Below are 288,358 nucleotides of genomic sequence, written 5' to 3'. Positions count from 1 at the left end.
TAAAGGAAAGCCACGTGGATACATGTCCAGTAATGCTCTGAGGAGAAGAACTATCCTTAATGCATTTTTCCCCGCCCCCTAATTATACAGTTGCTGGGAAACCATCCCCTGGCCCACATGACCAGGCCAGAATTGTTTGTAGTCTTGGTGCCTAAAGTGGAACAATAATTTCAAATGTCAATTTCTCTTACCCAATCATGTAATGCCAAAGCATGTAAATCACTGCTTTCATTTTTTCCCTTTAAAAACTCTGTACCCCTAGACCTCGGGCCACATTCCTCTCCTGTTTTCACAGGAGGTTAGCATCCTGTGTTTGAACGCATATACAATTAAAAAACCTCATGTATTTACAGTGGAGTCTATTTATTCCTGGTCTTTTGGGGTCTATGAACTGGGCATAAGAGATGCTTCATCTTCAAAGTCTCACTTTGTTTATTGTAAAGTAAAAGGATTTAATAGCTACTTGTAAGACTGTTATGAAGATCACATATCACAAGACCAGCAATGCATTTATATTCATATTCCTTACTTTTTATCTACTTTTTAGCTAGTGTTAGTGAATTGGCTAATTTATACATTTTTTTATGTACACATGTGTGACTAAGATAAGTGTGTATTGAGTAAGGCCAATGGCGCAGTGGAAACAGCACTACTCCACAGGGCACGCTTGGGAAATTCACAGAAGTTCATTTGGTTGTACCAATGATTTGTTGTGTCTACCCACACTAAGGAAGGGTGCCAGGGACACATCATAACATACTGAATAATACTGTACAATGAAAGATTCACTCTCACTCCTCGCTGCCTCCCAGTGTCTCACTGGATATTTATGTAGTTAAATATCTTTATAATTTTTTCCGCCTATTTACATTTACTTTAAATGAAAGGCAAATTAGTTTTGCATAATTCTCATCTACGTACCTTTCAGGACTGGAGCACAAAAGCTTTCACACACACTTCTTTATATCTCTTTTTGTAGAGGAATTTTAATGCATCAATGTTGCTGCTCTGATTACATCCAAAGGCCTTTTGGGTCTGTGTAATCTGGCTGGAATGCAGAAATGCTCTTAGTACATACTTTCACTCTCTATGGCTGGAATCCTTTAGTATGTACCTTTAATCCCAAACAATGATTTGTAGTTGAAGGGCAGACAAAGTGATGAATTAGAGAAAAAATTAACAGAATGAGTTAGAGATAGGATACACTCAACCCTCAGGAAAAAAGCTATTTAAGAGCGGTGCAGGGAGAAAGAGTCAGTTCTGTTCAGTCAGCTGAGTTCAGTGCAGTGGAGCTGAGTCAGTCAGTTGGGAGTCAGTGCAGTGAGTGCAGTGCAGTACAGTTGAATTTGTTAATGGATTCATGAAATTCAGTGCAGGTCAGCAGAGGCAGTTGAAGCCAGAGTATACGGATGAACAAGGATGAGAAAGAACCAGAAGATTAGAACAGAGTGCGAGAGTTAGTTTGAGGCCAAGCAGTGCACTTCAGAATCAGTCAGTTTGGAGCAGAGTTTGGAGCAGAGTTTGAGCCAGAGCAGCTGAGTTGAACCAGACAGACAGAGTTCAGAAAGAACAGGAAGTGGTGAGTGTAGTCAGTCGTAAACTTCCAGAACAACAATTATACTAGTGTATAAAGACTACATTTACATCTTTCCCTTTCACACATGTTACTTATTTACATAGTCCAATCAGAGGAACAGAAACAAACTTCTGTTGTGTTGAATCCATTAAATAACATTGGGTCTATTTTAGCAACTAAGATGTTCTAATAATTAAAACTTATTTGTGAATTTCACTTTAAACTAATAAAAAGAACATTAAAATATTAGCTAATAAAAAGATCATAGTTCTTATAGAGTTATGGATTGCTGATCTAAACTATGGAAGATCCCTTAAGAACTGTAAAGAAGAGTAACACATAGTTTGTATTTCATTGAGTTTATAGTTCAGTGAATACAACACACATATGTGCAGAGTTAATTATTAATCCAAGGAAATACATGATAAGGAACAATCCACAATGTGGAGTACTAACCACCATACAGTCACAGCCAGAAATAACCCAGTTTTCAGAGAACTCCATACATTTTTTTTTTTGCTTTGTAAACTCATTGATGATAAGAACTTTTTGAGTAACACTACGTGTATGTATATAATATATATTACATATAATGGAATTCAAGACAATATCAATGATCACTAGTGATGTTACACACCATAAAGAAAGAAAAATAGCATTGCTAATTAAGTCATACCATAGGCTTTCTTTAGGCATCACTTGTAAAATATTGTTCAATATGAGAAATATTAAAATGAGATAACACCATGTGCTTTAGAACTAATAAAAATGGTCATATATTTTTAAATTGCTATATTTTATATGTTTAGAATCTTATACATTCAAAATGGAAGTTTTAAAGGGTTGATAATTTGTAAGCAAATATTCTAATACATTGGATCCCAGAGGACTGCCAATCCACATTAAAGACCAGTGGCATAGGCTCTAGAGAACAAGGTTATTTCTGTTAGCTGTGCCTTTGTGGTTTTGGATAAGTTGAAGAACATTTCAGATTAGAACAGTTGCCAAAGCATGTAAACAGAGAGAATTGTTTCAGGGGTGTTGACAGATAATAAATAAGCCTTGGGCCTAACAAGTAACTGAACTTCTAAGCCTCACACTTAGGGCTATGAGAGAAGATTAAGGTTGGCCAGAGGAGGAAGCTTCTCTGGGGAAAAGATAAATAACATAACAGAAACAGAAGCCATCCAAATGGAGCTGACTAGCCTAGAGCAAGCAAATGACAGCTGCGAGTTGTATTTAATGTCAGCATGAACAAAAAACAAGAAAAGGGGATTTTCGTAGGTTCCACTTCAGGCCAACTTTATAAACCAAGTGAGATAAGATCTTTGAGAGAGAGAGAAAGAGAGAGAGAGGCTGGGTCAGGTTCTCTCAGTCCAAAGTAGTAGGTTGCCTGAAATTTCTCTTTTGAAAATTAATCCCTCACAGGTAAGAGACAGACCCCCCAATCAAGATGCAATAACCCTGCAACAGAGAGGACTAGTGAGATGAAAACACTGCAGAAATATTGTAATGAGAGCTTGGTGTGGTGCCCTGCCCCTGTAATCCCAGGAGTGAAGATAGGAATAAAGGCAGAGATATGAGAAGCTCAAGGTCATGCCGAGGAATACATGAAGTTTAAAGCCAGGCTGGGAAACATAAGACCCTGCCTTTCAAACACGAATATATATTAGCAAGGCTAGAGGTAAGGATGGATTCAAGAGGAGAATCATTGCACCGACAGGAAGTTACTACGGTCTACCTAAGTGGCTCCTTCATTCAGAGCACCAGAGAGGCTCCAATTTTACTTTTCATTGAATGCTTCCCTCCTGCTACTTTTTCATCTGTGTCTCTCTGGCTTTACTCATAAGGTGGTTTCTAGAAAGAGAAAAATAAGATCATTCAGAAATAAACATTTTTAAAAATGTTTTTCCCTTTTTCCTTTGGAGACAGGGTCATGTTACATAGTGAGCTCAGATCCAGGTTGGCCAGAATTCACTCTGTAGCCTAGATTAGCCATGATTTCATGCTTCCACTCGGAGTGCTGATTACATGCATCACCAGGCCAGGCTCCATTACACTACTTTGAAAGTTTAAAAACAAAAGAAGAAATTGTAAGAGGAAAAAAAATCAATAGAATTGAATATATATTCCCCTTGAGACACATTCTAACACTCCACATGGGTACCTGACACCATGGGTAGTAAAGTACAATACTTGTAAATACTATATTTTTTCCTAAGGTGAAGTTTAATTTCTAAATAAGATACAATAAAAGAGTAACAACAATAACTAACAATAAAAGAGAACGATTATAGCATATACTATACACAACAGATTTTATTTTTTTACTTATGAATGGTTTACTTCCACTACTTTCCATTTAATATATTCAGACCACAGTTGACCAAAAGCAACTAAAATCACAGAAAATGAAACTATCAATAAAAGGAGAATACTGTAGGTAACAGGCTAGTCTGTAATATGAAGTTGAGGCTGGTTTGAACTAAAAATGATCCTCCTCTCGAGTGTTGGGATTACTGGCATGCACTGCCACATCCAGCTAAATAATTTTAAAATTCTGTAAGAAAGAGAAAGCATCTACAAAACAAGTATTCAAAGGAAAACTCAAGATTCAGCCCTTTCATTTAATCCTAATGTAAATAAAGTAAAGCTGCTATCTTTGCTGTAGAGAAAACCCAAGGGACTCAGAAAGAGAAAAGTGCAAAGACCTGTGCAAACACAAAAATGCACTATGAGAGCTTCTCATGAGGGGACAATGTCTGTGGGTTCACTAGATTGGCCCTAACTACTGAGTCAGGGCCTGAGTCCACTTTGCTTTAAATATTTGTAGTGTGATTGATTAAACTCATTAATTCATATGAAGAGAAGACAATGTTGAGGTACTCAAAAAAATAAAAATTAAATACATAAAAATTACTTACACTTTTATCTAGTTATTTTATTGCAGGCTGGAAGAGGCTCACTGTTGTCATTGTCCATGTGGAGGCCATGGGTGTAGGCTCTCTCATCCCACCATGGAGGTCTTGAGGATTGAACTCAGGTTGTCAAGCTTGGTGGCCAGCACTTTTGCTTACTGAGCCACTTTGCTTAATACTAATCAAATGTTTTTATCCAACACTTTAACAATGGTTTTAAAGAGATGAGTTTTTTAAGTATAGAGAATGGACTTCAATTGAAGCCTGAGTTGGTGTGACTCAACAGGAAAGCAACTGGTTGACAACATTAACCTTGATGTGATGGAGAATTTTGTGTTGGCTTCCCTCTTATACCTTCCTTACTTAAAGGCAGATGGGACTAGGTAAGAATGGCTGTGTTAGAGAGAGAACCAACCCAACAATTAATTTCTGCCTGATAAAGAAACATACCTCTGTTTTATAAAGCACTGACATATTATCATCACTAACATAGTAAGTTAGCACTCTAGGCCATTCTGATTAATTAACTTATTTAATTATTTTAGTCAATATCCATTGAACCAACCATCTATTACAAAATAGGCTCAGAAATTCTGTTTGCAAGGAGGAAAAAACAGTCTGAACTATGGAAAAAGATATTATAGACGAACTGTTTGTAGTAAGGTTAAATCAGCACTCCCATAAGCAGCAGTCAGCTGCAAAAAAGCATGCCATCTGCACTTCACATATATTTAAAATAGAGATGTAATAACATGGGGAAATATTTGTGACTGTAATCATTAATAGGAGATAATAAATTAATAGAAAACACTAATACCAGTTGTGTTGGTTATTTTTTCCTGTTTACTTTTTCCATCTTGGATTTTTCTAAATACTTAAAATAAATTGGTATTAATTTTCATAGTGAAAAATAATACTTTTCTCTCAACAATTCAACCTTTAAAGCCTTCTAAAAGACAATTTCATTATATCATTGGTTCTTAATCCTAGACAGAAATATTTCTTAATTTGCTCTACAATTTAGGTGGTAGATGATACTTATATTTTAATTTTCCCTGCTTTTATGGGCATGAGTATGGAGAGAATACATCTTTTAAAAAAGATTTCAATCTGTTAATCTCTATAAAAGACATTGTAGACAATGCAGGTTTGCTTAAATGGAGGAACAAGGTCCTTCTTTCTCTCCATGCTTCTAATGTCATCAGACTTCCAAGTGGGACCATCCCCTAGTTTATGTGTGAAAAGAATAAGATAACACTTTTATATCAGACATGTCATTCAACACATCGGGAAACAATCACCTCATTTGTCTTTGTGAGTGGGCATCTATGGAAATAGCTTCCTCAAGGAAGGTAATCCTTTATAGACCTACTTCTGCACAAACTTCACAGAGCTAAGTCCTGTCAGGACAGTTTCTGGGCCATGTAAAAAAAGACATGCATTTATACTACCCTTATAGTAGTCAGGTAAAATCATCCTGACACAGAGACACACAGAAAGAGGGGAGACCAGCTTGAGAACATTCCATGAGGACCATGATTGGTTATATGCCCACCATGCCCAGCGAGGAAAGATGTGACGAAAGGCTATGTCTATTAACACATAGCCCTGTTGCCATGAAGATTTGAATTAAATGGCACAAAAAGTAGAAAGAAGGGTCTGGGCAGAGAAAGGAAAGGGCTGCCATATTAGTTTTCTGTTGCTATGTAGGAAGCTACAACAAACTTGACATAAGTTTTGCTTGTCTATTTGTTAATATTTGTTAATAGTGCTGTGAGTGGCCAGACTCTGTTCAAGATTACACAAGGTAATGGCAGGGCTATATCCTCACTGGGGCTTGGGAATTACCTGTCAAGTTGATGGGGTTGTGACAGCATCCAATTCATTTTGGCATAGAATTGAATCCCCATTTCATTGCTAACTGTTAGCATGAGGTACTCTCAGCTTCCAAACTATCTCACATTCTTTATCACACTGCCTCAAAAAGCTGTCTGCAGAGACCCTTCTACTGCCCTATTGTCAAATCTATCACACATTTGAATCTCTTACCAGCAAGAATCCAATCCCTTCTGAGATCCACCTGAATAAATTAGCACCTACCCAACCCCAAGCCCATTGTTTGTAAGGTCTCTTATTGATTTGAGACTTTAATTATATTTGTAAACAAAACAAAACAAAACAAAACAAAACACACCCTCATGTCAGGAATAGTTAGCTTTGTGTTTGACTATGTGGGAGATCATGTTCACTCGGAAAGTCACTACTGAGGATATTGGAGGAAACTTTAGAGTCCCCTTCCATGGTTCTTATATGAGCTTAAGAAATTTAAGTCCATGGTTAAGTCCATGGGCTGAAGGTGTAGCTCAATCAGTAAAGTGCTTTCTAGCATGTGAAAAACCCTGTTTGATCCCTAGTACTGCCTAAAACTGGGTGTAGTGGTACAACCTGTAATTCCAGCCTACAGAGTTGGAGGCAGAAAGATCATAAATTTAAGTCATCTCAACTACATAGAGAATTTTAGCCTGGGCTATTTAAGACCCCATCTCAAAAAAAAAAAAAAGTTTTTGTCCTGTTTAAAAGAACCTGAGCATGCTATCTTATACCTATTAGCCTAGCACTGGAGAAGTTGAGATGGGAGTATCACCATAAATTTGAGGACAGCCTAAGCTTCTAAATGAGATCCTAACTTAAAAACCAAACCAAACCAAAACAAACAAACACAAATATTAAAAGAAGTAAATAAAAAATGTAGATAGTAGAAAAAATTAATAATAAGGGAAAAAGTTTAAATCAGTCTTAAAATGTACTTCAAAGGGTTATTTAAATGTGCTAGATATTCCTATTCCTAATTCCAGCACTCTGAAGGCTGAAGGAAGTTTAAGAATTGAAGGCCAAGACAGGCTGTTGGGATCTGTAAACAGGCATCTCTATGGACAACATGAGGGACAACAGTGACACCAGGCATCTGTGAGGCCACCTACAGACCACCTGTGGACCACCTGAATCCACCTGCCCATGCTCTGGGTCACTTTATAAGAGAACTCCTGCCACCTACTCTCTCTTTCTTTCTCTCTCCTATCCTATCCAGAGACAGTCTCTGTAACCCTCTTCCCCTTCCCTCAATAAAACCTCCCACGTGGAACCAGTCATGTGGTGTAATTTATGAGCCAGCGATATATCTCTGCTGCCCAATCCTAACATTGGTTCCTTGGCTGGGAATAAAACCCGAGTCAACTGCTTGGAAGGCAGCTATGCTCACCACTATACGACCAACGCCTTCCAATTGGCCCAGGGACAATCCCTTAACATCTACACAGACTCTAAATATGCCTTTCATATTCTCTCCCATGCTGCCATCTTTACTTACAGCTAAGGGAGGATCTGTAACCAATGCAGGCCAGAGTATGGCCATGCTAGAAGCCTCCTACCTTCCCACAGCCATTGGAATAGTCCACTGCTGGTCCCAGCAGTCCCACTGGACTGACGATTCCATCATTTCCAGTGGAAATAACCTAGCTGACAAGGCAGCTAAGGCTGCGACCCTTAAAAGTCTAGACTCGTCTCATCCACCAATGACATCCTTACACTACAACTCACATCTCCCCTGTCATCTCCTGATACTCATCATATTCTGTCCTATTTACACCAGCTTTTTCATCCTAACAGTCGAGACTTGTCAAACTTTTTCAAGATCCACCTACAGCTCACCCCTGAGGACCTGCATTTCCTAAAGACTATTAATGCTGCTTGTAAAATCTGCCAGACTTCAGATCCTAACTCAGGATATCATAGCCCCCCTTTCCCTACACACCAGGCTAGAGGATCTCTCACCAGGACTGACTGGCAACTTGATTTTACTCACATGCTGCAGTCAAACGTGTCCAGTACCTCCTGGTATTGGTGTACATGTTCTTGGGATGGGTGGAGGCATTCCCCACTACTAACAAAAGAGCTCAGTTTCTGTTCTCCTTCTCCATGAGATTATCCCACGTTTTAGAATCCCCATCTCCTTCCAGTCAGACAATGGTCCTGAGTTCACTTCTCAGGTTTCCCAGACCTTATCTAATGCCCTTAATATTCCTTGGTATTTTCCTATCCCATGTCAAACCCAGTCCTCAGGAAAGATAGAATGAACTAACCAATCCTTAAAAAATACTCTTGTTAAACTATCACAAAAGCTTCACCTTGTTTGGTAAAACTCCTCCCCCGACCCTTTTCAGGCAATGAGCTTTCTCCCCCAAAAACCTCTGATCATCTTGCCCTTTGAACTCATGTATGGAAGACCATTCCTAAGACCTGGTCTTTGAACTAAATCCTCGCCTCTCCCTGACCACCTACTTACTCCCTTACTCTGTCATATCCATTTTCTTCTATGGAACTTTACTGACCACTGTTTACCATGGTCACACACTAACCCCTGTCCATCTCCTATTAATGCCAGGGACCAGGTCCTTCTCTTCCCTCCAGATCAAAGCCCCTCATCTCTTTCTCTTAAATGGCAGAGCCCTTTCAAGGTGATTCTGGTGACCCTACAGCTGCTAAGCTTGAGGGCTTCCTTCACTGGATTCATCTATCTCACCTCAAGCCTTTTACCCTCCCTTCAAGATAATGCCCCCTCCTACATATCAACTCCAACATGACCCTGCTCCCTCAAGTTCCAGAAGATGCCAAGATCAATCACCTTGCCTCCTGTTCCAGAGAAATGAGACCTCCCTACAGCAGCTGTGTTCAGCCCTACTAGATTGGATATGTATTTTCTTCCTCTCCCTCATGCCTGTTTCTGTCCAAGGTAATCCCTACATATGGAGATTCAAGGTTCAAGAAACCATCATTTGTAATAAACAGTCTCTCCAAATAGAGTCAGGAAATTTCTCTATGGGAGGCTGTCAGGAGCCAATTGAAATACCCATCACCCCCACATCTATCTCTCCTCTCTTATTTGATAGAATTTTTCTTTGCTTATTCTTTGATCAAACTAAAGATAATTGCAAAAAATGGCCAAACAGATATGGAGCCTGCTCATATTGGTCTTGCCAAATCCACGCACCAGCATAGAAGAAGATCCTTCACCTGTATAAAAAGACTCTCTACTTATACATCTGAGACCCTTGGGATCCCAGACGGGAAATAGGTGTCAGAAAACTGTACCACTGCTACATACCCAGTTTACTGATAAGTACTATCTATTTCCAGAGAAAATATGTCCCAATTACCCAATCCGTGAGGATGTAAGAAGTAGAGAAGGTAATTAAACACTCCTCTAAGGTTATTAGCTCTCTAACATCCCCTCTCCTAAATAATACAAACCTGTCATTTGATATCCTACTTCAGACTCTGACCTCAGCCTACAAGCTCCTTAATGTGAGCCAGCTGGGCCATTTTAAAATTTTCTGGTTGTGTGTCCCACCTGGGACCAACTCAGACCTACCACTGACAGCTTCTTCGTTGACTCTGTCAAGTAACCTTACTTCACCATTCACTAACTGCCCTGACTCTGATGTTGCCACATTCCCCTACCTTTTTCATATTGCCATCTTTAGAGTGGCAAGCTGTTTCAAGGCATCCAGGACTCACTCTGTAGGCATGCTAAGTTCCTTAGACTATAATAAAACTATAATTCCTGATACTTCATCTCAACCCCAATACCCTACTGTAAATAATACCTAGATTCTTTGTGGTACTCAGGTCTACCATCATGTACCTGCTGGTTGGTCAGAAGTTTGCACAATGGTACTCCTCTTCCCCGAACTGGGAGTAATAAATGAAGAGGAGCCTCTACCAAACCCGGTCGTGGACTCAATAGCTACCCAGCAGGATAGCTGGGTATCAAATCTTGCCCCTTTTGGCTGTTGAAGGAATCATGGCAGCTGTTGGGACCAGGACAGCAGGACAAGCCACTTCACTAACCTTGTATTATCAGCTTTCTTCCCAGTTCATCCAGGACTTCCAGCAAGTGGCTCAGACAATACTAACTCTTCATAGACAGATCAACTTGCTGGCAACAGTAGTACTTCAAAACTGACTAGGATTGGATGTTCTCACAGCTAAAGAAGGTGGCCTTTGCATCTTCCTCCAGGAGGAATGCCGTTTTTATGTCAACCAGTTGGGTATAGTAAAAGACAAAATCCAACAACTCTAGACACATCTACAAAAGCGAGGGGAACAGCTCAAGGCCTCTAGCTCTTGGGCCTTCAAGAATCCCATATGGAAATGGATTCTGCCCTTTCTCACACCTCTTCCGCTAATCTTTCTGCTTTTTCTTTTTTTCACTCTGCTTTATTAACTTCTCTACATTCCTTCAACAACAAATGCAAAAATTCTCTAACCAAACCTGTAATCAGTTACTCTTACAGGATTATCAACCTCTGCCCACAGAACCAGATGACAGTGATCTTCCAGTTAACCCTGATGGTGGGGACCAGCTATACCTTGAGAATGACAATGCCCCTAATCAGGAGGAAGTAGCTTGAAGAGCAAGATAGCCCCTATGTCCTTCCCACCATCACCCTCTTCCAAGGAAAGAATTGCAGGCTCTGTAAGCAGGCATCTCTGTGGCCAACCCCAAGGGACCTGACAAACAGGACATCAGGCATCTGTGAGGCCACCTATGACCACCTGTGGACCACCTGAAATCACCTGCACATGCTCTGGGTTACCTTATAAGAGAATTCATACTACTTCCTCTCTCTCCTTCTCTCTCTCTCTCTGTTTCTCTCTCTTTCTTTTTCTCCTACCCTGCCCAGAGATGGTCTTTGTGACCTCCCTCCCCTTCCCTTAATAAAACCTCCTACTTAGAACCAGTTGTGTGCTGTGATTTATGAATCCATTCTATAACTCTGCTGCACAATGCTAACACAGGCTACAAGGAGAAAACACAAGACAGGGGCCATCATTGATAAACCAGTAAGAGGGCCCTCACCCAAAACTGGATGTACCAGCATCTTCATCTTAGGCTTAGAAATAAGTATTGCTTAAGGTACTGCTCAGTGGCATTTTTATTGCAGCCCAAACAGATAGACATATGTATCAAACAAACACCAAAAATCCATGCAGATAAACACTCAGACGCAGTTATTCGTCTAAAGACTACATCTACCTAGATATGGGGGATTAATTCATTTATCAAATTAGTTGCCTAAGTGGATATAATCTGATTGAAGAGACTTTACTACTTTTCTGATTTTCTTAGTTTTAGGAAGACCAACTTAAAACACACATTGCCTAATCAAAAGTGTGTATTAGGCACATTATGCCTATTCTTCCCAGATCAGATAGTGTTTGATGTCAAAAACATTAAGGTCCCCTTGATGTGAGCACTCACATAACTCTATTTTTTCCACTTTGACCTTTTATGTTACCCTTTCTTTTTCTCTTGTTTTTTAAACTTCTTTTGGACAAGGTCTCACTATGCAGATAACATTCTACTTTATTACTTATTCATCATCATTTCTATGGGACTGTATAGTGATAACTTCAATTCTATGTTTCCATTTGATTCATTGTCTACAAGTCCTGGCACAGAGCCTGGCACATACAAGGCATATTTGTACAGTTAACAACATAACAAAGTTTGCAGAACACAGTGAGCTAAGGGTCCCCCTATGAAGATTGGCTTGGGGCATACCCATGGGTGTTTATCTGGTTGAGTTACCTGCCAAGTGACTGGCTGTCCTTTCACTTGCCCACTTCAGCTCTCTGCACATATGAAAGGTTTGTAATCTCTATGTTAAGCAAATGTAGTCTCTCTCAGGCTAGTTCCCAGGTGCTGACAGGGCAGAAGTCAACTGTAACTCAAACATCTTAAGACCAACACAGAAAAGATGTTTTCTACCATGTCTGGGTGGGTGACACCATTGATATACTAAATATTTCACTGGCCATGGAGATCTAACATTAGAAGATGGATCAGGGGTCAAACAAGGCAGAAAAGAGGTGTATAAAGTGTATAAAAATGCTGGCAAAAAATGTACAAACTTGGCTGGAGAAACAACTCAGTGATAGAGCACTACCCTGTATTCAGTCCCCAGAACCTTGGCCCAAGGATGGAGTCGGGTTGGATTTCCATTGTTTCAGAAGGAAATTTGGAGATAACCTTACAAGGCAATTATTTTATGTTGCATTGCTGTTCCTCTCAGTTCCTCCTCAATCTTCTCTGCCCCCCTCCACCCCCATGACCTTACACAATTAACTGATGAATGGCAGTCTGGTGGTGATCACATGCATGTCCTCCAGTGTTTGTGGTGTAACATGTCTTTCCACTGTTCTGAGCTCCAGTGAATTAGCACTCATAGGAGGGACCTACTCATGGGCACTGCATCAAATTAGAGACCCATAGGAAGAATGCATTTCTTCCAGTCTATGCAAGGTCCCTTGATCACTATGTTGTAACGGAGTGGATGTTTTCCCTCTCTAAAAATGCATATGTGTAAGCCTGGCTCCCAATATGATGGTACCAACTAGGAATTAGATCTAATTGCTGTCCTGAGGGCAGGTGTCTCATGACAGGCTTAATGACTTTAGAAAATGAATACAGATCACTCCTTTTCCTCGAGCAAGGAAAGGTCAAGTAGAGATTCAAGACAGTGGCCATGACTGGTAAAGATCAAACATCCCTCACCAGGAACTGGGTATATCAGCACCTTCATCTTGGGCTTAGAAGTAAGTATCTATTGCTTAAGCTATTGGTCTATGGCATTAAAAAAATTGTCAGCCCAAACAGACTGACACATGTGTCATTTAATTTTTTGTATGATGACAGTCCCTCACTTAGACTATAATTCTGCAGGATCCTCTCTTTCAGTCTTGCCCCCGACAATCTAACCACAGGAGTTTGGACTTCATCATTAATACAATGGAAGTCACTGTGCCTAACTTTGAACATAATATCTAGAGCTCAGGCTGACCTTGAATTCCCAACAATTCCTTCCCCAGCCTTCTGAGTTCTGGGATTATAACTACATGCCAATGCTTATATTTTAGAAGGACTTGTTCCAGTAAAGGGAATCTGATTACAGAACGACAAAAGATGGGCAACTATTTGACCCATAGATCCATCCCTGAAGAAATCTAAGCTTTCCTGCAGCTCTCTGGCACTCCTTGCTGAGACATATCATCTGTTAAAAGATTAAAACAGTCCAAAAAAGTCTAAAAGACTAAAAATGTCTAAGCACTGACTTTTCCCATTTATTCAAGCTGCACTCATCCTGTGACTGAGTCATTCATTCAAAGCAGAGAAAATGATCAAATGTGCAGGGCATTTGAAGTCCTTCATTATGGGGAATATGCTGCATTATGACTTTCAACTTTTCTTCTACAAGATTCCTTCCTAAGTAGTTAAGTGTGTGTTTGCTGTCCAAGAACTACTGAGAGGGAACAACCCTTGACATGTAACTTGCCCAATAACAAGGATGTAGCTCTGAAAGATATCCACCCACTCACACGCACACACACATACAATACACTGACATACCACATTCACACACACATATACTAATGCATACACACGTGTACACACACACACACACACACACTTGTTACTGCCACTTCATCCAAGGGATGGCTTAGCTTAGAACATCACAGTACACTAGACACTTTTTAAATGTATCTCAGCTATATAATAATTTACATATATGGAAATGTGACTAAGGGCAGAGAGAAAAATATGATAGTGACTGCTGGTTATGAATTGTGGATAATTCCCTGAGAGGGGGAAAAACAGGAAGGGGAGATAACAAACCTGTGGACTAAAGGAAATGCTTGGTTTGCATAATGGAGAACACATTCATGAGCAGAAATGCACAGGCTGGCAGGCACCAGCTTCTAGCAAATGATGACTTCCTTGCTGTCCTTTCAGATGCCCTAGAGTTTCTGCATAGACTTTTGAAAGGGACAATGGCTCTTCTGTCCAAGAAGCCAGAGCATTTTGGACTTCCTCTCTCTAAGGGTTAGCTCTATGTCCTTTTCAAGCTTCAACCTTGAAAATTGGTTCAACATCATGAATTTCCCTTCATGATTCTTTCTATTCAGAAGCCAGTTCAGCATGTTCCATTTGGGAACAATGGTAATAAAGAAACTTAAATGCTGAAGTAAAAGAGAATTATAACTTGCCTTGACTTTTAAGTTTATATAAATGTATGCCCCGTCTGCCATATGTGTATATATGCAACAAAATTAAAGCTATTTAATCTTTAACATTGTACTGATCTTTCTAGTCTAAAAATATTTCAGTAGGCTAGAATTCAAGGTTCACTGAACAAATATCAAGTAGAAGAGATAGAATGTAATATCCATAGCTTACATTTAAAAATCCCACCACACACTGCATTCAAGGGTTATCTACATAACTGGCTCTTGTTTATTTTCATTGTGTCATCTGTATCTACTACCCTCTGCCTCTCAGCCTCCTAGAGACATGTGAGTCAGTTATTTTTCTATCACTGCTATGAAAATATTTGACAGAAACAACATATGGGAAGAAAGCCTTGTTTAAGCTCCTGATTTTGAGGCAGATAAGCATAGAAGACAGTTTATTACCCTGAAATCCCCCACCTTGGTTTTGGTTGTGCATTCTCTTATCTTGTTATTCACAGGGAAGGCTAGTTCCATCACACTATGTACACATACTTGACTCCAAACATTGTACCTCACGACCTCTGAACCCTCTTGACCCCACATGCATAAGACAACATGTACCCCCATCTCTGAACAATACTGTAAACATTTCCTATCTCTGGTTATGCAAATTTAGTTTCTGTTCAAGTATATTCTAACACATTGTGTGTAAGGAATAGAACAGCAGATCTGGCCTGAACTGGTTTTGAATACATATGCAGTAAAACAAAGCCATGTTCTCTTAGAAACTTTTTGTGGATAACACCTATTTACCATAAATATATATGTATGACTGAGCATGCATATCATTAATCATGCAGTATGGGAATAAACACATGCAATAGAAAAAATGATTATGTGATCTAATCTGTCAAATTAGAGCACCTCCTAAACCCTGCCTTTTTTTCTAAACTTTTTATTTTATTAATTACACTTTATTCATTTTGTATCCCCCCATAAGCCCCTCCCTCCTCCCTTCCCGATCCCACCCTCCCTCCCCTTTCTGCATGCAAGCCACTTCCCAAGTCCACTAATAGGGAAGGTTCTCCTCTCCTTTCTGATCTTAGTCTATCAGTTCACATCAAAAATGGCTGCATTGTCCTCTAGTGTGGCCTGGTAAGGCTGCTCCCCACTCAGGGGGAGGTGATCAAAGAGCAGGCCAATCAGATTATGTCAGAGGCAGTCCCTCTTCACATTACTATGTAACCCACTTAGATACTGAACTGCCATGAGCTACATCTGTACAGGGGTTCTAGGTTATCTCCATGAATAGTCCTTGGTTGGAGTATGAGTCTCTGGGAAGTTCCCTGTGTTCAAATTTTCTGGTTCTGTTGCTCTCCTTGTGGAGACCCTGTTCTCTCCAGCTCTTGCTATTTCCCACTTCTTACATAAAATTCCATTCACTCTGCTCAACAGTTGACCATCAGGCTCAGCATCTACTTTGATAGTCTGTAGGGCAGAGGCTTTCAGAGGCCCTCTGTGGTAGGTTCCTAGTTTGTTTCCTGTTTTCTTCTTCTGGCTTTCAGAAGCCCTCTGTAAAGTTCCTAGGTTGTTTCCTGTTTTCTTCTTCTGATGTCCATCCCCTTTGCCTTTCAGGATGGGGATTGAGCATTTTAGTTAGGGTCCTCTCTCTTGCTTAGTTTCTTTAGATGTACAGATTTAGTGGGTTTGTCCTATGTTGTATGTCTATATGAGTGAGTATATACCGTGTGTGTCTTTTTGCTTCTGGGACAACTCACTCAGGATGATCCTTCCAGGTCCCACCATTTACCTGCAAATTTCATGATTTCCTTATTTTTCATTGCTGAGTAATACTCCATTGTATAGATGTACCACAGTTTCTGCATCCATTCTTCAGTTGAGGGGCATCTGGGTTGTTTCCAGCTTCTGGCTATTACAAATAAAGCTGCTACAAACATGGTTGAGCAAATGTCCTTTTTGTGTACTTGAGCCTCTTTTGGATATATGCCCAGGAGTGGTATGGCTGGATCTTGGGGAAGCGCTATTCCTAGTTGTCTGAGAAAGCGCCAGATTGATTTCCAGAATGGTTGTACAAGTTTACATTCCCACCAGCAGTGGAGAAGGGTTCCCCTTTCTCCACAACCTCTCCAGCATGCTAAACCCTGCCTTTTATCAACCTCTAAAACCCTATAAAAGTCCTGAACATGCTCACCTTTGAACCTTCCACTCAAATGCCTGCTGTCAATCTTGACAGTGTCTTTTCAGTAATCTGCATTGTCATTTTGTCCAAAATAAAGTTACCTCTCTGCCTTTGAAAACCTGTATGAGTCCCAATTTTCTAGTCTTTCAGAAAAAGGCAAGAACCTTGGTCCAAATCCCAACCATTTGCAACAGTTTCAGAAAGTTCTATTCACTGTGACAAAGGCAGTAAGAGCATGTGGTGGAGGCTCCTTACATTGTGAAAAACCAGAAAGCTGAGAGAGAGAGAAAGAGAGAGAGATCACATACTAAAACCAGAAGTCAGGTTAAAATATTCAGTAGCTTTCCCCCAACAGCCTGTTTATGACAGCGAAGCCCCACAAGCTCCACAAGGCTGCAGAGTCCCCCTAACCAGTGTTGTCAGCTCAACCATGGAACAGGTATGTGACTTTGGGGAACATTTCAACTTTACGCCATAACAGTACAATGGGATCAGGCAGTCTACCTGCCTCACAACCCAGCCCATCTTTTATCCAAGTGTGTTTTTGGTTAGACAATCTACTTACTTTTACTAGGCCTGATGTTAGGATTACAGGAAACATTTCCCAAAGACAGGTGAAGACCAGATGATATGACAGGTGTGAAACACTTGCCATAGTGCCTTATGAAAGCATTAAACAAAATCCTGTTGTCATTAGGGATATTCTTTTGTATCTGGGTTCTGTTTTAGAGGACTGGGCTCAATTTAGTTTGATATAACCAAAATCTGTAAGGATGATCACAACAAAAGCAAAAAGCCAGGAAGGGTTTCTTTAGAACAGCTTAAGATACTCACCCAGAAGAGCTTTGGAGCCAAACACAGACTCTGAGTAGTTGATAATATGATGATGAATCTTGGTTGTCAACTTGACAGAATCTGGGATTAAATAAAGAGTCTACCTGTGAGTGTGTCTAAGGTGTAACTCAAGGGAGAAGTGTCTTCTACTGAGTGGCAGCCCCTTCCAATTCACTGTTGAGATATGAGTTCAGAGGGAAAAGCAGTGCTGCCTCCTTAAATTCGCCAATTGTACAAGCAGTTCTCGGCTGCCATCAAACTACAGCTTCCTTGGACTTCCAGTGTGATTCCCAGACCTCCAGAGGTTTTCCTGGTGTTAAGCACCAGACCAGGACTACTGAAGTATCATTAAACTTCATGGGCTATGAAGATACTGAGATCTAAGCCTCTCCTGTGTACAAATGGCTACTGCTGAATTGCCCAGTCCTTGTTGTATAAGCCAGTCCCTTTTTATTGTATAACACATACACCTTCCATTGTTTCTATTCCTCTGTTCCTCTAGAGAACTCTACCTAATACAGATGGTATATATTTACCATTTCAGTTCTCTTGAAGCTCTTGATTAGGTGTGAACTCCCTTACCCCACCAATCCTGGCCACCTCATTAAAACAGGATGCTTTATGGCTTTGGTCTTTTGTTTGTTTGGTGCTGGTGACACAATGTTCATACTAATAGTTCTGTGGGCTTTCTTCTTCAAAGTCTCTGACTGAGTTGAAACTTCTGTTACTCAAATATATAGCCTCTGAATACCGCAGTTTCTCCAAATGTAGAACAAGAGAAAAAAAACAAAAAACAAAAAACAAAACAAAAAAAAAACCAGTTCCTTCCAGCATTGGAGAGAGGATTATTTACGTTATTCTTGAGGTCATTTTGTAGTCAAAAGAACAAGCTGAGAGCTGATCTGGCATCAAGTCTTTTGTATATCCTTTTCCTAGCCTTGTAGACAGACATGTATATATGTCTGTATATATATCTGTCTATCTGTACGTATGTATTACGTCTCTTGTTTTTCCATTTTTCACACAGAGAGCCAACCTCTGTGTTGTTTACCTCATATCTATTTCCTCTGTTGGCATACCAATAACATCTTGATTCTGTTTGGAGCTGAAATATACTGAGATAAATAAAAAATTACTTTTAGACTCTTATTTGATGAAGTTTGTTCAATGAAATACAAGTAGAAAGTATGAAGTACAGCAAATCAGAGTGTTCCTTCAAACAATAGCTTGGGCTGGTGTGAACTTCTTTCTTGTCTTTTCTTCTTCCTTCTAGAACTTGGATGTATTAACACATGGGGTAGCAGTCATACCATCATCATGAGATGGGAAGCATGCATACCACGGCCTAGGAATGACAGAGCAGAAAGATGGACAGATTCTGGTCTCTTCTGGGGCTTCTGGAAAGCCCTAAATTAACTTCTGATTGGCCACAAAGCATATCTTGATTTTTAAAGCCTTCCTTAGAAACGCAGGAGAATCCAGGAAACATGATAGCTTTTTGCAGGTGCCTTGGGCCTGGGATGGCCTAGTTAAGTCCCAACTCTATGTGTGTGCGTGTGTGTGTGTGTGTGTGTTTTCATTCTGCAGGTCCAGCTAGAAAGAACATATCTTGGGCTTCTCAGTAGCTATTTAGTGAACTATTAAAGACTTACTTAGTAAGTCCTGAAGATTACCTAGAAAAACTAATCTCAAACTCTCTATCTAAGTTACCATTGATGGCATAAGGTTGTGTGAAATGGGTCTCCTGACATTGAGATAATCTGAAATCCAGCTTTACCATTGTCTCCCTCATGAACTTTATGGAAAGTCCAGAGCAGACTATGTGGAAGGAGCAAGAGCTACCTTAGTCCAAATCCAGAAGCAGTATACTATCTACCTAGAATTGCTAAGACCCAAGGCACTAGTTTATATAAAGTTATTTTATTTCAACTGAGTTAGCATCACACATATTTGACATCTCCTTGAAGAAGGCTATACATAAAATGGAGCTGAGCTCCAAGTAACAGTAATGTTGACTGTGCTTGAAGTTATTATATCTAGAATGCATGATAAAATGTTATAATCCTACTAGCAGAGAAGAGAAAGCACACAAAATCTGCTAATGTGAAGACAGCATGTTGGAAAATGAACCAAGGGGAAGTTTCTTATTGCCTCTACCCAGCTTTAAGTTCCAATGAAGAGGATCAGCTCTTTTAGGACACTTACTGAATAACTACCTAAGATTTAATCAAATATCTTGATTTCTAGTTAGCAAGCACCTGTGACAGTAAAAGAAAAAAAAATGATTGCAAAAAAATATCTGAAATATTCCTACCTTGGACTTAATAAATGTTCCTTTTTAAATTCAAGTTTAAAAAAAAGTATTCTGAGATGGAGACAAGAGAGCTAGCTTTCTCATTTTGTATTTTTAACTTTCTTAGAGAATACAGTTATTTTATTGATGTCTCCTGAGATTCCCTTTCAAACTGCAATGCATTGGAACTCATTTTTGAAGTAATATTGGAGAGAAAGCATTCCTTTTCCTTAATTAAATTTTTCCATTATTAAAAGTCAGCTGAAACTTTTCCCATCATTTTTCCCTCCCACATCCTACCCCAACTTTAACTTTTGGTTCAAACTTGTCAAATTCCAAGCAAAAAAATAATCTGTCTTCTCAAACTATAAGAAAATTTGAAAAATGAAATCAAGCTTCCTGACTTGGGCAATGAGGGCAAGGATAAAACTCACTTGTATATTTTGAGTATTATTTATTATAACATCCACAAAATTTTGTGTTTATGAGCAATTTTCTATAAATCATAGGAGATAGGTGAGGGTCTTTGGGGGAAGAGGTGGAATTAAATATGTATTATTTCCCAAACTCTCCAGAGAGGTTTCTGATGGCTTAGCAGAGTCCATAAGCTAAATTGCCTCAAGAAAAGCTGCAGATAATCATGGTGATAGAAAAGCCCCTAATCCTCTGTCAGATAAAGGGTTAGTGAAGATTCTTTCCCAATCTGTAGGCAGTCGTTTTGTTTTGATGACGGTGTCCTTTGCTTTACAGAAACTTTTCAGTTTCATGAGGTCCCATTTATTGATTGTTGCTCTTAGAGCCTGTGCTGTTGGTGTTCTGTTCAGGAAGTTGTCTCCTGTGCCAATGAGTTCTAGGCTGTTCCCCACTTTTTTTTCCAATTGATTTAGGGTATCTGGTTTTATGTTGAGGTCCTTGATCCACTTTGACTTTAGTTTTGTGCAGGGTGATAAATATGGATCTATTTGCATTTTTCTGCATGTAGACATCCAGTTGGTCCAGCACCATTTGTTGAAGATGCTGTTTTTTTTCCATTGAATGGATTTGGCTTCTTTGTCAAATATCGAGTATTCATAGGTGTGTGGGTTTATTTGTGGGTCTTCTATGCAGTTCTATTGATCCTCCTTTCTGTTTCTATGCCAATACCATGCAGTTTTTATTACTGTTGCCCTGTAGTACAGCTTGAGATCGGGGATGGAGATACCTCCAGATGATTTGTTGTTGTACAGGATTGTTTTGGAGATTCTGGGTTTTTTATTTCTCCATATGAAGCTGAGAATCTTTTTTTCAAGGTCTGTGAAGAACTGAGTTGGTATTTTGATGGGAATTGCATTGAATCTGTAGATTGCTTTTGGCAGTATGGCCATTTTCACAATGTTAATCCTACCAATCCATGAGCACGGGAGATCTTTCCATCTTCTGATATCTTCTTCGATTTCTTTCTTCAGAGACTTGAAGTTTTTCTCAAACAGGTCTTTCACTTGCTTGGTTAGAGTTACACCAAGGTACTTTATGTTATTAGTGGCTATTGTGAAGGGTGTTGTTTCCCTAATTTCTTTCTCAGCCTTTTTGTCTTTGGTATATAGGAGGGCTTCTGATTTTTTGAGTTGAATTTGTATCCTGCCAATTTGCTGAAGGTGTTTATCAGCTGAAGGAGTTCTCTGGTTGAATTTTTGGTGTCGCTCATGTATACTATCATATCATCTGCAAATAGTGACACTTTGACCTCTTCCTTTCTGATTTGTATCCCCTTAATCTCCTTTAGTTGTCTTATTGCTCTGGCTAGGACTTCAAGTACTAAGTTGAAGAGATATGGGGACAATGGACAGCCTTGTCTTGTCCCTGATTTCAGTGGGATTGATTTAAGTTTCTCTCCATTGAGTTTGATGTTAGCTATAGGCTTGCTGTATATTGCCTTTACTATCTTTAGGTATGTGCCTTGTATCCCTGATCTCTCCAAGACTTTAAACATGAATGGGTGTTGGACTTTGTCAAATGCTTTTTCAGCATCTAAGGAGATGATCATGTGGTTTTTCTCCTTCAATTTGTTTATGTAGTGGATTACATTGATGGATTTCCGTATGTTGAACCACCCTTGCATGCCTGGGACGAAGCCTACTTGGTCATGGTGGATGATATCTTTGATATGTTCTTGGATTCGGTTTGCAAGTATTTTATTGAGTATTTTTGTGTCAATGTTCATAAGAGAGATAGGCCTGAAATTCTCTTTTTTTGTTGGGTCTTTGTGTGGTTTAGGTATTAAGGTGACTGTGGCTTCATAGAATGAGTTTGGTAGTGTTCCTTCTGTTTCTATTTTGTGGAATAGCTTGAGGAGAATTGGAGTTAGCACTTCTTTGAAGGTCTTGTAGAATTCTGCGCTGAAGCCATCTGGTCCAGGGAAGAACTAAAGAAGCTGAAAAGCAGCAAACCAAGTAATCCAATTAAAAAATGGGGAACAGAACTAAACAGAGAATTCTCGACAGAAGAATATCGAATGGCAGAAAAACACTTAAAGAAATGCTCATCCTCATTAGCCATCAGGGAAATGCAAATCAAAACGACCCTGAGATTTCACCTTACACCCATCAGAATGGTCAAGATGAAAAACTCAAGCGATAACACATGGTGGAGAGGTTGTGGAGAAAGGGGAGCCCTCCTCCACTGCTGGTGGGAATGTAAACTGGTACAACCACTCTGGAAAACTATCTGGCGCTTTCTAAGACAATTAGGAATAGTGCTTCCTCAAGACCCAGCTATACCACTGCTAGGTATATACCCAAAGTTCGTTCAAGTACACAAAAGGGATACTTGCTCAACCATGTTTGTAGCAGCTTTATTTGTAATAGCCAGAACCTGGAAACAACCCAGATGTCCATCAATGGAGGAATGGGTACAGAAATTGTGGTATTTTTACACAATGGACTACTACTCAGCAATCAAAAAGGAGGAAATCATGAAATTTGCAGGTAAATTGTGGGACCTAGAAAAGATCATTATGAGTGAAATATCCCAGAAGGAGAAAGACAAACATGGGATATACTCACTTATATAGACCTATAAGATATGATAAACATAATGAAATCTATACACCTAAAAAAGATAATCAAGAGAGCTGACATAGGGTAAGATGATCAATCCTCATTTAGAAAGACAGGTGGGATGTGCATTGAACGTATGACAGGAGTCTACTGAGTGCATCTGAAAGACTCTAATTAGCAGAGTTTTCAAAGCAAAGACTCATGACCAAACCCTTGGCAGAGTACAGGGAATCATAAGAAAGAAGGGGAGTTAGTCTGTTGGGAAAAGGATAGGAGCTCCACAAGGACCAAATATATCTGGGCACAGGGTCTTTTCTGAGACTGACATTCAACCAAGGACCATGTATGGATATAACCTAGAACCTCCACTCAGATGTAGCCTGTGGTAGCTCAGTAACCAATTGGTTTCCCAAAGTGAGGGGAACAAGGACTATTTCTAACAGGAACTCAATGACTGGCTCTTTGGTCTCCCCACTCCCGAAGGGAGGAGTAGTCCTGTTAGGCCACAGAGGAGGGCTTTGCAGCCAATCCTGAAGATACCTGATAAAACAGGATCAGATGAATGGGGAGGAGGTCCCCCCCTATCAGTGGACTTGGAAAGGGGCACGGTGGAGATGAGGGAGGGAGGGAGGGGCTGGGAGGGAATGAGGGATCGGGACACGGCTGGGATACAGAATTAATAAAATGTAAGTGATAAAAAAATAATAATAATAAAATAAAAAAAGAAAAGCCCCTAATCAAGCTCTGAAGAGCTTGATGTGGGAAGATGGAGAGTTTGGGATCATCTTGGGCTATACAATCAGATTCCAATAGAAATAACTAGATACAGTAGATAAGAAATACAGCAGAAAGCCAGACATGGTGGCACATGCCATTTAATCCCAGCACTCAGGAAGCAGATGCAGGTGGATCTCTTTGAGTTCACAAGTGAGTTCCAGGATATCCAGGGCTATTACACAGAGAAAACCTTTCTTGAAAAACCAGAGAGAGAGATAGAGATAGAGATAGAGATAGAGATAGAGATAGAGATAGAGATAGATAGATAGATAGAGAGAGAGAGAGAGAGAGAGAGAGAGGAGTAACTGGGCACAATAGATAGATAACCCAGGAGGAATAACTAGGTAGGATACATAGGAGATCTTAAAGCCTGTGGTCAGTTTCACATTACAATCCAGCCACTGTTGGTGAGGCAACCTCCAGAGACATGGGGTGGCTGGAATCTACACCCACTGAAGTATTCTTAAGGAAGGTGACTATCTATGGTTTTAGAGATGTCTGAAGTTCCATAGGAATAATCAGTATGGTGAGTTTAGTGGCTGAAAGTGGCTCACAGAGTGAAGGAACATGCACAAAAGCTGAGTTCACATGAAAAACACTTTAGTGATTTGGATGTGAATAGCCCACTTAGGCTTACATATTTGAATACTTGGTCCCCAGTTCATGGAACTGTTTGGGAAAGATTAGAAGGTGTGGCCTTGTTGGAAAAGATGTAGCATTGCTGTAGGAGTTGTGTAATTGGGGGTGGGATTTGTGGTTCAAAAGCCCATGCCATTCTAGTTCTTTCTCTCTTCCCCTCTATCTTTTTGCTTCATGCTTATGGATCAGATGAGAGCTCTAAGCCATGCCTGCATACTGCCATGTTCCACAACACAATATTTATAAACTGAAGCCCTCTTGAACCATGGGCCTCCAAATTAAGTATTTTTTAATACATTACCTTGGTCATGCTGTCTCTTACAGCAATAGAAAAGTAGCTAAGACACACACACTACTCTGGAAAATTTCCCCAGAGAAGCCAACTGTTTCCCTGTGAGAAGGTAATTGAGGAGTTAACAACTTCACTTTGAAAATGGTGAGACACTTTATCTGGATCATTCAGTTTAGTTGTTACCTTGTTTTACTGTTGAGAAGCTGAAATTTTGAGTGATTCTTTCGTTTCTAACAATCATAGGATCATGGAGTTTAGAGTTAGAAGCTGAAAGAATCAGTCCTCCAAATAAAGAAGGCCAGTGGTGGAGTTAGATGGTAGTGATGCCTCAATATCCCCATGTTGGGCTCATACCTTACATCCATTATTCTCTCAGCTAGTTGCTCTAGCTAGGAGTTTTCATATACTGTCTAGAGCACCAGAAATCATCCCTTCTTTCTTTTTCTCTTTTATTCCACAAAAGTACAGCACAGAAATTGAGAGTTACATTGTCTAGGTTTGAATCTCAGGTTTGTGTGTCCTTAGTAGTGTGAACTTGAATGCATTTCTTACCTATTGGGGATGACAATAGTAGGTCTCCTCTGAGAAAATCCAGTGAGATGACATTTTAACATTTCTTGGTGTATGCAAAAAGATTATTGAATTATTAAGCTCTGTCTTACTTCTATTATACCATGGTCCTGCATGCAGCTGTAGCTCACTGGGAACCAGGCTGTCTTTTTAATTAGTCTTTCTACATCTATTTGTAACATACTCAATTTACTTTCAGTACTAGAGATGAGTAGCTTCTAAAATGCAAGTCTGATCATTTCACTCAGTATAGGGCTTAAAGCGTTTACCAGCTTCTATTGATTTTAGGATAAAAGAAAACCTTTAACAAGACCTACTGCACCATATATGGTCTAGCTCAGGACACTAGGATTTCCCGTCTTGTCTCAGAGAAAATATACATGTCTAGAGTACAACTTCTCTCTGCTGTACCTACAGCTAGCTAGAATCTGTCACTGAATGAGTAGATGCCCAAGAGTATATGTTGAGTAAGTAAACAAACTTGTAGCAGACAATTTCACACTATGCTTCTATATCATAAATTTACTCAATGTCTTTACTTTATCTGGAATCAGATAATCTAATGCTTCCTTTAAAAATCTTTTCCTTCTCCCCTCTGGGCATCTCAATACTTAGATGATCCTTAAATAACCAGAGAGCTATAGAAATAAGCTGAGCTATGCAAATTTTCACATTGTAATCATCCTTATAATTATACTTATAAGGCAACTTGAGCAAATTAATGGACATTGTATTTTTTCATTGTAAGAAGTACTGGAAGCATATAAACCAAATTCTAGGAGAGAGCTGAGATAGGAAGATCTCAAGTTTGAGACTAGACTAGGCAATATGATAGTGAGACAGACTAAAAAAATAACAAAATATATTCCTTTGGGCATTGGGTTTGTGGTATAGACCCAGGGTTCCCTTGGTTCTTCAATACATCCTTCTTCAGCTATTCCTTCTAAATATTCTCATTACTTAGTGACACTACACTGACCTGCATAACTGCTTTCTTCTAGAGACCCCTATAGTCACCTAATTTGGTTGAGACCTAGGTAGGCTTCCTATGCCCTCCTTTGCTTCCTCTAGTTTAAATTCTCCAAAGTACTGTTAAACTTTGTCTAAGTTATTGTTCCATTGCTGTGAAAAGACAACAAGCTCAATGCAACTTATAAAAGGAAGCATTTAATTGGGGGGGGAGCTTGCATACATTTTTAGAGAGTTAGTCCATGATCATCATCAGCAAGCATGGCAGCAGGCAGACAAGCATGGTGCTAGAGTAGTAGCTGAGTGCTTCCATTTGATACATAAGATGGAGCCAAGGACACCAAGATTTAGCCTGCCCTGTGTTTTGAACCCCTAAATCCCACCTCCAATAACACACTTCCTCCAATAATGCCACAGCCTCTTCTGACAAGGCCATACTTCCTAATCCTTCCTAAACAGTCCACTAATTGAGAAGCAAACCTTCAAAACATGAGCCTATGGTGGCCATTCCTATTCCAGCCACCGCAGACCTGTCATCACCCATCTACCCAAGCTCATCATCCTGGCCCACCTCTACTCCATTCATACTTGCTGCTATATGTTGACAGAATGAGGATGCTCCCAGGTCTGTCTCTCCCACCCATTGTGGAACTGGACCCCAAGCCCTGCTTAAGAGTACCCTAGAGTGAGTCTCCTTCTTCTAACTGCTTAAATATCACTCACACCATACACTATACCTTCTGGAACTTCTTGGAGTTTGAATCCAGAGCTCTAACCAAATTTCAGATATAGGACTAATTAGAGTCTGAACAATAAAACCCAGAGTGACCCCAAGACTCACACTCTACAATTTGTCACACTAGGGCAATAGTAACCACAGAACTGAATACCCACACACCAAAGACAAGATCAGATTCCACAAGAAATAACACCAAAACCCTCATAACTCTAGAGGCCTATATTCCAGTACAAGGACACAAACATGAAAATCAAATTCAATGTGTCTCCTCCAAAATCCAGAAATCCTGTATTTATATGCTCTGGGAAAACCAATTTAACTAAATCATAAGTCATAAACTTCAAAATAGCAATTATGAAGATGTTTAAGGACTTATAAAAAGATATAAATAAATGGCTCAGTAAAGACTAAAGATGGAAACAATTGGATGAATTAAGAAAAACAATTCAAGTTACAAAAATAGAATTTAACAAAGAAATCGAATTACCAAAGAAAAGGCAAAATGAAATAAAGATCAAATGAAAAACTAAGGAAATCAAACAACATTTCAAAGGTAAGATTTGCCAAAAGCAAAGAAGAAAGAATTTAAGGTATTGAATATAAGGTAGAAGAAATGAATAGCCCAGTCAAAGAAAACCTTATATATAGAAATAAGTGTACAACTTCCAGAAAGTATGGGACATGATGAAAAGATGACATCTACAAATAATGACTGTAGGAGAAATAGTAGGAAGGAGAAAAAACCTGGCCAGAGGCACATAAAATATTTTTAAACAAAATTATAAAGAAAAATTTTCCAAATCTAATGAAAAAGATGCCTCCTAAGATGCAAGAGGCATACAGAGCATCAAATAGAGAGGACTAGAAAAGAAACTCACCATGACACATAATAATAAAAACACTAAATGTACAGAAAAAAAATCAAACTATACTGAAAGCTGCACGGCAAAAATAAGATGCTGCATAAAGGCAAGCCCATTAGAATAACACCTGACTTTTTAACAGAGACTCTGAAAGCCCCCAGGGCTGAACGTCCTACAGACTTTGAGAGGATAAAGACACTACACCCAGCAAAATTATCAATCACAATTGATGGAGAAAAGAAAATATCTCAGGATTAAAACAATTTAAACAGTCTTTGTCTTCCTATGTTGCTCCACAGAAAGCACTAGAAAGAAAATTTCAGTCTCAAGAGAGATCTAAGTACACTCAGAAGGATGCAAGGAATAAACAATCTCAAAACAGTTCATTAAAAGAAGAAAGGGGAAAAAAACCAACTATAACAAAAAAATCAGGAATTAATAAAAATTGTTGTCTAGTAACTCTTGATATTAATGGTCTCAATTCCCTCAATAAAAAGACAAAGAGTTGCAGATTAGATTTTAAAATAAGCTCATGGCAGTGACCAGCATACACATCTGAGGGGCAATGATCTGAAACTCCGAAATCGGTGAGTGGAGGGGCTGCTGAACCCAGAACAATGATATCAAGGCTTCCAGGGACAAAAGGGACTAACTGTGAACTGAGACCATTTAAACTCAGGTCACCTGCAGACTCCAGCATGGCCTTGCCCTGGGGCTCAATACCCAGGCACTTCCCCATATCAACTTCCCTACTCCTTCCTTGGTGGAGGCAGCAGAGGTGGCCTGCAGATTCTGCCACAGAGCAAATGTCCACCCCCTCAAACCCACACCCCGGCAGCTCCAGCTTGGGATGGGGTAAAGACAATACTCAGTCACTAAGTGCCCCCCACCCCACCCCGGGCATGGGCCACCATAACCCTTCCCTGTTGGAGATGAAGGATACTGAGGTGGCCTGCAGAGGCCACAACACAGCAAAGTCCCCAGGCCCCAGCACAGGGCACAATGTCAGTACACACCAAGACCTGTGCTACAGCACCACTGAGAGGACTGTTAGCCCACACCTGCATGTGCCCCAGCGGGATTAAATTGGAGAGTAGAGAACAAGGGGAACCCCTGTGTTTTACGACTGGTCCTGTTAAAGAGTGAATGATCCTTCAAGTGAGTGCTTGCAGAGCCCCAGATTTAGTGCCCATCTACACAAGCAACCAGACAACAGACCCCTACCACCCAAACCCCTATTATGGGTAACATAGGGATTCTTGGGACAGAGTTCTCAACACTGAAGACCCTGCTCTGCTGGTCTACCAGTGAATTCCAGGCAAACAATTCCTGGAGCCCAGACAGATCTGCATACCAGGGGCCTGTGGCCACTGAGGTAGTCAGGGAATCTGTGCCTGTGCACTGCACTCATTAACAGCATCTGTGAATACCACCAGCATCATATTCCTCACTTAGCTACAGATGAAATGCCAACACACACTCTCAAACCAGTGGACTTCTCTCATCTTCCTTAAAAACAACCCAGAAACCAGAAAAAGAAAGATCCAGTCTGAAGTTCAGACTCCAGGAACAAACAGTGAGAGTTACAGATAAGCAGATGGCCAGAGGCCAGCATAAAAACACACCAAACAAAAATCAGTACATCAAGGCTTCACCTGCTACCCCAAGAATCAATGGACATTTCAGTTCATCAGAAACACAAGAAAATGATTTTAAAACTATGCTTATCCAGTTATTAGAGGCTCATAAGGAAGAAATGAACAAATCTCTCAGAGAAATAGCCACACAAATAGAGGCATTATAAAAAGGAAATGAACAACTCTCTCAAAGAAATAGTCACACAAGTAGAGACACAATTAGGGGCATATAGAGAGGAAACGAACAAAAAAATAGAAGCCATCATAGAAAAGCAGGACTCCACATTCAAACAGATGAAGAAAATGGTGAAAGACAGGAAAACAGAATTAGAATCAATAAAGAACTCATTGGTACAGGGGAAAACTTCCTGAACAGAACTCCAACAACACAGGCTCTAAGAGCAACAATCAATAAATGGGACCTCATGAAACTGAAAAGCTTCTGCAAAGCAAAGGACACCATCATCAAAACAAAGCGACCACCTACAGATTGGGAAAGAATCTTCACCAACCCTTTATCTGACAGAGGACTCATATCCAGTATATATAAAGAACTAAAGAAGCTGAAAAGCAGCAAACCAAGTAATCCACTTAAAAAAATGGGGAACAGAGCTAAACAGAGAATTCTCTGTAGAGGAATATCGAATGGCAGAGAAGCACTTAAAAAAATGCTCAACCTCATTAGCCATTAGGGAAATGCGAATCAAAACAACCCTGAGATTTCACCTTACACCCATGAGAATGGCCAAGATCAAAAACTCAAGTGACAACACATGCTGGAGAGGTTGTGGACAAAGGGAAACACTTCTCCACTGCTGGTGGGAATATAAACTTGTACAACCACTCTGGAAATCAATCTAGTGCTTTCTTAAACAACTAGGAATAGCGCTTCCCCAAGATCCAGCCATACCACTCCTAGGCATATAGCCAAAAGAGGCTCAAGTACACAAAAAGGACATTTGTTCAACCATGTTTGTAGCAGCTTTATTTGTAATAGCCAGAAGCTGGAAACAACCCAGATGCCCCTCAACTGAAGAATGGATGCAGAAATTGTGGTACATCTATACAATGAAATATTACTCAGCAATGAAAAATAAGGAAATCATGAAATTTGCAGGTAAATGGTGGGACCTGGAAAGGATCATCCTGAGTGAGCTGTCCCAGAAGTAAAAAGACACACACGGTATATACTCACTCATATAGACATACAACATAGGACAAACCCACTAAAACCTGTGCATCTAAAGAAACTAAGCAAGAGAGAGGACCCTACCTAAAATGGTCAATCCCCATCCTGAAAGGCAAAGAGGATGGACATCAGAAGAAGAAGAAAACAGGAAACAACCTAGGAACCTTCTACAGAGGGCTTCTGAAAGCCAGAAGAAGAAAACAGGAAACAAACTAGGAACCTACCACAGAGGGCCTCAAAGCAGATGCTGAGACTTATGGCCAACTATTGGGCAGAGTGAATGGAATTTTATGTAAGAAGTGGGAAATAGTAAGAGCTGGAGAGGACAGGGTCTCCACAAGGAGAGCAACAGAACAAGAAAATTTGAACACAGGGAACTTCCCAGAGACTCATACTCCAACCAAGGAGTATTCATAGAGATAACATAGAACCCCTGCACAAATGTAGCCCATGGCAGTTCAGTGTCCAAGTGGGTTACATAGTAATAGGAAGAGAGACTGCCTCTGACATAATCTGATTGGCCTGCTTTTTGATCACCTTCCCCTGAGGGGGGAGCAGCCTTACCAGGCCACACTAGAGGACAATGCAGCCATTTTTGATGAGAACTGATAGACTAAGATCAGAAAGGAGAGGAGAACCTACCCTCTCAGTGGACTTGAGGAGGGGCATGCATGCAGAAAGGGGAGGGAGGGTGGGATCGGGAGGGGAGAAGGGAGGGGCTTATGGGGGGATACAAAGTGAATAAAGTGTAATTAATAAAAAATTAAAAAAAAAGAAAGACAAATGGGATGGACATTGGACATAGGAGAAAACAAACAATAGGACAGAGGTCTACCTCAGAGGGCTTCTGAAAGACTCTACCTAGCAGTGTATCAAAGCAGATACTAAGACTCATAACTAAACCTTTGGCAGAGTGCAGGGAATCATAAGAAAGAAGGGGGGTTAATATGATCTTGAGAGGACAGGAGCTTCACAAGGACCAAATATATCTGAGCACAGGGATCTTTTATGAGACTGTTTCTTCAACCAAGGACCATGTATGGATATAACCTGGTACCTCTGCTCGGATGTAGCCCGTGATACCTCAATATCCAAGTGGGTTCTCTAGTAAGGGGAACAGGGGCTATTACTGACATAAACTCAATGGCGGGCTCTTTAAGATTCCCCCATCTGAGGGAGAAGCAGCCGTTTTAGGCCACAGAGGAGGACTTTGCAGCCAATCCTGAAGATACCTGATAAACCAGTGTCAAATGAAAGGGAAGAGGTCCTCCCCTATCAGTGGATTTGGAAAGGGGTAGGGAGGAGATGAGGGAAGGAGGGAAGGAGATTTGGAGGGAATGGGGGAACAGGATACAGCTGGGAAAAAATTAATATACTGTAACTAATAATAAAAAAAATTGGGGTACAGAGCTTAACAGAGAATTCTCTGTAGAGGAATATAGAATGGCAGAGAAACAATTAAAGAAGTGCTCAGCATCCTTAGCCATAGGGGAAATGCAAATCAAAACAAATCTGAGATATTACCTTATACCCATTGGAATGGCTAAGATCAAAAACTCAAGTGACAACACATGCTGGAAAGGTTGTAGGGCAAGGGGAACCCTTCTCCTTTGCTGGTGGGAATGTAAACTTGTACAACTACTTGGAAATCAATCTGGCACTTTTTCAGACAATTAAGAATAGCAATTCCTCAAGATCCAGGTATACCACTCCTAGGCATATATCCAAAAGATGCTCAAGTACACAACAAGGACATTTGCTCAAGCATGTTTGTAGCAGCTTTATTCGTGATAGCCAGAACCTAGAAACAACCCAGATGTCCTTCAATGGAGGAATGGATATAGAAATTGTGGTACTTTTACACAATGGAACACTACTCAGCAATTAAAAACAAGGAAAACATGTAATTTTCAGACAAATTGTGTGATCTAGAAAAGATCATCCTGAGTGAGCTATCCCAAAAACAGAAAGACACACAAGGTATATACTCACTTATAAGTGGATATTAGGATAATCATACTAAAATCTGTACAACTAAAGAAACTAAACAAGGAGAATCCTGGATACGATGATCAGTCCTCACTTAGAACGACAAACAGGATGGACATTGGAAGGAGGAGAAAACAATAGGTCAGGAGCCTATCACAAAGGTCCTCTGAAAGACTCTCCCCAGCAGTGTATGAAAGTAGATGTTGAGACTCATAACCAAACTTTGGGCAGAGCATAGGGAATCATATGAAAGAAGGGGAAGTTAGTAAGACCTGGAGGGGACAGGAGATCCAGAAGGAGAGCAACAGAACCAAAATATCTGAGCAGAGTGTTCTTTTCTGAGACTGATACTCCAACCAAGGACCAATGTCCATTCTTGGATATAACCTGGAATCTCTGCTCAGATGTAGCCCATCACAGCTCAGTATCCAAGTGAGTTTCCTTAGTAAGGGGAACAGGGATTGTCTCTGACATGAACTCAGTGGCTGACTCTTTGACATACCCCCCCCACCCTGGGGGAGCAGCAGTCTTGCCAGGCCACAGAAGAGGACATTACAGCCAGTCCTGATGAACCCTGATAAGCTAGGGTCAGATGGAAGGGGAGGAGGACCTCCCTTATCAGTGGACTTGGAGAGGGGCATGGGAGGATATGAGGAAGGGTGGGGTTGGGAGGGAATGAGGGAGGGGGTAACAGCTGGTATACAAAGTGAATAAAATGTAATTAATGTAAAAAATAAAAATTTAATAAGAAAAGGAATAGATGCCAAAGCTGGTTCAGTAGCTGTATTAGTAAAAACTATTTGCCTTGCTTCTGTGACAAAAGCAAACTATGGAAAGAAAGTTCATTTTGGAATACAGTTGTGGGGCACAGGGCATCATAGCATGGAAGGCTTGGCAGCAGGTGTCGAGTCACATAGCTTCTGCTTTCAGAAATCAGGAAGTATGCTGAAGCACAGGTCACATTCTTTTTATTTTAGTCTGGGGATCATCTCCACATTTAAAGTGAGTCTTTCCACCTATATTAACATAATCCAGGAACTCTCACAGATGTACTCTTAGATTTTTTCTTGGGTGATTTAAGATCCATCAAGTTGAGAATGTTAGCCATTTTGCATCTAACTGCAGAGGGAAGCAAACAGATGTAGTATGAGAATGGAACAAAGGAGCCTTCAGCCTTTTAAGCAATATGCTGCTCTTTGTTAATAAATTAATTAATATATTTACTTATTTGCCACATGGATACTAATCCAGGGTCTAGGCAAGCAGTATTTCCCTTAGCTATAATTCCAGTGATAGCTTTTTTTTTTAAATAGGCTGTTTTCCCCCAATGAACAAAATGATGATTCATGTATTTTTCTAAACTTCTTTTCCTAATTGTAATAATTTCTTAATTGAAAGCATTTTTTCTCTTATACAATACACCCTGATCATAGCTTCCCCTCCTTCCACTCCTTCAAGCTCCCTGACACAAACCTCCCCTCTACCATGGATCTGATGCCCCATCCTTCTCCCATTAGGAAAAAAAAGCAGGCCTCCAAGAATCAACAACCAAACATGACAAAATAAAATACAAGAAAAAATAAAATCCCTCACACTGAAGCTGAACAAGGCAAACCAACAGAAAGAAAAGAGTCCTAAGAGCAGGCAAAAGATTCAGAGACACACCCACTCTCAGAGTTTGGAGTCCCACAGAAACACCTATTTAATAACCACAACACAAATGCAGAGGACCTGGTGTAGACCTGTGTAGGCCCTATACTTTCAGCTTTAGTCTCTGTGTGCCTATACACACTGTTTAGTTGATTCAGTGCACCGTGTTCTCCTGGTCTCCTCCATCTTTTCTCATTCCTGCAATCTTTTTGCCCCCTTTTTATGCTAGATTCCCCAAGCTGCAAGGGGAGAGACTTGAAGGAAACCTCCAATTTAGACTTTCTCTGCATAAACTCTGGCTGTGGGTTTCTGAATTCTCTCCCACTTGCTGTTGGAGGAAGCCTCTGTGACAATGACTGGACAAGGCACAAATCTATGAGTATAGCAGAATATCATTAAGAGTCATTACATTGACTTTTTTTTTTTTAGACCAGTTTTGATTGGTTCTACACTGGGTTTCTGGACTATCCAGTCTCTGGTTGCTGGCCATCCAAACAGCATCAAGTATGAACTTCCTCTCTTGAAGTGGGCCTCAAGTTATATCCAACATTGGTTGGCTACTCCCACAAGTTCTGTAAACCATTGCCCCATCACATCCTGCAGGCATGATTGCCAAAGGCTTTGTAGCTGCGCTGGTGTCTACATGTTTTTTAGCAGCCTGCATGGTATCTTCCTTTTGTAAAAAAATAATTTTTATTTTTTTATATTAATCATAGGTTATTTACTTTGTATCCCAACTGTAACCCCATCCCTCATTCCCTCCCAATCCCACCATTTCTCCCTCATCTCCTCCCTGCTCCTTTCCAAGTCCACTGATAAGGGAGGTCCTCCTCCCCTTCCATCTGACCCTAGCTTATCAGGTCTCTTCGGGACTGGCTGCAATGTCTTCTTCGATGGCCGAGCAAGGATGTTCCTCCCTTGGAGTGGGTGGAGTCGAAGAGCCAGCCATTGAGTTCATGTCAGAAATAGTCCCTGTTCCCCTTACTAGAGAACCCACTTGGATATTGAGCTACCATGGGCTATATCCTAACAGGAGTTCTGGGTTATATCCATATATGGTCCTTGGTTGGAGAAACAGTCTCATAAAAGACCCCTGTGCCCTGATATATTTGGTCCTTGAGATGCTCCTGTCCTCTCCAGGTCATATTAACTCCCCTTTTTTTTCATATGATTCCCTGCACTCTGCTGAAGGTTTGGTTATGAGTCTTAATATCTGCTTTGATACACTGCTAGATAGAGTCTTTCAGAGGCCCTCTGTGAACCCTCATCCATTGCTGGTGGGAATGCAAACTTGTACAAGCATTTTGGAAATCAATCTGATGCTTTCTCAGACAATTAGGAATAGTGCTTCCTCAAGATCCAGCAATACCACTCCTAAAGCCAGATTATGACAACGGTCTGCTCTTAAGGCAGCGTTTTCATATCAAAACAAAACAAAACAAACAAACAAAACCAACTACAACAAAACCATAACCAGGTAGCAAACAGGCAAAAGAAGCTCAACACAACAAGGACATTTGCTCAACCATGTTTGTAGCAGCTTTATTCGTAATAGCCAGAACCTGAAAACAACCCAGATGTCCCTCAGTTGAGGAATGGACACAGAAATGAGCTACTTTTACACAATGGAATACTACTCAGCAATTAAAAATGAGGAAATCATGAAATTTGCAAGCAAATGGTGGGACCTGGAAAAGATTCTCCTGAGTGAGGTATCCCAAAATCAGAAAGACACACATGGAATATACTCACTTATATAGACCTATAAGATAGGACAAACATACTGAAATTTATACACTTAAAGAAGATAAACAAGAAAGAGGACCCAGGGTAAGATGATCAATCCTCACTTAGAAAGACAAATGGGATGGACATTGGATGTGAGAGAAAACAAATAACAGCACAGTATCTTCCTACATCAAAGGGTTTAGAATATAGGGTAAAGGCTCTATGCAGGCACCAGCTTGGTTTCTCCATGTTCAGTGAGGTGTGTGGATAATATTCTAACCAATGGGACCGTGCTCTCAGTTTTCAGAGTGTGACACTCTGTCCTAAAATCAGACTGAGTTGTTTGGGGATCTGCATGAGACCTTCTTGGCCAATAACTCAACCAAATTCAAGCCAGTCCCACCATTGGAAGCCTTGCCTGACTACAAGAAATGACTAGTTAAGACAATGTATCCCCCATTACTACAAGGTAGTCCTAGGATCACCTGCCTAGATTCCTAATTTTTCACCCCACTCCCAAACCCTGCCCCCCATTCCAGCTTTCTGTCCCTGAAGTCTCTTCCTCCATCCTATCTCTCCCACCTGATTATGTTGTAACCTGTTTAAACTCTATAGCTCCTCTGTTGAGACCTACTTTAGTTCTTAGCATAACTATGGCTCCTCTGTTAACACCTGCTGAAGCCTTTAGTATATTAGAAACCATTTTGCCTCCAAGTCTCCATTTTGATTATGTTTTTATGGTTTCACTTCTCAAACTTTGTATACTTTGTTACCTGGACTCTCTATGAAGTCATCCATCTGCAGAGCAAATCAAATTAAAGGTCAGTTAGAAACTTTGTCTAGCTAGTCAAAGTGATGCCTACACCTGGATACTTGGTTGTGTTTTTTGTTACCTGGTTATTACCTAGTTGTAGTTTGTTTCCTACACTTGGTTTTGGTTTTGCTGCCTGTTTGCTACCTGGTTATGGTTTTGTAGTTGCTGGTTTTATTTGTTTGTTTGTTTTGTTTTGTTTTGATATGAAAATGCTGCCTTAAGAGCAGACCATTGTCATAATCTGGCTTCTGAATCCAGATTATGACCCTGACTGGTCAGTTTCTGTTTAGCGTTCAATAAACCTCTGTTGAATCTGGTGGGTCTGAGTAGTCACTGAGCAGCTATTCTTGAACCCATAACAATCACTCTTGTTTCCATCCCCACCCATGCCCAGTGCAAATGTAAAATCTCTTTTATTTCCCCTTCCCAGTGATATCATGTCTCCTCCCAGAGCGCCTCCTCTTTACCTAATTTCTTTGGGACAGATTGTAGCCTGGTTATCATTTACTTAACAGCTAATATCCACTTATTAGTGAATACTTCCCAAGTTTGTCTTTCTGGATTTGGGTTACCTTGCTCAGGATGATTTATTTTTAGTTCCATCTATTTGCCTGCAAATTTCATGATGTCGTTTTTTTTTTTTTTTGACAGCTGAATAATACTCTACAAATGGTTGGTTTAGGTTGTTTGGTTCCAGTTTCTCGCTATTATGAATAAATCCATGATGAACATAGTTGAGCAATTGTCCTTGTGGTAGTATGGAGTGTCATTTGGGATATATACCCAAGAGTGGTATAGCTAGGTATTGAGGAAAATTGGTCCCCATTGTCTGAAGAACTGCCATAGATACATATAGTAGCCATACAAGTTTGCACTCGAAGCAGCAATGGAGGAATGTTCTTGCTCTACATCCTTGTCTGCATGAGCTGTCACTTGTTCTTGTGATCTTAGCCATTCCAAGGTGTATAAGATGGAATATCAGTTGTTTTGACTTGCATTTCCCCTATGGCTAAGAAGTTTGAACATTTCTTTGTTTCTTGGCCATTCAAGATTCCTCTATTGAGAATTCTCAGTTTAGATCTGTAGCTCATTTTTTGAATTTGTTTGGATTTTGATATCTAGTTTCTTGTGTTCTTTACATATTTGGGATATTATCCTCTTTTGGGTGTGGAATTGGTAATATTTTCCCCATTCTGTAGGCTTTCCTTAGTCCAAATGACAGTGTCTTCTGTTTTATAGTAGATTTTCTATTTCATGGGGTCCCATTTATTGTCAGTCTTACTGCCTGTGCTATCAGTGTTTTGTTCAGAAAGTCCTCTTCTGTGTCAATGTGTTCCAGACTATTCCCTACTTTTTCTTCTCTCAGGTTCAGTGTATCTGTTTTTATGTTGCACTCTTTCACTTGTACTTCAGTTTTGTGATGGGTGGTAAATATGGATCTATTTGCAGTGTTCTACCTGCAAATACTCAGTTAGAATATCATTATTTATTGAAGATGCTCTCTCTTTTTTTCAGTGTGTATTTCTGGCTTCTTCATCAAAACTCAGGTGGCCATAAGTATGTGATTTCTGTCTGGGTAGTGAAGTCAATCTTATTAATCAGTGTGTCTATTTTATTTCAAAACCATGAGGTTATTATTATTATTATTACTATAGCTCTGTGACACAAATTTAAATTAGAGATAGTGATACCTCCTTTTATTGTTTTACATATTCTATTTTTTAAATTGTGATATTAAGTTGAGGATTGCCCCATCAAGATTTATAAAGAATTGTGTTGGGATTTTGATGGGTATTGCATTGACTATGTAGATTGCTTTTGGTAGGATGATCATTTTTACTACATCAATCCTACAGATCCATGAATGTGAGAGATCTTTGCATTTTCTAATATCATCTTCAATTTCTTTTCTCAAAGACTTAAAGTCTTTATCATACAGGTCTTTCACTTGCTTGCTTACAGTTACAACAAGATTCTTTATATTAATTGAAGCTATTGTGAAAGGTGTTGTTTCCATGATTTCTTTCTCAGTCCCTTTCTCATTTGTATGTAGGAGGGCTAACTAATTTTGTGTTTTAGTTAATCTTTTCTCTAGCCACTCCAATGAAAATGTTTGTCAGATGTCCAGTTCACTGGAATTTTTTTTTGGAATTATATCATATTATCTGAGAATAAAGATACTTTGATTTCTTCTTTGCAAATTTGTATCCAATCTACCTTCTTCAGTTTTTTTTACTCCTCTAGCTAAGACTTTATGTCCTATATAAATGTATATGGAGAAAGTGGAAAACCTTGTCTTGTTCCTGATTCTAGTGAAATTGCTTTAACTTTCTTTATTTAATTTGATGTTGGCTATAGGCTTGTTGTAAATTGCCTTTATTATGTTTAGGTATGTCCCTTGTATTCCTAATATCCCCAGGACTTTCAGCATGAAAGAGGAGTTGGATTTTGTAAAATGCCTTTTCTGCATCTAATGACATGATCATGTGGAGTTTTCTTCCATTTAAGTTTCTTTCTATGATGAATTGCATTTATTGATTTTCATATATTGAACCATGTTTGCATTTCTGCGATGAAGCCTACTTGATCATGCTGTATGATCTTTTTGATGTGTTCTTGAAATTGGTTTGCAACTATTTTATTGAGATTTTTTTTCTTTTCTCATCTGTAAGGGAAATTGATCTGTCGTTCTTTTTTTTCCTTGAGTGGTTATGTGCTTTGAGAATCAGGGTAATTATGTCCTCATAAAATCAATTTGGCAATGTTCCTGTTGTTTGTATTTTGTGCAATAATTTGTGAAGTATAAACATTATGCCCTAGGCACTTTTTTTTGGCTGCAAGATTTTTAATGATGACTTCTCTTTTTTAGGTGCTTTAGGTCTATTTTAATTGTTTATCTATTCTTCATTTAGCTTGGTGTGTGGTACCTGTCTAGAAAATCATACATTTCTCTTTGTTTTTTTTTTTTTTTTTTGTTTTGTTTTGTTTTGTTTTTAGTTTGGTGTAGTATAGATTTTTAAATTATGATTCTCTAGATTTTCTCAGTGTCTGTTGTTATGCTCCTCTTTTGGCTTCTGATTTTGTTAATTTGGATGTTCTCTCTCAACTTTTTAGTTAGGTTTAATACAGATTTTTTTATCTTGTTGATTTTTCTCAAAGACCCAACACTATTTCATTGATTCTTTGTCTTGTTCTCTTTGTTTCTATTTTATTGATTTCAGCCCTCATTTTATTGATTTCAGCTTTTATTATTTTTTGCCTTCTATTTATTTTGTGTATTCTTTTTTAATTTTAATTTTTATTAATTACACTTTATTCACTTTGTATCCCCCCATAAGCCCCTCCCTCCTCCCCTCCCAATCCCACCCTCCCTCTCCTTTCTGCATGCATGCCCCTCCCTAAGTCCACTGATAGGGGAGGTCCTCCTCTCCTTCCTTCTGATCTTAGTCTATCAGATCTCATCAGAAGTGGCTGCATTATCATTTTCTGTGGCCTGGTAAGGCTGCTCCCCCCTCAGGGGGGAGGTGATCAAAGAGCAGGCCAATCAGATTATGTCAGAGGCAGTCCCTCTTCCCATTACTATGTAACCCACTTGGACACTAAACTGCCATGGACTACATCTTGCAGGGGTTCTAGGTTATCTCCATGCATGGTCCTTGCTTCAAGTATCAGTCTCTGGGAAGACTCCTGTGTTCAAATTTTCTGATTCTGTTGCTCTCCTTGTGGAGTTCCTGTCCCCTCCAGATCTTACTATTTCCCACTTTTTACATAAGATTCCATTCACACTGCCCAACAGTTGGCCATAAGTCTCAGCATCTGCTTTGACAGTCTGCAGGATAGAGCCTTTCAGAGGCTCTCTGTGGCAGGTTTCTAGTTTGTTTCTTGTTTTCTTCTTCTTCTGATGTCCTTCCTCTTTGCCTTTCAGGATGCGGATTGAGCATTTTAGTCAGGGTCCTATTTCTTGATTAGTTTCTTTAGATGTACAGATTTTAGTAGGTTTTTCCTATATTACATGTCTATATGAGTGAGTATATACCGTGTGTGTCTTTCTGCTTCTGGGACAGCTCACTCAGGATGATCCTTTCCAGCTCCCACCATTTATCTGCAAATTTCATGATTTCCTTATTTTTCATTGCTGAGTAATACTCCATTGTGTAGATGTACCACAATTTCTGCATCCATTCTTCAGTTGAGGGGCATCTGGGATGTTTCCAGCTTCTGGCTATTACAGATAAAACTGCCAGACACAAAATTAACTCAAAAAAATCAGAAGCCCTCCTGTATACAAAAGACAAAAGGGCTGAGAAAGAAATTAGGGAAACAACATCCTTCACTATAGCCATAAATGACATAAAGTACCTTGTTGTAACCCTAACCAAGCAAGTCAAAGACTTGTATGAAAAAAATTTCAAGTTTCTGAAGAAAGAATTCAAAGAAGATATCAGATGATGGAAAGATCTCTCATGCTCATGGCTTGGCAGGATTAACATAGTAAAAATGGCCATCTTACTAAAAGCAATCTACAGATTCAATGCAATTCCTATCAAATTACCAATACAATTCTTTACAGACCTGGAAAGAAAAATTCTCAACTTCATATGGAATAACAAGAAACCCAGAATTGCTAAAACAATCTTCTAAAATAAAAGATCTTCTGGAGGTATCTCCATCCCCTGTCTTAATCTGTACTATAGGGCAACAATAATAAAAACTGCATGGTACTGGCATAGAAACAGAATGGTGGATAAATGGACCAGAACAGAAGACCCAGAGATTTCACCTTTCACCCATCAGAATGGCCAAGATGAAAAACTTGAGTGACTAAACATGCTGGAGAGGTTGTGGAGAAAGGGGAACCCTCCTCCACTGCTGGTGGGAATGTAAACTTGTACAACCACTCTGGAAATCAATCTGGTGCTTTCTCAGACAGCTAGGAATAGCGGTTCCTCAAGATCCAGCCATACCACTCCTAGGCATATATCCAAAAGAGGCTCAAGTACACAATAAGGACATTTGCTCTTTTGTATTCTTACTTTGTTTTGTTCTTAGAGCTTTTTTTTTAATATTGGAATTATTTATTTTTCAGTAATTTTACATGAAGGAAGGACATTTATAGTATTTATACAATCAAAGACACAGTCAGATTTTTTAATTATAATTTAGAGCACAAATACTCTAGAAATACGATAGCCAATGTAAGAACAGAAATGGATATGTAAACTAAGGTAAACAGAATTAAAATCAAATTAATTTCCATCTCCCACTTGGAAATGCTGGCTCAAGGTGCACACGCTTCCACCCCTTCCCCTTAGGAAACTTCTTCTTTTTTTTTTTTTTTTAGTGTTTTTTAAATTTAATTTTATTTATATATTTATTTATTGCAATTTATTCACTTTGTATCACCACTGCAGCCTCCTCCCTTGTCTCCTCATTTTAGCACCCTCCCTCCCTCTTCTTCCCCTTTGCCTTTTCTTTTTTCTTTTTCAATGCAGTTGGTGTGCTGTTAAGGTGCTACTATGAGATTCTTCCAGTTTTTAAATGTGAGCACTAAAGGCTATGACTTTCCTGCCTAGCACAGCTTTCATTATGTCCCATAAGTTTGTATATTCTGTGTATTCATTTTCATTGAATTCTAGGAAGTCTTTAGTTTCCTTATTTCTGTCTTGACATTTTTCATTCAGTAGAGAGTTGTTCAGTTTCCATGAGTTTGTAGGCTTTCTGTTGTTTTTGTTGTTGTTGTTAACCCACTTTAATCCATGGTGGTTTGAGAGGATGTAGGTAATCATCTTCACTTTTCTTATACCTTTTGAGACTTGCTTTGTGTCTGACTATGTTGCCAATACTGGGGAAAGTTCTACAATGTGCTAACATGAAGGTATATTCTTATATGTGTAAATGTACTGTAAGTATCTCTTATTTCCATTTGTTTTATATTGTGTGTTAGCACCAGTATTTCTGTTTAGTTTTTGTCTCAATGACATATTAGTGAGTGCAGGGTATTGAAGTCTCCTGTCATCAGTGTATGAAGGTCACTATGTGATTTAAATTGTAGTAGTGTTTTTTTATATCTATCTATCTATCTATCTATCTATCTATCTATCTATCTATCTATCTATCTATCTATCTGTCACAAACTTTGGTGCCCTTATGTGTGGAGCATAGATGTTAAGAACTGAAACGTTACCTTGGTAGAATTTCATTTGATAAGCATGTAGTGTCCTTTCTCATCTCTTTTGATTAGTTTTGTTCTGAAGTCTGCTTTTTTAGATATTAAAATCACTATGCCAGCTTCTTTCTTAGGTTCATTTTGCTTGGAATATCTTTTCTGGATCTTTTACTCTGAGGTAATATCTACCCTTGAGGTGGAAGTGTGTTTCTTGGATGATTCAGAATGATGGATCCTAGCTTTTCATCCATTCTGTCAGTCTGTGTTTTCTTTATTGGAGAATTAAGGTCACTTGTATTGAGAGATATCAAAGACCAATGATTGTTGATGCCTATTATTTTCATGGTAATGATGGTAGTGTGTGTGTGTGTGTGTGTGTGCGTGTGTGTATTTCCCTTTTCTTTGGTTTTACTTGTGTGACATTATTTGCTGTATTTTCCTGATTGTAGTTAACCTCCTTAGGTTGGAGTTTTCCTTCTGGCACCTTCTGTAGGGCTGGGTTTGTAGAAAAATATTGCTTAAATTTTATTTTATCCTGGAATGTCTTATTTTATCCACCTGTGGTGATTGAAAGTTTTTCTGTGTATACTTATTTAGCCTGGCATCTGTGGTCTCTTAAGAGTCTGCAGCACACCAGTCCAGGTCCTTTTGGCTTTTAAAGTCTCCATTGAGAAGTCAGATGTAATTCTAATAGGTCTGCCTTTATATGTTACATAGCCCTTTTCCCTTGCAGTTTTTAATATTCCCTTTTTGTTCTGCATTTTTAGTGTTTCAGTTATTTTGTGGTGAGGGGACTTTGTTTTCTGATCCCATCTATTTGATGTTCTGTCTACTTCTTGTACCTTTCTATAAACCTTTCTTTAGGTTAGAAAAATTTTCTTCATGATTTTGTCAAAAATATTTTCTGGGCCTTTGAGCTGGTATTCTTTTCTTTCCTTTAGTCCTGTTATTATTAGTTTTGGCCTTTTCATAGTGTCCCAGATTTCATGGATATTTTGTGATTGAAATTTTTAGATTTAACATTTTCTTGGCTGATGTATCCATTTCTTTTATGGTATTATGAATGCCTGAGATTCTTTCTTCTATCTCTTGTATTCTACTGGTGAAATTTGCCTCTGCAGTTACTGTTTGAATTCCTAAATTTCTTTCTTTCTTTCTTCCTTTTTTTTTTTTTTTTTTTAAGCAGGTTGTCCTGAACTCACTTTGTAGACCAGGCTTGCCTTGAACTCACAGAGATTCCCCCTGCCTTTGCTTCCCCAAGTTCTAGAATTATAGGTGTGCCACCATGTGGCTGAATTCCTAATGTGTTTTTTTTTTTTTTTTAATTTCAATATTCCCTCATTTTGTGTGTTCTTTATGGCTTCTATTTCAATTTTTAGATCTTGAACAGTTTTATTCATTTTCTTCAACTGCTTCTTTCTTTTTTTCTTTACTTTAAGTTCTTTTAAAAATTTCCTTCAAATGTGTTTTTCTGGATTTCTTTAAAGTGATTTATCCATTCCTCCTTAAGGAACTTTATCATCTTTCTATTGGTTTTAAAGTCTTTTCCCTCGATTCAGCTATGTTGTAATGTTCATGGCCTCCTCCAGGTAGGAGAGCTGAACTCTATTAGAGACACACTGTTCTGGCTGCTTTGGTTGTGTTTTCTTTTTTATTTTATTCTATTTTTATTAATTATAGTTTATTCACTTTGCATCCCACATCTGGCTCTCTTCGTAATCCCCTCCCTCTTTTCTACCCATGCCCCTCTCCCAGTTCACTGATAGGGGAGGTTCTTCCCTTCCTTCTGATCCTAGTCTATCAGGTCTCATCAGGAGTGATTGCACTGTCTTCCTCTGTGGCCTTTTAAGGCTGCTCCCCCCTCAGGGGGAGGTGATCAGAGAGCATGCCAACCAATTTATATCAGAGACAGTCCCTGTTACTAGGGAACCCACTTGGCCGCTGATCTGCTATGGGCTACATCTGTGCAGGAGTTCTAGGTTATCTGCATGAATGGTCCTTGGTTGGAGTATCAGTTTTAGAAAAGACCCCTGTGTCCAGATTTTTGGATTCTGTTGTTCTCCTTGTGGAGCTCCTGGTCCATCCAGGTATTTCTATCTCGCGCTTCTTTCATAAGATTCCCTGCACTCTGCCCAAAGTTTGGCTATGAGTCTCAGCATCTGCTTTTACACTCTGCAGGGAAGAATCTTTCAGAGGCCCTCTGTGGTAGTCTCCTGTCCTGTTCCCTGTTTTCCCCCTCTTCTGATGTCCATCCTCTTTGCCGTTCTGAATGAGGATTGAGTGTCTCACCCAGAGTCCTGTATCTTGATTAGCTTCTTTAGGTGTACAGATTTTAATGTTTGTCCTATATCATATATCTAATACCCACTTATGAGTGAGTATATACCCTGTGTGTCTTTCTGCTTCGGGGATACCTCACTCAGGATGATCTTTTTTAGTTCCCACCATTTGCCTGCAAATGTTATGATTTCCTTGATTTTAATTGGTAAGTAGTATTCCATTGTGTAAATGTACCACAGTTTCTGTATCCATTCCTCCATTGAGAGACATCTGTTTCCAGCTTCTGGCTATTGCAAATAATGCTGCACAAACATGGTTGAGACAATGTTCTTGTATACTTGAGCCTCTTTTGGATATATGCCTAGGAATAGTATAGCTGGATCTTGGGAAGCACTATTCCTAATTGTCTGAGAAAGCGCCAGATTGATTTCCAAAGTAGTTGTACAAGTTTACATTCCCACCAGCAATGGAGTAGAGTTCCCCTTGTTCCACAACCTTTCCAGTATGCATTGTCACTTGAGTTTTTTTTTTTACTTAGTATTTATTTATTTTTTTTAAATTTTTCATCAATTACACTTTATTCATTCTGCATCCCCCCATAAGCCCCTCCCTCCTCCCCTCCCAATCCCACCCTCCCTCCTCCCTCTGCATGTATGCCACTCCCCAAGTCCACTGATAGGGGAGGTTCTCCTCTCCTTTCTGATCTTAGTCTATCAGTTCACATCAAAAGTGGTTGCATTGTCCTCTACTATGGCCTGGTAAGGCTGCTCCCCCCACCCAGGGGGAGGTGATCAAAGAGCAGGCCAATCAGATTATGTCAGAGGCAGTCCCTCTTCACATTACTATGTAACCCAATTGGACTCTGAACTGCCCTGGGCTACATCTGTGCAGGGGTTCTGGGTTATCTCCATGAATAGTCCTTGGTTGGAGTATGAGTCTCTGGGAAGTTCCCTGTGTTCAAATTTTCCTGTTCTGTTGCTCTCCTTGTGGAGGCCCTGTCCTCTCCGCTCTTACTATTTCCCAGTTCTTACATAAAATTCCCTTCACTCTGCCCAACAGTTGCCCATCAGGCTCAGCATCTGCATTGATAGTCTGTAGGGCAGAGGCTTTCAGAGGCCCTCTGTGTAGGTTCCTAGGTTGTTTCCTGTTTTCTTCTTCTTCTTCTGATGTCCATCCTCTTTGCCTTTCAGGATGGGGATTGGACATTTTAGTTAGGGTCCTCTCTCTTGCTTAGTTTCTTTAGATGCACAGGTTTTAGTGGGTTTGTCCTATGTTGTATGTCTATATGAGTGAGTATGTACCATGTGTGTCTTTTTGCTTCTGGGACAACTCACTCAGGATGATCCTTTCCAGATCCCACCATTTACCTGCAAATTTCATGATTTCATTATTTTTCATTGCTGAGTAATACTCCATTGTGTAGATGTACCACAATTTCTGCATCCATTCTTCAGTTGAGGGGCATCTGGGTTGTTTCCAGCTTCTGGCTATTACAAATAAAGCTGCTACAAACATGGTTGAGCAAATGTCCTTTTTGTGTACTTGAGCCTCTTTTGGATATATGCCCAGGAGTGGTATGGCTGGATCTTGAGGAAGCACTATTCCTAGTTGTCTGAGAAAGCGCCAGATTGATTTCCAGAGTGGTTGTACAAGTTTACATTCCCACCAGCAGTGGAGAAGTGTTCCCCTTTCTCCACAACCTCTCCAGCATGTGTTGTCACTTGAGTTTTTGATCTTGGCCATTCTCATGGGTGTAAGGTGAAATCTCAGGGTTGTTTTGATTTGCATTTCCCTAATGGCTAGTGAGGTTGAGCATTTCTTTAAGTGCTTCTCTGCCATTCAGTATTCCTCTACAAAGAATTCTCTGTTTAGCTCTGTTCCCCATTTTTTTAAGTGGATTACTTGGTTTGCTGCTTTTCAGCTTCTTTAGTTCTTTATATATACTAGATATGAGTCCTCTGTCAGATAAAGGGTTGGTGAAGATTCTTTTCCAATCTGTAGGTGGTCGCTTTGTTTTGATGACGGTTTTCTTTGCTTTGCAGAAGCTTTTCAGTTTCATGAGGTCCTATTTATTGATTGTTGCTCTTAGAGCCTGTGCTGTTGGTGTTCTGTTCAAGAAGTTTTCTCCTGTACCAATGAGTTCTAGGGTATTCCCCACTTTTTTTTCAAGCTGATTTAATGTGTCTGGTTTTATGTTGAGGTCTTTGATCCACTTGGACTTCAGTTTTGGGCAGGGTGATAAGTATGGATCTATTTGCATTTTTCTACATGTAGACATCCAGTTGGAACAGCACCATTTGTTGAAGATGCTATCTTTTTTCCATTGTATGGTTTTGGCATCTTTGTCAAAGATCAGGTGTCCATAAGTGTGTGGGTTTATTTCTGGGTCCTCTGTTCTGTTCCATTGATCCACCATTCTGTTTCTATGCCAGTACCATGCAGTTTTTAAAACTGTTGCTCTATAGTACAACTTAAGATCAGGGATGGAGATACACCCAAACACAAAAGAATTTACCTTCTTCTCAGCACCTCATGGAGCCTTCTCCAAAATAGACCATATAGTGGGTCACAAAGCAAGCCTCAACAGATACAAGAAGATTGAAATAATCCCTTGTATCCTGTCTGATCACCATGGAATAAAGCTGGACCTCAAGAACAACAGAAATAGCAAAAAGCCTACACACACATGGAAACTGAACAACTTGTTACTAGATGACAGCTGGGTCAGGGAAGAAATAAAGAAAGAAATTAAAGTCTTTCTAGAACTCAATGAAAATGAAGACACAACATACCCAAACTTGTGGGACACAATGAAAGCAGTGCTAAGAGGAAAGTTCATAGCACTAAGTGCCTTCAAGAAGAAATTCGAGACAGCACATTCAAGCACCTTAATGGCTCACTTAAAAACCCTAGAAAAAGAAGAAGCAGACTCACCAAGAAGGAGGCTGAAAATAATCAAACTCAGGGCTGAAATCAATCAATTGGAAACAAATAAAACAATTCAAAGAATCAATGAAACCAAGAGCTGGTTCTTTGAGAAAATCAACAAGATCGACAAACTCTTAGCCAAGCTAACTAAAAGGCAGAGAGACATCACCCAAATCAACAAAATCAGAAATGAAAAGGGGGATATAACTACAGACACTGAGGAAATCCAAACAATCATTAGGACTTATTTCAAAAGTCTATATGCCACAAAATTTGAAAATCTAGATGAAATGGACAATTTTCTTGATCGATTTGACTTACCAAAGCTGAATCAGGACCAGGTAAATCAACTAAATAGACCTATATCCCCCAAAGAAATAGAAGCAGTCATCAAAAGTCACTTGAGTTTTTGATCTTAGTAATTCTGATGGGTTTAAGGTGAAATCTCAGGGTCATTTGGATTTGCATTTCCCTGGTGACAAGGATGTTGAACATTTCTTTAAGTGTTTCTCTGCCATTTTATATTCCTCTACAGAGAATTCTCTGTTAAGCTCTGTACCCAATTTTTAAACTGGATTACTTGATTTGTTGCTTTTTAACTTCCTTAGTTCTTCATATATTCTGGATATTATACCTTTGTCAGATATAAGGTTGGTGAAGATCCTTTCCCAATATGTAGGTAGTAGTTTTGTTCTGATGATAGTGTCCTTTGCTTTGCAGAAGCTTTTCAGTTTCATGAGTTCCCATTTATTGATTGTTGCTCATAGAGCCTTTGCTATTGGTGTTCTGTTCAGGAAGTTGTCTCTTGTGCCAATGAGTTCAAGGCTCTTCCACACTTTTTCCTCTAACAGGTGGTTTAGTGTGTCTAGTTTTATAGTGAGGTCTTTGATCCATTTGGAGTTTAGTTTTATGCATGGTGATAAGTGTGGATCTATTTGCATTTTTCTACATGTAGACATCCATTTAGACCAGCACCATTTGTTCAAGATGCTATCTTTTCCCCATTCTATGGCTTTGGCATCTTTGTCAAAAATCAGGTGTCCATAAGTGTGTGGGTTTTTTTCAAGGTCTTCTATTCGATTGCATTGATCCACCAGTTGGTTTCTGTGCCAGTACCATGCAGTTTTTATTACTGTTGCTCTATAGTATAGCTTGAGATCAGGGATGGAGATACCTTTTGTTGTAGAAAATTGTTTTAGAGATTAAGTTGAGAATTTTTCTTTCAAGATCCATAAAGAATTGTGTTGGTAATTTGATGGGAATTGCATTGAATCTGTAGATTGCTTTTGGTAAGATGGCCATTTTTACTATGTTAATCCTGTCAAGCCATGTTCGTGGGAGATCTGATAACTTCTTACATTTCTTTCTTCAGAGACCAGAAATTTTTTCATGCAAGTCTTTGACTTGCTTGATTAGTCACACCAAGGTACTTTATGTCCTTTGTAGCTCTTGTGGAGCATGTTATTTCCCTAATTTCTTTCTTACCCCTTTTGTCTTTTGTATGCAGGAGGGTTACTGATCTTTTTTGAGTTAATTTTGTATCCAACAACTTTGCTGAAGGTGTTTATCAGCTGTATGAGTTCCTTGGTAGAATTTTGGGGGGTCACTCATGTGTACTATCATATCATATCATATCATATCATATCATATCATATCATCAAAATAGTGTTTCTTTGACTTCTACCTTTCCAATTTGTATCCCTTTGTCTCATTTAATTGTCTTATTGATCTAGCAAGGACTTTAAGAACTATTTTGAAGAGATATGGAGAGAGTAGGCACCCTTGCCTTGTCCCTGATTTTAGTCGAACTGATTTAAGTTTTTCTCTATTTATGGCTATAGGCTTGCTGTATATTGCCTTTACTATGTTTAGGTATGTATCTCTAATCTCTCCAAGACTTTAAATCTGACTTGGTGTTGGATTTTATCAAATGCCTTTTCAGCATCTAAGGAGATTATCATGTTGCTTTTTTTTAATTTCAGTTTGTTTATATGGTGGATTACATTGATGGGTTTCTGTATATTGAACCACCCCTCCATATCTGGGATGAAGCCTACCTGGTCATAGTGGATGATATCTTTTATGTGTTTTGTATTCAGTTTGCAAGTATTTTGTTGAGAATCATCAGTGTTCATAAGGGAGATTGGCATGAATTTCTCTTTCTTTGTTGGGTCTTTGTGAGGTTTAGTTACTAAGGTGACTGTGACTTCATAGAATGAGTTTGGTAGTGTTCCTTCTGTTTCTATTTTGTGGAATAGTTTGAAGAGTATTGGTGTTAGCTCTTCTTTGAAGGTCTGGTAGAATTCTGTGCTGAAACCATCTGGCCCTGTGCTTTTTTTTGGATGGGAGACTTTTGATGACACCTTGTATTTCCTTAGGGATATAAGACTATTTAATTGATTTACCTGGTCTTGATTCAGCTTTGGTAAGTGGAATCAATGAAGAAAATTGTCCATTTCAAAGTTTGAGGTCTATAAGCTTTTGAAGTAAGACCTAGTGATAGTTTGGATTTCCTCAGTGTGTGTCATTATGACCCCTTTTCATTTCGGATTTTGTTGATTTGGATAGTGTTTCTCTGCCTTTTAGTTAGTTTGGCTAAGGGTTTGTCTACGTTGTTGATTTTATCAAAGATCTAGCTCTTGGTTTCATTGATTCTTTGAATTGTTTTGTTTCTAATTTATTGATTTCAGCCCTGAGTTTGATTATTTCCAGTTTGATTATCTCCTCTTTAGTCTGTCTGCTTCTTTTTTTCCTAGGGTTTTTAGGTGAGTTATTACCTTGCTTGAATGAGATGTTTCGAATTTCTTCTTGAAGGCACTTAGTGCTATAAACTTTCCTATGAGCACTGCTTTCATTGTATCCAATAAGTTTGGGCATGTTGTGCATTCATTTTGAATGAATTATAGGAAGAATTTAATTTCTTTCTTTATTTCTTCCCTAACACAGCTATCATTGAGTAGCGAGTTTTTCAGTTTCCATGTGTGTGTAGGCTTTTGCTATTTCTGTTGTGGTTGAGATCCAGCTTTAGTCCATGATGATCAGATAGGATACAAGGTATTATTTAAATCTTCTTGTATCTGTTGAGACTTGCTTTGTGTCCAAGTATATGGTCTATTTTGAAGAAGGTTCCATGAGGTGCTGAGAAGAAGGTAAATTCTTTTGTGTTTGGGTGAAAGTTTCTGATTAGGTCTATTAGTTCCATTTGATTCATGACCTCAGAGTCATTGTTTCTTTGTTTAATTTCTGTCTTTTGACCTGTCCTTTGTCTATTCTGTTAATCTGTGTCTTTTTTATTGGAGAATTGAGACCATTGATGTTGAGAAAGTTTAATGACCAGTGGCTGTTAGATCCTTTGATTTTTGATGTTGGCTGTGATAGTGTGTTTGTGTGCTTGTCTACTTTTATTTTAGTTGTAGTGAGGTTATTTATTTTCAATGTTTTCCTGAAAGTAGTTAGTTTTCTTGGGTTGTATTTTTCCTTCTAGTATCTTCTATAATTCAGGACTTATGGGTTGGTATTGTTGACATTTGTTTCTGTCATTGAATATCTTGTTTTCTCCATCTATGAGGACTGATATTTTTTCTGGGTATAGTAGCCTGGGCTGATATCTCTGTTCTTTTAGGGTCTGCATGATATCCGGCCAGGCCCTTCTGGCTTTCATAATCTCTGTTGAGTAGTCAGGTGTGATTTTGATGGGTTTGCCATTATATGTTACTTGGCCCTTTTATCTTGCTTGTAGTATTTTTTTTTCTTTTTTCTGTATACTTATGTTTTGATTATTATGTGGCAGGAGGATTTTCTTTTCTAGTCTAATTTATTAGGTGTTCTGTAGGCCTCTTGTATGCTTATAGGCCTCTCCTTTAAGTTGGGGAATTTTTCTTCTACGATTTTGTTGAAAACATTTTCTGGGCCTTGGAGATGGGAATCTTCTTTTTCCTCTATTCCTATTATTCTTAGGTTTTGTCTTTTCATGTTGTTTTGGATTTCTTGGTTGGTTCCTGTCAGGAAGTTTTTAGATTTAACATTTTCTTTGATGAATACATGGATTTCTTCCACTGAATCTTCCACACCTGAGATTCTTTCTTCTATCTCTTGCAGTCTATTGGTTATGCTTACCTCTGTAGTTCCTGTTTTCTTTCCTAAGTTCTTCCTCTATGTGATTTCCTCTGTTTGCATTTTCTTTCATTTTTCCAATTCTATCTTTAGATCTTGAACTGTTTTATTGATTTCCTTCACCTGTCTGACTGTATTTTCCTTCAATTCCTTCAGCTGTTTGTTTGAACATTCCTGTTTCTTTTATTTCTTTCAGTGATTTAATCATTTCCTCTCTGAATGCCAGAAACTGTTTGGCTGCATCTTCCTGTATTTCTTTACAGATGGTCATAATGTGTTTGAATTTATCTTCCTCTATTGCTTTACACATTTTATTTGTTTCCTCCATTATCCTCTTCATAAGCATAGATGTAAGGATATGACCTTACTTATGTTAGGGTGTCCAGGGCTACTTGCCCCTGGATAACTGGGTTCTGGGGATGCCATATTGTTTTGCCCTTTGTTGGTTGTGCTTTTTCACTGACCTCTTACCATCTGGCTGTCTCAGGTGTTGGATGTTAATTTCTGGTGCCTGCTGGAATCCTGGGGTGGGGAGAATCCCCTTAGCAGGGTTCTGAAGGAGGCCTTCTCAGCTTTTTGGGTATGGTCATCTGAATGACGTAATTCTCAGAAATTGCCACAGTTCACCTCAGGCATATGAACCTGTGCAGTAACTGTCATTGTTGGTAGTCAGGAAGGCTCTCCTCTCACCAGGAGAAGTCCTGGAGACACTACCCTGCCGCTGGGTTTCATGCTCTGAATTTAGTGAGCTGTTGCTGCTGTTCTTACATTGTGTTTGCTGGCTGCAGCCCTCTTGAAGAACCAGGGAGCCCTGCAGTTTTGGTCATTTATGCCAGAGATAACTGGTTGCACCTTGGAGCAGTATCTGGAGGCTGATCCAGTGGCTCTCAGGCTTCTGTAGGTCTGAGGCTGTTGCTTTGTGCCCCAGCACCTTAGCCATAACCAGTGGCAGGTGAGCACATTGCTCATGAGTGCAGCCAGATGGTAGAGCCTGGACCTGTGGGAACCCAGAAAATTTTCTGGAGCTGAGTGTCCTAAGGTTGGACCTGAAGTATCCCCCAATGTGGAGTTTCCTCCCAACAGGAAGACCCAGTCTGTGTTGTTTTGGCATCCACAGTTCCGTCTGGGATGGCGAGTAGAGCACACAGGTAGAGTGACTCTACCTTGATAGCGACTGGGCGTCCAGGCACCTGCGGGAATCCAGGAACTTATCCAGAGAACTTTTTTTTTTGAAGGGGGTGTCAGCTGAGTGACCTGAGATCAGACCTGCTGTTTCCCTCATTGTGAGGTTTCCTCCCAACAGAGGAACCCAGTCTCTGGTGCCCTGGGGTCCACAGTTCTGTTGGGATGATGAGTCGGGTGTACAAGCAGGTCTCTGGGCTGCTGGCTGAGCACCTGCTAGACCCCGGGACCTTTCCCAGGGATTTTCTGTGTAACCTGAGGTTGTTCCCGATTGCTTTCTTCACTGAGGGGTTTTCTCTAGACTGGAAATCCCAGTTCCTGGTATTGTGGGGCCCACAGTTCAGTTTGGGATGGTGATAAGAAAACACAGGTGTATGACCCTAGGCTGGTGACCGAGTACTGGCTGGGACCCAGGAACTCTCCCAGGTTTTAGCTGGGTGACCTGAATCTGATTGATTCCCACCACGTGGGGTTTCCTCTCACCTGGGAAACACATTCTCTGATGTTTAGGGCCCAGAGTTCTGTCTGTTGGTCGTTGTGCTGTCCCTACTGTGCTGCTGGTCAGAATCAATGCCCTCCCAGCGCTGCCATCTTGGATCCACCCCGACAGAGTTTTCTTATGCTGGTGTCTAGGCATATGTGTTTGGGGTGATTATGGGTCTAGGTGCTGATTTCTGGATTTGTCTTTGTTGGGTGGGAGTTTTATTTCTTGGTTTCTTTTTCTTTTCGAGATTTTCAGAGAGTGTAATGGCTGTGTGTTGCCTGTTTTACTGGCTTGCTTATCTGGTATCTTCACAGGGAATACCTGCTGCTATTAGAGGTGAGGATGCAGCTAGCAGTGGCAGTGGGAAGGGTGAGAGGGGGTGGTTTGTGAGTACCGCAGGAGATATGGACAAAGAAGTACTAAGGGTGCATCTCGTCCTCTGTTGCAGCAGTAAAGATGAGCCTAGAGGATTTGATCTAGGGGAACAGAAAGTGTAGAGAAGGCCTATAACTAGTTTTCTGGCAGGTGTTAACTGTTATTGAACAGGGGGAATCTGACTGAGTTGGGGGATCAAGTATTGCAATGAGTGGGGTTTAGAGGCCAGGAAGAGATGGCCCGTGAGATTCACAGGAGATGTGGATACAGGGGTGGGGGTGAGTGAGGATGTAGGTGGTGTTCTGTAGCTGTGCTGGGAATAAGCCTGAGGGACTGAACATAGGGGATCAGGGAGTGGAGAAAGTCTTTGGTAGGCTACCTGGTTTTCTGGTATGCATGGCCTCAAAATAGGATGTTTTTAAATTATTATCCATCACAACAATCTCTGTGGTTCTTATATCTGAGCCATTTAAAATAATTAGAGAGATTAAAATATATTTAGAATAAATTTAAAACCACTAGGGCAACAATAGAGGTTTTTCTTGGCTTGAAACTGAGTTACTATTCCTCTCTTTTGTGCTCATATGTAAATCCATGCTCTTTTGCTATGCCTCCCATTTCATCATGTCCCTTGCTATTCTCAGTACATCCTAAAAAGTACTTGGGTCATTATTTTTTGTAATGAGTAGTTAAAATTTTTCTTTTTATTATTGTTATTATTATTATTATTTTATAATTTATTGACTTTGTATCCCAGTTGTAGCCCACTCCCTTATCTCTTCCCCGTCCCACACTCCCTCCTTTCTCCTCTCCTATCCCTCTCCCCTAGTCCAATGATAGGGTAAGTCCTCCTCCCCTACTGTCTGACCCTAACCTGTCAGGTCCCATCAGGACTATCTGGATCCACTTTCTGTGTGGGCTGGCTAGGTTGCCCACCAGGGAGAAGTGATCAAGGAGCAGTTAACCAAGTTCATGTCCGAGACTGTCTCTTCTCCCCTTATTACATGAGATCTGAGCTGTCTATGGCCTACATCTGGGTGGGTGGGGGGCTATGTCTTCTTTATGCATGATCTTACATGGGCCAAAATTTTTTATAGGAGGTCTTTTGCCTTTGGTCTTGGACACGTTGGCTAAGAAGTATTATCCTACAGGTGTGAGCAGAAGGGGATGATTCCATACTGGGTAAAATGAATGCCAAGTTTAGCTCAAGGCTAGCATTACTGCAGACTAACCTTTATTATTCTAACTGGCAGGAATTCAGAGTTGTGGGCCTTTAACCAGGCTATTTACATAAAATCTATTTACCTCTATCCAGAAAGCAGCTTAGAAAGCTGCAATGCCTTAGGTTCCTTCACCTTATTTAGGCCACTTGCAAGGCAGAGGCTTTCAGCAGTTGCTAGAGGTAAGGAGGTCACCAAAGAAATGTGAGGCATATTATTTATGTCATGATGAGAGCTGTTTAATAAGATGTTAATAGTGTTTGCTCCTGAAATGTCCTGTCCCCTTACCACTATTCCACACATTTCTAATTTTTATTCTGATTGAAGATTTGAAGACTAAACCCAGGGGAGAGTAACCCAGCCCAGAGGGAGTGTGAGTAAAGGGAAGTCTCTAAACTGTGATTTCCAGAGAATAACATATACCTCATAAACTTGAATAATTTTCAATATTTGAAGATTTCCTTGTCCTCCTGGCTTTAATATAAGGTTCAAATCCCTAATATTTTGACCAAGCAGACTGGATAATGAACTCAAGTCATGATTAGAAGACATGGCACACGGGGTAGAAACCACAGGAGCCCTTTTCTGGGAGTGAAGAGACTCCTGTCATGGCCTATAGGCCTCTCAGGCTTCTTGGGGTATATCTCCTAGGATGTTTTCTACCCAGAGGTGATCCCAGTTGGTAAGGATATTATCCCACGAAAGTTGCTGTCAGATCTGAAAAAAGCCTTTTCTTCCCACTTTGTGTTTGTTGGCTATTCACACTGACTCAAGTGGCGGGGAAAGTGTTCCCTGCCATAGATACTTTGTTAAGTTTGTATATATTGTAAACTTTGTATCCTTTGTAGGAAAATGTCCAGGCCCCGCCTGAAGATCTACAGCAGCCAGGCCAGGCTGCCTCAGATTTTGCCTCTGAGCTTCCCCACATCTTTCCCTGGGTGCTCTGTCTTCAGCTCTTTAGCAAGCCTGGGTGCCACTCTCTGTGTTCCTTGAAAGGGGGCTTTGATCTTAAGGCTGTGCTGCTGGCCTCTCTACAACTCCAGAGAACACCACCTCGGGATTCCATGGAGGGCAGCTTTGGCTAAATCTCCAAGGACCCGAGATAAAATGCAAACTGAAGCCACAGAGAAAATAACAGACCTGGGGCCTCAATTACAGCTGCTGCTGACAGGGAACTCAGGAGGATGGAGGCATGTCTAACTAGAACTATTCTGTGAGCTCCTTTGCCACCTCTGTGACAACATTGTATAAAGTAGCCATTCCCCCAAAGCAGGGAACTTGGTATGGTTTGGCACTATCAGTCAAGGACTAGGACTAGGAATTTGATCCCTTAGTATAAGTTCATAGTTTAGTTAAAAAAAGTTGTTTTGTTTAGCTTAGAATTCAAGTTGGTGTAAACCTCTTGAGGCATGAGTTAATAGGCCTCTCCCCTACATCTCTTTAACTGTCATAATGGTGGTTCTAACCTCTGACTGTTACAAAAAGCCATCTCCAGCCTCCCAAGGAGACCCTTCCCAGATTATGCTAATTTTAGGTGAAAAGTCTGAAAAAGAACAACCAATCCCTAAGATCCCCCAATCCTCACTCTGAAAAGTCTCTGCCTTGGAAAGTTCTGCTCCCTAAAGAATCTGTATAAAGGCTGTTTCTGTAGGCCTGCTTCCACAGTGGAGAGAGCCGGCAACCCTCAGCCAGCCCACTGTGGCAGAGATAGATCCCCAAGCCATGGCGGATGTCCCAGCATACCGACCCACTCCCAAGCCATGACAAGCCATTCTAACCCACCTGACGTCAAGTGGGTCTGTTACCCCAAGCTGTTCTGACACCCCCGGAGCTGTGGTGACTCACTGCCCCCCCAAACCCTGCAGCCCACTGGCCCTCTGCTGTGGCAGCCCACTGCTTCTCCCCCCTCTCCCCCCACAGTAAGAGCAGCAGCTTGCTAAAACTTCAAGTGGTGAGCTGTCAGCCCCATCCTTCCTGCTTTGGAGAGACAAAATACTGGCTCTTGTCAGCACCTCAGTGTCCAAATAGTCACTGTCCGAAGTAACTATTTCTGCCTCAGGTTACTGCTATGAGAGCTGACACTTTTCCTGCCTCAGAATGTCTACTGCCATCATGCGAGCTATCCATGATGATAACAATGTTTCCTGCTCCAGCTTACTTCCTTCACAGTGGGCTCTGTAAATTTTAGATTCTTTGTATAATTTATAATCCCTCAAGGCAGAAAAGTGGTAAGACCCCTGCCTGAGCAAGCTCCAGCAGCCCAGCTCCTCCCCCAGACCTCTGTAACTGTCATCTTCAGCCCTTCAGTATCATTTATCCCAGATTATGCTAATTTGTGGTGAAATTTCTGAGCAGGAGAAATGACCAATCCCTGAACAAGAAAACTCACCAATCCCTGAGCTCCCAAGCTCAGGACTTGAAATCCCATCAATCCTCTCTCCAGAAATCCCTACCCTAGAAAGCTCCACCCAATAAATCATATGTAAAGGTTGAGTCTGTGCCCAGATATAGTTGGTCCTTGTGGAGCTCCTGTCCTCTCCAGGTGATATTAACTCCCCCTTATTTCTTATGATTACCTGCACTCTGCCGAAGGTTTGATTATGAGTCTTAGTATCTGCTTTGATACACTGCTAGGTAGAGTTTTTCAGAGGCCCTCTGTGGTAGGCTTCTGTCCTGTTACTTGATTTCTCCTACATCCAATGTCCATCGCATTTGTCTTTTTAAATGAGGATTGATCATCTTACCCCAGGTCCTCTTTCTTGTTTATCTTCTTTGGGTGTATAGATTTCAGTATCTTTATTCTATCTTACAGGTCTATATAAGTGAGTATATACCATGGGCACAGGGGTCTTCTATGAGACTGTTTCTCCAACCAAGGAAAATGTATGGATATAACCTAGAACCTCTGCTCAGATGTAGCCCTTGGTAGTTCAGTATACAAGTGGGTACCCCAGTAAGGGGAACAGGGACTATTTCTGACATGAACTCAGTGGCAGGCTTTTTTATATATCCCCCTCCCCCCGAGGGAGGAGCCCTGATAGGCCACAGAGGAGAACTTTGTAGCCAGTCCTGAAAAATACCTGATAAACCATGGTCAGATGAAAGGGGAGGATGTCCTCCCCTATCAGTGGACTTGGAAAGGGGCAGAGAGGAGATGAGGGAGGGAGGGTAGGGCTGGGAGGGAATGAGGGAGGGGGCTACAGCTGGGATACAAAGTTAATAAACTGTAACTAATATTAAAAAAAGAAAAGAAAAAATGGTTGAGTCTGCCCAGTTCCCTGATGTCTTCTCCCTGGAACAGAGGCAGTCACTTTTGGATTAATCACTCCTCTACTGTTTTCGTCCCTCCAATAAATCTCTTTTAAGAGATTTACTGCCTGGTCTGACTACCTCATTGGAAGAAGCCAAGAAGAAGAGAAAAAAGAAGAACTGAAGGAGTAAAGCTTAGGCTCCTAAGCTCATCAGCTCATCAAGGGTTGGGGTTAGACAACTTTGTATCCCCCCATAAACCCCCTCCTCCCTTTCTTATCCCACCTTTCCTCCCCCTTCTTCATGCATGCCCCTCCCTAAGTCCACTGATAAAGGAGGTCACCCTCTCCTTCCTTCTGATCTTAGTCTATCAGAACTCATCAGGAGTGGCTGCATTGTCATCTTCTGTGGCCTGGTAAGGCTGCTCCCCCTTCAGGGGGAGGTGATCAAAGAGCAGGCCAATCAGTTTATGTCAGAGGGAGGACTCTGACTAAAATGCTCAATCCCCATCCCAAAAGGCAAAGAGGATGGATATTAGAAGAAGAAAACAGGAAACAAGTTAGGAACCTGTCACAGAGGGCCCCTGAAAGGCTCTGTCCTGCAGACTATCAAAGCAGATGCTGAGACTTATGGCCAACTGTTGTGCAGAGTGCATGGAATCTTATGAAAGAAGTAGGAAATAGTAAGATCTGGAGAGGACAGGAACTCCACAAGGAGAGCAACAGAACCAGAAAATTTGAACACAGGGGTCTTTCCAGAGACCAAGTACCAATCTTGGAGATAACCTAGAACCCCTGCACAGATGTAGCCCATGGCAGTTTAGTGTCCAAGTAGGTTCCATAGTAATGGGAACAGAAACTGCCTCTGACAAAGCTGAGTCTCTTAAGCTCCTCAGCTCAGCTGGAGTTAGGGAAACCCTCCCTGGAGAGTTGCAACACCTCTGCTGAGGCCTCCTCTCAGAGCAGTGTTGTTCCAGGGTTTCTGTGTCTCAGGTTTCTCTTCTCTTGGGACACTGTCCCACTTCAGAGCTGTGTGGTTGCCAGGCTTCAGAGCTGTGGGTTTATTGGACACCTTCCCATTCAAGCAAGAAGGCCCAAAAGTGTCACATAGCCCATGACAAAAGTAGAGTACACATGGAATAAAACAAAAGCAAAAACAAACCAGGGAGGAATCAAAGAAATTGGGGTGGAAAGCTCAGGAAGCCTAGGATATCAGAGATATCCTTCTCTCTCTCCTTTCCATTCCTTCTCCTCCTCCTTCCTCCTGCCTCCATTTCTCCTCTCCTACCCTTCTCATCCCTCTGCCCTTTTCTCCATCTCTTCTCTGCTTTCTCCTCTTCTGTCTTTCTACTTCTTCATCCCTCCTTTGAGAGCCTCCATTTCCTCTTCTCTAGCAGTACCAAGGAATAGGATGAGGAAGTTTTAGTCAAACAAATACAAAGGAAATTAAACATGATGATATCACAGCTTTGTCAGTCAAATTGAGAGGTATCCCACTCCTCATTCTGCCTCAGTTTCTATCAAGTTAAACTCTGAAAAAGTAGTACCTTCTAGGTCTCTATCCACATGTCCCCAAAGCAGGAGTGGGCCAGGATATTGCCCATCTTTGCCTTTCCTCAAGGCTAGGAACAGATGTCATCATGGAGGGAGGTTGCTATGTGGTTCAGATACCCTGGCTTCAGTTACCAAGTTCTTATGTGTCTTTCTCATGCTCCCTTGACTATGGTCATATAAACCTACTCTCTCTTATTTCCCAATAACTGTGTTTGGAGTAGGACACTTGGATCTGTTTTCTTCTTTCTAACTGATGTAAGATTGTAGAAAGGAGTGCATTAGCCAGGCACATGCCTATCATCCTAGTTCTCAGAAAAGTAAGACAAAAAGATGGGAGTTTGAGGACAGCCTAGGCTACCTAGTGAGAACTTGGACAGAGAAAGAGAGAGAGAAAACAAACAAACAAACAAACAAACAAACAAAACATGGCACATAATTTGCGTCTCTCTGTCCATGGTTGTGATCAGAGCACTTTCTCATCTCACCAGAAATGTTTCTTAAGAGAGATTGATACAAAGCTAGCCCTGCACTTAACACTTTATATCTGTTCTAAACCTGCTCAAAACCCCATGAGGTAATGCTAATACTCATTTTCCACAGGAAGGCAAAAATGGATTAGGGAGCGTAAGTAACAAAGCTCCATCTTACCTACCTTACACCCTAAGTATTGGGCCAGGATGTGCCTGGATCCACTCTGCCTTAATTGTTTTGTTGGCCCTTCTGGCCAGGGCATGAAGCTGTGGAGGGCAAAGGCAGTTTTCTGCTTTCTGCTTTCTCCTATTTATCCTGGTGTTCGGACTGCACACAAGTGCTTTCTCCGGCTCTGAGTACATCACACATTTTTAAGGCCTTGTTAGCTGTTGTTACTACATGGTATTGTTGACTCCACTCTGCCAGTCCCTGGAGTTGGGCAAAGATTGGGACACAGTGTGCTTAAGTTCCAGGCCAAACAAGACGGAAGAAAGACACTCACCCCCTGATTGAATTGCCTCCAGTAAGTGCTGGGACAGAACAATAGGGCTGAGATCACTGAGGCTTCTGGAGAAGGAGTGCGGGGTAGAAGTTTCAGACATGGAGACAGAGCTGGCCTAGTGCAGGGGACAGTGCAGGGCTAGGTATGACAAGTACGACAGAGAAGTCATTCTCCCCAAGGGACTTCAATTTTCAGAACCACAGTGAGACAGCTGAAGTGGAAAGGGCTCCATGGGACAGAAAATTCTGGGGTGATCAGTGTTGTCATTCTGTGTGAGGTCCAGGGAGGCTCAGGAGCTGATGGCCTATATTTCTGTGCCACAGAGCAGAGCTTTGAAATTTGTTTACTTGGATTTCAAGGGATGTATGTATTGGCTGTATTTCATCATGTAGATATATCAGAGTTATTTTACCATTAATTTTATTGGACTTTTAGTTTGTTTCTTGAGGATTTTAATATTATGAACAATATATTGAGACAGAATGGCAGTGTATATGGACTTGCCTATTGGAGAGGTTGAGGTTTGAATTCTTCCTGTCATGACTGGAAAGTTTTCAACTCTTCTAATTTTCAATGTCATTATCTATAAGTCAAAGACAGTCTTCTTAATACAGCTGACTTCACATGGTGGGGAGTTTTAAGTCTCTGTGGCATGCCTTTGAAGCAGATTTGGGATCCTGTTCTCTTCCTCTTTATTTTTTAATTTTGTCTTTTCTGATTATAGCTGTATAATGAATGACTTTGCTTTCTTGTTATGTTTCTATTGTGTTCAGATACTAGAGGCTCCCATACAACTGGACCAATGGAACTCAGACAGAAGTCTTTATAGTGTGATTATCTCAAGTATCTGTTGCAACGATGAAAACAGTATTTGACTAACAGTGTTTGACTGCTTATTATGCATTTATAACATGACATATTATGTGTACACTTAGACTCTGTCATCCTTATACCTACCTTAGTAAGAAAATTATATTACTGGCATCCTCATGTGTCAAATAGGGAAGATCTCCAGGAAGAGCCTAAGGCACATAGCCAGAACAAGGAACCCCCCCAGGGGGGAATGGGTGTCCAATTCCAGAGATACATGGTTCACTTTCCTTCTGCACATTTTCTGAGTGCTTGTTGTCACTGCCATCATTATTACTATGCAGTTCTTTTTCAGTCTCAGTAAGGTTCAAAGCCACATCTGGGCATTGAAATTCTCTCTTTTTAAAAAATGTAGTGATCTTTAATTATCAATATAAAACAAGTACACACTAAAACAATACTTAGACGGTATTTCTGTGACAGCCTGTCAGGAGGCTCCTGCCACCCTCATTTTGATCCCGTGATTTCTCTGGCATCCTCTCAGTCAGAGACTAAGATGAGAAGTGAGAAGCACAGCCGGGTTCTGGTAAGGAGCTTGTCATTTTTTCCCCAACACTGATTTAGGGGGTAAAGCATAAATATGGTCAATGGAGACTTAGCATTTTTGAAAATAAATACAATTGTCACACTGTCACAGTGTAAGTATTAACATTCCACAATACTAGGAATACTGCTTTCTTTTTGTTCATAGAGTTGACTATTAGTTTAGATTCCAAGAAAACTCTGTTTTTTGAACAGGTACTATTACTTGCTAGTATTGATTCAAAAGCTGACAGAGGTATCCCCTGCCTCTTTCTACGTGAAGATGTAGCATAGAACTCAGTAATTACATAGACAAATCCAGTGTACAAAGCCCCATGCCTAGGCTAGCCCAACATCAGTGGCACTGGCAGTGGCAACTACATGCACCACAGCCAACAAGAGCCAGTTCTTTAACAGTTTTCTGGCAAAGGACAGGCTCAGTGCTTCCCAGGCATCATCTTTAGGCAGCTGCCCTCTGAAGTCTGTTATTCAACTGCAACTTCATAGATGAGGAAATAGAAATTCAAAGATCAGGTGTGTCAGATACTGAGTCTCTTGGCTCCTAGTTGGGAATCTGGTCCCACTGAAATAACCCCAATGGAAGTAATGCTTATTGACCCATTATGATAGATTTTGTCTTTTGTAAAATGTAAAAACTGGACTAGGTTATTATGCAGGCTCCATCAAATTTTTAACTTCCTATCTTCTAAAGTAGTATACATTCCATATAAGGTAGAAATTTATTCTTCAAATTATAATTTCACATGGGCTTTTATTTTTCAAAATTTTTATTGAAAAATTTAACAGGTATTGAGAAAATATATCTTGATGAATGAACAAAAAAAGAGCACTCACTATGAACAGCACAGTGCTTTTTTATGTTTGATTTTTGTATTTCATTGAAGATGTTTTTCACTAAGTAATTCACCCATTTAATTAATATTCATTGAGTGTCTACATTTGGAAAAAATTATACAGAGTTGAGAGAATAAAGACAAATCATAGACTATAGAACATATTTGCAAAAAGACATTTCTGATAAAGGATTATACAAAGGACTCTTAAAATCCAAAATAAGACAGTGAATAATATGATTCAAACTGAACAAAAGATGTGAACAGGTATCTCAGTGAAGAAGACACACAAGCATCAACAAAGCATATAAAAGGATGTTAAACCGTATGTGTCATTATGTGTTTGTACTTGCCAACACCATGCACAAGCACAGTACTTCTATTAGAGTGGCAAAATCAGGCTGGTGAGATGCTTCAACAGGTAATAATAGTTCTTCCTACTAGGCCCAAACACCTACATTTGATAACTGTAACTCAGATGGTGGAAGGAAAGGACCATCCTCCAATCTCTGTCCTCCATATATACGTGTCACACATGTACACATAACCTCCCAAGTAAATAAATTAATTAGTATAACAATTGTGAATTGAACAAGAATAGCTCCTATAGTCTCATAGATTTGAATGCTAGGTCATCAGGGAATGGTGCAATTAGGAGGTGTAGCCTTGTTGGAGGAAGCATGTCACAGCGGTGGGCTTCAAGATGCTCAAACCAGCCCCAGTGTCTCTTTCGCTCCTCCTGCTCCCTGCTGATACAAACTTAGAACTCTCAGCTACCTCTCCAATCCTATGTGTGCCTGCATGCCACCCTGCTTCTTGTTTTTTTTTTTATTTTTTATTTTTTTTATCAGTTACATTTTATTAACTCTGTATCCCAGCCGTGTCCCCATCCCTCATTCCCTCCCAGTCCCTCCCTCCCTCCCTCCCTTATCTCCACCGTGCCCCTTTCCAAGTCCACTGATAGGGGGGGACCTCCTCCCCATTCATCTGATCCTGTTTTATCAGGTATCTTCAGGACTGGCTGCAAAGCCCTCCTCTGTGGCCTAACAGGACTGCTCCTCCCTTCAGGGGTGGGGAAGCCAAAGAGCCAGTCATTGAGTTCCTGTTAGAAATAGTCCTTGTTCCCCTCACTTTGGGAAACCAATTGGTTACTGAGCTACCACAGGCTACATCTGAGCAGAGGTTCTAGGTTACATCCATACATGGTCCTTGGTTGAATGTCAGTCTCAGAAAAGACCATGGGCCCAGATATATTTGGTCCTTGTGGAGCTCCTATCCTTTCCCCATCAGACTAACTCCCCTTCTTTCTTATGATTCCCTGTACTCTGCCAAAGGTTTGGTCATGAGTCTTTGCTTTGACAACACTGCTAGTTAGAGTCTTTCAGATGCGCTCAGTAGACTCCTGTCATACGTTCAATGCACATCCCATCTGTCTTTCTAAACGAGGATTGATCATCTTGCCCCATGTCCGCTCAATTGATTATCTTTTTTAGGTGTATAGATTTCATTATGTTTATCATATCTTATAGGTCTATATAAGTGAGTATATCCCATGTTTGTCTTTCTCCTTCTGGGATATTTCACTCAGAATGATTTTTTCTAGATCCCACCATTTGCCTGCAAATTTCATGATTTCCTCCTTTTTGATTGCTGAGTAGTATTCCATTGTGTAAAAATACCACAATTTCTGTACCCATTCCTCCGTTGATGGACATCTGGGTTGTTTCCAGGTTCTGGCTGTTACAAATAAAGCTGCTATAAACATGGTTGAGCAAGTATCCCTTTTGTGTACTTAAACGAACTTTGGGTATATACCTAGCAGTGGTATAGCTGGGTCTTGAGGAAGCACTATTCCTAATTGTCTTATAAAGCGACAGATAGCTTTCCAGAGTGGTTGTACCAGTTTACATTCCCACCAGCAGTGGAGGAGGGTTCCCCTTTCTCCACAACCTCGCCAGCATGTGTTGTCGCTTGAGTTTTTCATCTTGGCCATTCTGATGGGTGTAAGGTGATATCTCAGGGTCGTTTTGATTTGCATTTCCCTGATGGCTAATGAGGATGAGCATTTCTTTAAGTGTTTTTCTGCCATTTGATATTCCTCTGTCGAGAATTCTCTGTTTAGCTCTGTTCCCCATTTTTTAATTGGATTACTTGGTTTGCTGCTTTTCAGCTTCTTTAGTTCTTTGTATATACTGGATATTAGTCCTCTGTCAGATAAAGGGCTAGTGAAGATTCTTTCCCAATCTGTAGGCAGTCGTTTTGTTTTGATGATGGTGTCCTTTGCTTTACAGAAACTTTTCAGTTTCATGAGGTCCCATTTATTGATTGTTGCTCTTAGAGCCTGTGCTGTTGGTGTTCTGTTCAGGAAGTTGTCTCCTGTGCCAATGAGTTCTAGGCTGTTCCCCACTTTTTTTTCCAATTGATTTAGGGTATCTGGTTTTATGTTGAGGTCCTTGATCCACTTTGACTTTAGTTTTGTGCAGGGTGATAAATATGGATCTATTTTCATTTTTCTGCATGTAGACACCCAGTTGGTCCAGCACCATTTGTTGAAGATGCTGTCTTTTTTCCATTGAATGGATTTGGCTTCTTTGTCAAATATCGAGTATTCATAGGTGTGTGGGTTTATTTCTGGGTCTTCTATGCAGTTCCATTGATCCTCCTTTCTGTTTCTATGCTAATACCATGCAGTTTTTATTACTGTTACCCTGTAGTACAGCTTGAGATCAGGGATGGAGATACCTCCAGATGATCTGTTGTTGTACAGGATTGTTTTGGAGATTCTAGGTTTTTTGTTTCTGCATATGAAGCTGAGAATCTTTTTTTCAAGGTCTGAAAAGAATTGAGTTGGTATTTTGATGGGAATTGCATTGAATCTGTAGATTGCTTTTGGCAGTATGGCCATTTTCACAATGTTAATCCTACCAATCCATGAGCACGGGAGATCTTTCCATCTTCTATCTTCTTCACCCTGCTTCTTGTAAGGGTGATAATGAACTAAACCTCTGAATCTGTAAGGAAGTCTCAAGTAAATTCTTTCTTTTATGAGAGTTGCCATGGTCATGGTGTTTCTTCACAGCAATAGAGAACAATTTACAGCATCAAAATCAGTAACACTGAGAGAATCAAATGCCAGCAAGTGTTTAAAAAATATTCTCACTGCTGGGGAGAATGAATGATGATACAGCAACTGGGGAGGTAGTCTCGAAGTTTCTTAGAAAAATTTCACTACATAGCACAGCAATCACACTCCTTGATACTTTCCTGAAGACAGTGGAAGCATCTCTTCACAAAATCCCCCTCATGATGTTTGTAGGAGTTTTGTCATAATCATCCAAACCTAGAAGAAAAAATTATGTCCTTCTGAGGGTGAATGGATACAACAACTGTGATTTCTTGGATTATAATATACTATTCAGCAGTGAAAGGAAACAAGCTATTGAGCTATAGAAAGACTCAGAGGAGAGTTAAATGTGTATTACCAAGTGAAAGAAGCCAATCTGAAAAGGCACCACACTGTACATTTCCAACTATATGAAAATGCAAAGTATGGAGGCAGCTAAAGCACTAGTGTTTGCCAGGAGCAGGAGAAGGGCGGGGTGAAGAGGTAGAGTAGAGGGGATTTGTTAAGAGCAGTAAAGCTCCTCTGCATGGCACTTGTGACAGTAGACATGCATCCAAGCCTAAGGACTGTATAATGCATCAGGGAACGCTAATGTAATCTAGGGACACTAGGTCACTGATTGATCCATGTAGGTTCACTGACCATGTGAATGAACCACTCCCTGGCAGATGTTGCCAGTGGGAGAGTACGGTGGTTTAAAGAACAATGTCACCCTCCTCAACAAGCTCATATATTTGGATGTTTAGTCACTAGGGAGTGAAACTGTCTGAAAGACTATAAGGATTAGGAGGTGTAGCATTGTTGGAGGAAGTGTGGCACTGGAGGTGAGCGCTGAGGTTTCAAAAGCCCATGCCAGGCCCAGTAGGCCTCTCTGTTTTTGCTGCCTGCAGACCAAAATGTAATTTCAGCTCCTTCTCCAGCACCATGCCTACCTGCTTGCCACCACACTCTCTGCAATGATGACAATGGCCTAAACCTTTAAACTGTAGGCAAGACTTCAATTAAATGTTTGGTCATGGTCCTTCTTCACAGCAATAGAACATGTACTAAGAGGGAAATGCCATGAATTCCTGAAGGCAGAAGATCAATGGGGCCTCTGAATGCCTGCTCAATTTTTATGGGAACTAAAACTACTCTAAAAAATAATGTCTAGTTGCTAAAAATGATAACAAAGTGAAAATTGGCCATAGGAAATGTTAATTCTCACCTCATGACTAAGAGCTCGGACATGTTATTCATTCCTTTCTGAAAACTGATCAGAATCCCCACTTTAATTTCAGATACTGGAAGATAAAAATTGTATTCAAAAACTTAAATTATTCCACATAGCATTTTGTCTTTACTCAACTGAATGCTCTTTATTTTTAATTTTTCCTTGTGACAATGATAAGAAAAGGTAATCAGTTTATAATCACATTAAAAAAATCTTTCTAGAATTTTTCTCCCAGCCTTCTTGCCTTGCTGAGAGCTCTCTGTTTGATGAATTTCTGAATGTAATCCTTAAAGTCTGGGCAGAGAATAATCTAGTAGGTTTGGCCCAACACAGAACTCCAACCATTGTACAATGAAAAATAGAAGCTACCTCCATCAGAGTCAGACAAAACCCAGTGCCTACAGAGGCAAAACAGGAATCACCCCACACATCAATAGACTTTGGGAGGCAGGCATCCTTGTTAACTGCCAGTCAGCCTGGAACACTACCCTCCTGCCCATGAAGAAACCCCTTTCAAATGACTATCAACTGGTGCAGGATCTCAGGGAAGTCAACAAACAGGTAGAGGGCATACATCCTACCGTGCCAATCTCCTATACCTTGCTGAATAGCTTGCCCCACAGGTGGACAGTCTACACTGTCCTGGATCTGAGAGATGCTTTCTTCAGTCTGCCCCTGGCATCTGTCAGCCAACCGCTCTTCATCTTTGGATGGCACGATACAGAGAGAGGTTTCAACTCACACAACTCACTTGGACCCATCTCCCACAAGGATTCAAGAACTCACCAATCATCTTCAACAAAGCTATGCACGAAGACCTGGCTGAGTACAGACACAACCACCTCCAGGTAAACCTCCTTCAATATGCAGTTGATCTTTTCAAAATGGCTCCAACTCTGGAGACCACCCAAAGTCTGCTGCAAAGACTCAGAAATGTGTGTTGTCCCCTGCCCAAAGAGACTATTTTGAGCACCTGGGCCCACCTTCCATAGACAGATGAGGGAAATTCTGGGATCAGCAGGATTTTGCAGGCTCTGGGTACCTGGATTTACTGAAATTGCCAAGTCCCTATATGAGGCCACTAGAGGCCAAGAAAATGATTTGCACTGGACTCCTGAAATGGACAATGCTTTCCAAAGACTTGAATAGGCCCTGTTAGAAGCACCAATCTTGGCACTACCTGACATTTAAAAACCATCCCATTTATATGTGGACTAGAACAAGGGCAAAGGTAAGGGGTCCTAACCCAGCCCTTAGGCCCATGGAAGAGACCTATGGCCTACCTACCAAAGAAACTGGACCTGGTGTCTCAGGGCTGGCCCCCTTGTCACCGTACTGTGGCCGCTGCCACCCTATTGGTTAAAGGTGCAGATAAGGTTACCATGGGTCAAGAGTTTATAATCACTACTCTGTATATTGGATACTAGGCTGGCACATTATCAGTCCATACTCCTCAACCCGCCCTGCTTTCGGTATGGCTTCGCATCAGCTCTTAACCGTGCAACCCTCCTGCTAGACCCTGGCTTATTCAACAGTCTGAGCACAAATATCATATACTGTTGCAACATGTTCAGAGCTTGAGGCCAGATCTGACAGACATCTCCTGGCCAGATGCAGAGTCGATACTCTTTACCGTCAAAGGCAGATTCATTTGAGATGACACCAGGTATTCAGGGGCAGCAGTAATGGACTTTATGGAGACAATCTGGGCTCAAACCTTGGCCCCGTGCACCTCAGCCAAGTGGGCAAAATGAATAGCTCTCAATAAAGCCCTACATTTGGCAAAACGGGACACTGTCACATTTACACCAATAGCAGATATGCCTTTGCTACTGCACAAGTGCACTGGGCTATCTATAAAGAAAAGGGCCTACTGACAGCAGAAAAACAGTCAAAAATAAAGAAGAAATCCTGGCACTAAAGGAGGCCCCATGGTTTCCCCTGTAGCTGGCCATCATCCATTACCTGGCCACCAAAAAGGAGGCAGAAGGAAACAGGAAGGCAGATGCAGCCACTAGAAGAGCTACACTACAGGGGTCTTTAGCTGTAGTTGTTATGGTGCCTTCCCAATTGCCCACTGAACCTCAATACAATGAAGATGACAAACAAGACATGGCAAAATGCCAGGGAATATACAAGAAGGATGAGTGCATACACACGGCCAAGGGCAGTATCATCCTTACCCAGAATGTGCAAGACAGCTGATTCACTGAATCCATCAGAGCATCCACCTTGGAATAAGAAAGATAAAGGAACTGCTCAGTGGGGCTCACTTCAAAATCTTTTACATGGGGAAGGTAATTGAGAATTCTCTCCCATTGCCCCAACTGCCAAGCTGTTAATATATCAAACATAGCTACGCCATTGCTGATAAAAGGGTCCATGGTCAATGCCGGGCACAAACTGGGAAATAGATTATACAGAGATTAAGCCTGGTAACTATGGTAATAAATACTTGCTGGTTTTTATAGATACCGTTTCAGAATGGGTAGAAGCTTACCCTACATAAAAAGGAGATGGCTACCATGCAGTCAGACAGTCAGACAGCTTTTAGCTTTCAGGTAACCCAGGAATATTAACCCAGTTAATATTTTGGGGGTCAATTGGAAACTTCATTGTGCATATCATCCCCAGAGTTCAGGACAGGCAGAAAGGATGTATTGGACACTAAAGGAGGCTTTAACCAAATTATCCCTGAAAACCGGCAGAGACTGGTGAGCCTGTTGCCTTATATCTTATACAAGATTAGAAATAACCATTGCACTTGTGGAGTCACTCCTTTTAAATTCTATATGGGAGGCCCTCACCTCTTTTGCCTAACTTACAGTTTGATCTGCTTGCTGAACTAGATAATCAGCATTTCCTAGAATCCTTACAGGCTTTACACAGGATGCAGAAAAGTCTCTGGCCATTTATATATATAACATATTAACATATATGTATATATATGCATATATATATATTATATATTTCACCCCCTCTAACCTACATTATTTTGAACCAGTGATGAAATCTGGGCAAAATGCCACAGCTACAAGATCCTAAAACTTCGCTGGAAACAACCTCACACTGTGATCCCAACCACCTGGACAGCTGTCAAGGTAGGTGGAATCCAGACCTGGATACATCACTCATACATCAAGCCAGCAGGACCAGAGACCTCCAGGGAACTGAGACTGAGACATAGAAGGATTCCATCCAAAGACCAAAAATGATGGAAAATTACACCTCATCCCTCCAACCCACTGAAGCTACAACTTCAACATTCTTGATTCTGCTTGCCTGCCTCCTAGAACCCACTTCTATGACTCCATACCAGCTCCTAAACCTCACCTGGATAGTGACCTTTGTTGAGACAGGTGATGTCATTTCTCAAATCTCAACCCTCACACCCAACGACCTATGTCCTGATCTACAGGTAAATTTGGATGACCTTTTTGATCCCACCGAATGGAAGCTGACCTGGGATCATAATCCCTTTGGAGGTTCTATTTCTTCCCAGGGCATGGTGTAGATAAGACCCACAGACAGAAATACGGGGGGAAGGGTCTGAATATTTCTGTGCATCCCAGGACTTTGTCTCTACTGGGCACATATTGTGGAAACCCCCTGCCACAACAGACCTCATCACAACGTCTGTAGACTCCCATAGACATGACAAACATCAGCACTCCTTTGCTATTATCAAATTTAACTAAAGAAAGGAAGAGGGAAATAGGTAAAACATGGAGGCTGTGATTCTATGATGCTATGATGGCTATAAAGTCCAACCTCATGATTCACTACTTCTATTTAATGTTCAGCTGAGTAGCTAGACCCTGGGGCCCATGGGATCAAAACACTACCCGGGCTCTAACAAGTGAATATTTAGCCCAGCTCAGAACAAACCAAAAATCAAACCCAGGCCTGCCCCAAAAGTTAACTGTTCCCAAGTTCAGTGCCTCAGACAAGCCCCACCCTACCTCCAAGCTTAGCTCCCAGTTCAGGACCTCTAGAACTCTTGGAGGCCACTTATCAGGTCTTAAATGCTTCCAGGCTAGACTTTACTGAGGTGTGACGGTTATGCTTAAACATTAAGCCTCCCTGTTATAAAGGTATTGTTATCTTAGGTAACTATTCTACATCCACTGATACTGTGTCCTGCAGATGACAACAAGCAGGAAGGGCAAAATGGAATCTATGGCTGGTGATAGGTAATGGGCTTTGTATTGGACACAAACCTCCCCCAGTACCAGCTCCAGATATTGTTAAACCTAGTAAGATGGATAAGGTGATGGCTATAATGGTTTCTCTTTTAATTCAAGAATTAATGTTGTTGTTTTTTTCTAGCTGACAGTAGAGATCCTCCTCTGGGTAGTTGATCATCTTAGGTATTAATTGTACCAACTCACAGAAATCTTTAGTATAGATCAAGACCTGGGTATGTGTACATGGAGTCAGGCCAGTAGTGCATGTCCATCAAGCATCTTCCGGGGACAGGGTATCAAGTAACCAGATTCTATAGGTATTTGGGTTTTGTTATAGAGGTGGACATGTCTGTATTCCATCTAGATCACACACACACACACACACACACACACACACACAGGAGCAGAGCAACCAAATTGCTGGATTAAAATTCTTCTACACTTGGCTTTGCTGTTCGGAGCAGGAAGAATTTGGGGGAAGAGACCTCATTTTACTTCATTTCCTGTTGTTATGCAAACCTTTCATTCTCTGTTGCTCATCACTTCTCCATTTGACACAGACAGGGAATTTGTTCACAGTGTATAGCAGGCATGCAAATTCAGGTTTTCCCATGAAGCCCATTCAATATCACTTCAGGACCTTGGGAGGATATTCTTTCTCCCTGGACCCTGAGTAAGAGATCAATACCAATCTTCCCTACTCAGATTAGCTCTGTTAGGAATCAACTTCTGACATCCAATATCTATGGCTGAAGAGTACCTCTTATACTAGGTAACCATGGGTGATGTGGGGGTGTGGAAAATGGCAGGAAATAATATGCCATATTATATTCTGCAGGACCCAGTGGGCTTCAAATTCCTGCCAACCAACTCATGGTAGAAGGAATGCCTTCACCAATGTCCCTTGTCTTTTTCTGTACCCTAGAAGTACTTACTAACTATACAATTGACCCAAAGACTTAGACAATTTCTGATGACAGACTATGTCAGTTCCTAGATTAGAAGAAAAAAGCCACATACTTCTGACTTCATACTTCCAACAAAGATGTGAGTTGAATACATAGAACGCTCCCTTTGCTTCCAGTCCACCTGGAGAAGATGAGGTTGTGGATTTTGGAGTTGGAACTTCTCAGAAACTTCAATCAGAGCTTACTTGTGTCGTTACTTGCGAACATCAGAATTCTTGGAACTATGAGAAATGAGTGCTCAACATCACTAGTTCTTAGATGAGGGCTCCAGTTTCCATTCATAACACTTGTGTGTGCCTCCCTCACAGTTCACCCTTAAAAGTTCACATTTACTGAAAATTTCCATGTTGAGTTCTGCATGGCTCTTTCCTATGTTTTCTCCTTTAATCCTCTAAACAGAGCAGAAAGATATTAGTAACTTCTTCATCCTTCAATTAAATAAGTTTTGACTAAGATAGTAAAATAACTTTTGAGGTCATATAGCTAATAAGAAGTAAGAACTCAAATTTGACTCCAAAGACCATTGTAATTTACCATACTTATAATTTATGAGCTAATCCCATCTTAGTGTCTGGCTCACCCAGCAAACATGAATTTTACTTCCTGATAACCCTGAAACTGGACATTTATTATTAAGTACAACTTTTCAGTGTTCACTACAAGTTAGTTGGAATCAATTTAAAGTTTTGATTCATCAACCCTGTATATGAACATGTTGACTAATTTACTCTTATAAAATTCTAATATGTACAGGCACTGAGCTGGTATTAGAGACTAAAAATGTGTTTGTATTTTGATATCAAATTAGCACAAATTAAGTGGTTTAAGCTGGCAGGAACTTAAAATTACTCAAAGTTGTGGTGTCAGGATCAACCTTTTCGTGAAGACCAAAGAGGACTACTCATGTGTGCCTCTTCTAGCTTTTGATAGATTCAGGCACTTTCTGCATGTGGCTGCAGCCCAACCGGCTCTAATTCCATCTTCAAATGTCTTTCTCCTGGTTTATTCTTCTTTTCTAACTCTTTTTTTTTTTTTTTTTTGGTCTCATTAGATAGCGCTCCACTCAAATAAGTACAGATCATATTTATATCTACAAAGATATATGTAACAGTACACTTTGTGTTGTTATAATGAAATATTACAGATCGAGTGATTGTGTAAAGATAAAAGCTTTATTAACTCACAGATCTAGAGTTTCCAGGGCCTGAAACTGCTGATACAATTTTCAATAGCAGAGCCACATAGCTGTATAAAGCAATAAACCACAAGATAAACAGAATGTGTTTGTATGCCTAGCCTGGTTTCATTCCATTTAAAAAAGTCTATAAAGTTTATTATAAAAACCTGCAAATAAAGAAAAAATACAATTTTTCCCAATTTTCTGAGGAAGTGCCAGACTGATTTCCAAAGTGATTGTACAAGTTTACATTCCCACCAACAATGGAGGAAGGTTCCCCTTCTCCACATCCTCTTCATCATGTGTTGTCACTTGAGTTTTTATAGCCATTCTTATAGGTATAATGTGAAATATCAGGGTTGTTTTGATTTGCATTTCCCTGATGACTAAGGATGTTAAACATTTCTTTAAGTGTTTCTCTGCCGTTCAATACTCAATCCTCATTCAGAAGGACAAATGAGGTAGGCATTGGAAACAGGGGATGACAGGGAATAGGACAGGTGCCTCGGAAAGACTTTACTGATCGAGGTATCAAAGCAGAGGTTGAGACTCATAGCCAAACTTCGGGCAGAGTACAGGGAATTATGAAAGAAGAGGGAGATAGAAAGACCTAGAGGGAACAGGAGCTCCAAAAGGAGACCAACAGAGCCCAAACAAACAAACAAACAAAAATCCCCAAAAAACAAAAAACAAAAACTGAGCCCTGGGAGCCCTGCAGAGAATGATAAGCCAACCAAGAACAATACATGGAGAGGACCTAAAAACCCCCGCTCAGTTGTAGCCATAGACTCAGTTTCCAAGTGGGTCCCTAGTAAGGGGATCAGGGACTTTCTCTGGCAAGAACTCACTGGCAGGCTCTTTGATCACCACCCCCTGGGGGTTGGGTGCAACCTTGTCAGGCCACAGAGGAAGACAATGCAACCAGTCCTGAAGCCTAATAGGCTAGAATCAAATAGAAGGGGAGGAAGACCTCACCTATCAGTGGACTAGGGGAGGGGCAGAGGGGAAGAAGAGGGAGGAAGGGTAGGATTGGGAGTAGACGAGGGGGCCAGAGCTGGGATACAAACTGAATAAATTGTAATAAATGATAATAATAATAAAATTAAAAATAAAAGAAAAAATGCCACACACCAAAATCAAGCAGACCCAAGTTTATGCAACTCAATAAACTGTTGTTGGTTATAATATTTACTATTGATATATCTTTTAGTTAAGCAGTGGTTATTCCTAAACAGCTGTATAACCACACAGAGATAAGAATTTATTTAATTAACCTAGAGCAAAATGCTGGGCAATAGTTACTCCATCCTAGACCTCCAAGCCTGCATAGTTTCCTACCATTCAGATTTCACCCATTATACTTGCTTTTTATGACATCTAGGGCCAGTTCATTTCTCCACATGGTTCCAAGACCTTTCCTCCAGATTCTCCTCCCCTCTCTTCCTCCTTTCTCTTACTCCCACTCTGGACCAGGATATTCTACCCTAATCCTCTCCACTGCCCAACATTGGCTGGTTATTTTTATTGAAAATATAGAGAACAAATGGTGGCATGTTTATACAAACTTGAGACAGGTGATGCTTAGAATAAGCATCACAATGCAATGTTCAGATTGAAACCAGATAGTGGAGGAGAGAAATCAGCATTTGAATGGACAAGGGTAAATTGTATACATTCCAAAAGAACATTATACCAACAATGAACAAACATTAAGAGAAAAGGAATGTTTGCATGGCCTACCCTTGTTTTTTTCTGTTATGATAAAACTACTAACGTTCAAACACAGGGTCCCATCATGATGACTTTAACTAATAGTAATTATCCTCCAAAGCCTTGGTTCATAGCACTGGTCAGATTAAGTTCCTACTTTTTAGTACCTCATAATAATGATTAAATTTCAATACATGAACCCTTGGTGATGGTGGGCGAACACATTCAAACCATATCCACAAGCATTGCAGAACTGTTTCCCAAATAAAGTAACTTCCATAGATTATAAGCATTGTAACAGTAAGAATCATTATAATCAGTAACTCAAGGCATCATTAACTCAGTACAAAATTATAGTATGATGTGTTGAAAGACATATGTCTGACTCTGTCTCTCTCTCTGCCCATTTAGGGATATGTGTGTGTGTGTGTGTGTGTGTGTGTGTGTGTATGTATTGTGGATGTGCATGTATGCACATGAAGGCCGGAAATTGACTTGCATTTTTTATTTATCACTGTACAGCCCCTCCCCCTTCTCCTACAAGTCCTACTCTCCAGACCCCAAACTCCTGTTCTCCCTCTTTTATTTCATAGAAGGAGGGCCCCCTAAGGGGTACCAACCCACCCTGGCATCTCAAGTCACAGGAGGACTAAGCCTCCAGCTGAGGCCAGACAAGGCAGCCCAACTAGGGAAAGGGATCTAATGGCAGGGGACAGAGTCAGAGACAGCCCCCAATCCCATTATTAGGAACCCACATGATGACCATGCTGCATATCGGTTACATATGTGTAGCAAGTCTAGATTCAGCCCATGCAGCAAGTTCATTGTTTGGTGGTTCAGTCTCTGTGAGCCCCCATGGGCCCAGGTTAGTTTATTCTGTAGGTCTTTTTCTGGTGTTCTTGACCCCTCCAGATCTCTCAGTCCCTTCTCCCACTCTTCCACAAAACTCCCTGAGCTCAGCCTATTATTTGGCTGTGGTCTCTGAATCTGTTTCCATCAGCTGCTGGATGAAGCTTCTCAGAAGACAGTTATGCTAGGCTCTTTTCTGTGAGAATAGCTGAGTGCCATGAATAGTATCAGTGGTTGGTTCCCTCCTGTGGCGTGGGTCTCATATTGAGCCAGTCATTGGTTTTCTATTCCCTCAATGCTTGCTCCATCTTTATCCCTATATTTCTTGCAGGCAGGACAGAGTTTGGGTCAAAGGTTTTATGAGTGGGTTGGTGTCTCCCTCCCTCCACTGAAAGTCTGGCCTGGCTACAGGAGGTGGCAACTTCAGGCTGCATATCCCCCATTGTTAAGAGTCTCAGCTAGGGTCACACCCATAAACTCACAGAACCTCTCTTATCCCAGAGGTGCCCTCCCAACTCTTTCCATTCTCTCTCTTGGTCCTCTCCTACCTTCCCCCCTCCCCTGTTTCCTCCACACCTGATCCCCACCCATGTTACCCTAACTATCTCTTCTCTCACACAACTCCCTCCCTCCATCTACTTCATATGTCTATTTTATTTTTTCTTTTGAGTGAGGTTTAGGGATCCTCTCTTTGGCCTTGCTTGGCTTCTTTAGATCTATGGATTAGCCTATTGAGCTAGGAATTGGTTGGGCATTCCCTCCATCTCTGCTATATCTGCTCTATCTTTATCTCTGCACATCTTGTAGGCAGGGTAAATTTTGGGTCCAAGTTTTTGTGGGTCGGTTGCTGCTAGGAGACAAGTCTAATTAGTGGGTGTCCTCTTCAGTTTATATGACTTCTGCTACTTGAAGTCTCTGCTTGAGTGCCTATCATGTCCTCCCAGGATCCTACCATGACTTAGTTCTCCTGCTTGTCACAGAGATACACCCACTCTCAGTTTCCTTTTTCTCTACAGTCCTTCTGTCTTCTCACCCTGTTCTTTCCAAGTTCTGTTCTCTATTCTTTTAACTCTCTGCCTCTCCTTTCCTAACCCGTTTCTTCTCTTTAGCCACTACCTCTGTCTATTCTATCTTCCTTTTTGAGGGAGATTTATGCATCCTCCCTTGGATCCTCTATGTTACTTACCTTCTTTGGGTCTGTGCCTTGTAGTATGCTTATCCTGTACCATAGGGCTAAAATCCACTTATAAGTAAGTACATACCATTTGTCTTTCTGGGTCTGGGTTACGTCACTCAGGTTGATCTTTTCTAATTCCCTTCATTTGCTTGCAATTTTCACAATTTCTTTTTAATAGCTGAGTATTAATAGTTTTTAATAGCTGAGTAGTATTCCGTTGTGTAAATGTGCCACAGTTTCTTTATCCACTTTTCCATTGAGGGATATCTAGATTGTTTCCAGATTCTGGCCATTGTGAATAAAGCTGCTTTGAACATAGTTGAGCAAGTGTCCTTGTTGTGTGGTGGAGCAACTTTTGAGTATATGCTCAGGAGAGGTATAGCTGTATCTTGAGATAAAGCTATTCCCAATTTTCTGAGAAAGCATCAGATTGATTTCTCAAATGGATCTATAAGTATACACTCCCACCGCCAAAGGAAGAGTTTTCCCCTTTCTCTACACCTTCACCAACATGTGCTATCATTTAAGATTTTGATCTCAGTCATTCTGACTTGTGTGAGAAGGAATCTCAGAGTTGTTTTGATTTGCATTTCCTGGATGACTAAGGAAGTTGAGCATTTTAAAAGTGCTTCTTGGCTATTTGATATTCCTCTGTTGTCAACTCTGTTTAGTTCTGTGCCCCATTCTTTTCAGTTTCACAAAGTCCCATTTATTAATTGTTGATCTTAGAGCCTGAGCTGTTGGTGTTTTGTTCAGAAAGTTGTCTCCTGTGCCAATGAGTTCAAGGCTTTTGCCCACTTTCTCTTCTAATCGATCTAGTGTATCTGGTATTATATTGAAGTCTTTGATCCACTTGGATCTGAGTTTTGTGCAGAGAGATACATACGGCTCTATTTACATTTTCTACATGTAGACAAGAGCACCATTTGTTGGAGATGCTGTCTTTTTTCCATTGTATGATTTTGGTTCCTTTGTCAAAGACCAAGTGACTATAGGTCTGCGGATTTGTTTTTAGATCTTCAATTCAATTCCATTGATCAACCAGTCTGTTTCTATGCCAGTACTGTTTTGTTTTTATTACTATGGCTCTGTAGTATAGCTTGAAGTCAGGGATGAAGATAACTCCAGTTGTTCTTTTACTTTATAAGATTTTTTTTTAGCTATTCTGTATTTTTTGTTTTTCCACATGAAGTTAAGAATTGTTATTTCAAGGTCTGTAAAGAATTGTGTTGGTATTTTGATGGGAATTGCATTGAATCTGTAGATTGCTTTTAGTAAGGCAACCATTTTTTACTATAGTGATCCTACCATTCCATGAGCACGGGAGATCTTTCCATCTTCTGATATCTTCTTCAATTTCTTTCTTCAGAGACTTGAAGGTTTTCTTCATACAAGCCTTTCATTTCTTTGGTTAGGGTTATACCAGAATACTTTATGTTTTTTGTTTGTTTTTGTTTTGTAGGTATTGTGAAGGGTATTGTTTCCTTAATTTTTCTCAACTTATTTCTCTTTTGTATATAGGAGGGCTGCTGACTTTTTTGAGTTACTTTTGTATCCAGCCACTTTGCTGAAGGTGTTTATCAGCTGTAGAAGTTCCCTAGCAGAATTTTTGGGGTCATTTATATAAAGTATACTATCATCTGTGAATAGTGATACTTTGAAATCTTCCTTTCTGATTTGTATCCCTTTGATATCCTTTAGTTGTCTTATTGCTCTAGCTAGGACTTCTTGTGCTATATCAAAGAGATATGAAAAGAGTGGGCAGCCTTGTCTTGTCCTCAATTTTAGTGGACATGATTTAAGTTACTCTCTGTTTAGTTTGATGTAGGCTAAGGCTTGATATATATCGCCTTACTATGGTTAGGTATAGGCATGACTTTAAACATGAATGAGTGTTGGATTTTGTCAAATGCTTTTCTGGCGTCTAAGGAGATGATCATGTGGGTTTTTATCTTTCAGCTTGTTTATATGGTGGATTAAATTGATGGATTTTTGTATATTGAACTACCCTGGAATGCCTAGGATGAAGTTACTTGGAGGATGATATCTTTGATGTGTTCTTGAATTCTGTTTGCAAGTATTTTATTGAGTACTTTTCTGTCAATGTGCATAAGAGAAACTGGTCTGAAATTCTCTTTCTTTGTTGGGTATTTGTGTGGATTAGTTGTCAAGAGGACTGTGGCCTCATAGAATGAGTTTGGTAACGTTTCATTTCAATTTTGTTGAACAGTTTGAAGAGTATTGGTATTAGCTCTTCTTTAAAATTCTGGTAGAATTCTTAACTGAACCCATCTTGCATTGTGCTTTTTTTGACTGGGAGACTTTTGGTGACTGCTTCTATTTCCTTCTACATATAGGACTATTTATTTTGTTTAACTGATCTTGATTCAGCTTTGGTAAATGGAATCTATAAAAGATTGTCCATTTCATTTAGATTTTCAAATTTTGTGACATTTAGGCTAATTATTCTTTGGATTTTCTCAGTGTCTGTTGTTTTGTCTGCCTTTTCATTGTGTCTGCCTTTTAGTTACTTTGGTTAAAGGTTTGTCTACCTTGTTGATTTTCCAAAAGAACCAGCTCTTGGTTTCGCTGATACTTTGTTTCTAATATATTGATTTCAGCCTTTTAGTCCTTAATTTCCTTTGTTTGTTTGTTTGTTTCCTCCCTGACCCAATTGTCATTGAGTAAGAATTTGTTCAATTTCCATGTGTGTGTAGGCTTTTTGTTGTTTCTGTTGTTATTTCTGTTGTTTCAAGTTGTACCAAGTTGAGGTACAACTTGGCCTGATAGGATACAAGGTATCATTTCAGTTTTCTTGTGTCTGTTAAGGCTTGTTTTGTGACTGACTACATAGTCAATTTTGGAAAAGGTTCTGTGAGGTACTGAGAAGAAGGAATACTCTTTTGTGTTTGGGTGAAAAGGTCTGTATTTGTCTGTTAGGTCCATTTGATTCATGATATCTGTTAGTGTTATTTCTCAGCTTAGCTTCTGTTTCATTCATTTGTCCTTTAATAATAATAATGGGGTGTTGAAATCTCCTGGTATTAATGTGTGGGGATAGATGTGTAGTTTAAGCTATTATTATTATTATTATTATTATTACAAATGTGCATGCCCTCGTATTTGTGGCATAGATGTTCAGAATTGAGATGTCATTTTGGTGGAATTTTCCTTTGATGAGTATGAAGTGCTCTTCCTCATCTCTTTTGATTAATTTTGATTGAAAGTCTATTTTATTACATATTATAATACCTACTCCAGCTAGTTTCTTGTTTCTGTTTGCTTGGAAAACCTTCTTCTAGTCCTTTACTCTTAAGTAACATCTATCTTTGTGGCTAAATTGTATTTCCTGTATGCAGCAGAATGTTGGGTCCTGTTTATGCATCCATACTGTTAGTCTGTGTCTTTTTATTGGAGAGTTGAGTCCATTCATGTTGAGAGAGATTAATGAGACCAGTGACTGTTAGATCATTTATTTTGATGTTAGTTGTGGTAATCTGTTTGTATGCTTGTCCACTTTTAGTACTTTTAGTTTTGCTGTAGTGAAGTTATTTATTTACTGTGTTTTCCTGGATGTAGTTAGTCTTCCTGGGTTGGATTTTTCCTTAAGTATCCTTTGGGCTGGATTTGTGGATAGTTGCTGTTTACATTTGGTTTTCTTGTGGAATATCTTGTTTTCTCCATCTCTGACAATTGAGAGTTTTGCTGGGTATAGTAGTCTGGGCTGACATCTGTGTTCTCTGAGGGTTTGCTTGACATTGGTCCAAGCCCTTTTGGCTTTCATAGTATCTTTTGAGAAATCAGGTATAATTCTGATGGGTTTGCCATTAAATGTTACTTGGCTTTTTTTCCCTTGCAGCTTTTAATATTTTTTTTCTTTGTTTTGTATACTTACTGTTTTGATTATTATGTGGCAGGAGGATTTTCTCTTCTGTTCTAATTTATTAGGTGTTCTGTAGACATCTTGGATGCTTATAGGTATCTTTTTTAAGTTGGGAAAATTTTTTTCTATGATATTGTTGAAAATATTTTCTGGGCTATGGATACTGTAATCTTCTTTTTCCTCTATTTCTATTCTTAGGTTTCATCTTTTCATGGTGCCATTGATTTCTTGGATGTTTTGTGACAGGAATATTTTAGATTTAACATTTTCTTTGATGGATGCATCAATTTCTTCCATTGCATCTTCTACACCTGAGATTCTTTCCTTCATCTCTTGTATTTTCTTGGCAATGCTTAACTCTTTAGTTCCTGTTTTCTTCTCTAAGTTCATGCTCTCTCTAGGATTTTCTCAGTTTTTGTTTTCTTTATTGTTTCCATTTCCATCTTCAGACCTTGTACCGTTTTATTCTTTTCCTTCCTCTGATCGTTTGTGTTTTCCTGTATTTCTTTGAGTAATTTTTTCCTTTCCTATCTACAGGCCTCTCTAATGGCCTCAATCTTTTTGTCTGTATCTTCCTGTATTTCTTTATGGCTTTTATTAATTTTCTTTGTCATCATCTTCATAAACATAGATTTAAGGTCTTTTTCTTGTGTTTCAGTTGTGATAGTGTATTAAGGGCTGCTTTTCTTGGGATAACTGGGTTATTGAGATGTTATATTGCTTTGGCTTTTGTTGATTGTTTCCATATCCTGGCCTTTAGCTATCTGTCTCTGGCATTTTGGCTGGTGGTTTCTGGAGTCCTGGGAGGGCAGGAGGAGACATTCTGGGCAGGAAGCTATATGGTTCCAAAGGAGCCCTCCTCAGATTGGAAAGTATGGTCTCCAACTGATGGGTGGTTTTCAGGGAATTGCTGAGGCTGTCCTCAGTTGTATGATGCTGTGGACCAACTGGACTCCTCAGGAGCCCAGAGGCTCTTCTCTCACCAGAAGTCCTAGAGACAACTGACCAGCCACTGGCTTTCTTGCTCTGAGGTTAATGAGCTGTGGCTGCCCAGACACTATGCTCAGATACTGTGTTTGCTGAGTGTAGCCATCTTGAAGAACAAGGAAGCTGAGAGGCTTGTTTGGTCTCCTTAGGGAGCCCGGTTGAGCACTGAGTGGCATCTGGGGCTGTTCCTGTGGCTCCTAGGCATCAGGAGCCCTGAGGTTGGAGCTCTGTGCCCTGGTACCCAGAAGGTATTCACTGGCCAGTATTTACAACACACAGGCGTATGGCTAGATACTCTCTAATGGCTCTGTCTCCTGGCCACCAACTTCTTTCTTAGGACTATGTACTGCTCATGTGGCCAGGAACAACAATGACTATTTTCCCCAGCCTGTATTTGTTTTGTTAAACTTCCATTTCAACTTAGGAGCTCACCAGGTTGGGCATAAAAAGGCCCTCCTCTCCACAAGGAGAGCAACAGAACAAGAAAATTTGAACACAGGGAACTTCCCAGAGACTCATACTCCAACCAAGGACTATTCATAGAGATAACCCAGAACCCCTGCACAGATGTAGCCCAGGGCAGTTCAGAGTCCAATTGGGTTACATAGTAATGTGAAGAGGGACTGCCTCTGACATAATCTGATTGGCCTGCTCTTTGATCACCTCCCCCTGGCAGGGAGCAGCCTTACCAGGCCATAGTAGAGGACAATGCAGCCACTTTTGATGTGAACTGATGGACTAAGATCAGAAAGGAGAGGAAAACCTCCCCTATCAGTGGACTTGGGGAGTGGCATGCATGCAGAGGGAGGAGGGAGGGTGGGATTGGGAGGGGAGGAGGGAGGGGCTTATGGGGGGATGCAGAATGAATAAAGTGTAATTGAGGAAAAATTTGAAAAAAAAAAAAAGATAATTTAAGAACCTTAAATGACTTTGAAAAGTGGAGGAAAACATGGAGTTAGTCAATTTACATGGAGCACGTCTCGCCCCTGGGGGCAATGGTCTCCTGAACCTACTCAGACCTCGGACACCACCACTGCTAGTTCTAGAACTGATGCAGGATGTTCCAACGAGGGGGTTAAGGCTTCTCATAATATTTCCTATACGCCCACACCTGTTTGTTTATATCCCCCATTTCTATTCATTATTAGCCAGATAGAGCCAAGTAATTGTGGTGATGATACTTGCTTTTTTGCCCAATGCTGGAATGCTAGTAAATTTACTAGCTGGTTACTCGCATGCCTTGCTGGGTGCCTGTGCCCGTTGATGCCCCTCACGCTATGACTGTCTTCAGACAGAAAAGGGATCTTGGAATTACAGCCACCATTGTTACTGCCATCTCATTGGCGGCTGTTGGAGCTACCACCAGGGCATTAGCCATGAGTCATACTGGGCAGACTGCTCAGACCCTGAATAACCTTTTAGCCAATGTAGCTCATGCCTTAGATGTACAAAAAGGAATTAATGCTCAACTAAAAGGAGGCTTGATGGTGTTCAATCAGAGGATTGACCTCGTGCAGAAGCAAATTGATACCCTATGGCAAATCGCTCAACTTGGCTGTCAATGAAAGTATGCTGGACTTTGAGTCACTAGCATACAACATGAGAATTTTCCCTGTGCTGCAAATCTGTCTAAACAATTGTCTAGCTATATTTTAGGTAATTGGACTGGAGAATTCGATACTACGATGGAGCAGCTGAGAGTGGCCATTGTCATGGTAAATTCTACCAGAGTGGACGCAGGACTAGCCACAGGATTATCATCATGGATTGCTGCAGCCATGAATCATCTGAAGGAATGGGCGGGCATGGGAGCGTTAGCAGGCCTTCTGGTGTTGGTCTCCTTGGTTTGCCTGTGGTATATATGCAAGATTAGAGTCTCACAACAGCGTAATGCAGCCATGACCATTCAGGCCTTTACAGCCATTGAAGCAGGACAGTCTCCCCAAGCATGGTTGGCTACCATAAAATGCTAAAATGTTATGCTCAGGATGCGAGGCTAAGCACTGCATTCAGGATCAGCTGCTTTCGACCCAGAGAAGAGCATGTCTGATTGCATGCGGGTTGATGCCCCAGGTCCCGCCTCTGAGAAAAAGGTATCGGACGGGTCTGATGCTCTTTGGGTGGATGACACCTAAATGAACATCGGTACAAAGTCCCAATTTATTTCTAATATCAGAGATCAGACCTCTACTCTTGCCTGATGCATCTAAAACAAAAAGGGGGAACTGTAGAGAGCTGCGGAATGCTATGCCTTAAAGATGGAGCTGGTTTCTGCCTTCCACCTTCCCGATGGTGAGTGCTCTTTGTCACGAACGAATCCACATTTGGCTAAGACTGAGGATCTGGCTTGCTTCCATGTATGTGGACCTATCTGCATTGCCCACGTGGCATGCTGGGATTGGCTACCCAGAGGCTATTTAAGCTGTGGGCTGGCTTTCCCCAGGGTCAGATGATTGTTCAAGGTTCCTGAATAAACTGCATTGAAAAAAAAAAAAAGAAATAAATCAAATTTGTACACTGAAAAAAAAAAAAAAGGCCCTCCTCCTTAGCATCCTTATCTTGCACTTGACTGCACTTCTCTTGTAGGATAACAAATATGTAATTGTCTTCCCTCTAAACTGCAATCTGTGGGAGGCCAGGGAGGGATCTTGCTCCATTGTATCTACACTCAGTGCAGAATTCAACAACATTTTTTTTTTTTTTTTAGAATGCATCTTATACTCCAAGACTGCACTGGGGATGGGATAGAGACTTGCTACCTATGTTTACAGAATTTACCTGCAAGCCTGGAAGACAGATGAAAATTAGTCCTGTGTGTGATGTACAAATGTTTCCAGACATTTACTATTGTACCAAGCTCTATTTCAAATGCTTGGAATACAAGAGTGGACTCCTCTCCTCTAAGTATGCTTCTTAGTACACTGTGATTAGCATCTAATAGATAGGCATGCAATGCCACAGAGCCATGGCAGGGACTTGAAATTGTCTGGATAATGCACTGAGATGGCTATTTCAAACTAAAAAACAAAAGATGCAGCCTGGGATCAGGAGTGTATAAGTGTGTGGTGGTGGGGGGTAGGGGAGAAGGGAATTCTACATCTTGATCCAGCTAAAAAGCTAGATATAGAAACAAATGTAGACATGGGCACATACAAAGGCATATTTCCTATGTTCGGAAGTCATGGAAGTCGCTAGGCAAGGAGGAGGGAGGCAGCTTGTTGGAAGTTCTGATGCAAGCCAGTGATGGAGAATAGTGTGCTGGATAGAGGCCCCACCCTGATTGGCTGTGAGAGCAATGGGACATGGAAAGAACATGGGATAAAAGTTTTCTCAGAAGGCACCAGCTTGAACCTTGTAAGGAGGGTAGCTTTTTGGGTAGCTGCTGCACCAGGTAGTGATGGCTTCTTCTTCAAGCAGCCACTCATTTGCCTGTCTTAGCATCTGCTCTCCCTCCCCAATTTGTTATTTGCTGTCTTACTCTGGTTTGGGGGTCACTCTCATGCCCTAACCCTTATGTCTTTTAGATAGTTTATCTGTGTAGTTCTTCTCTTACCCAGTATGTGCTACATCCGGAATCCTTTTGCCACATACTCTGTAACACGGTGACATCAGGAAGTCATGATCTATTATAAAAATATGCAGAGCAATGAATCCACATCCTTAGGCAGTTAAAAAGCTGAACCCCTTTCTAATTTTGTAAGTGAAACATGATATCTTCAAGGCAGGGCATGGTGGTATATGCCTGGAACTCCAGCACTCAGGAAACTGAGGGTAGAGGGTTATGAGCCCAAGTCCAACCTATATGCAAAGAGAGACCATATATCAAAACAAAACAAAGTAAAATAAATCAAACATCACATATTTTCTCTCATGTGTAGAAAAAAATGTGTGTGTTTAAGTTATGAAAATAAAAAGAGGACCATGAAAAAAGAGGAAGAGATTTTAAGTTAAAGAGAGGCATTAACAAAATACATATGACATGAGGGCATAAAGTGAAACTTTTTAGAAGGAAGGAGATGAGTAAGAAGAAAGTAAGAAGAAGAGTAAGATGGTTGAATAAGAAGTTTAATGACACATATGTATGAAAAGGCCATAATAAAACCCACAAGTTATGTGTTAACTTTAAGAATTAAGTTACAATTGGATTCTCAAGGCCAGCATGAAAGTGTACCTATAATCCCAGCACTTTGGAGACTGAGGCAGGAGGACCACCATGGATTTGAGGCTAGTCAGTGCTATATAATGAGACCACTCCTTAACATCCTAGCTTAAGGGTCTCTCTTTTCTCCTCACTCAGAGCTGAGAAACTTTTTTGGATGATTGAATGAATTTTCCCACACCAGAGATCTAGACTTTTTTGAAGTCTTATTTCATAGATGAAGTTGGTCTGGATGCTGCAGTAGGCTCCAGTTACCTTTTCTGTTTTTTGTTTTGTTTTGTTTGAAAAGCTTGATAGGCTTCTGGTAGATAGAGTAGGTCATATCGGACTAGAGATATGATACTCTCTCCTTGCCTATTATGACGCCCACGTCAACAGTGAGAGAGGAGACAGCAACACTTTTGCAAAAACATAAGGAGACTCGGACAAGAGATCAAAAGTTACGTGTCAACATACCCAGCAATCAGAAGAAATAGGCAGAAATGCATAAATATGAGCTAGTACTTTGAGAAAAACAGAAAGCATGTTTGTATGGAAGATGGACCACCTGTGGGGGACATTAATCAAGTGAGAGTTGGACAGAGGTGAGAAGGCTTTAACCTCAGATGAGTTTGAGAGCAGAGTCAGGAAAATAACAGGTATTGGAAATCAAGGAATGAAGACATTGATTGATGATAGGAGAGAGTGTGACTTACACAAGTTAGGGACAGTTCTTAGCAGTTGGCCACCTATAGATTTCCTGTGAGGTGTCTTCAGTCCTCGTGAAGATATTTGGTAATTAGCTAGCAGGCTAAAATAGAAAAACTGAATATGCTGACATCTTCCTTTAAAAAATACCTACTTTCTGGTCACAAAGTAGAACCCAGAGATGGAAGTATAAAAAGATTGTTAAGTCACACTACCATAAAAAAAGGCTTCTTAGAGGATGGATGTGTTCATTCTTAGGTTCATCTGTGAATACACAAGCACCCTCAACCTTTGCCCCATATAGGAAATCATCTGACGTATATCATGTTATAACTGTCTCATAAAAACATAGTGATGATAATATGTAACTCGTATTCAATGACTCATATCCTTTAATAATGCAGATTCAGATTTATTTACTTAATCTCCTATAGATTAAAATTTTGTGTTTTTTTTTTTTTCATTTGAAATCTTTATAAACAATAAGCCATTGCCAATAAGACCAGGTACCTAACCATGATGATTACCTTAAGATAAATACCCAGAACAAACAGCATGCATGCTTTTAAGGAGTTTGAATAGGATTCAAGCTCCCTTTATAAAGGTCGTGCCAATTTATATTCCTGTATCATGCTGACTGCATAGAAGCCTTTCCAGTGTGTCAATAAAGTACACTTTTAAAGATATTAATTCAGAGGAACACTGGTCATGCTAATCAGACATATTTGAGAATGTCAAATTTTTGCCATTCTAGTTTCCTTCAGTATTTAGCTTTTCTCACACTGTTCTCTCCTCTGCCCTTGTTTTCTCTTTAGCATTATTTGCGTGACCATTCTGCATGGAATTCTTAGCTATTTTGGGGAGTAAGAAATATGTTTTATTTAATTTATAGTTCCTTTACACACTAAAGACTAGCACAGATTTTTTTAAGTGTGTGTGTAGTAGATTCGTTAAATATTTACTAACATAAATTAAATGAATTCAAGTATTTAATTTTGAACCAAAGTAACACAAGTGATAGAAAGTGACCCAGTGCAAAAACACAAAACAAAAAAAACTGCAACAAACTATAACAAGAGGAGGAGCCCAAAATTAAGTTTCCAAGAATCCCTGCCTAGAACTAGAGATGTGGCTCAGTGTCTAAGAATGTGAGCTGTTCTCCACCATTGTTACTGCCATCTCATTGACGGCTGTTGGAGCTACCACCGCGGCATTAGCTATGAGTCATACTGTGCAGACTGCTCAGACCCTGAATAATCATTTAGCCAATGTAGCTCATGCCTTAGTTGTACATAAAGGAATTAATGCTCAACTAAAAGGAAGCTTGATGGTGTTCAATCAGAGGATTGACCTCTTGCAGGAGCAAATTGATACCCTATGGCAAATCGCTCAACCTGGCTGTCAATGAAAGTATGCTGGACTTTGTGTCACTAGCATACAACATGAGAATTTTCCCTGTGCTGCAAATTTGTCTAAACAATTGTCTAGCTATATTTTAGGTAATTGGACTGGAGAATTCGATACTACGATGGAGCAGCTGAGAGTGGCCATTGTCACAGTAAATTCTACTGGAGTGGACGCAGGACTAGCCACAGGATTATCAACATGGATTGCTGCAGCCATGAATCATCTGAAGGAATGGGCGGGCATGGGAGTGTTAGCAGGCCTTCTGGTGTTGGTCTCCTTGGTTTGCCTGTGGTATATATGCAAGATTAGAGTCTCACAACAGTGTGATGCAGCCATGATCATTCAGGCCTTTACAGCCATTGAAGCAGGACATTCTCCCCAAGCATGGTTGGATACCATAAAATGCTAAAATGTTATGCTCAGGATGCGAGGCTAAGCACTGCACTCAGGGTCAGCCGCTTTGGACCCAGAGAAGAGCATGTCTGATTGCATGCGGGTTGATGCCCCAGGTCCCGCCTCTGAGAAAAAGGTATCAGACGGGTCTGATGCTCTTTGGGTGGATAACACCTAAATGAACATCGGTACAAAGTCCCAATTTATTTCTAATATCAGAGATCAGACCTCTACTCTTGCCTGATGCGTCTAAAACAAAAAGGGGAACTGTAGAGAGCTGCGGAATGCTATGCCTTAAAGATGGAGCTGGTTTCCGCCTTCCACCTTCCCGATGGTGAGTGCTCTCTGTCACGAATAACTCCACATTTGGCTAAGGCCGAGGATCTGGCTTGCTTCCATGTATGTGGACCTATCTGCATTGCCCCCGTGGCACGCCTGGTTGGCTACCCAGAGGCTATTTAAGCTGTGGGCTGGCTTTCCCCGGGGTCCGAGGATTGTTCAATGTTCCTGAATAAACTGCATTGAAAAAAAATCAGGAAAAAAAAAAAAAAGAATGTGAGCTGTTCTTACAGATGACCTGAGTGGTTCCCAGCACCCACACTGAGTGTAACTGAAGGTTCAGGAGCTCTGACATTCTTTTTGTCATCAGTGGTTACTTACAGTCATGTGCGAATACTACTTACCAACACAAATATACACAAAATTTAAAAATAAAATAATCCTATATTATATGTCTATATGAGTGAGCATATACTGTGTATGTCATTCTGCTTCTGGGATATCTCACTCAGGATGATCTTTTCCAGATCCCACCACTTACCTGCAAATTTCATGATTTCCTTGTTTTTTTATTGCTGAGTAATATTCCATTGTGTAGATGTACCACAATTTCTGTGTCCATTCCTCTGCTGTGGGACATCTGGATTGTTTCCAGGTTCTGGCTATTTCAAATAAAGCTGCTACAAACATGGATGAGCAAATGTCCTTATTGTGTACTTGAGCCTCTTTTGGATATATGCCTAGGAGTGGTATAGCTGGATCTTGAGGAAGCACTATTCCTAGTTGTCTGAGGAAGCACCAGGTTGATTTCCTGAGTGGTTGTACAAGTTTACATTCCCACCAGCAGTGGAGGAGGGTTTTTCTTTCTCCACAACCTCTCCAGCATGTGTTGTCACTCAAGTTTTTGATCTTAGCCATTCTGATCGGTGTAAGGTGAAATCTTAGGGTTGTTTTGAATTGCATTTCCCTGATGACTATATACTCACTCATATAGACATATAATATAGGATATACCTACTAAAGAAACTAATCTGTACACCTAAAGAAACTAATCAAGAAGGAGGACTCTTGCTAAAATGCTCAATCCTTATCCAGAAAGGCAAAGAGGATGGACATAATAAGAAGGAGAAAAGAGGGAACAAGTCAGGAGCCTGACACAGAGGATCTCTGAAAGGCTCTGCCCTGCAGACTATCAAAGCAGATCCTGAGACTTATGACCAACCTTTGGGCAGAGTGCAGGGAATCTTATGAAAGACGTGGAAAATAGTAAGATCTGGAGTGGACAGAAGCTCCACAAGAGAGCAACAGAACCAAAAAATCTGGGCACAGGTCTTTCCTGAGACTGATACTCGAACTAAGGACCATGCATGGAGATAATCCAGGACCCCTGCACAGATGTAGCCCATGGCAGTTCAATGTCCAAGTGGGTTTCATAGTAATAAGAACAGGGACTGTGTCTGACATGAACTGATTGGCCTGCTCTTTAATCACCTCCCCTGAGGAGTGAGCAGCCTTACCAGGCCACAGAAGAAGACAATGCAGCCACTCCTGATGAGACCTAAAAGACTAGGATCAGAAGGAAGGAAAAGAAGACCTCCCCTATCTGTGGACTTTCGGAGGGGAATGCGTGCAGAAGGGGGAGGAAGGGAGGTATTGGGACGGGAGGAGGGAGGGAACCACAGGGGGGATACAAAGTGAATAAAGTGTAATTAAAAAAGAATTAAATAAAATAAAATAACTTAAAAACAAACACAACATAACCCTGTCTTTTGGTTTCTAACAAAGTCTTATTGCTATTGCCCACGATACATTGTCAACATAGTCACTGAGCCTTCTTTCTTGTCGTTTTTCTTCCCTTCCTTCTAGTCTTCCTTTCTTTGCTCTTTCCTTCCGACTTAAATTAGGAAGCCTAGTGTGCACTGAGTACATCAGTAAAATAACCCAGGTGCCACAGTAAAGTACTCATGACAAATAAGGTCCAAGGCCTACAAAATTCACTTACACCCAGTCTTTGATTTCTGCGAGCTTATAGCCCCATGTAGAAGAGACACCACAGAGAAATAATTCCGCCAGCATAAAGCTCATGCTGTGCATTCCACAGTGTTATACCAGCAAGTGACCACTAGGTTGTGTGTGTGTGTTGAGAGAGGTAGGTTTCAAGATCAGACAGGCTTTAATCTATGGTTCTTTCTAGTTATATGACCCTGAGCCACCTTGCATTTCTTTATATCAAAATAATGTACAGGGCGAATGAGCTACAGTTCACAAAGGAAACTTTTCTAATTTTCCAGAGAATACCAGTTGCTCCTAGGAGACAGGAGCGGATTCACTGAAGAGGAGGACGTGGAAAGAGGGTGTGATATTACTGGACAAAGAAAATGTGAGAAAAGGAATTCCATACCTGAGGAACCGCACTTATAACCTGGAAGCATCACAGATACTTGTCCTATTTGAAAAATTATAGGCATTTTGTACTGTGGTGCCATGAAATTGTGAAAAGAAGCAAGGAATGAAAAGCAAGAAGTGGGCAAAGACAATGAGGGGGTCTTGTAAACCCTAACAGAGACCATGTTATTACCCATTACTGTTGATCAGTATACAACTATCAGCTGATGTGGTGTCATAGGCACCACAATTTGTGTGATGTGCAACCACAAACACTGGTGGCTGTCACATTGTACCAAGCAGACACAAAACATTTCTATCACCATAAAGAATTCTATTAGGCAATACAGCCCAGGAGACTCTTTGTGTCCGTGTCTGTGTATGTGTGTGTATATGTGTATACATATACATGTATGTACGTGTATACATGTATATACTCACTCTGACATTGGGGCTAGTGTTGTGATAAACTTTTTCTGGAGAGATGCAACATGTAAGATAAGAAGTCCATGACAGGCCAAAGTACAAATACCATTGAAGTACAACTTGGTGAACCAATGTGTTTTATTGAGGTTACTTACAAAATTGTAGGTAAGGAACAGACATGACTCAGAGACAGCTGCATACAAACATGGTGACATCTCATAAACCTGGGGTCCTAGAGCATACTGCACAACCACCTGTAGGCAGCTCAACAGATTGGCGTGTTCTTTCCAGTTAACTCTGGTCTAAACCTCTCCCAGACAGCTGGGCTTGTTACTGTTTTTCCCACACAACTGGTGTGGTCTCGGGGTCTTTCTTGCTGTTGTTTGTCTGAAAGTGACTTTTACCAGCTTTACTGTTTACTCTTCTGAAGGAGGCCTAATGAATCTGCTCAGTTTCAGGGACATCCTGAAGCTATTTTGAATTGTTTATCTTCCTGCTTAAGGAGCTGCCTAGCAGGGTGAAATGTTTCAATCTCAGAGGAAACTGTTACACAACAACTAGTTAGACCAGCAAAATCTCAGGCCTGCCTCAAACCCTGCAGTTACTGTCTTCATTGCAATAAATTGCCCTTCTCCTCATTGGGAGGAATCATGTAAATGCAGATGCTTGAGAAATGAGTGGGAAGCCATGGAGTGGGTTTAGCAGAAGTCACATGGTCAAACTCATATTTCAGAAGTTTGTTCTAGTAAGAGAATGAGTAGGAAGGCCAGACCAGAGGAAGAGAGACCAGCCAGTAAATGATATGTATTTGAAGAGCTGGTGTTCTAGAATGTGTCTGTTAGCCCAGCATTTGGGAGGCTAAGGGTAGTATCTTGACTATGAATCCACCATGGGATATGAGAGAAAGAGAGGGAGAGAGAGAAACGTTCAATCAAACAAAATAGAATACACACCTCTTCTGGGTATCAACAGCCAAACTGAGCAGCGAGGCTGGATTTAGGTCCTCCACTTGTATTAGGCAGCTTCACTGCAAGAACAGAGATTATAGGATGAATGTATATATGCATAATGTACATAAAATGTATTAGAATGGCTTACGGGCTGTGGTTCAGCTAGTCCAGTAATGGCTATCCTCCAAAGGAAGCTCCATAGAATCTAGTAGTTGTTCACTCCAAGAGGCTGGTCTTCAATATTTGCTAGAATCCCAAAGAAGTAAGCTCTAATGCAGAGCAGTGGTGGCTGACACACGCCATTAATCTTAACACTCAGGTACAGAGAAATTTTTAATTCAGAACATGGCTGCTCTGGCAAGAGATCACATTCAAAGACTTCCTAGGTCTGTGTGATCTGGGCTGGAATACAAACATGACTTTAATAGAGAAGACAAAGGGAAGCAGATTTGAGCTGTTTGAGTGACAGAAAAAGTAGCAAATCAGAGAAGATTTGCTCAACTCTCATGAGAAGAGAGAGGAAAGATAAGCTACTTAAAGGGCAGTGAGGAAGAGAGAAAGGCAGTTTTACCAGGAGATTTTACAGAGAAAAGTTAAATAAGAGAACATGCTAGACACAGGTGAAGACAAAAAGATCTAGAGAATAAGAAGGGTCATAAGATTAGAAAAAATTGCTGGAGTTAGTTTGAGGCCAAGCAGAGCAATTCAGAGGCTGAGAGAAAAGCCAGATTGAGTAAGTCAGCTGGGAGATAGAAAGTTTGAACCAGAACAGTAATGTTGAACAAGCCATCTATGAGCTCAGAAAAAAAAAAAAAAAAAAAAAAAAAAAAAAACAGAAAACAAAACCAAAAACTAGAAAGGGTGAGCTTATTAAGCAATAAGTCTCAGAGGCAGAAAACATTCTAGGACTAGGTTACATTATGTGGAGGTTAAAAGCTTTCAGAACTAAGCCTAGGTTAGAATATAGATGCGTAAAACCTCCCAGACAATATTGAAACAGGAGAACAAAAGTTTTTTTTTACACTAGGGAGGGAAAAGCAGGTGATCTCTGTGAGTTCAAGGCTATCCTGGTCTATAGAATGAGTTCCCGAATAGCCAGCTCTACACAGAAAAACCCTATCTTGAAACAAAACAAAACAGAAAAGAAAGAAAGAAAAGATTAAAAGAACTATTCTCTAATGCCAGTGAAGGAATGGATGTGCCAGAAAAAAATGAGATCAAGCAGGCAAAGAGCAAAAGTTTCCTTCTTCCGTGTCCTTTATATAGGCTGCTATCAGAAGGAATGGACCAGATTGAAGATGTATTTTCCAGCTGCAAAAAAAATCTGGATTAAAGGTAGCTCTTCCCACCTCAAAAGATCCTGATTAAAAGAGTCCTTCCACTTCAAATGATTTAATTAAGGAAAATTCCTTCACAGGTGCACTGGGCCACTTCAGTTTCAGTCAATTCCAGATGTAGTCAAATTGGTAGGAAGAATAGCCACAAGTCTACCCTTGTCAGGGAAGACAGTGGGAGGACAAGACTGGGAGGAAAGGAGGGAGGAGGCCTCAATAGAGATGTAAAGTAAATAAATAAAGATAAAAATAAAAAAATATCTACTCCTTGTCAACTTGATACACAATCATATTTTCTTATGATGACATAAAAAAAGAAAATAAGTAGAGGACAATGCAGCCACTTTTGATGTGAACTGATAGACTAAGATCAGAAAGGAGAGGAGAACCTCCCCTATCAGTGGACTTGGGGAGTGGCATGCATGCAGAAAGGGGAGGGAGGGTGAGATTGGGAGGGGAGGAGGGAGGGGCCTATGGTGGGATACAAAATGAATAAAGTGTAATTAATAAAAAAAAGAAAAGAAAATAATAACCAGGTCATAATGATGCATAATATGATATAATTATCTCACATATAATTAAAAAGATATTACATATTTAGCCAGGTCAAAAGTATACCTCAGTATCCCTCATATGATTACAAATGCATTATAAATATTAGAGTAGGTAGCAATGTCCCTTGAGGGATTTTTTTTGTTGTCTCAAAACTTAAATATGATAACCACTGATACTTTTATGATCACCACTAATACTTTTTTAGTTGATGTTATATTACATGATAAAGAAATTAAGAGAAGAAAACACAATATTTGTACAAATATTTCCTCAACAAAATATGACAGACACACTCAGATCAATTATAACCCTTGTCTCTATAACTGGACATGGGGCCTTAGCTCTACTACCCATTATGTATTTCTTTTACCCACAGCAAGCAATTCATCGGGTCTTGGTTTGTTATCTGGAGGAAAGACGTCTGTGGCTCTGGAGGAGCCACATCTCTGCCTCCTGGCCCAGGGACCTACAAAAAACAAATAACATGCTTGAGTCTACAAGGTAGCGTGGTAGCATTGCCAGAGTGAGTGATGTGGAAGGCTTGCACTACACAGCTTAAGGAGACCAGTTCAAGGCATTAAGTCACCACTAGAGGAGGTGTTGTTTGCAAAATACCACATGCTTTAAAGGAGAAGGGAGAAAGTGACTGGCACAAGAGAGTGAGGCCCTCCCTGGTAAGAGCCTCAGATGGAACACTGGCCTCACATGTGCTAACGGGAAGCCCTTTACTCTGTGGAGTCCTTGCTTCATTTCCCATCAGGAAAGTCATTAAACTAATTGCTTCAACCAGGACTGTATGTCATCTGTATAATACCCATAATTTGGGGTTTGAATAGAATTGCAGTAAATTATACTAATCACAGGAAAACTTCATTAAATCAATATAGGTTTATTCAAAGAGTAATTTAGGGAATCAGTATTCCCTAAATGAAATGATGCTTTTTCATTTTTAAAATAAAAGATACTGGATACTTCAAAACTCAGCTAATTGGTGCCTCCCACACACCCCCAAATCATGGAAGTTTTTAAGTAAAATTTTTCCATTTATTTATTTATTCATTCACTTTACATGCTGATAGCAGATCCCTCCTTCCTCTCCTCCCATTCATACCCTCATTCTCCCTCCTCCCACTTTTCTCTCCCCTTCTCCATGGAGAAGGGAAGGCCCCCCATGGGTACCAACTTACCCTGGCACATCAAGTAGAAAGCAGCATCCTCTCCCACTGAGACCAGACAAGACAGCCAAGTTAGGGGGAAGGGATCCAAAGGCAGACAACAGAGTCAGAGACAGCCCCCACTCTAATTGTTAGGGAACCCACATGATAATCAAGCTGCACATTTGCAACATATGTGTAGGGGGGCTAAGTCAAGCCCACACATGCTCTTTGGTTGTTGGTTCAGTCTCTGTGAGTCCCCATGGGTTAGTTTACTCTGTAGGTCTTCTTGTGAAATTTTATCCATTTAGAGATATAGTCATCTTTCAAACCATGATTATAAATTCTAAAACAGAAAAAAAAAACCCACCACCAACAAAACATGAAAGCAACCTTAAAAAGAAAGTCCTCAAATTTCATTCTCTCTATTCTGGGTACTTCTGTGCTGGGGATAGGGGTGAGGCAAGGCAAACATTATGCACTCCAAGTTGCTCAAAATAGCTTGGACTAAGGCAGAAAAAAATACTTACTATTTGCTGTACAAAGTTGTATATACACAGAGACAAGGGCAAGGGCAGCGGGAAAGACAGATATCAATCTACTGTGTTGGTGGGAATAGATGATCTCAGTAGGGTGATTGAGGATAGTTTAATAAAAGAGTCATGGGTCATGGGTAGGCATCTCAGCTGAGGTCAAGCAAAATCAGCTAAGATAAGCATGTCAAGCCCTAGTAGGTATTCCATGTTTATTGAATAAACAAATAGAGGAAGATCTTCTAGAAGTTGTTTTCCTTTGAAGAAAGGACAGAAAAAAAAACCCAAACAACAACAACAACAACAAGAAACATAGACTCTATTCCAAAGAGGAGGGGGAAAAAAAAAAGGAAGAGCTTTGAGAAGTCACAGAGGTAGTGAGTATATACCATGCCTGTCTTTCTATTTCTGGGTTACCTCAATCAGAGTGAGCTTTTCTAGTTCCATTCATTTGCCTGCAAATTTCTTGATTTTCTTGTTTTTAATAGCTGAGCATGGAGAGGACCTAGACCCCCTGCTCAGATGTACTGATTGGCAGCTTAATCTCCATGTTGTTCCCAAGTAAGGGGAGCAGGGGCTGCCTCTGTCATAAACTCGGATGACTGCCCTTTGATCACCTGACCTTGGCAATGCCATCTTGCCAGGCCACAGATGAAGAGGATCCAAGAAGTACTAATGAGCAAAGGACAGATGGCAGAGGAGGAGAACTCCCCCTTTCAGTGGGACTAGGGGAAGGGGATAGGAAGGAAGAGGGAGGGAGAGTGGGACTGGAGAGATTTGAGGGAGGGGGCTTCAATCCAGTTATATAATAAGTAAATTGTGAAAAAATAAAAATTAAACTTAAAAAAGAAAAAGCAACCAGACAAACACAACAAAGAGTTGTGAAACATGAACAATGTACAGTGGTGTAACAATCTCCCTAGTAGTCAATATTTAAACATTCAATGTGATTTCATGACAAGAAGCAGGCAAGGGATTCCCTAGAATGAACTTAAACACAGCAGATGACTCATATACATAGCCTGGGTATTTGAGAAAATAGCTGACTCTGAGGATCAAATTGGCCAGATCAATTTCCCCCTTCAATCTGAATGTAGAAATGCTAACCCTTCAGCACAATATTCCTTTCTTTCTCCAAGATATGGCCAATTCTAACTAGTAAACTCTGCCAATAAAGCAAAAATGAGTTTTCAAAGAAACTTGAGCAAGAAATTTCACAGCTTTTACTAACCTGTTAATAGTAGATGGAAAGTCCAGTTCTTTTTCTGCCATTCTTAGCTGTATACTTGTACGTCTCTCTTATCTGTATGATGAGGGGCGTTTGATCTTATTAGCCCCTAGCAATCCCAACTTTCTCTATGACTCTGGTCTCTGCCTGCCAACATCTCAAATTTCCACTGGCAAATGGTCTTGCTCAAAGGCCATCAGAATGGAGACATATAATATTTACTCTTTTATGAAACAGTGTGGCATTTGACCTCTTCAACAAACAGTAGTTGCAGAAGACAATATTTTGTATTGGGGATGCAGGGAAGCCAGATTTATTGACTAACATGTTTTCAGTGGGTTTTAATGATATGGAGAAGTGAATTCTGACCTCTTGTTGGCAATGCAGTTTTCCCTAGAGAGCTAACTGACTGGCACTGAGCCATCCCCATTCTCCCACCTGGTCTCCTTGGTAACCACAAGCTTAGATCTGTGCTGGACATCTGGAAAGATTAAGGTTCAGCCTATAGCTATCAGAGATCAAGTCTATAGCGTTAGCTTTGAAGATCCCAGCAATTAAAGAGTGAGCTGCCACAGGCAGGAATATAGAATGACCTACCACTGCTGGTAGTCCAGTGGGCAGAGTGGTTCACTGCATCAAAATCAGACCACTTGGAACTGTGGTTCTAAACACTGGCTTGTCCCTTGCTAATGGTGGGATGTGGGGCAATTTAATGGTCCTCTCTGGGCCACAATTTTTTTCATTTGCAAAATGATTGTAAATGAAATACCTTTCTTGTGCAAACAAAAGGCACATAGAGTCATACATTGCAGCGGGGGGGGGGGGTTCCAAATCTCCCAGAAGTGCCAGCAACATTATGACCACATGACATCAATGACAAGACAATCTTGTGCTCTCATGTCGAATATGCAAGGTTACACCATCTGGGCACAGCACAATTAAGATAATAAGTTTTAGATGTAGATGGGCTGAGCTTGGTTATCTTATCTCTGCAGAGCACTAGCTGTGTAAACCTACGTTAATGTAAGTCAAGTGGGATAAAATCAGAACTTACCTCAGAAGGTTGTGTGAATGACTAGATGGATAATGCATGAACAGACTCTATATTCTGTTGGACTTAGCAAGAAGTCAGTAAATATTAATGATTTTTTTTTTACTGTATTCAATCATGCTCCATGTGATCCCAGGTTTCTCCTATGTCTCTATGTTCATGAATATGTTTTACAGTTCATGTTTGCAGTTGGTATCTTTTATCAAACAGGTTACCAAGGGGCTCCTAAGTAAAGAAGATAAAAATTTCATGCTTCTAAACATCCCGGAGTAGCCAAGAGGTGAGTAACAGAGACACCAAGGAATACAGACACTGAAGTGAGGCACAGCCTGAATGTCATGTACAAGTGCAATGATGGCTATGTAGGATCCTGGTCAAGACATTTGTGCAGGTGTTCTTGATTGCCAAGTAGTATGGCCTTACCTTGATTGGGCACAGACTGTAGACTAAATCCACAGTACCAGCTTTACCACCATGGTCTCATGTGACTCTAAGTCCTTGTATCACCCATGCCTCAGTTTCCTCAACTGCAACATGATGGGATGGTTATACTACAGCATGAAGTGAGTTAAAGCATAGGAAGTACTTAATGGCAGCCAGCTTGGAAGCAAAAGTTGTTTATGTCATAGATAAGAAAAAGAATATCCATAAAGTTAAGTTCTCGGGAATCCAGGCAGTTTTGAGTTCATGACTGTTCTGTCTCCACCTCCTGAGTGCTGGGATTACAAAAATGTGAGCTATCATTACTGGGTTTTCCTCCTAAATTAGATATACCCCTGTATCCTCAGCACTGTTCCCTCCAAAGACTGGCACAAATGTTTATCTTCCTTTCAGAACCTTGTAGTACTGCACCTCAGTGTTGCATGGGCATCAAGAAGCTCCTTCTCCCTTTTCTCCAAACTTCCCACTTTTTCCACCATCAGGGTCCAACCTATGCCTGTCACTGCCTTGGAGTAGAGATGATGTCCGTGCTAGGTGCTGCTTATGAGTCCTCAATGGCGTCCTACTTCTGGTTCAAATTCGGCAAATGCCTCTGCTACACAAGCCAGGTATCCCATCATATGAACATGACTTTTTCATGTTGAATGAATAATTCCCCAAAGAGTAATCTGTAGATATTTTATGTTAAAACCACTCTCCCCAATAACAGAGAATAGAGGAGATAATGGAGGTGAATTTCACTGAATTTACAGAAAATATATGAAGAAATTTTCTACTGAGTTCTCCACAATGAGGTCTGATATAGAACAGTCTGTAGCTTTCACCCCTTGCCAAGATAAAACTTCTAAGATCTCATTTAGAGGGTTAAGAATTTAACAGAAAATCCATGTTACCTACCAGTATCTGGACAGAAGCACCATTCTCCATTGACCATCTGTCCTTGATATCATAGAAGGAAGCCTTAGGAACTGAGTTGTTTTTATGTGTATATCACTCAAGTTGGAACATCTTAACTTGAGAAGTCAAATGGGTAAAGAGCAGAAATTTAGAAGGATGTGTCAACAAGCAGCATTCCGGAACAATTACTTAGTACTTAATAGGGCTAAACAAGATAAATAAAGAGATAAACAAGACAAATATCTGAGCAAAGAAGGGCAGAGAGAAGAGAAGAATGGTGATCAAAGTAAAGCTGGAAAAGACCTTAGGAGAGAAGATTTATGGGAGCTACAAATAGCCAAAAAAGCTGAAGTTTAGTTGGAAAAAAAGAGAAAGAGGGAAAAAAAGAGTATAGAGGCCATGGAGATGGCGTAGTGAGTAACAGTGCTTGCTGTACAAGCATGAAGAGTACCTGGGCTTAAATCTCAAATGCTCACATAGAAGCCTGGCATGACTGCACATATAAACGCAGTACTGCAGTTACAGACAGGCAGATTTTGGGAGTTGGCCAGGCAGCCTTAGCCAAATGGTGAGCTTTTGGTTCAGTGAGAGACCCTGTCACAAAGGCAATAAGGCAGAGAGTGATAGACGACAGCTTATGTTGATGTCTTCCTCTAGCCTCTGCACATGCACACACAGGAGAGAATGCACCCACAGACATGTATTCATAGACCACACACACACACACACACACACACACACACACACAAGTACTTCTGGCTCAACACTTACTAAGCCTGTTTTGATTCATTCTCTCACTATAGCCACACATCTAAAAGCCAGGGTTTGAATCTAAGCTTTGATTTCACTGCCTTTCAATTCCATACCAATGCATTGGAAACAAGAATGGATAGGGTAGCTTCTCAGGCCAGGGTCTAGCCTGTCTTGGAGATAAAGAGCAACAGCACACTTAAAGCTAAACAAAAGGAGTAAGTGCAGAAATTCTCACTCAGGTCTGTGGCAGGAAAAGTATACTGCTGCTGAGCCAGGATGTTGCCTTAAAACCCAACTCAACTCAGAACTGCAGGATTGCCATGCATCCAAGGGAAAGTCACATTATCAAATGTAATAACTGGGAAGGCCTGAAAGAGCCTCTGGGATTCTTGAGGAACATCAGAGAGGTTCTGGAAGTATGGTTACTGTGAAACTCTCATTTGCATTGTTGAGGTGATTAATTGCTAAAGTAGCTTCAAAATGTTGAAGCTAATGCTTATCCACAGATCCTTACCTGAGTTAAAGGTCAGGATGTATTTTCTTTGGTATTACAGTCTTGCAGGATGTACCAGTGAAGGATTAGACCTTACAAAACTGTAGATGGTGATTAATTGGCCACTGCCTCTTGCCTGATTATTAAGAAACCATTCCAGGTTCTGGCTATTACAAATAGAGCTGCTATAAACATGGTTGAGCAAGTGTCCTTTTTGTGTACTTGAACAAACTTTGGGTATATACCTAGCAGTGGTATAGCTGGGTCTGGAGGAAGCACTATTCCTATTTGTCTTAGAAAGCGCCAGATAGCTTTCCAGAGTGGTTGTACCAGTTTACATTCCCACCAGCAGTGGAGCAGGGTTCCCCTTTCTCCACAACCTCTCCAGCATGTGTTATCGCTTGAGTTTTTCATCTTGGCCATTCTGATGGGTGTAAGGTGATATCTCAGGGTTGTTTTGATTTGCATTTCCCTGATGGCTAATGAGGATGAGCATTTCTTTAAGTGTTTTTCTGCCATTCGATATTCCTCTGTCGAGAATTCTCTGTTTAGCTCTGTTCCCCATTTTTTAATTGGATTACTTGGATTGCTGCTTTTCAGCTTCTTTAGTTCTTTATATATACTGGATATTAGTCCTCTGTCAGATAAAGGGTTAGTGAAGATTCTTTCCCAATCTGTAGGCAGTCGTTAAACAACCCAGATGTCCATCAACGGTGGAATGGGTACAGAAATTGTGGTATTTTTATACAATGGAATACTACTCAGCAATCAAAAAGGAGGAAATCATGAAATTTGCAGGCAAATGGTGGGATCTAGAAAAGATCATTCTGAGTGAAATATCCCAGAAGGAGAAAGACAAACATGGGATATACTCACTTATATAGACCTATAAGATATGATAAACATAATGAAATCTATACACCTAAAAAAGATAATCAATTGAGCGGACATGGGGTAAGATGATCAATCCTCATTTAGAAAGACAGATGGGATGTGCATTGAACGTATGACAGGAGTCTACTGAGCGCATCTGAAAGACTCTAACTAGCAGTGTTTTCAAAGCAAAGACTCATGACCAAACCTTTGGCAGAGTACAGGGAATCATAAGAAAGAAGGGGAGTTAGTCTGATGGGGAAAGGATAGGAGCTCCACAAGGACCAAATATATCTGGGCACAGGGTCTTTTCTGAGACTGACATTCAACCAAGGACCATGTATGGATATAACCTAGAACCTCCACTCAGATGTAGCCTGTGGTAGCTCAGTAACCAATTGGTTTCCCAAAGTGAGGGGAACAGGGACTATTTCTAACAGGAACTCGATGACTGGCTCTTTGGTCTCCCCACCCCCGAAGGGAGGAGCAGTCCTGTTAGGCCACAGAGGAGGGCTTTGCAGCCAGTCCTGAAGATACCTGATAAAACAGGATCAGATGAATGGGGAGGAGGTCCCCCCCATCAGTGGACTTGGAAAGGGGCACGGTGGAGATGAGGGAGGGAGGGAGGGAGGGACTGGGAGGGAATGAGGGATCGGGACACGGCTGGGATACAGAGTTAATAAAATGTAACTGATAAAAAAAAATAAAAAAAAAAGAAAACAATAAAGCAAAAAAAAAAAAAAAAAAAAAAAAGGAAAAAAAAAAAAAAAAGAAACCATTCCAGACCATGATTGCTGGGGTAGGTTTCACAGAAAAAAATCTACAGGCCATTATTCTTAAAACTTTGTTCTTTTAGGTCTGGAGAGATATATCAACAGTTACAAGTACTTATTACTATTGCAGAAAGGATCTGTGTTTGGTTCCCAGGACCCCCATGTTGTTTCTCAATCTTTTATTTATATGTAACTCCAGTTCTAGCATTCTAGAGAGAGGATAAATGCAGAGCTCAGAGAGTAGAGAAGGGAGCAAGGACAAGGCTGCTCTTGCTTCCCCTTGCTGCTCCTAGTTGCTGTTGTGAAACAAGAAGTTGAAGTTCTCCTGAAACAAGGATCAGACTGGCTCCGACAACCCTGATCAGATGGAAGCAGCTAAGAAAGAACTGTGCCTCCTCTCCCACTAATCCTTTCTCTCTCCTGCTTGGTGCCCGGGTGTTGAAAGGAATTGGGGTGGAGAAAGGAGAAAAAGATATAAGAAACATAAATAAAACTTTTTTAAAAGTACACCTGCAATACTACTCAGCAATTAAAAACAAGGCAATCATGAAATTTGCAGGCAAATGATGGGATCTAGAAAAGATGATCCTGAGTGACATATCCCAGGATCAGAAAGACACACATGGTATATATTCACTTATATCGACCTAAAAGATAGTATAAACATACTAAAATATGGGCATCTAAAGAAGATAAACAAGAAAGAGGACCCAGAGTAAGCTGATCAATCCTCACTTAGAAAAACAAATGAGATGGACAGGGGAAGTAGGAGAAAACAAATAACAGGACAGGAGCCTACCACAGAGGGCCTCTGAAAGACTCTACCTAGCAGTGTATAAAAGCAGATGGTGAGACTCATAACCAAACCTTTGGCAGAGTGCAGGGAATCATATGAAAGAAGAGGGAGTTAGTATGACCTAGAGAGGACAAGAGATTCACAAGGACAAAATATATCAGGGCACAGGAGCCCTCTATGAAACTGTTTCTCAATGACTGGCTTCTTTATACACCCCCCTCCTCCCCCCCCCGAGGGAGGAGCATCCTTGCTAGGCCATCGAAGAAGACATTGCAGCCAGTCCTGAAGAGACCTGATAAGCTAGGGTCAGATGAAAGGAGAGGAGGACCTCACCTAGCAGTGGACTTGGAAAGGGGCAGGGAAGAAATGAGGGAGGGAGGGTAAGATTGGGAGGGAATGAGGGAGGGAACTATGGCTGGGATACAAAGTAAATAACCTGTGATTAATATAAAAAATAAACATTAATAAAAATGTAAATGAGAAAAAATAAATATTCAATCCGTGAAAAGAAAAAGTACACCTACAGTTTTTGTTTTGGTTTTTTGAGATAGGGTTTCTCTGTGTAGCCATGGGTGTTCTGGATTTTGATTTGTAGACCTGGCTGGCCTCAAACTCACAGATAATCTGCCTGCCTCTGCCTTCCACATGCTGTTATTAAAGCCATAAGCCACCACCACCCTGCTGTCTGCTTGGTTTTACTTCTTCAGAAATTAGTAGAGAATGGATTTCAACCCTAAATTATAATGTCCATATCAATGTAAATGTTTAATGTTTAATTTTTGAAATTATTGAGTATTGTAATGTTGTGCAAACCAAGCAATCAAAGTCACTGACCAGTGAATCCCACCAGAACATAACATTTTATGGCCTGGACCAGTGACAGGCTTTCTCCAGAGATGTGTTCCCTCCCAGCTTTCTAGCATCTTTTTTTCCCATTCTCTGTGCACCTTTCTTCTTGGTAGTAGAACTGGACACACTGGTTACACTGGGTACAATTTTCTGCTTTACTCTGCATTCCTGTAGCTTCTCTCAAACACTACCAATGTGGCCTACTCTGCCCGGTTCCTGCCTGTTTCACACCTCCTCTCAGGAAGCGTTGCTGCTGCAGAAGACTTGGCCTGCTGTTAACTTTGTTCCAAGTTGCCTACATTGTCTTTGAGTGTATAACCAAGGTTTATGGTTTTATGTTTTCTTAATTCTGAAGTAAAAATTTGAACGAGAGGCAAACTGTTTCTATACTGTCCCATACTCTTTGGGGCAGCTGGAGTCCTTTGCCTCATTATTCTGTAGGAAGCAGATTTGAAAGATTAGAGCAAACGGGTGTTAGTTTTTTCTGAGGACTCAGAAAAGCCTAAGGAGTGTTTTGGAAAAAAGTTCTCTACTGCAGCAGGTGGTGGCATGCTAGAGCAGAAAGGACTTAGGAAGGACAGTAACTGTGCTCAGAAGTTTCTGGAAGAATGCCAAGGCATTGCCTGGGCGCAGTCTAAGAGAGAAACAGAATTGATTTTTAAGAGGCCCATTGAGGGAGACAGTCTTGTTACCTATCAAACTCTTGATCAGAAGTAAAATCTCGTTTTATGTTGAGGTCCTTGATCCACTTTGACTTTAGTTTTGTGCAGGGTGATAAATATGGATCTATTTTCATTTTTCTGCATGTAGACATCCAGTTGGTCCAGCACCATTTGTTGAAGATGCTGTCTTTTTTCCATTGAATGGAATTGGCTTCTTTGTCGAATATCGAGTATTCATAGGTGTGTGGATTTATTTCTGGGTCTTCTATGCGGTTCCATTGATCCTCCTTTCTGTTTCTATGCCAGTACCATGCAGTTTTTATTACTGTTGCCCTGTAGTACAGCTTGAGATCAGGAATGGAGATACCTCCAGATGATCTGTTGTTGTACAGGATCGTTTTGGAGATTCTGGGTTTTTTGTTTCTCCATATGAAGCGGACATGGGATAAGATGATCAATCCTCATTTAGAAAGACAGATGGGATGTGCATTGAACGTATGACAGGAGTCTACTGAGCGCATCTGAAAGACTCTAACTAGCAGTGTTTTCAAAGCAAAGACTCATGACCAAACCTTTGGCAGAGTACAGGGAATCATAAGAAAGAAGGGGAGTTAGTCTGATGGGGAAAGGATAGGAGCTCCACAAGGACCAAATATATCTGGGCACAGGGTCTTTTCTGAGACTGACATTCAACCAAGGACCATGTATGGATATAACCTAGAACCTCCACTCAGATGTAGCCTGTGGTAGCTCAGTAACCAATTGGTTTCCCAAAGTGAGGGGAACAGGGACTATTTCTAACAGGAACTCGATGACTGGCTCTTTGGTCTCCCCACCCCCGAAGGGAGGAGCAGTCCTGTTAGGCCACAGAGGAGGGCTTTGCAGCCAGTCCTGAAGATACCTGATAAAACAGGATCAGATGAATGGGGAGGAGGTCCCCCCCATCAGTGGACTTGGAAAGGGGCACGGTGGAGATGAGGGAGGGAGGGAGGGACTGGGAGGGAATGAGGGATCGGGACACGGCTGGGATACAGAGTTAATAAAATGTAACTGATAAAAAAAAATAAAATAAAAAAAGAAAATAAAAAAAAGAAGTAAAATCTCTAAAATACATTGGCATTCTTTCTGTCTCTGTCTTCTCTCTCTCTCTTTCCCTCTCTTTTTCCCTTCTCCTTCTCCCCCCTTTCTCTCTCTGTGTATGTGTGCATGCACATGTGTGTCGCCTTAAAATTCTTTATGTCTCAGGACAGTTTTTGTGAAGTAAGGAGTCTCACCTAGCAGTGGGGCAGCCAGTGTCATGGCTTTATTATAACAGGATATTACATCTATCCTTTTGGGTGCTGCCCTGCTCAAATGAACAAGCACTTACAATTAGCTGATTCTAAGTGAAAACAAAATAGCATGTCAACCTGATTCTTTCCCAAATAAGAACAAGTGCTGCTCCCAAAAACCCTAGATGAGGCCATTGAGGTAGCTCACTGGGTAGAAGCACCTGCTGTCAAACCTGATGACCTGAGTTTGATTTTCAGGATCCACATGGTGGAAACAAATCTTGAAAGTTGTCCTCTGACCTCTACATGTGGCATCATAGTATGTGCAACCTCCACACAACACAAATTTACCTGAAAGAGTTTTTAAACGGAGCCTGTGAGAAACACATGCACATTCTCCCTGTTTGTCTAAATGTTGAGACTGTAGGCAATAACTATGCTTGTTTCTAATTTTTTTGGTGCTTAATATATTTTTATGTGTAACACACATAGCTTTTGACTGTTGTAATAGAACAGTAAGTGTTATAAAATAGTAGTAAGCAAACAATAGTGAATGAAGCATGAGACTGTATTCCAGAGTAAGAACACAGGTAAGGTCATTTCTTATGCCTTGCTAATTCAGTAAATTAAAGATGATCATGTTGTTTATTTTCTATTCATTTGAAATAAGCAATGGCATTGAAGAGGTAGGACCACCATGATATCCTTTGTATACCTCAAACTCATACTGTTGATCTTAGTGAACTTTTTTGACCCATTTGTTTGAACTAGGACCACATATGACCATTAGATTGGAACTATCCATCGGAGCCTGTTTGGTTCACCAGTTCATATACAACTAAGTCATGAATCTAGCAGGGATGTACTGGTAGGGATGAAGAGATTTGATAGGAGTGGGAAGAAATAAAAGAAAAAGAAGCACATGAAAGTAAATATACCATATACATGTATAAAATTGTCAAATAACAAAATGAACTAATAACAAGTGTTTTAAAACTGGAGATGGACTTGAAATGAATGCATGAATAAATGCCATCCATGAAATTATCCATCCAACAAAAATAACAACAAAACCCCATAAGCTTTATATGGAAACACCAAATTTAAAACAGTGCTTAAGTTAGAATGTGAGGAGGGCAGGTTTGGGGAAAAGCAGTTACAATGTAAATGGAGGGAGGGCAGGAGCTGATGATTGGAGCATTGAACTGGTGCCCCAGGTATCACTGCACCAGCTCCTTGTTTCTGCCACTCAGCTAGAGCAAGGGTCTGCCATCTGATGGGTGTGTGTTGAATAGGATCCCTCTGTTTGTAGGAACAGATCTAAGTACTGGTGAAGAGCTCTGGCTTGATTAGAAAACAGCAAGGAAGGTCCTCCTCCCCTTCCATCTGGCCTCCCCTAGCAGTGGACTAAGGGAGGGGTATAGGGGGAGAAGAGGGAGGGAGGGGGCTACAGCTGGGATACAAAGCAAATAAATTGTAATAAATAAAAAATAAATTAAAAAAAGAAAACAGCAAAAGGAAAAAGAGTTGAACCAAACATCTTTTCCCCCCCTACCCCTTCCCTCTTATCATGCACAATCAGTGAGAGTGTTTCCAGGAGGTGAAAATCATCCTTCATCCTAGAATGTTGCATGGATGTGTCACTTTGGATGTCCCCCAGGAAGTCCTCATGATGTTCTGAGCCACGGTTTTCTGACTTTCATGCTAACAAGGGGATTACTGTTAATATCTGTTAGGCTCATCTTACACAGATGAGCTATTGAGAAAGTGCTTCAGTTTCAGAGCACTGTTACCATAATCAGCACCACCAGCATTAGCGCCATCATTTCTAACTCCAAGTAAATTGACTGAAATCTTCATAGCACTTTATAGTTGCCTTTTCCTGAACCAATTTTCTGAGTAGTATCTTACGAGGTTTACTATAGGAGTGAATGGGGTTTTAGTTGTTTATTACAAAGAAGGATTGGTCTGAGCTTGGTGAGGGGAATATAGTGGGGTGTGTGGCTAAAGTGAATACTGGGAGTACATTTAATAATTAGATTAAAATAATTGATAACTATGATCTACACAATACAGAATGAGGTCACTATACCAGTGACTCATTTTTAAGCTTTATTTTAAAATTATTTTATATGACAACTCTTTCCAATGCATAATGGTATGATTTTTTTGTATTGCTTTGTTTTTTTCTGACACTGTGCTGTTATATAGCCCAGGCCAATACTGAACTCATACTCTTAACCTTTGCCACTTGAGTGCTGAGATTGCAGGTATGTACCAACATAGCCAGCCAGAAATTTTAATATATGTGTGGATTCATGTAATCAAAACATATTGAGAACACAGAATGACCCTATGACACCATGTAACTCCTTTACAGCCACACTAACCTTATCTTTATCCGTAGTCACTGTCATCTTTTTCACTGTATCTTTGTTGTCTACAGAATGTCATCAGAACTTTTAAAGGCTGACTTTCTTCACTCAGCATGTCTTGAGATCCAGCAGGTTTTAAAAAATTATCTATTCAATACTTTGGCCAATTTTTAAAGAAATCTTTATGATGTATAAATATTTTGAGATTTTTCCCTTAATATATTTTAATTTTCTAGTCAGCATACCAACTAATAGGTTCCAGGGTGACACCTTCATGTGTATAACATTATACTTTGTATGTATTTGCTTAAATTTCATATGAAGTATAAACTTAATTTAATTTCTTTTTGCCAAAGAAATCTAATTTCCCAATATTAATTTCTTTCTCTGAATACTCCAGCTTTTGCTTTTGTACCATAAAATATCTATACACATTCACCATAATACATACATACATACATACATACATACATGCATTCATCCCTCAACTTAAATCTGGATTCCATATATGACTTTTTGAGGGTTGCTTATTTTGTTTAAAATGATGATCTCTATCTACTTCCATTCATTTTCTTTTAAGTGGTCATTCTTAAATTACATTCTTCTTAATGGTTGAATAAAATTCCATTTTATAATATGCTATATTTAAAACAAATCTATTAATCTTTTGGTGAGCATAGATACTGTTCTTACATCTTGGTTAGTGTATGAATGTGAAAGATTTCTGTAGTAGGCTGACTTAGATTCCTGCAGGCATATAGGGATTATATGGCAGTTTTATATTTCTAAGGTTTATTTTTTAAATAATTAATTTTATTAGCTCTTTGTGAATTTTATACATCAAATTTTGATCATATTCCACCCCTCCCCCAACTCTTCTTCATTTCACTCTCTCACCCTTACCCACCGACCTTTGTGTCATAAGAAAAAAAAAAATCCTTGGAGAGCAATTTGTGCTGCCCAAACCTTCTTGGGTGTGTGGTCTTATCCTGGAGACTAGTTAACTTACTGTGGGGCACGTGAACGGTGCCACCGGGGAAACACACACGGAACTAAAGTGAGGTGGACCGTGTCCAAACCCTGCAAATCTCATTCTTGAAACCGACAGGAGTAAGGACCGCTTACTCTCTGTTCTGTGCCTGCATGCCTTGACACACTTAGTCTCAACCCTCTACCTCCGCAATTCTCGAGGTAGGTACATAGCCTAACACCTGGAACAGCTCTGCATGTAAATAAAGATTCCCACCCTCACAGCCCCAGTCAATCACGCACCCATCCTGAAAGTCCCTTCCCACTCCTCAAGGTTCGTAGAGCCCTTATTCACGCTGAATAAAGAGCACAAGCTGTATCAGCATGTCACTGCAAGAGCTCCAAACTAAAAGGCTGTGACACCTGAAGGGTTGTTTCACGGGCGGCTTTCTCTCTGCAGGCATTCATTGCTGGACTAGGACCCTCGCACCCGCCTGCCTGGCTAGGCTTCATTCCTTCAATCAGTGGTCCAGTGTCTGGACATTCCGAAGGGAAGAAGATGACCCCAGGCTGCTCTTGTCCAAAACAGCTGTAACACTAAAAACTTCGGAGAAGTCTCCCCACCCCCTACCCACATGTCTTGGCTCCACTTTATCCTACCCAGCGTGGTGTGCAGTGGAGTAAGTGGACGCAGAACCACAACTTAACAGGGGCTACTTTCTTAGATAAAATTTCCTTCCAGGAACTAACATTTCTCCATAGCTCCATGGCTCTTGGGTGGGATTTATGTTCCCAGTACCTCTTTCCTCACTGGTATTTGGTCTGGCTTGGGTTTGCACATGTTTTGTACATGCTGATACAGTCGCTGTGGGTTCATATGTGCAGCTGCCTTGAAATGTCCTGAAAATATTTCCATGTAGCTATCTACTACCTCAGGCCCTTACAGTCTTTCTGTCGTCTCTTCCACAATGACTCCCAAGTCTTACAATGGAGGTTGCAATATATTTGTTCCCTTTAAGGCTCAGTATTCTACAATCTGTTATTATCTGTATCTTGGACATCTTTGAGTCACTGTGTGGTAGCCCTGGCTATCCTTGAACTCACTGTCTAGGCCAGGTTGTCCTCAAACTCACAGAAATACACCTGGCTCTGCTTCCTAAGTGCTGGAATTAAAGGATGCACCACCATCACCCGGCTTATTTTCAGTTTTGTAAGAGTCCTCCATACGGATTACTACCAGGCTTTATCAGTTTACATTTCTACTAATGGTGTAAGTGGGGTTCTCTTTTCCTACATCTTGTTCATCATTTTTTGTTGTTTTATTTGTGATAGCTCTGTCTAAAGTAAGATGGTATCTCTACATAATTTTAGCTTGCATTTTCTTGATGTCTAAGGATACTAAACCTCGTTTCAAATATTAATTGGCTACTTATACTTCCCTGGCAATGTATCTATTCATTTGGTTTACTTACTGTGTGAAAGTCTTGTGATTCTAGACATTACTTCAGGTATTTAGTTAGCAATTTCCCCCCATCCTGTAGCTATCTCTTCACTTTCACAGTTGTTTCTTCTGTTGTATAGAAGCTTTTTAGTATCGTGTAATCCCATTAGTCAGTTCATGTAGTTATTTTCTGTGTGGCTGGAAACCTTTCATGAAGCCCTTGCCTATACTTAAATCTTGAATCATTTTATGTGTTTCCTTCAGCACTTTTGGAATTTCAAGGCTTACATTAGTCTTTGACCCATCAAAGTTTATGTTTTGTACAGAGTAAACATCATATGTCTAGCTTTATTCTTCTATTTGTTGATATCCAGTTTTCTCAGCTCTGTTAAATGGAAAAGCTTCTCCAATTTACATCTTTGAGAACTTTTTCAAAAATCAGGTGGCTAAGACTATGGGTTTCTGTCTGGGTCCTTTATTCTGTTCCTATTCTACTCTACTGGTCTGGATATCTGCTTTTGTGTCATTACTTTTTTTTTTTAACCCATCTTTGGTCTTTTTAGTTTTGTACTGTAGACTTTTGACTATTATAAATTCTGAATCTGCCATTTGTTTTTGGATTCTTTAATTTACATTATATTCTTTTTGGCTGTAGCCTAAGCTTTCATTGTCTTTTCAGAGGCATAAAAATTTTTATTTATATTTGTTTGTATTACTTATTTATTTAATGTATAGAAGTGAATGCATGCTGGAGCATGCATGTAAAAGTCAGAGGACAATTTCTGTGAGTTTGTTTTCTCTTTTTACCCTCTGCATCCCAGAGATAAAACTCCCAGGTCATCGGGCTTTTCAGCAAGCACCTTTATCGATGGAGCCATCTCAACAAATCCAATGAAAACTTTTAATCAAGTCTTGCTTTCATGGATTTTGCTTTTGTGTCATGTTGAAGAACCTCAGATTACAAATATTTTTTCCTGTGATAAACTTTAAAACCTTTATAGCTTACGATTATGTATAGACATATGATACAAGTTTTCTATAAAATTTAAGACTAGGTCTCATTTATATTCTTTCTCCTAAAGATGTCTAATTACTCTAATACCACTTGTTAAAAATAAAATCAGCAGAATACACAAACCAATTTGCTCTATTTTTGAAACAGAATGTTCTGTTCCACTGATCTATGTGGGTCTATAACAGTTCACCAACAGCCACATTGCCTTGATCCTAGTACCTTTATAAGTTTTAAAAGCACACAGTTGTGATTCCTGCAACTCTACTCTTCTTCCTCAAAAATTTGACCATAAATTTTCTGTGATTAATCGAAGGGCATGCCAAACATGTTGCATAAATGAACTCATTTAAGCTTCAGAATAGTCTTAAGGTGGCACACCAGACAGGGTCCTCCAGTAAACAGAGGCCATGAGTGTTCAAGAAAGCACAGGAAGAATGATGATGAAGGAAGCTTGAGCAGAAGACCTAGAGTATGCTACAATTCAAAGAGTGCTGAAGCCAAGGCTATGGGGAATGCACAAAACAGCAGCAGTGGAGGAAGAGTCTCACACTGAGCAAGACTCACAAGGTTTCCTCATCCTCGGATGTGTTCAGTTCTTGGTTGACTGTAGAATGCAGATAGCCTTGATAGGACTACTGCAGGACTATTTTTCTAATTCTGACAACACATGCTAGAGAGGATGTGGAAAAAGGGTAGCCTTTCTGCATTGCTGGTGGGAATGTAAATTTGTACAACTGCTTTGGCAATCAATCTGGTGCTTTCTCAGAAAATTAGGAATAGGATTACCTCAAGATCTAGCTATACTACTCCTAGGCATATATCCAAAATATGCTCAACTACACAACAAGGACATTTACTCAACTGTTTGTAGCAGCAGCTCTATTTGAAATAGCCAAAAGCTGGAAACAACCTAGATGTTCCTCAGCAGAGGAATGGATACAGAAATTGTACATTTACACAATGGAATACTATTCAGCTATTAAAAACAAGAAAATCATGAAATTTGCAGGCAAATGGTGAGAACTAGAAAATATTCTGGGTGAGGTAACCAGAAGCAGAAAGACACACATGGTATGTACTCACTCATAAGTGGATATTAGCCATATAATATAGGATACACATACTAAAATATATACTCCTAAAGAAGCTAAACAAGGAAGGCCCTAGGGAAGATTCTCAATCCTCATTCAGAAGGACAAATGCGATAGACATTGGAAGCAGGAGATGACAGGGAACAGGACAGGAGCCTATTACACATGGCCTCTGAAAGACTCTACTGATCAAGGTATCAAAGCAGAGGCTGAGACTCATAGCCAAACTTTGGGCAGAGTACAGGGAATCTTATGAGAGACGGGGGAGATAGAAAGACCTAGAGGGCATAGGAGCTCCAAAAGGAGACCAACAGAGCCAAAAAAACTGAGCCCGGGGGTCCCTGCTGAGAATGATAAGCCAACCAAGGACAATGCATGGAGAGAACCTAAAACCCTTGCTCAGATGTAGCCCATAGACTCAGTCTCCAAGTAGGGTCTCTAGTAAGGGGTGGAAGGGGCTTTCTCTGGCAAGAACTCACTGGCAGGCTCTGATCACTGCCCCCTGGGGGTGCAGCATTGTTAGGCCACAGAAAAAGACAATGCAACCAGTCCTGATGAGACCTGAGAGGCTAGGGTCAGAGAGAAGGGGAGGAGGACCTCCCTTATCAGTGGACTAGGGGAGGGACATAGGGGGAGAAGAGGGAGGAAGAGTGGAATGGGGGGCAGATGAGGGAGGGAGCCACAGCCAGGATACAAATTGAATAAATTGTAATAAATGATAATAATAAAAAATAAAAAAGGAGTAAGCCAGAGGCAGCAAGCCAGTAAGTAACTTGCTCCTTCTTGGCCCTGCTTTATTTCCTGCTTTAGCTTTCTTCAATGGTTCACTTTAATTGATTTTTGTCATGATGTTTATTACTGCAACAGAAAGCAAAATAGGATAGCCAGTCTTGAAGGATGGCTGTTGTTGTTATAGCTTTATTGTTATGAGTGAACATAAGAGAACAATGGAGAAAAGGTGTTCTCCTTTTTAGGAGCTTGGCAGTCAATGGGCAATTGTGTCAAACACAAGAGGGTTGGGGATTTGAGGACATCTGTACCTGCCTCTTGTGTGTATATGTAGTTAATCAGTAGTAGTTAAAGCAAGGAAATTGAAAAGTGCCTCAAACCGAAGTGATATGGAGGTATGCACCATATAGCTAGGGTAACCATTCACAACACACATAAGGCTAACTAGGTAAGATTATTTCCTGTCAAGAATAGTCCCCATTTGTTAAATTAAGTCAACTTTCTTGCGTCTACATACTGTCTCTTGATTTACATGGCCTGTCATGGCACAAGAAGCCAGATTGCAATTCTGGTAACATTATCTCATGGTTATACTTAATTATAATATTAAAACATGTAAAATAAATAGCATCTGCTTCTGCTCAAAATACAGCATATTGGTAGAGTAGCACATATTTTCTTGCTTTCTACCATAGTAAGACCCACATGTGGCTGCAACTGAATATAGGGTTTCTATCCTGGCCTTCTGAGCCATCTTCCTGCCCAAACAGGGAGCTGGGCTTGGAATCACCATCTTGGCCTTGCTTCTTGTTAACTTCTATTTCTTGCCTTATTACTGCTGTTTTCTCTGCTTCTTCCTTTCTTACCCCTTCCATAAATTTGTTGCAACATCAAAGTCCATACCCACTCTATCCTCCAGTGTGATTAACAAAGGCCAGCTGCTGTCTCTTCCATTAGAGCACCAAATTCCGGATATCTTTAATTGATGTTCCCAAGTGGCATTTGTAATAAAATGCTGCGTTACTGCACAGATGAGGCCTCTGAATGCTTATGAGAATTTCCATAAACACTGGCCCCTTTTGTGAATCAACAAGGAACATCTCAGTTTGTAACAATGTTTTTCAGGCATTCTAACCGTATGTACTTGCAAACATGTCAGGCCTAGGCCTTCTTTGTCACTGACCTTCATAAGTCTTTTGATCTTTTAAGAAATTTGTCAAATTTAAAGATATTCTTTCAGTAGCTATAATGTCAAGTTAAAAGTACAGATTTCTCTTTTCTTATGGAATGTGTTTCCTTCTTTTAGACCTGAAATGGGTCAGAGAGACAGGAAGGACCAGTGTCATCACCTTTACTTCATAAATGACAGAATGTGAAAAGAAATTCAGGGAGACATCTATGTTGAAAGCCTAAGTTTTATGACTTGAGTTACATGTTCTCCTCCCTATATGTGAGAGGCTATATACAGTAGGGCAGTGTGTAAACACAGAAGATATACAAGACCTCACAAAGGGAAGTGGCTGATGAGAAGGTTTCAGTGTTTGTGGACATGAGATATGCTAGACACACACATATGTATATCCACTCTAGTGAGAGTGACATGCAGTTGGTCACTCTCTGGATGAATAAATTAGGGCCTCCACCATATCTGGTGCTCACAGAGTAGTCATGGGGTCTAGTTGTTTCACAGGATCTCTTCCTGTACTGTATATCCCCACATTCTGTAGTCATTTGCCCTAAAGTTCTGGAAGCAACACTCTAACAGTCATATAATGGAAACTACACGCTGAATACTTGGGATGGATTTTCTAGCATTCTGACAAGATAGAATAGAATAAAGGTGATATGAATGATGATATCACCAGTTAACATTTACAAGCACTTATTATTCATCAGGAACCCTGCTGAATCTTTACACATATAAGTCATACTTAATTGTAAAACCAACTTTTAGAAGGATTTTGTGTGTGTGTATGTACGTATGGTCTGTACGTGAGGGTGGTTTCATTCATATGTGAATGCGTGGAGACCAGAGCTGGGTGTAAAGTATTTTCTTCTACCATTCTCTATCTCAGTTTGTCTCTAACTATTTATTGATTCTTTGTGAATTTCACACCATGCACCCCAATCCCACTCATCTCCCTGTCCCCCTGTATCTGCCCCCACCCTTGAAACCTCCCCCCCACACCAAAAAAAAAAAGAAGATAGAAAAAACTTTGTCATGGAAGCTGTAGTGTGTCACAGAGCATATCCTTTTGTTTACAAATCTTTACTTAAAAATATTGATTCCAATGAGTCATTGGTCTGTTTTGAGACCTCTGGCATCTGTTACACTATCTATACTGGATCCTCATGGAGACTCATCTCAGATATCCTGTTGCTGCCCTGTGTCATGAAGATCCTACAATTTTTGATCTGCAGGACCAGCCCTTTCACACACTCTGGTTGATCATAGATGACCCCATCTATGATGTTGGGGCGTGCCAACTCAAAGCCCTGGATCTGGAACTGGAAATAGCTCTCCTGAACCTGTACCACAAGGGCAAGCTCTTCAGCACTGACTTGGCTAGCTCTCCCAATGCCATAGTCAGCAAGGGAAGAGCCTACTGCTTCCATGTCTTCAGGGTAGCTCACCCAAGCCTTTGCCACCAGTGCTACCTCTACTGTGTTGCCCAGGCAGGGTGCAGGACCCACTCTTCAGAGTGCTACAGCAAGTGAGGGTTAGGGAGACCTCTCCCACTCTCACAACTTCAGGTTCAGGGGGAGTGCATCTCTCCCCTGCCCAAGCTACCCCTCAACAGACTAGGGGTGGGGTCAGCTCTATTCTGCTGTCCAAGCAGGAGCCAGTGCCAGCTTTCCTGAGTGTAGTGACCTGAGAGGATGAGGCCAGTGCCTCAGGTAGCAGTCCAGACCAGGGGCAGCTACATGGCCTTTGGTGGTAACATGGGTGTGGACCATCTGCACAGACACCTGCTACCATAGGGCAATAAACCAGCAGTAGCCTTGGCCTAGATGTCCCCTATTGCCTCAAGTGGTAAGGCAGGCCACTCAGATCAGCATGTCCTGCCTTGGCAGCAGGGCCCTCAGATATCCATGTGGTCTCTGGTGGCAGCACAAGCCATGGACATCAGCTTGGCGTTTGGTGGTAACTCAGGCCACAGACATTCACACAGACCCCAGCTACAGTAGGACCATGGACCCAGATGTTGTCCTTGCCAGCAGGCCAGGCCAGAACCTCACCGTGGACTCCTCGTATCTTCCTGTTCTTCACTGCCATTTAGTTTCCACTTCTACTTTTCTCCACAGTGTATGAACTCCTCGGCTTCACTTTCTCTTCTATCTTTCCACTGCCTACTCCACCTCTCCCATTCTCCATTACCCATTTCTCTATTATGGTGGCACCTGTGGCAGGTACTTGGGTGTTTTTCTTCTGGCTGACTCAGGTAGGTATGGCCAGAGGAGATACTTGACTGTCTTTTGTCCAGCCTCCTCAGGCCAGCAGAGCTAGGGTAGGCACTTGGTTCTCACTGGCTTATTTTCTTTGAGGCAGGGTCTTTCACTGAACCTGGAACTTACTGTTTCAGTGGACTGGCTAGGTAGTGAGCCCATAGTGTCTACTTTTTCCAAATTGCTAGAGATATAAAATGCACCACACTTGACTTTTACATGGTTCTAGAGATCTGAACTCTAATTTTCGTGCTTGCACAGCAAGCATTTTACCCACTAAGCCATCTCCTCAACTTCCCTATAAAATTTTTAGTAAATAAACTCTCTCTGTCTTAATTGCTGTGTTACTCTGATATCCTGGGTTCCTGGTGCAAACCACAGTCTTTCCAAGAGGACTAAAAATGAATCAAGTCACCTTAGCTGTGGGCAATGACATTAACTATAAGACTGAATGCACTTAAATAAGAAGTTCTACTTTTGAGTCTATCATTTGTTAATTAATATTACCTTGTATGGTCAAAAAGAAAAAAGAAAAAAAAAAAGAAGAGGAATGGGTGCCTTGTTCAAGTAACCCAAAACCCACTGTTTTGACAACTGCTCATTTGTCTAGACAGCTATAGCTTCACAACTTTCTGACTATACTCAATGCGCCTAAAATATGCTAAGTGCTTTATAGCAATTATCCTAATCTTTCCAATGGCCCTTCTAAAAAGTATGGCATATACTGTTCTCAGTTTAAAACTAGGAAATTGAGGGAAATGGAAATTTTTCTGAGATCACTGATTAAAAAACAAAAATGAGTAGTGTACTTGGTTTCTAGGCAAGGTCACAAGATTGCAGAACCAGGATATGACACCTCATCTTCCCTGAACTATGAACTACAAGCTGTGGCAGAGATCTGACAATCCTTCTGTAAGAGAGAGTGTTTCTAAAACATTGGCGTGGTGAAGGGAGAAGAATGAGAAAGGATAGCCTGGTCTTTTCTGTCCAGGAATTTGGATAGAAGGTTATTGAAGATTATAGACATTTTACGTTCTATCTAGAGATGGTAGGTGAATATTCTGACCACATCCTAAGACAATGGGCTGTAGTGCCTATAGCCTAGGACACCCAAAGTCTGAAGAGAAGCAAGACTGAGGAATAAGTTAGTGAATGTGAATAAATACCTACTATTCATTAAAAACAAAAACAAACAAACAAACAAAACAAAGCATGGCTAGCCCTGTTTAGAGGAATGGAAGAATTCTAACTTAGACAGGCATTCCATCATGTTGTGAGAAGATTAGTCAATGATAGCATTTGGAGCATTTAGTATATATGTCCTGTGTAAGCTTATAGCAGTATAGAATTGCTGTCTTGCCACTCATTGTCTAGTAACCAATGTAGGTTTAATAGCTTCTCATGAATATACATTTAAAGCTGTTTAAAGGTGAGGGCAGAGTGTTAGTGGATGGTGTACTAAGAATTAAACTGCCATTCCCCTACATCTTTATTCACAGAAGTGATGAGTCATTCGTTCAAGAGACAACTAAAAAACAAACTGTGAACTTTAATTGTTGAGTTGATGGAAACAAGTCTAAATCTCTGATCTAAATTGACTTTTGAAACATCAATTTTCTGTTTTAATATGAAGTTGAAAAGCATCTGTTTTTTTTTAAAGGATAGGAACTCTAAATTATGGGGCTTCTTTTTGAGATAAAGGCCAAAATGTTATGTGCAATCATAACACAACCATAAAATTCCATTCTCTTCCTTGGCATGAAGCAAATAAAATTTTTAATAATTTGGGTTGTTTTGATGTCATCTTCAAGCTTTATATCTTGCAATAATGGCTTTCATTACTCTTATTTGCAATTGATTTTTTTTTAACAAGTCGAGTTTGTAAGTAGCCTAAAACATGGAGAAATGCACTAGTAAGTTCTCAAGTAGTTTTTGAATCATATTCTGCATCTGGCTACACACTGAATCATTTACTCTCAAAACACCCAAAAGTGCCATTGCAAACTCAAATACAAGCAGCAGGGGAGTGGATAAGAAGTGGAAAAGTAAAGGGTTGAAGGGGAACGTCACCTTTGGGCCTGGCATTATAGAGAAGTTTCCTCAATTCTGAAAGAAGGCGAATATCCCCCAAAGGAGCAGATAAAATGCTGCCTGTACATATGAAAGAACAGTGTTCAACGTTAAACAGGAAGGGAATTCTGATGCTGCAAATGGAGATGAATCTTAGCAATATCCTGATAAGTAAAAAAGCCAGTCAGATACAGGAAAAAATACTTTGTTTTCATTTATCCAGATTTCCTCATTAGATAATAAAAATGGAGAGCAAAGTAGGGCTTTAGGGATGAAAGGAGGGAGAGTGAGAATTTGTCTTATTTTTTTAGCCTTTACTTATTTAATGTGTGTGTGCATGTGTGTGCCTCCGTGTGTGTATATGTGTTTGTATTTGTATTCACTTTTGTTCTCATTGTAGCAAGGATGTTGAAGTCAACCCTTTTACAGACTACTTGTAGAAGTTGGTTCTTTGCTTCCTGCACATGGATCTGAGGGATTGAACACTCAAGTTATCACAGTGGAAAACAAGCACCTTTACCTGGTGAGCCACATCACTGGCATAGGACATTGGCTTTTAATGGGGACAATCTCTCAAAAAAAAAAAAAATTAAAGGTCCAGAGACATGGAGGAAGGCACTCAACATTACTATATTACATTATACATTACACTATACACATATCCATACGTATACACTCTACACATGCGTTATATACACTGTACACATGCATATATGCACTCACATGCGCACACATACAAACAAACGCACATGAATATGCCATACACATACACACAATACATCTTTAAAAATTGAATTCTTAAGTTTAGTTGTATTAGTTGGAGTGGGCTGTCTTGCTTACTAGCAATCTGTTTTCCAAATGGCTCAATGAAAGTAGATGACTTTTCTGTCATGTAACTATCCATGAAATACATTAAAAACTATTTGTTAAATGAATGAATAAACAAACAATTAAATGCACGTGCCTTGAAATGGAATGGAACCTGCTAAAACCTGACTGCCACACTCTAATATAATAAATTTCGCTGTTTTAAGCTACAAAGTGTGTGGTACTTGTAGAAAACAGCCACAAGAAACTATATACCCCATCTACAATTTTCTAGGAGTGGTTGCTAAATAGGGCAGCATGAGGCTCTAGGGAGAACACTGACTATGGAAAGCCAAAGCAGGCCACCTGGGTTCAATACTTGGCTCAGTCAGGTGCTTTATGTGCAACTGTAGTGAGACCAGCAACCTTTGGGTTAATAGCTCAGAATGAAAACAGTACCTACCTCATCAGGTTACTCTGATGATTAAACCTAAGGGCTCACATTAGTGTTTGGAATACAGATAGCACTACTTTGCAGAAGCATTTTTTGTTACTTATTCCTTTTGTTGTTGTTATTACTTATTCTTAGTATTATTTTCTCAGCCTATGCTGGGAGCAGTTCATGCTGCTTTGTTCCCCAGTTTAATACACACTTTCTTTCATGGAGAGTTCTGCCAGGTCACCTCATCTCACCCTCAGTCTGGGTGTCAGTTCATTCTACTCAGAATGTTCTTCCCCTTCTGGAAACACGATGATGACTCCCATGTCAACCTGACATAGATGTGGGGGTTCCCTGGCCCCTAAATACCTGGTCAGCCATTTACCTATCATTGATGTGCTTATCTCTTCAGCTTATAAAGAGGCTGTGATGAAGGCTGAACCTTGTCACTTTGGCCAGGGAGAACCAGCACTCTGTTAGATCTCCTCATCCAGTCTTGAGGGATGCTATGTCAGTCCTGCATAGTGTCATAGGGCAGAAAGGCTTTATTACTATAGAAACTAAAAAGATCTGGCTCAAGTCATGCCATTCTGTGTTCTTCTCCCACTTTATTCCATCAAAAGTATCCCCAATGACTGTATGTATGAAATTCTCCTTGGTCCTGTTTCCAGGCAACACAAAGTGAAATATTATCTAAGGTCTTAAGACACTTAGTGAGGTTGTTTAAGGCTCACAATATGAGGCCAAGGACTAATACAGAAATGTGGAACTGTAGGAAGGATATTGGGCCTGGAGGTACAGAAAGGCCTAGTTTGACTCAACATGGGATCTGCATACACTTAATTGGAAAGCCCATTAAACATGGTTCCCTAGTCACCTTCATGTATCATTGGGTTTTATTCACATAGAAAGTGATTTTCATATATACTGGATATTATCCCTCTGTCAGATAAAGGGTTGGTGAAGATCCTTTCCCAATCTGTAGTCAGTCGTTTTGTTTTGATGATGGTGTCTTTTGCTTTACAGAAGCCTTTCAGTTTCATGAGGTCCCATTTATTGATTGTTGCTCTTAGAGCCTGTGCTGTTGGTGTTCTGTTCAGGAAGTTGTCTCCTGTACCAATGTGTTCTAGGGTTTTCCCCACTTTTTCTTCTAACTGATTTAATATGTCTGCTTTTATGTTGAGGTCTTTGATCCACATAGACTTTAGTTTTGTGCAGGGAGACAAGTATGGATCTATTTCCATTTTTCTACATGTAGATATCCAGTTGGCTGAAAAGCAGCAAACCAAGTAATCCGATTTAAAAAATGGGGAACAGAGAACTCTCTGTAGAGGAATATTGAATGGCAGAGAAACACTTAAAGAAATGCTCAACGTCATTAGCCATTAGGGAAATGCAAATCAAAATGACCCTGAGATTTTACCTTACACTCATCAGAATGGCCAAGATGAAAAACTCAAGTGACAACACATGCTGGAGAGGTTGTGGAGAAAGGGGAACCCTTCTCCACTGCTGGTGGGAATGTAAACTGGTAAAACCACTCTGGAAATCAATCTGGTGCTTTCTCAGACAACTAGTAATAATGCTTCCTCAAGATCCAGCCATACCACTCCTGGGCATATATCCAAAAGAGGCTCAAGTACACAATAAGGACATTTGCTCAACCATGTTTGTAGCAGCTTTATTTGTAATAGCCAGAAGCTGGAAACAACCCAGATGCCCCTCAACTGAAGAATGGATGCAGAAATTGTGGTACATCTACACAGTGGAATATTACTCAGCAATGAAAACTAAGGAAATAATGAAATTTGCAGGTAAATGGTGGGAGCTGGAAAGGATCATCTTGAGTGAGCTGTCCCAGAAGCAGAAAGACATACATGGTATATAGTTAGTCACATAGACATGTAATATAGGAAAAACCTACTAAAATCTGTTCATCTAAAGAAACTAATCAAGAGAGAGGACCCTGACTAAAACGCTCAATCCCCATCCTGAAAGGCAAAGAGGATGGACATCAGAAGAAGAAGAAAACAGGAAACAAGTTAGGAACCTGCCACAGAGGGCCTCTGAAAGCCTCTGCCCTGCAGACTATCAAAGCAGATGCTGAGACTTATGACCAACTGTTTGGCAGAGTGCATGGAATAGTAAGATCTGGAGAGGACAGGAACTCTACAAGGAGAGCAATAGAACCAGAAATTTGAATACAGGGGTCTTCCCAGAGACTCATACTCCAACCAAGTACCAGGCATGGAGATAATCTAGAACCCCTGCACAGATGTAGCCCATGGCAGTTTAGTGTCCAAATGGGTTACATAGTAATGGGAAGAGGGATTGCCTCTGACATAATCTGATTGGCCTGCTCTTTGATTACCTATCCCTGACGGGGGAGCAGCCTTACCAGGCCACAGAAGATGACAATGCAGCCACTCCTGATGTGATCTGATAGATTAAGATCACAAGGAAGGAGAGGAGGACCTCCCCTATCAGTGGACTTGGGGAGGGGCATGGGTGAAGAAGGGGGAGGGAAGGTGGGACTGGGAGGGGAGGAGGGAGGAGCTTATGAGGTGATACAAAGTGAATAAAGTGTAATTAATAAAATAAAATGAAATGAAATGAAAAGAAAGTGATTTTCAAGCCAACCTTAGTTATCACCACACCTACTAGGAAGGCAGGATGGAAAGAAGGAAGGAAGGAAGGAAGGAAGGAAGGAAGGAAGGAAGGAAGGAAGGAAGGAAGGAAAACAGTAACACTTCTTTCTCTTAAGGACTCCTTGAGTTACAGATCTTAAGACAAAACTTAAGTGCTCTGTTTTTTCATGTATAAAGAAAAGGAATAAGACTAGTAAAGTTGTACTTATATAGTTTTTCTTAAAGAGATCAAACACAAAGAGATGAAATAAACCATTATATTTTGAGATACTTCAGCAATTTATACCACTGTCCTTTTGTTTTCTATCAGGTTACACAATGTTAAATATGTAAACGTTTATTGCCACAGCATCTTGACATTTTATGATTTATCTTTAATACAATTTTTGGAGTTTGCATGTTTGCATTTTCTCCTGACTTCCCTAAGATCTGAGACATGGTCTGACTTTTCTTTTCTCATTGTCCTGCAAATGGACTGCCCCCACACCCCAGTAATACGTTTAAAACATGAAGACAGTCTGGTCATTGGAAAGCAACTTGAGAGCCATAAGATCATTACTTCTAATTTCATTGGGAAATGAAGAGTCCTTGAAAAGACACTGTATGTATGTTTGTGGTGGTCCAGATAATAAATCTGATAAACATTGCCTCCCTGGGTCACATATTTACATAATTAAGATAAAACAAATCTTTAAAAAGTTATATATATAATAATATATGTGGAACTTTATTTGCTGAAGTTTTTTCTGAAATTATTTGCTTTATCTATTTTAAATCTAAACAAGGAATGGTGAAAAACCAGACCCAAGTGCCTTACAATTACTTCAAAGAGAAACAAGGGCACATGCTAGCAAATACATCACACAATGTTTAATCACACTAAACTATTTTAGTTTGTAATAAAGTCTTGTAAAATATGGGGTATTTCATATTTAAAGTATTAAAAAGCAGTTGAAACAGAACAATTTGCCCAAAACTCACCACACTTTAAAACAGGAACTCTTTGATCTGAACCCCAAAGAGCTTGGACAGCTTCCAATTCCATGGGGGGGAAAAAGGTGCTAGCATACATCTTTAAACATAAAACAAAAAAAAAAAAAATAAAGAAATAAAGTCTACTCTATTGGCTAATTCTCAAAGAATATAGTCTCCAGTTTTAGAGGTTTTGTCAATTTCAACATTTTGGGGAGTATTAAAAAAAAAAGTGTCTCCTGCAATCCAGAATGGCCTCATACTTGTTTATCCAAGAATGACACTGGGTCCCTTTTTCTCTTTCCTTCACCTCCCACGCCTGCTTTCACTAGAAGTTCAGTTTTCAATATTGATAGGCATTCAGCCCCAACTTTAGCTAAATCTTTTGTGTAGACTGTAGTAATAGCAACATTACTATTGCATAGATTTTTCTAAGCAACAAGAAGTAAGATCATATCTATTCTTTCCACTATCCCTACCTCCTGTTTGGGTATTACCATTTCCTTTTATTCATAAATACAACCAAACCATCAACAATAGCTTCCACCTACACTGTTATATGCTTTTATGGCTTACCTCTTAAATATCTACCTTGAGACCACTAAAGTTTGGAACTATAACTCAAGTCCAAGTCTTTAAGAAATTTTTTTCTGTCCTATACCAAAGGATCTGTGGAGAGAATGTTGAAAGAAAGCAACATTCTAAGAGGTATCCAGAACTTTTACCAGGAAAGAATTTCAGAATTTATGGTCTTTCTTAAAAGTATAAAGTTTGGATAGCTGAAGAGATGGCTCAGAAAGTAAGTGTTTTCTACCCAAAGCATTAGGACTGGAGTTCAAATCCCCAGCACCTATGTAAATGTCAGGTGAGCATAGTGCCCTGTCTGTAATCCCAGAGTAGAGCAAGCAGAGTCATGGGATTCCTCAGAGTAAACTGGCTAACTCGACCACCCACGAATGACTAAGCTACAGGCTAAAATGAGAGACCCTGCCTCAAAACATAAGGTGGAGAGCCATCAAGGAAGAAACCTCAACCTCCATATACACCTGCACAGAAACATGTACCCTGTGCACATGAGAGCACGCATACAACACAGATCCAATTACCATACTCATACACATGTATAAAATTTTTCATGAACAGCCAGTGCACTTAACCTCTGAGCCATCTCAAACTCAAGAGACAACGCATGCTGGAGAGGCTGTGGAGAAAGGGGAACCCTCCTCCATTGCTGGTAGGAATGTAAACTGGTACAACCACTATGGAAATCAATCTGGCGCTTTCTCAGACAATTAGGAATAGTGCTACCTCAAGATCCAGCTATACCACTCCTAGGCACATATCCAAAAGATGTACAAGTACATAACAAGGACATTTGCTCAACCATGTTTGTAGCAGTTTTATTCGTAATAGCCAGAACCTGGAAACAACCCAGATGTCCATCAACTGAGGAATAGATACAGAAATTGTGATACTTTTACACAATGGAATACTATTCAGCAATTAAAAACAAGGAAATCATGAATTTTGCAGGCAAATGGTAGGATCTAGAAAAAAATCATCCTGAGTGAGATATCCCAGGAGCAGAAAGAGACACATGGTATATACTCACTTATAAGTGGATATTAGACCTATAAGATAGGATAAACATATTAAAATATGTACACCTAAAGAAGATAAACAAGAAAGAGGTCCAGGGGTAGACAAAGGGGATGGACAATGAAAATAGGAGAAAACAAGTAACAGGACAGTAGCCTACCACAGAAGGCACCTGAAAGACTCTACCTAGCAGTGTATCAAAGCAGATGCTGAGACCCATAACCAAGCCTTCAGCAGAGTGTAGGGACTCATATGAAGGAAAGAGGAATTAGTATGTCCTAGAGGAGACAGGGAGCCAGCCCCACAAGGTCCAAATATATCTGAGCACAGGGGTCTTGTCTGCGAATGTTTATCCAACCAAGGACCATGTATGGATATAACCTACAACCCCTGCTCAGACATAGCCCACAGTAGCTCAGTATCCAAGTGGGTTCCCTAGTAAGGGGGACAGGAATTGTTTCTGACATGAACTCAATGTTTGGCTCATTGAGCTTCCCCTCCCCCCTGAGGGAGGAGCAGCCTTGCTAGGCCACAGATAAGGACATTGCAACCATCCTGAAGATACCTGATAAGCTAGGGCCAGATGGAAGGAGAGGAGGTCCCCCTGTCTCAGTGGACTCGGAAGGGGGCAGGAGGAGATGAGGGAGGGAGGGAAGGATTGGAAGAGAAAGAGGAAGAGGGCTACAGCTGGGATACAAGTGAATGTATAAAATTATTTAAAAATAAAAAATATTAAATTTTTTTTTCATGAACCTTGGGTAGGTTTCTTCACTTACGTTAATAAAAACTTTATGGCTAAAAATACACATTACTTATTGTGACCGATTAAATTTCTGTGTGATCTTGTACTTTAGTTGTAACCAGATAGTCTAGTTCTGTTTTCTTGAATGATTGGCTAAATGATACCTCTATCCATTTATTTATTTTTGCTTCTTGCTTTTCTGTTGTTTAAAACCCTGATAATTAAATTTATAATTTATAGTTTTTTTTATCTTTCCTGTTGTTTTGCTGAAAACAATTACTGTTTCCAATTGTATGAGCATATTTATTTTCTCCAGTAGGTTCATTAGGACTAAAATAAACTTAGCTAAGCTCAACTAAAATTATAATTAATGTGATTTTATCAGTTTTATTTATAAACTGCCAGTGTTCACTATGCTATTGATGACCGCACATCCATGATATGACATGGAACAAAAGAGGCAAGTATCTTATAAGCCAGTAAAAGTTCAAAACCTTTATCTCCAAAGCTAATTTAAACTAATTTAGGCTTATGATCTTTAGGGAGATTTATGATACACACACAAATTGTTATTACAATACAGTAAGTTGTTTTCTTATGGGGATCAAAGTAAAAGGGGTGAGTATGATTCTATGACTAGGGGAAAGTTTTTTACAAAGAGAGTCAGGGTTAGAATGAAAAACTTACCTCAGAAATAAATGAAATGAAATGAAATTAAAAGAGCCAGATAGTGCTCTTTCCAGGGAGATTCAGCTGACGTTGTGCTGGAAACTAGTTGCTGTGTTTGATAGCTAAAGACTCTCCCACTCCTATAATCTGATGACCAATCTTTGGGCAGTACTATAGATTTGTATCCTCAACAATGAGTGAAATGATCTTCTCCACCTTGACTCTAAAAAGCAAAGTAACTTTCTGCTTAGACTCTCACTCTTCCTATCTAAAGGCAAAGAGGACCAACATAATTATTATGGAGAGAACTTGGCTGGTTCATAAAAAGCCTTCTTTGCTTGGTGTCATCACGTTGCAGAAGGGATAGGATCCTTCATGAACTAATCATTTCTCAAAAGGCTTCACCAACAAATGTCATCGCATTGGAGATTAGGCTTAAATATATCAGTCAGGTGCAGTATACCAATATTCAGTCTCCAGCACTATTCCAAATATTGAAATTAATGTTTGAAAAATACATACCTGACATGTGATTTTTAAACATATTTTAAAACTTTAAACATATTGGGAACTCACGCTGAGCGGTAGTGGTGCACTCCTTTAATCCTAGCACCAGAAGGCAGAGGTAGGTGCATCTCTGTGAGTTCAAGTCCAGCCTGGTCTAGAGAGCAAGTTCTAGGATAGCCAGTGCTACATGGAGAAACTCTGTCTCAAAAAACAAAACAAAACAACAAAACACAAAAAAAAGCAACCAAACAAAACCAAACAAACAAACAAAAACTCCTAATACTTTACAATGAGAAAATAAATAGCCAGGATAAAAAGGGGAGCCAAAAACCTTACAAAGGAAGATATAAATGTGGCATAGAAAGCATGTGAAGATGTTCTTCATCACATACCATTAGTGAGATGCAAACAAACACAGCTGTACAGTGCCACTATACTCCTACTATAAAGATAAAAATATGGACACCACCAAATGCTGGTGAGGGTGATAGACATTGCAGCTCTCAAACCTGGCTGGTATGAATGCAAAAACAATACAGTTATAGTGGACTATTTCTTAATATCTAAAAGCATCCTTATTATATGATTTAAGACTCATTGCTCAAAGACTTAAAAACCTACTTACACATAAACACCTACACACAAATGCATATAACAGCTTTATATATGCCCACACTGTGGAACAATAAAGATGTTCTTCAATGAGCAACTGGATAAGCAGACATACTATTCTACTCAGCCATCAACAACATTTCACTTTCTTGTACTTGGCTAGCCAGAAGGAAAAGATTGTTGGGAAAAAAGAAACCCTTCACCCAAAAAAGTAGATGTGCTAGAAGAGAAAGATGACATTTAAGTTTTTTTGAGTATATATAATCATTTAAATAGATTAAATGTGTCCTCCAAATAATGATCACAATGACAATAAGTTAGTAAAAACACACACACACACACAAAGAAATAAAAGCATCATGTCCCAATAAAAGGTTCAGAAGCTAAACTAAAGTATGGAATGGTCACTGCTGCTAAGACTTTCTTTTCCCCCAAATTTTCTTTCTATCTTTTTAAAAGTATTTTTACCTTTTACAATTTATTCATTTTATATCCCGATCTTAACTCCTGCCCTCATCTCCTTCTGCTCCCATCCTACCTCCCTGTTTCCCTTTATCCCTTTCTCCTAGTCCATTGAAGGGGGAGTTCTCCTCCCCTGCCATCTGATCCCAGCTTATCAAGTCTCATCAGGAATTCCTGGATCCTCTTCCTCTGTGGCTTCTCAAGGCGGTATTGCCAGGCAGAAGTAATCAAAGAGAGAAGGCATCTGAGTCCATAACAGAGGCAGCCCCTGCTCCCCATACTTGGTAAAGTATAAAAACACTTTACAAACAAAACCGCTCAAGAAAGAAAACATATATTAAAAAAAGAAAAATACTTTAAAAATTAATTCAGATACTTTTTATCTGAAGAGAAAGATTTAAACGTGCAAGCTGGAAGGTCCATCACAAAGTCCACATGCATGTTATATCTCCACATTCTAAGGATAATTGGGAAATTTATATAAGATCATAAGCATAGAAGACAGATTGCCTAAAGAATATATTCTCTCCAATGCTCTCTTTCTGTGTGTATGTGTAGGTATGTGTAAAAAGACAGAAATAATAGAACTTAAATTTCACTTAATAAATCTTATGATTAACTTAAATAATAAACAGGAATTAACAAGATAAAATAGTAGAGGGAAGTAAATGTAAGGCATATTTTAAAATGTTAGTAATATTAGTTTTAAAAAATCCCTCAGTATTCTGATGAGAACCAAAGAAATGAAAGCCAGATGCAAGGGAGGTTGGCAAGAGACTGCTTATCTCTAGAAGCAAAGCCATGAAAAGAAATATTAAAATCTGTCACAGAACAGTAATTTTGTGGCAAAATACAAATGTCAAAAATTGACCCCAAAGAAATACTGAACTTGAATAGACCAATTTTGACAGAAGAACTAGAAGGGTTATCATTGAACAGATACTAGGTCCAAATGGGTTTGCAGAGTATAGAAGTATCCTTTTGATGCAACTCAAATTAGCCCAGGACAGAAAGGAAGCACTCTCCAGTTAATTTTACACAGCCAATGTAACTTAAGGGCATGGCATGTTCTAGCAGAGAATGTTACAGAAGAGACATTAAAAGTTCTTGGGAAAAAAAAAGACTCTGAGAACAAGTAAATTTTATTCAAGGAACATGGGAGCTATTAAAAAAAATCTTCTGGGAACATGAATACATTCTGTTACATCAAACTGAAGAGTAAAATCTACAAGATAATGTCAACAGACCCTGAAGAGACATCAGTGAAAACATCTAGTCTTCTCTAATAAAAACTCAACATATACAAATGTTTTGATAAACAGGTGACTCTTAACAAACATCATTCTAAAATTATGAACTATGATTCATTAAAATCAGAAATTTATTATACAAACTTTAATTATTAAGCACCTGGCCCAGAACTCCAAGTCCTCTGCATATATACTGTAGCTTTCGGTTTATGTAAATCAGAGTGGGTCTCTGATTATTGTGATTCCTCTTGGGGCTCTTTTATTTTCTATTGATTTATCTTGTCTAACTTCAATATGATAGTTTGTTTATCTTATTATATTTTATTTTATTATGTTTTATTGTCTCCATGAAACCTATTCTTTTCTAATGAGAGACAGAAAGGAAATGGATCCAGACGGGAAAGGAGGTGGGGAGAAACTGGGAGAAGTGGAGAGAGGGGAAACTGTATTCAGATTATATTGTATGAGAAAAGAATCTATGTTTCATAAAAGGGGGAAAATAATTGATGCAGATATCAGCAGAGGTTCAAACCCCATTTTTAGCTGATGATATAATTTTATATCTAGAACTCCATGAGACTTTATCATAAAATGATGGGGGCAGCAGTAAAGAATTAAATAAGATGCTGTTATGCAAAATAAATACCTAAAAATGTATGGTTTTTCTTTCTTCTTCGGTTGTTCAATGAAAATAGATGTACTTGCATAATATTGAAGTAGTAAGTAATAGAGGTTTAACAAACATTTCAAATAACCTACAGGAAAACAAATCTTTTCAAATGGGGCTGAGGATGTAGCTTACCTCACCACACATGAGGCTCTGGTTCTGATTCCTAGCACGACATAAAACCCAAGCACAGCAGTATACACCTGTAATGTTAGTAATCAGAAGACAGAGGCAAGAAGACCGGAAACTCATGATCATAATCAGCTAATGCCTGCTTGAGTAACATGAAATTGTATCTAAATCAATAAGGACATAATTAAGTAATCAAATTAATAATTTAAAGGCCTGAACTGTGTACAACATTTTCTAGTTTTATCTCTACAACATTTCTAGAGATGAATTAAAATGTTTATTTTTTCAAAACCAATGTATGCATTTAGCACACTTCCAAATGGGATTTATTTGGATATTTTAACTGTCTGAAGAATCCTTAGAGCCCATTTTCCCCCATCCCAAGGAGGACTATGTGGAGCTGGACCAGCATTCAACTTGGAGATCTTTCCTCCTGCTCCCCATCTGCCTGGCCCACTTGGGTCACAGAGACCAAGCCCAGCAGAGACAGCGAACTCAGTGGAGGTGAGCTGGGTGGGGGACTGAAGCCCCACTATTCCCCATCTGAGGAGGGCTGTGTGGCACTGGATAGCTTTCTTTCTACTTGGAGATCTTTCTGCTCACTCTCCATCTATCTGGCCCACCTGTGTCATAGACAGAGCCCAGCTGAGGTGAACTGGACATGAGATCCAAGCCCCATCCCAAGGAAGCATGGGTGGCACCAAACTATCTTCAGCTTGGAGATCTTTCCACTTGCTCCCTATCTGCCTGGCCCACCTGGGTCACAGACACTTAACCCAGCAGAGATAGAGAACTCAGTGAAGGTGAGTTAGGCACTGGACTCAAGCCCCACTGCCCCCTATCCTGAGAAGGCCTGTGTGATACCAGACCAGTTTTTGGCTTGGTGATTTTTCTTCCTGCTCCTCTTCTGACTGGAGCACCTGGAACACAGACCGTGAACCCAGAAGAGGAGTACCAGGACAGTGAACACCAGAGTCAACCAGTGTAAGAACACTAACAACAAAATTCAGGGCCATGAGACACTACAGAAACCAGTGCTCCTAACAAAGCAAGCCCTGGAGATGCTATCATACCCACAGCACAAGAAAAAGAGCTTACAGCTGAGGTTGTGAAAATGATAGAGGCCTTAAAGGAGAAATGTCAAACTCTCAAAGTAGCACAGGAAAAATTCAATCAAACAGGTGAAAAAAATTGGACAAATTCCTTAAAGAAATTAAAGAAATACAGACAACTAAAATCAAACACAAGAAGGAAATAAAAAAAGAAAACAGTTCAGAACTTAAAAATGGAACTAGCAGCAATAAAGAAAACACAATCTGATACAATCCTGGAAATGGAAAACTAGGGATGAGGACAGGAACAACAGACTCAAGCATCACAAATAGAATACAAGAGATAAAAGAGAAAATCTCAGGGGTAGAAGATACAATTAAAAAATCAATACATCAGTCAAAGAAAATGTTAAATGAAAAAGCTCTTAATATAGAATATCTAAGAAATCTTGGACACCATGAAAAGACCAGACCTAAGAATAATAGAAATAGAAGAAGGAAAAGACTCCCAACTTCAAGGCCCAGAAAATATTTTTGACAAAATCATAGAAGAAAAGTTCTACAAACAACAACAGCAACAACAACAACAAAAAGAGGCCTATAAACATACAAGAAGCCTACAGAACAGCAGATTGGACCAGAAAAGAAAATCACCTTGCCACATAATAATCAAAACCTTAAATGTACAGAACGAAGAGAGAATATTAAAAGCTGTAAAAGAAAAAGGCCAAGTGACATATAAAGGCAAACCTGTCAGTATTACATCTGACTTCTCATCAGAAACTCTAAAAGCCAGAATAGCCTGGACACACATCATATAGACACTAAGAGAGTACAGATTCAGCCACAACTACTATACCCACCAGAACTTTTAATCACCATAGAGCGAGAAAACAAGATGAATTTAAACACTATCTACAAATCCATCCCTACAGAAGATATTAGAAGGAAAACTCCAAGGAGGCCAACTACATCCACAAAAACAAGGGTAATAAATAATTCCACCTCAGCAAAACAAAAAAAGGGGAATCACACACACAAATACACTCTACCACCATCAACATCAAAAGAACAGTAAGAAACAATGACTGGTCTTTAATATTTCTCAAAATCAATGGAATCAACTCCCCAATACAAAGACACAGGTTAACAGAATAGATATGAGGACAGGACCCATCTTTCTGAAGCACAAGAAATATACCTCAGCAATAAAAATAGACATTACCTCAAAGTAAAGGGATGGAAAAAAGGTTTTCCAAGCAAACAGACCCAAGAAGCAAGCTAGAGTAGCCATCAGAGTATCTAACAAAATAGACTTTCAACCAAAATTAATCAAAAGAGAGGGAGAAGGGCACTGCAAACTCATCAAATCTAAGATGACATTTCAATTCTGAACATCCATGCCTGAAATGCAAGAGAACCCTCTTTCATAAAAGAAACATTACTGAAGCTTAAGTCACACAATGAACCCCACACATTAATAGTCTGAGACTTCACCCCACTCTCTCCATTGGACAGATCATCAAGACAGAAACTAAATGGGGAAATAAAGAAAATAATAGACATCATGAATCAAATGGACCTAACAGATATCTAAAGTACATTTTACCAAAACAGAAAGCACATCTTCTGTTCAGCACATCAAGGAACCTTCTGCAAAACATGATCACATAGCAAACTTCAGCAGCTATAAGAAGATTGAAATAACTCCATGCATCTTATCAGACCACATGGATTAAACCTGGACCTCAACAATAGGAATAATAGAAAGCCTACACCCTATTCAATGACCACTGGGTAATGGCCATAATAAAGAATTAAAGACTTTCTAGTATTCAATGAAAATGAAGGCACAACATACCCAACCTTATGGCATACAATGAAAGCAGTGATTAGAGGAAAGTTCATAGCACCAAGTGCCCTCATAAAGAAATTGGAGAGATCCCATACTAGTAACTTACCAGCATACCTGAAAGCTCTAGAACAAAAGAAAGCAAACAAACCCAAGAGGAATAGACAACAAAACTAATCAAACTCAGGGCTGAAATCAATAAATTGGAAACAAAGAGAAAGATACAAAGAATCAATGAAACCAAAAGCTGGTTCTTTAAAAAAATGAACAAGGTAGATAAACTCTTAGCCAAAATACCTGAGAGGCAGAGGAAGTGTATCCAAATTAACAAAACCAGAAATGAAAAGGGAACATAACAACAGACAATGAGGAAATTTAAAAAATCATCAGGTCTTAATTAAAAAGCCTGTATTCCACAAAATTGGAAAAATCTAAAAGAAATGGATAATTTTCTTGACAAATTTCACCTACCAAAGCTAAATCAAGATCAGGTATTACTTTAAAAACCTGTATTCCACAAAATGGATATTCTAAAAGAAATGGATGATTTTCTGGATAGGTTTCTCTTTCCAAAGTTAAATCAAGATTAAATAAACAGTTTAAACAGTCCTATAACCTCTAAGGAAATAGAAGCAGTCATCAAAAGTCTCCCAACCAAAAAAAAACAAAAATAAAAACAAAGAAAAAGCCCAGGACCAAATAGTTTTAGTGAAGAATTCTACCAGACATTCAAAGAAGAGCTAATACCAATACTCATAAAACTGTTCCACAAAATAGAAAGTGAAGGAACATTGCCAAACTTATTTTATGAATCCACAGTCACCTGGATAACTAAACCAGACAAAGACTCAACAAAGAAAGAGAATTTCAGACCAATTTCACTCATGAACATTGATGTAAAAAAATACTTAACAAAATACTCATAAACCAAATCCAAGCACAAGCACACATCAAATACATTATCTACTATGATTAAGCAGGTTTCATCCCAGGCATGCAGAGATGGTTCAATACACAAAAATCCATCAACATAATCTACCATATAAACAATATAAAAAAATTGCATAATCATCTCATTAGATGCAGAAAAAAGCCTTTGGCAAAATCCAACACCCTTTATTATGAAAAACTTGGAGAGAATCGGGATACAGTGCATATATCTAAACATAATACAGCAAGCTGATTGCCCACATCAAATTAAATGGAGGAAACTCAAAGCAACTCCACTAAAGTCAAGGTCACACAAGGCTGGCCACTTTCTTCATACCTCTTCAATATAGAACTTGAAGTTTTAACTAGAACAATAACACATTTAAAGGAGATCAAAGAGCTACAAATCGGGAAGAAGTCAAAATATCACTACGTGCAGATTATATGATAGTGTTTGTAACTGACCCCAAAAAATTCCATCAGAGAACTCCTATAGCTGATAAGTAGCTTTATCAAAGTAGCTGGATACAAAATTAAGTTAAAAACAATTAGTAGCCCCTCTGTACGCAAATGACAAATGGGCTGAGAAAGAAATTAGGGAAACTACACCCTTCACAATAGCCACAAAGGACATAAAGTACCAGCACTCAGGGAAGCAGAAGCAGGCAGATCTCTGTGACTTCAAGGTCAGCCTGGTATACAAAGTGAATTGAGGACAGCCAAGGCTACACAGAGAAACCTGTCTCAAGAAAAAAGAAAAAAAGAAAAGAAAACAGAGAAGATATCAGAAGATGGAAAGATCTTCCATGCTTATGGATAGGTCATCCTACATAACAAAACTCAAAACCAAGTGAATCAAAAACCTCAACATAAAAGCAGATACACTAAATCTGATGGATGAGAAAGTGGGAACCAGCATTGAATGCATTTTCACTGGGTACAACTTCCTGAACGGAACACCAATAGCACAGGTACTAAAGTTGACAATTGATAAATGGGACCTCAAGAAACTGACAAGCTTCTTTAAGGTAAAGGACACCATCAAAATGACAAAATGGCAGCTGAAAGAATGGAAAAAGATCCCTACCAACCCCACATCTTACAGAAGACTCATATCTATTATATATAAAGAACTCAAGAAACTAGACATCAAAAAACCAAATAATCCATTTTTTAAAATTGGATTAAAACAGAGAATTCTCAACAAAGGTATCTCATATGATTGAGAAGAACTTATAGAAATGTTCAAGATCCTGAGCCATCAGGAAAATGCAAATAAAATGGCTCTGCGATTCCATCTTACACCTGTCAGAACGGCTAAGATCAAAAACACAAGTGTCAGTATATGCTGGAGAAGATGTGGAGCAAGGAGAACATTCCTCCATGGCTGGTGGGAGCACAAACTTGTACAGCTACTAAGGAAATCAACATGGTGGGTTCTCAGAAAATTGGGAATAGATCTACCTCAATATCCAGCTATACCATTCCTGGGCATATACCTAAAAGATGTTCCACCATATCACAAGGACACTTGTTCAACTGTGTTCATAGTAGCTTCATTCATAAGACTGAGAAACTGGAAACAACCTAGATATCCCTCTGTCAATGAATGGATATAGAAAATGTGGTGCACTTACACAATGGAGTATTACTCTGTTGTTAAAAAACAATGACATCATGAAATTTTCTGGCAAATAAATAGAATTATAATAGTTCATCCTGATTGAAGTAACCCAGACCTATAAAGACAAACATGGCATGTGTTAGGATTTAGACAAAGAATCTAAATGATGCAATCCAAGAAGTCACACTGAAGGCAGGCCTCATATGAGAGGTTTATTAGAGAGAATATAGAAGCTGCTTCTGGGGGAAAGTGGCAGGAAGGGGGTGGGGGCAAAGAGAATGGGTCCTTTTATAAGGTGACTCTGTACATGTGCAGGAGGTTGATATGTGCTTTAGGCTGTAGTAAAGATGTCACAACTCAGCACATGTTTGGGCATGCACACATAGTTTCTGGCAGTCAGAAAGGGATTGTGCTGGTGATGATGAGTTTTGATACTGCCAGATTCCTGGGGCTGACAGTGGAGCTGCCTTGTTACTAAGAGTACGTACTCACTTATAAGTGAATATTAGCTGTAAAGAATAACCACGCTACAATTCATAGACAGAAACTAGTTAACAAGAAGACCTCAGTGGGGGGCATGAATTTCACTGTGAAGAGGAAATAGAATAAATACCATGGGTGGACCGGGACAAGAGGAGTCTGGATGGGAGGGTGGGGATGGGAACAGGAAGAATCAGGTTGAGGGAGGATGGAGCAAGGAAAAACGTACTGGGAGAGATAACTGGAATTTAGGGCACTTCTGGGACCACCTACAAACCTAATGCAATGGAAACTCCCAGGAATCTTTGAGGGTGACCCTAGGTAAGACTCCTAGCAGTGAGGGATACTGAGCCTGAACCAGCCATCTCCTGTAATCAGGCAAGACTTATTTCGGTAGAGGGAATGGGTCACCAACCCAACCCAATTCCTTCACCCTATAATTTGTCCTGCCTACAAGATATGCTGGGGTAAATGTGGCATAGTTATTGTGGGAGTTGCCAATAAATGACTATTACAACTTGAACCCCATACCATATAAGGGAGTTCAACCCTGACATTGCCTTGATGACCAGGAAGTAGAGGCTGGATAGCCCAGGGGCCTAGGATAGAACAAAACACAACTGAAAAAAGTAAAAAAAGAAAAATTTAAATGTCAATGAAATTATTCCTAATGCTATTCTGCTATAATCATATATTGGTGCTTAGGCAAATTTTCTTCAGAGAGGCTTCAACTAGAAAGTGATGGAAACAGATGCAGAAACTCACCCCTACATGAGAATGACCTTGGCTCTTTGTACATATGTTACAGTTGTGCAGCTTGGTTTCCTTGTGGGATTCCTAACAATGGGAGACGTGGTTGTCTCTGATTCTGTTGATTGCCTTTGGAACCCTTACCTCCTATCAGGTTGCCTCTTTTGCAGGACTTTTATTACCTTGTGGGTTCTTATTTCTTCCATCCTTCTCCACTGTTTTTCCATATTTAAACCCCCTAACACTAGAAATGAGAGGGAAAAAAAAGAGAGAAAAGGGGATGATGTTATCTTTAGACTACTTCCTGATGATTAGGAGTGTTGAGCTCCTGGTAGCATGTAATGAAAGTTTTGGTTTCTTTAAAAACTCAATTATGGGAGTATCCAAGATGCTGGCGACCAATATGCCCCGTATCTAAAAGGCACAGGATCTGAAACTCCTAAATTGGTGAGTAGAGGGACAGCTGAAACCAGAACATGGACATTGAGGCTTCCTGGGTAAGAGGGGACAGCATGTGAACTGAGACCATTTAGATCCAGGTCACCCGCAGACTTCCCTGGGGACTGAGAGTGGCAAACATTCAATCCCCACCCCCTGCACTTCTGGCCTCTCTCCTTGGAGAAGAAGGTGGCCCATAGTGCATGAGGCTCATAGCACACAACTCCCTGCTCAGTGACTGAGACAGCAGAGGTGGGCCTCCTGGTCCAGGAGCAGCTGTATGGGTCCCACAGGCCCCCCCAGCCAGCGACTGTACTGGCCACCCAGTTCCTCAGTGGTGGATAGCTGGCTGTATGGGCCACCAAGGTCAGCTGGGTCACCCAGGTCCATGGACCACTGTAGGGGCTCCCTAGGGAGGCATCTGTACCAGCCTCCCAGTTATGCTGCTGTGGCTGGACTCTCAATGGACCACTATATCAGCCTCCAAGTTCTGTGACTGCAGCACCACTGAGATGATGGAGCTCCTACACCCCCATTTGCCCCAACAGGCCCAAATCTGAGAGTAGAGAACAGGGAGAACCCCTGTGCTTTCTGATTAAACCTGCTAGAGAGTGAGTGTGCCTTCAAGTGAGTGCATGCAGAGCCCCAGATCCAGGGTCCCTCTACACTAGCAGCAAGACATTGGATCCCTCCCCCCAACACTCACTGAGGGCAACATAGGGATTCTTGGGACAGCATTCTCAACATTGAAGCCCCTGTTCTGCTGGTCTTCTAGAGGAGTCCAGGCAAACAACACCTGGAGCCCAGACAGAGCAGAATACCAGTGGCCTGTTATTCAGGAAATCTGAATATGCGCATTGCACATATTCAGTGCATATTCAGAACACCTCCAGTGCTGGCAATCCCTTCTGCACCAATACCTCCTGTCCCCCGTTTCAGACATCTATACTCTCTACCACCCTGTCCTTCAAAGCACACTTCCACATACACGCACACACTTGCTGGCCTGCACTTGTGCTTCTGCACCTGTGGATCTTCTTCCTTTAGGTATAGCTGAAACACCAACACACACTCTCAAACCACTGGACCTCTGTCATTTTCCTGAAGAATACTCCAGACACCAGAGAAAGACAGACACAGTCTGAAACACCAACTCTAGGAACAAACATTGAAGGTTACCTATAAGCAGATGGCCAGAGGTCAGCTTAAGAACACATCCAACAAAAATGAGGACATCATGGCTTCACCAACAACCCCCAAAATCAATGGATATTCCTATTCATTGGAAACAAAGAAAAATGATTTTAAAGCTATGTTTATCCAGTTCTTAGAGGCACATAAAGAGAAAACAAACAAATCTCTCAAAGAAATAACCACAAAAATGGAGGCAACTAAAGAGAAAATGAACAAAGCTCTCAAAGAAATACATGCAAATACAGGCAAACAAATAGAGGTGCAAGTAGAGGCACAATTAGTGGCATATAAAAAGGAAATGAACAAAGAAATAGAGATCATCATTGAAAGACAGGAATCCACATTCAAACATATGAAGGAAATGGTGCAAGGCAGGAAAACAGAATTAGGATCAATAAAGAAAACACAAAAAGATAAATCCCTGGAGCTGGAGAAATTATAGAAATGAACAGGAACAACAAAGGTAAGCATCACCAATGGAATACAAGGGATGGAAGAGACAATCTCTGGTGCTGAAGATACACTTGCTGAAATTGATACTTCTCTCAAAGAAAAAGTAAAATCAGAAACACAAAACATCCAAGAAATCAAAGGATACTATGAAAATGCGAAATCTAAGAATAATAGGAATTGATGAAAACAAAGATTCTAGGCTCCAAGCTCCAGAAAACACTTTCAATAAACCTTAAAATTTCCCAATTGAAAGAAAGAGATGTCCATAAATATACAAGAAGCCTAGAGAACATCAAATAGACTAGATCAGAAGAGAAACTCTTCATGTCACATCACAGTGAAAACACGAAATCTACAGAGCAAAGAAAATATATTAAAAGCATCAAGGGAAAAAGGCCAAGTAACACATGAAGGTAGACCTATCAGAATCACACCAGAATTCTCAACAGAAACAACGAAATCCAGAAGGGCCTGGGCAGATGTCATGGAGATGCTAAGGGGCCACACATGCCAACCCAGACTACTATACCCAGCAAAATCAACATAGATGGAGAAAACAAAATATTCCAGGACAATACTAAATTTAAACAATATCTACACAGGAACCCCACCCTACAGAAGATACTAGAAGGAAAACTCCAACCCAACGGAAACAACTACGCCCAAGAAAACATAGGACACAGATAAATACACAACAAAAAAGTCAAAGGAAACAAGCAACGAATAACAATAACACCACCAACGTCACAATCAAAGTAACTAACATTCATTGGTCCCTGCTATCTATCAACATCAATGGACTCAACTCTCCAATAAAAAGACACAGACTAGCAGAATGGTTGCAGAAACAGGATCCAACATTCTGCTGCAACCAAGAAACACACCTCTGCACCAAAGATAAATACTACCTCAGAGTAAAGGGATGGAAAAATATTTTTCAAGGAAATGAACACAGAAAGCAAGCTGGGGTAGCTATCCTAATATCTAAAAAATAGACTTTCAACCAAAATTAATCAGAAAAGATGAGGAGGGACACTTCATTCTCATCAAAGAAAAAAATCCACCAGGAAGACATGACAATTTTGAACATCTATGTCCCAAATACAAGACCACCTACATTTGTAAATGAAACGTTATTAAAGCTGAAATCACACATCAATCCCAACACCTTAATAGTGGGAGACATCAACATTCCACTCTCACCAAGGGACAGATCAACTAGACAGAAACTAAATAGGGAAATACGGCACTCACAGAGGTCCTAAATCAAATGGACCTAATAGATGTCCACAGAACTTTTCACCCAAATTCAAAAAGAGTATCCCTTTCTTTTCAACACCTCATGGAACCTTCTCCAAAATAGACCATATAGTTGATCACAAAGCAAACCTCAACAGATAAAAGAAGATTGAAATAATCCCTTGTATCCTATATGACCACCATGGATGAAAGCTGGATCTCCTCTGCAACAGAAATAGGAAAAGGCCTACACACACATAGAAACTGAACAACTCCTTACTCATTGACAGCTGGGTTAGGGAAGAAATAAAGAAACTAAAGACTTCCTAGAATTCCATGAAAATGAAGGCACAACATACCCAAACTTATATGACACGATAAAAGCAGTGCTAAGAGGAGAGTTCATTGAACTAAGTGCCTTCAGGAAGAAATTTGTAACATCTCATACAAGCAACTTTAATTGCCCAACTGAAAGCACTAGGGGGAAAAAAAGAAGCAGATACACCCAAGAGGAGCAGATGGCTGGAAATAATCAAAGTTAGGCCTCAAATAAATAAATTAGAATCAAATAAAATTACTCAAAGGATCGATGAAACCATTGCTGGTAGGAATGTAAACTTGTACAACCACTCAGGAAACCAATCTGGTGCTTTCTCAGAAAATTAAGAATAGTGCTTCCTCAAGATCCAGCTATACCACTCGTAGGCATATATCCAAAAGATGCTCAAGTACACAACAAGGACATTTGCTCCACCGTGTTTGTAGCAGCTTTATTCATAATAGCCAGAACCTGGAAACAATCCAGATGTCCCTCAATGGTGGAATGGATACAGAAATTGTGGTACATTTATGCAATGGAATACTACTCAGCAATTAAAAACAAGGGAACCATGAAATTTGCAGGCAAATGGTGGGACCGAGAAAAGATCATCCTTAGTGAAGTATCCCAGAAGCAGAAAGAAACACATGGTATATACTCACCTATAAGTGGATAATAGACTTATAAGATAGGATAAACATACTAAAATCTATATACCTAAAGAAAGTAAGCAAAAAGGAGGACCCTGGGTAAGATGATCAATCCTCACTTAGAAAGACAAATGGGATGGACATTGGAAGTAGGAGAAAATGAAAAAAAGGACAGGAGCCTACCACAGAGGGCCTCTGAAAGACTGTACCTAGCAGTATATCAAAGCAGATGTTGAGACACATAATCAAACCTTGGGAAGAGTTCAGGGAATCATATGAAAGAAGGGGGAGTTGGTAAGACTTGGAGAGGACATGGACCAAATATATCTGGGCACAGGGATTTTTTCTGAGACTGTTTCTCCAACCAAGGACCATGCATGGATATAACCTAGAACCCCTGCTCGGATATAGCCCATCGAAGCTCAGTATCCAAGTGGGTTTACCCTATTAAGGGGAACAGGGACTCTGTCTGACATGAAATCAGTGGCTGGCTCTTTGACCTCCCCCACCTCAGGGGAGGAGCAGCCTTGCTAGGCCACAGAGGAGCACATTGCAGCCAGTCCTGAAGAGACTTGAGGGTCAGATGGAAGGGGAGTAGGTCCCCCCATCAGTGGACTTAGAGAGGGGCAGGAAGGAGATGAGGGAGGGAGAGTGGGAGTAGAAGGCAACGAGGGAGGGGCTACAGTTGGGATACAAAATGAATAAACTATAATTAATATAAAAATAAAAATTTAATTTGAAAAATTCAGTTATGTTATGTAAATATGTTTTTGTTTAAGCCCCAGGGTGACATTTTAGTTTGCTCACAGCTGCTAACTGCCTTCTGAGGGGTATGATCTTTGACAGCTGGTAACTTTGATAGCTGGTTATGGCCTGCCTCATGAGGCATGGTTACAGGCATGGTCTAGAGTTTTGAGGACATAAATATGAGAATCCAAAAAGAGAAAGTGTGGCATGCGGTGGTGTTGTGTGGCAAGTGGCAGTTTGGTGAGACCAGAGACATATGGTGTGGCAGCTTAGAGACAGTTAGAGAGAAATGTTTCAGTGCTGCAGTTTGGAGGAGAATGCTTGTAGTGTCTTCTGTTGACAGAGATTGGTACAGCCCTAACAAAATAGAGTTTTAATATGAGCACTGTAGGTAGCACTCAACATGGTTGGTAAGAAACCAGTTAAAATAGATAAAAAGGGCTAATAAGTGACACCCTGACATGTCTTAGGAATAACAAGGAACTTGATATCTAATACTGTACATGAAAGTTCCAAAGGAATGAATGTACTGTTTCAATATGTCATCAAAAAATTTTTATCAGTGATTGCTGATAAGTTCTCTTACTCATTGTTCCCAGAGAAGATTTTTTTATTTTTGCTTTGTCTTCTTCCTATATTCTGTTTTTAAAAACATTGGAAGAATGAGTGATGAGATATGATAACTAGAAGTGTCACTAAATTCTCATGTTTTGGAGAGGATTGCAGAGTTAGTGGTACAATTAGAGAGTTTATATGTAGAGATAGAAGCCCTTGGGAAGGAAATAACACTCTCAATAAAGAGGAAAAAATGTGTTCAGATCTAGCAACTAAAAGTGGCAGATTCCCCCGGTCTTGCCAAAAGGGCTCTGGAGCCAGGTATGTCACTGAAAGAATTGTCTAGGGCTACGCAGACACAGTTTTTCCAGTCTTTGTGCAATATATGGCTGGTAATGATGGTGATGAACCTTATGATGAGAAAACATGGTGTCCAATAGAAATGCTAGATCAAAAGCTGTTTAAGAGTCTATTGTACAGTATGGATTTCATTTATATTTCACTAAACAAATGTTAGATAACTGGGCTGTGAAAAATAGACTCATTCCCCCAAGACTGTAAGGGATTTCTGTCAGTTGTGCTAGGAGCTGGCCAACAGTTCCAGTGGTTATCATGGTGGAGATATGAAGGCATGAAAATAGAACAACAACTATAGTAAGAAGGATAAATGTTGTTAAACATCAATTGCTTGGTGAATGGCATTATGCTGACTTACGAGAATAAATCTGATCTGCCGATTTTTTAATTGAACAATTTCGTGTTGCACCTTTAAGAGCTTGGGACATGGTCGAGGAGCCCAGCATAACAACCACCTCAATTACTAAGGTGATTCAAGGTTCTGGAGCAAAAAATACAAGCTGTCTTCCTTTGGAGAGCCAGGAGGTGACAAGGAGGCAGGAAGATCAAAACTAAATATTGTTGATCTCACACATGCTACAGAAGGCAGCTTTGCTTTGGATGTGGCCACATCTTTTACTCTATTCCCAAAAGTTAAATGTTACAAATTAACCACTGGTTTTTATGGTCCTTTACCTTTAGGGACAGTAGGGATGAGCTTGAAAAGAAGTGGATTATCTTTTCAAGGATTTATTGTGCATACAAGTATTGTAGATGGGGATTGCAAGGAAGAAATTAAAATTATGGCATATAGAAAAGAGGAGATGCAAATTAGTGCAGAAGATAGAATTGCTCAGGAGTTACTGTTTCCCTACCTCAAGGACAAAGCCACTCTGGTAGAAAGAGCAGGGGCATTTGGGAGTACTAGAAAACGTGTCTTCTGGCAAACAGTGGTGTTCACCTAGATTATTTTTTTTAACAAACTACTTTATTTAGAGTTCTTGAATGCTTCCAATCCCCCAACACCAGGTAGGAGGGACAGAAGGTTAGTGGAGACTGGAGTCTGAGTTCTCTTTCCTACTTCCCAGTGGGTATGGTTGTAGGATTCTTTTGGAGGTAACACCAATATCAGTTGTTCAGAAATCCAGAAGTCCGGGTAACCAGTAGATCAGCAAACAGAGAATGCAGCAGCAAGACAAGTCAGAAGCAATCAGTCCTCCTCTAAGCCACTGTACCTTCTTCCTCTGGGACTGTTATATTTATACCCTTCAAAGTCCTCAGAATTCAGCTAATTCCACCTGGCAAAGATGATGCTCCACAGGAGACACTTAACAGGTGTGGACAAACTAAAATCCCCAACTTGGAATTTTAACAAAAACCTGTTTACATATCATAAACAAAAATGTCCACAAGATAGTAGTTAATGATTAATAACTCAAATTAATTAAAAACCCAAATTAATAAATGGTGTTGAAATAAATGGTTTGCTCTGTACAGGAACTGACATCATTATTCTATCTGCAATGTCTTGAAAACAAGAATGGCCACTTCAGAAGGTTCATGCACAGTTTACAGGAATTGGTAAATTATCTCAAATAACACAAAGTGTACAGTGGATTAAATGCATGGGACCAGAAGGACAAACAGGGAAGTTGAGACCTTATGTGGCTGACATACTCTTAAATTTATGGGGAAGAGATCTTTCACAACAATGGGGTACTCAAATTAATATTCTGGCATTCCAGAGACTGTAAATGATGAAACTAGGAGTAAAATGGTATTCTCCTATGAAGTTTCTGATATGCATAATCAAGAACAACCACAAGCTATGCCCACTGTCCAAACATATGACATCACAGGGATCAAATTTCCAAATGTGTAAGAGGGGCCACTGATGAAATACTAACAGCCTTGTTCCTAAAATGGCTATCAAGTAGATCTGTGTGGCAAGAGTAGTGGCCCATAAGAAAAGAAAAATTTCAGGCACTTAATCAACTGGTTCAAGAACAGCTGGAGGCTCAACATATTGAGGAGTATGCCAGTCCATGGAATTCCCCTGTACTAAAAAAACAAACAAACAAAAAACAACGAGCAGTGAATAGAGTAATTCAACCAATATGTCCTTTACAGACTAAAATCCCTTTACTGTCTCTGTTACCTATGTAATGGCTTATAATAGCAATTGATTTAAATATTGCTTTTCCACAATACCCTTGTATGAACAGGATAAAGAAAGGTTTGCTTAGTACCTACTTTTAACAATAGTGGTCCAATGAAGAGATAACGCTGGAGGGCTGAAGGGTGCTTCCAGAGAGAACATTAGATAGTCTAACTTTATGTCAATATTTTGTGCAACAACCACTAGAAATACTTCATAGTCAGTTTATTCAATCTATTATTTATCAGGACATGGGTGCTATTTTGTTGGCTGATTCTGATGAAGACACTTTAGAGAAAGTGTTTAAAGAAACACAAAGTTTTGCCATGCTGGGGATTACAGATTGCTCCAGAAAAAAATACAGAGAGGGGATTATATTAGCTATCTGGGTTACAAAATTCGGTCACAAAAGGTATAGATCCATAAAGATCAACTGCAAACACTTAGTGATTTTCAAAAATTAATGGGAGACATTAACTGCCTGAGGAATACAATTGGATTATTTATGAGTTATTTGTTTCAAACATTACAAGGAAATTCATATTTAAGCAGTCCAAGATGTCTAACAGCTGAAGCAGAAAAAAAAAGAGTGGTAGAACAAAGTCTGTAAGATGCATATGTGGATTGAATTAAGCCTAAATTTGATTATATATTGGTCAATTTGCCTACAATTGGGATCATTATGCAAAAGCAATATAGTACCATGGAATGGATTTTCTTAACACCCAAACAAAGTAAAAAATTGAAGACATAATAGAAAAGATTTCTGAATTAAATATAAAATGTAAAATAAGACTATGTCAACTCTAAAGAACAGGTTCAGTCGAAACTGTAGTGCCTCTTACTGATACTGAGATTATGTTATTGTGGATAATCAGTGAAGATTGTTAAAGGGCTCAAAGTAACTACTTGGGAGAAATTAATAACAAATATCCTAAAGGCAAATATATACCATTTATGAAAACAAACTAATTGGATTCTTCCACATTGTATAAAGAGAACACCAGGGCATGGGGAAAAAAAAAAGAACACCAATGCCAGAGACACCAACATTCTATACTGATGCAAATGAGATGCAAACAGCAGGTTATAAATCAGAAAAAAATAAGCAAGTTTATCTAAAGCCAATATTCTTCAGTCAAAAATCAGAATTGTGTGTAATCCTTATGGCATTGTTAGATTTTAACATAATTACTGACTCAATATGCAGAAAGAGTTAAAGTTTTGCATATGGAAATTGCTAAATTTATTTCTGATAGCTCAGAATTAACTTTGTTATTTATGCAATTTCAACAAGCCATTAGAAGTGGAAACTATATATTATATATTACCCGTAATCGGATACAGATAATTTCCCAACAAAAATTAAAAGAAAAAAAAGCAACAAATTAAAGTAAGACCACCAACTCCTCAATAAAATGAACTAACAGTCATTGGTCACTATTATCTATCAACATCAATGGACTCACCTCTCCAATAAAAAGACACAGACTAACAGAATGGTTGTAGAAACAGGATCCAATATTCTGCTGCATCCAAGAAACACACCTCTGCAACAAAGATAAACACTACCTCAGAGTAAAGGACTGGAAAAATGTTTTTCAAGCAAATGGACCCAGAAAACAAGCTGGGGTATTGATCCTAATATCTAACAAAATAGATTTCAACCAAAATTAATAAAAAAAGATGAGGAGGGACACTTTCTTCTCATCAAAGGAAAATCCCAATTGTAGGACATCACAATTTTGAACATCTATGCCCCAAAATACAAGACCACCTACATTTGTAAATGAAACATTATTAAAGCTGAAATCACACATTGATCTCAACACCTGAATAGTGGGAGACTTCAACACTATATTCTCACCAAGGGACAGGTCATCTGGTCAGAAGCAAAACAGGGAAATAAGGGCACTTAAAGAGGCATAAGTCAAACGCACCTAATAAATGTCTACAAACTTTTCACCAAACTTAAAAGAGTATACCTTCTTTCCAGCACCTCATGTAACCTTCTCCAAAATAGACCATGTAGTTGGTCACAAAGCAAGCTTCAGCAGATTCAAGAAGATTGGAATAATCCCTTGTATCCTATCTGACCATTACAGTCTAAAGCTGGACCTCAACAACAACAGAAACAGCAAAAGCCTGCACATACATGGAAACTAAACAACTTGCTACTCAATGACAGCTTGGTTAAGGAAGAAATAAGAAAGAAATTAAAGACTTCCTAGAATTCAATGAAAATGAAGGCACAACATACCCAAACGTATGGGACACAAAGAAGGCAGTGCTAAGAGGAAAGCTCATAGCACTAAGGGCCTTCAAGAAGAAATTTAAAATATCTCATACAAGCAACTTAATGGCCCAAGTGAAAGCCCTAGAAAAAAAAAAAAAAGAAGCAGATACACCCAAGAGGAGGAGACAGCTGGAAATAATCAAACTCAGTGCTGAAATCAATCAATTAGAAACAAATAAAACTATTGAAAGAATCAATGAAAGCAAGAGCTGGTTCTTTGAGAAAATCAAGCCAAACTGACAAAAAGACAGAGAGAAACTATCCAAATCAGCAAAATCAGAAAGGAAAAGGGGGACATAACTACAGACACTGAGAAAATCCAAACAATTATTAGGTCTTACTACAAAAGTCTTACTACAAAATACCACAAAATTTGAAAATCTAAAGGAAATGGACAATTTTCTTGATAGATTCCATCTACCTAAATTAAGACAAGATCAGGTAGAAAGATTGAATAGTCCCATATCCCCCAAGGAAATAGAAGCAGTCGTCAAAAGTCTGCCTTCTCAAAAAAGCCCAGGATCAGATTGTTTCAGCACAGAATTCTACCAGACCATCAGAGAAGAGTTAATTCCAATTCTCTTCAAACTATTCCACAAAATAGAAACAGAAAGGAACATTACCAAACTCATTCTTTGAAGCCACAGTCACCTTGATACTTAAACCACACAAAGACCCAACAAAGAAAGAGAACTTCAGACCTATCTGTCTTATGAACATTGATGCAAAAATACTCAATAAAATACTTGCAAACCGAATCCAAGAACACATAAAAGATATCATCCACATTTACCAAGTAGGCTTCGTCCCAGGCACGCAAGAGTGATTCAAAATATGGAAATCCATCAATTTAATCCAGCATATAAATAAACTGAAGGAGAAAACCCACATGATCATCTCCTTAGGTGCCGAAAAAGCATTTGGCAAAATCTAACACCCATTCGTGTTTAAAGTCTTGGAGAGATCAGGGATATAAGGCACATACCTAAACATAGTAAAGGCAATATACAGCAAGCCTATAGCCAACATCAAATTCAATGGAGAGAAACTTATATTAATCCCACTGAAATCAGGGACAAGACAAGGCTGCCCATTCTCTCCATATCTCTTCAACATAGTACTTGAAGTCCTAGCTACAGCAATAAGACAACTAAAGGAGATCAAGGGGATACAAATCGGAAACGGAGAAGTCAAAGTATCACTATTTGCAGATGACATGATAGTATACCATCAGCAACCCCCCAAAATTCAGCCAGAGTACTCCTTCAGCTGATAAATGCCTTCAGCAAAGTGGCTGAATACAGAATCAACTAAAAAAAAAAAAAAAATAAGAAGCCCTCCTGTATACCAAAGACAAAAGGGCCGAGAAAGAAATTAGGGAAACAACACCCTTCATAATAGCTACTAATAACATAAAGTACCTTGGTGTAACTCTAACCAAGCAAGTGAAAGACCTGTTTGAGAAAAACTTCAAGTCTCTGAAGAAAAAAATTGGAGAGATATCAGAAGATGGAAAGATCTCCCGTGGTCGTGGATTGGTAGGATTAACATAGTGAAAATGAACATTTTGCCAAAAGCAATCTACAGATTCAGTGCAATTCCCATCAAAATACCAACACAATTCTTACAGACCTTGAAAAAAAATTTTCAACTTCATATGGAGAAACAAAAAAGCCAGATTTCCAAATCGATCCTATACAACAACAGATCGTCTGGAGGTATCTCCATCTCTGATCTCAAGCTATACTACAGAGCAATAGTAATAAAAACTGCATGGTATTGGCATAGAAACAGAATAGTGGATCAATGGAACCAAATAGAAGACCCAGAAACAAACCCACACAACTATGGAAACTTGATTTTTGACAAAGAAGCCAAAACCACTTAATGGAAAAAAGACAGCATCTTCAACAAATGGTGCTGGTCCAACTAGATGTCTACATGCAGAAAAATGAAAATAGATCCATATTTATCACCTTGCACCAAACTAAAGTCCAAATTGATCAAAGACCTCAACATAAAACCAGAGACATTAAAGCGGTTAGAAGAAAATTGGGGAAGAGCCTATAACTCATTGGTACAGGAGACAACTTCCTGAACAGAACACCAATAACACAGAAACTAAGATCAACAATAAGTAAATGGGACCTCATGAAGCTGAAAAGCTTCTATAAAGCAAAAGACACTGTCATCAAAAACAAACGACAGCCTACAGACTGGGAAAGGATCTTCACCAACACTACATCTGACAGAGGGCTAATATCCAGTATATATAAAGAACTCTAAAAGTTAAAAAGCATCAAATCAAGTAATCCAATTAAAAAATGGGCTACAGAGCTAAACAGAGAACTCTCTATAGAGGACTATAGAATGGTAGAAAAACACTTAAAAAATGCTCAATGTCCTTAGCCATCAGGGAGATGCAAATCAAAACAACCCTGAGATTTCACCTGACACCCATCAGAATGGCAAGATCAAAAACTCAAGTGACATCATATGCTGGAGAGGTTGTGGATAAAGGGGACCCCTCCTCCATCCCTGGTTGGAATGTAAACTTGTACCACCACTTTGGAAATCAATCTGGCACTATATCACACAATTAGGAATAGTGCTTCCTCAAGATTCAGCAATACCACTCCTAGGCATATATCCAAAAGATGCTCAAGTACACATCAAGGACATTTGTTCAACCATGTTTGTAGTAGCTTCATTCATCATAGCCAGAACCTGGAAACAACCCAGATTTCCCTCAACAGAGGAATGGATACAGAAATTGTGGTACATTTACAGAATGGAATACTACTCAGCAATTATAAACAAGGAAATCATGAAATTTGCAAGCAAATGGTGGGACCTAGAAAAGATCATACTGAGTGAAGTATCCCAGAAGCAGAAAGACACATGTGGTATATACTCACTTATAAATTAATAATAGACCTATAAGTAAGACAGCATAAACATAATAAAATCTGTACACCTAAAGAAGCTAAACAAGAGGGAGGACCCAGGGTAAGAAGATCAATGTTTACCTAGAAAGACAAAAAGGATGGACACTGGAAGTAGGAGAAAATGAGAATCAGGATAAGAGCCTACCATAGAGGGCCTCTGAAAGACTCTACATAGCAGTGTATCAAAGCAGATTCAGAGACTCAAAATCAAACTTTGGGCAGAGTGCATGGAATTATATGAAAGAAGAGAGAACTAGTAAGACCTGGAGAGAACAGGAGCTCCAAAAGGACCAAATATTTCTGGGCACATGGGCTTGTCTGAGACTGATTCTCTAACCAGGGACCATGCATGGTCATAACCTAGAACCCCTGCTTGGATGTAGCCCATGGCAGCTCAGTATCCAAGTGGGTTTTCCGTAGTAATGGGAACGGGACTGTCTCTGGCATGAACTCTATGGCTGGCTCTTTGACCTCCCCAGCCCCTCGTGGGAGGAGCAGCCTAGCTAGGGTACAGAGAAGGACATTGCTGCCAGTCCTGGTGAGACCTGATAGGCTAGGGTCAGATGGAAGGGGAGGAGGACCTCCCCTATAAGTGGATTTAGAGAGGAGCAAGGAGGATATGAGGGAGGGAGGATGGGATTGGGAGGGAATGAGGGAGGGGCTACAGCTGGGGCACAAAGTAAATAAACTGTAATGAAACATACAAAAATTAAAAAAAATTATAATAAAAAAATAATTATTTTTAAGAATATGACACTCCCATTTCCAAGAGGTAGGGTGGGTGTTTTTGGTCATTTGGTGTGTTATGGCCTGGTTATGGTAAGGGAGGAAACAAAGTAAAGGTTGGAATCAGGCATCTCTATCTTTCTTTTTCTCTTATCTTACTCTCTTAGCTGGTGTTAGTGGAGGAGGAAAAAAGAAACGATAAATGAAAAATGAGGGATATAGGATGATAGGTTGAAAGGTTGATTATTGAATCTATTAGTGTCAAATATTATGTATTGGTATGGATTATTGCATATTCATAGAAATTTAAGATTATTTTGTTCAACTTTTGCTTAATGTATCATACATATGCAACTTACTTGAAAATGTAAAGTTCTAATCTTATGAAAGCCAACTATTGCAAACTGTTCAAGATGATTAGAGTTACAAATTAGTAGTTTATCACATAAATAATCCTGTAGTCCTGTTAGATATTAGTTTAGTCAACTACAGAAATAAGCATTATTTAGTCTCTTGTATACAATTTTAAGGTTAATCAGATAGAATGTGGGTAGAAACAAGCAACGTTGCTCAAAAGGTAGGTAGGGAGAGGAGAGAGAGACAGAGAGAGGATTATACAGTATACAATTATAGATAAATAGGTGGTCTTCAAACACTTCAGAGATCTACAGAATATGGCATTTAAAGATATTTTAATATTAAAAGGCTTTTCTGACAGAGAGACACATCTGCTCCTGGCAGCACCTTCAATCTTCTTCAAAGAGCATGATGGGCATCAAAGAAACATATGTGGCAAAATAGCCACCTGAGAGAAAAACCAAATAAAACAAAGCTGTCTTCTAACTGCTGATCGCAGTCTGAGCAAACTGAGTAAGCGGGACCCTGGAAAATTCACTGTCCAACTTTGCAGAGACTATGTAGTCAGTCCTTCAAAATTGCTACTTCACAGAAAAGCCTGTCAGATATTCTGGGTCTGAAGTTTGGATGCCCCAACAACACCAAGAAACCTTCATTCTGGAAGCTGCTAGCTTTATGCTTCTTATGTACTTAGTTAATAATATTTCCTTTTAAAGTCTCTGATGGGGTTGAAGACTCGTCTTACTACAATTAGGCTTAGTTGCTTAGAAGCTAAACTAAAAACATATTGTCTAAATAGATGTTTTTAGTTTGCTAGATACAAAATACTATAAGAAAGTGATTTAGATATAGAACTTAGAACTCACTAGGATTGGATAGATAATAGAATATTTTTTTACAAGAATGCCAAATAAGAATGGACAGCACATTGTAAATGTAATACTCACCATAAATATTCCCATAAATATTCATACTGTATACAATTTATTAATGTTAAAAAGGCAATTTATTTAAAACAAAAATGGGATATATAATGGAAGTTTGGTTTTTTTTTTAAACTCAGTTTTCTTGCTGTATATTGCCTTTTCTATGTTTAGGTATATGCCTTGTATCATTGATCTCTCCAAGACTTTAAACATGAATGGGTGTTGGATTTTGTCAAATGCCTTTTTGTCATCTAAGGAAATAATCATATTTTTTCCTTCAAAGTGTTTATATGGTAGATTACATTGATGTATTTCTGTATATTGAACCACCCCTGAATGCCTGGAGTGAAGCCTGCTTTGTCATGGTGGATGATATATTCTGCTTTTTATTTTTTTTATTTTTGTTACAACAGAAAATTTATTGATTTATAAATTTTAAAATGGATTACTTAAAAGTGGGACTATTATATTAACCTTATTACTTCTAAACTAATCTTTCAAAGTGTACTTTATTTTTAAAATGACAGACATTACCCATGGAACAACCCTTTTTAACACAGACATTTAAGTGTTAAAGATGGTATATTCAATGGTATATCAAACTATCTGAAAAGCAGAGCAGAGTCCAAAGCTTGGACAATGGATTTTACGTAGAAGTCTGAAGAGGTGCAGAAACACTTAAGTTGTAAGCTTTGCAACAGTGGCCTTTACTGTATGTATTAGAAAACTACATAAAAAAACCCAACTATGTGAAAACCACAGCTTATTACCAGTAAAATAAGTGGGATACATTAAAACAAAAGTAAAACTTAATTGTGGACTATGTTATAAAACTATTTGATACAGCCTGCATTTCAGTTGGCTCAACATCATCATGTAAGAAAAAGTCAGAATGAAAAAATCAGACTAAAGAATTTTTCAACGTCCATATGCAAAGATCACAGTTTAACGATTTATGCAGTTTTTAGATTTAATTCTTGTTCAATAGGTTTCCAAGTGCAAGTGCAGTTTTTCAAGTCCAGGTTTTCAAGTGCTACCTTCAGGAACTCTACTAAGGTACTATCATTTTCTTCATAGCATGTCTTCCTATATTGAAAAATTCATCAGAAGTATGCCTGTGAGGGACTTTACGAAAAGCTTAAGAAATGATAATAGTTCTGCATGCTAAAATAGAACACAAAGTCAAATAAAACCAAACTCATGCCAACCAGGTCAGTTTCCAAAGTAAAATCTATTGAAAAATTGTAATATACATGGATAAGAAATGATCAGTGTGGTTAGTCACAGATGCAAGAGCTCTGAGGATACAAGGCATGAGTTATTGTCAACACAGTAATTAAGAGCAAAGTCATATGCTCCTTTAAATAGTGTGCATAATTTTGATAAGCTTGTCAAGTACTACTGGAATATATACTGTGTTTAGTAACTCTAAAATTTATATTATTTCTTTTCTCCTCCTTTAGCATTTTAGTTATATACCAGTGAGAACAGCAATTTGTCTTATGCATTAACAGAAAATAACAGAATTTTTGTGTTGTAGCTTGTAAAAGTTAATATTTAATAAAATAAAACATCAACTTACTAACAAAAAAACAACACATTATATAATTATTCTACAGTCTCTTAGCTCATCTGAAGTCACAGAAGGCATTTAAGAAAGAATGTTAGATGAAAGCAAAGACCAAACCATTTGAGGTATACTGTTTACAAATCTTACTTGCAAGGAAACAAAGTTGCCTGGCCTAATTTTAAGGCTAATTAAAAAATCCATTTTTTCTTTTTTTTAAATTTAATTTTATTTATATATTTATTTATTACAATTTATTCATTTTGTATCCCCACTGCAGTCCCCTCCCTTGCCTCCTCCAAGGCCCATCCTTCCTCCCTCTACTCCCCCTATGCCCTTTCCCTAGTCCATGATAGAGGAGGACCTTTTCCCCTTCAAACTGACCCTAGCTTATCAGGTCTCATCAGGACTGGCTGCCTTGACTTGCCATGCAGTGTGGCATTGCAAGGCTGTACCCCACAGGAGTAGGTGATCAAAGAGCCGACCACTAAGTTCATGTCAGAAATAGCCCCTGTACTCCTTATTAGGGAACCCACTTGGAAACTGAGCAGCCAATGAGCTTCCTTTGAACAGGGTTCTAGGTCCCCTCCATGCATGGCCCTTAGTTGGAGTATTGGTTTCTGTATCTTCTCCACCGCCCTCCTCACCCCTGGGCCCAAGCATTTGGCTCTGTTGCAGGCAGGTAGTGACAACTAGAAAAGATCATCCTGAGTGAGGTAACCCAGAAGAAAGACACAAAATATATACTCACTTATAAATGGATATTAGCCATATAATTTAGAATAAACATACTAAAATCTATTGTCCTAAAGAAACTAAACAAAAAGGAGGACCCTAGGGATGATGCTTAATCTTCATTCAGACAGGAAAAAAGGATAGACATTGGGAGTAGGAGAAGTCAAGGAACAGGATAGGAGCCTTCCACAGAGAACCCCTGAAAGAATACCCACCAGGGCATGGAAGGAGATACTGAGACTCATGGCCAAACTCATGGCAGAGTACTGGAAGAAGAGGGAGTCAGAAAGACCTGGAGGGAACAGTGATTCCACAAAACAAAAACAAAAACAAAAATCAGAGCCAAAAATCCATTTTTTGTTAATGGTCCAGATACCTTGCCAATTCTTCCAATTCAACAGAACTAACTTCTACCAATTTCCCATATATTACATGCAACAAATGCTGTTATTATTCATTAGCACCACGAGTTTGCACCTGTGTGTAAGTGCAGTTCTTGTTTTTACATTTGCCACACGTGAACAAATCAGTCTTGATCCCACCTGTCTTGACCATCTGATGCTCACTGATGGCTTCTTTGGTCAGGTTTTTTTCTCATCTCTTTGAGCTCATCATTAGCCATTTCCTCTGCTGTCATTCTAGCAAATAAGTCAGGAGGAATATTCCCACATAGCACACTTTTCCTTAAATTTCAATCCTTTGCATCTTTAAGATTTAATACTCTTACTTCGTACTGTTTTTATATTTCTTTATATTTCACGTCTGTATTTCTTATTTCTTTTCTTTTTATGAATTACTATTATTATTCACACTTTAGAATGTAAAGAACACCTATTACATATGTCTTCTTATTAAAAGAAAGTAATTAAACTTTTAGAACACTGCAGCCAGTCCTGATGAAACCTGATAGACTAGGGTCAGATGGAAAGGGAGGAGGACCACACCTATCAATGGACTTGGGGAGGAGCATGGGAGGAGAAAAGAAAGGGAGGGCAGGATTGGGAGGAGACAAAAGAGGGGGCTACAGCTGGGATACAAAGTGAATAAATTGTAATAAATAAATAAATAAATTTCCACAATAATATTACACTAACATGTTAAGTTCTGAGCTTGTCAGACATGGTTTTCTTATTTCTTGATATACATCTTCCTCAATCTGGGAAGTTCTTTCTCATCAGCTTCAATGGCAATGTAGTCATCCCCCATGCAGAGAGCTGAAGCAAACATCTGAACTGCACAGAATCAGAAGAGCTTGGTGCCTGAGGAAAAGTTGAACTGTAAGTATCTCAAGCATTTGTCTCATCCTTTCTGCTGCTTACATTGCCGCTTGAACTACTTTCTTCTCTTGCTTCAGGACTATTCTGTGATGCAATTGTAGTCCTTTTTTTTTTTCAGGGTCTTTATCAGTTGGTGGTCTACCTAATGATTTTTTACAGGATTTGAGGAAAGATTTGGCTAAAGATGTGACTTCTTCATCTGTACTTGCTTGCGAATAGCATTGACAGACATTCCAATCCTTGAGGACTGTAATAATTCCAGAGTCATGAGAATATTCATAAACTCTTTCAGCAAATCCAATGCACCAGCTGCATTCTTTTTCTGCACCATCTTGTCCATTTTCTTGTCAATGCCAACCACCTCATCTTCCTTGGCTCCAGAAGGCCTCTGCTTGCCCAGCCACATCAGACAGGAAGCGAGAAAAACTGCACAGGCTGATGGATGATATCTTTGATATTTTCTTGGATTCGATTTGTGAGTATTTTATTGCGTATTTTTGCGTCCGTGTTCATTCACAGGCTGATTTCTCTACCCAACTATATGGTTTCAATCCAGACATTGCATTGTGATGGTTATTCTAAGTATCACCTGTCTCAAGTTTGTGTAAACATGCCACCATTTTTTCTCTGTGTTGCCAATAAAAACAACCAGCCAATGCTGAGCAATGGAGAGAAGAGGGTGGGAGATCCTGGTCCAGAGGGAAAGAGAAAGAAGGAGAGGAAAGGAGAGATCAGAGAGGAGAGGACCCGGAAACATCTGGAGAAATGAACTGGACCTAAGATATGACTAAAACACAAGTATAGTGTGGAAAATCTGAATGGGAGGAAGCTATCTGAGCTTGGGGGTTTAGGATGGAGTAGTTATTGCCCAGCATTGTGCTCTAGGTTAATTAAATAAATCTCAGTCTCTGTGTGGTGATTTGGGTATACACCTGGTTTAGGAATAACAGATGCTTAACTAAAAGATAAATCAATATTAAATATTAATCATCATCAACAGTTGGGAAAATTTTGTACTATGATTTTCTTGAAAATATTTTCTGGATCTTAGAGACTGAAATCTTCTTTTTCATCTATTCCTCTTGTTCTTAGTTTTCGTCTTTCCATGGTATCCTTGATTTCTTGGATGTTTTATGTCAGGAACTTTTCTGTTTTTATGTTTACTTTGAGAGATGTTATCATTTCTTCAGTTGTATTTCAGTGCCTGAGATTATCTCCTCCATCTCTTGTATTTTGTTGGTGATGCTTACCTCTGGTTCCTGATCTCTTTGCTAAGTTTTCCATCTCCAGTCTTTTCTCAGTTTGTGTTTTCTTTATTGACTCTAATTCCATTTTCATATCCTGCACCATTTCCTTCACTTGTTTGATTGTGGATTCCTGTCTGTCCATGATGACTTCTCTTTGATTGTATTCACCTGTATTTCTTTAAGAGGTTTGTTTGTTTGTTTGTTTTATGTACCTCTAATAAATGGATAAGCATAAAGATCATTTTCCTGTGTTTCAGATGCATTAGAACATCTGTTGTGTGTGGGGTTGCTGGTGAAGCCATGATGTCCTAGTTTTTGTTGGTTGTGTTCATAAGCCAGCCTTTAGCTGTCTGGTTGCCCATAGCCTTGGCTGTTTGTTCCTGGAGTTTGTACTGCAGACAGGGACAGCCTGTCTCTGGAATCTCGAGTAGTCCTCAGGAAGATGAAAGAGCTCTACAGTTTCAAGAATGGATGCTGGTGATTCAGATGCAGCTAAGGAAGTAAGGTGACAGGTGCATGTGTGCAGGCCTGAGACCATGAAGGGAGCAAGCACACACAGGTGCCTGGAAGGCTGGGGAATAAGTGCAGTTGGGGGTGCTGGCTGGGCTCAAGGGCACAGTGTGTGTGTGTGTGTGTGTGTGTGTGTGTGTGTGTGTGTGTGTGTGTGTGCAGGTGCCCTGAATGGCTCAGTGTGGGTGGCAGGCTGTCTCAGCTGGCAGCTGAGTCATGGCCCACAAGCCTGCCAGACTCTGTGCTCCTGCCACTCAGAAATCTTGGGCTGAGCCATCTTGGATCCAGGAACCTTGTGCTTCTGCTGTTTGTCTGGTCTCCTTGGGGTGACCTGCAGAACAGTGGCTTGGATGTTGGGAATGCTGTCCCAGGAATCCCAATGTTGCCCACGGGGGAATGGAAGGGATCCGTACGTCTGGCTGCTAGAGAAGAGGGTCCCTGAATCTGGGGCACATACTCGCTGGCATATACAGAAAGCACAGGGGGCCCACGGTTTATGACTCTCAGATTTGGGTGAGAGTGATGGAGACTCTGTATGCGATTGACCCCAAATATCCCAAGAATCCCAATGCTGACCACAGGGGAGTAGGAGGAAAGCGATGTCTGACTGCTAGATCTGAGGGTCCCCAGACCTTTGGCTCCCCTTGCACTCACCTTCATATGCTCTCTGAAAAGCACCCAGAAAACCAAATGTTACACAATTGCAGAAACTATCTGCAGCTGGCAAAATCACACCTCTGTTAAGCATAAGACGAATCATAGTCACTTGTTATGAAACAAGCCTATATCCACACACCTGGCACTAAAATGAAAATATATTCTCATAATATTTCTGCGTTTTTTAAAAGAAATGAAAATTATTAAATTCTCACTACAGGCCTGGTCTAGAATTAATAGGAGAGGAGGTGTCTAATCTTACTGCAACTTAATATGCCACTGCTGGTTGACATCCATGGGAGGCCTGCCCTTTTCTGAAGAAAAACAGAGAAGTGGGTGGAGGGCTAGGAGAGAGACAGGGAGGAGAAGAGGAAGGGGAAACAAATAGAACAAACCCACAAAAAGATTCTCTGAAGGACTGGCCATCAGGAATCTGCAAATAACCCAAGCAATGAGCGGACCGTTTATACTCAGCATGCTTCTCTCTGGGAGGAGAGAAACACTTTTTCTGGCTAGGGTGTGGGACAGGAAGAGGCAACTTTCAGATTTCCTGGTGGGTACATGAACATTTCTTGTTGTTGTAAAATGGTGAAGAAACATCTCATGAACTTGAAAATATTCCTACTATCCAACCAAACAATTCAACTCTACTTTTTCTATCTGGTCCACAGATAGAAAATCACCAGTACTTAAGAAATGTGAAAGATATTCCTGTAACATCGCTGTACTGGTGGTGGTGGGAGCATGCTAGAAGAAAGGGTGGATTAAACAGGAAAGAACTATACTAAGAAGCCATGAGGAACATGAAAGGAAGTTTTATCAAGGGACTTGGTGTTCAACAAGATGAAAAAAGCAAGAAAGCGTGTTCACTGGAATCCTATTGTGTATGTTTGAGTGTGTGTGTGTGTGTGTGTGTGTGTGTGTGTGTGTGAGAGAGAGAGAGAGAGAGAGAGAGAGAGAGAGAGAGAGAGAGAGAGAGAGGGAGGGAGCTGTGAATGTGAATGTGTCTACATACAGGATTAGATGAGCAGAGGGATAAAGGCATAATGATTCATGCTTGGCTACTTACACGGTTCATGGTTTACCAGGCACTGGTGTGTGCCTTTAGGGAACTGGGCTTGCAGGAGCTGTCTTCATTATAAAGAACTGCCCAGGCTTTGTGGAAAAGAACAAAGAGGAGAGATTTAGTTTCAGACTGTGAAAGAGTGCATGTCTTTCCTTCCCTAAAGCATTTTTATTTCTTCTTCTCATACTCCTTTTCCTTTTCCTTCTCCTTTTCTTTGCAGTGTTGAGGGATGAACCTAGGACCTGGTACATGCTAAGCAAGCGCTGTACCAGAGTTGCTATACTCACTCAGAATCTTATTTTTGCTTTTTGTTTCAAGAGAGTGTCACACTAAGTAGCCTAGGCTGACCTCGCACTTATGGTTTTCCCGCTTCAAAAAAAACTTTCAAATAGCTTCGATTATAGACCTGTTTCATCATTACCATGTAATGTGAAGGCCATGATATTTTTAATCAACTTTATTTTTATACCACAATTTCAGGGCTTGCTGCTTTGGAATTTTAAACTATTTCTCTAAGGATTTATTTCATTTTCAGCTTGTCATGGTACTTTCATTAAATGATATGATGGAGTGTAGTTCTGTTTCATATTTGCTCCTAATTCAGTTGTCTATACTTTTAGCTAAACAGAACAGCTTCCTAAGAGCACATTTTACAATGACTCAAATATTCTACTGAAAGTTTTACTTAATGGGTGATTATTAATTGTTTGAAAGTCTTTTTAATCCAGGGGTGTCATGGAAGGCTTTTTGGAGGTGTGTGATTCACAGTAGGAATGCAGATATTTGCTATTGGGGATTCTTCTAAACCAATGTTTGTGAGACACTGAGGAAATGATTGCAAAGAGAAATTAGATGATAGGATCTTCAAGGTAGAAAAAAATAGTAACTATATTCATTTATGACAATAGATATACATTGTAATAACACACTACTGGCATTTACAGTAACTTGTCAAGTAACTTGCTATGTACTTTGTATTATTAGCTCATATACTCCTTACATTAACTCAAACATAGCTAATCTACATATGAAGAGATGGAGGCCTACCTAAATTTAATGAGCTGCTCAGATATCAAGGCTTTATGAATGAAGAAGTAGAAATGGGATCTGGGAAGGTGACTCAGTGGTAAGAGTGCAAGTGTGAGGGCCTGCATTTGGATTCCCAGAACCTATGTAAAAAGTTAGACATGGTGACACATATCTGCAATCAAAGATCTAAGGGATGGAGATGAAAGATAGCTCTGGGGCTAGCGACCAGCCCAGCAGAGAAACCATTATCTCTTGGAGTATCAAATGATAGAGGAGGACACTTGATCATGGAGAGAGTTGGAACATGCAGGAACTCATGCATGCCTGCATAGACACACACAATAATAATAATAATAATAATAGTAGTAGTAGTAGTAGTAGTAGTAATAGTAATAATAAATCTAAAAAGCTGTGGAAATTATTTTCAAACCTCTACTGCTTAAGTTAACAGCTTAACCTCTGAAAAGAATAGCCAGTCATTTCAAGCAATAAACAAACTGCTCTGTCTAGCTCCTTGACATATTGGCTCACCCAAAAATTCTTCAGGAATGGTTATTGAACCTGTCAGTCATTTCATTAGTTAAGTAGCATTTTCACATGTGAACAGTTGGAAACTTTATATCCTAGATCTCTTAGAGAAAAATTCAAGGAAGTAATGTCCAAGATCAGTTTGTATGTGTTTATTCATCGTATTAACACTATTTCTTTTTAATTTTAATTTTATTAATTACAGTTTATTCACTTTGTATTCCAGCTGTAGCCCGTCCTTGATCCCCTCCCAATCCTGCCCTCACTCCTCCCTCTTCTTCTCCTATGCTCCTCCTCCAGTCCAATGATAGGGTATATCCTCCTCCCCTTACATCTGACCTTAGTCTATCAGGTTTCATCACACTGGCTTCTTTGTCTTCCTCTGTGGACTGGTAAGGCTGCTCCCCCCTCAGGTAGGGGTGATCCAAGAGCCAGCCCATGAGTTCATGTCAGAGATGGTCTTTATTACTATTATTGGGGAACCCTCTTGGACACTGAGCTGCCATGGGCTACATCTATGCAGGGGTTCTAGGATATCTACATGCATGCTCCTTGTTGGGAGTTTCAATCTCAGTTCTGTTGCTCTCCTTGTGGAACTCCTGTTCCATCCAGGTCTTTCTATCTTCCCCTTCTTTCATAAGATTCCCTGCACTCTGCAAAAAGGTTGGCTATGAATCTTAGCATATGTTTTGATACCCTGCTGGGTAGAATCTTTCAGAGGCCCTCTGTGATAGGCTCCTGTCCTGTTCCCTGTTTTCTGCCTCTTATTATGTCCACCTCGTTTGCCTTTCTGAATGAAGATTGAGCATCTTACCAGTGTTCTTCTTCTTGATTAGCTTCCTTAGGTGGTATTAACACGATTTCATCTGAAGAATTTCACATATTATTTATTTTCTTTATTTTGATTTCTATTTCTTTCTTTTGAACATCTGAGATAATTAATTCTATAGGAAAACATTTTTCTTAAGGTAATCCAATAATTATTATCTCTTTAGCTTTAAAATATTTCTCCCTCATATAAATAACTATTTGCTGATGCGAATTGATGTTAACCTATTAAGTTTAACAGGGATCTGTCCTTACAAAGCCTGCTCTGGAGCATTACATGCATCATTGATTACAAAATGGCAAGAATTTCTTGCTAGCCTGGAATGAAGATAAAGTAGTCATAGTTCTGCCGCATTTTAATCTCTTCTTTGATATTATTTGTTGACATCAGAAGAAACACTCTTCTTTTTTCACATTCATTTTTCTATCATACAATACATCCTAAGAGCAGTTTACCCTCCTTCCCCTCCTCCCAGTCCCTTTCCAAACACCCACTTTCCCCCAGATCAACTCTTCCTCTGAAGAAACACTCTTCTAATAGCTTTTAATAAAGAAAGAGGAATTTGCCTTAAGGAATCCAAGGTATCTTGAAGATTCTAATGGATGAATTGGATCTTGGTGGATTAAAAAAATATGTAGTGTGTATGAATAATGGGATTCTATTTAGCCTTAAGAAGAGGGAAATCTCATTATTTGTAATAATATACTTGAACCTAGAGGGCTTTCTGTTAAGTGAAAAAGAGGCACAGAAAGCCACATGCCACATGACCTCACTGATGTGTGGAATCTATAAAAGTTCAGTTTTCAGAGGCAGAGTGTGCAGCAGTGGTTACCAGGATGAATGTCAGCCAAATGATTCAAATTTTCACTTAGACAAGAGAAATAAACTCAAGAGTTCTTCTGTAACCAGTTTGGCCACAATTATTGAGAATTTATTGAATTTTTGAAAGTAGCTAGGAGAATAAAATTTAGGTTTGTCTCATCATAAACAAAAGATATCTACTCAGCTTGATTTCATCATTCTACAGTGTGCACATTGCAAAACAATGTACAACACAGCTTTACGTATTCCTTTATCCTTTTGGTTGCTTTCTTCTAACTTTTTGTTTTCTTCTGAGCTAGAGTTTCAGTTTGTAGCCAAGGCTGACCTTGAATTTGCAATCCTCTTGCATTAGACTAATCAGTGCTGAGATTATACGTGTATGTTACCATACCCACAAACTTTTACTTTAAAATGTATTTTTTCTTATTAATTTTTTATTTTTTATATTAATTACAGTTTATTCCCTTTGTATGCCAGCTCTCTAACCCTGTCCATCATTCCCTCCCAATCCCACCCTCCCTCCCTAAAATGTAATTTTTTAATGGTTTAAGAAAACTTGCTGGAGCTAGGTAAAATGGTACACACCTATAATCCCAGCACTCTGGGAGGCAGATTTCTGGAGTTCCAGGCCAGCCTGACCTAGAGTGAGTCCAGTACAACCAAGGTTATACAGAGAAACTCTGGGAAAAAATAAAGAAGAAGAAAGAAAAGAATAGGCTAGAATAAAAAAGAAAGAAAAGAAAACTCAACTCACTGTAGTGAGAATTTTGGTTTCTTAAAAAAACCCCAATATTCCCACCAACAATGGAGGAGGGTTCTCCTTTCTCCATAACCTCTCCAGCATGTGTTGTCACTTGAGCTTTTGATCTTAGTCATTCTGATGGCTTTAAGGTGAAATCTCAGGGTCATTTTGATTTGCATCTCTCTGATGGCTAAGGATGTTGAACATTTCTTTAAATGTTTCTCTGCCATTCTATATTTCTCCACAGAGAATTCTCTGTTTGGCTCCATACCCCAGTTTTGAAAGACTCTACCTAACAGTGTATCAAAGCAGATGCTGAAACTCATAACCAAACCTTGGGCAGAGTGTAGGGAATCATATGAAAGAAGGGGGAGTTAGTAAGACCTGGAGAGGACAGGAGCTCCACAAGGACCAAATATATCTGGTAACAGGGGTCTTTTCTGAGACTATTTCTCCAACCAAGTACCATGCATGGATATAACCTAGAAACCCTGCCCGGATGTAGCCCATGGCAGCTCAGTATCCAAAAAGGTTCCCTAGTTATGAGAACAGGGACTGTCTCTGACATGAACTCAGTGGCTGGCTCATTGACCCCCCCCCACCCCCAAGGAGGGAGGAGTAGCCTTGCTAGGCCACAGAGGAGGACATTACAACCAGTCCTGAAGAGACCTGATAAACCAGGGTCAGATGGAAGGGGAGGAGGACCTCCCCCATTAGTGGACTTAGAGAGGGGCAGGGAGATGAGGGAGGGAGGGAGGGGTTGGGAGGAAACATGGGAGGGGGCTATAGCTGGGATACAATGTGAATAAACTGTAATTTATTTAAAAAATAAAAACTTAATTAAAAACCCCAAATATGCCAAATAAATATGTTTTTGTTTTAATCCCAGGTGTGGAATATGGGCCTCCTTCAAATTGTTCACAGCAGCTAACTAATGTGTCTCCCGTTCTGGCAGGGGTGTGGTTTGTGCCAGCTGCAGTTTAATTCTAGGAACTCTTGAGAGGGTATAAATGGGAGAGACCAGAGAGGGCCCTTGGTGGCGTCTGCTCCCCCTGTTGCTGCTCCCCACCGCTGCTGGTTTGCTTGCTGCTTCATTTGCTATTGCTGGTTTGCTGAATATCCTGGTGACAAAGATTGGACTTGACACGAGGAACTCTGCCCTATTCAGCAGGAAGCAGTCTATAGGAGTCCATGCTTCCTTCCCTCCTCATGTTCTTTCTCTAATATCTAGTGTTGAGGGATTAGAAGGGATTAGAGCAGATAAGGGTTGGAAGGGAGCTACAGGTGTAAGAACCCAATAAAACAAATAAAAAAGCAAATACTTCAACAACTCACTATCTGAAAAGGACCTAGCAAGATGGTTATACACTTTTGCTGACTGCCTTTTAAGAACTATACTGATATGCTAAGGAAGCAAACTGAAGTGTTTTATTTTCTATTTTATTCAAGGGATAATTTATGTATTTTACAGTTTCTTGTCTTTGTTGTCCATTTCATAGTAATGGAAACGTGAGTTTTGTTCAACATTAGCACCATGCCAATTATGTAAAACTGAAACCAGCCAACTTCTCTGGTGAGGGGTTGATGGAGGCCAATGAACAGTGAAAAATTTGATGCTAAAAATAGATTTTATTTGGATTGCTTGCAGATTTTTGTCACAGCCTCAGCTCACCTGCCATTGTTAGCAATGAGTGATTAATAGTTGGCTGACAGGGTTTTCTTTTATCACTTTTCAGTTTCTACCTCTTTTCAGGCTGATTCTTTCAAATCTAGCCTAGACCCATGCTAACATTTCATGGAGAGATCAGGAGAACAGCCAAGAACTTTGAAGTGACATCTGTTTGTTTTTGCAACTTCAGATTCTTGACAGCTCACCTTCGGATGAAGCACCTGTTTGTCTAAGGTTATTACTGACACTAGAAACACTAGTGATAAAGTCCGATGTGCCAGCTTAGGTAAATGCCACTGTGTCGTGAGTGGCATTTACTACTATTTTTAAAATTTTATCTGGTTCTTGGGGCTATGGAGATGGCTTAACAGTTAAGAGCATTTACTGCTCTTGCAGAAGACCCCAGTTCAGTTCCTGGAATCCATTTGGTGACTAATAATCTTTAGTGATTCCAGTTTCAGTGTTTCTGATGACCTCTTTTGGCCTGCTTAGGCAGTATAGGCACATGTCAGACATAGATACATGCTGCATGCAAACAAAATATGCAGACATAAAATTAAAAGCAAATTATAAGTTAGTCTAGTTCTTGTTAAGTTTTTCATTTCTTCACCTAGTCTCTACATTTGGCTTGTTTTACATGCTTTCTAATACTTAATTTTAAGCACATTTATTCATGTGTACAAGTGTGGTACTCATAGAACAACTTTTGGAAGTTGATTCTCTTTTTCCATTATGTGGGTTACAAGGATAGAACTCAGTCAGTTAGGATTGACAGCCACTACCTAAACTTGATGACCTGTAGCACTGGCCCTCATTTTATATGTTTTCTCCTGAGATGACACCATTAAAGCTGCTTGGAAGACATCAGTTAAGATTTTCTTCCTACACACCTCAAAGTTCAGCCTGTGAGCTGGAGGACCTCAGAACATACAGAAAATAATGGTTGGTCTAGTCACAGCTATCTTTTCTGTATCAGATGTACTTCATAAAACTCAACTGAATTTTAGTGTCCATCATCGGTATAAAAAATTCACTTAGCAAGTGTAAAAATATGCCTTCATAATTTCCAGATTTAGAGACATTTCTGCTGAGCAGCAGTGGCCATTGACTGCCCCTTCCCCAAACTCCGTGGCATAGGTGATGTCGACAGCAGCTCATATGGAGCCAGCTCTTATACTCTTACTTTATTTCTCCAGTCTTACTTGTTGATGTCTTTGGACACAAGATCATGAATAATTATTTTTATGTACTTTATAGCTACTATCAAAATGATACCAATTCCCTTATGAGATAAAGGCACAATCTTGTGTTATTTTCTTCAAATTATAAGTCACTGAGAGCCCAATAAATGCCAAGAGCTTTGGAGCTTGTCTTGAGGGACGCTGACAGATACATCCCTTCTTTAGATATATCTGCTTAATAATTTTTATCACTTCCTGTCCAATACGAATTAGAGCTTCTTATTAGATAGATGCTTGATAAACAATGAACTGTAAAAACCAATAAATGAATGCATAATCCAGTTTTATTCAATGTAGAGATTACCTTTATAGTTTTTCTTCAAAACTCTCCATGTCTGTTATTCTTTAGATTCCTTATCCAGTTTCTCATCAAATTGTAGCCCCATCGCATCTTCTGAATGTTAATTGTTGGGGACACTGGAGGCATGGATACTTGACCTAGTCTCAATGGTGAAAAGTAGATGAAGTCCTTTGTGGGGAGAAAGGTGATAACTTTTCACTTTAAATGATTCATTTTCTTTTTATGTGTCTGGATCTGTGGTAAGTGCATGTGGGTGCAGATGTCTGTGGTGGCCAGAGGCTTCAGAGTCCCCTAGAACTGGAGTTAACATGCAGTTCTGAGCCACCCGATGTGAGTGCTGGAAACAGCATCTCTGCAAGAGTGATATATGTCCCTAACTTCTGAGCTGTTGTGATGAAAACAAACAAAACAACAACAAAAACAAAACCTTTTCCTGAGGAGACATAACATATACATCTACTCACCCCATATAGGGAACCCATGATAGATCAAAATACGAACAGTACTAAAGTCCAGTTTTGTAAACCAATGTGTTTTACTGGGATTACTTACAGGAATATGCATTTGAAGGGTTACTTACAGGAACAGAAATTACTCAAAGACATCACCAGAGTCCACCACAGCAGGAATGACAGCTCACACAGCTGGGAACCTGAGACGCACTACACATCTGCAGGCAGCTAAACAGGTTTGCTCTCTCTCTGTGTGTGTGTTTGTATCCATCTCTCTCTTTCTCCCTCCTTCCCCTGATGGAGACTCTCAGTTTTTCCTGCTTATTCTACTAGGGAGGGACCTAATGAATCTAATCAGTTTTAGGGATTTCCTGAAGCTGCTTTCAGTAATTTACCTTCTTAACCTTTACCTTTTTTACCTGCTTAAGAAGCTTCCTGCAGGATGATGGAATGTTTCAATACAAGTGTAAGCTTTCATACAACACTATCTTTTAAGACCTTTGACTTACAGGTTTTTGAACAGTGTTAATTTTCCTGTGAAACCTCCTACCTCTCACAGTGTTCTTCAACCACCAAGTGTCGACCTTACAAGTATATCCATAGTTGAATCTCTTAGAAGCTCCACTCACTCTTCTATTTCCCACTTTCTCCTCTTCACTGGCAGTGTTATAGGCTGCTCATAAGCTCCAGGAAGTTGGTAGTTATCTGAGCCAGAATTGTTCTCTTAACTTAGGGTCATGATTCTCTTGCTAAGTTTTCCTTTGATATTATAACAGTGAGTTATCACTAAAACATTGTAATAGTCACTTAGGATGTGACCGCAGTTTAGTCTTAGTTCTAAAATGACTATAGGCTCATGTCTGTATCTTCATGTGTGTCTTAAAGGGGCCTGGCTTTTATATGGTATGACATGAGCTTTGGAATAGTATTTACCTACAACATAGTTATTGGGTATTTTTAAATATATCCCAAATGATAATAAAGTAGTTACCAAGACTAAAAACTCCCGGCCTCTATAAATGGGCACTATAGAAAAAAAAAAAAAAGGATCCATAATTCATTCAGTTCCTAAATCAAAGAGGAAACCAGCGGTAGATATTAGAAGGGTCTGTGCCTGCCTAGTTTGGTAACATCACACAGCATTGAACTGTATGTCACAGCCTGATACTTCAGATCAGTCCCTCCATGCAGGAAATTCTATCTATCTATCTATCCATCCATCCATCCATCCATCCATCCATCCATCCATCTGCCTACCTATTAATGCTTCTCTTAAAGCCAGAAAGGACTTTATCCTTCTCTGAACTGCTCTTTCATCTGCTATTACCTAGAATCATTCTAATTTTTCACCCCTATTTGTTGCTTCCAAAAGTAAACACCACGATGTGGAAATTGAGCTTCGATGATGCCTGGTGGGTGGAGTAGACACAAACTACAAGTGGAAGAAAAGGTTTTTAAAATCTTTAATGACATTGCACTTTGGAGCTGCTGGGTTTTGCATTTCGATCCTCTTTCCTCTGCTTTTTTTTTTTTGGGGGGGGCGACGGATAATCTTAACATGAACTTGTTGCAATCATTTAATTCTTTTTTGAATTGTGATCTTCATGATCTGCTGACCTATGGGAACTATAATTGCTTGAAGGGAATCTATAAACTTTCTCATTTTTCCAACTCTCACCGTTATTTCTAGTGATCCAATCCTCACAAGTCCCAGTGTGCCCGATCTTTCTTCAGAAAATTAAAGCTAAGAAAATGAGAAAGAAGGGGAAAGGGGAGCTGATAGGTGGTGGATAGAGGAGAGGGTATTGAGAAGGGGAAAGGGGTGGAGAGAAAATGAAAGAGCACTAAGGTTTGCAGAGGCACGTTCCTGGGACAGCCACAGCGCGGAGCAGCGGGCTCCCACTGGCTCTGGGAACTGCCAGTCGCAGTGTAATCCTGTAAAATTTTCTCCCGGGTTTATCATGGAGTCATTGCAGCCTCCTTTCTCCTAGTCGCCCAGAGGAACTTGGAGCTGCAGGCTAGGAAGGGAGGGAAGGTGGGGGCGGAGGGGACGGAGGTGGAGAGGACGCAGAGTGGGTGTGGGGGTGAGATCCAGTGGAAGACTGGGAGGCGGCGGCCCACAGAAGGAGGAGCGAAGCACCAAGCCACCAGCCCCGCAGCGGAGCGCTGTACTCCAGATATTCCCGGAGCTCCGGCCGCGCTGATTGCGCGTCCCCGCTGCTCTGCAGCCCAAACTTCAACAGCAGCTTCGTTTCAATCCATCCGCTGCTTGCTTCAGATCAGACTGCACCGAGAGCCAGGCACCACGTTCGCGAGGTGAAAGCACAACACCGAGCAGCAACTCCGGGTTGGGAGTGCAGAAGCCAACAAGTGAGAAGGTGCCGCGTTCGCCGGGCGCAGCGCAAAAGCCGAGGCAGGCACCAGAGGAGGCAGCTAGAGCCCGGAAACCGAGCCTCAGCCGCGCTCCGGGCGGTGGGTGGCTCAGCTCCGATCTCTCCAGGCCGTGTGCTGGGCTTCGTTTCATCCGGGTTGCGGGTCACGTCCCCGGGAATATGCAGCGCGCGTGGATACTCCTTACCTTGGGCTTGATGGCCTGCGTGTCGGCGGAGACGGTGAGTGGGCCGAGGCGGCTATGAGCACTGTTATGGGTGCCCAGGCTAAGAGAGGAGCCAGCGGGTACTTGGGGAGCGCCACCTGGGGGATCTGCCACCCCTGGACGTGGAGCTGCCTAGGATCTACCGGGACAAATGAGCTTGCTTTTCCACCCCTTCCGTTTCTCTCTTATAGAATTGATTTACCCTCTGTCTTCGGGGTGGGGGCACAATAATTGCTGTTTGGTGACCTCAAAGGCCCCTAAAGTCACTCCCAACTTTTTGTCCTCGGGGGCTTTTGTGGTGTGGGCCAGGAAGGACAGAGGGCAAAGAGTTGCAGGTTGCTTATAGCACCTTTAAGGGCAAGGAAAGAATCTCATAAGCTCTGCCTGCTGGACAAGCCTCAGGGATGAGTTGGAAACTTTGGGTTGGATCTGTTCCTCTAGACACCATCCCCCTCTCCAGGCTTTTCCGCTCAACTGAATTCAAGTTTAGGGAGACAGGGCCCATGTTAAAGAAACCCGAGAGTACCACGAGAGGAAAGTTTCTAAAAGTTCATTTGTTTGATGCCCCCTGTTGCTGTGGCAAGGCACCCACAGTACGTGGAGATGCAGTAGGTGGTTTAGTTGGAGGCTCCCGGCCTCCTGGCGCTTTCGGGAACAGGCCCTGCATCTTCCAGGAACCCTCCTGGAGTCCTGGTGGGGGGTCCTGGGTCTGGGTGGGGGTCCAGGAGACAGAGGAAATCTTAATCCCAGTGGCACTGGAGTATCAGAAGATGGAGAGGTGAGGAGGGTGCTCTTGACATTGCTACGGCCCTCAGATCCTCTTGCTTCTAGGGTAGGAAGACTTCTTTCCTGCCACCCACATGATTGAGTCTCCTATTCCTATGAAACTAGGAAACCGTCGTCTTCCAGGACCAGCATCCTCCCCTCTCAGAAGCGGTGGGAACTTGATTTCTCCTCAGGGTTGTGTTTCTGGGATTGAAGTTTGTTTCTCCTTGTAGCCCAATGAATGCCCTCTAATGGTAACTACCTCCCAGGCTCACAGTGGTATGGTGAGCCCTACCTGGACCTCTGCTGCTGTCTTTTGGCAGGTGGAAGGCCAAGCACCTTCTGTTGGCATGCATCCCGAGGCTGCCTTCTCAATTAGGGAGTGCTGCTCTTTCCTTTCCTCTTGTTCCATATGCCACCCTTTTGGCATCTAGAAACTTGTCCAATTCAAACTAATAGAAAGGTTCCTTCGAAGACGCTAGATCTTTAGTTGGGGTGGGAATCTCTCCCTTTTTGACGATTTTAGTTTATTGGGAAACTGTTTGGCATTCAGCAGAAGCTGGACATTTGTGATCTGGGAAGCTGGGGAACTTAGAATTGTAAACTGTATAGAACAGGTGAATGTTTGAGCAATTGGGTTGTAAAAATACAACTCTGAGACATACTGGCATTTCTCACTGGCAAATGATGTTTAATCCATAGTAATTAGTACTGTCTCCCAACTAGTTCTGAACTTTGGCTTGTTGTAAACCAAAAGGGAGCTATTCTGTGTTTATTTCAGAAAAACACATTGCATTGCTCATCTGTTGCAAAACAGGACAAAGGAACAGCTTAATTAAATAATTTTCTAGAAAGGATACCCATAAAGCTGTGCAAAGTTGGGGGAACCTTTTTTTTTTTTTTTTTTTCAGAACTTGGTTCAGCAATTTCCTAGGAAGAAAAGACCTGTATGGGTTTGATAACTCTTTAAAAAATGGTGGGTTTGTTGTTGCTTGTTTTTGATGAAATATGCTTGTCTCCTCTCCCTGCCAGATTTTCCCTGAAATCTCTGATCTTTGGGGCTCTACTATTTCTCAGTTCAAGCCAGAATTGAATGTTTTTTTTCAAATGAAGCAGCTTTTTTGGGAAGGTTCTGTTTTGATCCGTTGAACTATCATTCAAAAAGTGATTAAATATTTTTAAAATGTCAGCTTAAGAATCCTCCATAGAGCCTTTGTTGGGCAGTGAGTCAGTCTTTCTCAGTAAAAGCTGCTTCAAAATCCAGACTGCCAAAAAGCTCATTTACATTGCTTTCCTGTCTCTATTTGCTTCACCTAAAGCAGCGTGAATATACCCAGACTTGAAAGACATGATTTTTAAAAGGTTAGCTATTACAAAACATTATTTTCAACACTTTGTATTTTAATTTGCAAACTGCAGTGGCGTCCTGGGATTTAAAAGTAGTGATTGTCTGAGCTCAAAGACTCTTTTGGCAAGAAAGGAAAAATATCTGCAGCTAGTGAATTTTAGTTTTATACTTAGCTCAAAGGGGAGAAAAGCTTCTCAGGCACTGTTTGAGGAAAGGAACTAGGAGCCCCCTACTTGAGGAAACAGAGACAGCAGGGAAACCTATTTCTAGTGATCCATTCATGCTTTCCACTGGCAGCTGAGGACTTTCACTGCCAGAAGGATGGTGAAGGGAAAGGCAACTGAGTGGGGCAGCAGTGACATGTTGCTAGGTTTTCTGTCCATTCTTTACATGACTGTTTATCTTTAGAAAAAAATATAGTGCAAGCTGCTATAAACATATAATTTGAACTGGAAATATGTTTAAGGAAAGGAAGTATTTTGAACTGGTGGAATTTTATAAACATGCTTAGATGTCTGTAAATTAAAAGAAACTGTCAAGTCATTTGGAGCCATGTACTACCTCAAAAGGCATTATGAAAAGCAGGCTCTGGAAAGTTTGCACTAAAAAGGAAATTAAAGCTGAAACACTATAGCTCTTAGCAGTCTTTCTTTAAATCTATTTGGTCAGTTCTAATGGGACAAATTACTTGTGCTGGAGAGTTTGACAGAAACAAAGGTTCCTTATCTTTCAGTTCAATATTAGCAGTCGAGAGTTGTCATTTAAGAAGGAAAGTTCAGTTGCTCTCCTTGTGGAGTTCCTGTCCCTCCAGGTATTTCTATCTTCCTCTTCTTCCATAAGGTTTCTGGCACTCTGCTCAAAGTTTGGCTGTGAGTCTCAGTATCTCCTGGTGGGTAGAGTCTTTCAGAGGTCCTCTGTGGAAGGCTCCTGTCCTGTACTTTATCTTCTACTACTTCCAATGTCTATTCTGTTTGCCCTTCTGAATGAAGATTAAGCATCCTCCCTAGGGTTGTCATTGTTGTTTAGCTTCTTAGAACTATAGATTTTGGAGGAGAGGAAGTAGGGGGCTGCAGCAAGGATACAAAGTAAATAAATTGTAATAAATAAATAAAATGTTAAAAATTTTTAAAAAGAAGAAAAGCTCAGAAGATGGGTGTTCAAGAAGGAGTTTGTGTTTGCCTCTCGGCTCCTGCTTATGGTACCCAGTATGGGACCTTTTACTTTTCATTAAAAAATTTTAATAAGTAGTACCTTTTCATTAATAAATTTTGGTTATGAGATACCCTATGATATTTTGATTCATACATGAATTATGTGATGTTCAAATCAAAGTAGTATATATCTCTTGTTTTGGTATTGTCTGCCATTCAAAGAGCAGCTTTCCATGGGACAGTGATCACTCAGATGGCACCAAAGATAATCATTAGTTGAGAAAGAATTTTAAAAGACAAGCTTTTTCAAAAGCAAAACTCATTTTCAAGCCTCCAGAAGCACTCCAGACCAGATCATAAGTATCTTGAAATCTTCTTGGGATTGTTTGTCCTGAGGCTGACCTGGTCAGAGAGAGCCCACTCAGCTCTGTCATTAAGGTTTACAACGAGTCTAGTCAGGCTGTTGGTGTGTCTGCTGGCTGTGATCCAGCAGATCCTGGGAGGAATGCGCCTGAGCAGAGGTTCTCACCAAGCTGTCCTTCCTTCCCTGCCAGAATACCAAACTACAAGATCTTGCCCATCATTCTTTTCTTCCCAAGGCGGCGAGAACCCTGACATTCATACCTGTGCCAACAATACATTCCAGTATCTCAAACTCATCTCATTCTTTCATGGAGTAGGAGCCAAAATAAAGTCTCAGAAGAATGGCCACATCATGAAGAAGAGCTTTTACTGAGAATAAGGTCATCCTGTTTTAACTCTTTAGGTTGCTACATCATTTTAATTCTAGTCTCATCAATCTGAGTTTTGAAGACATTCTTGATTCATTCATCACGGTTTCCATCTATACCCTGCCTTTAAACTCACCAGTGTGTTAACTCTATCATTTACTCAGCAGGCAGGTTTCCCTGCTAGGTTCTGGGATTAAGCAGTGAGCAAGCCTGCAAATCCTCTGTCATCTTAGTAGCTGTATAGTTACCATTCTTGGTCTGGTGCTGGTCTGCTCTGTGGTTTGCTCTTTATCCTTTTGATAATGTTGCCTGTGGTCCAGAAACTACCTTGTGTACTAGTCATGGTTTGGAATCTGCATGCCTTGGCCAGGTTTGTAAGCTGCTTCATTTTAGTTCCACTTCTGGTTACTCCTTTCTGGTCACTGTTGTGATCATTCCTTAGACACAGGTGACTTTTAAGCATCCTTCTTTTAGAATTCTGTGTATTAAACCTAAGCCTGTGTAGCTTTTCATGATTGTTTCATGAAAACAACTTCTTGTTTTTATTTATGTTCCTGTAAGTAGGAAGACAGACTGACAGAGTAACTGGAAGGACATAAAAATACAAATCTTAGAAGCTTATCTCAAACTTATGAAGTCAGAACCTCAGTGAATGTGTGTGTTGGAATAATTTGTATCTTTTACAAAGCATCTCTGATGGTTGTAATGAGTCATTGACCCCTGGGAATCACAGGTTACGCCATAATTATGGACTACCCTGTATCCCTTCCAGGTCTGTACCTCTGGAACAGTGCACAAGTGGCTTAGCCTTAGGAAGCCAACAGAAAGGGTTCCTGTGACAGTGCTTTTTTACTCACTCATTATGTCTGAACACATGCAAACTACAAAGCTCCATGTCACTTAAAAAATGTATTTGTGTGAGTGAATTGGACCCTCAAAATGATTTTGTAACATGAATATTGACTGTTTTAAGGGTGCAATAATGACATCTATGAATGAAAGAAGACACTAAGTAATTTTCTTCATTGCTTTTTCTTAGTCTGTGTTCTGTTTTGTTTTGTTTGTTGTTTCATTTTGTTTTTCGAGACAAGATTTCTCTGTGTAGTGACTCGCTTTGTAGACCAGGCTGGTCTCGAACTCATAGTTATTCACCTGCCCCTGCCTCCGTGGTGCTGGGATTAAAGGCATGCACCACTATGCCCAGCTTGGCCTGTGTTCTTGACTGGGAAATACAGATACCACATGAAGTGTTATTTAAGATCTCTTACCCTCCTATGTTTCTCCCATCAAGATAGGCACTGTGTGAAGGAAGGGGTGGTGTCTGTAACTCTGCTCTGGCAACACTGAGCTCAAGGTAGGAGCCAGGAACTGGCAAACCACTGTTGATATAGAGGCTTTCAGAATGGGTGCTGGGAGGCTAAGCAGACATGCATTACTGAGTACTTTTCCTCTACTTAGTTTTACTCGGCTCAATGATTGCAGTATGCTTGGGGTTCTCTGAATCCACCAGCTCTACGTAGCTGGGCCAGTTTGCAGCATGGTGTATTTCCTGCCTCAGCTTCATTGCTATGGCAGGAATAGTGAAAAGCATGGACAAGACACAGATGCAAAGTTCCAGCATGTTAGCAGGGTTCAATCATGCTTGCTTCTGCCTTATTCACCTGCATCAAGAGACCAGACATATATTCAGAGGTGTTAGGCCTCTCTCTTCTTTCAGGGTACTGTTGAGGGAATGTTAGTTTAATCTAATTAATAAGTAATTAAGCCTTTGCCAAATTATCCTTCAAATTAACAATAAAAATTATATACACTTATCTTGTAAATATGTTAAAAGTAAAATACTTGTGAGTTTATTATTGAAACAAGGAATTCTCTCACATTACAGAAAGGTAAGTCATTTGTGGTAGCTAGCAGGGATCTGTTAACTTGGGCACAGCGTTCATCATTTGCTAGGATTAGTTACATTGATCTGGATACTCATAATCCAGCAATAGCAGTTTTCCATATTTTTATAAGCTAATATAATGTCATGGCCAGCTGATGGGGTAGAATTCCATTGTATGTAGTTAGTACTACCCTATGTCAGCGTCAGAGGAGTACAGGAAAAAGTATAGGTCAGTGCCACTCACCACTGGTGATGTAATTTTAAATAGGTATTGCCATGTTGAATGCAGCCACAGTGATTACTAAAAGAATGATGTGAGTCCATATAAGACTAGTCAAGGGATGCTTTGACATCGGGAAAGCAGTGCTGTCATTAACACTTCAATGGGAGATAACAGTATGGTCATCTCAACAGATGCAGAAAACCAAGCACATGAAAAAGGTTTGTACACTATTCCTTAAATTCTGGTAAGTGGGAGGTTTACTCTATTAGAGTTCATACATCTGTGCCATTGATTTAATTCCCTTGACATGTTTAGGAATCCAGAGGCCACTGTTTATGATGTTGTTAGGCAACAATCTTCTTGAATGGGTAACAGGTGTGTGACAGTCCAATAAAGTCGGGGCTATAACACATAGATTTTAACTCACACAGAGTTGTAGTTTGAACATTTCCAGTTGTCCCCTGCACTCCCCCCCCCCCCCCGTGCACTCTCTGATTCAGATGAGTGCAGGAGGTCATGTGCAGGCTTTGGAGTTCTGTAAATCACAGTTTGGTTCTGGGTCACTATTTAAAAGCCATGTGCTCCAGGGACATGTCTAACCATTTCCAAACTTGTTTCTCTATGTAAAACTGAGGCTTATAATATGTGCTGTTTTGATACTTTGAAGATTAGCTTTAATATTTAGCTTTAATATTTTTTGCTTTGAAGATTAACTTTAATAGCCAACATAAAACATGACCTATAGTTGGCATTTTAAGCATGTTTGTTTTATTTTTCTTTAAGCTTTGTGACTCTGAAATTGTCTCTGATAAATGATTATAAGATGCATTCATACAAATATGTATAGATATATCCTGCATTTTTTACTTGTATCTTGTGGCATATGCCAAGTGGCATACATTATCACAAATATAGGAACAGTTATTTGTTGATTTCACCAGGTGGGTGTGCTGCTCAGTTCTGCTTTTGCTTTCTCTCATCATCCTCACTCCATTTCTGTAGTTGCACTTAAAGTACACAGAAAACTTAAAAAGCAAATCCTATCAAGACAGGAAAGCCAAGAGTAACTCGAGATTATGATTGTAAAATACTCAAAGAAGGTCAACACCGAATCCTTACATTGTAAACACCAACTGAACTAAGTTCACTGATGTATTAAAATTGCATGTCCAACTTCTGACATCATTTATCCAAGAGACATATTTTGATTTGTGTATATTAGGCTTGGTTAGATTTTGAAATTATCTTGGTTAGTTATTGAAATAAGTTTTATGTTTATTTAGTCTGTTAACATTTAGCATACATCTTTATATATCTCCGCAGGGCAAAGCTCTCAGCTGGTTTTTGGAACCAAAAAAAATTATGACTTGGAGCTTACTTTCCAGTCCACTAGAATCCACATTTGGTTGCTTAGGAAAGGGGAAGATAAACTGGATCTATGTATAATAAACATGGCATGTAAAATATATGTCTTTTTGCCTAAATCCAACTGGGTAGTCTAGTAATCTGAGCACCTAGAGAGAAGGACCACTTACAGAAAAGAAGTCACAATTTTACTAGGAAAGCAGAGCCTTCAACAAAATGCCAGCATGATGGAGGAAAACCTCAAATTGTGTTGTTGGCTTTTGTCTTTTCTCTTATCTGACCTCCAAAGAAAGTCTTCAGAAGAGTAAAATATAAAGAAGTTCCAAGAACAAGACGTATTTTAGAATTCCCTGGAGTCTGTTGATATTTATAACAGAGGAGAAAGAGATTTTATATTTTAGCCAGTCACATTCTATATATAGGCTTTAGTCTTCTAAAGTCAAGATTTCCCTTGTATATGGCCAGTTTAGATCAAGAATTCAGTAGCATTAGGATAATTCTCATTGTAGTCTCTTGGATTCTTACTTTTTAATCCTTGTAACAATTAGTGGATGTTGGGGCTGGAAGAGTTATTTTAAAAATTAACCAACTGGTCAATTTCGATTTATGTTCATTTTCCTTCCTTCCTTCCTTCCTTCCTTCCTTCCTTCCTTCCTTCCTTCCTTCCTTCCTTCCTTCCTTTCTTTCTTTCTTTCTTTCTTTCTTTCTTTCTTTCTTTCATGGCAGAATCTTATTATGTAGTCCATATTGGCCTGTAACTTTGTGGTCTTCCTTCGTCAAAGTGATAATATTATCAGCATGTGTCATGACACCCAGCTGTGTTTTGTTTTTAACATTGATTTTTTAATTTCTTTGTGTGTGTGTGCGCATGTGTCTTCATCCCTGGCATGTATGTGGAGCTGTTTCTCTCCTTTTACTGTACAGGTTCTGAGGATAAAACTCAGGTTGCCAGACCGGCTTCAATCATGTTTTTCCTACTGAGCTATTTCCTAGGCACCTGAATTTGACATCTAGAAAGTGACCCACTGAGAACATTGAGGGAAATTTTTCAGCTTGACCACAGTGCCATAGTTTAACTATGTTATCTGACCTATTAGATTTTTTTTTTAATTCTTATTTTTTTTTTATTTTATTTTATTTTATTTTATTTTGCAATCAATCATTCCTTTTCTGGCCCATTCTCCTTGATTCTTGTGTTGATGTTTTGACACACATATGAAGAACTGAAACAACAACAGAGCATGTGTTGCACGCAGTACACAGCATCAGTGTGACTTATGTGCTTTGATAACATGAAAAATTTAAGGTGTTATTTAGCTAATTTAATATCAAAATCTGTACTCCAGCTAATTCTTTTGTTAGTTCATGAACCTTTTAGCTAGTTGTTAGAGAAAGATCCAAGAGTCCAGAGATTTGGTAGAACTGGAAGGATCAGGGACCGAAATCAAGTTGATTTACAAATCTTGGGAATATTATGGGGATAAAAGTTCCCTGGAGGTAAGAATCAAGGGCAGATGCAAAACCTGTGTGAATTAACACTGCATGTTTCTGATGGGGAAAAGACTGCTATTGTAGGTAGAGGGATAAAGAACATTCTTTGGGTTTTTACACTATAAATATATCACCAGTGTGCAGGAGGTGAGTTCAGTATGTCCATGGCCCTGGTAAACATGGCTCCTTCACCATGTTCTTTTTGCCAACATGTAAGTAGATTAATAATTTCTTTTAACAGTTTCCTCTTAAAGACTGCTTCCTAAATTATTGCATCATATAAGTGCCTTTGTTTCAGTTATTTTCAGAAAAGAAGTTTGTGAGATGATTTTTAAAAAGAATTTATCGAGGGGCAATAATATTAAAGATGATTGCCTCTGCTATCCTGCTTTGGGGTTATGGTTGTGAATCTGCACTTACCATTCATTACTTGTGCCTGTCACCTGACTGCCCTGCAGGGTGACTTGCCAAGGCTGTAGTCTATGCACTCCATCCCCGAGTTAGAGCTTCAGATTTCCTGGCTTGCAGCAAAGTCCTCTCACTCTACTGTTGTAGGTGGTAACTAATATTTACTATGGGTTTATCTTCTGGTAATGCTTGCTGTTATCTTAAACAGCTGTATAACCAAATCATCACACAGAGACTGGGTGTTTAGTTAACCTAGAACATAATGCTGGGCAATATTTACTCCCTCCTAAACCTCCAAGCTCTCAGTTTCCTAACATTTAGATTTCCCACATTATACTTGCTTTTTGTGAAATCTTAGGTCTGGTTCATGTTCCACGTCTTCCAAGATCTCTCCTCCAGCTCTGCTCTTCGCTCTCCTCTCGCCCCTTCTCCTCCTTCTCCTCCCACTCCTTTCCTGTTCTCTAGCTCCTCCCCTCTTTTCTGTCCTTTGGCTCCTCCCGTTGCACAACATTGAATCTAGTTACTTTATTTTGTCCTGTTTACACAAGAGTTGAGACAGGATACTTATAGTGAGTATCACAATGCAATATCCGGATTGAAATCAGAGAGTGTGGGGGGGGATAAATCAGCATTTGAATTAACAAGGGTAAGGCATATACATTTTAAAAGAACATTATACCAACACTCTACCATAATCTCTCAGGAGTGTAGTGAAAGTTTCAGTGTTTCAAATTTTAATTCAACTGGGTCTGCAGGCTGGCATAACAAAGTGCCAGCTTCTTCATTTGTCCTAACTAGCCCAATTCTTTCAGCCATTGGAATTACAAGTTCTTTTCCAACGTACAGTATTTTTCTTTGATGGGTTCTGTCTACCTGCTTCCCTTGATGGTGGGGAAGCCAATAAACTTCACTAAAATCTGTTTTTGGAGGACTAGAAATTTAATCTGGGACCATGTGAATCAAGGTAAGTCCTCACCACTGAGCTACGCTCGCAAGCCTCAGTGGGACCTTGAATTCTAGGTCTGCTCATTTCTGGCTGTGACGTGGGAAGGTCATGTAACTTATCTACACCTCAGTGTTCATGTCTGTAAGAAGGCTATTAGTCACAGTGGCCACCTCCCTGAGATGCTGGCCTGGTTAGGAGTTAATACTGCCGAGTCAAACTTTTGGAAGACTGTCCTGCATGGAGTTTGCAGTCTTAGTGGTCATCATGGTTAAAATGGATGGCTCATAAAATAAATTCATCAGATAGGACTGGCCTATGAAAAAGAGATGGGGGTGAGGGTGGGGGTGGGGTGGGAGTAACAGTGTCACTGACTGGATAAGAACATCAGAGGGAAAGTATGAATTTTCCCCTTTTTACTCTTCTTTCTATGACTGTTTTTTTTTTTTTTTTTTTTTTTGTTATGTTTTGGTGGAAGGAGGGAATGTTTTAGTCTCCACATCCTTCTCATCTGCATATTCAGGCTGTTATTGTAGTGTAGTCTTTTCAACTTGTGATACACAGTATCGTATCTGGAGGTTGTTGGCACATGCTTGTCATCTCACCATGCAGGAGATGGAGAGAAGACTCATGAGTTTTAGGGCTGCCTAGGCTTCACAGTGAGAATCAGTCTCTTAGAGTACCCTTTTCATCTGGGCTTCATGTTCATAAAACTAGGATGGGGCCCAGGCTTTAGTTTTGTAGACGCTTCTACAGTGAGTCTTCTAGAAGATTTGGAAACCTTTGCTTGAGATGTTTTTTTAGTCTTCCTTGTCCTAGAAGGTCTCTGACAGGTAAGAGTTCAAGCTCCAGGAACACAATGGCTGTGCCAGGCTCAAGCAGTGTAGTGTAAGGTGTAAGTGCCTTTTTCTCTTCCACCCATTTTTTCCCCCCTCACTGAAATGGATATCTACTGGCTGTGATTTTTGATATGGGCAATGACCAATGAGAGACTTTGTCTCAAAAAGCTCCTGAAGAATGCCACATAAAGTTAACCTCTGGCTTCTGCTTGAGATTCAGCCGTATGCACACATATGTGCACCTTTGTGAACACACAAAAAAATGGAAATATTTTCATTTCTTAATTCCCTAGGGGAAAAAAGCTGTTTGTCCTTTGTTCTGGTACAGAAAACATGCTTGATCACCGTATTAGTACACCGAGGTGTGTACTCTTACCCTGAGTGGAGGACTTCTGTGTTTGGCTGATTGGAACAGAGTCTAGAATTTGTCTGAATGCACTTGTCACAGGTTAAGTTTTTACATATATGGTTTCAGGATTGTCTTCTTAGGGTGCCTGGACTTAAGCTCTGCATCATGGACCTGAATCAGGTTGCTGTCTTCCATGAAGTGCCATTGTTTGCCACTGAAGTAGGAAGAGATGTCTGTGCTGGAACAAGACATCTGAACTGCCTTTAGTTCTTGCTTAAGCAAAAAGCAGCAGACTATTGTTGAATCTATTCATAGTTTACTTTGTTTACATATCTAATTTGGGAGCATGTTTGCCCTCATTCAACCCTAAAAATCACAGTTTTCTGTCTGTTAAATAAAAGAGGGATTTCTTTAATTGAAGCAGGAGGAAAGAACAACCTTGCATAAAAATTCAAAAGCTTTGGATTTCTCAATTCTTTTAAAAATTGCTCTGCAGAATAGCATTAAAATACTAGCCTTTTAGAAACTGCTTTTCCACATGTATCTGTCCAGTTGAGATGGAAGGAACATTCTGAGACAGCTGCTAATAGAGGCTTCAAAATCCAGTAAGTTTGGACATCTAGGATGATATTCATTATTATGCCTTAGATTTTGGTGAGCATAGGGTTAAATGTGCTTCCAAAAAGTATTAAACACAAGTGTGACTTAATCTTAGAAGTAAAGTGAGTGGAAATGGGGTTTTCTACTTCCTCCCACTCCATTGTATCCCTATAGGTAGGTAAACATCCCAGAGCATTGATGTGATGTAATTATTGCATACTAGTATGGCTCCCAGTGTATGTGGGCCAGCATCTACCTCAACCAGGAACTTGTGTGAAATGCAGATTTTGTGCTTCCTCCACACTCACACATCTTTCTTGTTACTTCTCATTAGTCTAAATGTAGTGAGACAGGCTAAAATGGTGCTGTGTGCTGGGAACCACAAAAATTCCTAAGAAGAAATTGCAAGCTGGCTTAGGAGAACAGCTGACCCTTGGCCTTCATTGATGACAGCATGGCAGTGCGAGCTCCTGGCTGTAGGACCGAGCTCCTGCTTTCAGTCTTTGCAGCTGCCCGAGAAATTGCAGTACTCAGACTTGGAGGCAGTGCTTTTGGACCCTACTACCCAAAATGTGGCCTAGACTAGCAAGCAGGAGCATGATCTGAGAGCTCCTTAGAAATCCGGAATCTGGAACCCCTCTGAGACTGACTAAATTTGCAGTTTGCATTTTAAAAGGATTTTTAGTGACTCATGCACACATGAGAGTTTGTGGAAAGCTGCTTTATAGAAATAACAAGTTTCCTTTATAGAAGTCAAGCTCTAGAATGCCTTTAATTTACAAGTTTTGTGAGGAGGCAGAACAGCTTCTTCTTGGCAGTTACTTGTGGAGGCAATCGACAGGGAGATAGCTGTTGTGTAGAAGGACCAGGAGTATTCTGACAGTTGCAGTCTGTTAGCCACTGTGAAATGAGTAATGACACTTAAGACTCTTGCAGGAGCACACAATGAAAACCCCACTTTAAATTGGGCTAATGCAAGGGAACTTCTTGGAACAGGATGGAAGGATGCAAAACCTGGCTTCAGGTGTGGCTGCACCAAGAAATCAGGTTTGATTTGACTCTCAGCTCAGTTTCCCTTTGTTAGCATTAGTTCCTGGCTAGAAAGGAATTAAGCTAACAGCCAAGTTATTATGAAAATATCCTCAAACATAGTGGCTTAAATAGATTTATTTCACTTTACAAACCAAAGATTGGTGAGAAGGTTCTTTCTTGCTCTCATACAGCTCTCGCCGGTAAGTCCAGGGTGGCTGATTCCCTCTAACTTCATTAGAGTCACCTTTACAATTTCCCAGATAAGAAATAATCAAAAGGGGCACATTCTGGAAGTGTAAAGCATCGTTTTCCTCATAACCTATTGTTGGTTGGAATGGCAGTCTTCATACAAAAGGCCACTTTTGTATGACCACTCAGACATAAAGAGAAAGGGAAACTTTTAGATATTGATGGACAGGAGGGACCAGTCCCCTGGTTGCAGCAAGATGGAGTATGGTATCTCTAAGTTAACAACCTGTCCTAAGCAGTTGCAGCAGAGAGGGTTCTTCTTTCCCAACCACCTCTCTGTCTACCACTCCAGCAAGAATTTAAGATTAGCTTCTTGTTGACTCTTGCTTGGCCTGGCTTACATGCACCAAGCTTGTACCCATATTTGGAGAATTCATCACCTGAAACCTGTGGACCAGACTGGGAAATGAATGATTTCCAAAGATGGATGGAAAGACTCTTACTTGAGAAGCCTGAGGGAAGACTGTGGGCTGGGTCCTATCACCCGTTGTCTCATTTCATCACCTGTATTCTGACTTCCTATTGTAACTTCCCTTTGCTGACAAGCCTGCTCCTGACTCTAATGAATGAAATGGGTGGACACAGAGTTGTTTGCTTTGGCCTCACAATCCTGAGGCACCATTATGAACACGGTTCAGGCATCATCACCCTTTGTGTCTAAGTCTGTTCACTATTCATTAAATAACAGTCTTAGGACAGAGTGAGTTGTACCCCACACTTAAACAGCTGGCAAGAAACAGAAGTAGTAAACTTGGTGTGGGGTCTAAAGTAGACAAAGGGTGTTGTTATCTCTCAGCATCTTTGGAACATTTGGGGATTATTGTTCTGTGGGAACAAGTTCATTGTTGGCTATACTGATGCATTTTTTGAACTTTGCCTCATTTACTTTAGTGGTTAGTAAATCTGAATTTAGATGGAGATAAAGCAGTTTGCTTTTGGAAAATGTTTTTCTCAAATACCCTAAATTAAATGGGTTAAATGTTTAATTCCTTGACAAGCCTAGAGGCTTTTGGTTAAACAATGAGTTTTATAAAAATAATGATTTGAACTCACTTCCCATCACCTTCTCAAACTTTTGTTTTCTTTAGTATGTTTTTTCAGACCTGACTTAGAGCACAAAAGATTAGAAATGATTTCTAAAATTAAAGGTATTATTCTGCAGGAATGAGGTAAAAAATAAAATTATACATATGCAGCTAAAGTACTTTAACGGATATTGCGTAATGCTTTAAAGAAAAAGTTTTGATGTCTGGAGTGATAGAAAAGCAATACATGGTAGTCAAATAACATGCCATTTCCATGCCTTTCAACTGAATGCTTATTGTCCTTTTAATAAAAATAGGGATTGTAGGCACATCTGATGTAAATGAGCTGAAATTTTTTTTGCCAGAACTCTGTGTATTCTGTAATAAGATTTATTCCAAACACTGCTATTGGTTTAATAAATATTAAGGGAACATTTGTGATATGCCTCCTGGCGTTTGCTGTTTCTCTCGTCTGGGCACTAACCACTCTTGTGAGTCTTCACCACTCTGCTTTTGTTGTTTCATGGCTTGAGGTACAAAAAGAGACAGAAAACCCAGAGGGTTTAAACAAATTCCATACCATAAACTCTTTACAGATGTGTTTAGTACTCATTGAGTTAAAACCTTTTTGTTTATTGAATGAAAAATTATTTTCTTTTTCACATTTTGTGTGTGCAAGAGGTTTGGCTTTTTATTTTACTAGAAATTTAAAAAAAACAGTAATAAAAGTTACTAGACAGACATGATGACTTGCCTAGACATTTTATCTTCCTGGATCTCCCACTCTTTTGGACACTGATTCAAGCAGTGGCAGGGACCTACAAGGAGATTGATTTAGGTTGGATACAAAGAAGAACTTTCTAACTGGCAGGCAGATGAATAGACCACCTGGGCAGTGAGGCCTGATACTTAGTATGTGTCTAATTTTGGATTTTCAGAAGAAATACTGTCCATCCTTTGGCTGTGGAGATCAGCTTACCTTTCCCAGTTTCTTGTAGACTTAGGAGACGCTGATGTTCTTGCAGTTTGAAGTTGTGTGCTGAGCAGCTTAGCATGCATTTTGTTTCCTTTCTTGATGACTTGGTCTGACAGAGGCTGGGAATCTTTTGTTATTTTTAGTAGAACTGTGGGATTTTAGGATCAGCTTACACTAATACCAAATGTCTGGTGTGTGGGGGGAATGTAAACATTAAAGTTTGACATTGTCCTTGCCCTCAAGTTATTCTGACAGGCATCAATTATGTAGACTAGTCAGTTTTACTCTCTCATGTGAATCAGAACCATGATCCTTGGTTGGGGAAGAAGAGGGAGTGGCCTTGATGAGGAGGAAAGAGAGCCCCTCAAGGGGTCAGACAGAGGCAGTGCAAACCACATGAGGAGTTATTGCCAGGTGGGCCACTGTCCCAGCCTTGGGGTTTAGGGAGGTACTGTTCTATACTTTGCCACAAGATCCAGCTTTCCTTTTAAGATGCTACTTCTATGCCATCGGTCATCAAGCTAACTTTCTTTATGGGACTTAAGTGATAAATGCCATTGAAATACATAAGGTCAGGAAACTCTAGGTTAGGACCGACTTTTTCTACTTGTTTCTTTTCTTCTAAAGTACTTGTTTCCACATTCCCTTCTTTATTTTAGGTGGCCAGTAAACTAGAGTTCATACAGGTTGGCTCTTCTATGATTCACCAATGCAGACCATAGTCAAGTTACGCAGTCTCCTTTCTGCAATCCTTTTATTCTCTGCACACAAATGCTGATAGGTCTTGCAGTGTCTCTGTTCTCCCTCTTGGAGGTCATCTCCTCCAACACTTGTACCAAGTGCCTAAGAGTTAAGTTCTTTAAAATTCCAGTGCAGTTTGGCCTTATATCCCATTTTCCTCTCTTCTCCTTTATACCAAGAATACTGGTTTTAGTTGTCAGTTAGCACGCAGTAACCATTCATGTCTAATGATTTCCTGTTTGAGATGCCTTGTCATATAGCTCCTCAGATAGGATGGAGAGTGCGCTTGATATGGGGAGTAGAAGTTCAAATAGGAGGTGAAGTTGTTACTGTAGGTGGAAAATATGTCTCTGCTCTATGGCTCAGCTCAGCTCCTTCCACAGTTTAAGCTCTGAATTTTACCCATTGGGTATATAGTCTGGCTTTCTTGGAACTGAATAGTTTTCTCAAATGTAAACATATCAAAATGACTGTATTTCAGGGGCCTCAAGGAGTTGATGAAGCTCCTCTTCTACCCAGCACGATGTGTTTAGGACCTTTCCATTAGAAAGTCTCTCAAATGCCTATGAACTTGATGGCAAGAATTCTTAGAGGCATAAGAGAACACAGTTTGCCTGCAGTGAAAACATACACATGACCCTCTAGCTTATCAAACCCAGGATGCCTGCAGACCCAGGAAGCTTAAAGATGGCTTGCTCACCCCAATTCATTCTCACCCTGCTGAAATGCCTATTCATGGTTGACGCTCTCTGTTCTGCATTATTTAAACACACTGATTTAGATTCACTGCTTTAGGCTGAGAAGTAGAAAGCTCAGGATGACTTCCTACAGACTTTACCCCATGCCAACATTTTATTTCCACTTGTAAAATTCTCTACAAAATACAAAATTTGATACAGAGCTAAAAATGAAAACATCCTTTGTGTTTCCTGTAAACTGTTTATGCCTTAAAAATTTTATACTCATAGTTGATGTTTACTCATAATGTATAACAGATCTTTGAAGATATGATTTACCTACCATAAATATTCATCTTTTTAAAATGTTGTGTTCAGTAGATTTTTATATATTTAGAGTTGTGTAAGAATAATCACCACAATCAAATTCTAGAACATTTTTATCATTCCTTCTTACATCCCCATTATCCATCATTTCTTTTTCCTCCCACAAAAAGTTCTAGGAAACCACTGTATTACCTCATGTCTATAGATTTACCTATTCTTGTCATTGCAATAGACAGATAACATTATGGAAAAGTACAACCAATCAAAATGCAGGGTTATGGAGCCCGGTCTCTACAGATAGAACTGCAAAACAACTCCAGCACCTAAGGCTCAGGGTATATCACAGAAGAGATGAAAAGGATCATGTCAGTCCTGAAGACATACATACAAGAACATTGGACAGATTGAGCAGGCTATAGTTAGGAATATACATTTAAACACATATGGATGTAACAGCACTTAATGTAAACAGAGGTCATGAATTTGAAACATAGCAGAGAAAGGTTTATAGGAGGTTTGGGGGAAGGAAAGAAAGAGAAGAAATAATGTAATTCTATTAGAATTACAAAAAGTAAAAAATAAAAACAAGGAAAAGTGAAAAGAAAATAAATAAAGTAGCCAGTTATGGTAGGTATGTCTGTAATACTCAGGAGGCTGAGGTAGTAGGATTGTTGTAAGTTAGAGGCCAGCCTGGACAACACAGTGAATTCTAGACCAGCCTGTGATACAGAGTGATCCCATTAAAAAAAAAAAACCAAACAAACCCAGAAAACAAAACAACAACAAAAAATCTAAACCAAACATCAACAACAAAATAAAAAAATAAGTGGCAGATTGATTGGTTTGCTGATAGTTTTGTAGTTTTTGGTCTTTCTTTTCTCTCTGACAGGAAGGCATAATGGATGTTCTGGGGTGGTTCACATGGTGGCTCTGGTCCTTGACCTCTACCTTTTAGTAAATATGGACTTAGCAAAATGATGAGCTAAAAATGTTTCCACCATGTAAGATACCAATTTACTAGGCTGTTTTATTTTATGCTGTATGATAGTGTATGTTTGTGATCTTTGAAATGTTTTCTGCTTACTTTCTTTTCAAATTATAAAACACCTGCTCTGACTCTTGATCATTTCTTCTCATGCACATAGTTGAAGAGATTGTCTGTCTGACTTAGATTTGTTATGTGAAAAAAATATCTGTATGTCCTTACAACATGTTTTAATTTTATTCCTGGACCTGTAGGAATGTAGAACTATGGTATGGGTTTTAAATTTTTGGCAGCTGGTACATTAATATAGTGATAATAATAATTGAAAATAATGTGGTCCATCTCTTAAGCTGTTAGCTTTAATCCACTGAATATTTTTGATCAGAAGTCTACCAAAGTCTTCAAGTTGAACCATTTGGAGGAGACCCATTCTAGTTTATAGACAGAGTCTGTTCAGAACCTGTCTTGTTCTGATTTGATACAATGATTTTCAAATACTCAACAAAATCTACCTAAACACCCTCTCTGAGGAGTCTGAACAGAAGCAACAATATACTATCTTCTCTGAGAGATGCCAGGCTCTGCCAGCCACACACAGCGGCAGAAGTCCATCAGGAACCAGGCTTCAGGAGATGGAGGCAGAAGCAGAAGCAAAACTAGCGTGGTGCTTATCAGTTCTGTGTGACAAAAGCAATTCTCCAGATAACTGTCTAGAAACCATAAAGTAGATTTACAAGGTTATTTTTCTCCCCTCCCTGTTTTTTAGTGAATTCTTCCAATTCTAAAATATAATTTATGAATGAAATTTATTTAGTGTGGGTTTATAAGTCTCAATACATTTCAGAATGCTTCAAACTTATAAGTATTCACTGGGGAGTAAACAGTGCACTGTAGAAAAGTGATGGAGCTACACATGGAGAGATGGCCCAGCTGTTCAGAGTTTGCACTGCTTTCCTGGCTTGGTTTTCTGTGTCCACAACAGCTCTCACAATCATGTAACTCCCACTCTAGAACCCATATCATTGAGCATGCATTTACACAGGTACACACATATAAATCAAAAAGAATGAAAGCAAATAATAAAAAGTGATTTGGATAGAGATTTGGAGATGCTTAAAATATTAATAATAATAAAATAAGAACATCTAAGTGTATTGAATTATTAAAAAAATAACTGTTTCGATCCAGGAGTCTTTTTTTTAATACGGGAAAGTATTTTAATATCCCAGCAGAGTTTGAATTGTTTATATGTTAGAAACAGTAGTATAAAATTAACTATACGAACAAATCAGTAGTCTCTCATGATTTATGCTGGCCCCTAATTTGACAAATTTAGTACATAGTTGTTACCTAGAAGTGACTGGTTCTCAAATACACCTTCACTTTTCTCAAGAGACTTCCTGGCACAAGATGAGTTGTGCTAATTATAGTTGGTCTAAGAATTCAGCCAAGAAAACTTTGTAACGATGACCTTCTCATTTTTAAAATGCAGATTACACATTCCTCTCTCAAATCTGTAAGCGGAAAACATTTTGCTAAAGCTAAGTGTTTGCCATGTTATATTTCCAAGAGAACAAAGGAAATCATTTTCACTTTCAAGTAAAGTGGGATTGGAATGGAGAAGCATGATGAGGACACAGAGACATGGGATTGGTATTAGGAAGTAATGTCCAAGTTATCTATTTAGCAGTGGTGACTTTGACTGGCTCGCTTTCACTGTTGTGTGAAATACTGCCTGTTCACGGGAACAGTGGCATGGTAACAATTTCGTTAATGCGCACTTTCACATCCATGGTTCCCTAGGTACCTATCCTACACCCACACCCCTTTATATATGATAGTCAGTGTGTGGACTTGCTACCAGGCTTCTATTGAAGTACTTGCATCTGGAGAGGCAGCTCTATAAAGCAAAACAGAGAAATCTGTTGGCATTTTTTGTGAGTGGAATCCACAGAAGATGTTGTTTGCAGTGTGCTGAAAACATAAGGTCCCAGCAGCCGGAGCAGGCCTGGTGCCAGGCAATCTCACTTCCAGAGAACAAGGAGGGCTAAGCAGTCCTCTAAGGATTAGCTCCAGCTCAGCAGCTGCTGTCTGGGTCTGATTATGCACATCCTGCTCTAAGAGACCTGCATTAACCTTCAGCCCCTGGGGAACCTCACGGCTGTCTTTTAAACAAAAGATTCTTCCAGGGACAACCAAGGACTAAAGCCAAGACAATGTGAAGGTTAAAAGAAGGTGGCTCTCTGGGAGACTAGATTTGAGGGAGCACTGAGCCAAAGCTGAGGAAGAACTGGGGAGAAGCAGGGGTTGTTTGAGGAGCTGAGGCGGTCAGAGGCTCAAAGATGTTAACTGACTCTCTGAGTCATTTTTCCATTATTATGAAGAGAAACAGCATGACCACAGCAACTTATAGAAGAAAGCTTTTAATGGGGCTCACAGTTTCAGAGAGAGTCTGTGACCATCATGGTGAGGAGCATGGCAGCAGGGAGGCAGGCATGGCACAGGCTAGTAGGTGAGAACTTATATTTGTTCTACAAGCATAAAGCAAAGAGTGTAAGCTTATTGGTAATAATATGAGCTTTTGAAATCCTAAAGCCCACCCCAATGGCACTCCCCCACCAACAAGGCCAACCTTCCCAGTCCTTCCCAAATGGTTCCACTCAATGGAGACAGAACATTCAAATGTATGAGCTGATGGGACCCATTTTTATTTTGCCACCACAGTGGAATCAATGTCTCCTTATTCCCCAGTTAGAACTGATCCTTGAAGTACCATGTCTACCACATTTCCAAAGTTGTTACCCTATCCTTGAGATAATCATGTGTGTTTTTGAAAACTGATAAGAAACTAACTCCAGTGTCCAGAGATTCAATGCCTCTAGCCTCCAAGGGCAGCCACACATGTGTGTACATACCCATATACAGATACACATGCATACACATAGTTAAAAATAGCAAAATATATTTAAAAAAAAGAAAGAAAAAGCATGAGGACTGGAAACATGGCTTAGCAGTAAAGAGCATTCATTACCTATTCTTCCAAAGGACCCAGATTCATTGCTCAGCATTCACAGGGCCATTCACAACTGTCAGTAACTCCAGAATATCCAGTTCCCTCTTCTGTCCTCCATGGATGCTAGGCATGCCTGTGGTACACAGATATAGATGCAGACAATATACCTATATGTATAACATATTTTTTTAAAGAAAGCAACATGGAAGTGGAATTGTATATTACTCAATTGTGTACTACCAAGTTCATGATGGGATAGTTTTCATTCAAGTAACATTTTTTTTTTCAGCATGTGAATGACTAGTGGACGGATCATTGCAGTGAATTCTGTGTATGATATTAAAGGCAGAGCAGGTATACTTGGAGAAAAACCTGAACCTAAGAAAGCATCACTGAGAATGAGCCTTCTTTAATGGAATACATTCCTTTGTTCAACTCCAGTAGTCTGAGACTCAGGGCTGCATTCTGCGAGAATTTATGGGCTGCAGCCTAGAGTAGGTAGGTGGGCTTAAATTCGGTGTTTAAGAATAAGTGTGTGTGGCTGAGCCTAAGACTGTCCAGGTAACAAAAGTCTTTGTCAGAGAAAATTGCTGTCTTGAGTTCTCTAATGTGTTATTGTTTATGTCATATTTGTGTTGAGTATTGAATGATTACTCTACTTTGTGGATTTTTTTATTTTTAAGTATACTTTATTTACTTTGTATCCCCCTTCTAGTTCTCTCCTCCTCCCCTCTGAATCCCTCCCTTCCACCCCTTTCTCCACACACTCCCCTCCCCAAGTCCACTGGTAGGAGAGGGTTTCTTTTTCTTCCTTCTGATCCTAGTCTGTTAGGTCCCATCAGGAGTGGCTGCACTGTCTTCCCCTGTGGCCTGGTAAGGCTGCTCCTCCCTCACGGGGAGGTGATCAAAGAGCAGGCCAATCAGTTCATGTCAGAAGCAGTCCCTGTTCCCATTACTATGGAACCCACTTGGACACTGAACTGCCATGGGCTACATCTGAGCAGGGGTTCTAGGTTATCTCTATGCATGGTACTTGGTTGGTGTATGAGTCTCAGGAAAGACCCCTATGCTCAAATTTTTTGGTTCTGTCACTCTCCTTGTGGAGCTCCTGTCTTCTCCAGATCTATCTATTATTTCCCACTTCTTTCATAAGATTCCCTGAATTCTGCCCAAAGTTTGGCCATAAGTCTCAACCTCTGCTTTGATAGTCCGCAGGGCAGAGCCTTTCAGAGGCCCTCTGTGGGAGGCTCCTAACTTGTTTCCTGTTTTCTTCTTCTTCTGGTGTCCGTCCTCTTTGCCTTTCTGAGTGGCAAAACCTCAAGTGACAACATATGCTGGAGAGGTTGTGGAGAAAGAGAAACCCTCCTCCACTGCTGGTGGGAATGTAAACTGGTACAACCACTCTGGAAATCAATCTGGCGCTTTCTCAGACAAGAGGGAATAGCGCTTCCTCTAGATTCAGCCATACCACTCTTAGGCATATATCCAAAAGAGGCTCAAGGACATTTGCTCAGCCATGTTTGTAGCAGCTTTATTTGTAATAGCCAGAAGCTGGAAGCAACCCAGATGCCTCTCAACTGAAGAATGGATGCAGAAATTGTGTTACATCTATACAATGGAATACAGCAATGAAAAACAAGGAAATCATGAAATTTTCAGGTAAATGGTAGGATCTGGAAAGGATCATCTTGAGTAAGCTATCCCAGAAGCAGAAAGACACACACAGCATATACTCACTCATATAGACATATAATATAGGATAAACCTACTAAAATCTATATACCTAAAGAAACTAATCAAGAGGGGGGACTCTGCTTTGTGGTTTTAATAAAATCTTTAGAATTATTCCTTTGGTAGTTGATAATTTCATATAGGAGCTAACACATTAAATGCAAACCAGTCAGTGAATCACATATGCTTTCTCTTTTTTGTCTAATTAAGGGATTGAGCTGTTAGGTTAGGGTTTGCAATATTGTTGACTTAGAAAATTTTAACTAAGCAACAGAACAAACCAACGAATAGCAACAACAGAGCAAAGCCAGGGTGTGCTTATTCACTAAAATCTTGTCTGGTTTTAGAATATATTTACTATCTTGTTTTGGTTTTAGAATGTGTTTACTGTCTAGTCTTGTGTGTTTGCTTGTTTATGGCAGCTTCCTCAATTGTTTCTCTGTCTTAATTTTTAAGATAGGTCTCTCACTGGGACCTAGGGTTCACCAATTATTTGACTAGACAATCTAGCCATTGAGCCGCAGGGATCCTGCTATCTCTACCTTCTCAGCACTGGGATTACAAGTCATAACCAGTTTTAATGTGGGCATTAAACTCAGATTCTTATGCTTCTGTGGAAAGCACCTTACTGACTGAGCTATTTCCATAGTCTTGCATTTTTATACGTGTAAATGGTAGGATCTCTAATTACTCTGTTCATTTTTCAAAGTTGAGTGTGAGCTTACTGTGTAGTTGTGTCTGTGGTCCCTCTATTCTTTCCACAAAACTAAAATCTAGATGCTGCATTTAGGATGCTTTGCTGCAATGCTAGAGAATACCTATCTTTCTTCGCACCTATCTTTTCCCAAGATTTTGGTGACACACATAGGAAAAGCACCTTCCAGAAGAGCTGTGGTTTGAGAAGTGGTTTTACTCAGTCACCTCATCAAAATGTACTTGTTACCATTGGTTGATTGATTGGGGTTATGAAATGCCTGTTGCCCAATAATGGACACATAACATGATGATGACCTGAGTCCCTTACCACTGGCTAGAAGAAAGCTCTGTGTTCTCTGGTTGTTTACCTAAGGTACAGTTTTTGGATATGTCAGAGAGAGAAGACACCAAAGCAAACAAAGATGCAAAGAAATGAATGAGAACAAACCAAACTAACACTAAAAGAATCCAATCCTCTTTTCCTGTGTTCTTTTAACTGATAGCAGTGTCTCTTAATCTTAAGGATTTGTATTATTAATGCTGTTATTTTGATATGAATGGAATCTGAGTGAGAACTTAAGTGGTAATCTCTATAGGCAGGTCTAATTTGTGAGATATACACTGTGCAACTTTTTGGAGAATCTGTGTTTAGACTGGTACAGCAGAGGAAGCTACTGGTAAGCAGTAGCTTATGGATCTGTGGTGGACATTTGAGGTGATTATTAAGCGGTGCCTTTGGACATTTAGAGAGCTAAATGAACAGATTGAAGGTTAAGATGTCAGGTAAATCCTGGGTGAACTGCTTCTAAACTGTCACCTAGGCCGGAAATCCCACCAGATGGTAGTTTATCTAGGAACTGGCCTGTCTGTGTCTGGAGTAGCTTTACACAAGTGAAGTGTGTTTCCCACCTGCTGTTCTTGCTCGGGTTTGGCATTTTCCCATTTGACTGTTCCACAGTCTGGCTAGACATGTGTCCTTCCTTTCCAACACAGTGGATTATGTGGTTCTTAAAGGAAAATTTCTCTAAGACAGACTCAGTTCTATTGTTAGTGGTTCTCATTACAGTGATAAACCTCAGAGTTTAAGATCTCTTTATACATTATCTTACTCTTTCTTTCTCCCAAAAATGTATGTGATCAGTTGTTGGGCATCTAAAGTCTTGCACTTTCTGGGATCTCATTTTTAGATGATTTGGTAGTATTTCTGAACTACATTAATAGGAAGTTGAGACTTATGGCTTAGAGAAGTCTTTTATGAATGACTCACAGCAGGGTATCTGGTGCCTATTCATATAACATATGTGGAAGCATCAGTCACTTCCCTGGGAGTTGATCTTGCCCCCAAGCTGGCTTTTTCGGGGGATGCCTGGGTGGGTACCGTTAGAGAGGAGCCTTCATCTTGGCATTTTAGGAGAGATTTACATCTGTAAATTGGATAAAATATGTAAAAAGGTGATAAGTTTAATTGTCCCACAATTATAATTATTCAGTAGGAGTGACTGTGGAATTGCTATTATAGCTCTAAATGCTGGGAAGAGGAGAAAACAGTCATTGAAAACATTCTAAAATGTTGGCTTAACATATGTTTAATAATAACAAATTGTCCTCGCCCTTAAAGGATAGAGAAATTCTTAACAATTTAGTATACCTATTCATCTGAAAATGAGATGGACGTTTGTTCAAGGATCACTGAGGAAAACTTTCAAATGTTTTCTTTTCCCTGGCATACTAGGTGGGGGATAGGTTTTAAGAAGAGGTAAACTTTCAGTGTGTTTATAACTTGAAGATAGTCTCCCATGGTTGGGAAAACTATCAAGGCGGCCCCAGAAGTGGTGTTTTGGCTTCTTTCAGTTCGAATCCTTGTAATATTGTAAAGTGGTATATTTTTCTTTCACATCAAAGGGCAGGGAATGTTCTACAGACAGTGAGCTAAGAAGTAGGGAGCTGACATTACAGTTCTTGCTTTGGGAAACTATGTGAGGAATGCCACAGTTCATGGACCAGAGACCCTGAAGTGAATCCAGGTGCCTGTGTGGTGCCTAGCTGCCCTACAATGCAATGACTGCAAGCAGAAATTGCAGCCAGATGAACCCCAAATAAAATTGATGGCTTTATTGAACATTCTTTTCATGAGCTTTAACTTTCTAGTGTGCACATATATCACCCTGGCAATGTCATGGTAAACAGCTGACCTTTGTTTCAGGGGGCTGCTGTGAGCTCTGTGCGGCTCTGGGTGCAGCACTACTTTGATTTCTGCTCACATCTGTTAAGCATGTGAGCTTTGCATGCAAGTCTGCACAGAAACACACACACACACACACACACACACACACACACTGCACCTTGACAACTGACAAAAAAAAAAAAAGAACACACAAAAAGCAACCAAAAAACAAAAAACCAAAAAAAAACAAAACCCAACTAACTAACCAACCAAACAAACAAAACAGACTCAGTGAAAACCACACAAATCTAACTTTGGGCGCTCCAGTTTAAGATAACAACTTTTCTGGCTGTAGATGCTAAAGTTAGGGATTTCTTAAATGGCTTTGCTGAAAGTTGCATTTGGAAGTCACCACTGCAGAGCATCGGGGTTCTTTGTCTTGCTCCGTCCACTCTTGCCTGTGGTTAATAATTGCAGGGTGTCTGGGAATAATAGGCCCACTCTGCAGAGCTTGTTATCAGCAAGCTTTGATGATATTTAAATGTCATTCCTCCACCCTCTTCCTCACCAATAGGAGTCAGAGTGCTGTCATAGCTACACCTAATAAATACTACAGGCTTCACAGGGCTGCTTAATGAGACCCGATATAGTGCCATTAGCACAGCTCGGTGGGTGGTTCTTATTTTTCTGTGATGAAAGCATGTGATGTCTGAAGAATTTCCAATGATAGTTTTCTCTTTTGTTTTGTTTTTAAGACAACATCACACTTATCACAGGCTGGCCTTGAACTCAGGGTATAATCAAGCAAGACTGGTCTTGACCTCATGATTTCCTACCTCTACCTCTCAAATGAAAGAATTTCAGGCATGTGCTATCATGCTTTGCTGTTTCAGTGACATCCCTTGATTACATTAGAATACAAGTGAAATAAGATATTTAATGGATAACCTGGATTTCTATAAAAGCTTAGAGGATACCAGAGAACTTGAATCACAGTAATAAGGAAATACATTCTTCACTTCAGGTCACTATAGAGAGATGAGTGGACTCTTGCTGACTCTTCCTGCTTCATGTCCTCATCGTGACTTCAGCCTCTCTATGTTTACAGATGTCCATTCTCTTCATGGTGTACTCTGTCATATCTTTTGCAGTTTAGATTCAAAGGTGGCAAGACTTTTGGCCAATGCATGACGATCCTAGAGCAGAGATAACACTGTTTTGGTCTTGGCCACCCTAGGGAAATATTGCTTCTTGACTACAGATGTACCTTTTGGGTGGTGCAGATCCAACAACCAGCCTTCCCCAGATTTAATTAGAGTTGTGGATCTCCTATCCTTAGCACTGGACTGGTATGTGTAATTATCTGGGTGTTTCTTTTATACTCTTTGGGAGGTAAAGCCATATCCCATCCTGTTCCCCCATCTTGTACATCTCCACAGTCACTTGAATGCTCTTGTTTGATAGCTGTTTAGGGCTCAAGAAAATAGTTCTTGTCCTAGGGGCCAGGATTCAAATACAGTATCTTTGATAAAGCCTTCTTCAAGTTGATCATCATCTGGACAAGTTAACTAATCTCTGATAGAGAAGGCAGCTAATGTTTGGAAGAGTTAGAGAACTTACTTAGAAACTTACTAACAAAGTCAAAGCCAACTTTGTTCCTGAGCATTTTCAAAACCTTATTTTGTGAGATCCTTCATGTATTTCTTGTCCTCTGTTTCTCCACATGTGAAATCAGAGTAAGACCCCATCACTTACACGAAAGGGGATAGTGATGAGAAAAAGTAAGAGCTTTCAGGACAATGGCATGCATGCAGCCCTTTGTAAACACTGCTAGCATTGGACCTCATATAGCCTGTGAGATTAGGTGTTACTGACCTCATTTCATAGATGTGGATGTTAAGTCCCAAAAAGATTGAGATGGAGCTTATCAAAACTGAGCATCTGTTCTGTAGTTTAAGCATAATGTGGCATAGGTGGCATGTTTTGCTTTATAGTTCTTTCCTGATATTTTGGTCCTCCTATGTCTGTGCTTGTTTCCATAGATCTATGGAAGTAGGAATTCTGCGAGTATGTACTACTTCTTTGTAAATGGCATTATACATGGAAGTCTTTAAAGATACACATTTTTTAAAGGTTTTGTAGACAATAGAGCATCCCAAAATCATCATTTATGTGTATGCCGAGGAGACTGGTTCCAAGGTTCTGACAGATAACCAAATGGGTATTCAAATTCTTATTTAAAAAACAGTATTTGTAATAACAAAAGTAATTACATGCACATCTCCTCACTTACTTCAGAGAATCTTTCAATTACTTATAATGCCTTACAATCAATAATTTATAATAACAGTGTATAAATTCTGCATGAATAGCTATTATACAGTATGTTTTGGGGCATGGGAAGAACAAAGTATTTGTTCAGTTTAGATTCAATTGTTTTAGAATATTTTTAAATTTATAGTTCGTTCAGAAGAATGAAATAAATTTGAAGCTTACAAGTTTGCAGCACAAAACTGATCTCCTTAAAGCAGTTGCACAGATCTCTTAGTTACTTAGTTATAGAACCATGTGTTTCTTGTTTGAAGTATATTAGCAGCAAATGCATAGCCAATGTCTTACAGTTACACAGATTTCTTCTCTGTTTTCTGTGAAGTTTAAAATGCTATATCAGATGTCTTATCCTTAGCAAGATGGGGAAGACAGAGGAATTATCTTTTTTGTGTTCTATGAATGCAAGAATGGACCATTCAGAGAATGACACTGATATATCTAACTGGGGAAGGTAAAAAGCCTTTTCTTCCTGAGAATTTTTTTTGGGGGGAGGGGACCTTTCATAAGTACTTGGTATACTTCCCCAAGACTAGATGTGAGTGAAAAGATCATGCCCAAACATATGGTTTCAAGTTTCTGAATTTTTTGAAAGCCCTAACATGCCCAACTGTGGGGTAATATTGTCATTTAACTCAATATATGAGATTTTTTTCTCCATTGCCACAGTTTCTAGCTACTGCCCTAGAACAGATATTACATGAAACTCCTGACAGTTCTTTTCTGACACTGGTGCAACTGAACCCTCATCTCATAGTTGTCCACCTGGGGTGCAGTGGTGCGATAGGCCCAAGAGCCCCACCCTCTCAGCCAATGGAGAAGTTCTGTGTAAGTCACTCCAGCCAAAAGCTGCTCTTGTTTTCTCCTAATATGCTACAAAAATAATGCCACAAATTACACCATGTGCGCAAAACATCCTTGTAGCTAATTGATTTACTCTAAAATTCAAGAAGTGAAAGCTATATGGGAGAGGATATAATTTTACAGTAACAGTAACATGAAAAATAAATGAACGGAAAAAATACACTAAAACCTTGTCTGTAATTATTTTTGGTTATTGGATATCCACCAGATAGCCTATAGATTATTTTTCCTTTCATAAATTTTCATATGCTAAGAATGTACTTAACTTCAAATAAGATAAATTTATTAAAAGCAACCAAATTATCAGCTGTGTTGGCTCACACTTGCAAACCCAGAACTTTAAAGGACGAGGCAAGAGGATTGTTATGAGCTGGAGGCTAGGTTGGGTCACAGTGTAATGATCTGCCTCAAACAAACAATAACAGCAACAAAACCAACCAGATTTATGCTTCTAGCCACCCTTATATTCTCAAATTTTTTAAAATAAGTGATTATTGTGTCTGTCAGGGTTAAGAAGCTAGGGAGAAAACAAACAAACAATCCCCCAAACCCCAAACAAACAAACCACCAAACCCATGGCCATTACTTAGATACTATGGAGTATCTCAGCATTCTTTGTACTTATTTTGAAGTCTGTTGAAGGTATAAGAGGCAACTCTTTTGAGCAGGAGTTAGAAACTTCTTATTTGGGGTTGCTGATACCAGATTTCTTCTTTCTATTTTCTAGATTATTTTTCTTGAGATTGTTGAATAGTTATTTCTTTCGTTGTTATTCTCAGTCCCTTGTATGTATGTAGTTAGATGTCCCTTGTGGCCACTTAGCTAAGTGATGGAGATTCTGTTTTTAACTTGTCCCTCTTATGCCATCCCATCTAGTTCCTAGCTCATTATAGTTTGCCCTCTTCCTCCATCATGCTTATTTACGTTTTCCTTGTAATGAGATGCCTAGAGCTTTCCATCCTATTAGTTTTATTCTTGATCTTTAGTGCTTTCAACCCACCTTTTGATAAAACACCTTACTTTCTTGGTCTTCTGAAAAGACTTTTTTGTTGTTGTTGTTGTTGCTGTTGTTAACTTTTGACATTTTAATCTTTTGATGTGTGATTGTGGAGCTACGGGGACACAATCAATTGGTGCACAGTACTTCCATGAAGTATGATTATGCCTCAGGCAATTCTTTGGGTAAAAATCATGAGAGGGTAATTTGCTGAGCTATTGTACTTCTTGATCAATAGTAGGCTGATGTCACACTATAGTTACTCATAATAAACATCAATTTACTACAATTCTGTTACTATTAAAGCTGTGTTGAACAGATTTTTTCTTTTATTTATATACTATGCTAAGATTTTATTGGCAGAATAGACAAAAAGCTAAATATTAATAGAAATTTCTAAATAATAGAGAACTAGTAAATACTATTGTAATTAAATATACAATTTAAGTACAATTAAAATATATACAATTAAAAGTACTTTCACTTTTTACGGTATGTTGCTGTAATCTGAAGCAATATAGCAAAGTATTGAGTGCTTGCTGCTAAGAAAGCATAAAGTGCTTCATTGCAGGTGATAGAACCACATAGTTGGCTGTGGGGGTTATCTTGAGAAGACTCAAAACCACAGTGACAAAATGTCACAGGTATGGAATATTCTAGTGCCTCCCAACCATTTCATATCATGAGACACATAGGTAAAGGTTACAAGATAAACTGTAGAAAGAAATGGCCAACTCTAAGCCAGAGGCAATGTATTGGAAATGTCCATCATGAACCCTGGACACTTTTCCTATGTGCTTATAAGCATGAGGATCTTAGCGCAGTGGGGTAGGGTATTTTTTTTTAGAAACTGTGGTCTAACCAAAATTCATTTCATAGATTGAGCATGGTTGTTTGTTTGTTTTTTCATTAAGATTAAGGGATGTAAACTATTTAAGGTTCATTCAAGGTCACCCAGTGATTTGCTGATATTATATATAGAATTTAAGCATTTTAGAGATTAAAGTCTACTATATACTTCTTTTTTTATAGAAGATGCCTTGTGACATTGTTCTGTGATAACAAGGACTCTTCAAGAGGTTTGTCCTTCTTCTCTCTTCAGTACAGTTTAGAGGAAGACTGGGGTAGTAAATACAAGATCTATTTCTTAGAAAACTCAAGGACTGAAAGGTTGCTTTAAAAAAACCCATGTTTCTCAGAGAGGGTGCTCAGCCATTAGTAGTATGTAGAGGCTCTCTGTTCTGTTCCTGATATCCATGTCAGGTGGCTCGAAAGTAGAGGTAAGTCCGTGTACAGGGACCCCGTGCTGCCTTCTGGCCGTTGTGGGTACCGACACTCCTGTGCACATACGCACAACAGACACGTGCCTATTTGGACAATCAAAAACAATAAATAATTCCATTTTTAAAAGTCATTTTAAAATTTAAGGTTATGAACACTCCTTTCTAGAGCTCAGGGAACATCACAGAAAAGGGAACCAGAAAAATGTAAAAGCTGGAAGATAGGGAGAAGGTCTGTGAAATGCTATATTCTGTGCACTGCACAGCCAATTTGGTTATTATCGCATAGTATCTAAGGCTGCCAGTAGTGGGATTGCACAAGACAGCAGTCAGCCACAAATCTAGGCAGGAAGTCACAGGGCTCAACCCCTCCCTATTGGCTGCTGGTATAGTCTAGTGGAGAAACAGCCATTGTCTCCATTTGTATATAATGTACCACAAGGCTCCAATTTCCAAACTGTGGCCACACAGGTAGCCCTGGTAAAACTTAGTGGGTCACAAAACAAAGAGAAAAGAATATGTGAAAGAGACTTGAAAGGAACATGGGGGAGGGATAATAGAGGTGGGAGGGACAGAAGAAAGAATGAATGGTGACAGGGATCAAAATACATTATATGCATGTGTGAAACTGTCAAAGACAAAATTTAATAAAAGTTACAAACTCCGTTAAAAAAGGAAATCTCTAAGGCTATACAAACGTTGTCTAATGTATGTGAAAACAGCAAAACCACTTTAAAATATTTGTTTACACAAACCAACACTGTACACAGTATATGAAACCTAAGTAAGCAGCTGTTGGTTTAAGTTGGGTGTTCAGACATATCCCTGTAATGCCAGCTGTGGAGGCAGATGCTGCAGAATGGTGAGTTTCAGGTCAGTAAGGTCTTGCCTCAAACAAGAGAAGCAAAAAGAAAAAAAAATCAAAGCAAAATGGGGGAAAATATATTTATTATCTATCAGTGAATTAAGTCCTTTAGGACTACGAAGAAACCATGGCTGTGTGGCTTGCTTTTGTAAGTCATTTCTGCTTACTTTTTTCCAATTCTTTTATTCTTTTTAAATTATTTTTAATTATACTTTATTTACTTTGTATCCCCCCTGTGGTTCCCTCCCTCCTCCCCTCCCAATACCTCCCTCCCTCCCCCTTCTCCACACACTCCCCTCCCCAAGTCCACTGATAGGGGAGGTCTTCTTTTCCTTCCTTCTGATCCTAGTCTTTTAGGTCTCATCAGGAGTGGCTGCACTGTCTTCCTCTGTGGCCTGGTAAGGCTGCTCCCCCCTCAGTGGGAGGTGATCAAAGAGCAGGCCAATCAGTTCTCTAATCAAGAGGGAGGACTCTGGCTAAAATGCTCTGCTCACTTTTAAACTCTTTTCAAACCCCTGACTTGATGCCCTGAATGTATCTCTGCTTGGTTCACTCTTACACAGGCTCACCTGTGTACTAGCCAATGTTAACATGGAACAGGTTGTCTCATTTCAGTTCCTTCTGAGAACCACAAACTCCAAACTTTGTGTTCCCACTGAGGACAGCTGAGTCTTAAGGCAGAAGTTACAGACTAGCATTGCTCACTATTAGCGGGACTATATCCTTGAGGATATTCCTTAATCTCTCTTTGCCCCCACTTTTCTCACCTGGAAAATAAAGGATAATACTACCGAACTGTAGGAAATATCCCACAGCAGAAATAAAGTAAATTACTAAAGAGACTTAAGGATAACATCTAGCATACATAACTAGGTACAATAAATAAATGAATGAATGAATAAATAAATAAATAAACAAACAAATATGAGCTGGTCTCAATGCCATTTATTTTTAATAGCCATGCTTGACTGCCATTAAGTGGGGGTCAGTTGGGAACCTCCGTGTATTGATAGCCTGGCAACTCTACTTACTGTGTTTTTATTTTCCACCCTTTGGGAATATAAAGATCCATTTCTTAAGATGTTAGTAAAGTTTTACTTCTTCTCTTAATTAGCATTAACTCTAGTCACAGTTTTGGAGAAAAGTTGAGGAGAATAAAATAGTAGTAAGACCACAACTTTTGGCTTTCCTGAAACTAGATATAATGGACACCCAAGAATAAACAAACAAACAAACATAAACACCACGGTAGCTTAGCTTGTGCTCCCTACCCTCTGTCTGAGTGACAGTTGGGAGTGGTATTTCAGAGACACTGACAGTTAGCCTAGGCCCTGCCTTTTGTGCATCCCTCATTTTTAGGCTAGAGACATCCTTTTGAGGTCCTGAGGCTGCTGTCTTTGGAACTTAGGTTGTGATCCATAAATCATACTTCTATACTCACTTTCTAACTTCACTTTTGCAGAAATGGCTTTTAACGGTTTTCTAAAAATATAATTAATTAATTGGGAGATCAGGTCTTGCCATGTAATCCAACTTCATTTCAGCTCACCAAACCAACTTTTGGAGTTTTGAAGTGCCACCAGGCTTGGCAAAAGTAATATCTTCTTAATGCACATTTTGACAGTTTCTTTTTTGTGGCCCATCTGCAGGTTTTCCGTGCTAATGCCTTATTCAGTTTCATTTACCTATACCCTCTTTTCTTACAAACATTTTCGCTCCTTTTAGATTGTTTTGTCTCTCCTTTAGCTTTGTGTGTGTGTGTGTGTGTGCATGTAGCTGTGGTATGAGTACTTGTGTGTGGGGTTCACTGTCCTGTGCTTGTGTGTACTGAAGTTGACCTCAGGTAACATCCTCTACCATGCTTCACAGTTCTTTTCTAAGTTAGAGTTTTTCATTAAACCTAGCCTCCCCGTTTCAGCTAGAGTAGCTGGCCATGCTCTGGGGTCTGTTCTGTATCCCCAGTGTTGGGCCCAGCATGCTCAGTTTTTACGTGGGTCCAGGAGATTTGAAATCAAGCCCTCATGCTTGTGCAGCGAGCATGCAATTTGCCACTTGACCCTTTTTTCATCCTCAGTTTTATCTCCCAAGTCTCTTTCCCCTATTCTCATGATGTCCTCTTATCCTTTCACTGATGACTTAGTCCTTTGTTGTTTTTTTCTATAAATAGTGCTGCCAGGTAAATAAGAATGCTCAATTAAATCGTATCTATCTATCTATCTATCTATCTATCTATCTATCTATCTATCTATCTATTTTAGTTTAGGTATATTCCATGCACTGTTTGGGATATACGCTAAAAATTGTTTTTTGTTTTTTTTTTTCAGAAATTCAAATTTACCCAGATATCTTTTATTTGTATATATGAGACTAGTAATACTATGAATATCTGTACCAGTTATTTTATTAAAGCTTTTTTTTTTCCCCAAAGCACACATTTTGGCTTTCAGAACAACAGGATGAATAAAAGATGTTAGTTCCTTCTTAAGGCCCTGTTTTGACTAACTTGAAAATGACTAGCAGGCATTTTCAAGTTAGTCAAAACAGGGCCTTAAGAAGGAGTGACAGCCTAGAGAAGTGTTTGGGACTTTAGAGCATGAAATGTGCTTCACCCTTAACTTAGGACATCCCTTGAGAAGTGTAATAAGGAACCTGTGTGTAATTTCCCAAAGTAGGGGACACCTAACATTTTTATTCACATGCTTTGCACTTCATCACAAAACATAGGAAATACTCACTATCCTTGTATAAGTCACAGCCCTAATGCTCTGGCTTTTTCTGAACAGAGCAGGAAGTCCGCATTGAAGAATCAGCAGATGAAAAGACAGCCATGCCAGTTAAGGATTACATTAGACAGCTTTATGAATCATAAAAATTGACATTTTGTGGAGCTCAAAGGCATGATGCTGAAGGAACAAGAACAAAGAAGGATGATTTGTGTCTGTCAGCCTCCTAACATGTATGATGCACTACTCAGATGGTATTGCTTTGCCATGAGAAGGATTTAATTTGTGGGTGAGAAATTTGAAAAGGAGCTTATTTTAGGTTTTTTCTTTTTTCTTTTTCTTTTTGTTTCTTCTCTAATCCAAGACGGAAATAAGAAATTGGCACTCTGTGGCTGTGCACAGGAACAGTCAAAGGAAGGCTGGCCATGGTATGGCCACTGCCAGCTTCAGTCACGTTTCTTATGAAACTTACAGATGTGCTGGTAGTGACATTTGAGTGTCTTCTGTGAGCCCAGAAGAGCTCTGGATCATAGGTGCTGGGGATGGAGCAGTCGATGGGCCAGGCACAGTGTGTGTTCTGGACTTTGTGCTCTGCCACAGTTATTTGAGAAATGTAAAGACAACTCAGGGAAGAGGGGAGATCTGGCCTCTGGGATCTCCTTAGTGTTTCTTACCTGGGCCCTTTACCTCTGCATCTATCAGAGACAGCCTGCTTTTGGCTAGAATTCTGGAGACCTGGCAGCAATCTACATTGCTTGAAGAGTTCATCAGACTTCAGGTGCCTCATTAAGGAGCTGTTACAGAACTTTCAGTAGCCACTCTAATCTGACAGCAGCCAACTTCAGTAAAATTATTAGTCAACCAATTTATCTCCTTGTGAAAAAGTTAAGGCATGGTCCAGCACATAACCATAATCCTAGTGCTTGGTAGGTTAAGAGTGAGGATCTCCACTTAAAGGCCACACTAGGTTACTGACACTTTGTCAAAGGCCAGACTAGATTACTATTGACACTCTGTCAAAGGAAGAAAGGAAGAAGGGAGGGAGAGAAGGAGGTCTCCTTATTGTCATACCTTTGTGGGGTACAATTATGAAAATCGGTAAGAATTGATTTAATGACTAAAATCAATTTTTCAGAGAATAGGGAGATTATACTTTATTAGCAAAGTCTATAGCTTTTCTCCTCACCCAAAGAATTTATAAATATTATAGAGGAGGGGGGATAGAAGGCAAAATAGAGAGCTGCTGACTTTGAAATTACTCTCTCATGTTTTTAAGACGATGGGGGCCTTCCTTTTTCTGAAGCCTCTTGAAATTTGAACTCTTACCTTTGTAGAACATGGGACCTCCTAAGTTGCTTGAGGTCCCTAGTCTGAAGTTCACAGGAGTTGATGTCTTCATATCCAGAGATATTTTTAATTTTCAGAAAAAAATTAAAAATAACATAGTTAAGAAACAAACGAACACGCACATTCAGTGGGTATGACAAGGTTCTCCATCAGAGGAAATGGCAGAGTAGGCAGTAAATGAGAGTGGAAAGATTGTATGGAAGTAAAAAAAAAAAAAGTTTACATTTTGTCTGTACAATTCTTACTTTGGGATATTTTGATTATTAGTTTATTGGTTTCAAACACTATTCTAAAGAGCCCTGTATTTTAATTGGTGTCACTGGTTTTAAGGATAACGAGGAAAAAAGAGATTTTTTTAAAATTCTTTAGGGTATTATGCACTTAGAGCTGTCAGCTTCCTCTTTTTATTTACAAGAGACCCCTGACTTCCAGCTGCATTGTTTGGAGAACATGTGTACATGAGGTGTGCCATACACAGACTGCTATTTCTTGTAGGCTGTGTTACATGGAAAGTCAAGTTGTATGTTATATATTTTGCCTTTCATTCCCAGAAATCTATTTCTGACTGTTAACAAAACCTGTACAGAAATATATAAAAAATGCAGGTGCAGGGTTTTTTGGAGGTGGGTGGATTGGGGGAGTTTGAGACAGGGTTTCTGTGTATAGTCCTTGGAACTCACTTTGTAGACCAGGCTGTAAATTTTATTGTAAATTTTACTTTTGTATGTATTTTTTCTAACTAGCTTTAATTGACTAAAGCATATATGATTCCAATGTTAAAACTCCTTAAGACAGATAGGTTTTTTCTTTTATTTAAAAGATCTTTAAACTGTGTTAGTTTTTCTGTAATAGAGTTTTTTGCCTCTAATTCTACAGTATATAAACTGATACACATGAGTTCTTTAATTACTAAAAGTTGAAGAGGGGCCAGTTTTCATGGCAACTTCTTAAGTCACTCATGCTTTTATATTTTAAAAGGATCTTCATTGCTGAACTGTGAATGCAATATTAAGAATTTAATCAAATCTTTTCCATGTGAGGAGCGATTGCGAGAGAGATTCATTTGCTTTAAGCATTATTTAAAAAAAAAAAATTTGCTGGATCTGCCTGTGGCTTCTCAGCTGGATCAGCCCTGCTAGCTTACCAAGACATTATCTTTGAACAGTAACCTTAAAGGGGATGATTGCCATCTAGTGTTTTTGACACCCCTATAAGAATTATATGGGAGACAATTACAAAATGATCTGTGTTTAGTTGATGCCTGTATTATCATGTTAAAGTAAAGCATTTTCAACTGATTATTTCAAAACACTCTGTGTGCCACCCCAAAGTGATTAATTTTGATTAATTGGCAAATGATTAATTTTGGCCCAAAGACATTTTCTGACTTTCCTTTTGGTTATGGATTTTATTTTATTTTTAAAAATGTATTTGTTTATTCATTTTTACATCCAGATCACAACCCCCCTCCCCCCTCAGTCCCACTTTCCCACTTTCCCTTTCCTCCTTCTCCTAAGAAAAGAGGAACACCCCCTCTCCCATGCAAACCCATCTAAGCACATCAAGCTGAATCAAGATTAAGCACATCCTCTTCTACTGAAACCAGACAAGGCAGCCCATCCAGGAGAAAGTAATCCAAAAGCAGGCAACAGAGTACATGTCAGAGACATCCCCCCACATGCCATTTGCTGGAGGACCCACATGAAAACCAAGCTGTCCATCAGCTACATATGTGTAGGGGACCTATGTCCGGTCCATGTCTACTCTTTGGTTGGTGATTTCGTCACTGTAAGCTTCTGTGGGCCTAGGTTAGTTGCCTCTGTTGCTCTTCTTGAGGGGTTCTTGTCCCCTCTGGGACATTTCTATACTTGGCCCCAAACTCCCCAAGCTCTGACTGATGTTTGGCTGTGGGTCTCTGCATGTGTTTCAACCTGGTGCTGGGTGGAACCTCTCAGAGGTTCCTGTCTGCAGGCATAGCAGAGTATCATAATAGTCTTGGGTTGGCCCTCTCCCATGGGGTGGGTTTCAGGTTGGGTCATTCATTGGTTGGCCATTCCTTCAATCTCTGCTCCATCTTTATCCCTGCTCATTTTGTAGGCAGAATAAATTTTGGTCAAAGGGTTTGTGGGTGGTTTTGGTGTCTCCCTCTCTCCACTGAAAGTCCTGCCTGGCTAGGAGATAGCCATTTTAGTCTCTATGTCCCCAGCAGCTAGGACCCTAGCTAGAGTCACCCCATATCCTCCTAGGAACCTACCCTGTCTCAGGTCTCCAGCTTGTCTCAGAGACACCAATACCTTCCCCCCTCAGATTCCCTTCTCTCTCCCCAACCTCTTTTACAACATCTGATCCCCACCTTTGTTCCCCTTCCTATACCTTCTGCACCTAGTTCCCTCTCTTCATCCACTTCCCTTGTCTATTATATTTCCCCTTTGAAATGGGATTCAGGCACCCTCCCTTAGGCCTTTTCTGGCTTTCCTTTTGAAAGTAAGAGGACAAAACAAGACCTGTCACTATCTTGCCATAACCAATGGTTATGCCGCATGAACCATTGGAGTCTTGTCAGAAATGACATTAAAGGAAGATCTTTTCTCTCTTATATTTTCAAAGACAAAACAAATCTCAGCATGGAAGAGATGACATTAAAGTACTTTCTTCAAACACTTTTGAGTGCTTATTTTTCCTTACTGATCTTCTAAACTAGATTTGTGTTTTGTGAGGCTGTACATATGGTAATGTCTTTACATATTTGTGGGTTCACATGGTTGAATTTGAAACTTTAAAAGTTTGTATTAAGATGGGAAAAGCAACATCGCTCTGGGCTTTGTGCTAATACTAAAACAAATCAACACGTAATGAGGCTAGTTGATGCTTGCCTAGCACTGTACTGCAGGAAGCAAAGGAAATGTAAGGAATGACCATGCTCCATTTAAGATGCTTGTTCTGTTTTCTGACTATTCGTCAGTGTTTTAAAAGCAAGATAAAATGCACTTAGCTAGGTTTTTTACTTTTAACTGTCTTCTTACGTTGTCCCTTAAAAACAAACAAACAAACAACAACAAAACCAGAAACAAACTTGTGTTTAAAAGCTTTGGACAAATTTATACTATAAACTTTATAGCCTTTGCTGGTCATTCCTGTGCTTAGGTTTCCCAGTTTTTGAGGATGACATTTCAGGAACATGGTATAATTTATCCTTATTCTACTCTCAGGACACTGTAGAATATAATTAAGTGAAAGCAGTTCTGACCAATAAATTTGGATGGGAAAATGGGCCCTATGGTGAGGAGAGAATACTTTTAAAGCAGGGCCATTATATTAAAGTCCATTGAGATAATTGCATCAAGTGTCCAGGAAGTTCCAAGGGCTGCTAACAACAACAGCAACAACAACAACAACAAAAATGTAGTTCTGTTATGAAAATTGTTTATAATCATGCTGCTTTTGGATCCTGTTTGAATGAGAATTTCTCTTTTAGGCTCTGGTATTTGAATACTTGATCTCCAATTGGCAACATTGTTTGGGGAGGTTTAGGAGTGGTACGGCTGGAGGAAGGATGTCACCAGTGGAGTCTGGTTTTGAGATTTCAAAGCCCCTTGCCATCCCAGTTTGAGATTTAAGATGTGTCCCTTAGCTTCTACTCCAGTCACCTCACCTTCCTGCAGTCATGTTTCTATGATTTTCCTCTAGAATCAGAAGGCTAAGCAAATCCTTCCTTCCATAAATTGCATTGGAAGTGGTACTTTATCTCAGCAATAGAGAAGTAACTGATATAGATCTATATTCAGATCCCTAACATGGGCCAAAAGGAGAAAAGAAACTCTTATGCCTCAGCCTTGAAGACAAGCAGAAGTATTCAAACACTTTCTCCTGGGGGTTAGCTAGGGTCACCTGCTCTTCTTTGGGCTGTCACTCTTGTGGAGACAGTGCTACTCCTCCACCCCAAACACACTTCTTTTTCAAACTTCTGAGGCTCATCAAAACCAGGACTTCAAAAGGTTTGGCACTATTTATTTTATCTCCTATCTCCTGACCTTATTTTCATTTTCCAGCTGCTGTAAGACTCACCTCCTGGCCTTTAGTGAGGTGAGTCTTATAGCAGCACCGAAATAGAGGCATTCAAACATAAGCTGAGAAAAAACGAAGTTTACCAGGAAAGTCTTGGTGCACACAGGCCAAGGGGATTATTGAGTGCTCCATTTTTCTTAATGGAAGAATATAGAGAACAGCCTTGGGGAAATGTTTTCTCACCTGCTTTTGGTTTTTTGATTTCCAGTTCATCTCTGTTTCTGTAGGAAATATCATTTTTTTTATCACAGTACAAAAAAGAGACTTATAATTCCTGTCACACTGAACATGGACTATGAGTGTGTTCCTGTCATTGAAGTATAGTTACTTCATTTATTCAAAACACATTCATCATGAATAAACACAGTGTACGGAACTCATGGAGTACAGCAGCTAGGTGTGGCAATGAACTCTAATCCCAGCACTTAGGAGTCCAGAGTATTTTAAGTTAGAGGCCTGTCTGGTGATGCTGAGGTCTGGTCTTAAAAAAAAAAAAAAGTTTTTGTTTTGTTTTTTTTAAGGAAAAGGATTTTCATTCACTACCACTGAGGTAAAACTTAAGAACATTATGCTAATTTAAAGAAGCTGGGCAGAGAAAGCTCAAATCTTATTTTGGAGGTACTTAGAACAGTTATGTTTATAAGAATAGAAAATATAATGGGGATGCAGGACTGTGAGAGGGTAGCTGAAGCTTAATGTTTGATGAGTTTACAAATGTCAATGTAGCAAGATGAGGAGAGTTCAGAAGATAGATGTGATGATGGTTGCGCAACAGTATGGGTGTACATGAAACTACTGAATTCTGTGGTTAACGTGGTAGAGTTTATGTGCATTTTTACCACAGTTATTTGTATCATGATGCACATTGAGCTTTTGTGTTTCAGATCTCGTTCTCCAGTAGTTGGCATAAAAGTTCCCCAGACTTGAGGGAGCTCACAGACCAATGACAGGTGAGATGATGCTGTTGAGATGGAGAACACAAGGATAGGTCATGGTCAAAGAAGCGTTGATTCTCAGTTGGTTCTCAGTCATAAACCTGGCTGTGAAAAAAAACTGTGATACCCTCTTTGTGACTCACTTTTGATCAACTCCTGCTTATAATACACAGAGATGCCTCCTTACTATATCCTAAGCCAAGGCCATAACATCCCGATAATCTGCTTTTCCTTTTACTGGCATGGCTTCTGCTCTTTTCCAAATCTAGCACATCCCTTCTATTTTGACCAGTTTTTTTTTCTTAACATCTCTTATTTCCTGTGCATGCATCTTTCATTTTATAGATCACGTCATTTTCCATCCTGGAATTTAAATTCAAAGAGGATGTGTGTTCTGAACTTTGACCTTTGCAGCACCCAGCACAGCAGACCACACTTAATCAATGTTTTGGGTAAAGAAAAGGCTGTTAAGTTGGAAGCTGACCTGGTTAATAATAATGGAAGGTTATTAATGCCTCTTCGATGGTGAATGATGCTCTGCTGTTTAGAACAGAGAATGAATAAACCCTCAAGGTTTTTTTCTAGTGGTCCTAAAGAAGTCTGTCAGATTATTTCCCTGTATATCTGACTTAGAATTCCAGGGAGATGAGATGTGGAGGCAGGCAGTATCTTTTGAGAAGACAAGAGTCTATGTCTCCTGTATGTGGTTCCATGGAGAATCCATGACTGGAGTAAATCTATTCACTAAATAAATTTCTTGTGCTTATCAGTGCAGAAAGTTTCCTTTTTACCTAGAATAGTAGTGAGAAAGGTGACATATTTCTACTTTTTAAGACATGTTTGTTTGATTTAATCCTTTTTCATTGTAGAGAGTGTTAAGGGTAATTTTATTACTACAAAATTCATGAGTGGGATTATTCAAGAAGAATCAGTTATATTAGGAGGTGAAAGAAAGATGACGAGCAAGCTAGGCTGGTAGATCCAAAAGGAATTGGGGAAGTGCTGTGCAGTGTGGCATGTTATATAGTTTTGGGGAAGAAAGACATTTGACTTTTAATTATGTTAGTCTAATATGTTAAGAGCTTGGACTGCATATGTATATGTATGTATATATATAATATATATACATATATGGAGGGAATATATATATGTAAAGAGAGAGAGAGGAAATTTAGGCCATAGGAATAAAATGGGTGTTTTAAAAATCATATGTTTATGCTCAGAGTTTCAGTTTAAACCAATTTGGGCAATGTGCTGGATAGTCTTACTAGCTTATTGTGGAGGAAGCCTAAGTAGCTGAGGAGAGGCATCCATAAGATCCAGCTGCAAGGCATTTTCTTAATTAGTGATGGATGGGGAAGCCCCAGCCCATTGTGGTTCTATCCCTGTGCTAGTGGTCCTGGGCTCTATAAGAAAACATGCTGAATAAGCCTCGGAGAGTATGTCAGTAAGCAGCACTCCTCCCTGGACTCTGTATCAGCTTCTGCCTCCAGGTTCCTGACCTCTTTTAGGTTCCTGTCCTGACTTCCTTTGATGATGAACAGTGATATGGAAGTATAAGCCACTTACCTGGGAGTTTTTGGTCATAGTCACAGCAATAAAAACTCTAACTATGACAACCTTATTTTATATGAAGGTGTATTATAAGTTGAAATAAATGGAAAGACAAGATATGGGGCTCTTTAAGGGTTGATCTGCTCAGCAGCCCAGGCATCCTAGCATCGCTGGTCTTGTGTAGTTCAGTTTCTATTCCATTGTCCCTGGCAACTCCTTTGACCTGATCTCCCTGCTCTCCTCACTGGGGAAATCCTGCCACAACAATAGTGTTTATGTATCTATTTGTGTGGGGAAATATTAGATCTGTTTATAAAGGGATGTATGCTTGAGAAGTGTAAGATGTAGGCAGACAGAGAGGAGATGGTTAGAATCAGAAGAAAGTCCAAGGCAAGGATGAATACATACAATTTGAAAAGAGTGTGGCAATCATGTGAAGTGGTGCACGCCTGTAATTCCAGCACTCAGGGAGAGAGAGCAGGCAGATTGCCATGAGTTTAAGTCCAGAATGGTTTGCAAAGTAAATCCAGGACAGCCAAGGCTACATAGAGAAACCTGTCTCAAAAAAAAAAAAAACAATAAAGAAAGAAGAAAGGAAGAAAGAGAGAGAGAGAGAGAGAGAAAGAAAGAAAGAAAGAAAGAAAGAAAGAAAGAAAGAAAGAAAGAGGTGGCAACAGAATCATATCCAAATTTCAGTGGAAGAATGATCTCTGTGGAGCTCTGTGGTGCCTGAGAATCCAGTGATCTAGGTAATTGCCCATATTCCAGCTTCTTCCTACCCTGTATTTCTGTTCACTGGGATGTTCTGGGATTAGTGTATCTCCTGGCATCTTTGTTGCCAGCAGGCATCTAAGTGAGTTTGGAATGTTAGAACCCTACATTATGGTACCACTCCTCAGATGGCAGTGCCTACACTTCTTGTAGTTCTTAGAGCTTGCAGTGGAACATTCAGATTTAAGAGGAGGAATCTATTGCTCAACTTGGGAGATCCCTTCAGGGCTGCTGAGGAGGTTTTAGAGTCTATTCATGCAGGAGGAGAGCAGCAAGCAGAAATTTAAGGTAGAACTTTTCCAGGGCTGAAGTTATAGACAGCTGAGAAGTGCTGAAAAATTCAAAGATTTTTTTTTTAATTTGTCATTTATCAAAATGTTTTAGAAAGGCAAGCTTTTAAATGTATTCCTCTTACAGTCTGATAATAGAGCCTCACAGATACCCCAGATAGCCCTGGGTCAGAGATTAAGCCTGTAGAAGGATTTGACTTGGGACTTGTGAACCCTAAATGTACTGAAGGACATTTGCTTTATGGGGAAGAAGGACCGTAGCCTTGACGGCATCCTCAAAGAGGCCCTCACTCAGGTTTGTCAAAGGAGACAAAGTAATCATGAGATGTAGTCTGGGGAAAGTAAGGCTGGCTGTCCTGCTGAAGACATTCCATTTGCTTCTCGGTGGGTGGGCCACTCTCATTAACTGGGTAAGGGGGAACAGAACAGAACGGGAGGAGTTTTGCAGCATAGATGATACTTTTTTTTTTCTATTTCTCATTGGTTTAGGCTGAAGTACAAAGAGATAGCAATTTTAATGTCAAGGAGGTGAATTACTATCAACTTTGGAGCTGAGAGAAGAAAGCTGGTGGATAAAACAGGATCATGTGTGAATGGGTTCCTCAAGCGTCTCATTAAAGATTCCTCAGAACAGTTAGTTTAACCCTCTAACCAGGCTACAGTCTCTGGCTTCTTATTCCTTTGCAGAATTAAAAATGCTTTTAGTAAAAGGAGCTAAACAAGCCTTTTGTTTGGATTTCCATATATTGATTTATGGACCTGGCGAGCATCCTGCTGTGAACTCCCTCTGGTGATGGTAACCATCACAATAAGCAAAGCCTTTCTGCACTGGCACTTCCACAGACCCTGTAGGCTGCTATATTGGGTGTGACAATTTTTAAAAGCCACTGTGTTAGAATGAAAACAGACCACTTCTAAATGGTCTATTGATTTGCAAAATCTTTTTGTGTCAGGTTGAATAGTCTCATATCTGAATTGGGGGGGGGGTGCCAACCATTTTCAATTTATTATTATGTCTTGAAACCTTGAGCTGACAATGTTTCAGTGGTGGTGCTAGCCTCCTGTGAAAAGTCTGCTTGCATTTCAAACCTTAGTAATACATGTGAAAATCCAATTCATTATTTTACACAATAAAAGACCTCTACAGTTCTCCTAGAGTGTGAGTCATTGTGAATGTGGACCTGGAAGGCTTAATTATGACTCAAGCTTACCCATAAACTTGAGGACTACCTCCCCACTAATGCTCTTCACTGGGCTATTTGAAGAAGGAGTTGTTAGGTGGCTTGTGTGTCAGGCCAGCAAGGATAGTGTTCAGTCTTACAGTGGTTGTGGATTCTCATAAGAATTACAGATGGAAGAGGCTAGAGAGACAATTCAGTGGTTAGGAGCACTTGCTGCTCTTCCAAAGGACCTGAGTTTCAGGTCCCAGCATCCACTTCAGAAGACCTGAGTTCAGGCCTTACCTCATATGTTGGACAGTTGGACAGCTCACAACCATCTGTAACACCAGCTCTAGAGGACCGAATACCCTCTGTGGCCTATTATAATATTATTCCTCAGATGAGGTCTGAATCTTTTTTTTTTTTATCTTTAAGGTAGTATCCCCCCCCCCCTTGTGGCTGCTTGTAATTTCCAGTTATAAAAGTAGTCATGATACATAATAAAGGTGGCTGTAATGGCTGCTGCATGACAGATGTCCTCCCAAACAGAGACTGTCCAGAAGAAAGACAGGTCTCAGAATCACAAATACTTTCTGCTGAAGACATATGATGTGATTCATCTTATCAGGGAAGTTCTTTGTGTGTGTGTGTGTTCAGGCTCAAGTGTGTAGTGGGCCCATTCTATGAAACTTGTTTTTAACCTGTATTTCATGTCATCTCTGTGATAGCACTTTTAATTGAAAGGTGTAGAGGTCCAGGCGGTGACTGCAGCTGGAACCTAAGTCTGAGACTACAGAGTCTGAGTCTAGTTTAAACTGTCGGTTTTAAGAGCAAAAATTTACTTGGCAATACACATGAAGGAAGGACTTTGCAGGGTTGGGACTTCACTGGTGGACTTTGCTGGCTTGATGTCAAGTAGTAGCACAAATAATAGTCTGTGAAAGCCTTGGACCCACATACATCAATATATATATGAAAGTTTTGGCCACACTCTGCACGTGGAACAGGGCAGCCTAGCGTATCTTGTCAAGCAGTGCACCCAGGGAGTCGATGTGGCATTTAAGGGGTCATTAAACGGGGCACAGCATAATACTGTATTGTGCAAACTTCCCATCATCAGCATGTTCAGCAAAATTGAACCGTAATATGTCCAAGAACCTTTTCTCTCTTGTATTGCAAATTGTATCTGTCAGAAACATTTCTTGAGTAGTCTTAAGTACAGGAATCTAAAGACAGGGTTCAACAGAATTCCTTTGTACTAAAAGTGAAGAGACACCTTGTTAGGAAAACTTTTAAAAGCCAAGTTCTTTAAAATCGATTTTGACTATTTACAAATTTCCCTCATCATTTTTTCTCCTCCACATTTTTCTCCAATCATGGGTCTTGGCTTAGAGGGAAAAAAATAGTATTTTTTTTCTTACTCTTGAATCAGATATAAAGGAAACGAAAAAGGTTAAGAATGGAATAGGAAAAGTCTCATCGTGTAGGTAGCCCTGGAAAGTGAAGTGTTTATCTTTGAGAACTGTGTGCATGAACTATTTTAAGTGTGCAGCTTGTGAAGAAATCAGCAGCCCCAGAGCTCTGGGGGCAAGGGCACTAACACAGCTGATGGATAGATAGAAGCCGTTGCCCTCCACCTGATTGGCTAACTGGAGCCAGTAATTTGAGGAATGCCCCTTAATTGCCCATTTGTTTCCTTTATTTATTTAGGGAAGTTTCACCAGACTATTTCCATGGTATCTCCCATCAAGGAAAATTCAGTTTTAACAGACTTCATAACCAGGTTCTGAGATGATGACAGAATGTGTTTACATCTCTTCAAAAAATTGATTTTCCGTGGCAGGTCAGTATTAAGGTATTGAGGGTTTAAAAAAATGTATTATGAGCATATTTAAAATATGCTCTTTCTGCCGAAATGTGATGGTATTTGTGCCTCTTTTCATTGACAGACTGGAATCCAACAACCTTTCTAGCTCCTCAGTTTTAAGTGTTAAACCTGCATCCTGGGCTTGGAAGTTTATGCTTGGAATATCAGGGTCTCCCTGCATTACATAGTAGTCCCAAATACACAGTGAGTGTCCCCAAGCTAGGAGTGGCTCTGCTTCTCAGAAAACAGAAACTCAAAAAGCGTTTCGGAGATCATAGGTTTATAAGTAACTATTCTGTTAAATATAAAAATTAAAATCAGGATGAAAACTCGGTGTCTGCCCCTAGCTCTTTTGAGGTTTTTGAGAATAATTATAATCCAAACATTTGTACAGAATGTTTATTCTCAGAACGAGACAAACCCCACTCCAAAATTGAATGTCTGGTGGTGTTTTATTATCGATGCAGCACTTTTCAAAGATGCTGATGAAATAGTAGTGCCAGTATTTCCCAACTGGTATGTATCACCTGCTCAATAACATGGACTCATTCCTATATAAACACAGATCCCCAGAGTACTTGGGAAATAACTTAGTAAGAGTTCCCAATATCGAACCTCCATTCTCGAGGCATGTTGGGTCAGAAAAACTGACAAAGGTGTAGTTGAAGTATACTTGCAGTGATTCTTAGAAAAGTGGAACCATTTGTGGTTAGTGGTCTGTGTTTTTCTGGGAGTGTTCTCCGCAGCAGCCTCATACATAGGGCTCAGTCATGAAATTCATGAAATAACCAGGGTCAAGTACCTTCCTACTGATGGCTGTCCCGAGCTGTTTAATAGGTTCTGGATTATTGGCCCCTGCTTTCCTGCAGTGTCTGTGATTATGTCTGGGGAGATCTACAGGTGTTCCCAGGTCAGGAGTTACTTCAGGAGCAATTTTCCTCCTGCTTACCCAGTGATCAGTACAAGTCCCTATTGGCAGTGAGCAGAGCTGCCAGAATAGTAGTATCTTTCCCTGGGGGACCTTGCTTAGTTCAAGCACTGTGACTCTGGAGAGGGCTTCTCTGTTTCATACCTACCTTAGGCAGGTGGCTTAGATGCAGAGTTCATGTCACTGTTGCCAAGGGTTGCATCACATCCCTCCAAGAAGCCCCTATGAAATCCACCCACATCACATCCCTCCAAGAAGCCCCTATGAAATCCACCCACTAAATGGGATTGAAAGAGAGTCTACTCATGCTTACAATTTTCCTAGTCAAAACCCGGTTTTTGTTCTGTGTGTATGTGGGTATGCATGTGTGTATACGGTTGCATATATGCTGGGGATGAGGCAAGGGCAACCTTAGAAATTATTCCCTAGGAGCTGTCCACCTTGTCCTTTTAGATAAGCTTTTCCACCAACCTGGATCTTATCTAGTCATGTAGGCTGGCTGGCTAGTAAGCTTCAAGGATTCTCCCCAGAACTACAAAACTCATTTTTTCCTCACATGCCACATCATGAAACCAGCCTCTTCTTCAGAGGGTATGGTGTTTACTTTATGCAAGTGCCTCTTCTTAGGAATTGGAGTCATTGAACCTTTGCAGCCATCTCTTGAGGCAAGTATGCTATCATCAATCTAGTCATATAGCAGGAAAACAGAGACATAGCAATTGAGTTACTTGACCAAGACTTGGCACTGGTAGGCCCAGGAAAAACCTAGGTAGTTAAAGGTCCCTGATCTTAACCAATCATGAATTTGTCACCAAGTGCAAGAGGGTTTCAGGGTGGTTCATTTGAATTCTGATGGGCTTTTCTAGAGATTGAGCTAGCTTCCCTAAGTGCAGTCGGTCACTCTGTAAACATTTGGGCAGACCTCACCCAGTATCCTGGGCCATCTCCTTGCTCCCTCTGCTTCAGCTCTTCTGGACTTAGGTGGCATGTTCTCTTACACCCATTTTCTTTTTCCTGGAATAGATTTTCTCAGATATCTCCTTTTTTTAATCTTTTCTTCCTTCTTCCTATTTTCTGAAATGAAATCAGCCGGTTTGTTGTTGGGCACAGGGTGTGGGACTGCAGGACTCAGGGACCTGCCTCCCTCGAGTGTGTAAAGACCTTCTGGTTTGGCCAAAACAGCAAATCCCATTGTTCTGCAGTAGAATCAGGGGCACATGAATGAGGCTGGCTTATAACAGAATGCTGCTGTGCCCTCTCTGGGCTTAGCCAAAAGCCGGATTTATCCAGCTCTTATTCTAGTCAATGTCTCACCTCCAGGTGAAATAGGTATGAGATACCAATTCTAGTATCTAATATAAAACTGTAACTCCTTTTTAGTCTATGTTATGTCCAGACGCCTGGAGTTCTCTTTATCCTTTCTTTTTATATATTAAAATTATTGAATAATATCCCATGTTATTGATCATCCTTTGTTTTTTATCCTTTGTTTTTATATATTAAAGTTATTGAATAATATCCCATGTTATTGATCATGCCAAAAGTTTCGAAATGAGGAGAGCAGCAAGTGGTCTCGTGTTCCCATGCATTTGGTTACATTCTGCCTAACCACTGAAGGAAGGGACTTCAGCCAGCTATGATTTATTACCATAAAGCCAGTTTGCACTTTACCTTAAAAAACACACACCACACACACACAAAAAAAACAAAACAAAGTGACCTTTGAGACAAGTTCAGTGTGTCAGTTGTTTAGATGAAGAACCTAAATCTATAGACAAATGATACATGTGGCTTATATAAATTAAACTTTGTACTTGCATCTGATTTTTTTGTTTAATGTGAACAATTGCATCACAAATCCTGGAGAGGCTCACCAGTTCAATTAAAGCTCAAAATAAAACTAAGGGGGCAGGGCAGTGTTCAACACATCCATTTGTTCTGTGCCCCTTGTAAAAGTTTCTTCTTCTTATTATTATTATTATTGTAAAGTTACACACTTTACTTCAAGATTTGGGACTGAAGGAGACATGGGTTTGTAGGTCACTGACTGACTTGTGACACTTTTTCATATTTTGAAGTCCTGATTTTGTTTTTGTATTCCTTGTTCTTTAGAAGGTATGCCACTGTTTATTATTTGTTACTTTTCATATAAAGTAATCTCCCTTCACGTTAGGGCATTGGGAATGTTGAAATTGCTCAGTGTCTTGAAGCATCTTGTTAAGAGAGTTATGTTTCTCTGATTCATTAATCTTCTAAGGGCTTTCTGGTATAGAGTAAAGAAGAATTGTAGGTATTTCAGGAATTCCTGAATGGCTGTTTTATAATCAGCCTAGTGAAAAGAAAGCTGATTTGGGGCATAGGATAAAGCAGGTTGCAATTTTTAACAGTGATGCAAAAATATTTACTATTATTTTTACAAAGTGTCCTTTTGCATTGAGGAAGAAATTGCAAAAGGGTATAAAGTAAGTTTAGTTTTGTTGTGTTTGAAAGAGGACTGTGACTGGCGATGTAGCTTTTAAAATAATTCTAGAACAATATCTCTATTGTTCCTGATTTTTAGAAAGTCTTAATTGCTGGCATGTCACTTTGATAGCTGATCTCTGAATACATATTCTGTCTGTGCAAGTTGTATACAGTTTTATTTCTATTTTACAAAGAACTTTTTCAGATAGTGAGTCATTTTTTTTGTAAGAATAATTGACTTATGTTATGCTTTATAAAGTAAAATTTAAACATTAAAAAAAACCTTTTGTCTTAATGAGTTAATGCTGGGCCTCTATTAATTACTTTAGCAGCCTCCTCTCAGAAAGGATACGGGTAGTAGGGGATTGTAAAAAGAGGCTAGAATATACCAACGTCAGCGTCAGCGCATTTTCCTCATTTTCTTCCTTTTTCTTTTTCTTTTCTTTTCTTTTTTTTTTTTTGGCACAAAGAACTGCACACATCAATAATGGAGCAGATAATATAGTCATTTGTCTTCTTTTAAAAGCTCACAGTGCTATTCTTTTTCATTACTTTATTACTTGACATTAAAATGTTGGCTAGATGATAAGAGCCATTGCCCTGCTGCTATTGGCCGTTTTATATGAAGATTCTTAATCTGGCTGGCTCTGAGCTCTTTCAGTAGTAATGAAGTAATTGACTGATGACAGCCATCTCTGGCTTTAGGCCTAGGCTTTTTTTTTTTTTTTTTTTTTGAGGAAGAATACTAGCTTTTGTCTTGTGGAAGTATAACTGCCTGTGTTATTTTACAGCCTGCCATTTTTTAAATTAATTGATTAATTTATTTTTATTGGAAATAGATCCTCTCTCCTACAATACATCCTGGCCACACTTTCTGCTCCTTACACTCCTACCAGCTCCCTTCATGTCTCCTGTTTCTTGGTTCCACTTCCCCTTCTCACTTCAGAAAAGAGCAGACCTCTAAGAGACAACAACCAAACATGAAAAAACAAAATACAGTAAGACAAAGCAAAAAACCTTACACTGAAGCTGGACAAGCCAAATCAAGGGGAAGAAAAGAGTCCCAAGAGCTGTCAAAAAAAGTCCGAGATCACCCACTCCCACAGTTCTACAAAAATGCCACGCTAGCAGCCACAACATATTCACAGAGGACCCGGTGCAGACCCATGCAGGCCTCCTGCTTGCCACTTCCATCTCTGTGGGCCTGTGTGCTCTGCTTCAGTGATTCAGTGGGATGATTACAGCCTGCCATTTATAAAGTTATAACACGGATTATCTTATAATTCTTCATTGGAAAGCTTTTAAGTTTTGTTGATCTTATTCTCTTACCACTTTTTAAAGTATTGGTATATACTTTTTAAAACTATTATCTTTTTTGGACACATTTTAAAAAATATATCTTTCGGTTGTAAAAGGAAACAAGTAAGTTTTAAGCAGCCTGTAGTTTGTGTTCTAGCATTCACTATTTCGTGTTGATGTGTAATAATGCTCATTTTTGGAATAGTTTTATTTTTACTTTCTATTTATTTATTTATTTTGTTTTTTAATTTTTTATTTAACTTTTATTAATTACACTTTATTCATTTTGTATCCCCCCATAAGCCCCACCCTTCTCCCTCCCCCGGCCGTCCTGCATGCATGCCCCGCCCCAAGTCCAGTGATAGGGGAGGTCCTCCTCTCCTTCTTTCTGATCTTAGTCTATCAGTTCTCATCAGAAGTGGCTGCATTGTCAGGGTTCTAGGTTATCTCCATGAATAGTCCTTGGTTGGAGTATGAGTCTCTGGGAAGTTCCCTGTGTTCAAATTTTCTTGTTCTGTTGCTCTCCTTGTGCAGTTCTTGTCCTCTCCAGCTCTTACTATTTCCCACTTCTTACATAAAATTCCATTCACTCTGCCCGACAGTTGGCCATCAGGTTCAGCATCTGCTTTGACAGCCTGCACGGCAGAGGCTTTCAGAGGCCCTCTGTGGCAGGTTCCTGGGTTGTTTCCTGTTTTCTTTTTCTTCTGATGTCCATCCTCTTTGCCTTTCAGGATGGGGATTGAACATTTTAGTTAGGGTCCTCTCTTTTGCTTAGTTTGTTTAGATGTACAGATTTTAGTGGGTTTATTCTATGTTGTATGTTTATATGAGTGAGTATATACCGTGTGTATCTTTTTGCTTCTGGGACTACTCACTCAGGATGATCCTTTCCAGGTCCCACCATTTACCTGCAAATTTCATGATTTCCTTATTTTTCATTGCTGAGTAATACTCCATTGTATAGATGTACCACAGTTTCTGCATCCATTCTTCAGTTGAGGGGCATCTGGGCTGTTTCCAGCTTCTGGCTATTACAAATAAAGCTGCTACAAACATGGTTGAGCAAATCTTTTGTGTGTGTGTGTGTGTGTGTGTACTTGAGCCTCTTTTGGATATATACCTAGGAGTGGTGTGGCTGGATTTTGAGGAAGTGCTATTCCTAGTTGTCTGAGAAAGCACCAGATTGATTTCCAGAGTGGTTGTACAAGTTTATATTCCTACCAGCAGTGGAGAACGGTTCCCCTTTCTCCACAACCTCTCCAGCATGTGTTGTCACTTGATATTTTGTTTTTTTTTTTTTTTTTTTTGAGACAGGGTTTTTCTGGGTAGCCTTGGACTTGCTTTGTAGATCAGGCTGGCCTTAAACTCACAGAGATCTGCCTACATCTGCCTCCCTAAGTGCTGGGATTACAGGTGTGTGCCACCACGCCTGGCTCCGGCATAATTTTTTTTTTACACAGCAGTTTTCATATTCTTTATCTGTTTTATTCCTCCCATTTGTACTCTGGCATAAGAGTTTTAATTTGAGTCTACACAAGTGGGATGGGGATCATCCATCAATGGTTGAACTGGCCCCTAAGACTCACATTTAGGTCATCCATGCTACAGGATCTCATTCATTTTTGCATAAACATGGGCTGTGGGTCTGGCTGTGCCTACTTGCTACTCCTCTTCCCTATCATAGATAGAACAGGCTATCAGGTTATTGTACATTTTTCAGTACAATAGCTTCTTTTCTCTGTTTGCTTTTGTATAATGTTTTGTTTCTGCATACAACCCCTTTCCTTCCTTTGCTTTTTTTACTCCCTTTTTTCTTGTGGTTAGGACCTAAATTATCCTTTAGGCTGAAGTGAAGGCCTTTTGAACCATCCTCCAGTCTCCCCACTGTGGCTCTCGAAGTACCACTTCCAGCTTCTTGCAAGTATTTTTTTTCGCAGTTTACCTTTTGTGTCACTTGGTTGTCTGCCAACCAAGTTAAAGCAGGTTAAACTCTACTTTAACGAGCTCTTTGCTCACTTTTCAACTTACTATGTTCTCAGTCCTTAGCATAGTGTGTGACACATAAGAAGCACCTATACATCTGTGTGGATAGATGGATGGTTGGAAGAATATATGAATGATGCGAAGATGCACTGATTTATGTTTTTGTTTTTGCCTCCTTTCTCAGAACAGTATTAAATGGGGAGCTCATGACATGAAGTTAGTGTTTATTAAAGGTAGCTGGCATGGTTAGGTTCAAACATATTGGGAGCCCTTTGTGGAGCATGAGGCGGGTGTAACCTGTTGTACCTTTGCTATTTTGTTTATTTCTGTATCTTACCATTTGAGCATGTTTACTGAGCATGGACAATGATTTTTGTACCTGCTGGCAGCTATCTATGGACTAGCATAGACACCAATATGAGAAGTACAGCACCATTCTCACAGAAACTCTGTGCCATTAATAGAAATTAGTACAAAATTAGGCCAGATTTCATCTTTTTCCCCTTTAATTTGTTATACTTCAGTGTTTTAAAGTTTTCAAAATATTAGGTCCCTGTTAAACTAGAACAGTTTAAAAGATAGCCTTTACATATAATGACATTTCCCACATCCATCCTATTCCTTTGTTCAGATTTTATAGCTGTTTATTGGCCCTGCAACTTGGGATGTACATATAAATTCACATATTTATAAACACTTTCACAGCCAGGCATGAAGGTGCATGCTCTGCACTTGGAGGCAGTAAGAGTTCCCAGCGAGCATAGCCAACATAGTGAGTTCCAGGACAGGTGGGTCTGCATAGAGAGGCCCTGTCTCAAAAATAACAACAACAACAAAGTTGAGTCCAGGAAAGCCAAGTCTACATAGAGAAGCCCTGTCACAAAAAAAGAAAGAAAGGAAGGAAGGAAGGAAGGAAGGAAGGAAGGAAGGAAGGAAGGAAGGAAGGAAGGACATAATACCCCAACTCACCTAAAAAAATTCTCTTTTTGCTTGGTGCAGTCTAGATTTGAATCAGTATTTTGGGTTTCTGTTGTTGTTTTGCTTTGTTTCCGTTGGTCTGCTTTGTTTCTAGCCTAAAGAATAGATTGTTTAGCTTACTGAAAGCTATACTTTTGTACTTCTTAAGCTTCATGTGAAATTAGAGTTTGAAATGAAGTTTCTGAATACTGCACAAATATACAATGTGCAAATGTGATCATACATGTTATACTCAAGTCAAATTGGACTAGGAAATGTATGTCTTGGATTACTTCTGTAATGATACTGCATATTTCTTAATGTGTGTGTATGATATTTTGAGAAGTTATTTGCATATTTGCTCTAGTAAGAAATTTTATTCTGTTGGAAAGACATTATACATGGAACATACTTTTCTAGTATTTATGAAACTTCCTACACACAATTTTTAAAACACTTTAAAGATTTTTGTCAATTAAATATTTTGCCGTGTCTAGACATAGTTTGTCTCCCTCCCTTCTAACTTTTGTCTATTCAATGGCTTGTTTTTAACCCTAACACATAAAAGCTTTGGTGTGTGGTAGAATGCCAAGTTCAGGATTGTTTAGAAGAAGGGATGGAAGAACAGAAGAGCATAATAAGTACACGGAGATGACACCAAGGACAGATGTTAGGGTGTGCCAAAACCATGTCTCCATCCAGTGTGCTTTGTAAGGAAAACCTGTAATTGGTTTGCATGAGTAGTCAGAAGAGTTCTAATTGCATGAATCTGCTTGAGAGAGAAGGATCCATTCTGCTCTTGGTGGTTGGGAAGATTATAAGTGTTGAGAGGAGCTAGGTGTCATTGAGGGTTCATACTGTTTCTCTGGTGGGTGGAGATAGGCTGAGTTGAAAAAAAAAATAATAGGTTTGCCTTTGTTCTTGGCAAGGAGCAGGGGATTTGTGATTCTTTCTCAAGATTGAGACAATAAAGACAGATCAGGCAAAGGATGGGACATTTGGTGGGTTTGTGGTAAACAGCCTTCACTGACAGGTGTTTTCCTTGTGTAAGTGTGTGTGTGTGTGTGTGTGTATTCTCCGCAATTTTACCTCTAATATTCAGGAGTATAACAATGAATAATGTCTATAGTTCATCTCCTGAGACTGCCTAAGGATTCCGTGATGAAGTGTCTGATACCTGTTGAGTGTTGAGAAAATGAGTGAATGTGATTTTGACAGTGATGAGTCTATGTAAATCAATATGCTTTTTTTTTTTTTTTTTTTTTTTTTTTTTAGCGTGACTTACTTTGTCCAAATCTGACTGTTGTGTCTCTGGTGTTTGTGAAGCACTTTAGTGAAAGTCCCAAATCAGACACTGTTTTGTTTGTTTGTTTTTAACTGTTGTTGTTGTTACAGTGGTCAGTATGCACTTGGAGGTCTGAGGAACTTTCATTAATTCCCTTCCATCTTGATGAGGCAGGAACTCTTTTGTTTCTACCACTACACAGCATGCTGCAGATGAGCTGGCCCTGGAGCTCCCAAGTGCCTCCTTCCCCAACTTCCCTACAGGCGTCCTAGGACTGTACATACATGACCGCACATGTGGTCTTTTACAGTTGGACTCAGGTCATCAGGCTTCTTTAGCAAGAACGTTTTACCCACTGAGCTATTGTGACAGCCCTCAGGTCCTACTTCAAAAACCCACAATCTCAAGATTCCTTCCGGCTCATTTTGGAATTGTTTTTTCATGACTTAACTTGGATTAAGAAGTACATGTAGTCCCAGAAATCTGATGAATAAGCTATCAGTCTTTGCTTCTGACACAAGGAAAGGAGGTAGAGTATGATAGCAAGTGAGAAGAATTAAGACTAAAGGACTAAGAAGGAAGTGAAACTAAGGTAGAATTTAAACAGTTTCGTCTAAAGGAAGAAAGAAGGAATGACTCCAGAATCCCCGTGTCCTTGGAGATGGTGGTGCTGCATGTGGAGTGGGAGAGGAGGGAATGTTGTCTGTCAGGAGATGTGGGAAACTAGGTAGGGTTGTGGGCCTGGCAGAGGAGTTAGGGATCATAATGGAGTGCATATGAAGGCTCTGCAGATTTCACTGAGAAGCAGAAAAATGAAGCTGTGAACGCAAGCAGGTTATCCAGTGATGTTAGTCTAATTTGCTGTTTGGGGAGCCACACTCCTAAGTATTGCTTCCAGTTGGTTTTGCTTTCCTACTTTATTGGCAAAAAGAGACTTTCTGTAATCATTCAGTGATTAAATCTAGGTATTACATTCATGTCTTGGTTTTGATGTATCACTTGGTTCCAGAGTGTGAGTTTTAGAATTCCAGTTCTGCAGGAAAAGGGTTGTTGAACTCCAGAATTCACCAGCAGATTCCAGCCATGTAAGACCCAGCTCAGGAATACCAGGGCAGCTTTTCGTTTTTAGGTATTATCAAACTGCCTAATGTCAAATGAATTTGAAAACACCTGGATAAACAGAACAACCAAACCGGATATTAGTGTCTGAGGTGATATATTTTCTTAAAGATGACTGTATCAGAGATATATTTTTTCTTGTCAATTTCTATTGATTTTTAAACATGTTTATGGCAATGTCTCTCATACACATTATGGTATATCCACTTAAGAAGTATACAGTTTACAGTCAAGTCCATACATCATGACAACCTAAGTTTTGAACTTTCCCATCACCATCCCAGAGCCACATTCATTAGCATATCTCCCCACAGTTCCTCCCTTGTACCCCTCCTGTTATGTCATGTAATGTCATGACTTTGTAGTCCATACAGCCTCTACATGCCAGGATATGAGACCCTGGACACCTGAGAAATAATAACTTATAACACTGCAGGAAGAGGCCCCACGTATTTGTAGGGAAGCAGCCAGCCAGCTTGAACTGTGAACCTTCCAGTTTTCATTATGTTCTGTTCTCCATGTGAAGGCATATTTGGCGTGTGCTTGTGTAAGTTTGGGGGATGGAGATTGTTAGTACGTCTTAGTCACACAGAGAAGGCATGAAGACCTCTGTTTCTCAAAGACAGACTAAGAGACTGAAATATCTTTCATATTGGAGCAATATGCCTTGGGCATGTATCATTTTGACCATGCATATAAACAAATATCAGATTCCCAGTGGACCCCGGGAAAGTGGGAATTCAAGGCAGCTTTACTATTCAAGGTGTGTAGTGTAGCATTGAGTGGGTATATTCTCCAGGTAATGCTACTCATTAACAAATGATACCATTGTTTATTTCATAGTTGCTGGATGCACCGTGGTCTAATATTAAGGATTTAACAGGATTTCTAAAGGCTTTGGTCAGCCAGGAGCCAGGATGACCGAGAGCTATGGAGAGTACTCTTGTGTGAGTGTTGGAACACAAGAGGCTTTGCTGTAGTGAGACAACTCATAGGCTTCTTATTCTTTACACATATTCTAACTGATAAGATAATTAGAGCAAAACTTTGTCTTAGCTACTGGAGCCAGTAATTCCACATAAACAATTAAAACTGGTAATCTTCATCTTCAGTTCTTCTCATTGCTGAAACCTAAATTAAAACTAACATTGCTTTCAAGCAACCTAAATGATCACATTCTTCTCTGTATCTACAGGCCAGTCTAAATTTTATATTTTCCATTGGGAGACTTGATGGCTTTTCTGTTCAAGCCAGAGTGAAGATAGTGATAGGTTAGAGACTAAGAGAGACGGGCTTTATTTTCTGAGAAGTTGTTTCTTCCTCTTCCTCCCCCTCCCTTCCCCCCTCTTTCTCTTCTTCCTCTTTCTTTTCCTGTTCTTTTTCCTCAATCTTTCTTCTCATTTTTTTCTTCATCCTTGGCACTTCATTTAGCCTATTTGTTGGCTTCAGACAGTAACCTCAACTGTATTGCCCTAAATTTGTTTTTATGGTGCTGCTGTTTCTTTTCAGTTACTGTCCCAGTGTTTCAACCTCCTGATAGATGTTTATACTTGACACCGGCTATTACCCAGACAACAACTAGCTGTCAGTTGTCCTCCAAACACATTTTTTTCCACCTCTGATACTTCTATACACAGCACTAGTGAGGTATTCCTGTGGCCAGGGCCATGATGAAGGTTTTAGTTCTAAAATATTACAAATCCCTCTCACTTCTGTGCTCCATTATCTTGATCTAGTCCACTTTGCTGTGAGCCAACTATCTAGTTTCCTTGGCTCTTCCTACCTCATCCTTATAGCAATCTCCTTTAAACATTTTGAGAACTCCTAGTAGCTAATTAGTTTGGACCTTCTAGCCTAGCACTCAGTGTCCTGAATTCCCTTATATTTGCCTGACTTTGATTCTTATTTCTTGGACATAAGAAATTTATGCTTTTTGCTCCCAAGCTGGGTGCTTTCCTCATCCCCCTGCTTCCTACAAGTTATCTTAACTCTTCTACTTTTGTTTGTTCATTCTCAGATTCTAAGCCAGTTTTCCTCAAATTCAAGTTTGCATCAGGCTCACTGGAACACAAGAGCACAAGTTCCTGTGGAAATTTCCAGAATTTTTTATTTGAGGTATCATTTGAGGATTTGGTACTGCTAGGAACGGATGGAGACACTGTGAGGTGTGTCTATGGAAAGAGGTCACTAAAGACAGTGTCTTTGAAGGAGTCTTTGAATGCTGGGTGCAGCTGTCCTATCTCTTTTCTTTCCAGTCTCTATGAGGTAGCAGTTTGCTTTAGCTCCTACCCTAGTCAGCTGCTTTACTGCATGTCCAGAAGCAATGAGCCAAACTGAACATGGGTTGGAACCTCCCACAGTTATGAGCCAAAAAACAAAAAATAAAAAGCTTCTCTGTCTTAGAGCTGATTTATGTCAGACTTTGCTGCAGTGGTAGAATTCTGACACAGATTTAGTTACACAGAGCCCTGCAGTAGAGTTCGCTGGGAGTGGGTGAATTTAAATACATGTCAACTTCTATTTTGTGCTGTCCCATAGACCCTATGTCCACAAATGTGCTGTTGGCTTGAGTGCTATATTTCTGTGTCTCTTTGTATGTTAGGGGATGACATTTGCCTTTTATGACTACACCCTGTCATTACAGACCAGCAGAGACCAGTTAACACCCAGCTTCCAATCTGTAGTTTTGTTTTCTGGAAGTAGTTTTGCTATGCTGTGCAAGCTTCTTGGTAGTTCCTTTTGTTCCAAAGGAAATGCAATCCTATAGCTCCATTTATTGGAAGGTATACACTGTAACAGAAGCAGATTCACTAGTAGTACTTAAAGGAAGAGTTTACATTTTAGTTTGATCATTAAATGGTAGAGATGATTTTCAAAATGAATGTGTCAGCTGCCCGTACTATTAGTGGTGGAAGAGAACGTGGTGGTTTGAAAAGTGCTGTGGCCATGGGTACATAGGGTATAGACTTGGGCAGAAGCCATTAGAAATGTTTAGCCCATTTATCTTTGCAAAGGTATATTTGACCATGAATGTGATTTTAATAGATCATTTGAAGCTTTTATGAGACTGTAATCAGTAAGCTAACAGACTTTTCACTTCTCATGGTTGTATGTCGCTGGTCTAGACTACAATTCCTTGACTACAGCCATCTGTTTGTGGTGTGTGAAACTGCTTCACACAGAGAGGTGAAGGACCCCTACTTAATAGAGCTGCTTTTGTGAAGGGCTTGAAGGTGAAAGTGTGAAGAGCTTTCTAAGATTGGTGAAAAGATCTGAGATGAGTCCCTTACATGCCTCTGAACTTTGGTGTGTGTGATCCAAGTACAGCTTTCTGAAGTAGTCTTGAGCTACCAAGAATTTTTCTACAGTTCATTTTCAGTTTCTCATATGTCATAGAGGAGTAATGCAGTCTGTCCTTCATTGTTTGGGCACTTGGACTTTGAGATCACATAGAAAAGTTAATTATCTACTGTTGTATTTTAGTTGCTCTCCTCAAACTTTGGCTCTGGCCATAACCTTTGGTAAGTTAACAGGAATATATTACTTTAAAAACTGTAAGTTGAGTAAGGGAAAGTAATTTGGGAAAAATTACAGTAGTGTCAGTTACACTTGCTATCCTTCTATGAGAATAACCATGGATACACTTTTCTCAAACTTATTTCAGAAATGGTGTATCTGTTCTGATTTCATGTGGTAGTGATAGGTTGTATTTTCCAGTTAATAATAAATTATAATTGGGCAAAAATTAAAAAATTATAATTTAATCTCTTGATTTATGAGTGAATACAGTTAAGTCATGAGAAACACAATCATCAATGAAACCATCCTGAATATGACTTCTTTGATTCAGAAGATATTTTCAGGTCTGAGAAAATCACCTAAAAAATGTTCTTGTTTGTCTGTGCCATAGAAGTGAATTCAGATTGAGTCTTAGCTTGATAGAGTAGGGTTTCTGAGAAAAAGAGTTTGTTACCTATAGATCCTAACATAATATGAATATGTAGTCATGTAGGGTATACACCAGGCAGGACCTATGAGGTGAAGGAGCAGAAAGCCAAAAATCTAGGAGGCCAGCAACTGGTCAACAGTGAGTGCTATGCAGAATGTGTTGCCTTTGTGGCTGGGCCTTGCTTTCTCACTCTACCAGTGAGACCAGGAAACACTGAGTACCTTTCAAAGCTGTAGAAACACCAGGTTAGAATGGCTGCAAAGGTCATGGCCATGGGGAAATGGAACACTGTTAGCATGCAGCTGTACTTCTGTTGGGGCCGGGCAGAGTTGAAGACCCAAGTAGGCAGTGGAGTAACCTGTGAGACTGAGAACTTCTAGAGAGTTCTGTGATCAGTCAGCAGAGCGAGTTGTGATGCATTAGAAAGTGCAAAGGGCAGAAGTCCTGCCTCATGGATTATGGGTCTTGAGTCTGTTTTCTGTCCTGCCTCTTATACAGTTGTTTTTAGCTGTATGAACATGGCTAGGATCTGAGCCTCTCAGTCTATTACCAGTTACTGGTAATGGCCATTGCCTGGTCTACCTCCCTTGGGCTCAGGGAGAATTAGCTGGTTTGATGGGAAAGAGTCACAAAGGTTGAGTAGCAGAAGGAGATACATGGTGTCTGTTCATTATTGTTCCCTTTGATGGCAGAATTCATCCATGATTCCTTTGATGGTATTCTAAGAAATAGGAACTGGCTATTTAAATGAACAGTTCATAAAGAGTGTCAGGGTTCACTTTGGTGCAGTTTTGGACTTAGCACTTAAACCTTCTCAAGGCTTTTAGGTATTTTTTGACTATTTAAGAACATTTAAACACCCAGTACTGTAGAGTAATAAAACCATGGATATATGTATAGGAATATATATATATATATGTCTGTTTATATTATATATGTATATATTTATTATTTATTTGAAAACAGACACTATGGTTCATTCAATAAGAAGATACGGAGTGTGGTGCAATGGTTTTCACATGCTCTGCTCATGGTTCTGGTAAAATGATGAAATGTGAACTATAGCATATTTTGATTGTATGTAATATACTTTACATATATATGTATGTAAAAAACTCTTAATAACTCTAATGCTTACTAAAATTTAGTAATATATAAATAACAAGTACATACACTACCAATTTTTTTGCTGTCATTTTTTCAAATTACCAAGTCTATTTTTTTAAACTTAATTTTTAATTAAAAAATGTGTTTTTTTTATCATTTTAAGCATCTCTCTTCAGGGAAAAGTGTGTTTTTGTGTACATATTTGTATACATATGTTCAAATATTATCCATATTTTTCAAAGTTCACATATGAAGTTTATCAGAAAGCTCCAAGGCTATAACAGTTTTTATCCAAATGTGATCAAGATCCCAAATGAAGAATTTTGGTAACAAAAGACAGGGATGAATTACTAATTATCTGTGGTGTGAAGGCAAAATGGTGTTTTTTTATGGTCTTAAACATTGCCATCTTCTTCCTTCTTCAAGCTGATTAAAAATTCACAGGGGTTATTTCCTTGTCTTAGATATGTTTTCATGAACTCTTTTTGTTACTAAAACCTTGTTCCTCATTTTGTGAGGAATGGAGTCTATTGAACATCCAGTACTCACCTGTATTATTCAGTGTATTTTGTGCCTGTGATCCTTGTACCTACTCTAGAAAGTAGTTAGTGGTGTATCCTCACTTGTTAGTGCTATAGCCTCACTTTTTGGAAGAGAACACTCTATACATTGCTGCTGTCTCTCCTGGCTATGTCTGGTTCACAGAGGCATTCTGTATTTTCCCCTATGCCTTCCTCATTCAGGCTGAAAACCTTCCTTTTTACCTAGTGTGGGATGATAAAATGTATTCTTGTATTTTTAGCATCAATGAAGTTAAAATGTTTGCCTCAGTCTGTTTGTTTTGTGTTTAAAAAGTTGTCTGAAACCCAAGCCTTATGAACTCAGTGTCTCCATCAAAGCCTGTAGGTCTTTCTTCTCTCCTTCAGAAGTTCTTATAGTAATTGCCTTTGGCATATTCATGGTGCTGAAAGAACATATCTTCTGGGGTTGAAAACGAAACATGAGCTATAATGAGTGACACTCTGGGCCAACCGTAAGAGCAGGTTTTAATGAAAAAGGTATCAATTTGAATGAATGTGTTTTATAGTTTACCTGTCAGATGTAACCTGTCAAAGAGCCTAGGAAAGTGTCCAGTTGCTAAGATAGTGTCTGGTAAAAGCCAAAGCTGGGTTTGTGTTTGCCGTGTGGGCAGTGGTCTATATGAGTCAAGGATGCTCACTTGCTTATCTAAGGAAATGTCTGGTGCTGGCACTATTGCTTGGCATGCTATGTTCAGAGACAGAAAGTTTTATAATGGCTGAGCCTGAATTTGTAGGTCTGTAGAATGTGAGCTTAAATGGGTGTGCACATGTTGAAGTCAGGAGCTGCTTAGCCTGTTCAGGTCAAGGATGGTAATTGAGGCCATCATTTTGGAGTTGTGGGTGTTTACTTCTAGGCAAGAAAACAGAAAGTATATTTACAACATTGTGACAGAGACATACCTCTGTGGGGAATTCTCTATGTATTTGAAGTAAACAGGCAAAGTCAGGGCAGATTCAAGCAAGTGTGGAGAGTAATGAAAAGTGATTTGCCATCAAGGAGTTTCGTGTGGCCAGTGCTTTGACTGTAATTGTGGAACATTCTTTCACACTCACTCACCTTCCTTCTTGCTGTGTTCCCAGTCTAGGTATCCTTTCCTTCATGAATCTCCTTGCCTGTCTCCCACCTAGCTGAGTTAATTCATCTCCTGTGGGGTTTTTGAATACAACATAATATCTTCTTACTGATTATAACTGGCTCTTGTTCGTCTGTCTACCTGACTATAACCTGAGAGCAAGAGCTATGCAGATCCAGTACCTCTAACTTACCAAGAATTAAACATTTGCTAAGGAAATTAAACTAGGCCATAAAATTTGTAGTTTAATTGTGGCATATCTGTCATAATTTTAGATGATATTTATTGAGTGCTTACTATGTGTTAAATGCTACATAAATCTTCTGGTAGGTCTTAATTCATTTAATTTCCCAAACAACCCATACAGTAGGTATGCACTGCTACTCTTCCTTTTTTTTTTTCTATAGGTAAAGAGTAGAGACATGAAGTTGAGTGTCACCTCAAAGGTTGTCTTCTTTGCTCCTTGCCTCTAGCTTATCCTGCTGGGGTGCTTAGGTTGGCTCCTAGAGGCAGCAGAACTGAGCTTGTAAAGGGGGTATGGGATGGAGTAAGGGTTGAGCATGAGTGCTTTCCTGGGAGGGAGTTCTGGCATTAAGTGGACTGTGCAAAGGGGACAATCATCTGAAGTAATAATACAAAGTCATACCTGAAATAGCAATAGTATAACATATTACTGTGATTTATTAATCCAGAACATTCAGTACAAAGTGTCAGGCACTGTTCAAAGTGCTTTTATATTTTAGCTGATTTAATGTTTTTGGCAGCCCTAGGTGGTAATTCTTAACTATTCTCACTTCCATTTTATGAGGACCCTGAGTTTCAGGGAGGTCCTGCAGGTCACAAGTAACAAAGTCAGGTATTTCACTGACGGTTTTTAAAACTGCTACCCCACAGTGACACTTGGTTTTCCTGTTCTAAGGGGATGGGCATGGAATTATGAAAAAAGGATATCCTGAGTGATATATCTGTCCAGATAATATAAAATCATTGTGGCATTTGGAAACAGATGTTTGCATTTCCAAAAGTTGTTACTTTACCATACTTACCTAGAGATATTTATATAATTATATTTTGTTTTATATGTGCTTGTGTAAAACAGGAAACAGACAAACAAGACTAGCTATGCACCCATGCTCTTGGGAACTTATATTCTGATGCACTGGAGAGTATTTAAATGCATTGGAAAGCATTTAAATGCATTGGAAAGTATTTAAAGAATGGAAATAATTTCATTTGTAAAAAGGCAGATAAAGTTAATAAGATGCTACAGCTTACTATTGTGAGAGCACTTATGACATGTCTACTGAGCATTGATAGGTGGCTAAGCCACATTACAAAATGCTGCAAGCATCAAGCACATAGTGGATTATGAAGAATTTAGCGTGGAAAAATTACATCAAATGTTTTCAGTATTTTTTATAGAGCTGGGATATGCTAGGTGGAGAGTGAGTGCCTAATATGTAGGAGCTCTTGGCCTCAACTCCCAGACTAAGAAAACAACCTTTGTACTGGTTATATTGTGGGGCACATTTTATGTTTTATATTAAATAGGGTACATTATACCTTGAGTATTCCTACCTTGAAAATCTGAAATAAATCAAAATTTCAATGTGTTTTAGTTGTTATGGTGCTGATGTAAAATTCAACTCTGTAAAGTTTCTGTTTTACATATAAAATTATTAAAAGCATCATGTGACTTGACTTCCTAAGATATATATGTCTATACCATGTATATGTAATTATGTATATATTGTACACATACACATTTATGTATATATAATAAAATATATATCTTCAAATTTTGAAAAAACATTCTCAAGTTTGAAGTGCTTCTTATCTAAGCATTTTAGAAAACATGTGCTCAGTATGTGTTAAAATGAATGCTATGTCAAACAAGCTTGACACAAAAGAACAAGTCTGACTGGACTTATGTATCACCTGCTGCAGTCAGATTCATATAGACAAGGTGTAGAATGGTGATTTCAGGGCCTGGGGACAGTGATGTTTCACTTTAAGGTGACAAAACAAAACAACTGTGTACTAATAACTGGTTTGAAAGATAGTATGTTTATTTCCCCACAAATTTTAAGGGCTTCCCCTATGTCTTTCATAACATGCTTTACTATTTAGATGATCTGGGGTGTGTTCCTGTTAGGCTGTCTTGGGATAGAGAGCAGTAGGAAGATTCTTTTGAGCCCTACACAATGTGAGAAGCTTGAAGGATGAGACTGGGTAGAGGAAGGCTGGGCAAGACTCGCGAGTGGTTACGTGATCCTGTGTCTGGATGTGGAAGGGATCAGGTTGTAGGGAGTAGGGTGTTGACTACTGTTTATATGCTATTGTTCTCCATAAAACTTGAAAGTAGAAACCAGGCAAAGGAAAATAATGGAATTTTCAGACCAGGAGGTTGGCTGAAGAGTAAGAGTATATACTTTGGAAGCCTGACACCTGAATTTGATTCCAGAGCCCAGAGTGGAGGAAGGAACCAGCTCCTGCCCTCTGGGTCATCACTTGAAAGCTGTGGTACACTTGCGTCTTCTCTCTCTCTCTCTCTCTCTCTCTCTCTCTCTCTCATACATTTACATGTACACACATAAATTATACATAAGAAATTAAAAATTTTAAATACAAAGTGGAAATGTGCCTATAGATGAGTTCACAAGACATGGTCACTTATTACCTACAAAATGACAGTTTCAGATACTCTTGTAGTTTGGAGATGTGTTTCCAAATTGATCTGTCTAGATACCATGTGGACTTCTCTGATCTCTACTTAAGTGTTCCTTGGTAGCTCCTCCCCGACAGCCCTGTGTCCTGCTGGCTTGCATAGTATAATACTGTATAGAGGATCTGCCATGGAATAGAAGAAAATCTTGCTGTCACAGACTGAAACTGTCACAGATAATAATAACCTGGAAGGCTTTACCTTGAATCTTTTTACTGTGGTCAAGCTCTGCCTTAGCATGGTAGTACTTGGAGCCCAAAGGGAGAAATAAGATTATTATTGGATCCTGACTCGGCCAAGTCACCAGGGCCATCATTATTATGAGTGCAGGTAAATTTTTCTTTCCAGAAAGGTCTTGGGACAGGACAAGAAAATTAAAGGATTGACTTTCAGTAGGTGAGTGTTGTCAGAGAAAAAAATAGGAGTTTGTTTGCCCTGTTAAAGGCCATTCATGCTGGCTCTAATACTTTGAAATATTTTATTGCATGGAAATGTTTTCTTGCATTTGAAGCATCTCTGGCTTTCTACTGGGGTTCATTGGGTGTAGCAGTGATAGCAGGTTCTCCTTTGTTCTAGTCTTTTTTTATTTTTTTAAGCTGTTCTCTGTTATATCTGAACTCTGCTGTCACAGTGTTCAGTGTCATCTCTGATTCTGGGAAGTGGGGAGATGACTGCAGGGTACTTGAGGCAATGTTGAATTTTCAGGTTCACTGAACACTTTGTGCTCCACTGGAATTCCTGGGTATTGCCTCATATCCCAGGTGCTGTGTAAATTAATTTGCTAAAAACAGCAAAGATTTAGTCCTTTTATGTGTTATGTAGCTATTGGCCTATAATCTACACTTTAGAAACTATCGCATACTTCCTAGAAGATTTCTCAACTCTGCATATGATGGGCCATTTCTATAGGATCACTGTGCATCATACAAGTTCACCTCAAATGGGCCAATGAGATATTACTCAAATGATGTCTAACCTTAAAGAATTCTGCAACTCAATGGGCATTTTGTTGTTTGTTTGTTTGTTTGTTTGTTTTGTGGGGTTGAATTGGAACACAGCTACAGACATGGTTTCATTGACTTTCAGTCTTGATCACTTTGTTCTGCTGAGTTTATGTCAGGCTCATTCTGGCTACTTGGAACTGGCTCAATGCCAAGCAGTCTTTTTGTGTATGGCACATTGCCTGTCTGCCCAACATAGAAGGAACTGTTTGCATGGTTTCCTCTTGCAGTTTATAGTAACTACTTCACATACTTTATCTCTTTAGCCTGTCCATGAAATCTTGGATGCAGTCATTATTATTTTATAGATAGACTCAACCTCAGAGTTCAGTGCAGGTTTTTTATTGGCTTCATATTGGATTCTCTTCTCCCACATCTCCCATGTTGATTTACCATTTGAAAGTGACCAGAAGGGCTTCAAGAACCTAACTATTTAAGCTGAGAAAATAATTCTTTATTTTTTACATTTTATTCCAGTAACTCCTGTTGGTTGTACCACTGTTCCATTCCTCAGCTGTACATATTAGGCACTGAATAAATGCACAAATTAGCTCTTGGCTTAAGTGCATTGTGGTGACTAGCATCTTTAGCTTAGATGTCCAGTTTGGAGAGGGCACAGTATAGGTCCCTTGGGTTAATAGCAGAGCCACCATGGCAACAGGAAAAAGAAACAATAACACTGTTACCACAAACTACTTGCTTTATCCACAACAGAAAAATTTTCTTGCGGTTTTCTGAATTTGAGGTGGCTACAACAGCCTCTGGCTCAAGAATAATTGTCTAGAGCTTCTGTGATATGCCTATTTGGCATTCAAACTGAAATTGCCCCCTAAGAACCCTCCACAAATGCATCTCAATTTGACCTACTGGTGATGAGCAGGTAACGTCTATTTGTTATCAATGGCCACCTGAAATTAAACCTCTATTAGCTGAAAACCAAGTCTACTCTGCTCTCTGTCAAGACTCTGGATCTTACTCCATCATAGTAGGATTACATATCTTCCCATAGCTATCTACTGATGGTTTTGAGGGTTCACTCTGATCTTCCTGTTTTGTGAGACACACAGCTGACACCTCTTTTTTGGTTAGTTTTTTTTTGGGGGGAGGGAAACTATAAAGATATATTATATTACATGATATTACATGTATGTTCCAAACAATTAGTAAGCCGAGATTTTCTTTTTATGAGCATGAGTTAGAGGGAAAGGGATTTGCTTTGCTTCTGTAAGATGCTAAGATTCCTAAATGTTCCATGAGTTTCTGGCTCTGCTTCTGAATTAGCTTTCACACGCACACACACACACACACACACACACACACACACATATATGTAGGCATGCCTGGAAAAAAGCCACAAGTGTAGGTGCCATAAGTGTATTCAATTGCAAATGTACATTAGAGAATTTTGGGCGACTGAGGAGATAGCTCACTCGGTAGAGTTTGACAGGCAGCACAAGAACCTGTGTTTCACCACAGCATTTATGTAAAAATTTAAGTATGGTGGAACCTATTTGTAATCTAGGCACTGGGAAGGCAGAGACATTGCCAATCAACCAGCCAGCGAGCCTAACCTAATCAGTGAGCTGCAGGTTCCAGAAATAGACTCAAAAAACCAAGGTGGACAGCTCCTAAAAATTGACACTTGTCCATAGCTTACTTTCAGCCTTCACACAGAAAGTGGCACACATGGGTATGTATACCTATAAATATACTTCACATACATAGACACACACAAGTAAAAATAAAATTTAAGACACATACACACACACACACACACTCCCCTGACTGGGGAAATGAGCTTCATTTCCTAAAGCTAAGGTTATTTTCTTTATTATTTATTGTAGTAAGCTTTTTACTGAAATATTATAGAAAAGTACACAAATCTAAAGTGTGAAGCTTGAATTTCAAATTGTCTTTTTAATATGTTTCATGAATAATTTAGATATTGATGTTATCATACATTTCTTAGCTAATTAAATTTGAGGATGGGTGAGGTTGGAGATAGAAGTTTTGAGTTGTTTTCTTGTTTTTTCTTTTCCTGCTGGTGGTTGACCTGGAATTTGCTTAGGATGCATTCTGTCACTGGGCTGAACCCACACCTGAATTCTGCTCTCTTGACAACCATATAATAACTTCTCTATGGTCACTTTTTTGAGAAGTCAAAGGTTTTTTCTTTCCTGGTGATAATATCTGAGTCACTCAATGCTTGCATTTTCTTTTCTTTAAAAAAATAAAAAACTTCAATTCTCTTTATTAGCCTTTGAACAAACACAGGAATTCCATCTCTTTCTCTCTCTCTCTCTCTCTCTCTCTCTCTCACACACACACACACACACACACACACACACACACACAGTTTCTATTCTGTGAATCTGACATGTCTGTTCAATGAAAAGGCACCAAACAATTGGTTGTATATATAATTCTGATAAGCAAGTTTTCTATTTTGATAGATTCTATTTTCTCCCCTGTTGGGGTTTGGTATGATGCTTGTATTTTGATGTTAATTACTGGCTCTCAAGATCTATCCTATCCTTGTTGTGTAAACATGCCAGAAATTATTCCTGATTGGTTGATTCAAAGGCCAATACTTGGGCAGAGCAGTAGGAAGTAGGCGTGGCTAAGGTTCCAGGGCTTTGAAGACAGGATAATTCTGGGAAGGAGACAGAGAGATGGGAAGAGAGGAGGAAGGAAGATGTCATGAGGGGTTGACATAGAGAAGGAGCTACATAGGCCATGAGAAAAGACTCTAAGAATGGCATGGAAAGGCCCATGAAAAATACAAGCAAGGATTATAGATTTTAGTATGTTTATTCTATATTATATGTCTAATAACCACTTGTGAGTAAACATGTATCATGTGTGTCTTTCTGCTTCTGGGTTACCTCACTCAAGGTAATCTTTGCTAGTTCTTACGATTTGCCGACAAATTTCATGATTTCCTTGTTTTTAGTAGCTGAGTAGTATTCCATTTTGTAAATGTACCAAAATTTCTGCATCCTAAACAACAAGGAAGACCCTAGGGAAGATACTCAATCCTCATTCAGAAGGACAAACGTGATGATAGACATTGGAAGCAGGAGAAGACAGGGAACAGGGTAGGAGCCTACCACAGAGGGCCTCTGAAACACTTTGCTGATTGAAGTATAAAAGCAGAGGCTGAGACTCATAGCCAAACTTTGGGTAGAATGCATGGAATTTTATGAAAGAAGGGGGAGATAGAAAGATCTGGAAGTGACGGGAACTCCAAAAAGAGACCAACAGAGACCAAAAGCAAACAAAACAAAACTGGGCCCTGGGTGCCCTGTAGAGACTTATGATAACCCAACCAAGGACCCAAGCCATGCATGGAGAGGACCTAAAACCCTGGCTCATATGTAACCCATAGACTCAGTCTTCAAGTGGATTCCCTAATAAGGGGAGCAGAGGCTGTCTCTAGCATGAACTCAGTAGCAACATCTCTGATCACCACCTCCTGGGGGGTGGGAGCCTTGCCAGGCCACAGAGGAAGACAATGCAGCCAGTCTTGAGTCAGGTAGAAGGGAGGTCCTCCCCACCCCACTATCAGTGGAGTAGGGGAGAGGCATAGGGGGAGAAGAGGGAGGTAGGGTGCAATTGGGAGGAGACAAGGGAGGGGACCACAGCCGGGAGAAAAAGTAAATAAATTGTAATAAATAATAATAATTAATAAAATATTGAAAAAATAAAAAAGAAAGAAAAATGCAAACAAGAACCTTGGGATTATGGATAGAAGGTAGCCCAGACAAAAATGAATCAGGCGAATGGAATGGGACGGGGCTAGAAGATACAAAACAGCACAGATGAAATATCTCCCCACCCCAAGGTAAATAAGGCAATTATAAAATCTAACAGGTGTCTGTGTCTTATTGATTGTGATAGTATGTTAAATAATACCATCAAAATAATTATAGGGCTAAAAATAAACCTTATTTAGCCCAATACCATTTCTTTCCAACAACATTCCCCTTTGAAGACTCCTCCTTCACCGTTAAGCATTCCTCTTTATTGAGTCTTCTTCTGTTACTATAAAAAAATACCTGACACAGGCTAATTTTGTAAAATAAAAGAAGCTTATTTAATTCACAGTTTGGGAAGTTCAAAAGCATGGTGCTGTCAGCAGCTTGGCTCTGATAAGAACTCATGGTAAACGGCATCACAGTTACTGGAGTACCATTTGTCAGGGAGAGGTCCTATCACCAAACAGGAAGCTGAAAGACTCAAGTTACTTTTTAAAACAGTTTGCAAATGTCCAAGAATTCCCCAAGAGCCACTGTAGTCTCATTAGAGGGAAGCTCTTTCAGTGACCTAGAGATCCTACTTGGCCTCATCTCTTAATGGTCCCATTAGGCCTGAAAAGTGCTTGTTGTAAACCTCATAACCTGAGCTTGATCTCCAAGACAGATATGGTGGAAAGAGAGAACCCACTCCTGCCAGTTTTTGCCTGACTTCCACTTGTTCTCCAGCCCCATACAATAAGTAAAAACATCTAGTAATTGAAAACAAGAACAAACCCCAGGTCTTGCTCTTTTACACAGCTCATAAACCTTCAGGACAAACCACAGAATCCTAAAGAAGCCTCTTGCATTTAGGATATGATGATCTGTTGACAGGCACCTTTTATTTCTGAGACAATTTCATAACCACTCCATATTTCATATATATTATGAGTCCCAACCACCTACAAGCTGCCATAATTCTTAGTGAAATTCAGCTTGATCTGAAAGTAGTTAGAAAAAAAATTCAACCAGAATTGTCTCCTACCTCCAATTTTTAGTTGTAAACTCTCTAATATATAGAAAAAGTAAAAATAACAGGATAATATCCTATGTCTAAGTTCAATAATTAGTGGTACATTATCTGTTTGAATGTATGTGTGTATGTATATATGCTTATCTGTTATGTGTCTTCTGGTAGTTCCATCAGTAGGCAGTGAGAAGTTAAAGAAAAATGCAAACAAGAACCTTGGGATTATGGATAGAAGGTAGCCCAGACAAAAATGAATCAGGCGAATGGAATGGGACGGGGCTAGAAGATACAAAACAGCACAGATGAAATATCTCCCCACCCCAAGGTAAATAAGGCAATTATAAAATCTAACAGGTGTCTGTGTCTTATTGATTGTGATAGTATGTTAAATAATACCATCAAAATATCTACTCCCCTGTAGACTTCAGTAGCCCCAACCATAAGTAAGAATAATCTCAACTGAGAAACTTATTGCCTCAATAATATTGTCTAATATCCAGCCCACAGTCAAATTTGCCAGTTTTCCCCAAATGTCTTTTCTTGTGTGTGTGTGTGTTTTTTTTTTTTTAATATGATCTAATGGGTCTTTTATATTCTCTAATTCAGTTAATACATCAGAGACTGTTCGTGCAGTTGTGATAGCTGAATGGATGGGTCGGTGGCAACCAGTTGTATAAGATATGTAGGAAAGTGACCCATATTTATAATCTAAGCTACACTTTCAAGTCTATTAATGGCAGTTTTTTTTTTACCTCTTGAGGTACCAGCACTGCTTTCCAGAAAAACTGAATAATAAATAGAAAGGGCTGGAGAGATGGCATAGAGTTTAAGAACACTGGCTGCTCTTCCAGAGGTCCTAAGTTCAATTCCCAGCAATCACATGATGGTTCACAACCATCTATAATAAGATCTGGTGTCTGTACCTGGTGTGCAGGTGTACATGCAGACAGAATATTTACATAATAAATAAAGAAAAAAAAGAGTGAATAGAAAATACCATATTTATGAATGAACTACTTGATAACATGCTGAAGTCTGAGATCATATATCTATTTTCAGATGCCCACTGAGTTTGGTACCGTGAAGAAACTGGACACCCAAGTTACTACTGACTAGGAAGCATCCCTTCTATGCTGATTTACTAAGAAAACACCATGTTATTGTAATAGGGACCATAACCCAGGCCATAACTCAAAATATGTGGGAACCCTAGGGAGTTCTCTAGGGATTTGGCTTTGTCATAATTAATAGCTATAATTTTTATATTTTAGGTTTATAGAATACATACATAATATATTACATGCCTTCTGTTTAATTTAATTTCTGTCTTTGTGATAAAATGTCCTAACAAATGTAACTTTGGTGGGAAAAAAGGTTTATTTTGGGTCAGAATTCCAGGATACAGTCCAGCACAGCAGAGAAGCTAGGTAGGAACTTAAAATAGCACTACCATCATATCCCCTAGTCAGGAGTAGAAGGAAGTAGAAGCATGCCCACTTGCATGCTTTCTTGAGCTCACCTCAATTTCTTCACTCATACAGTTCAGGACAGCCTGCCTAGGGAATGGTGTTACCCACATCCATTAGCCCAATCACGAAAATCTTGGACAGACATGTCCTCTAGTCAAAACAGCCAATGTAGACAGTGCCTCAGGCAATACCTGAGACTCTCTTCTCAGGTGTTGGAGAACTGTGTTAAGCAGACAACTAAAGGTAACCATCACACCTTCCCTTTCCCATTTTGTGTACTAAATACATCTTATATTAGTGAGATGCATTTTTGCAATCAACAAACCAGTATTGAGTCATTATTAACTATAATTCAGAACTGATTGATGTTAAGGCTGATTATTCACATTGCAATATTTTCTGAGTTTTGATAACTTCATATTGTCATGTGTTCATTATTACAGATAATGCAGGATATTGCAGTGTCCTAAAATCCAATGTATGTACCTTTTTATCATGCTCCTTTTTAATGCCAATTCCCTGGTGACTACTGGTGTTTTTAATATCTCTATAGTTCTGCCTTTTTCAAAATATCCAGAAATAGGATCCATATCATACAGAGCCTTTCCATATTGGCTTTTTTCATTAAGCAAGATGCAAGTCATACTTTCTCCTTGTTTCTCAGTAGCTCATTTGTGTTTATTGATGAGTAATCTTCTAGTGCCCTGATGCACTGGCTTGTCCATCCATCCACATAAGTTACTGTGTGTGGTAGTACATGTGTGAATGTCAGAAGGCAAATTGTGGGTGTCTGTTCTCTCCTCCACCTCATGGATCCTGGAGATCTGACTCAACTCCTCAGTCTTGGCAACAGGCCCCTTTTTGTGCTGAACTGTATCACTGGCCCTTATTGTTGTATTTTTAAACAAATAATAGAGTGCTTCTATACACAAAAGTTGTTGAATCAATCACCTGGTTAGATAAATTGGGATAGACAGGGCAATTTCATTGTTAGGTACTAGCTACTGCAAATATACAGTTAAGCAGCTTATCGAAGAAGAAGCTTAACCAGGCAATGTAGATGGCTTTTGAGAGCCCAGACTTTTAAGCATCATCTCAGATCTCTGTAGGAATGCATTGTTCAGTAACAGTAGCCTCCAGACACTGTGACTACTAGAACATGTATTTATGAAAGGTAAATAAGAAACTGAGTATCTCAATTGCTTTGGCTACCTTCCCACTGCTTCCTAGTTGTCCATGGCTAGTGGCTACCATTTTGAACAACACAGATGTAGAAATTTCCTTCACTGCAGAAACTTTTACTAGCCCTGATTCACATAAAAACATTCCAGCTGGAGGATGAGAATGGAATTAGTTGAGCAAGCTGATTCTGGTTTCTCTAATGCTTTAGCTCTTTTGTACCATCACCACTTTACAATAGAAGAGATGAAGCCGGGAGATTTGTTTGCTGGGAGAAAATGTTGCTTAAAATGACTTGGTAAGGATAAAAAGATTGCCAGGACCAGTGAAGCTGTGAAATGTTCACTGTGAAACAACCCCGGGGATGCTTGGCTTGAAAACAGTCTAGTCCCTTCATCAACTTGTGTTAAGGAGTCTTACAGAACTCTCAATTTTTGCTAATTTAGTTGGGTGAATAGGCTTCCTCTAATTTGAGGGGATAGATGTGATGTTCAGCTTCTGAAGTAAAAACAGAGAAGTTTGTCCCCATTCCTTCCGTAAACTCCTGTGGCTGCTGCATGCCAGGAATGTGAGGCGTGAACGAATAGCGGACATGTGCCACAGAAATTGCAGCTAGCTCCTTGAAATTGAAATTGCTGTTATTTGGAAGCAAAGCAAACAGCGGTTAAGTTTTTCTTTTCTTTCTGCCAGCTCTTTGGATGTGGTCGGATCTAATTTTACTCCATGGCGGCCGTCACACTGTCACACTATGTTGTAGGATGTTACTCCATTTAGATCTCGATTTTATGTTCTTTTAATGTGTGGTATTTTAACAAAGTCTGTTTTTTCCTTTGAAACAAAAGTGCCAGTAGCAAACACTGTGTTAAATTGTGATTTTTTTTCCCTTGGTATCTAATCTGGAAATTGGCTGTTGACATTGATGATGGTTTTTTAGTATGATTTTAGATACAAATGCCAGATTGCTCTGTCTGTACATTAAAACTATAAATATTGGAATGCTCAAGTTTCTAGATAGAGTACAAAAAGGTGACCTTGATGGAATAATATATCTACCATAATTCCTGTGAAAAGACTTAACATTCTAGTATTTGGAAGTTCAGTCAGGGTGTGACCACTTGAAATCATAACTGTCTATAAATACAGGCCTAGGATTGATAGTTTTCTCTAAAAGTAGGCACAGAGAAAATAGTATACTATCTTGCAAATTGAAAATTTGAAATGCCAGATCTTGAATGAAGATGATTTCCCATTTAATCTTTAAGCCACTCTTGCCTGCTAAACAGCTATGATAAGAATAGCTAAATTTTAATCAGTGTTTAATAACTATGGGGCTTATTCAACTGACTTTACAAAGGAAAAAAAAAACAGTCCTCCTTGATAAAAGGCAACATATTATATGGGTGTGTCATTTGTGCTATGGTTTTTATGTAAGTCTGACTATGAATCAATATCAAGGCTTTTGGAATAGCAGCTTTTTACAGAGCCCCAACCAACTCCAGCACGATTGATTACAGCTGCTTTTGTACAGGATCTAAAAGAATAATCTGTATTAAAAACATCATTCTTTGGTCAGAGCTTGAACAGTTCTGAATGGGTTTCCATGGGGGCTGCCCTGCAATGTGACCACTGGAAGAAACTGTGGCCATTGCCAGGGACACAGGGGAATCCAGGCAGGGCAAAGGCACTTAGGTGAGGAGTGGCTGGCATGCATGCCAGACAGGTTGTCCTGGCAGCTGCACTCATTCAGCTACATTCCTCAGCTTCCAAAGCAGAAGATGCAGAGGCAAGTCACTCTTTTTTTTCCCTTTTTATTTATTTATGTTTTTGTTATAATTTATTCACTTTGTATCCTAGCTGTAGCCCCCTCATCCCCTCCCAATCCTACCCTCCCTCCCTCTTCTCATCCCATGCCCGTCCCCCAGGCCACTGATAGGAAAAGTCCGACTCCCCTTCCATCTGACCCTAGCCTATGAAGTCTCATCAGGACTGGCTACATTGTCTTCCTCTGTGGCCTGGCAAGGCTGTACCCTCCAGGGGAAGGTGATCAGAGAGCCTGTCACTGAGTTCATGCAAAGAAAGCCCCTGCTCCTCTTACTAGGGAACCCACTTGGAGACTGAGTCTATGGGCTACATCTGAGCAGGGGTTTTAGGTCCTCTCCATTCATTGTCCTTGGTTGGGGTATCATTCTCTGCAGGGCCCCCAGGGCTCAGTTTTTTTGGTTCTATTGGTTTCCTTTCAGAGCTCCTGTCCCCTCCAGGTCTTTCTATCTTCCCCTTCTTTCCATAAGATCCCTGCACTCTGCACAAAATTTGGCTAAGAGTCTCAGCATCTGCTTCAATACCCTGCTGGGTAGAGTCTTTCAGAGGCCCTCTATTTCTATACCAGTTGATTCTGTACCAATTGCATTTCCTGGGTAATTATGGTAAAATTGAGTAGGGGGCTTTTATTTTTTAAAAAAGACCATTAGATAATTACTTTTGGGTGTTGTTGTCGTATTGACAGATTTTCACTGTGTAGCCAAAGGTGGCTTTTAACTAGTGACTCTTCTGCCTCAGCTTCCCCACTTTTGGCATTGCAGATGTTGGCCACCATTTTTATACATACTTGCCAATGAACATTAAAATTTTTATTTATTATTTATTATATTTGTTTTATGTTGTATCCTGGTTGTGGCCCCCTCCCTTGTCTCCTCCCAGTCCCACCTCTTCTCAGTCTGTACCCATCCCTTAGTCCACTGATAGGTAAGTCCTCCTCCCTTTCTATCTGACCCTAACATTTTTCAACATACTCAGCCAAAAGCTGCCTTACTAAAAACATGTATAAGAATGTGGCCGTCTTTTACTTGGACACACTGAAGATTCTTTTGAGAGTGGGATATTTAGGGAGTGGCTGACTTTTGCATCATTGTGTTTAGTCAGCACTCTTGGGTACCTGATCAACACAGAAGGAAACCTTTAGTATGACTTCCTACAAAACCTGGTAGAATCAGCTGGTAACTTCCATTGGTCTTGGATTAGGTTGGAGAAAGAATTGTTTGAGTTGCTAGTATGATAACACAGATATGACTCATAAAGATTTACTCTTGTTAATATCTCATATTTTTAATAAATTAAGTCTTTTATCTGTAATGAATTGCTATTTAGGAACTAATATTCCAACCATTACTTTTAATTACCATACATCATCCTCCTTTGGTGCAAAAATAGTGAAAAATGCCCCTCTTTAAAAACAGTTTCTTTTTTAAAAAATTTTTTATTAATTACACTTTATTCACTTTGTATTCCCCCTATAGCACCTTCCCCTCCCCTCTCAATCCCTCCCTTCCTTCCCTTTCTCCACACATGCCCCTCCCAAAGTCCACTGATAGGGGAGGTCTTCTTTTCCTTCCTTCTGGTCCTAGTTTGTTAGGTCTCATCAGGAGTGGCTGCACTGTCTTCCTCTGTGGCCTTGTAAGGCTGCTCCTCCCTCAGGGGGAGGTGATCAAAGAGCAGGCCAATCAGTTCATGTCAGAAACAGTCCCTGTTCCCATTACTATGGAACCCACTTGGACACTGAACTGCCATGGGCTATATCTGTACAGGGGTTCTAGGTTATCTCCATGCATGGTACTTGGTTGGAGTATGAGTCTCAGGAAAGACCCCTGTGCTCAGATTTTTTTTGTTCTGTTGCTCTCCTTGTGGAGCTCCTCTCCTTTCTATATCTTACTATTTCCAAACTTCTTTCATAAGATTCCTGCACTCTGCCCAAAGCTTGGCCATAAGTCTCAGCATCTGCTTTGATAGTCTGCAGGGAAGAACCTTTCAGAGGCCCTCTGTGGCAGGCTCCTAACCTGTTCCCTATTAAAAATACTTTCTATAATGTGATTCTTAAATATTTTTAATAAAACTGTTAATTTTATAATTTGTGGCCTCTTTTTTACACAATTCATTCTCTTCAACCCCTTAGCATAGAGTGGAGGCAGTTCAGAAAAGTGCAGCAGACTCCCGGGAAATTACGTTTCCTTTCAGAGTTTTGCAGCCTTTGGCCAATATGCACTGCTATGAAGTGTTTGTTACTGGTAGAAAGAAAATATTACTGTCCATGATTTTATTGTTCATTTCACAAGATGTGCTCTTCAGATAAAGTAATCACAAACCACAATTTAGCACAACAGGACTGAACCCAAACTACCTCCCCTCCCTCTGTTATCTGTTTTTATTTATTTACTGGGAAGTTACTGAATAGAGTATGCTTTGATCAACTTAACTACCCACGCCCTCCCCTTCAACTTCTCTCATAATCCCTCAACACTTCTCCACTTCTTCCTCCTAACTTCCCTTGCCTTTTTTTTTTTAAAGCTCACTGAGTCTGTTTAGTGCTTCTAGTGTGTATGTGGAAAAGGTCTTTTGCTGGGATGTGGACAACTTGTTAGGGAACACATCCCTGAACAAAAGTGATTCTTCCTCCTCGGTAGCCTTTATCTGCTAATCGCTCTTCAGTTACAGGGACTCTTTGGGTCCTTTCTCCATGCAGGAGCTTTGGCTGGTTTAATCCTTTGTCTTTTGTGTGTAACCAAAGCCACTGGGAGTTCCTAGTCTAACAGCTCCACGTGGAGAACAGTTTCACAGTAGTTCTCTGCATCATGTTTCCTTAAAGTCTCCTGTCTCTTCCATGGTGATCCCCGAGTCTTAGAAAGAAGGTTATGATACAGAAATCCCATTTGAGGCTGAGCACTCTACAGGTCCTCATTCTCCATGCTCTGATTACTGAGTCTCTCTATTTTCCATCTTTTTCTCTCCTCCCCTCCTTCCTCTTTCTCCTCCCCTTCTGCATTCTTTCCTCTCTTTCTTCTTTTTCCTTCTCCCTACCCCCTTTTCTGTTGGAAATGAGGACTCACCAAGTAGTCCAAGAACCACACACCCAGCTTTGAAGTGCCTTAAAATACAAGGTTCTTTCTAAAGGGCTTGAGCCTCTGTGTTAGTTGGCATTGATTAGATGGCACAGGATTTTTTTTACAGCAGCAATGGAATGCTGTACTTGCCTTTAACACTCAGATTCACGTCTAGCTCAGTTCTCTACAATGACACTTAGTTTGCACTCATCTATCACTGCCACAGGCCCATGAGTCCTGGGTCGTTCCCCAGCATCAGCTGCAGCCAAACTCTACCAGGAAACAGCACCTCACTACTTCAATTAGAACTTATTAATACTGACCCTCTCCAACACCTGGATCTTTCAGGTTCAGCTTACAGTGTTTCTATTTTTACTGTAGTCTAAACTATGGTCATATGGAAATCAAAATATATACTGGAATATTCTAGCTTGGGAGGGAGAGAGGCAAGAATACTTTTAATAACATAGCTGCAAACATTTTTCTTCCTTATGCTATTCCAAAAAAGGAGGCAGGCATGAGGCAGAGGACATCTGCAAGTAATGGACATTTTCTTTTCATTTGTCATGCATATTCATCATAACCCACTCACCATCCCTGGTGCTGCCTTGTGCATTGCTTTGGAGATCCCTGTTTCTGTTGGCAACAAGTTTAATTCAACAGAGGGTGCTTCCCTTCTTCCCTGGCTTGGGAATCTGAAGCCATCACTGCAAACAGAAGTATGACTTGGCAGTGTGTTCTGTTCATTTGTTGTTGTTGTTTGTTTGTTTTTATCCTTTGCCACCTTTTCTGTTGTGGTTGTTACCAAGGAGGAAGACTCTTATTTTCTTTAGTAAAACCAACTGTTTTTAGGATTTGTTTGTGTGTTTGTTTGTGATTTGGGGACCTTACACATGCTTGGCATGTGGTCTACTGATGTGCTACTTCCTTACCCCAGACTGGTACTTTTTAAAAACAGACATATTAATTGAGATTCACAATACAATGGTTTTGAAATTTGGAAGTTAGAGATGGGCAACAAGTGAAAATTGTCTCCAGGTGGGATTTTTTAAAATTGGGTTTCTCATGATTATTATAAAGTAGGAGATGTGGCAAGAACTTAGGTGTAGAGGCCTAAGTGTCTGCACGGCTTACTTTCTTCAGTTAAGTGTTCTTCCTCATGAAAGGGGGCCTCTGAAAACCAAGTCATATGGTCATAATGCTTGGAGAATAAGATGCCATAGATATAGTTGCCAGCAAACGAACACACACTTAATAGTATGTATGATTAGGATTACTCATTGGCACCACATTCTAGATTAAGAAGAAATAAGAATGGAAAACAGAAACCCTGTTTTGTGTTCTAACGCATGGGAGTAGGAGAAGGAGGCTTCACTCTGTTAAATAAGCATGAAGGACCATCTGGACATACGAATCTGAGATACTATTTATCTAACAACCAACTTATTAGCTGGGCACTATTCAGTAGAATTAATAAACAACACAATAGGAAGCCAAATAGTTTTGTAGTTATGTATACATCAGCATCCAAGCAGTGAGGCACCTTTTCTGAAAGCATTAAATCATAAATTCTAGTTAGCGTTTGAGTGTTCGTGGACCACACAATGCTCTGGCAGGGCATTTTGGTTTAGGTACAGGGTGTGTTGATCATTGTGCTGAAGAAAGCACAATTTTATGTGAGAATTTTGGCTTAGGAAATCTGGCTGCTTTTGAGCAGATGAAGCTCCTTTTTCAACAGAGAGAAATGTCCACAGTTAGTACCATGCATTAACTCAGTGTGACTTTTTAAAAACCATTTCAGCCATTAACATGTTCCCTAAGTACTCTGTTGGGTCATTAGAGATAGTTAGCTTTTCTGTGGATGAGGACATTAGGACACTGTGAATACATTTTCTCAGCAAATTCATTTCTTTCCTTCCTTACCTGCTTCTTTTGTTGTAGTTTTTAAGACACTCTCACTGTATATCTCAGTATGGCTTAAACTTTCTTTGCCAACCAAACTAACCTTAAGCTCTTATTCTCCTGCCCCAGCCTCCTAAGTGCTGGGATTGCACATGGGAGCACCTTCAGTGTGAGCTCACTGGAGACATTTTAATGGGTTGGGGTTTCTCCCACAAGCATGGCCATCTGGGAACCTTCCTCACAGTGTGAGGCTAACTCAGCACACCTTTCTGTGAAGGCAAGAAAAAGCTGATATGTTTTCTCCAGATGTGGCATCAACTAGGTCATCTTTAAAAGGCCTAAAGGGTCAGCCTATCAGAAAACTTTGACTTCTCTTTTTTGTGCACTCTTCTCATGCTGCCTCCCAGAACATACTGATGGCAGGCAAGAGAAGGGATGCAGAAGACACTGAAGCAGGTTCTACCACTAAGTTACATGCTTAACTGAGCTATGTTTGTTATTTTTTAAATCAAATTTTTGTTGCAATACAAAATCAAATATTTTAAGACATTTTTATACATATATTTATAATTTGCTCAAGATCATGCTTCCACTACTTTCCCCTACACACTATTTTCTGATCACATACATGTGCCCGCACAAGTGCAACCACACACACACACACACACACACACACACACACACACACACAAGACACCACTGAGCCTACTGTGTAATAAGGACCTATACTACTTCATGTAGTTCTGAACAATGAGTTTCTCAAGACAAGGATTTAAGAATGTTTTTCCCTATGCAACTTCACCTTTTTATATGAATTGCTTACATGGAGTATATGTAGGAAAGTGGTGTAAGCCTGGGAAATTGTTAGGTAATAGACAAGTCTCTTTAAATAAACCCTTAAAATGAGTGTTTGTAAATGTCAGTGGATGTATTCCTTTGTTATATCCACCAAAGAAAGGATAAGAGTATCTTTGTACAAAACTAGGTAGAGAGTTCTTTCTTTCTGCTGCATTTTAAAGATGACATATTTCTCAAAAGTAATGTCAGGCAGCTGGAACCTGTGGCTCTAGGCAACTTCATCCTCCTTGAAGTGGACTGGATTGGTAGAATGTTAAGCAGAGAAGGAACTCGCCCAACCTGCAGCACGTTTCTTCTACATCCTACTTTCTTGCTTTCCACAACTTCCCTTCTGACCTTGGATTCACATCTTGAAACAGCCAAGAAGGGAAACTTCTAAAAGGGCAGCTGTGTTGTTCTTTGAACCCTGTTAGGCAACAGAGTCAGCTCCACCTCATAGTCATGGTGAGCCCAAATTAAACAGCCTCTCTGTGAAATTCCACAGTCTATTGTATTGTAGGCCTCTGTGTTTCCCCCCAGTGACCTTCTCCCAGTGGCTCTGTACTACTGAGCCACTGTGCATTTGCAGAGCAAATACTGTCAACTGGAGTGGATGTTAGGCTAGGTGGAAAAGTCAGTATCAGTGGGCTCCCCTTTTCATGGCCTTAGAGAGATGCACATCACTGCATCTTAAGGGAATGCTGGTGCATAATTTATTAGCCTTTTCAAGCATGGTAACAGCAAAAATCTTAGTCTTCAGAAATGGCACTTGTCTTTTGGGACAGTGTTTTGAAGGGAATGGAGGAATGGGAAATTCATGGAGCATTGTCTGCTACAGGTAAAAAAGAGCCCTGTTTGCTCTTAAAGTGGACTCTATGGAAGGATGAGGCTAATCCCCACTTTGTTGCCAGAGTTCCTGAAATCAGAACACGGGAGAATTATTTTAATTTGATGTCAAAATTAGTTGCACCCCAATGGATGGTGGAAAAACAAATAGTTTCAGCTGCCTCCAAACAGATTAGACATCTGGCAGCCTTGAAATACCCTGGGTTTCATGACTAAACTGGCTGTAAACAGACTCGCTCTCTAGGTTTCCTCTGTCTGTCTCAAGTCCTATAGTAAACCCGGCCCACAGTCACCTCTTAAGCCAGTGGCTAATAAGTTAATACTACTATAAATGTGATGTTGCTGGGATTCTCTGAAGAATCCCACCTGCCAGACATTGGGACAGAGTGCTGGTCCAGACAGCTGGGTCATCTAACAACCAGAAACTTGTTTGGGATATAAGAATTAAATATCTCAGTGTCAACACTGCCATGTCAAATTTCTATGGAAAAAGAGAAACTATTTTCTAAAATCTTCTTATAACCTTTACAACCCTGGGTCACTTTAACAGATGCAGTGCAAGGTATGGGAAGTGTGGAAATGCTGACCCCAGGCTTTTCAAGGTTTTGTTTTTTGTTTTGTTAAACTATAAGGATTCTAGAGGTCTTGGGATGCGTGTTACTGAAACCTGAGTCAGGGGTTGCTTAAGCCAATGTGATTTAGTAATCTCAGTTGACAAATATTTATTGAGTACTCATGCACTTTGAGCTGGACAAAGAACAAGGTCACACAGGTTGTTCAAGACCTGTACCGACATGTTGTTGCCATCCAGAGGCAAGGAGAATACATATGAGCAAATTAAAAACGTCAGCAAACCTCTCTCTTAACTGGCATATGTGCTGCAAAATCAAAAACAAGTTCATATCTAGGAGACATTCAAGAAAAATGACTAGAGAAGTCAGTGTGTTTTGAAAAGTAGGCCTAATTTGACATCGTTATATGGTTCCTTAGGTAAGTTAACAAGACAAGGTTTAATCCAGCTAGGACCAACAGTAGCTGAAAGTGGGAGCACAAACTAGTTCAACACAAAGAGTATTTCCTGGGTGCCTGCTAGATGCCAGGCACTGGGATTCAGTCATGTGGAGTTTGGGGATACAACAGTATCTTCTTGAATACTGAATACTGTTGAGTCCAGGATGCTCCTTGTATACCAACAAACGCTCAAGTCTTTTATATAAAAGGGTAAATTTTGCATAGAGCTATATGTATTCAGTTTTTTTCTTGTGTAATCTAGGCTACTAATAATGGCTAATACAAAGAAAATGCTATGCTAATAGCTATTTTTTATGGCAAGAAGAAAACATCTGCACATGTTCAGTACAGATTTTTTATTTACATTTACTTATTTATTCTGAGACAAGATCTTACTAGTAGCCCAGGCTGCCCTCAAACTTGTGATCCTCCTATCTCAGACTCATTAGTACCATTATATACTTTAAACACATAGGCACACATCCACACACAGAATTTTTTTTCAATCTACAGTAGATTGAATCCATGGCTGTGGATACCAGGAATGCGGAGGGCCATGTGCACAGTCTTTTCCCTCAAGAAAGTTGAGAATGTAATGGAGTCAGTTGCATAGGGTGACAGTATGTCGGAGTCTCCATTCAGTTTGCAAGCATTGAGAATTAAAGTGTGGAGTGGTCAGAGGCTTGAAAACGGCCTCAGGTTACAGAGGGAAGCTCTAACTGTGTGACAGGAAAGCTTCAGAACATTCTTGGCTGGAGTGGGAGAGGTGTTATTCATGCCTGCAAACCAGTCTGCTGGAACCCAAATCCCTAAGGGCTATGTCCTCTGGGTCTGTCAGGGTGACATCTCAGAGTGATTCCCACGTTTTTTTAGTTTTTGGCATCAAGGCCTGTGGAGAATGCGGGCTCACATGTAAAATCGGTCTGCTTCCCCAGCCGGCCCCTGAAACTTGAGAGGATAAAGTGCTGTTGTTCAGGGCCCATCCCTGCTAGTCTTCCCAAGGGGGCTCACTTGTATTGACTGCTGAAACCAAGTTTTATTTTTAGTAGAAATCTAATGGAAACCAACATAGTAAGGGAACCTTTTTTTATAATTCCAGTGAAGGACAAACATCCAATTTGACCATTAAAAATAGGATAATAATGTGTATTGCCTGCTCAAAAGCAAACACTGCTTAGAAGCTGCTAGTCTGAGATAGTGGTGGTAAATATCAATTTACTAAAACCTTTAAAACAAATCTGTCTCTGTTCTGTATGTAGTTCATGCAAGTTATTCCTTTGGCAAGATTAGAGTGAATTTTAATAGTAATCTCTTATTGAAAATGTGAGAAGCTGTGGAACTGGGATTTTGTTAACTTGAGCCCTCTCCACATTAAGCCTATGATTTGCTATCACCAAGTGCCAGTAATACAAGAAAAAGTACTTTTGTGGGTTTATCTGTATTTGTCATTAAACTTCGCTAAGCCAGGAAGCCTGAGAAGTGGGCTTGCTGTGGGCCCTTGCCATTGGCAGATGAGCCTCATTAGCCCTGCTCCACATAGGTTGAGTTGCCTGGCATCAGTGTGGGCCTCATTTGTACAGAAATCTCTGGACTTCCTCAGCAACTTGATAGCACTCATCTATAGTGAGAAAGCCAAGCAGGCAAAGCTGGTGTGCCTTGATAGGTCCCTAAAGTGATTAATTTAATTTTGTGTCATTATACCTTGTCTTATGTTTCCAAAAAAGTCTTAAATGATTTGGCTTTCTCCATCAAGGAATCTCATTTGTGACAGAAGGAATGTCTGAGAGAGTTTAATAACATGGGACAACAGATACTTAGACAAGTTTAGTGGAGTGGAATGAACTAAGTCTATTCCATAGCTTGGATATCTGTGCTATAAGATTAAGTCACATGAGCCTCCTTGGGGGCATTAGCAGGATTGTGTGGAGGAGGGAGTCAGCCTTTGTTTTATGTAAGTTGCTAGTACATCCTGGGTAAGGGGTGACTAGACTTGAGCATTCAGAGCACAGCCATGGGGACTGAGGACTTCAATGCAGCAAGTGCAAAGTTTGAATAGTAGACAAAGCAGAGCCTTTCTTAATCTGATCATTCTGAACTGCGTGGCTTTTGTTTCTCAGAGAGCAGAATTGACATCTGATAAGGACATGTACCTTGACAACAGCTCCATTGAAGATGCTTCGGGTGTATATCCTATTGATGATGATGACTATTCTTCAGCTTCTGGCTCAGGTAAGGCTGCCTGTTGGATGGCATTCTCTATACCTGGGCATGCACACATTTTCCTGTGCCTTCTTCCATGACCAGCATATCATGTGTCATAGTCATGAGCATGGAATGGGAGTACAAATTCTAGTACTTTGTAATTTAACTATAAGAACCTTTGAATTTAACTTTGCTGAGTCTCACTTTCCTCATTTAAAAAAATTGAAATAAATAACTGATTTAGTTAGGGTTCCATTGCTGTGAAGAGACAACATGACCATAACAACTCATATAAAGGCAGACATTTAATTGGGGCTGGCTTGTAGTTTCAGTTTAGTCTATTATCATCATGGCGAGCACCATGGCAGAATACAGGCAGGCATGGTAAGGGAGAGGGAGCTGAAACCTCTACATCTTGATCCACAGGCAACAGAAGGAGACTGTGTACCACACTGGGCATAGCTTGAGAATAGGAGAATTCCCAGACTCACCTTCACAGGACAAACATCCTTCAACAAAGCCACAGCTCCTAATAGTACCACTTCCTATGGCCAGGCCTTCAAAAACACATGAGTCTATGGGGGCCATTCCTATGTTCATACCACCACAACCACATAAAGCTTTTTTAGGAATAAAGGGAGTTGAGGTGTTAGTCTTTAATTTTATTGTTAAAGTTTTCAGAGTATGGCCATAGAAACCACACTTCAAGAAATCCTTCAGATAATCAGTTTCATAAAACTCCTGCTTATGTTAAAATTATACACAAGTATCAAAACTTACAGGCTTTTAGAATATGTTGCTCTTAAGAAGGAGGAACAATGTTGCAGCCATGTATTATAAAGGTAGATTTGTATCTTTGACTTCTTTGGTGTATTAGTTACCTGCAATGCTGCCTAACAAACCATCCCAACACTCAGTAGCTTGCAGCAACAGGCATTTGTTTAATTCTTCAGGTTTGCCATTTAGGGGCTGGATCCCCATGTGCTTGCATCTGATACTTGGCTGACTTTGGCTTAGTTCTGTCATGTGTCTGGGAAAGCTGAGCAGACTTGGCTGTAGTCCACATGGCCCTTCATTCTCCAAGTGGCCAGCCATTTTTTTCTTGGAGTGAAACAGAAATCTAATCCTAGACTTAACAGCTTGGCATAGCGTCACTTCCATATGTGTGTGTGTGTATGTGTATGTGCTTTGATAGTACAGTGATTAATGTCAGTATTTAGCTTTATTATTTCTGTGACCAAGTTCCTAACAGAAATGTCATAAGAGAGGAAGGATCTATTGTGATTCATGCTTTCAGATAGTTTGCTTGGTCCTCTGTGCTTATGTGGAACATAGCAATTGGGCTACATAATGGAGGAGGCCCTTCACCTCATAGTTGACAGGAAGCAGATATATGAATGGCAGTGATGACTAGGTACAACTTCTCAAGATATGCCCTATTACCAACATCCCCTGCCATTTAAAGTCTCTAATACCTTGCAAAATAACACCACTAAGTGGCAGGACCAAGGGCTGAATACATGTGTCTATGGGGGGCACATTTTATATTCAAGCCATAATAACCAGGGCCCCACTCATGCATACCTCTGAGCAATGCTTTGAGCCCCAAGTTGCACCTCTTAATGAGAAAACTATTATCACATTGCAGAGGATGTACATACAAAGATGAGTAAATGAGCCTGAACACTTTTCTCAATATATCTTATCTGGAAGTGTTTCATCTGTGTCAGGAATGGCTCCCAAGAAGCAGAGAAAAAGGAAGAGCTGAATATGTAGTCAGTGGACAAACTAGAAATATCTGGCCAGTAGCTTAGAAGAAAAGTCTTAACAAGACCTTTTTTTCTTAGAGTGTCTATTACAGATTAGATTTAACTATGGTAGCTGTTATGCTGAATATAAATATGTGACAAGAAAATTGGCCTAGGTTTCAGAATGCTGTAGAACAAATGAAAGTCGATTGTTCCTGGTGAGTATCTAGATTCAGAAGAGTGTTTGAGTTTGAAAATGGTCAATCTGAGAAGATAAGACACAGTAGCTGACCTAGTAACAATGAGTTTCCTCCCTATCCTGCTGTAAAAATAGTCTGAGTTATTCACAGGCGCATGATACATCTCACACATGCACAACGGGTGTGAAAGAGTTGCTCTCTGTAGCCCACAATACTATTAATATCTTTCACTCATAGCACCTGCTTTGTTTAGCATCTCAAAAGTGCCTTGTAACTGTCATTTCAAAGAGTCCTGGAAAATAATAAATACAGGTCTTTGTGGACCCCCATTTCTTTACTGATCTCATTCTTCTTGAGTTGTTGGAGATCTGCAGAGGTTGCCTAGCTCATTTTGCTGACTTCTCCCAAGACTGTGTTTACATTTAGTAAACTGTAAACAGGGCTACATGTCTCCCTGCCTTACCCAGTTAATTGGAGTGTCACATTTGAAGCCTTGAACCCATTCATCAAATAAGAGATAAGGAGATAAGGCTTAAATGTGGGCAAATTTCTTAGGTAAAAATCTAGCTAGAGGCATTTTTTTTTTTTTTCTGTATAAAACAGGAAAGGAATTATTCCTTACTTTAAAAACTACATTGAGCTGTGCTGTGGACTTTTTTTTTTTTTCAACTTAGTGTGTGTAACTAATATTTGTGAAGAACTTTGTACTGGGAAATGCCATATCCTTATAACAACTCTGTTATAAAGATATCCCTGATTCTGTTATATTCCCACTTTCACATGGAAAAATCCAAGGTGCAGAGAGATTAAAGAGCTTGCTCACATCTCACTCTGTAATGCTGTCAGAAAGTAATGGACCGGGAAGTGGGGCTTGGGAGAAGGGCTTGTCCTTCAGTTCCTTGCTGTTTTACCTCTCGTGTTGTAAAACCCCATTCTATCATTAAGAAGCCTTGCCTCACAGATGCCCAGTCCCAGCTGGGAACACTGAAATCCTTCAGTGTGTTGTTCAGTGTACCATATGGCCTAGTTCCTCTCATGCTATCCAATAGAAAAGAAAATGGCCTAGAACAAAATGTCTAAAGGTCCGGAGAGAGAAGGGATTTCAACCAAGAGAAGGGATCCATATTATATACATACGGATTCTGAGTAGGACCCAACAAACTTAAGAGTCTTCACAAGAATTTGTGAAGTCCTCCACACCAGTGCTAAACTCTTGAAACACACACAGAGAAAGATGTTTTCTACCCAAAAGAACAAGAGTCCATTCAGCAAAATCTAGAAATATAAAAATAATAATCATTATAATGCCACATGATTGGTGACAACAGAAGGTACTGTCCAACAGAAATAAATAATAGAATTCTGGTTAAAGATGACAGATTGAACAGAAAAAATTGCTATATTCAAGATAAAGTGATATTAAAAGAATTGAACATAAACTCACCAGAAAACTGGGAGAGTAACTTCAACAAAAGCCACAAAGTTGAAAAGCAAAGTTGAAAAACAGTACCAGTCCTGACCGACTTGAAAATAATGCACTGGCCAGCATGGGAAAGCCTGGGAACAGAAACCACATCACTGCAGAAGGCCACACATGCCCAGAAATGATGGCGTAAATTGAGGGTGAAAGTGATGCCAGCCTCAGGGTGAATAGTTGAAAAGTGCCCTTAAGAAATGAATAGACCTTACCTCCATCATAGGTTAACCCTCCATAGTTAATTATTGAATATAGCAATAATTGAATATAATATTCCTTCTTGCTGCATTTTTATTTGACGGAATAGGCAAACAAGCTCACACTGGCCTCTTTTATAAGGTGCTAATTCATTCACCAGGGCAGACAGAACCCTCATTACCTAATTACCTTCTTAATGTCTTTTCTTAATATTGTGTTGGAGACAGCATTTCTACCTCTGACCTTGGGATGTGGCGAAGTGTAAGTAGAAAGCATTGTTACTAAACACACACACACACAAATAAAAAACATTTTATAAGGGAAGGGATAAAGCCAAACCATAAAGAACACTTGTTATCTGCCATTTTGGTGAAGGAAGCGAAATAAGTCTGTGTACAATAGGCTGAAATGTAGGAGAGAATTAGGAAGCTGTAAACTTGCAGAGAAATAGGATGTATCAAGGAGATGGCCATCCCCACTGTCCAATTGTGCTAGGAATGTTTTAGTCAGATTTCTATTACCATAACAAAATATCTGAAATTAGCAGTTTGAAGAAGAGAAAATGTTAGTTGGACTCTCAGTTTTGAAAGTATAGTTCATGGCTGATTGCCCAGTTGCTTTTGAGCCTATAACCAGGCAAAGCATCATGCTCGAGTGTCTCATGGTGGACAGTTAATAAAAGAAACACTGAAGGGGTCATGGTCACAGTATCCTGTTCAGGGGACTGATCCCCAATGACTGCTCTTCCTGGAGGCCTCAACTTTTAAAGCAGTGGTTCTCAACCTATGCGTTGCAAACCCCTCTGAGGTTGCATATCAGATATTCTATGTATTAGATATTTACACTACAATTCATAACAGTAGCAAAATTATAGTTATAAAGTAGCAATGAAATAATTTTATGGTTGGGGTCACTAGAATATGAGAAACTCTATTCAAGGGTCACTGCATTAGGAAAGAACCATTGCTTTAAAGGTTTCACTATCTTCCAATAGCACTGTAAGTTGATAGTTAGACCAGCACATGGGCTTTGGGGGACATTTATTCAACCAGTTGGATTATGTGAGTTCCACTTAAAATAAAGCCATTCAGTATGCCAAAATGGAAGACATTGATGACCTTACAAAAACTATGTATAGTGAATGGCAGGGCCAATCCAAGCTGGAGGAGCAGGCACAGCAGAGGACATAGGAAGACAGGAGCAAATAGAGGACCATACCATCTTTGGGAAGGTTTGCTCTAAAATGTTAGAGAAGGCAGAGGCTTACCATGAGACAGGCAGTCAGCTGAAGGAGAGTTTACACTTTTCATGCTTAGATTGGTTCTGGGTTTTGAGATGGCATGTTTCAGCAGAGACAAAATATCATATAGCAGAAGAGATTGAATGGGCAGATGAAACTGGACTGTAGGAGGGTTCAAGGGTGGCATTCTGCAAGCACATAGTAGGTAAGAGCTCAGCTTGGTTGGGTTAGGACTTTCTCTTTCTCATGAAAAAACAATTGTCATGCTACCCAGAGCTCCTGCAAACTCACTGAGACCACAGGACTGTATGTGCTAGAAACTTAAAGCCTGGCATCTTGAGAGCATGATTCTAAATCAACGTTCAGTGATATTGTTAAAATCTGTGTCATTAAGTCACGTGCTCAGCTAATCTTCACTTTTTTCGTAGGAGCTGATGAAGACATAGAGAGTCCAGATCTGACTACATCTCGACTGATTCCAAAGATCTCATTCACTAGTGCTGCTCCCAAAGTGGAAACCATGACACTGAAGACACAGAGCATTACGCCTGCTCAGACCAAGGTGCACTTGTGTGGCATTGCATTAACATGTACTTGTGAATAATGCTGCCTGTTGACTGCACAGAACAGTTCTCATGAGAATCACCACTTGAAATTATATTGGGACAAATAGTCCTTCAATTCTACTGCTACAATTGGACCTTCACTCTTTAGCAACTTTTTACAGTTGACCTGCTTAGTGTTCATATCTCTTAGGCCTGTCTTCCTTAGGAATATAACTTTTTAACATGGTACTTTCCCTTGTGGAGCTTCTTTAGCTCAGTTACAAAGCAAACTCTTAGCCTATTTAGCTTAAGTCAGATTTTTTTTTTTCTCCTTGTGTCAAAAAGCATTTGAAACTTTAGATCTCCTGGCGCAGGTTAAGGAGTAAGTCTTCCAGTCCTGTCCTAAGGTCTCAGTGAATGTCAAGGCCGCTGTTGGTGCTGCACACATTTGCTCCACTCTCAGATACATGTGTACCTGGTACACCTGTAGTTATTTCTTGTGAGAGCTTACTTAATCAGAATGAGATGGTTGGACTTAGAACAGGGAAAACAACTAGCTAAAGAAAACACTGAGTTCATGCATTTGACCTTGTTAGCATTATACTGCAATTAGCTAGTCATACACTAATAGATAAGCTATTTAATATGAAAACTGTTTATTAGACTCTAGTGAAGGACTAAGCTTTGAATCCTGGATCTAGTCCTTTTTCTTGGATGATTAGAAAGATTAGATGTGACTATTATGTAGCAAGCACACGAGGCCTGGTTTCACTGGGCAAATGTTCATTGAATTTTGTGGAGCAGAAGAAATCAAGACAGTTCACCAAGTGAGTAGTAATTTAGTGGTAGACTTTACATACTTTAGGCATGGCATTCTGCTTATGAAAGCTTAGCAACACAAGCATCCTGTTTTTTAGTTCACCTTTATGTTGGTTTAGAAACAAGATGCTACCAACCTCTTTCAGGATGCAGGTTTTGTGGCAGGCATTGTGGAGTAAGAAGCACCCCTCTCCTGGCAGGAACACAGGCAGGCATTGCTTCCTCTTTAGAGTACCATGTTCTTCCTCTTCTTTGGTTCTTCTCACTCATGGGACCATGAAGTCATGGCATAAACAAGTGGCTCCCTGCAGAAATGCAGTAGCCAAGAGCTCAGCTCTGTGTGGATTAACACACTCTCTCTAGGATTATGAGGCATTGGTACTATTGCCAGCAGAGTGATTCTACAGCCAGGAAACAGGAAGGCAACGGGATATTCTGTGAGGACTGGGGCAGACATACCTACCATTTTCTGGGATCTGTTCCATTGCTATCTAAGTTGAAGAATAAAAGAAATGAGGAGGCGCAGTTGGTGGTAGGATTGCCAAGTATGTCAGAGCATGTGTGACAGTTAGCTTGTGTTTCTGTGGAAAGATGATTCTGGTCTCTCCCTATTTTATTTGATCTCTTCTAGCAATGTTTTCAGCTCAGTGACCATTAAGCTCAGTATCTTGGAGTCAGGCTCTTCTGAGGAGTTTTGGCTTTCAATCCTCACAGTTTTAGCCTAAAAACAAACAAACAGAAAAACCCCAACTCTAGTTTGATGCAGATTTCTAGACTACTGACAAGTATGGATTTATACTTGATTTAAGTTTGTAAAAACTGGCCCTAAAACATAGCTTTAGTTTATAGACAGACATTTTTGTGGATAATTTAGAAATTAGAGAGTCCTAAACATGTTAATGCAAATATTTCTATTTTTACTTGTATTTAATGTAATGAAAAGAATTCATTCATTTGTGAGAGTTTTATTCAGTATGTTTCACACACACTGTTCTAGGTGCCGATATTGATGATGAATAACAACAATAGTCATTTTTTGTTTCATGGTTATTTGGTACAGCTATGTTAAGCCTTGCGTCTAAGTTGCCATTACTGAAGATTATGCTTTTGACTAAGTCTCACAGCAACATTGCTGTCATGGATATAAATATTTTGTGTAATTTGTTGTTCAGATATGTGACTGAAGAGTGAAAAGAGTCTTTCCTTATTTTTGTGGAGCCAAGTCTTTTCCCATTGCATTTTCACAGCCCCTAGACATCCAGATACAGATTCAGTAAATTTTCAGTTAGCTTCATTTAATTATCTGTGCTCCCTTTTCATAATTACATAGACATACATGTGAGAGGCATTTCATATTGGCTGTGTACTAGGTAGTGATCTCCTTATCGTAGAACCTGTGCTTCTTCTGTTCAATTGAGTATTTCACCTTAAAAATGATTGCTCTGCCTAGAGTACCTTGAGGATTATATACCAACTGACCACTCTAAGTGCCATTTCTGTGGAGAGCTTTCTAGGTCATCCCTTGAACTAATTTTTTGTCCCCTTATTCAGAAGTTTTGTCAAAGGGAACTGAGCAAGTCAACTCTTAAATAACTTTAGGGACTTAAAGTATCAACAGGTGAAACTATGTGGCTTGTCTTAATAATGGAGTAAAGATGAGAAGGATTACACATACTTGGGGTCAACACTTCAGTGTCTTTCTCATTTCCTACAGTGCTCCTCACATCTTTCCCTGGACACACATGAGTACCACCTGCTTGATTTTCCTCTCCCCTTTCCTAACTTCTAACAGCATGGCAACCAAAGCAATGCTGATGAGCAGTGAAGCTTCCTCTTTGATGAGGACGTAGATAAGCCATTCTCTGATCTGCTGCCCACTCCACCAGGGAGCCAGTTAGCGATGGGAATTCTACAAGAAGAAAATGGAGAGAACCTGCAAAATACTGTCAACAAGCATCTCTCATCTGCTTTTTTGGACACAGCAGGACTTAGGAGGGCTGTCCATATTTTCTTCTCTACTCAGATAGAAAACAGTGAAACTTGGCTGTGAATTTATGCAGCAATAAAAATGATAATTTATGGAAATCATGGCAGCTCAAGATTTTTGAAGTACAGGGGTTCTTGCAGCTTTGAAAAGAAAATGCCTCTGTCACATGTCATGACTTACTGTGCTTGGTGGAAGCCTTGTGTGTTCTGATCACTGAGATGGGGACCTATTGATTCCCACTGATCATTGGAGTTCAAGTAAATCCACCTTGTCTAGCTTGTGGTCTTTCCCAGACATAAAGATGATTTTGACGCAGTCCAAGAAAATGGCTTTTTTTTTTTTTTTTTGTTCTTTTGCCTTCTTGACTAGGAAGAACACTAACCTTCACAAAGCAACTGAACAACACATGGCACATTACTGTGTTTACAATGTCTGGGCATTCTTAGAAGGAATCAGATAGGTTTGGAGGGGTAGGAGGCTCACTGTCTACCAGCTTTAAAGCTTGTTCTGGCTGGTTTTATGCCAACTTGACACAGACAAGAGAGGAAGGAGCCTCCGTTGAGGAAATGCCTCCATGAGACCCCAGCTGTATGACATTGCCTCAATTAGTGATCAATGGGGAAAGACCTAGCCTATTGAGGGCAGTGCCATCACTGTGCTGGTGGTCCTGGGTTATATAAGGAAGCAAACTGAGCAAGACAGGGGAAGCCAGCCAGTAAGCGCTACTCCTCCATGGTGTCTGTATCAGCTCCTGCTTTTAGGACCCTGCCGTGTTTGAGTTTCTGTCCTAACTTCCTTCAGTAATGCACAGCATGAACCTGTAAGCCAAATAAACCCTTTTCTTCCAAACTTGCTTTCTGGTCATGGTATTTGGTCACAGCAATAGAAACCCTAAAAAGGTTGACAATGTTTTCCTATCGATAGTATTAGCAAATGAGAAAGAACTTCACCTGATAGAGAATAGCAGCTAATTAGAACCTAACCTCTCTAGATCAGGGGTTCTCAGACCACACCTTAATCTGAGAAATTTTAAATAACCATAAAAATCAGCAAGCCAAGTGAACAGAATACTCAAAGGGGAAGAGAGAGAGAGAGGGGGGGGGAGAGGGGGAAGATGATTGAGAGAGAGATTGGAGAGAGAGAGAAAGCCTGCCTCATTGACTTGGAAGTTGGTTAGCAAGCTGGCCAGAGCCTTAGGATTCCACAATGCCCCATATATAATATTTTCATGGGACTTCAAGGTTTCAAACTCAGGTTTTCATGCTGGCATAACAAACAAGCACTTTATGAACAGGGATATATTCCCAGCCCAGAAAGTGAAGATCCTGAAAATTGTCAGCTAAAAGAATTATGCGTATTATTCTTATATTATGTACTCATTAACTACCCGTCTTGGCTTCTGTGATAACAGAACCACAAGCTACATGGGTCCAAACTGGGGCCTTAACCATTGACATATAAATTATGATTACTAGTATTTACTAAGCATGTTTTTAAAAGAACGGAAATTAGGGATATCTTTAATATTATTTCTTCTTACTAGAAAATTTTTAAAGAGGAATATTTATGTTTTCTTTCTTCCCCACACCAGTCACCTGAAGAAATTGACAAGGAGAAAGTTGACATCTCTGAGGTAGAAGAGAAGCTAGGACCTGCTGTGAAGAGTACAGATGTGTACACGGAGAAACATTCAGACAATCTGTTTAAACGGACAGAAGTCCTCGCAGGTGAGTCGCCAGCTTTGTCAAGTGGGAAGGAACTTGGAGCTTCATTTGGATAAGTGGCCTTCAGTGGCCAACGAAAAGCACGATGCACCTTGCTGGCCTCCCAGAAGCAATCTTCAGGCTTTTTATTTCAGAATGACAAGTGAGAGGTTGGAACTACTTCAATTTTTTCTGTTAGCTTCTCTGCACTATCCTTCAGCCAGCTAAAGGCTGAAGTAGGAGACAATTTTAGGTTATAGTCCATTATGTCAAGGACATCAAAGAAGCAGAAAATTGAAGTAGTAAGATTGAATAAGTCCAGAACTGTTGGATGTGGGGACAGGGCAGGAGATGCCAGTCAGAAGCCAGTACTCCAGGTCACCCTCCCAGTCACCAACTTCAGAAAAGGAGCGTGGACAATTCTGCGACATGACAAGAATTTTAACTCTAGTTGAAATTCACGGATGAAAGTGCAGGCTGAGCATCACTAATCGTACATGATGCCACAAGTGGGAAGCTCCGCTTCTGGAACTCAAGATGCATTGCACCCAAAACACAGACTCTCTCCACAAACCTTGTTTCATGAATAGAATTATTTGTTAATGTGTGTAAGTTTTTCTTTGAGCTATGTGTATAAAATATCTATGAAAATATGAATGTATTTCATGTTTAGACTTGACCTGATTCCTCATTTCTCATTCCATGTACGTAGATACTTCTTTTAAAAAAGTCCATATATCAAAACACTCACTGGTACTTATTTTAAAGAAGAAGATTTGCAAGATTTAAAAACACCTATAAGGGTCTCCTAAAATTCAAGAATAGGTAGACATTTGCATCCTTTTTTGTATGTACTCTTCATTTTTAAATACTGTTAGATCATGTTTTGTACTTTCACTGTGCTTAGAAAATTACACTGTAAAGTGCAAGCACTAAACACAAGTATTTGAACTTGTGTAAACTTAGTCGAAGTTACAGCTGGATTTTTCTTATGGAAGGCTTTGGGTTGATATTACATACCTTCCTGAGAAATGACACTATTGAATACAGATTATTCTTTTTAAAACTTGAGTTCTCAAATTAAATTTTTTATTAAAATGTAAATAGATTGAAATTGACCAAACTAATTCCTGCAAACCTTGAACCTCATGAAAAGGACCTCTTTCTTTTTGTTTGTTTCAGCTGTCATCGCTGGTGGCGTGATCGGTTTTCTCTTTGCCATTTTCCTCATTCTGCTGTTGGTGTACCGTATGAGGAAGAAAGATGAAGGAAGTTATGACCTTGGGGAACGCAAACCATCCAGCGCAGCTTACCAGAAGGCGCCTACTAAGGAGTTTTATGCATAAAGTTCCCACTTAGTGTCTCCATTTGGGAGATCACTGAACTTTACAAAATAAAGCTTTGGCATAGAATAATGAAGATCTTTGTTATTTGTTTTGTTCATTACAGAGCCATACTGGCCCTTTAATGATAAAAATCCCATTGTATTTAAAACTTCACGTGTTTCTTTAGAATGACATAAAAGTAAAAATTTAACATCTTCAGTGTTGTGTGAATAGCAGTGGCAAAATATTATGTTATGAAAACCCTTGACATCCATGGAATTGATTTGAACATCTATGTGCAAATATAAAATGATTGTGTTTGTCCTCCGGTTCAAAGATGATGGCTGTTCCCCTCGTCAGCATGTCTCCAGTTGACCTTACCAAATTAGTCTTTGTTAATTTATCTCTTATCCCTCTCCTCTACCCTCCCTTCTTGTCCTCTTCCTTAAAAACAAAACCTTATGCCTTTTATAGCTGTAATGGTGCAATTTGTCTTCGAATGATTACAATAATGGTAATTTAGTGTATATGTGATTTTTTTTCAAATATGAAAACCTTAACTTCTACTTAATGTAATTTTTTTTAAATGTCAGACTATCCATTTTACACTTGCTTTATTTTTCGTTACCTGTAGCTTCAGGCAGATTTGCAACAGCAAATTAATGTGTAAAATTGGATTATTACTACGAAGCTGTTTAGTCCTAGCTATCTAATCAGATCTTCTTTTGTGAGGATTTGACATTACCGACAAGCCTCAGCAAACCCAAAGATGCTAACAGTATTTTGAGAAGTTGCTGCAGATTCCTTTGGCCACTGTACTTGTTAATTTCTTGCAATTTAAAGGTACGAGAAAGAGTTTAAAGAAAAAAAGATCAGTTTTTGTTCTTAAAAATGCATTTAAGTTGTAAACATCTTTTTAAGCCTTTGAAGTGCCTATGATTCTATGTAATTTGTTGCAGACTGGTGTTAATGAGTATATATATAACAGTTTAAAAAAAAGTTGGTATTTTATAAGCACAGACAATTCTAATGGTAACTTTTGTAGTCATATGAATAGACGTAAATTGTAATTTGGGAACAAACAAACTACTGAATAAATCATGTGGCCTAATATTGAGAATGTCACTGTTATAAATTTTGTACATTTCTTATCTAATGTACATCTCCCCTTTGCTATGACTGGCCGTCTGCTCTCAGTGATAATGTGGGTTTAACTTCTGAGTATTCCACTGTGTCCATAAGTCAAGACCAAAGAGCCCTCAGTGAGGCTGTTTATTACCAGATCCACCTCTGAACTGGCCAGAGGAAGTGTATGTATCATTCCGCATGTGTCTGGGTTCAGGGATAGGAAGCCTGCCAGGGGATTTCAAGGTTTGCAACCTTTATAGAATAGCTACTGGCAATATTGAGACAGATGCCTTCTTTTGCAATTTACTCTTAGAAGTATAAATTCCAAAGAAGTGAAGGGACCTTTCTCGAAGTAGGTATCTGGGGATCAGTCCTATGGAATCATTTCCCTGTCAAAGCTCCCCCAAAGATTGGCAGAAAAAAAATTGAGGAACACCACAGCCACTCTATGGGGCAGGAGAGAGGGCAGGGGAGGCTCTGGATGTTAAATGACAGCTTTGCTACTTAGGATGGATGTTTCTAGAAAAAAGTACTACCAGAGGAGGAGATGGGGGTATCCTGATTGGATACTCACTGTACAGAGCATTTCCTTTTGCTACTCTATTTTCTATTTTACCATTAATTTTATTTTTAAACCGTGAGCCGTGGACATAGAAAGAAGACAGCAAGAACCGCAACTTTTCCAGCATAAAATTTACTTTTAACAAAGTTTGACTGTCATTTGAGAACTTTCCCTGGACTTGTCATAGAACTCATTCAAACAAAATTAAAGCAACACTTAGAACAGTGTTTTATCTGAATCCTTAATGGCCTTAATTCCCAAATTGCTGTCAAATTACAGATGTAATTCACTTTGTTTAGGATGATTAAAAGGAAATGACGGCCCTTCCAAAGCTGCACAATGCCCCTCAATTACAGAGGCTGAGAATGTAGTGGGTATACCTCTAACTGTGCAAAACAGTGAAATCCTATTTGTAGAACAACTTGCTTGGGATATCTGTGCCAGGAAAAAATATTCTGGCAAATATTTTGTCACTGCTGTAAAGCAAATTTGTTAAAGTGCCAAAATAAAGTCTGTCATGCTGAAAGTAAATCATTGTATAGACTCACATCCAGTTTTCTGTACGCTTTTTGCTCAGTTTTTTTTTTCTTAACTTTTAAGATACAGTAAATAATAGCATAAAACTGTTAGTAATCATAACTGAATTCAGGAAAATTTTGGTAAAATACAAATATTAAAGCCAGTGTGGTATTTCTTGCTTTTTAAAACCATATGTGAATGAGTTTCCTTGTGTGAGTATTGCTTTTGCTTTGAGAGACTTACGGTATTCACATTGGCCTGTTTTCAGCACGTGGTGGGAGAATGGGAAGAGTGAGTTAATAAATAAATAACGTATCTAGTTGCAGGTAAAAACAAAACCAAACAAACAAACAAAAAACATACCTGAAACTAAAGGTTAGTACCTGGTTAATAAAATTGAATTTATCTGGACAAGACAGAAGCTGCCCTCAATTTAATGTTAATAGTTGATAATTTCTTGTCACTTGTCCAGTGGATTTATATCTAAGAAGCTGTTTACTTTACCACTTCAATCCAGTTCCCTTACTGTGGATAGACTGCAGTCAGAGCAGTTGGTGTGGGGTGTAGGTAGAATGGTAACTAATCAGAACATAGGTATCTTGTACAGATAGCCTAAAGAAACTAAAGTGGCCAAAAAACAATAACTACATAATTCTTAAGTACTTATGTGTTCAAAATCTTAGACATTTTCAAAATTCAAGAAAAAAATTTAAGTGAGGAACAAAAATATAAAACCTAAAACTATCGCAGGATTAGTTTGGTGTGCTGGTTAGTTTTTTGCCAACTTGACACAACCTAAGGTCATTTGGAAAGAGGGAACCTTAATTGAGAAAGTGCTTCCATTGAGTCAACCCATAGGTAAGTCTGAGGGGCCTTTGCTTTTGAATAATCATTTGTGAACAAGGGCCCAGTGCTCTCTGGATGCTGCCTTGAACAGGAATGAGCAAACAACAAGCCAGTAAAGACTATTCCATGGGCTCTGCTACAGTTTCTACCTCCATGTTCCTGCTTGAGTACCTGCCCTGATTTCCCTAAATAAAGAATTGTGGCAGAGAAATATAAGCCAAACAAGCCCTTTCCATTCTCAGTTGGTTTTGGTCAATGTTTTATCACAGCAACAGAAAGCAAGCTAATACATTTGATAAGCATTATCTTTTTTAACCTTATTAGAGTTAAGTAATGGAGTAGAAGCTGTACATTTCAAAAAATATTTGGATGACACATACCTACAGGATCAGCAGCATAGAGTCTAAGTCAGGGAATCCCTTCAGTCTAGAAATCTGAGACCAGGTTGAGCAATACAGGAATGACACATTCCCCTGAAACAAGCTCTAAGGCAGTGTTGAAGTGCTGAGGTTTGGTCTAAGTGTGTGGTTCTGGCAGATTTTAGTGGATCTCTTGTATTGCTTTGTTTGCATCCAAAAGACCCTGGGTTAGATCCTCACCACCCACCAAAATGAAAGCAAACATGCAATCAAGGACAAAGTCTAGTAGGAGATTCTTAGCTCTAAGTCTCTAGCAAGCAACTAGAGGTCCTAAGAAGTTTCCAATGAACTTCAATCAAGACAAAGTGGTTGCTCCATATTAAATGATAAACTAAAGTGCTGTTTGGTCTTACTATTTTATACTTATAGTGAAATTTGAGACTTGCTCATTTCTAAGGAATTACATTAGGCCATACAGAAAACCTTAAAAGAGGTAGAATTAATGGTAAAAACTGCATTCAAATGAAGTTTGTCCTACCACGTTCTGACTGTGACAATGTCACTGCAAGGATTTTAAGTTCTCATTTCTTGTTCCTTTGCTCTGATCAGACCCTTTTATGACCAAAGAACCCTGGTGGCTTTGGAAGCAATTTGATTCCGTGTCAGTGGCTGGAAGGCTATAACCCAAGATGCCAGTTCAGCTCACTATTAGCAAAGTGAAGCTTTACGGTTTGGTTTTTTTGAGCACACTGAACTCAAGATTCATTGATTCCAGCTTTGCTGGTGAAATGGTTAAGTGTGAATTATTTGTGCAAGCAACTGAAAGTTCAATCAATGAAATGCTTGCCTACTGAGTGCACAGGGCACTTCAAGAAGCTAAGGACACAGTGAAGACTGATGTAGGCAGATTAAGTCAGTAAATGTAAATGAAGCCCATAAGTGGAGCAATTTCCTTGGGGTTAGTGCACCAAGACATAGTGCAGTCTGAAGGACTCAGAGTAGAGAGGTACTAGGTATGTTGCAGTAAGGGTCTCAAAGGTCAGTCACTTCAAACACCAGACAATGATTTCTTTTGGTGTTTGTTTGTTTGTTTTACTGATTTTTGTTTTGGTAAGACAGAGCCTTATGCAGCTGAGGCTAGCCTCAAACTCTTTAGGCAGTGAGGATTACTTACCCTTCCACATTCCAATCCTCTTATCCTGGGGATGTGGGGTTATGCCCCACAACAGATGGCTAGCCCCAGATAAATTGTGATTTAGACAATTGTCATCCTCATTCCAAGGCTCTGGCTTATGGAGTAGCCATTATCCCAACCATGGGCAATTACTAAGCAGAAGAAAAATGGCCAAAGTAGAGCTATGTGTTCTTCCACCCCAATTTAATTGGCAAAGTCAAGTCATATACTATACTTAAGGTCCAGAGTACAGAGAAATACAATCCTACTTTGTGGCTAAAAGGAGAGAGACGTGTACAGCCATCATGAATACTAGGACCTGGTCAGAAAAGATCTCTTAGGAAGGGAGAGCCTTGGTGATTCAGACTCAGGTGTGCTAAAACCAGAAAAAGCAGACCTTCCAGGATAGAAAGGGAATTATCTTGGCCTGTTAAGATCAGTTACTGAGAGGGAGGAATCAGTGAGAAAGAGGTGAGAGAAAGAAGCAAAGAAGTAGAATCATTCCCTAGCTGCTCTGCTCTCTCCTGTTTGTTCTTTTGTATATTATTATCCTTAAGGAAGATAGACTGTTATGTGACTCCTTCCAATGGCTTCTACAGTCTTAGAAGAAAGCCCCTGCTTGATTCACCTTGACTTTGAGGCCTATGGGGACTTCTCCCTGCATGTGTGTAAATGGCTACCATGGATGTGGCTAGCTATTTAGGAGGTCATTATTACCTTCTAAAGAGAAATATAGTGGCTATGGAAATAAATCGATCTAAAATGGTATTGTTTGGAGAGTCAAAACTACCACATTTTGCTAAAAGTTTGAAAGAACAGAGAAAAAGAAAAGCAAAGTATCTAAGAAAGCTGAGCCATGGTGAAGAAGTGGTGTACATAGTTTCTTCTAGGTCAAATTAAGTTAGAGAGGATTATTAGACATTCATATATAGGCATGAAAATTCATCTGAAGTGAAAAGGAGAGACCTGAAATAAAACTCAACATTTAAAAATAATTTTAGAAGAGGGAAAGTTAGACAGCCTTGCCTGCTCTCTGTTGGTGGGAGGTAGATCTTTAGCACAGACAGCTTCCCTGTGAATTCCCACCTTCTTTATAGCCCCACAGAGGATAGCAACTTCCAGATTTACTGTCTAGATAATCACCATTCCCAGTAGGTCCTGATAGCTCTTCTGACATGTTCGCAAGTGACTAAATTCTTGTTTGCACTCCCCAGCATGGGTTCTGTTTTCCTTCCTGGACTCCCACCGATAGCACAGGAGTGACTGGTCCCCATATGGTGTTAAAATCCACGGGAATATGCAAGATTATTTAGAGAGGTAGGTGGAGGAGCAGGGTAGACTTGGGCCTGGCTGGTATCAAAGTCTGCATTTTTAGGTGAGCCATTACAAGAATTACTGTAGTGCATTGCTTTGTCATGTGAGCAACTGCTAAGCAGAGCAAATGGTGTGTGGAAAGGTGAGTAACTCTATCTGCTTGGTTACCAGTGGCCTGTTGTTAAAACAGAGTAACCGGGCAAAGAAATAAGAACTGTTTATACATCCAGGAGACATAGCTATTATCTGTGTAAAAAATGACAACTCTTAAGCAAACAAATAGGTAAGTGGTTCTCCCAATTATAGCACAGTGGTACTGAGGTCTTTGAAAACAATACCTCAGTTCAGCTTCCTTAATTACATTCTGCTTAAGTAAATAACAGAGTGAGCTTGCATTTCCTCTGTGAACAATTTCTGAGAAAAGTAGCAAAGACTGTTAAAAAATGTAGATGTCCCTCAACGGAGGAATGGATACAGAAATTGTGGTACATTTACATAGTGGAATACTACCCATCTATTAAAAACAAGAAAATCAGGAAATTTGCAGGCAAATGGTGGGAACTAGAAAAGATCATCTTGAATGAGATAACCCAGAAGCAGAAAGACACACATGGTATACTTACTCATAAGTGGATATTAGCCATATAATATAAGATAAACATACTAAAACCTATACTCCTAAAGAAGCTAAATAACAAGGAGGACCCTATCGAAGATGCTCAATCTTCATTCAGGACAAATGCAGTAGACATCAGAAGCAGGAGAAGACAGGGAATAGCACAAGAGCGTGTAACACAGAGGGCCTCTGAAAGACTACTGATCAAGGAAGGTATTGAAGCAGAGGCTGAAACTCATAGCTAAACTTTAGGCATAGTGCAAGGAATCTTATGAAAGAAGGGGGAGATAGAAAGACCTGGAGGGGGGCTGGAGAGATGGCTCAGCCGTTAAAGGCTAGGCTCACAACCATAAATATAAGAAAGACCTGGAGGGGATAGGAGCTCCAAAAGGAGACCAACGAAGCCAAAACAAAACAAAACAAACAACAAACAAATAAACTGAGCCCTGGGGGCCCTGCAGAAAATGATACCCCAACCAAGGACAATGCATGGAGAGGACCTAAAACCCCTGCTCACATGTAGCCCATAGACTCAATCTCCAAGTGAGTTCCTTAGTAAGGCGAATAAGGACTTTCTCTGGCATGACCTCAGTGGCTGTCTCTTTGATCACTTCCCACTGAGGGGGGTGCAGCCTTGCCAGGCCACAGAGGAAGACAATGCAGCCAGTTCTGATGAGACCTGAGAGGCTAGGGTCAGAGGGAAGGGGAGGAGAACCTCCCTTATCAGTGGACTAGGGGAGGGACATAGGGGGAGACAAGGGAGAAAGAGTGGAATTGGGGGTAGATGAGGGAGGGAGCCACAGCCAGGATACAAATTGAATAAATTATAATAAATGATAATAAAAAAAGTTTATAAAAGCAAAAAAAAACCAAAAAACAAAAAAGTAGATGATTTTGTTGTATATCAGACCAGAATTGGGGGATCATGAAAAGTACTATTCTGAAAATCGCACTTCTTAGCCCCTAATATTTTTTGTATCTTCTACTTTCTTTTCATGTAGCTAATGTATTTATGCATTTATTTATTTATTTATTGAAAAAAAATTTTTTTCTCTTTTGTAAAATACAGATAGTAATACAAACCATATGTTCTGGCTGAAGTCACTAAGGCAATACAGGTGATGCACTGAACAAACCTGCTGGCGCCCAGTAGACTATCAAGTCAAGGTTCCTCTACCAAATGCTGCCGGGGTGTTGTTTGCAAACATGGTGCTGGGCCCTGAGAGAGACAGACAATAAACAAGTCTGGGACGTAATTCAGCAAGAAGGAGACATATGAACAAAGCTGAAGGTGATAAGGAATTACATCACAGATGGTGGGGAGGGGAGCCACGGAGATCTGGGATCTCAGGGACAGGATAAGCAGAGGGAACAGTAAGAGCCAAGGCATTTAGTGTGGTGAGAAATGAGGGTGGTGAGCAGTGAACAGAGTACCCACAGCCCAGAAAATAAACACATATCTTTGTGTCCATTGTGGTGACCTTGGACAGCCACAACAAAGGTTTGAGTCAAAGAGAAGTGTTTAATTTAGTCTTAATAATGAATCTCACATTTGAGCAGGCAGGGAGGAGATTGGTTGGTAATGTGCTTGCATAAAGTTCTGAGTTTGGGACTCCAACAAATGTAAAAAACCTAAAACAGCAATGTGTGTCTGTAATGCCAGGCCTGGGGAGGCAGAGACAGGAGACTTCTTGGAGCCAGCCCTGTTTTAAACTGCCCAGTAGCAAGTTTCAGTGAGAAATCCTGTGTCACAAGTAAGTTGAACAGTCAGGGAGAAATGGTTTATTGGGTAAAAATACTTGCCACTATACCTGATGACCATAAGTGAGCCTCACAAGTTGCTTTCAATTTCCACAAGCACATTGTGGTGCATGTATGTTTGTGAGTGTAAACATATGTACACACAAATGAAAAATAAATAAGTAAATGTAATCTAAAATTTAAAAACATAAGTTGGGAATCAGTTGATAAGGACACCCATTATCATACTCATGCACAAAAGCAAGCATACTCACCCTTCTACACATGTGTACCCACAGGCAAGTACACACACACACACATATACACATTCAACAGACATGGAATCATTAGTTGATTTATTTTTTATTTATTGCAGTTTATTCACTTTGTATCCCAGCTGTAGCCCCCTCCTTCATCCCCTCCCAATCCCACCCTCCCTCCCACTTCTCCCCCATGCCCCTCTCCCGATCCACTGATAGGATTTTGGAGTCCACCCTTGAAAGTTTGTATTTGAGAATCACATCAAATTTGCTATAGAGAATATATAGAGAATATAGAGATTATGCTATAGAGAATAGACTGATGGGATGGTGAATGCAATAAAAATAGGGCAAGGAAACCAGTAGGAGACAGACAGTCATGGTAGAGTCTGCACAGCCAGGACAGCCTCCAAGTATGGCTCCCTGTGAGCAATGTGCTTGCTGGCCATTACAGTGCCTAGTAATCTGATTTCCAGACTATGTGGAGTCTGTTTTTTGAAGGTTCACGCAATAAGATTTTCTGACATATCCCAGTTGACACTCTTCTCCCAGGTGCTACAAGTTCCATAACCTTCCCTTTTTCTCAGCATGGTTATGACTCTCTTCTATCCAAACCTCCAGTTGACCTTCTTTTTTATTTATGTAAAGTTCAACATATATCTGCCTCTGGCCTTGTGTTTTAATACATCTACCTTTTCCTTCAGTTAGGTGTATGGCAGTTTTCTCACCCCTACCCTTTTTCATGGTTTTATGTTCTAGTCTCAGTTGTCCATAGGCAAGTGTTGCTGGCAAATATTAAATGGAGAATTCCAGGATTATTTAATTTATATTTTAAATACATGCTTACAGGATATTACTATATTTTTTCTGCCTTATTGGTAATCGTCAAACTCTTAGTTTCTGATTTATCATTCCTGATTATGCTTTATAACACATTCACATGAATATAAAACATCATGTAGATGAGATCTACTGCAAATTGTATTATGTATCCCTGGTGAAAGAGAAAGAGCTATTACTTGAAATACCTACATAAAGTTTGATTCATTTTCCAACTTCCAGCCCCAGCACCATCCCACCTCTATTTCCCAATCACAATGATCATTAGCTCTTTATTATTTGGCTTTTATCCTTCCATGAAATGTGGGAGGACCATGCATGCCTGCGACCTTCAACCAAGCAAAACAAAACAATCTTTATTACATCAAATCTAAACAAAATTCAAGCAGCTAGGTGTCTGCAGATATTGATCCAAACTCGGGTTTCAGTGTCACCAACTTAAAACAGAAAATGTTTAGAAGGTTATTGGTTTCTTTAAAGGTGCTTTTGATCATTTTACAGATAAACATTAAGCACTTATACAGGGAGATTATTAATGTTTTCTTCCTTTGTTCTTTCAATATTTCTGCTATTGTGCCACGTAGTCACCATGTTGGATGCAAGCTGTCCCCACCATCAAAAACTATACTTTTATGACCACGTCTCCAATTTCTGTGAAGGAGGCAGGCTTATAAATGTGGTATGAAAAAAAAATTCTTACATGCCATCTTGATTGCTAACATCTGTTTAAATTTCCATTCATAAACTTAAAATCCAGGCTTCTGCAGCCATCTGTTTGCTCCCAGCAATCTGAAATGAAGAAAAGCTTGAGACAGAGCAGGTGGGAGAAGAGTTCCTGCTTAGCTCATTTGCCTAGGTGAGAGTATGCTTTGCTTTTGTGTTGTCTTCCTCGCAAGTGAAAATAATAATTCTCCTCCTTTAGGGCCCTTAAATCCCTCTCTCTCAATCATGGGAGAAAAACAGATTAGAGACTATTCTTTTTCTTATTCATCATTCTCATTTTCTTCGCTGGGCAGTGTCCTCCATCCCCAGAGGCCATCTTGTCCATTCTATGAATAAGAGACAGGTAACTCTTTGGGCAACATTCTCAACATTGTCTGGTAATCTCAGCAAACACTAACTAGAGCCCTCTTGACTGCATCAAAAGCAACTCTGTGGCTTGCTGGACGCTCCCTGGGAATCTCTCCGTATATGACTCTGGCTTGCTGTGTGACTATAATATGACAGTGGTTAAGACCCACATGCCAGACTAGGCTTTGCACCGTCTTTCCCCCACTCCCATTTTTTCCTTTTCCTTTTGCTCTTATTAACGCCATTTATGTCTAAGGGATGGGGCTTTTCCTATGGCTGCTTGGCTCTGTTCCAGACATTTTGTTTCAGCAGCTGTGATTGCCTTTGAGATCTAACCTAACGTTTTAGGGTCCTATTGGGTTACAGTCTTCTCTCAAATGCTACCTGACATGGTTCTCCCTTTCACAGTCAAAGAACTTTTCTTTCTAGTTTATATTGAGAAACAAGTCCTCAAGAAACCACAGGCAAAGCATATTTGTCATTTTTGTTTCCTTTCCGAAAACCTCAGCAGTATGATGAGCTTGTATCCACCCATCTTCTAGCTGAGTGGTCTCACACACAAGCTGTTGGTTTGGAGGATTGCCTTGCTGGCCTAAATGTATTCATTTCCTTCTCCTCTGACATTGCTTTTATATATATCTTATGACTGATGTTCTGGGTCTTTCTGTGTGACCCAGAATGAGTCATTTAACCATTCTCAGCCCAGTATCTTTGAATGCCAATGAAACAGAATAATTTTAATCTCTTACCTTCCTATACTTGCCTGCAATGGTTTAGAAAGAACCCTGAAAGTTCATGTATAAGGTGCTTATTATGATAATAATGTATTAATATTTTTATATGTGGAATCGAATCTTTTTGCAGTAATTGGGATAAGATAGGATCATAAAGGTAAAAACACAGCTTGGTATTCATGGTTTTAAAAGCAAGAAAAGAGAAACAAAGCTAGCATGTGCTGTGCTTAATCTGTTTTGTTACCAGATGGCCTCTACTATGTTGTCACACAGTGAGAAAGTTATGGCAAGATGCTAGCATCTTGCTTTTAAACTTACAGCTTCCAGAACTGTAAGTTAAATAAACGTCTATTCTTAACAAGTTGCCCAGTCTATATTCAGTTATAGAAACAAAAATGGACCACCTCAATCATTACTAAATAGATAATACTGGAGATGTTTGTGCTATGTGATAGCACAATGTGGTAGCCTTCACTGATGTAGGGACACTAGACTTCTAAATTACCCATGCTTCTAAACAGCCATAAGCCATACCCCAGCCATCATTTTTATCAGTCTCTCCAATACTGTCACTGAAGCCAGTCTTTCTGATCTCAGAGTTTTTTTCTGTCCTTTCCTCTAGACTTAGGTAAAGAAGTGCCAAGATAACAACCCTTACCTGATAGTCAGTGTCAGGGTTTATATGAGTCTGAAGAGAGTAGAAAGCACCCAGTTTTCAGGTCACTTCTTCATTCAAATCATGCATCATTAATTCATCCTCTTGTGCTCTTTTGTAAGGACATCTTCAGAATTCTCCAGCTAGGATTTAATGTAGACACATTAGTTGGCAGAAATTGGGTAGAAGAGGAGACCTATTCACCAACCTTTGTCTAGTGACAATGGTCTGGATGCCATAGTTATTCTAAACCAGCCATACTATGAGTTAAAAGATTTAGTATGGTTAAAATAGGTTAGCCTAAGAAACTGACCCAAATCTGCAATCCTGTTTTGGGAGAAAAATGCATTTGAAGGTTGAAATATTACCTTATAAGGAGTGGTGGATTAGAACCAATTAGTATCTAAATTAGAGTTTTAGGGGGCTTCAATATGTGGTGGTGAAAGCTCAGCTAGAGTTGATGACTATCTGCTTCAGATCCTGGCCCTACCTGCTACAAGGTGGGTGACTTTTAAGTGAGTTCATTAGCCTCACTGTGGCTCCCTACTTTCCTCTGCAACATGCACCATTGTTAAGATAACTAAAACTCTGAACTATACAGCACTCAGAACTGTACCCAGTGTACAGAAAGCCCAATTAGGAATTTACAGGTTAAAGAAATACCAGGTTATAACTAAGACTAGGAGATTGTCTTTGGCCCCTTTACCTCTTTATAAAACACAAATAGAAATTATCATGAATCTACTTATTAAAAGATATACTATTGTTCTCTGTTAGTGGTTTATTTAACATTTTAAAGATAAAGTAACACATTTAATCTTTTCAATAATTTCCTGAGGCAAAATCTAGTCCTTATTTTACAGATGAGATGGCTAAGGGTTTTATACACAGTAGTAAATGCTCAGACTCAAGCCTACAAATCCCTCAGGTACCTGCTCGACTCACATAGCAGAGACCATAACCTTGTGTCAGAGGCAAGCAGATGATTCAAAGCCTTCCCTCATATACTCAATGACATTGATCTCTCCTAGTTGGTAATAATATAAATGACTAGATGTTGAGAATATAGATTGCATCAACTCTTTATTCTGTAGTTCTTTTTTAAATATCACTTTAATGCATTCTACTAAAACAGCATTGGGTCATATATTCATTAGAAAATAAAAACAGCAAAAAATAAGAGAATATAAAAATAATCCTGCCACTCCAGTGAATACCATTGCAAAAGCTATTTTTTATTCCTCAAAAACATTCATAAATCACCGTTTCTTGTATACAAATAGCCTCCAAAATGCATTTTTCCCATGGTCTATGCACACATGAAACTCATCTAGACCCACATTTGTTTCTACTGGTTACATCCTATAAGACTTTTTTAACCGAGCCTCCACCCCTTTTTTTTTCTTCATAGTGTGCATTTGTTGAAAAGACTGAGCCACTCTCTTGACTTTCTTTTTTAAAGTTGGAAACACTCCCAAGAATATGGAAAAGTTGCACAACAAACTGGTTTTCTGAAGAATGAGAACAAAAACTCCTGATGGGATGATTCATGATTCGATATTTAGATGTATTTCCTAAAAAGAAAAAAAAAAAAAGAATGGCACTCTCTTTTGTCTCCTCAATGCAAGTAACAAACCAGAAAATTCATGTGGTGACTTCCCTCTAGCTGGCGGTTTCTCCAGTTGTCCCAACGATGTGCTTTTATTTCAGTCTGAAATAATGTGTTTAACTTTATGTCCTATGTTTTGAGTTTCCTTCAGTTTGCAACATGTTCCAGTCTTTTCTTGATCTTCATGACCTTGCCACTTGTGGAATTAAAGACTGTTTATTTTATAGAATATTCCTCACTTTGTGTTTGATAAGCTTTCAAGATTAGATAGATTAGATCTATCACAGCAGAAATATCACCATCCTGATGCGGTACGTTCTCATCACATCCCGCTAAGCTGTGCAGGATTTACTGCCTCATTATTGCTGATGTCGCCCCTGATCTCTGATTAAGGTAGCATTTGCCAGGCATCTTACCCTTTATCATTAGGATTTTGTGGGGATGTATTTTGAGTTTGTATCAATAATCTAGTCATACTTTAAATTTGATCTTTATTTATATTGTGTGGGTTCTTGTTTCATTTATGGAGTCTTAGTCTGTTACCCTCATTATTCATTTTCATTTTATATTATTCTATATTTGGCCAGTAAAAGTTACTTCAGCTGGCTTCTGTGTGCTTTTAATGTGACTTAATGTTCAATGTTCCTAACATTTTCTTACTTTATTGTACAAAAAGAGGTTTCAGGTTTATCTAGTACATTAGCTATGTTAGTTCTGAAATCAGGTATTATCCAAAGACCCTGGATGTCTTTTAGTGGAGAATAGTGTTCAGAAACCAGTACCTCGTCACCCAAAGTACTCAGTGTTATCAGTTGAAAGCACTGTTTCTTGACTTTCTTAGTATGTAAAGCTATATGAAGTAAATGTGCCTTGAAGTGTATAGCTTGATGTTTATTTCTCTATCATCTATGTATTGAAATATATGTGTTGGAATTATTATTTCCAAGTATAATCCAACACCACAGGACTTATTTGTAGGACCCTTTGTATTGTTGGTTATTGATTTTTATTATTGATTTATCTTTTAATTAAACAGTGGTTATTCCTAAACCAGCTGTATACTGAAATCACCACACAGAGACTAGGATTTATTTAATTAACCTAGAGCACAATGCTGGGCAATAGTTACTCCACCATAAACTTCCAAGCCCGCATAGTTTCCTCCCGTTCAGATTTTACCCATTATACTTGCTTTTAGTCATATCTTAGGTCTGATTCATCTCTCCTCATGGTTCCAAGTCCTCTCCTGCCAATCTCTCCCCAGATGCCTCCTTCTCTTCCCCTCAAGAGTGGGATGTCCTGTCCTTTTCTTTCCATTGCACAGCATTGGCTGGTTGTTTAATTGACAATACAGAGAACAAATGGTGGAATGTTTACACAAACCTGATGCTTAGAATAAACATCACAATGCAATATCTGGATTGAAACCAGATAATGGGGGTAAAGAAATCAGCATTTAAGTGAATAAGGGTAAATTGTATACATTCCACAAGAACATTACACCAATACCTTTGCCATATTCCTAATTCCTGGTGTATTAGTTTCTTTTCTCATCATTGTCATAAAATGCCTTACAAAGCAGCATGGATAATGCTGTGTCTCTGTGTCATAGTTTACAATTCTCCCTCCTACAGCAGGAGAATTAACTTGTTGATAAGGTTGCTTGGTTTTAGAGCTTGAATGTTATAGAGCTTGAATGGGGTGGGTAGGCATCTACATGGCAGCTGACCCAAGGTGGCATACTGAATGAAGCCCAAATGATACAAAGGGGACAAATTGAAACGGGTGCCCAGAGACATACTTAAATATATCAAATGAAATAAGAGCTAGAGTGGCATAACTGTTACTTCCAAAGTGAAACATTGCTTTTGGTAGGTAGGAGGGAGATCTGTAAGACTCTCCCATTTTATACACATGCAATGGACACATCAGCAGTAGCTTTAAAAGACAATGATATTGCAATCACAGGCAAGATTCAGAACATGAATGCTTATGCTAAGCTTACTGTGCTGGTTTGAGTGAGAATAACTTTGATAATTTTCCCATAACCTCATATATTCAAATGTTTGGTCTCCAATTGGTGGAACTGTTTGAAAAGGATCAAGAGGTTTGGTCTTTTTAGAAGAGATGGATAAGTGGGGTGGGCTTTGAGGTTTCAAAAGTCCATACCATTCTCAGTAAGCTCTCTGTATCTCCTACTAGCAGATAAGCATGTAAGACCCTAGCAGCTGCTCCAGTGCCATGCCTGCCTGCCTGCTGACATGCTCTCTCCATGGGAGTTGTGAACCTTAACTCTCTAGAACCATGAGTTCCCAAAATAAACACTTTCTTTTATAGGTTGCTTTGGTTGTGGTGCTTTGTCATAGCAATAGGAAAATAACTGAGACACTTGCTTTGTTCTTTTTATACAGTCCAGGATCTGAATCCAAGAATGGGACCCACAGTTGGTGGGTCTTCCCATTTCAATTAAACTAGTCAAGATAATTCCCCAAATTTGCAGTGGCCCATCACTCTCATGATTATAGATCTCATCAAATTGACAGTTAAGGTTAATGATCACACCCTCTCAAAGGATGAGGTAGCTGGCTGTTGTGTGACTTTTCCTGGAAGACATGAACTAATATCTATTTACCCCAGATGGGTGGGAACTAATGACATATCAAAGAATTTATCGTACCCAAGTCTTACTTAGTGCGTCAGGGAGTTTATTCTGGTTACTTATAGGACCATAGGGTTAATTATAGCAAAGGTGGAATAAAGACAGCTAAATCACTGACAAGCCAACCACAGCATGAATGATACCTCAGCCAAGCTGGATCTATTCCCATGTAAAATTCAGGCAACTTGGCTAGGGTGACACAACTCCCCTCTCTAGCAATTGCTGACAGCTTTTATAACTTTGAGAAAGGGTTTTGTGAATCTTGTAAATTTCCTGAAACTGTTAGGTTTTGTTTACTTCCTGAGTCTTATGGGTTTCCCTCCTTCCCAGAAAGGAACATTTCAATTTGGAAGTAATAGCTATAGCACACCAGCTCTCATTTTACTTAGTATATTTAATCACTCCTTTGGATAAACAACTATGTCTGTTCTTCTTGTGTCATTTGGGCTCCAGTATGGTAACTGGGCCAGCTTATAATATGGATTCTTATTTACACTATTTGAGCCCCACAATATTATCTTAAGTAACCCTACTACCAATTAGGGTTGAAAGAAGGTTCTGGTATTTGAATAAAACAGCTAGCATCTATAACAGATGATGGTATCTGACACTTGCTGTCCTGGCAGAAAATGTATTTTGAAGCACTGAAAATTCTACATGAGAATATTCTAAGATATGTAAGCATAGAAAAAGTCCTTTTAAAAAGGACTCCAAATCCATAAATGGCCAAATTAATTAAACAGACACATCTCAAAAGAAGTACACAGTACAATCAAATACTTGAAAAGTGATCACATCCCTGTTCACCAGGGAAATAAATTAAAACTACATTGAGGTTCTATTTTACCCAAGTCAAATGGCTGTTATTAAGAAAACGAATGACAACAAATGCTTTTTAAGAGTTTGTGGGGAGAAATAACAGATACACTGCTGGTAAGAATGCAAACTTGTGCATTCTCTATGAAAATCAGTATGCAGGGTTCTCAAATAAACCTCTAAACACAAAACTAATGATCAGTGTGTATATATATATATATATATACACACACACACACACAAAGAAATATAAAACTGTATACTACAAAACAACCATTTTTATTGTGGCACTATTCATATTATCTAAATACAGAACCTCCTAGATTCCCATCAACATGACTGGATAAATAAAATATAGAACACATATACAATGAGGTTATAGCCATCCATAAAGAATAATGAAACTGTCATTTGCAGGAAAATGGATGGAACTAATGATGGTTTCAAGTGAAGAATGACATACTGAGATCATTAAATGGATTCTTTGGTATACAAAATCTGGGTAAAAATGTATACACACACATACACTCATATACTGAAATTGGTCTATTTAGGGGAGAAAGAAGACTAGCAAGAATGTTGAAGGTGAGATGTCCTCATAATCCTGACAGCAGGAAACAAATGGGAATAAAGAAAAATGGCAATTGTATATAAAAATATCAAAATGAAACCCATTATTTTGTATGCTAACTTGAAAAATTATTTTTAAAAAGTGTGTTGAGGACATTTGTGGATTGGCTTCCTTCAAGTGATGTTAATAGCCAAACAGGATGTGTGAACACTCTTCACGTAAAAAGGTGGCCTTGTAGAAATTTGAAACTAGAGTAGGTTCTAAATGGTATCCCTTCCACAGAGGAAGAGGACAGTGTGAGTAGAGTGAGGATAACATTGATACACGAAGGAAGCTCAACAGAGGTCGAGAAGGGTAAGACAAGGATTCAGGCAGGTAAGAAAAGAGGCTGGCATGAGTTATATGGCCCTAATTGGTTGATAGGGTTGCTTAAACTAATATTGTAGAGCTTAAATGAGGTGAATAAGGTTCCACATGCTATCACCACTCCCCCCACAAACCTTGTTGCCTACATCAGTCTCTTGAATGTTCTTTTTTTTTTTTTTTCAAGGAAAAGAGAAGAGTAAAAAGAAGAGGAAGAAGCGATGTTATTGACTATGGCTCTATGGTGCTTTTATGTATGTATGTACGTATGTATATAAGTATGTATGTATGTATTATTTATTGAGGCAAGACCTTGCTATGTATCCCTGGTTGGGCTCAAATTTATAATCATCTTGCCCCAGCCTCCCAGCTATTGAGATTATAGGTGTATCCATAATTGACTCTTGAGAAAGAGAACACCAGCTCATAACCACTAGCTTAATCTTCCACTCATTACTGAGACCTTAGATTCATTCTTTTAATTTCTGGCTGAAGAGAATGAATATCACTGGGGGAGAATAGAGGCAACCAGGAAGATAATCATCCCCTGTGTTTTTTTCCAAAAAATTTGTTGACGAGGGATTCCAGTTTATGATACTTAGTGAATATACTATGAGTTTGCCAGAAATGCCATAACCAAGTATTTAAAAAAGAATGGCTTAAATACAACATTTTTCTTTTTTCACATCAGAGAGAAGCAGTGTGTCTGAGATGAAGGATCTGGAAGAGCTGGTTTCTTCTGAGGCTTGGGAGAAGTATCTTCTTTACTGTTCTCACATGATCATTCTTCTCTATGTGTCTGTGTTTTAATTTCTTCTAGAAAGGCCACAAGCCATATTGGATTTGGGCATAATTATTTCTTCAAAGATTATTTCTAATTACAACCACATCCTGAGGTAATGATGACTAAAACTCCAACATGAACTTGCAGAGCGCAAAGTCTTAGAAAACAAATTATGCAATAACCTTCTTGGTATTCGTTGAGATGCATTATGTAACACAGATTTGAATCCATATTTGAATAACTAATCTCCCTGTAAAATTTTATTCTTTCTTATAGATTTCCAGCAAAATTTTCATTACCAAACTTGTGGGAAATACTCAATACTTTGTGGGTTTTAGAGAAGGCCCTAACATTAGGTCCTCAAAAAACAAAACAAAACAAAACTTCAAAGAAAATGACAATAGATGAAAATGTGTATCTTTTAATGGGGCTTCAGTGGTTTACCACAAAACCCATTTGAGGAAACAAAATGACTCAATCATTCTATCTCTCTGGAAAAAAAAAGTCTTATTTAGGTGTCTCAGGGTGGTCATGGGGGTTAGTAATACTACCTAGTGTGATGAAAAAAATAGAGCCTATACTTATGCAGGAACTAAATTTAGGATATAATCAGTAAAAATGTTCTTCCATGGGCTATATTTCAGTTCCTGCCTCCAGTTTCCTGCCTTGAGTTCCTGTCCTGATTTCCCTTAGTAATGACCTGTTACCCAAAAGCGTAAACTAAAGCAAATTCTTTTCTTTCCATGTTACTTTTGGTCATTGTGTTTATCACAGCAACCAAAGAACAAGGGTTTACGATGAAATAGGAAGTCAGACTTAATGTACTGTAAAGTGTCAATCCAAAGAGATCCAGGCACCAGACCATAAGATAAAAGTAAAGTTAAGAAAATAGAGTGTTCGGTTTTAGAGTACAGTGGGACCTGGGGCAATTTTTCTGAACCACTGGGACAGAACTTCAGAAGCTGTTATAGGTTCTTAGCAGCTACAGCCATGGGTAACATATGATTCATGCACATCATAAATAATCTTATGGAAGCAAATAACAGAAATGTTAGTGCAAATATT

General features: G+C 39.7%; 1 protein-coding gene and 1 pseudogene across 1 annotated transcript; one reads left to right on the top strand and one right to left on the bottom strand.

Moving 5' to 3' along the window:
* Window positions 1-156,554: 156,554 nt before the first annotated feature.
* LOC110544326 (transcription elongation factor A protein 1-like) lies at window positions 156,555-157,792 on the bottom strand (annotated as a pseudogene).
* Window positions 157,793-171,000: 13,208 nt separating this feature from the next.
* On the top strand, window positions 171,001-271,070 carry Sdc2 (syndecan 2). The gene is made up of 5 exons (XM_021626304.2): window positions 171,001-171,133; window positions 257,347-257,458; window positions 262,723-262,856; window positions 267,237-267,372; window positions 268,531-271,070. The coding sequence occupies exons 1-5, from the start codon at window positions 171,074-171,076 to the stop codon at window positions 268,692-268,694; spliced, it is 606 nt and encodes a 201-aa protein (XP_021481979.1). The 5' UTR covers window positions 171,001-171,073; the 3' UTR covers window positions 268,695-271,070.
* The last annotated feature ends 17,288 nt before the right edge of the window (window positions 271,071-288,358 follow it).

The sequence above is a fragment of the Meriones unguiculatus genome, chromosome 1 (genome assembly GCF_030254825.1).
Source record: "Meriones unguiculatus strain TT.TT164.6M chromosome 1, Bangor_MerUng_6.1, whole genome shotgun sequence".
Taxonomy (NCBI): domain Eukaryota; kingdom Metazoa; phylum Chordata; class Mammalia; order Rodentia; family Muridae; genus Meriones; species Meriones unguiculatus.
Note: the sequence above shows the minus strand (reverse complement) of the source record. Positions and strands in the feature narration are given on the sequence as shown.

Coding starts and splice junctions, on each gene's coding strand:
- Sdc2 (XM_021626304.2), top strand. CDS start 171,074: ATGCAGCGCGCGTGGATACTCCTTACCTTGGGCTTGATGGCCTGCGTG. Junction 257,459..262,722: donor TTCTTCAGCTTCTGGCTCAG/GTAAGGCTGCCT, acceptor CTTTTTTCGTAG/GAGCTGATGAAGACATAGAG. Junction 262,857..267,236: donor TTACGCCTGCTCAGACCAAG/GTGCACTTGTGT, acceptor TCCCCACACCAG/TCACCTGAAGAAATTGACAA.